This window comes from Drosophila miranda, chromosome 4 (assembly GCF_003369915.1).
Source record: "Drosophila miranda strain MSH22 chromosome 4, D.miranda_PacBio2.1, whole genome shotgun sequence".
NCBI lineage: Eukaryota > Metazoa > Arthropoda > Insecta > Diptera > Drosophilidae > Drosophila > Drosophila miranda.
The window spans coordinates 8,359,453-8,598,209 of record NC_046677.1 but is presented as its reverse complement, the minus strand read 5'-3'; the positions used below and the strand labels follow the sequence as shown (position 1 = coordinate 8,598,209).

Here is a 238,757-nt window from a genome sequence, read left to right as displayed (position 1 = left end):
AGCAGTGCGATTTTTGTCTCTGTTATACTTCCCCTCCTTTTCCAATATTTTTTCTCACGCGTTTGTTTCGGTGTGTGTGTGTGTGTGTGTATTGTGGCTATGCATGTGTGTAACACGCGCCCTGTTGCATGCAAAACTCAAATTAAAAGACAATTGCAATAACAAGCACGCTCGTGTTACTTTATTCTGTTATTGTTGTTTTTGTTGTGGTTCACTTCACTTTTCGCAGAATTTGGTTTTAGAATAAATACAAAAATTACGTCACTGTTTGCGTGGGAAACTGCCTGGAGTTTACGATTTTAAATGGATAGTATTTATCAGCGCAGTAGTCGATTCGATATCTTCGATTTAATATATAATTTTATACTTTCTCACAGCACATTTTTGTTACACTTGCGTTTCTACACTTTGGCATTTAATGGCCAACTCTGGGTTTGGCGCATTTTTATACACATACTCGTCGTATCCCTCCCCACCCTCTCTATGTTTCACGATCTGGACAACTTTCGGGCCGAAAGGATTTGATTTTTATATTGTTTTTTTTTTTTACTGCATACCACGAGATTATCAATTATTAACACAGCACGGCGTGCATTTCAGAGCATTTAACCATTTAACCAACAACTATCCAACAGCAAAACAAACATGAAAAACAGTGTGACGACCCTCAGAAATATACCAAAATATACCTTCTCATTTTCAAAATATACCGTAAATATACTGATGAATTCAAGTGCTATTTTACATATTCCTCGTTTTTGATCTTCCCTCGAATATTCCCAGCTATATAGCACATTTAGCCATGCCCACATAATTTTATACGATTCATGAATCAATTTTCTACTGGACTGGCTTGTTTTAAAAACTTGCTTTTGTTGGATTTTGCGTAAAAAAAAGGTTTTAGCGAAGAAGGTCAAATAAATAAAACGTAATAAAACGTAAGAGAAAAATCGTTCCAATTGCTCAATTTCTTTATTCCGTTGAATAATGCCATAATTTTACGCCATTAATGAATACATTTTCTACCTGATTGACTACTTTTAAGTACTCTCTTTTATTGTATAGTGTATAAAACAAGGTTTAAGCAAAAAAGGTCAACAAAAAACAATGGTAAGTAAGTGAGTATGGAATGTCACGTCAACCGGAGTTTGGGCATAGGTATACCCTATTTGGTTAATATATTATGAAGAAACTGTTTTAAAACGTAATTAGTTAAGAAATTATCTCAGATTGTTATGTTTTAGACATATTAATGCATCTAAATATATCTCGATCCCGATACCCATTCTTGGTTTCTGTAAGTAGACCCCTACCTTCAAAATATCGTTGAAATACCCTTAAAACAGAGACTGAATGGTTTTGGCCTATATTGCTGCATTAGATGACAAACATTTTCTTAGTTCTATAACATCCATTTCCCCAGGGTATGCAAAATGTTGCTCAATGCGCGCCATGTTGGGGAACAGTGCTGCTCGATTTCACGGCACATGAGTCTGGCCCATACAAAGTGAATGTTGCCAGCAGCATAAGACATAAGAAAACGTAAGTGAGTTTGGAATGTAGGGACATTGTTGTGCTGAAAAGGGACATTGTGGCTAAAAAAAAAGGATATCCCATCACAAAATTGAGAGCAAGTCCCAAAAAAAAGAGAGCAAGTCCCAATCAAATATACGGTCTCACCCTAAAAAATACCGAAAATGTATCATATTCCTCAATTTTTATCTTCCGTGGATTATTACTAACTATATAGCACATTTAGCCATGCCCACATAATTTAATACGATTCATGAATAATTTTTCTACTTAACTGGCTTATTCTAAATACTTGCTTTTATTGCATTTTTCGAAAAAAAGTTATTAGCGAAAATGGTCAAACAAAAAAAGGTTTTAGTCAAAACAAATAAGCGAAACAGGATAGTCGTTCATATTGTTCAATTTTTATATTCCGTTGAATAATTCTGGCTAACTAAAACCCTTAGTTCTGCCCACATAATTTTGGCCATTGATGAATAGATGTGCTACAAGATTGCTTTATTTTATTTTAACTAAAACAAGGCATAAACAAAATATTTCAACAAAAAAACAGTCGCAGTGTTGCTGGTATTTGACGACATGATGCATGTATAGGAATTTGTACACCCTATTTCGTTAATTTAATATGAAGATAAAACGTAATTTATAAAGACCTTTTCTCAAATTGATATTCTTTAGACATATTCATGTATATTATTAGTATCTTTTATATATTTATCTCGATCGTGATACCTACGGAGCCTGGGATAACAAACATTTTCTCAATTCTATAATATCCTTTTCCCTAGGGTATGAGAATTAGTGTTGCCGGTAATCATTGTTGTCAACCGGTTATTACGACTAATTCCTGGTTCCCAGCATATAGATCTCTCAGTTTTGCCCAGATAATTTTATATGATTGATGAATCAATTTTGATCAAAATGCGTGTTTTTTGTTTTGACAAAAACACGGTTTCAACAAAAATGTTTAATAGTCGCAGGTTGTGACGTCAATGTTGCTGGTATTTGCAGACTCATTTGTTGTCGACCAGGGTATGGGCATTTGTATACCCTATTTCGTTAATATTATATGATATTTTCCAAGCTGCTTTCAAATGAAATTAATAAAGGCCTTGTTTTAGATTGCATTTCTTTGGTCTCTTCATACATTTGATTAGGTGTTTGTATATAAATCCTGATCCCAGTACCAGTTCTTGGTCTCTGTAGACAGACGATGAGCTGCAAAATATCGCTTAAAACAGAGTCTGACTAGTTTCTGCATTAATTAGAGCCTGGAATGACACACATTTCCGCAATTCTATATCATCCATTCCCCCAGGGTATGTGATCATGGAATTAGCAACATGATTGCGTATGTAATGAGACTTATTTGTTGTGAACCGGGTATTGCCAAAAATATCTCCCGTCGAATAATATCCCATAGATGATTACAATTTCTACAAAACTAACTTCTTTTAATTACTTTTATATGTTGTATTTTGACTAAAACACGGTTTTCAAGTAAATGTTGCCCGCAATATTGTGTATGGAATTAATCTCATTGCTGTCAACCGGTTATTACCGATTCATACCCGGTCTCTTTTTAAAAATATATACCGACGAATTATTCATATTCCTCGATTTTGATATTCCGTTGAATATTACTAGCTATATAGAACATTTAGCCATGCCCACATAATTTTATACGATTAATAAATCTTTTTGCTAATTGACTGGCTTAATTTAAACACTTGTTTCTATTGGATTTCTATATAACGTTGAAAATCAAACTTAATAGATTGATGAAATCGACAAAATATACCATTATATACCGTTATACCGTAAATATACCGTCCGTTCAATTTTGACCTAAAAAAATACCAACAGTAAAAAAAACATGAAAACAGTGTGACGACCTTCAGAAATATACCAAAATATACCGTCTCATTTTCAAAAATATACCGTAAATATACTGACGAATTATCAAGTATGAAGATACCTATTCTTCGTTTTTGATATTCGTTTGGATATTACTAGCTAGATAGATCTCTCAGCTCTGCCCACGCTATTTAATCCGATTAATGAATCAATTTTCTACTTGACTGCCACTGTTATTCTTCCACGCGCGATTGCTTTGATTGTTTTCGATAATAAATCGAACTTAGACCAGAAGATATCGTTTTGACGAACATTTTTGACGATTTTATTAGCCGAAAACTAAAATTCGCGTCGTTTCCGTTTCAAAACCGCTTCAGTTACCAAAACCGGTTCCGTTAATGTGCGATATATTTGAACCTGTGGAACAGGGTACCCAACCACATGAAAAAATAAGTTTATAAGGATATATTATATGTGGCGTATATATTAAAAGCATCTTGTCAATGCCAATTATAATACCGAATGTCTCCAGCTTTCAGCTATTAAAATGGCTCAGCCTGAATGGTTTACTATCCAAGACCAATTTTTGCCGAACAACATTCTGAATCTAGCTCCCTGTATATGAGTAGCGCGTACATTTACCAAGGGGCTCACCTTTTCAATGTTTAGGAATGCAGTTCCAATCACCATAAGTCGATTCAAGTATAGTAACTAAAGTACATAGTTTAAGAATGGTCAACATTGTGCACTATGCATTGTTGCTACCGATTCAGAAAGCGAAATAAAGAAACCGTTTCAAAAAATGTTAACATTCCGCTGTTATGTTATCACAAAACTAGGGACATTACCTTTTTTGGGCTATAAAGTGAGCCCCATCTTATTTCGATGGTTATTGTTATAGGCTATACTACGGTTTTCAGCCATTTATGTGATGGTCACAAAAGGGGTAAAATATATCACATCATACTTGTATGTTTGCATAACAAGAACAGGCGACGTGTAAACCACACTTACGACCCTTTAAAGTCTGGCAACCTTTCCACGTGTGCTCTCCTCTCTCGACACTCTCATTCTCCCTTAAATATAACATCAAAACAATAAGTATATATGGATATGTATATACATAAGAGTGTACATTATAAACACACACACTGAATATTTTTGTTTCTAATGATTATTTGATAAGCAGAATGTTGAGCAAACAGTAAAAACCAACTCTCTTTCTCTCTCTCACTGTATTTAGATATTTATATCTCTGCAGGCTAAACACAACACAAACACCAAATATGATGTCAGAAGAACCTTTATCGTACAGGCAACAAAAACTTAAAATGCACAGTCCAGCAAACTTGCACTGATTTTGAGTTTAAGAACGGAGTTTAAGACTATTTACTGTCTTACTTCGCACTAAATTTCAGGTTTTTAAAAAAAAAAGTACCACGTCCGAGCCGCAAAACTCCCCGTTAACAGAGTTTTACATGGTAACTACCCGGTAACTACATATCGACAATATATTTATGGAGTATGGGCATTCGTATACCCTATTTCCTTTAGGTTAGGTTAGGTTAACCCGGACGGCCCTCGGCGGGGCCACGCATGGGCCAATATGGCCCTTAGTTATCCGGATGGAGGTGTGTATGAACCGTCGCGCGAGTGTTAATGTGGTTTTAAAAAGTCCCCGAGAATCAAGGTGTTTTTAGCATAGGCCAGCAGTTCCTATGGCGTCCTTTTGGAGGCATCTTCCAGTGATGCCAACACTGGGGCGCCCAGGTATCTCCTCCTTGCCCTTGAGAGAGCCGGACAGTTGCAGATGAGATGTTCCAGGGTTTCGATAGCCCCAGGTTCCTCACATTTCCTACAACTGTCTCTGTTGGTGATGCCTAGCTTTGCTGCATGTGCAGCAGCCAGACAGTGACCTGTTAGTATCCTATTTCCTTTAACTATTATTAAAATTTTCTTGTCCAAGCTGCTATAAATTCAAAGTAATTCAATCCCGATACATATTCTCGGTAAGCAAGACCATAAACTGCAAAATTTCGATGAGAAAACTTTAAAATCTGGAGACTATTTCAGCAAAAGTGCTAAATATACAACAAAAATTCATTATATCGTTCACTGCATTCATTAGAGCCTGGATGACACAAATTTCATCAATCCCCTTTTGCCTACATACCGTGCAAGGAAGTTTATAAAATTTCCCCGCTGGGAAATTGCTGTCGAAAATAGGGTATGGCCAACAGAAAAAACCAGTTCAGAAAATGGGACGCCTGCATCATTGCATATTGTCCTCAAAGGACGCCAAGGTGAGGTTCGTACTAGTGTTGGGTAAACATTGCTCATTTTGGTGAACGTGATCACTTGTTCTTTTTTAGTAAGTCAACTCACTCATATTTCTCACTTGCTCACTTGTTCACTTCAGTGAACAACTCTTTTTTGTTCACTCACTCATGAGCAGCACAACACTAGTTCGTACGAGCCTTGAAGTTTACCTTGGTTTATACAACGTTAAACGATAGTTTGCACGATAGGCAGTCTTAGCCTGAAGTGTAGTAGAATCGTCACAACTAGGTGGCAACACCACGTAAGCAGCTGGAAAAGCCAACTCAGCTAAAACCAAAATCACTTTTATACACAAAAAATAACCAGCAGCAGAGGAGTTCCAATCAATTTTCAATACTAAAGTGCGCCCCACACACAATGCAAAATGCGGCTGACAAACGAGAACTTGAAACTCCACCCAATGCTGAGGAATTTGGCCATTTTCCTCAGCCTAACAATCTTCATTTGTCTTCCAACGACGTGGGCCGCAGAGACGGCGACTCTCTCGGACAAAAGACTGTGCGCTGACCCAAAATGTGAACGTAAGTAGACAATAAGTGGCCTTTGAGCTCAGTTTGTAATCTACGACAAGGTGCCCGCTTTTTGATTATTTCCGGCGCCCCAACTGGAAATTGCATAATATAATTTACATGTTTTTCGTTATCCGGCTTTTGTTTTAGAAATCATCTCCTTGGGCACCACCAAGATAATGTACAACTCTGGCGGCAAGGGACTGATCTCCTTCAAGATCAACACCCCAGTGCGCATCTTGTCCAAAAGTGCTGGCACGAATAAGCAGCTCTGGGGCGTGGATATCGGCGGACGTCGTGGCTATGCTAACAAGGATTTCATATTGGAGAACAGGATCATGATAACCGAGAAGGATTTAAAGTATGAAGTGCCAGTGGTTGGACCTGGTAGTCCACCACCCGCCGTGGAACCTGCTGCCACACCACCAGAAGCTCCGCTGAAGGCGACAGAGGTAGAGCCGGCTGTTCTCAATGCCTCTGAGTCAGCCGATGAGTTGGCAACGACTACAACCAGCCCGCTTGATGTAAAAGAGGATTCCATTGTCACGAAAAAGGATGCGGTGGATGACCAACAGGTGCCCGATGTTCCAACGGCGTCATCTCAAGTCCTGCAGATGGTAGACGGCACTCAGCTGCCAATGGAGGCAGTTCCAGCTGTCACAGAGAGGACTCTCGATCAACAGGTCGTCCCACCCAAACAGAAATCTCAAACAGCCTCAGCAGCGGTTGACACGAAAGAGCCACAACCGGTGGCCCCAACGATTCAATCGAATGAGTCACAGGAGCAGCAGCAGCAACTAGAGAAAGCAGTCACTGACCAAAAAGAGCCGAAGCCAGCAGTGACGGAGCCTCAAAAGCTACAACAGGTGGAAATTGAACACAAAGACCCACAGCAGGCGGCAGCAACTGAAGCGGCGTCTGCTCCCAAGATGTCGGAGCCAGAGCCAGTGACAGTGCCACCGGTGGCCATCAACGCTGATATTGACGACGACTCTGATGATTTCGATTACGAGGAGGACGACGACAAAGAAGTCGATCAGTATGATGAACTGAAAATAGATAGCAAAGATAACGAAACAATGAACGAAGTGGCAGACGATAAAAAGCCAATTAATGATAGTGAAACAACCGAATTTAAGACAAATTTGGTTGAGCAAACGATAGATGGACCCAGTAGTGTAGAGAAACCAAACGAAGAAGTACCCAAAACTGAAGAGCAAATAGTGGAGGCACAGGCGGCAGCACCCGCAGCGGAGCAGGAGAATAAGCAGCCGATTCCATCTACCCCTCAAAACATTGTGCCTGCCACGGAAGCGCCAAAGAATGCCACAACTGAAGGTCAGCTGGAGGAGATAGTTGCAACAAAGCAGGTGCCTGAAACAACGACTCCATTAGTGGAGGAGGTAACCGAAAAGGTAGAAGTGCCAACGATTGAAACGATTGAAGAAACCTCCAAAGAAAATGTCGAACAACCAAAAGCAGTAGAGGTCGAACCACCAAAAGCAGCAGAGATCGAGGATACCACAGAATCACAGCCTCTGGTGGCACCCGAGGCCAGCGCCACGACCAGTCCCCCCCTAGAGGAGGTTTCGCAAGTCGCAACAGAGCCTTCAGTTAGCTTGCCGCCACTTTTCGATAAGCAAAACTTTGCTAATCCAAACGAGTATTATAAAAAATTGCAAGAACAGCAGGAGGCAGTGCATCGGCAACCGAGAGAAGCATCCTTTGATAATCCAAATGATTATTACAAACAACAGCAAGAGCAGCAGCAGCAGGAGAAAGTGGAAGAACAACAGCAGCAGCAGGAGAAAGTTGAAGAGCAACTGAAACAGCAGCAGGAGAAAGTGGAGGAGCAGCAGCCACAGGAACAGCCTGAGCAAACTACACCCACACCCTCCTACGCAGCACCCTATGCAGCTGTGGATGATGAGCCCACGGCAGCACCAACTAGCGAGGAGATATCCACGGAGAACGGTGGAGTTGGTTCGGTGGAACCATTGGCCCTGCCCTCGACAGCAATTCCAGCCTCAGAGGCTTCCATAAGTCCCATAAAAGAGGATGGCGTGGGTGGTGGTGGGGGTCTCTTTGCGACCATTGTCGATACTGTCAACACATTCATCTCTAGTCAGGGATCCAATTCGAAGGAGAATGTGCCATCGGAAAAGAGCAGCGATGAACTGCAACGAATTCTGTATCCGGGCATGGGTGAAAAGCCATTTAAAGGTGAGTGGGTGTCCTCTTTTTTCTCCTTTCTAGTGATTGTCATTTACTTCCCTTTGCAGAAGTTCAACCTGCCGATGTCGATGGCCAGTGTGTCCGGTACCAGGCCAACGATAATGATGATGAACATTGCCATCGCACGATTTCGCTGGACAACTTTGCAGAGGTGCTGGCGGGGAAGGTAGTGGATCACAGCCAGCTGCTGTTGTGCGTGGTCATTGCGGCCGCTTCTTCGCTGTTCTTCATCTTCGGGTACTACTGCTTCTGCAACAGCAGCAAAGAGGGAGCTCTGCTCTCGAAACTGAACCAGTTGGAGCGCAGCCTGCTGACATCGCACAAGGAGAATCTCATCATAAAGAACGACCTGATGACCACACGCACCAAACTGGCCAGCATTGAGGACAACTCCTTTGGGTCAAATGACATGGTGGTGGCACTCAAGAAGCAGCTGGAGATTGAGTTGTACGAGAAGGGAAAGCTGCAGGAGCAGGTTGTCTCCCTGGAAAGGGTATGCCGCATCCGAAAAAGAGTTTATTTCTAATTGGAAGGCTTTACCATTTGTTTTTTTTTTTTGGCTTTAAAGGATGTGGACAATGCCGCGGAGGCTGGGCTAGAGCTGAACAAAATGCTATCAGAGGTGTTGGGCAACCAGAGTGGCGATGATGCCTTCATGAGCACCGTTGAGGACCTGCAGCGACAGCTAAACGATCAGGAAAGTGAGTATCTGTACTGCGTGGACCACCTGCTGTTCCGACTAATGTCCATTCGTCTTGCACAGAAATCATTGTTGACATCAACTCGAGCCTCGCGGAGAAGAGCCGAGAGAATAGTGAGCTGCAATACACGTACACCGAGTCCACGGCGCGTCTGACGAGCGAACTGAATTCGCTGCAGGAGGATAACTACGAGCTGGATATCGAAAAGTCCAAGCTGAAGACGCGGCTCGAGGAAATCCAAGCCGAGAACGAGCAAGAACTGGCCAAGGCCCTGGAGGCTCGCAACTTTGAGATGCAGCGTCTGCAGAACCAGATCCTCGATCTAACCACCAAGTGGGAGAAGGAGCACAGCGATCTGCAGACCAGTCTGGCCAAGATCGAAGCTCTCGAGGACTGCCTGAAGTCTGTGAAGAAGGATGGCAACCTGAATGTGAACGAGCTAATAAGCTCGGCCAAGACGCGCGGCGAGCTGAACGCGTCCCAGAAGAAGTTTGCCGATCTGCAGGCGAAGCTGGAGCAGGAGCAGGTCCACAAGGGACGGCTGGAGAGTCTGCTGAGGCAGTCCAATGTCGATGTGGAGCAGCTGAAGCAGGACTTCAATCAGTCGGAGCGCGACAAGCTGGAGGCGCAGACGCGTCTCGAAGTGCTCTCTGGATACTTTCGGGAAAAGGAAAACGAACTTAAAACGTAGATTATTCCCAAAAGGAGGAGATAGGAGAAACCATTCATTTACTTCCGTTTCTGTTTTGCAGGGAACTCAGCTTGCAGGAGACCAAGTGGATGCAGCATCAGGGCGAGAATACCAGCACCGTGGAGACCCAGACGCTGATGAAGAACGAAATTCAGACGCTCAAGTGAGTCTCGGTCTTACGACTTATTTGCACATGTCACACACTCTACTTTAATGTTTGCTTTCTGTAGATCTCAAAACGATGAGCTGCGCGCGGAGATCGAGGCACAGATTGCCTCACACAAGGCCCAGATGGGCACACTGGAGAATCGGGCGCACGAGTCCTGGCTGGCGGCGCGTCAGTCGGAGCGACGCTGTGAGGAGGCGCTGGCTGAGGCCGCCGGCCTGCGACGCAAGCTAACCACCATGGCCGCCAGTGGTGATGCAGCGGCTGTAGACTCCGTCTCCTTCTCGAATGGAGGAGAATCGAAGGCAACAACAGCTCCCTCGCCGCTGCCGCTGCCTTTGCCGGGCTCGCCATTACTAAACATGCCAAATCCACTGCCATTCCTGGCGGCTCCCTTCTCACCATTTATGGGCCTGCCGCCGCCATTCCTGCCGCCAGCAGCCGCTGGTGGAGCACGGCCACCGCCGCTTGGTCGCATGCGTTCCCCGCCACCGGGTACGTCTGCATCCCGCGGCCACCGTGATCGGGACCGTGAACGGTACTTGGACTACAGCGACTACGATGACTACGACGACGATGAGGAGGATGATCGCCGCCGCCGGCATAGTGGCAGCTGGGGTCGGGGACGACGCGACTCCTACACGAACTCGCCTCGCACATATCGCTCGCTCTCCCCCTCGGACAGTCGGTACAACTACCGGCACGACACAGAGACGGACTACAGTCCGCCGCCCAGTCCGCGTCCGATGGCGTCAGGACACCGCAACGGTCCGGGACCGGGAGCGGGGGCTGGATCGCGGACCTACAGGGAAGTATGAGAGATGCGGTTTTTTGTACTTCACGGCGGGGTGTTCCGACCAAATCCTACCATCCTACCAAGTATATTATGTACGAGTAGTTGCTTAAACTCAAAACTAGTTCAAATATATTTATTAATCAACGACTATCGAAAAGTGGGGGCTGCGCTACTGGCTCTGGCTCCCGCAGCGAACCCGAAAGCGAACCCGAATCCACAAAACGATCTTGAGGAGAAACAACAACAGCAATTTCCTGCCTCAGTGGTGAATAATATCCGGAGAAAATTCAAGCAAATTAAACAGAATGACAAAATCCACAAGAGGTTCTATTTTTTTGTAAACTATACCATGATTGCATATCCTGTCTCCCATCGCTCACACACGTACGTGGTATATTCATGCTGCAAATGAGAATCCCCCAGAATGTTCATATTTTGGACGCTGTTTATACAATAAACTCTCATCGATGTTTGGTATCCACAATGAAACACTTCTATGACAAAAATATCACAATGTGATCATTTTCAGTTCATTTTATGCACTTTCTTAGTGGTTAAATTAAAAGTTAAGTGGCTTATGTACATACATGAAAGAGATCGGAATCTACCAAAGACATTACCATAACGTAAATTACAAAAGTAGTTGAACGAAATCCACAAATAATACTTATCCTATTCACGCCTCCAGAGGCAGGAACTCTAGCTCGATGGCTTCGGGAGGTACAGGACTATATTCTAAAGCCTCAAAGGAAATCTTCAATTTCGGATGTTTGAAATGCTGAAGAACCTAACGAGCCGAGGGTATGAATGTGTAATCGTAGACTTCAGAGAAACAGAAACAGTAGTGTTACTCACCAAATCGTCAGCGCTGGTTTCAAAGCATTGCAGCAGCAGGGGCTGCGTTCGCTTGTTCAAGACTGCACCCATTCTAGCGGCGTCGAACTTGAAAAATACATTGTATAGAATGTAGTGGGACATAGCCAGTCGTTTCAGATGAGGACAAATGGACACCAGGTCCCAGAGCTCGTCGGCTGTGTCAAAAATACTCGAATTCTCTAAATGCACTTGCTCCAAAAGTGGGAAGCACAGGATAACTCTTCTGAATTTCACCCAGGTGCAGCCCTCATCATTGATGATAGTCAGACTCCGCAGGTTTCGACACGGCGTCCAGGTTTTGGTGGTCCACAGCCAAATGCTGTCATTGAACGATGCGGAAATAATGTCCTTTCCACGCAACACCGCGATATCCCAGACCAGTTCGCATTCGTGATTGGTAATGATGCGAAGCTTCCGCAGCTTGGGCAGACGCATCAACTGGGGAATCGATTCCTGCTGGACCACCTCCACCTCCAACTCCTCCAGTTCATTCAGTTTACAAATGGCCCCCACATATGCCTTCTCCTCGGAACGGCGCCACTGGACGCACAGCACCCGCAGGCGTAGATGCTCGCAAACGTTCTCAATGCATGCGACGCTCAGGTTCCAGCATTGAGCAATGTCCAAGTGCCGAATGTTTTTCATTTGGTAGATGTCGTTGCCTTTGCTCATGCCAGTCAATTTGAGCGACTCCAGATGGGGAAAACAGTCCACGATTATCTTAATATCCGAGTCGTCGACCCAGTCATCGGTCTCATCTGCCATATAATCCAGAACCCGCATATTTGGGAACACGAGCTTGCTAAATCGCTCCATCTGATCCCCGGGTAGGTAGGTGATCGTCAGATGCTTCATTGTGCCCTTCATGCTCTCCAGAAAGCCATCCAGGGCATGTAGTCTGCCCTCGAAGGTCTCCCTATACAGGCAAGTTTGGGGCATGCGTTGCCAGGAGTAGGCCACTGCCAAACATAAACGGGTTGTGTCGTCAGTTGCCTGCCACAGCTCCAATTGATCATCAAAATCCAGATACTCTATAATTTTTCTTAAAGCAAATGTTATTCCGATGGCCGCAAATTGCGCGGGAGGATTCTACACTTACAGCAGACAGTCATCATTCAATCTTACAATACTCATCTTGGCGATGTTGTGGCGAGTCGCCGGCACCACGTGGAACACGTGGAAAGAGAATATTATTCTGAAGAGTAATCCAATTTACTATATATTATTACTTTAGCTGATGAAAATAAAAATAAAGCTTTTGGTTGTGCTGCCAGATAGTGTGAGCAAGCATGTCGTAAATTAACTGATGTGGCTCCACCGTTGGAAATTATGGATTTTGGAATTTGAAAAAAGCGTTAAGAAATTCACATTAAACTTAAAATGAATATTCAAATATTTTAAATTTATAAATCAAATTGCATTTATAATGTATTGTATGTATGTACATAATCGCCATTGATATTGATTAATCCCTTCCAATCGATTCAGTTTCAATCGATTTCCAGTTTACGGAATGACCCAACAGCCCCAAAGGAGGAGCGATGGCTGTGCCGAACACGATCTCCAAATTCGCGCAATTTTTCATCGGTGCCAAAGTTCTGCGAGGCCTCAAAATACTGGCTATAGCTGGATAGCTTCGCTTCCATGTCCTCACTAATGTCGCCCATGGTGCCACGGGTTCCCCCATACTCCTTGGGTAGGTATTCGCGACTAACTATTTGGAATATGGCTTCCGGGTCAGAGCTAACAGAAATCTGAAAGGAATTCGGAAGTAGTCAATGGTAATTTAATCCCGGTAGTACTCGCAACTTACACGACTCTTGATCTTGGCGGGAAAGAAGGATCTCAATGAGTTGAAGCCAGTTTCAAAGGCCGAGGGTACATTGATAAAGTGTATGCCCTTTTGGCGGGTCGGCATTGCCTCGTCCGCATAGGTCGAGAATTTGCTGAGCAACTGCGGCTGGAGCGCGAACAGATGGGATCCCGTGACGCCAGTCATGTCCATAATCTCTACGTAGCCACTAATCGTAGCGTTCTCGTCCTCGAACATCATGATCTCCCCGAACATGGAGCCCAGCCGTATGATGTCCTGGAACTTGTACTTGCTGGTGTCGTAGGAGCCGGCACGAATGATGGTCACGCATGGCCCTGGGTCGTCCGCATCCAGCGGCAGTCGCAGCAGCACTCTGTAATGAATCTCCTCTCTCAGGCCAGTGCCACAGTCTCTCCACCCAAAGCTGATACTCACCCCATCCTTAAGATATCAAGCACCACAGGATCTGTGGCCAGGCGCCGCTCGTTGAACACCTCGGGTATGGAGGATTGTAGCGTGTAAAAGCGATCGAACTTCTCCTTGGCCCGCTCCATGCTAAATTTCGTTCCACGTAGAAACGCCAAGAGGAACCGCTCGTCTGTGCAGGCCCGCAGGTGAGGTTGCTTCAGTACCCAATCCCTGAGGGCCTCAATGTCGTCGGGCACCCGTTGCGGCACTTCATTCAGCTCTTTGATAGCAATCGCCTGCAATGCTGGCTTCAGGGGTCGCAGCGCACTCATCGATGGCTGGGACACTGCCAAATTGATGATGAATATACGAGTAGACAATGTGGTCTACTTAGAATGCGCCTCGATGGTCCCGTCACCGAATATGTTACGGCTGCTAATAAGAATACTAACACGGTGAAAAATCGTTAATTCCCCTCGCTATCCGCAATATTCAATACATTTCTCTCCCATACTTACACACGTGCGAAAACTGCTGTGGTTTCTGGTGTTCCAACTGTGAGCGGAAAATGCATATGTTTTCCGATTGAAAATAGCTCATCGACTGCCAAACAAAGCTGATATAACATGTGGATGGATGGATTGATGGATGGGGAATCAACGAACTTCATCGAGTTTGCGATTGCTTTTTCTTTTGCATTTCTTTCGGCCCGGCGCTGATCATAAGCCGATTAAACAATGCACGAAGACATTCATCTATCACAAGCGGCGCTAAGGTGGAAATGCGACTGGAAATGGGGATGGGGACGGAAGCCGGGTGGCGCTTGCAGTACGTGTACTCGTATTTCATTATTTTTGTACGTTATGGGTGGCGTTTTGCGATTGTCTTAATTGGCTTTGGATTTATTTTTTGAGTGCATGCGGCTGCGGTTCAGTTGAGGTTTTCCGCTGGCTGGCCCAGATATGAGCTTGTAATCCTATTGATAAAGAAGGTTAATCGAGTGCAATTAATTAAACAAGAATGTCCGCAATAAAATTGATAGCATTTACTGCCTGCGCGCTGGGAAATTTGAGCATTTCGGATATGAAAATTAGGTGCGAGATTGAATATAAATTTATAGGCGGGATAACGATTAATAGATAATTTTCAAATATTTAAATATTCATTTTAAGTTTAAGTGATAATTTCCTAACGCTATTTTCAAATTCCAAAAATCCATTATTTCCAACGGTGATGCCACATCTGTTAATTTAGACATCTGGCAGCACAAACATCTGTTTGTACTAATTTTTTGGGAAGAAAAAAAGTTTGGGGCCCGAAATTTCAAGGCAGTTATTGTCACTGGAGCTGGAGCATAAAATCTCAAATTATCTCTACAACATTTTTGCAGGATGGCGAGCGTTCAGAACCCGTTCGCTGCACTGCTCCAAGAGGGCTCGACTGCCGATGGCGTTTCACATAAGTTGGTTGAGGAGATTCTGCTGTTTTCGCTGAATAAGGAAAGTGGAGGCAATCAGACTCTCTGCCTGGCTGACGTGGTCGTGGATACCAGTGAGGACACGCTGTGCGAGGACCTGGTGGCGGCTGCCCTGTTTGAGCGACTAATGCTGAGCGATACCTCGGAATGCCTGCTGGCTGGTGGAGGAGGAAAAGGCAGTGGCGAGGCCTGGGAGACGAACGCCATCACTTACCTTCACGGAGCGTTTATCAGGTGTGAGCGTATGGAGGGACCAAAGAAAACGGCTAGTTCCACAATCCAGGAACTGATTTTGAACAATGCCAGTACCTGCATGCGGCAGCCGGACCTGTTTGCCCCCCAGTCGTTCGCCACCCAATGGTTGGAGCTGTTTGAGCAGGCGAGCGAGCACGATGCCAGCACCCAGGAGTTTCTGGTGCGGGTGGCCTGCAAGGTGGTCGAGGAAGATGAGCCGCTCGAAGCTCTCGGAGCCCTCAAAGCTATATTTTATCCATTGCTCACGGAACTGCAGAAGCTCATTGCCAAGGACAACTTGATAACGATCAAAAAGAATGTCTTCTGGATTCTGGGCTTCTTTGTAAAGGACAAGCGGGCAGCTGTCCTGGGAGAGCTCTTGATTGACTACACTACACCCAATCCCAAGGCAAAAGGTTTGGTTTGCTTTTGTCCCTTTGTTGTTTTTTTTTCATACTTTAGCGCCTTCTTGCAGGCGGCGAGTACATGGACACACTCCTGGGTCACCTGCTGTGCATATCGATCTTGCCCAAGACCCAGACTGGCAAATACGAGTTCTTCCAGCAGTTTTCTCTCATTCAATCGGACCCTGCCCTCTGGGGTCTGCTGTCGCATCATCAGCAATCGACTTTTCAGCTCTTCAAGCAGCTGCTCGTCCTGTCGCCCGAAACCAAGAGGAAGACGCTGCAGTGGATCGCGAATTGTTTGGACGCGAATGTGTCGCGTGGACATCTCTGGAGCAGCATGAACTTGAACCTCGAGCAGACAATGTACAGCACGGCGAGCGATGCTTTCATGACCAGCCTGTGTGCGGTTCTCGTCCGCCTATGTTCACCCCTCTGTGTGCCCTCGCTGAAGGTAAAGGCCTTTGCTTTCTCATCCAAAGGTTTCCCTTATTAATGATCGATTGCAGGTGCTGCTGGTGGATCCCACCTACTGCGCTGTGGCCGACAAGGACCGACAGGCGAAGGGTGTGAGCCTGCTGAAGGCCCATGATGAGACCTGTCTGCTGCCCACCGTCGAGGGCGAAGAGCGAGTAACGGCGGAGAAATATAACTTTGTCACGGAGATCTTTTACATGACCCACAAATGCTTCGAGCTGGCGAATCGTCCCTGCATTGAGCGCCTCGGTCGCGTGATGCGCGAGCTGCAGAACACCCAGACGGCCTACGAGGATGTCGTTCGCAGTGATCCCAACAATGATCTGACCAAGAATCTTTTCCGCATGCTGATGGAGCAAATGCAGCAGGTGCTCTCCATAAGGAACACCATTTCCGAGCCCACAAACGACAAGGAAATGCTCAAGTTCTTTGAGGCATCGGCCATTTGGCTAACAGAGGTGGCCCTCTTGCCGCGCGAGAGCTATGAGCAGGCGCTGGACAAGCGAGACTTTGCCCCACAGATCCATCGGAATCTGGAACTACTCTCGGACACTCCACCCTTTGTGGCACCCTACATGCAGTCAGTGCCGGAGAGTATCATTGATAATATTTCGGCCTACTTGAATTTCTGCAGGCGATTGAATAGCGATCAGTTTATTCACATCTATTACTCCGCCCACGACGCCTTCTTCAAAATGATTCTGGTCTTCATGGGCAGCTCTGGCCTCGTAAAAAATCCACATTTGCGGGCCAAATTGGCAGAGGCCCTCGAGTTCCTGCTGCCAACGCAGATCATGAACAGCAATCGGCAGACCTTCGTCACGCATGTCTTTGACAACCATCCGGATCGGCTGAAGGTGGTCCGGAGTCTGCTGAATGTCTTTGTCAGCATCGAGATGACCGGCCAGTCGGTGCAGTTCGAACAAAAGTTCAACTATCGCCGACCCATGTATGCCATCATGAACTTTCTCTGGACGAAACAGGAGCATGTGCAGTGCTTCCGCGATCTAGCCATCGAGGCGGAGGAGAATATGGAGGCCATTGAGCCGCCGATATTCTTGCGCTTCATCAATCTGCTCATCAACGATGCCATCTTTCTGTTGGACGAGTCGCTGTCGAACTTGGAGCAGATCAAGCAGCTGCAGCAGGCCCAGGACAATGGTGAGTGGAACAGTCTCTCGCAAAACGAACGCCAGCAACAGGTCACCAATCTGCACCACCTGGGCATGCTTGCACGCTTTGACAACATACTGGGACGGGACACCATCAACCTGCTGAAGCTCCTCACCACGGAGATCAAGAGTATATTCTGCCACAACAGCATGGTAGACCGCATTGCGGCCATGCTGAACTACTTTCTGTTGCATTTGGTTGGACCGCGCAAGGAGCGCTTCAAGGTAAAGGACAAGAAGGAGTTCGACTTTGAGCCGGCCCAAACGGTGCTGGAAATCTCGCACATCTACATCAATCTAAGCACCGACGACAGCTTCTGTCTGGCCGTCTCCCAGGACGGTCGATCCTACAGCGACCAGCTCTTTGGCTTCGCCGAGAACATTCTCATACGGATCGGCGGGGGCCAGTTGATCGGCGACATGTCCGAGTTTGCGGCCAAGGTCAAGAAAATGGGGGATCAGTACAAGGAGGAGCAAGAGTTGCTGGCCGATGCCCCAGAGGAGTACTTGGATCCGATTATATCCAGCCTGATGACCGATCCCGTCATTCTGCCCAGCTCCAAGGTCACCGTCGACCGTTCCACCATCGCCCGCCACTTGCTGAGCGATCAGACAGATCCCTTCAACCGTGAACCCCTCACCATGGACAAGGTCAAGTCCAATGAAGCCCTCAAGCTGGAGATCGACCAATGGATCGAGGGAAAGCGTAGTGCGGCACGCTCCAAGAGCTGAGCGTATACTATCTATATAATTGTGCAGGCACAACCAAAGAGTGCGCTCGCTCCAGGGGGAAAAGGGGACAGGAGAGGTCGGGACAGGACAGGATCGGGCTATAGTCAATTTTACATATATTTTCCATTAGGAATTAATTCCATTTTGCTCATACATTCGTTGTGTATGTAAATCTGTGTATAGTTAGAGTTCTTGAAATTTTATTCTTATTCGCTATATTTTTATTCACTCTTTTTCGGTTGCATAAATGTTTCTATAATCCCAAGAACTGATTGGACTTTCGCTACTTTCTGTTCTGGAAGGCCTGAAAATGCCGACGACCGATAATGTGCCACACTGTCTCCTGGTAGCTGTGTGGCAGGACCTCTTTCACCTTGTGCTCGCTCAAATACGTGAGATGGAAGGCATTGGTCTGCACCTCCGCAAAGCTGTTGGCATCCAGAACATTTGCCACAGCCATCAGTTGCATATGCTTATCGGAGGTGTAGACGACATACGCCGTCAGCTTGAGAATGGAAGTGACGTGAACGGGCTGGAAAAAGGCCACATCCGATAGGTACTGCCACACGGGTCTTCGTCCGGCATAGAAGCTGGCTGTTATATAGCAAATCTCGACAGCATTCCGCATAATGTACCCACCGTAGATGGTGTTGTGGTTGTTGCGATTTTCTGGAAAGGGCAGCAAAACTGTGGACCGCTGGGTGCTCGAAATCCAGCTAAAGTCTGGTTTCTCCACATTCGACCTTTCCCATAGTATATCCGTGCCCCTAGTGCGCATGAACAGCTCGTACATGAGCTTCTGTTCCGATTCGGTGAGCGGCGTTTTATCCAGGCAGGTGGAAGGCGTGGTTTTCTTTTTTTTCCGCTCTTTGGCCGCCTCCCAAAATACCTTTTCCTGCTCCATGGTCGGCTTTAATGGATTGACGGGAGCAGGGCCGGTATTGGTGGCATTACGTGCCACCATCAGGAAGATGCCTTTGGCGATGGTCTGTTCTTGCTGTCGCACATTGATGGAAATCTCCATGGAACTGGTGCCCGTCCAGGAAACGTGACCCGACAGCATCAGATCTATGTCTGCCTTGGCCTGGACCAGCAACTCCACGCTGTCCACCAGCAGAGTGACGAATGTATACGGCAGAGGTGTGTTCCTCGGCAGTGACGGCAACTTAACATGACAATGGCATATCCATACTGCGTAAATCGTGCGTAAATCAGCTGAAGTATGCGTACCAAGAAGGAGTTTACTTACTAGCAAGCATGTCCATCTCTTCGATTAGGCGCCCCCCTCGCACCATTCCCAGATAATTGACATGACGCTCACGCACTTTCACATCGGAGCCCAGCGGCAGGACGGCCGTTCTGTACGAGTCCTTCATGCTGCGCTCTGGCAAATCCTCCAGCTTCGGATGGTACTTGAGCAAGCCTGCTCGACATTTGGGGATCGTGTGATAACCCATCTCCACCCCAACCTGCTCTTTGATCTTCTCGGTGACTGTAAGACTCAGGAATTAAAATAGTGGTGCAAATGAAGACCGACAGATCCGTCGGTGCTTACTTTCAGCCATGGTTCCCGAGGAATGGTCGTCACCGCAGTCATGAAACAGGAACCGCAGTCCCCTCGGTCCCCGAGAGCACATGGCGCCAACGGACTTGGCGCAACGAGAAAGAAAATTCATTTCACAATCTTACAAGATCTCTATGCAAAAGAATTTCTTGAGTTTAGTTTCAATGTTGATATAATGTGAACAAAAAATTGTTTAAATTTAACGTTCAATTTCCGCGGTGCTTATCGATGATTGCGCCATATATCGTGTAAGGAAGCGATCTTGGCTGGGGTACATATCTCAATCTACTCCAGGGTCGAAATTACAGCAATATTTATAATTTGCCGGGACTCCGAATTTCGGACCGACGATGGGGACGGGGAGGCAGTCCCGCGGACGGGAGCGATCGTAGTGGGGGAGATCCGTATGGGACGTGGCAGTCGGTTTCACCGAGAACGCTCAGGCTATCGCCGGATAGCGCCTTCAGGACCCCATCGAACTCAGAATTAATACGAAGGTCTTTGCTATGCGATAATACCGACAGGTATCACCGAGAGTGCCTAGGCTATCGCCGGACAACACTTACGGGACCCTGTCGGACTAAGAATTACTACGAAGCGGGAGGGGCTTTGCTATGCGGAGGTGCCAACAAGTGTCGCCGAGAGCACCTAGGCTATTGCCGGACGGTACTTACGGGACCCTGTCGGCCTAAGAACTACTACGACGCGGAAAGGGGTTCTGCTATGCGGAGACGCCGACAGGTATCGCCGAGAGTACCTAGGCTATCGCCGGACAGTACTTACGGGACCCCGCCGGCCTAAGAATTACTACTAAGCGGAAGGGGGCTTTTCTATGCGGAAATACCGACAAGTATCGCCGAGAGTACCTAGGCTATCGCCGGACAGTACTTACGGGACCCTGTCAGCCTAAGAATTACTACGAAGCGGGAGGGGGTTTTTCTATGCAGAAATACCGACAGGTATCGCTGAGAGCGTCTAGGCTATCGCCGGACAACACTCACGGGATCGCGTCGGCCAAAGAATTACTACGAAGCGGAAGGGGACTTTGCCATGCGGAGATGCCGACAAGTATCGCCGAGAGTACCTAGGCTATCGCCGGACAGTACTCACGGGACCCTGTCGGCCTAAGAATTACTACGAAGCGGAAGGGGGCTTTGCTATGCGGAGATACCGACAAGTATCGCCGAGGGTACCTAGGCTATCGCCGGACAGTACTTACGAAACCCTGTCGGCCTAAGAATTACTACGACGCGGAAAGGGGGCTTTGCTATGCGGAAATACCGACAAGTATCGCCGAGAGTACCTAGGCTATCGCCGGACAGTACTTACGGGACCCTGTCGGCCTAAGAATTATTACGAAGCGGAAGGGGGCTTTTCTATGCAGAAATACCGACAGGTATCACCGAGAGTGCCTAGGCTATCGCCGGAGAGCGCTCTCGGGACCCGGCCGGACTAAGAACTACTACGAAGAGGAGGCGGGCCGACAGGTATCGCCGATAGTGCCTAGTCAATCGCCGGACAGCGCTTCCGGGACCCTGTCGGTCTACTGGGATCATACAGGGCGCCAACAGATGTCGCCGAAAGCGCCTAGGCAATCGCCGGACAGCGGCCTCGGGATCCTGCTGGGCCACAAACTACGGGAGGGGATCATGAGGGAGTGCCGACAGGGGTCACCGAGAGCGCTTAGGCGATCGCCGGACAGCGGCCTCGGGATCCTGCCGGGCTACGAACTACTGGAGGGAGCCACGCGGGGTACCGACGGGCATCTGTAACGAATACGGATCACCACGTGGGCGGGGCAAGAGGAGACTCGGGTCAGAGGCGTAAGGGTGGACAGAGAAGGCGAAGCCCCGGGCCTCCAGCTTCCCGGGTCAGGCTATGTTTTTTTCATAATCGTTATATTTTCACTTTATTCATTATTTTTTTTCACTTTGTTCTTCCCTACCTATCGCACCGCTCAGCAGCCCGTATACACGACTAGAGAATCGCTTACCCCTGAATTCCCACGCTTATCTTCGTCGAAAGTACCCTCTCCTCCGTCAGCGCGGCGTTTTGCAGATGCAGGATCTTTCTTCGTACCCTGATCGCGTCGGCGCGGATCTCGCCACGTGTTGCCTTTTTATACCCGATACTCAAAATGAGTATTGGGGTATATTAGATTTGTGGTAAAAGTGGATGTGTCCAGAAGGAATCGTTTCCGACCCCATAAAGTATATACATATATTCTTGATCAGCATCAATAGCCGAGTCGATTGAGCCATGTCTGTCTGTCCGTCTGTCCGTCCGTCCGTCTGTCCGTCCGTCCGTCTGTCCGTCCCCTTCAGCGCCTAGTGCTCAAAGACTATAAGATCTAGAGCAACAATGTTTTGGATCCAGACTTCTGTGATATGTCACTGCTACAAGTATATTTCAAAACTTCGCCCCGCCCACTTCCGCCCCCACAAAGAACGAAAATCTGTGGCATCTACATTTTTAAAGATACGATAAAACCAAAAACGCAGAATCGTAGAGGATGACTATATGTTCTAGAGTGTAAAATCTCAACCAGATCGTATAATTATTATAGCCAGAATCAAGAAAACAATTTCATTCTTTCTCGCTCTGTCTCTCTCTAACACACAGGTTTCATGGTCGGCTTTGCCAATTGCAAAATATGAGTTCAAGGATCTCAGAACCTATAAGAGCCAGAGCAACCAAATTTGGTATCCACACTCCTGTGATATCGGACCTTGACCGTTTCGTGTCCAAATTTCGCCACACCCCCTTCCACCCCCGCAAAGGACGAAAATCTGGGGCATCCACAAATCTCAGAGACTATTAAGGCTAGAGTAACCAAATTTGGTATCCGCACTTCTGTTAGATCTCACTATAAAACGTATATCTCAGAATTTTATACCCAAAAGGAACAAATCAATTTGCACTGGCTACGCAGCGCCCGACGTCACGCTCAGACTGATTTTCTGTCTCTCTCGCACGCACTCTTTGTCGTGTCGTTTAATATTAGCGGCGTCTGCCGGAGGAGAGCCATACTGACTAAGTATCGGGTATAACTGTAGAGTTGCGGTGTCCGCAGCAACTCACAACGTTCCCCCTCGTTATTTCTTTCTTTATAATCACTCGTGCGGCCTTCTTCCATCGACTCCTCCATCCACGTTTTTTTTTTTCCACCCTCAGAACTCTGCCGATCCAGCTTCAGCGTGGGCGGTCAGCGTCGTCATTCTCGCGGCAGCAGAGGGCTGGCGCCGTCGTTCCCGCTCTGTATCGGCGTCTACGCTGCGCCGGTGACTTTTGTCTCTCTTTTTCGCTGCTGGCGCGTCGTTACTTGGTTTTGGTTTTCCGCGTTTCTCTTCTGCCGTTGCTTCTTGCCTGTTGGCTTACCGTTTCGGCGCTTCGTTGCTGCGTCGACGCTGGCGGCTTATCTTTTCGGCGCTTCTCGTCTTCTGCCGTCGCTGAATTGATGCTGTTGGCTACCGTTTCGGCTCTTGGTGTATTTCTCTCTCTCTTTGGCTTTCGCTGCGTTGTTGTTGTCGGGTTTTGTTTCTTGGTGTATTCCTCCCCGTTTTGGCGTCGGTGCCGTTAGGTTTCGGTTCTTGGTGTATTCCTCGCCGTTGCTGTGTCGGTGCCGTTGGATTTCGATTCTTGGTGTATCCCTCTCCCTCTTTGGCCGCTGCTGCGTCGTTGTCGTTGTGTTTATGCTTTCTCGGTGTATTCACGCCGTTGCTGCGTCGATGCCGTTGGTTTTCGGTCCTCGTTGTATTCCTCTCTCGTTTTGGCTGCTGCTGCGTCGTTGTTGTTGGGTTTTGGTTCTGAAAAGCCAGGGGCGTCCGCCGTGATCGCGACTTCCCCCCCCCCCCCCCTTTAAAGAAGATAATAAGCTACGTGGGGCTTAGAGACCCCTCGGGCCGTATAATACATATATAAAATTAATACCATGTAGCCTTCGTGGCCTTCCCCCTTCCCCCCTTAACCTAAAACTGAAAAGTCAATGCTTAAACCTAGAAAACGAAGAAAAGTCAAAATCGTAATTCAAAATTCCGGGTCCCTCCAGTGGGAAAATGCCGGTGAGCTGATGGGCGGAGAAATGTGGGTGGAGCGTACGCTCCCTCACAGCAGCTTGTAATTATGCTTGCCACAAGTTGTTGCCAAAAGTTGTAATCTAGATTTCATAGTCAAAGGGCAGCAACAACATCAAATTCAATTGAACTGTTGAGTCAGCAAACGTCAAGAGATGGAGATGGAGAATTGCTGGCAGCATGGCTTTAAGCCCAAGCCGTGGCCCAAGCCCAGGCATACATCAAAGGCAGCTGAAGGAGTTCAGGCATTGGTTTAGGCATTCCTTCCCCGATACGAGTAATCGTGCGGCAGACACAGAGTCAGAGGGAGACGGAGAAGCACACAGCTCCTTGGCATATGCAAAAGGGATATGTACATACATATATTAAATATTTAAGCCCCTTGTCGAACCAGCAAATCCAGTAAGGAGAAAATCGACTTATTCAATACACTCGCAAAATCAACTTGCTAAAAAAAAGGGAGAGGAAAACAGTATGGGGGCAAGATGCGAATGGAAATGTGCAAATCCCCAATGCAGCATCAGCAGCTGCAGAGCACATAGCAGTTGCCCCACAGGCTGCCCCAGCACAGATCCCGCCTCTGCCCCCTATAGCTGACCCCCGAACACCACCCACTGCAATCGCTTGGCATTTACATTTAAGCTGATAAGCAAAAGTGCCTTCGCCCTCCCCCCTCACACACACCTGAGCGTTAAGTCGCCGTGAATCCTGCCCCCCATACGCGCCACACACACATTGGGGCGAAAGAATTGTTTGTTCAGAATGTTGCAAGTTTATGAAATCGCGTGAGCTGGCAGCAAGGAATTTACATTTGACGCACGCACTTTACATTATTAATGCCTCCAACCGAAGGCGACAGAGGCCCAAGAAAAAGGCACCAATATCAAGGTCACGGGCAATCGAACGGACTATTGGTTACCTGCCATATCTCTTAAGCAGGAACTTATCCTACATATCTACATATGTGAAGAGTAGCCCTCATGGATGATGATTCTACAAACGCACAACAGATGTACCCGATTCGCATCCTAATCAGAAATAGCTCGAGGCATTTGCATGAATGCAACGTGCCATCATCTTCTAGCATATGAAGGTTGGCAGGTTTGAAAATTAGAAAGAAGGTACTATTGGGATACTATTAGTAGGATTGTATTTTCGGGTGCGTTGGTGCGTGGGTGCGAGTTTTTGGAAAATTCTTCAGCCATTTCGCAAGTATATCGCATTTCCGTTTTTGTGTTTGCCTCTTTACGCTTCGCTGAGAATTTCGACACATGACTACCCGCCTGTGAGCACTCGTATTTGTGCCCGTCGCTGTGTCTGTGTCTGTTTCTACTTGTGTGTGCGTTTGAATTTTGCACGAAAAATTGATTGGAAATTTATAATCTAAACTTTTTCCACTGTTTGCTTTTGTTTGCGGCTCACAAAACAAATTTTTTTGTTGCCTTTTTTTTTTTTTTTTTTCCTTTTTCTGCCATTTGCAGCATTTGAAAAGGTCCCGTCGCAGTGCCGTGTGTGCGTTTGCGTATGGATCAGAAAAGAAAAAAGAATTCGAAAATCGGTATTTACGTTTTTCGACTCCTAGTAACCTTTTCCGGGCTCCCCAGCTGCCTGTCAAAACGCCGCTACGAGGCAGGAAGCAGTTCGAATCATTCCTATGTTCAACCTTGTGTCGAGCACATATCCCAGTCCCAAATAAAAATAAAAGTGAGTTAACCAAACAAAAATTTAAAAATTGATAAAATCTGTGATAGTTTTGAGGAATATTTTGTGAAAAAACTGTCAAAATTTTTGTTTTTTCTTTTAATTGAAGTTGGTTTTTCTTTTCTTTTATTTGCAGAGCTGCCTTCAATCAATAACGACCGACCTGATCTTTGATAATGTCCAAGTTTAATGTCTTGGTGATCTTCTGGTGTAAGTATGGGGGTACCGCGGAAGTTGTTCATGAGCGAAACTAATATTTTGGGGTGGGTGTAGGTGCCGTGATGCTGATGCAGCCTTGGATGGGGCAGGGCCTGCGCATCAAGCGCTCGCATGTCCAGCTGAATGCTACAGCTGTGGCATCCACTTCTGGACCGTTGATGGCAACTCAAGCGGGCAACGGCACAACTTCCGGAACCGCCAAAGCAATGGCAACAGTCGCTAGCACGGCTAATCCTCAAACTGTGGTTAAATCATCCACTCGGCAAGAGCCTGCCGTGGACAACGACAAGGCTGGCGCCATGGAAGACCCTACAATCACCACCACAACACACACATCCGCACCCAAAATCGAGGAGCCACTAGTGGGGCCATCGACTGGACTGGTTTACACTTTACTGCCCGAGCTGAAGCGCCTTAAGCGCCGCATATTGCTGATGAATGACGCCCTAATGCCTCGTTCGGCTAACCCTCGCCCCAAATACCGCCACGCTGCGACTGTGCTTTCTCTACGTACAGGACTGCTGCCGCCCTTTGCGTACTATAAGAAGGTGGTCTCACCGGATGGCAATCTCGAGATTAAGGACTTCGAGCTGGTGTCCCCCAACATGGTTACTGAGGACATGCAGCAGGAACTCGACTCTGAACCGGAAATGATGAACCAGGACTTGGCCGGAGTTCTCCTCTTGAACGCCTCCGAAAGCGAACCACACCGCGGCCACATTATGACCCCGTCCAAGTACTATGCGAAGTACGAGTCCTCGCCTGCTCTGCCGCTAATATTCGACGTGTTGCAACAACTGATGCAGCCCGAAGCAACGTTGCAGACAGCCTTAAAGATGCACAACAGCCACATGAAATCACCTTTGTCTCAATTCCTCAACGGCGCCGTGGAGCTGTCGCTGCAGACCAATCGCGAAGCTATCGACCAAGAGGAGGATCCTTTGGAGCTCGAGAGTGATGACCAACTGGACAAACCCAAGACGGGCAAAGCTAACAAAATGGATAAGAAAAGCAAGAAGGACAACAAGAGCAAGCGTCTGGATGCCTCCAAGAAGGACGACCTCAAGACCAAGGAAGCTGCTGAAGTCGCACCCACCCGCAAGGAGGACGAGCATCACGAGCATCATGCCAATCGCAACGGCGAAATAGTCGACGACGACGTGGTCATTGTCGACCAGTGTCATGTTGCATAGGTCGGTCTCTAGGTCGAGGTATAGCGGTAGGACATTAGGTTTATAGGTAGCAAAGATTTCGATTTACGCCTGGGGTGGAACTAAATTGTTAGGTTTTTCATTTTTTCCTTTAGTGTTTTTTTGGGGGTTGTTTGTTTAGTTTAGGAATTTTGTCAGTGGCAAATTATTGAAATATTTTTGAAGATTATTTTCGGTTTTTTTGTATCAAAACTTTGAATGCCAACAAAGGTTATACGTGCGTAGAAAGGTAATAGAAAGAAAAAAATAAAAGCAACGTACGCATTCATTCAAATTGAAAGAACTGATTATGGGGAAGGATAACTATACAATTCATTCACTGGGATATACTTGGAAATATCCAAATGCAACAACAATCCGTAGATCCATATGAAGTGGCACGTGGTACGTGGAATCTTCGGAATTAGTTCTCCTCCAAGGCGTTTGCAAATGCTTGCAGCATACTTTCAGGCTGCTCCATGGAACTCAGGGTCGAGCGGGTAATAGAGCGAGAACTTGCATAATAAACCTTCAGGAATGCCATTATCATGGAGATTGTCAATTGTTACTTTCGAGCAAGTATCACACTTCACCAGCCCCCTTCCTGCTGGCCCGACTCTTCTATTTTTCCTTGAAGTTTCCCTTCGTTTTCATTAACAAAATCGATTTGCATTTGGCCCCGTCTACCTTGAAATGTCCCACCTCTGGCGTTGGAGCTGGAGTTTGGGGCCACGTTGCCAAAGCGAAATTGATATGCCGAGTGCGACAGTGCAGTCATATGAGGAAACAAATCTAACAAACACGCACACACCCATGGATATTCGGAGTAATTGGATCCAAAAGGCAAAAGTTTTGCCGGCTCCTGCTGCTGCTGATGTCGATGCTAAATGCTGCTAATTTTATATACAATAAAACTAATGTAAATTGCCACTTGACGTTCGCTGTGCGTGTCTCGTGTGTTTTTTTTTTTTTTTTTTTTTTTAATTCATAGTAAAAATAGGATATATATATATAAAATATAAGAATATAAAAGTTAAAAATAAAAATATATAGCATATACATATATATATGAACCAGACTTGCGGGACTGCCGTGAAGCATTGCTTCGCAAGGCTGGCTAGCCTATTACGGCCGCTCGTTTCGTGTGCGTTCAAGCCGCCTCAATTCCGAAGCGATTTCTAATGCAAGACTGCATATCGCCGTCCAATTTGCTTGGTTTTCCAGCATCCTAGGTACCAAACTTTCCACTGTAATGGGCACCCCTAGGGTGCCTTCTGCTCGCCTGCGGGCCTCTGTGAATCTGGCGCATGCGGTCAGGACATGCTCAGCGTTTTCTATTTTTCCGCAGCAGCTGCACAGCCCATCTTTCTCGTGGCCAAAGCGGTGGAGGTACTCTTTAAAGCACCCGTGGCCGCTGAGAACTTGTGTCAGCGAGAACGTAAGTTCTCCATGCCGCCGATTCATCCATGCTGCAATGTTGGGGATTAGTCGGTGGGTCCAACGGCCGGTTTCAGCATTATCCCATCTGAGTTGCCAGCTCTCAAGACATTCAGCCCTCGCCCTGGTCTTAACCGCTCTAGCGTCTGCCTGTGTGTTGGCGGCCTTTCTTCCCTTGTGGATTTCGCTGGCTTCCCTCGCTGCGAGCTCTACTGGTGGTATGCCGCTTATTACCATTATTGCCTCTGTGGAGACAGTACGGAACGCCGAGCTCACCCGCAGGGCTCCGAGTCTGAAGTCCGACTCAATGCCCTTAGTGTAGCTCCTGGTCCTCGTGGCCTGGGCCCATATTGGCGCTGCGTATAGTATGGATGACTTGGCCACGTTAAATAACAGTCTCCTACTCGTTGACTTTGGGCCTCTGTGGTTCAGCATCATGCGTGAAACCGCCATGACTACGCCGCGTGCCTTCTGGTGTGTCTGCTGCAGGTGCTCTCTAAACGACAGCCTGGTGTCCAGCATAACTCCCAGGTATCTAATCGCTCGTTTTGAGGTAATTGAGGCTCCTCCTACGGTTATCCTCGCCGTCTCCACCTGTTTCCTGCTGCTGATGAGAACCGCTTCCGTCTTGTGCTCGGCTAGCTTGAGCCCTGCCAGGTCTAGCCAGTCGCTTATGGTTCCGATTGCCTCGTTCATACAGCTCTCGGTCTCCGCCAGGGTTTTTTTCGTGACCGTCACCGCGACATCGTCAGCGAATCCCACGATTTCGACTCCTTGTTGGAAGTTGAGGCGAAGAATTCCATCATACATGGTATTCCACAGTAGAGGTCCCAGTACAGATCCTTGTGGGACCCCTCCCGTGATGGAGTATGACCGAGGGCCATCTTCCGTGTCGTAAATCAGCCATCTGTTATCCAGGTAGTCACTGACCATCGCCTGTAGATATCCGGGGATTTCGAGTGTGCGCAGGGAGGACATTATCCTGCTCCAGGATGCCGAGTTAAATGCGTTTTTCACGTCCAGTGTTGCCACCAGACAGTATTTTTTGGCCCCGCCGAGCCATCGTGTGCCTTCCAAGGCCTTTCTGGCAGTGCCGCACACCTTGTCTAGCGCATCCAAGGTAGAGCGAGCCTTCCTAAAGCCGTACTGGCTGTCGGAGAGTCCACCAGCGGCCTCGATTGCCTCCGTTAACCTTGCGCTGATTACGCTTTCCAGCATCTTACCTGCGCCGTCCAGGAGGCAGATAGGCCTGTATGCCGATGGGTCCTCCGTGTCTTTCCCAGGTTTTGGTATCAGCACCAGCTTTTGCTTCTTCCATCTTCCAGGAAAGCACCCATCGGTGAGGCATTTGGTATAGGTCTGCGCAAAGATCGTCGGATGCAGGCTAATAGCCAGCTTGAGGGCCCGATTTGGGATGCCGTCTGGTCCTGGTGCCTTGCAGTTTGGCACTCTCTTTACTAGTTCTGCCAACTCATGCGGGGTCACTGGGGGTACTTGGTGTCCCGTACTCGTGATCCTGTCTACCTGCGTGTCCTGCGCTGGGAATAGGTGCTTGACGATTGCCTCCATTTTTTCCGCTCCCGTTGGTGCCGCGTGCTTGAATGCGCCTGCCTTCTTCATGACCACCTTGTAGGCCTTACCCCAGAGATCGTTTTCGGCTTCGTCACAGAGATCTAGGAAACTTCGTTTTTTACTATTTTTGATTTCCTTCTTCAGTGCCTTCCTTCTTCGGGTGTAGATTTCCTTGAGAGCCTGAAAGACTGCTGTTCCGCGGGATCTGTGGTATGCTCTTCTGGCGCCTATGTATGCGTGGCGGGCCTCCTCAATTGCCTGGTTCCACCAGTATACCGGCCTATGGCCTTCAAATGGTTTGCTGCGCTCCATGCTAGCTTTACACGCCCTTTCGAGTTGTTCCATGACTTGTGCCACTAGATCGTCTTCGCCTTCCACCTCGGCTAGTCCTGCTAGGGCTGCCCTGAAGGCTGGTGTGTTCAGCGTGTTTTCTTTGTAGTGCCCCCTCGTAGCGATACTCTGGGTGGCTCTTCTGGTCTGGATACTGCAGAGGATACCGTTGTGGTCGCTCGCGGTCTACTGTTCGCTGATCTGCCATAACGTGCTCGCTGCAAGTCGAGTACTTATGTAGGTGAGGTCTATGATGGATGTGGTACCTGCTCTGCTGAATGTTGGGTTGGAACCAGCGTTTTTTAGGACTATGTCCAGGGAGGCAAAAGCCTCCACTAGGACACGGCCCCTAGCATTCGTTGTTGCTGACTCCCATTCCGTTGCCCAGGCGTTGAAGTCCCCAGCTACTAGCGACGCCGAGTGTGCTCTGATGTCATCTGCCAAGTTGTCGATTGTGTCGCTGAACTCTTCGAGTGACCAGCTGGGTGGTAGGTAACAGCTGTATACCCATAGGTCTTTCAGCCTCCCTCGTACGTATCCTTTGGATCTTTTAACTTCGTCTAGATGCTGTGCTGGTTTGCCGCACATCCAGATTGCCGCTTTCCCCGATTGTCCGTGGGGCTACCCGTTTTTTGAGCGCAGAAAATGCAGTGTGGGTCCTTGCTGCAATTTCTGGCCTCATGGTCTCTGCCTCCACATCTAAAGCACGCTCCTCTGTGGTCCTTTTCTCCGGTGCAGTTTACCAAGATGTGCCCGAACTCCAAACACTTGTAGCATCGTTTTGGCGACACCATTTGTTTGATACGGCAGTTTACCCAGCCGACCCTTATCTTCCCCATTGCAGCGAGTTTGTTGGCGGCGACTGCATGGAGGGATAGGGTGGCTATCTGCATCCCGCTTCTGGTGGCTCTTAAGGACCTTACCGCTTCCTCGGGGATTTCGGTTTCCCCTGTGGCACGCTTCAATGCTTCCAATATCTCTGCCTTCGTTGTTATCTCGTCTAGATCCATTAACTCGAGCCTTGTTTGTTCGGTCAGGGCCCGTACCACTGCCTTGGCCCCCAGTGCATTTCCGACCGCCGATTTGACCTCCTCCGCGCTGTGACTCGGGGTTTTTTTGAGGCGCAGCAGCAGATCTCCCTTAGCTGTCTTCCTGATGCTTTCCACATCACCGCTCACATGGCTCAGCGTTGCATCCCCTTTCACCGATTTTAATAATTCCGCGTAAGTGATGTTTCCTACGCTCGCTATCACTACAGCGTCTGGTCGCGTTTTTTTCGTGGTCTGTTTTTTTCTGGTTCCTACCGAACTGCTGCCAATTGGGGACCGTTGGGTTTCAAGTTCGCGGTCCGTTCGCTCCCGTGGCCTGAACTTCTTCGGCGGTGTCTGCCTCTGTCCTGCTGTTGGTTCCCTTGCACGTTTTGGTGTCGCTTGACTCCTCTCCAGGGTGCCGAGCCCTCTGCCGTTCCTACTTGCCGCTATTGGCGACGTCTGCGTGTCTGCCTCTTTGCGCTAGGGTGTGTCTCGTGTGTGTGTGTGTGTGTGTGTGCATGTGTCACAAACACATAGACATTAAATGGGGCACATAATGTGTTGAAAGTCGAAAGAGCATTGAAAGACCAACCAAACGACAGAGCGGGTGTCATGGGGGCTTGGCCAACAACATAAATACAAATTTGCTTCACAAATCTATGTATACAATCTGTGTATATAAACTGCATTCGATTCTCGTATGTTTTTTTTTTTTTTTTTTTTTTATTGGGAAAACAATATTAACAATAGTGGGTGGTGGGGGGGGGGATGGATTGTTGGAATGGGAATGTTGAGGGTAGGTCCGCTCCCGCGGGACTGCCGCTAGGCATTACTTCGCGGTGCGGAGCTTGGTGTCTTCTATGGCTCTAGTTGGTTCGGCATCGCTCCAGCCTACGCAGCTCCTTTATGACGCTTGCTGGCATATTGGCAGCCGCGTGCCACGTCTGCTCGTCGGCTACCATCCGCTCGGTGAGGGTGTCTGCGCTTACTCCTAGGCTCGCCTCTCCTAGCATCTCTCGTTCCCGACGAAAGCGGGGACAGGAAAAGAAGACGTGCTCCGCGTCTTCATCTACTCCTGGCCCGCAGTAGCTGCAGTACGGGTCATCGGCGTGCTTGAAGCGGTATAGGTATTTCTTGAAGCAGCCATGCCCCGTTAGCAGTTGTCCGAGGTAGTGGTCAATCTGGCCTCTCTTCCGCTGCATCCATGGTCTCAGCTGGGGGATTAGCCGTCTCGTCCATCTTCCATTCTCGGCTTGGTCCCATCGCCGTTGCCAGCGTGCTATAGTGCCCTCGCGGCGTTCGCTACTGACTGCCATGCCGCTCTGCCGCTCGTCCGCCAGGAGGTCCAGCGGGACCATGGCTGCCACCACAAGTGCGGCGTCCTAAAACACCGTCCAGAAGCAGCATGCAACCCTGAGGGCGCAGCGTCTGTATGCGCCTCTGCTGTCCCTGCTGTATGACGGCACCCTCATTGCTGGTGCCCTCCACGGTATAAGTAATATTTGCTTCACTGCAAAAAAAAACTATTGGCGGCCTCGTAAAGATCATAGTCGGCACTGCATTGTGTACTTGCAAATTGGCAAATATGGGTTTGACTTCTGGTTTTGAAGGTCCCCTCTTTGGAGAGAAACAAAAATTCCACAGTCAAATTGCAAACATCAATTAGATGAGCTTCTGATTTGATATTATAGATCGATTCGAGGGGTCACAACAAATCCACCTACATTTTTAAATAGATTCGAGGGGTTTTTGAAGGTTCCTCTTTCAGTTAATCCCCTTAAACTGTATAGATGGACCTAAAAACACCATACTAGAGGGCGTTCAAGATCTATGATCTGTTGCATCGATTGCCATTGAACGATGCAAATACTCGTACTCTCTTAAGTGAGATCTCGATGAGAGCTCTCGTCCCGTAACGATTGCCAATGCTGTGTGATTATGGCCTACACCTAATGTCATCTTTGTGTAATCATCATTGTTGTTGGTCGACTTTTATTTCGGCCAATACTTATGCGAATTTTATGACGATTTTTATGGCGGTAAATTTAAATATCTATAGGCAATGGAGAGGGTATCGCATAACACTCACTCGAGTGGTTCGATTCGCAATTATCAGACTCTTTGGCTTTTACAATTTAATTTTTTTATTTTATTTATTAGCTAAAAAATTTCAACGGGAACTTTGCGTAACAACAAATAATCAACAACAATGAAGAGGGAGAGAAGGTCGCTTGTCAATGTAACAAGCGGGCGAGTCGATCCGCCCCTCCCGTGAATGGCTGTGGAGATCACTGATCACTGATCGCCTAGAAGCGGAAACGCTTGGCGGGCAAATTGTACTGGTAGCCAGACGACTGCTGCTCCACGGGAGCGGAGAAGACTGGTCCTGGCGCGGGGGCTGGGGGTATTCTGTTCAAAGAGGACTATTTAAAACTAGAGAAATATTGAAATAATATGGTTGAATAATAATATGAATCACCTGAACTGTAAGTAAAACGAGGGGGAACGTTGTGAGTTGCTGCGGACACCGCAACTCTACAGTTATACCCGATACTAAGTCAGTATGGCTCCTCTCCGGCAGACGCCGCTAATATTAAACGACACGACAAAGAGTGCGTGCGAGAGAGACAGAAAATCAGCCTGAGCGTGACGTCGGGCGCTGCGCGGCCACTGCAAATTGATTTCTTGCTTTTGGCTACAAAAATGATCCGATCTGATCCAGATTCAGCAATCTGATAGATATGGTCGTTATCTATGATTCTGCGTTTTTAGTTTTCTCGAATGTGCAATATTGTGGATGCAACAGATTTTCGTCCTTTGTGGGGGCGGAAGGGGGTGGGGCGAAATTTTGAGATATACGTTTTATAGTGAGATCTAACAGGAGTGCGGATACTTAATTTGGTTACTCTAGCCTTAATAGTCTGTGAGATTTTTGAATATCCCCAGATTTTCGTCCTTTGCGGGGGCGGAAGGGGGTGTGGCGAAATTTTGAAACAAACTCGTCTCGGTCCGATATATTTGGAGTGTGGATACCAAATTTGGTTGCTCTAGCTTTTGTAGTCTCTGAGATCTAGGCGCTAATGTTTTACTCTAAGCAAAGCCGCCTATGCTACGTGTGTGTTAGAGAGAGACAGGGCGAGAAAAAATGAAATTGTTTTCTTGATGCTGGCTATAATAATAATACGATCCAATTTAGATTCCGCTGTCTTAAAGATATGGTCATTCTCTACAATTCTACGTTTTTGGTTTTCTCATATCTTTAAAATTGTGGATGCCACAGATTTTCGTCCTTTGTGGGGGCGGAAGTGGGCGGGGCGAAGTTTTGTAATATTTTTGTAGCAGTGACATATCACAGAAGTCTGGATCCAAAACATCGTTGCTCTAGCTCTTATAGTCTTTGAGCACTAGGCGCTGAAGGGGACGGACAGACGGACAGACGGACGGACGGACAGACAGACATGGCTCAATCGACTCGGCTATTGATGCTGATCAAGAATATATATACTTTATGGGGTCGGAAACGATTCCTTCTGGACGTTACACACATCCATTTTCACCACAAATCTAATATACCCCAATACTCATTTTGAGTATCGGGTATAAAAACTGTTTCGGAAGAAACCACTCTTCCTCATCAGCGATCTTTCATTTTCCAAATATGGAAGATGTGGTTGATCGTACAGTATGAGTATACTTAAATGTATAAATATATACTTCCCTTCCAGTATAAATATATGTATACTGGTGCAACAATAATATTTAAGTACAAATATATACTGGTGTAACAATAATATTCCAGTACAAATATATACTGGTGTAACAATAATATTCCAGTACAAATATATACTGGTGTAACAATAATATTCCAGTACAAATATATACTGGTGTAACAATAATATTCCAGTACAAATATATACTGGTTTAAAAATAATTTTCACAGGTCCTTAAGAACCTCATCCACAAGCTCGTTAAGGCTACTCGTGGGAAGGCGAGGATTTTGCGCTGCAAGTGGCCTCAAGTCTTCGCTACGGCTACTTATGGGAACGCAATAATGACGCCGTAAAGCGCTCCTTTCGACGCAACAAAAGGAACATTGTACGCAAACATACCCCTTTGGAGTAAGTTTGCATTCTTCTTCATGCTTTAGTCTCTCCTCTGTGGTTATTCTTTGCGCTACGTTGCAGTAGGAGCATTTGCGGGCGGGATGAAGTTGTCCCGGGATAAAGCCGGGAGGGGCTTGAAAGGCCGGTGGTGGCCGGTAAGGACGGGTGCCATTTGGCAAATCGAAAATACATTGTCCCGGCATTGGGTTTGGTATCGGGGGTTTCTCGTTTTGATCCTGAATATATACCGGCTTGCTGCTGTATTTGCAATCCACTTTCTTCACCTTCGCGATTGGTGCTTCATCAGTACTCGTTCGTTTTGGTACTTCGACTTTTGTAAAGGAATAATCTTTCCCGGAATTACCGGAAAAATCCTCTGCCGGTCGAGATTTTTTGGACCTCGGCTTTCTTGCATTTGCAGTGGAGTTCGCCATTGGAGTAGCTTCCCGAATCATCGACGGATTTTCAATGTCCCAGTCTCTATCCGGCTGCGCTTCGTCGCTCTGTAATATCTCTATATCGGAGATATTAGGAGCAGCACTTGAGCTCGTGCTACGAGACACAGTTAGGGGAGCGCTCAAGGTAGCAGCGCTCGTGTTACCTGACTCATTTAAGGGAGCGCTCCAGGTAGCAGCGCTCGTGCTACGAGACACAGTAAGGGGAGCACTCAAGGTAGCAGCGCTCGTGCTACCTGACTCATTTAAGGGAGCGCTCGTGCTCCCCAGGACACTTGAGGTGTTAAGGCTCGTGCCCTTTTCCCTCTCATAAATGCGAGCCAATTCCACATTGGCCTTGCATCTCTGCAGTATGGCCTTTGACTTTTCGACGGGTCCTTTCGCTTCAAGCACAGCTAAATCTGCTTCAGCGCGTTTTAAAAATGCCTCTGCCAACGGCAGAGAGTCCACTTGTTCGTTTCGCAGCTTTCGCAGCTTTTCCATTTTTTCACTGTTTTCACTGTTTTCACTGAGGTTTTCACTGAGCACAATGGAGTAAAACACGAATAAAAAATATAAACACCAGAAAAACACTTTACTCACAAATTTTCACTTGCTTGTTTATGTTTATAAACGCATATGACGCTATTAACCCATTGAACCCCTGTGTGTGCAACATTAACCCATTACAATGTAACATACAAAAGATTATTGTATAGCATATATTTATACACTAATTTCATATACAGGATCAAATATTTTTCATGCGCCCACATATTCACCCTGATCTATATATTCTCAAAGAAATGTGGACAAAGTTATATAGTCTATATTAAGAAGTATATTTGTTGTGTCAGTCTTAGAGGGTTAATTAAAAACACCTTGTCTCGCTATCGAAAGCATATTGTAAAATTGTTGCCAAAACGTGATCAGTTCGTAGTTGCTCAGTGAACAAGTGAAGAAAAGTGAATAAGTGATTATATATCTCGTTTTGCCCAAAATTCGTAGTTGCCCAGTGTGTTCACAAGTGAAGAAAAGTGAATAAGTGATTATATATCTCGTTTTCCTCAAAATTCGTAGTTGCCCAGTGTGTTCACAAGTGAAGAAAAGTGAATAAGTGATTATATATCTCGTTTGAAAATGGATGCAATACGGTATTTTTTTGCACTTCATCCAAACTTTTTGGATAGGCAAGAAGACATTCGCTCTGCGATGAAATTTGTGAATTCGGAGACGTGCAACAAACATGTCGGGAAAGGCTTCATCGAGGATATTGAAGCCATTCGGAACTTCGGGCCGTTTTTTATATTAATGGACGAAATCCAGCTGAATGAGTTCAGGCCGACGGAATGCGCTGTTAAAAAAATTAAAATGTTAGTTTTTGCTGCTCTGCCAGCTGATATGAGCAAATATAAAACTATACATGTAACGGTGGCAGCAAACGAACACAAACCATTGGGGACCGGCGTTATATATAGCGCTGCTAAACGCGTGCTAAGTAAAATCGCAGGAAACATGCCTGAAGAGCATAACAAATTGTTGGCAGTAATTGCAGATGGCAATTTTGCAAATGAAAAAGCAATACAATATGCCAAGCTGTTTTATCCATGCCTGTGGTGCTATACGCACTTCAGGAACAACTTGTCCTCGAAAAACGGCTGCACCGAAAGTATACTTCGGAAAATTTACAAGGTATATGGTACCTTTACAAGAAGTACCTGGAATCATGCAATAGAAGAAGCAAGGTCCAGACTAGGCCACTCCGGAGGATGCAGCGACATAATTGAAATGGAGCTGAAGGAAATTGAAAGCATGTTTAGAAAATTTTTCAAGCTTGTACCAAGTGGTACTCTATCCCTCGTTTCATGCAATAATGATGAGCTGGAACTATTCGGCTCATCATTTAAGTTTCAAGTGAGGATGGCAACCAGTATGCTTCAGAGAATAGGCAGCGACGAGCTTAGAGATGCTAAGCAAGCTGTAGAATTTCTTACAAAATTCGTAGGTGCATACATAGAGGAAGCCTAAAAGTAGACAAATATTAGGCAGCCAGATGAATAGTTGACTGGAACAGATAAATGTTGAACCAGATAACTACCTCACTGGAAGAATTTTTTTTAGCGCCAGTATAGGAGTCATTACCGGAATATTATTGTTGTACCAGTATATATTTGTACTGGAATATTAATGTTAAACCAGTATATATTTGTACTGGAATATTATTGTTAAACCAGTATATATTGATACTGGAAGGGAAGTATATATTTATACATTTAAGTATACTCACACTGTACGATCAACCACATCTACCATATTTGGAAAGTGAAAGATCGCTGATGAGGAAGAGTGGTTTCTTCCGAAACAGTTAATACACATACAAATTGTTTACTATTATTATTATTATAAATTATTATTATTTTTTTTAACATTTAAATATTATTATTATATTATATTATTATGTAGTTCAACTTAACCTAATACTAATAATAATTATTAAACCTAAACTTAACCTAATACAAATAAAAATTAAAATTTTTACATTATTAAACCTAAACTTAACCTAATACAAATAAAAATAAAAATTCAAATTTTTTACATTATTAAACCTAAACTTAACCTTATAAAAATAATAATTCAAATTTTTCAGTCTTATTAAAAAAAAAAATGTATCTAAGGTGAGCCGGCTCACCTCCTCTCGCACCTGCTCCTCCTGGTGCTCCCAGTACTGGGAGTACTGTTGCTGCTGCGGTTGTTGTTGCTCCTGCTGCTGTTGCTGCTGCTGCTGTTGCTGTTGGTACTCCCAGTACTGGGAGTACTCTTGCTGCGGCTGCTGCTGCTCCTCGACGTCTACCTGTTGGTACTCCCAGTACTGGGAGTACTCTTGCTGCGGCTGCGGCTGCTGCTGCTGCTCCTCGACGTCTACCTGTTGGTACTCCCAGTACTGGGAGTGTACTTGCTGCGGCTGCTGCTGCTGCTGCTGTTGCTGTTGCTGCTGCTGCTGCTGCTGCTGTTGCGGCCATCTCTGGGGACGATGCAGGACGGCCTGCGACTCCAGGGCTTTCTGCAAAAGTCTCGTCTGCATGTGGACGATGTCTACCACCTTTGCCGCCGTTGCCACCTGGCCCCTCGGCCGCGACGCTGATGTTGTTGCAGGCGCGCGCCATTCCTTCTCTGCCTTGAATTCATTCCGGTTGATCTGAAACAAAAATAAAAATAATTAAACAAAACCAAATTCAACGCGCCTATAATACAATTTTACATGAATTTGACATGTATACTACATAGATGGCGCTGATATAACACAACGAAGAGTTAAGTGCCCAGAAGAACAATGCCCAACAAGGGCACTTAACGAAGCGCACAGGCGTGAGAATAGAATATTTCGCCATTCGAAATGTTTTTCTCTGCTTAAAACGTATTTTAGCGACATTTTGAAGGGGAGAAAATAAGAATGGCTCAGCTGATCTTAAGAGGTCGATCCTCTTAATGTCTTAATTCGATCTTAATGTCGCCGGCGCCAGAGACCACTATTTTAACTGTTCCTTTCGGCCCCAGATTGGTGTTGGCGGCGCTGATGTTGATGTTCGTGTTGACGCAATTGACGGGCAAAACAAAATTCGGCCTTGGAGTTGAACAAAGCCAATATTTTTGACCATTTTCTTACCTTTCTTAAAGTGAAAACTGAGCTTGAAGTTCTGCGTGCGGCCTGATGTGACGAAAATTTGAACAGTATGACCTTATGCCCGCCTAAACCGTTATGTTAGCGTTAGCGGCACACGTATCGAAAGGTTGTTGTCACAGCTGCGATTTTAGTTGTTTTTACTCCGAAATTTAAATTTGAGATGGACGCGCCCAGTCCTGAAGTCCAAATATTTTTCTGAAAGAAAGAAAGATAAACCCATCTCTGAGAAAAAGAAATGTCAGGTGAAAGACTTGCACAGCAGCACCGATGATAAAAATGTTCTGCGGTATTTTCTAAAAAGATCGATTGGTGATCAAATATCGCACAGAAAATCTCGTATCAAAAATAAAAAGTAGCACCCATAGCGAAATATCGGTATAACATCAACAATCCTATATACATATATCTGACGAATGGGAAATTATTTTCCTTGGGAAGCATTGGGTAATAGACATTTCTCTGTATCTGTTTTCTCCAGATACATTGCTGGAAACATGGGCTACATGGAAGGGAATTACTAATTAATAACTGAATGCTGGATGCTTGGACTTGGACCATTCCAGGATGTACAAATTCATGCTGAAGGATGCTGTAAGCTAGAGATACTTTGCTAAACCTCAAACGAGGTTTCCCCTAAACGAAACCGATTCCAAGCCTCGCCAGGAGCATGAATGCTTTATTGGATGCGCCCGGGAGCTGATTATGAGCGGCAAAAAAATTGCCGAGCTATGCGAGCACAATTCGGAGGTGTCCAAGAAATACGGCAAACACAATGTATGTAAAGCAGTTGGATGGGGGTCTAAGGGATTACTATTATAAAATACTATAATTTTGTTAGGCCACTACTTTATGGAACTTTCTCAAACTGTTCTACGACAGCAATCGCTTTGAGCCACCCTTCGAGCATCGATCTTCCTTCTCGAATCAAAAGAATCCCATCAACTCGAGGCGTGCCACTCAAGTGGCCAGCGATTGGCCCCAGCAACGCAGTGACCTGAGTCAGGATTTGAATGGCAATGCCTAAGAGGCGACACATGAGATTGCCGCTACGAACGAGGATGACGATCCGCTGGGTGGCAGTGGAGTGGAGCATCCGCCGACCAGTTCTGTGATACTCTCCGTGACCCAAATCATCAGCGAGATCACCTTCGATAACTTCGAGCTCCTGCGCAATGGCTTCATTTATGTGGGACCCACGGAGGCGGCTAAGGCACTGGCACTGGCACGATGTGCAGGCAGCGCGACCACAACTGGAGATCAAGGCATCTGACCATGAAAAGTCTCCTGTAAGTAGGAGGAATCATTTTGCTTTGTTTTATACAAATTGTAAATGATTGTTTTCTGACTTTCTTTCAGCCGCCGCATACCGATGTGGGAGCCGCACAAGTTTGTGGCCAATGCTCTCATGCTGCTAAATGACGTGGGCGATGTGCAAACTGCTTTGACTGTGATAATAGCTTTTGGGGAGGCCCGCAAGCTGCTTCCCCTTGAAGATACATTGGTTGTACGTAGCCCGCCCCCATAACAACAGCAACAAATTTTTTATTTGCATGGCTTTCTCATCCACTAGGAGCATTGGTTTCACACCTATGTCGATCAGCTGCAGCGCTACGAGCTGTGGAACGAGGCCTGCGAGGTGATCAACCGATCCTGGCTGCGTTCCGTGCAGCAACTGAATCAGCACTCCACAGCAATGCATACAAATTGCGGCAATTGAGCCTTGAAGTCGAACACCACATCCGTTTCGCCAGGACGAAACACCAGTATGGGATAGCTTTCCAGCTGCTCCGTCACTTCGTTTATCTCGTCTCGTATCCACAGCTTTATCTCGTCTTTTAGGTCGCGCAGACCATCCATTATGAGCTGTTTCTTGGACGGCTCTGGCAGTTTCGTCTTGCAGCCGGACTTCTTTTCGCGCTCCCAAAAGGTACATTGCACGGCTGTGGTGTGTATTTGCTGTTCAAAAAAGTTCAAAGTTCCAAATCGCCAAAAATGAAAGTGGAAGACATAGACAAATGTGCCGGAAGCTTGACATGACTGTTTTCTACTGGGTTCTGGGTACTATTCTGATGCCAGTGGCTCTGCCCCTGGCACTCTTCAATATATGGCAGCGATTCCGTGCCAAGAAATACCGTAATCAGTTGCCGGGCAAGGTAATGACTAATTTTAAAACTTCTCGGGACTCCTTACTTATGTAAAATACAGCTTATCCTTAAATACGTATCCTTATCCTTATCCTTATTTGTGTAGCTTATCCGATGGGATGTTGAACTGCGGTGCGGGCGCCAAGTACACTAGAGCCGGCGCCGATGGGATGTTGAACGACGGCGAGGGCTTCTTGTACGAGTACCCACTGCCACCACCGCCCAGATTCAGATGGGAGACATCGGCCGCAACCACAGCGATGGCGCACACAGCAAACACGAAGAGTTTCTGGAAGAGATCAACCGATTAGCAATCCGTGTGTCCATGGGTTCAAGTTGAAGGTGAAGCCACAATCTTAAGCGATGTACGATGGAGTACTACTTACCATTGTTGTTGATTTGTTGGGCCGCTGGGCTCCGATGTGAAAGTGGTGGCCTAACAAAATTATAGTATTTTATAATAGTAATCCCTTAGACCCCCATTCAACTGCTTTACATACATTGTGTTTGCCGTATTTCTTGGACACCTCCGAATTGTGCTCGCATAGCTCGGCAATTTTTTTGCCGCTCATAATCAGCTCCCGGGCGCATCCAATAAAGGATTCATGCTCCTGGCGAGGCTTGGAATCGGTTTCTTTTAGGGGAGAACCAGAAAACTGCGGTAAAGATTTCGATTAGAAGATGATTTGAGGTTTAGCAAAGTATCTCTAGCTTACAGCATCCCCGCGCCAGGACCAATCTTCTCCGCTCCGTGGAGCAGCAGTCTTGAGCAAGCCTGCTCGGAATTTAGGGATCGTATGATAACCCATCTCCACCCCAACCTGCTCTTTGATCTTCTTGGTGACTGTAAGACTCAGGAATTAAAATAGTGGTGCAAATGAAGACCGACAGATCTGTCGGTGCTTACTTTCAGCCATGATTCCCGAGGAATGGTCGTCACCGCAGTCATGAAACAGGAACCGCAGTCCCCTCGGTCCCCGAGAGCACATGGCGCCAACGGACTTGGCGCAACGAGAAAGAAAATTCATTTCACAATCTTACAAGATCTCTATGCAAAAGAATTTCTTGAGTTTAGTTTCAATGTTGATATAATGTGAATAAAAAAATTGTTTAAATTTAACGTTTAATTCCCGCGGTGCTTATCGATGATTGCGCCATATATCGAAATGACTCAAACAGCTGTGTAAAAACTTTGTCGTTTTCTCACACACTGGTCACGGGCACACTGAAAGTAGCATACGGTTGTTTTTTACGTAGAGAGTGCAAAAAATTTAAATGTATTAGAGTTGATTTAAGAATAAATTGCTAATAAATAGCACAGAATAGAGACAGATATTCAATTGCGGCCTGGCCTAAGCGTGGCCTGTAGCCAACCCCTGCTCCAAGCCCCTTTCCCCTCGCACGATTGGTGTTTGTGTTGTGCGCGAAATCAATTACAGCCGCGGGGCCAACGTCGTAACGTGAAAATCGATTTCGGTTTTCTCGGCGCTGTGCAAGCAGCTGCGTCACAAAATGTCCAAGTGCAATGATGTTACAGAAATAGAAATGGCATCGCAGACCGCTGGGAGAACAACTGACGGCCTTCGTCATCATCCCATTCACCACACATCATCCCGGCCACAGGATTGCGCGAGGAATATGTTCCTGCTCGTTGCCGTGGTAGCAACAATGACCACCGGCTGCAGTGCCACGGACACGGACATTGCGCTGGATGCCAAGGCCACGTTGAACCATCGCATCCAAAGCCTCGATCTGCTGGTCTTTGTGTTCCTCCTGGCGCTAACAGTCCTTACCATTTGGCTGTTCAAACACCATCGCGTCTCCTGGCTGCACGAGACCGGCCTAGCCGTCATCTACGGTGAGTCAGTGGGGGAGGGGTGGACTGGAACGGGCTCCTTCCAGAACTATTTTAGATGTGTGTCCGTCACCTGTTTGTATCTGTCTATCTGTCTGTCTGTATCCCCACTCACACCCATATGCAACGACGGAGCTTTCATTGCCACCTCTTTGTCGTTTGTCGTTCGTAATTACGCTTTTGTGTGCACCGTAGTCGTGCCATTACGTGCATATGGCAGGCAGGCAAGCGGCATTAATTAATGGGGCCCAAAGTAAAGTAAAATCCCCAGCTAGACCCAACTTACAGACAAACAGACAATACGTTTGATGGATAGAGCGAAAACGCAATGAAAACAGAATTTCTTATTTATACACTTATTTATTTATTTATACACGCGCACGTGACCTTGTCGTGTTTAGTCATGCATTATCATTGGATTGGGGTTTTCCGCAGAATATACATATTTTATTTCTCATACGATTTGCCACCAGCACACCATCGCACACCATTGATCGTACCAAAGAGCAGGGCCCCCGAGTACTTTCTCAATCGTAAAAATTTTTGTATTGAAACAAGATTTCGTCGAGCTAATTGAAGCTAATGAAACAATTCAATAAAACGGGTTAGAGCGACAATAACAGAACCCAGACACACACGTACGAGAGTATGTCTTCATAAAAAATGATTGTTAAAGAGCGACGCCTACGCCCTGCTCAGACCCGGGAGCGAAATCTATTATTCGGTCCTCGGTCCTATCTAAATTTTCAACGTTATTTCCCCACCCTTATAAAATATGAGTATAAACTAGAGATTCCGTGTGCAAATTTGTTAAAAACAGTCATCATTATGATGATAAGAGGTTGCCGCGCCTGAGCACTTGTTGAGCGTGGGTTTTCCGCCGATAAGAAACGGCTGCTGTTTGTACTGTGCTGGAGAACCTATGTATAGGGTAGCATTCTTATCAGGCCGACTTTTGATAGTCACTCTCGCTTTTGTGATAGGTCAGGCTGTCCATAAAGAAATATGTACATTTTAAACCCTATTTTATCTTTATTTTAGGCTTGATTGTGGGTGCCATTATACGATATGCGGGCAACTCCACTCCTCTGGTCCACATACAGGTAGAGCCCCAGGGTACACCATCGTACAGCGATAAGCTGCCTCCTGATACGCTTTGGTTTAAGGTAAGCCCTTCATTGTCTCTCTCTACGCTGATAAAATTGTCGTGTTTCTATCCATTTTAGTATCCCGTTAATCAGACGAACGGGACAAAGCTGCCGGAGGGCATTAAGACGTACGCGTATGTGTTCCGTGGCCAGGTCCACGATGTGGATGAGAATGAAATCGATTTGAAGGCCACCTTCGATCCGGAGGTGTTCTTTAACATTATCCTACCGCCAATTATATTCTATGCGGGATACAGCTTGAAGAAGGTTTTACTTTTTGCGACTGGTTCCATATTGCTAAGCGACACTAAATGTTTTATATCTTTGCAGAAATATTTCTTTCGTAATTTGGGTGCCATACTGACATTTGCCATTGTGGGTACCACATTGTCGGCCTTTCTCATTGGCGGCTTCATGTACGGCTGTGTGAAACTGATGCCAAAGTACTTGAGTAGCAGTTTCACATTCCTGGACACACTCTATTTTGGAGCCCTCATTTCGCCCACAGATCCGCTCACCATTCTAGCCATATTCAATGATCTTCGGGTCGATGTTAATCTCTATGCGCTAGTTCTGGGCGAATCTGTGTTGAACGATGCGGTGGCCATTGTCCTCAGCGGGTAAAACAACCAACTAAAAAGTATTTTAGGCATTAAATAATGCTTTTACTCTCTTTGCAGAGCCATTCAAAATTATGGCGAACATTACTCCAATACGGGGGAGTTTGAGACCACAGCTTTTTTGCGTGCAATGAGCGATTTCTTTTCCATATTCTTCCTGTCGCTGCTGATTGGTGCAGCCATGGGCTGTTTTACGGCTTTGATATCCTTTTTAAACAATAATTTAGATAATTTTAATGCTCTTTCCACCATATATTAACTGATTAACCGATTGTTTCCTTAACTCCTGCCACACTTGACCAAGTTTACGCGCGTACGCGACTTCCCCCTGCTGGAGTCTGCGCTCTTTGTGCTGATGAGCTACAGCACCTTTCTGCTCGCCGAGGCCACAGAGCTGACGGGTGTGGTGGCCGTTCTATTCTGCGGCATCTGTCAGGCGCACTACACGTACAACAATCTGTCCGAGGATTCACGGCAACGCACCAAACAGATCTTTGAGTTGCTCAACTTTCTGGCCGAGAACTTTATCTTCTCTTACATTGGCGTGTCGATGTTCACGTTCCCCAAACATCACTTTGATGCTGGTTTCATCATCACCGCTTTCGTGAGTCTATTGAATTTTCCTGTGACATCTCTTTGTAATGGAAAATTCTTTTGATTTATGTAGATCTGCGCCGCCTTGGGACGGGCCGTGAATGTGTATCCCTTGTCCTGGTTGCTCAACATCAGGCGGAAGCCAAAAATCTCATCCAATTTCCAGCATTTGCTCTTCTTTGCGGGCAAGTCTATGGAAAAATACTCAAGATCTAAACCATATTAATGTTATTCCTTGCGTATGTAGGCTTACGTGGTGCCATGTCTTTTGCCTTGGCCATACGGAATACGGTTTCGGATGCACGACAGACCATGTTGACAGCCACATCGTTGATTGTCATCTTTACGGTCATTATACAGGGCGGGGCAGCCAATTTTCTGCTCAATTGGTTGAAAATACCGTGAGTATTTCCCTTGCAACAAATCAATATTTGAGCATTAATTTATGTCTTTCTCTTGATTGCAGTGTTGGCGTTGACGATGAGACTGAACAATTAAATAATTACCAAGTGCACAGTGTGAGTATCAATGGATAGCATTTGTTTGATTTAAAAAATCGTTAAGCTTATTGTAATTTAAACAAATATCCGTTTGGATATTACTTAAAAGGGGGAACTTTCTTCTTTAAAGAAAACAATTCCTAATTCAGATTAAATCTACGCAATCAAACTGTTATTTATCTTCAGAGAAAACTCTTCTAAACTTATAAGCATTCATTGGGAAATAAAATTAGATCAGATCTCAAAAATCTCTAACCAGTATGGCAAATTTTGGTTTAATTCCCCCATTTCTTAACTGGACATAGTGTTTAACTCATAATTTTTGTTGTTTGTACATTTCTGCGCAATTATCACAACATTTAACCATCCGTTGAATAAAAGGTATACAATTCCATGGACAATTCACATCCGCAGACGGTACGTTTGGAATATCTCATTCAATACACTTTCGTTTTCTTCAGTTTCGATTTTTTTTTTTTGTTTGCCGTTGTAGCTGCCATCAACTATTTAAACCCATAAATGTTGGCAGGTCCTCGTGTATTTGTTGCCTTTTGTGTTTTGATTTTGTTTGGTATCCACGTTAGTGTTGATGTTTCTTTGTCCTTTATCGAACGTAGTGCTAATCCCATTTGATGGAATTATTTCGTCAGTCTGATGGTTATTTGCAGGACGTGGAAAGCGGTGGCGGAGGTCGTGGCAAGATGCGTTTGTCTGGGGGCGGCACGGAGTCCAATGTGGACACGCCCGTGGACGGGCCGAATGGAAGTCTGGGCAGCACAGGCGGCAGCGTCAACGGCGGACGTCGTCGCAATAGTCACGAGAAGGCCATACTGGCCAGGATCTGGGGTAGCTTCGACACGAAGTGAGTGATTTTTATGGCTAAAGTAGTGACCTATAATCGAAATCAATCACAATTTAGGTACATGAAGCCCCTGCTGACGCATTCGCGGCCCACGCTGCTGGAGACGCTGCCCGTTTGCTGTAATCCCATTGCCAGGCTGCTCACCACCACGCAGCAGCTAACACAGGTGAGTGGCTATAACAGATATATATTGTATTTATCAGAAAATACCATACTGAAAACATTTCATTTTGCAGGATGGCAGCGAGTTCAGGCGCGTTGACTCCGACTCGGATATCTGCATAGACAACGATACTGGGAATGGTCTCAGCCAGGATGGCCTGGCCGGTGCTGCAGTTGCAGCTGGTGCCCCGTTGGGGCGGCGCAACTCATTAAGTCGCGTAAGTATCCATTACACGGGCGATACTCACAACCTACTGGCTAGCTACCGCAATATTCAATGAGTGAATGAGTATGAGAAGCACCCCACCACCAAAGACTAACAATAGCCATAGCAAGCGAACCACTAACCAGAAGCCAAATACCAAACAAATCAAAATCAACCTCAACCTCAAACCAAACGAATCTGAAAACAGAGTACTTACTACTTAGCAAATGATTAAAATGTGATTTATGTTTTTGTTGAATACTTTTTATGTTGAAATATAATTTGTTGATTTTGTGGTGCAAAAAAAAGGAAGGGAAGAAGCGATAAAGGGATCTGATCTTTCTGCCTACCTGACTTCCTATACTATGTATTGTTGATACTTTTGATCTAGTCTTAAATTGTACGTTGTATATATTGATTTCTGACTGTTAACTACTGTTTAATGCATGCTAACCAAAAATATACTACTTAACTTGAAAAATGTAACAACTCTTCACAGCGATGAATATTAATTTACTTATTTCTCATTTCTGCGGCATCTTTCTTTCTTTCTGTCTTTCCTTCGAACCAAACCAAAACAAACCAAACCATCATCTAACCAACTCATGTGGACTCTCTCTCTCTCGTTTATCAATATATTTCACTTTGGTTTGCTCTAACAATCTACCATCTACGACCAATCAATCATCTACAATAAACGCATCTATCTGCTCCCCAAAAATGAAACGCTATAACTGAAACCAAAAACAAATTAAAAATGTTTAAATTAAAAGACAATCCAATTGAATGAATCCAATCGCATTGCAAATGAACTCACTCTTGTCACGAATAATTTCATGTAAAATTGGAGAGCTCGAAACAACAACTTTCTTCCTATAATTTACTTACTATTTATTCTATGCTATTCTTAGTCTGTTTTGTTTTTTGTTTTGTCTACTTTTCCTAGCCGATAAACCATGTCTGTCTGTCCATGATATAAATCTACTCTATAACCGTTTAACAAAGGCTTCCTATAGCTCACAGCAACTGATCAAATGTTCTTTGGTATCTTAAACTTTTATTTTCTGTATTTTATTTGTCGTAATCTAATTTCTTAGATTCTAACACGCGACTAACCATGTAAGTACAGATTTTTGCAATTTAAATTTGTTTCCTTTCCTCATTTAATTATCGTATGAGAAGATATACTTCATCCATTCACTGCTTTGATGGCCGCTTATTTGTAGGATTTCATTTCCACAAACAAAAACAAACAAAATAATTATGATTTTTATGATCGTACATTTTCGGTTTTGATTATTATTTTCGACAGGCCCCAGGCGATGATCATCGAAATATTTATATATAAGTTTTTCGTTTCTTCGGTTGTTATTTATTGTAATCGGGTCTCATTGCAAACATGTACAAATTAGTTAATTACTCTTCAGTTTATGCTCTTTTACGAAATGTTGTGATTCGGAACCCTAGTTCTAAACAAGAATAAAACACACACAAAGTTTGTTCATTTATCAAGAAATTTTTGTGTTAAGATTTGATATCTGTGAGGGCCTTGCAGCTGAATCTCTATAGCAGACCGTCTCAGATTTTCTATTCTTTTAATATATGACTTAGTTTTGCCATACTATAATCTGTATACGAATAAAAAGTAAGCACTGCACTTGGATAGTGATTCCTTATATGAATACTCATGGACATATTTCTTCTCTTTTTATTTACTTGAAATCGCTGCAACATTTTATTATAAAATGTGCAAACCCTTAATAATACTCAACTTCGAATAAATATATGTCTAGATGGAGATTCTGGAGCACGTTCAAAGTCCGGTGTCAACGAGAGTCCGACTTTTAGGATTTTATGGGAAAAAATTATAAAAAAAAACCGCGATTTAAAACAGTCGTGTTTGATTTTTGAAATGCGAGTCTTTTACACAAAATAAAATTATAGGAAAAGCTTTTTCGATTCCGCAAACAATAACTAGTGTATGTATATATTTTCGACAACTGATATTTGTGCATTCAGTTTTATTTTTAAACTTAAATGCTTTTCGAGTTGCTGATCTATTGTAATTGACGTTTTTGGTTCATAATTAATTTCTACGAAAAAACTTCTTATTATTATATACATATACTGTATTTAAATTAAAGCGAAGCTCTCTGAATATATTAATTGTTGTGCTGTTATTTTTAAGTCGAAAATCAATAAAAAAAAAAAATACATATAAAAAACATGCATTTTCTAATTTTGAATAAATATTTAATATATAGAAACTGATTGTTCAACTTTGTGCTTCTCCCATCCCTGTTGTAAATCTCAAAACAAAACAGCTAGTAATATCAAATCGAGGAATATGGTTTCCAATTCCTGATCTTGATATTTGATCATTGATCTATTAAATTTGCATTGTCACTTGTAACTCATTTACAAATAATTTCACTTAGGCGCGCACCTCTCATCGTATTATCGATAGTATCAATGGCTGAACTTGAATCGGGTATTGAATCGGTATGAATCGGTAGAAACAATGAGACTCATTCCATGCACAAATGTTGACCATTCCATACTTTAAAATTATGTACTTTAATTACAATGCTTGAATCTACTTATGGTGATTTGAACTTCATTCCTAATCATTGAAAAGGTGAGCCCCTCGGGACATGTGCGCGAGATTCATATACAGGGAGCTAGAGCAGATTCAGAATGTTGTTCGGCAAAAATTGGTTTTGGATAGTAAACCATTCAGGCTGAGTCGTTTTAATAGCCGAAAACTGGAGACATTCGGTATTACATTCGAGAAAACAGAAAACGCAGAATCGTAGAGGATGACTATATCTTCTAAAGTGCAAAATCTGAACCAGATCGTATAATTATTATAGCCAGAATCAAGAAAACAATTTCACTCTCTCTCGCTCTGTCTCTCTCTAAGACACTGGTTTCATGGTCGGCTTTGCCTATTGCAAAATGTGAGTTCAAGGATCTCAGAGACTATAAGAGCTAAAGCAACCAAATTTGGTATCCACACTCCTGTGATATCAAACCTTGACAAGTTAGTTTCAAAATTTCGACACACCCCCTTCCGCCCCCGCAAAGGACGAAAATCTGGGGCATCCACAAATCTCAAAGACTATTAAGGCTAGAGTAACCAAATTTGGTATCCACACTCCTGTTAGTTCTCACTATAAAACTTATATTTCAAAATTTTTTGAATAATAATTATTCAATAAAAATCAAGAATAACAATTATAATAATAGTTATACAATAAAAATAAAAAATAATAATTATTCAATAAAAATCAAGAATAACAATTATAATAATAATTATACGAAAAAAATCAAGAATAACAATTATAATAATAGTTATACAATAAAAATCAAAAATAATGATTATTCAATAAAAATCAAGAATAGCAATTATAATAATAATTATACGATAAAAATCAAGAATAACAGTTATAATAATAATTATTCAATAAAAATCAAGAATAATAGTTATTCAATAAAAATCCAGAATAACAATTATAATAATAGTTATACAATAAAAATAAAAAATAATAATTATTCAATAAAAAATCAAGAATAACAATTATAATAATAGTTATACAATAAAAATCAAAACTAATAATTATTCAGTAAAATAATAATAATTGTACGATAAAAATCAAGAATAACAATTATAATAATAATTGTACGATAAAAATCAAGAATAACAATTATAATAATAATTATTCAATAAAAATCAAGAATAACAATTACAATAATAATTATAAAATAAAAATCAAAAATAATAATTATTCAATAAAAATCCAGAATAACAATTATAATAATAGTTATACAATAAAAATCAAAAATAATAATTATTCAATAAAAAACAAGAATAATTATAGTAATAATTATTCAATAAAAATTAAGAATAATAATTATTCAATAAAAAATCCAGAAGAACAATTATAATAATAGTTATACAATAAAAATCAAAAATAATAATTATTCAATAAAAAATCCAGAATAACAATTATAATAACAATTATTCAATAAAAATCAAAAATAACAATTATAATAACAATTATTCAATAAAAATCAAAAATAATAATTATTCAATAAAAAACAAGAATAATTATAGTAATAATTATTCAATAAAAATCAAAAATAATAATTATTCAATAAAAAATCCAGAATAACAATTATAATAATAGTTATACAATAAAAATCAAAAATAATAATTATTCAATAAAAAATCCAGAATAACAATTATAATAATAGTTATACAATAAAAATCAAAAATAATAATTATTCAATAAAAAATCCAGAATAACAATTATAATAATAGTTATACAATAAAAATCAAAAATAATAATTATTCAATAAAAAACAAGAATAATTATAGTAATAATTATTCAATAAAAATTAAGAATAATAATTATTCAATAAAAATCAAAAATAATAATTATTCAATAAAAATCAAAAATAACAATTATTCAATAAAAGTCAAAAATAACAATTATAATAACAATTATTCAATAAAATTCAAGAATAACAATTATTCAATAAAAATCAAAAATAACAATTATTCAATAAAAATCAAAAATAACAATTATAATAACAATTATTCAATAAAAATCAAAATTAACAATTATTCAATAAAAATCAAGAATAATAATTATAATTACAATTATTCAATAAAAATCAAGAATAACAATTATAATAATAGTTATACAATAAAAATCAAAAATAATAATTACTCAATAAAAAACAAGAATAATTATAGTAATAATTATTCAATAAAAATCAAAAATAATAATTATTCAATAAAAAATCCAGAATAACAATTATTATAATAGTTATACAATAAAAATCAAAAATAATAATTATTCAATAAAAAATCCAGAATAACAATTATAATAATAGATATACAATAAAAATCAAAAATAATAATTATTCAATAAAAAATCCAGAATAACAATTATAATAATAGTTATACAATAAAAATCAAAAATAATAATTATTCAATAAAAAACAAGAATAATTATAGTAATAAATATTCAATAAAAATTAAGAATAATAATTATTCAATAAAAATCAAAAATAATAATTATTCAATTAAAATCAAGAATAATAATTATAATAATTATTATACAATAAAAATCAAGAATAATAATTATTCAATAAAAATCAAAAATAATAATTATTAAAAAAAAATCAAGAATAATAATTATGCAATATAAATAAAAAATAATAATTATACTTTATATACGTTATATAATTAGAGAATTATTATTTCTGGTTTTTTATTGAATAATGATTATTTTACTTATTTATTTTGGATTCTTATTGTATAATTATTATTTTTTATTTTTATTTTATCTTTGATTTTTATTGTATAATTATTATTATACCCAATACTCAAAATGAGTATACGGGTATATTAGATTTGTGGTGAAACAGGATGTGTGTAACGTCCAGAAGGAATTGTTTCCGACCCCATAAAGTAGTATGTATATATATTATTGATCAGCATCAATAGCCGAGTCGGTTGAGCCCTGTCTGTCTGTCCGTCCCTATAAGCGCCTAGTGCTCAAAGACTATAAGAGCTAGAGCAACGACATTTTGTATCCAGATTTCTGTAACATGTCATTATTACACGTATATTTGAAAATTTCGCCCCATCCCCTTCCGCCCCACAAAAGATTCGAGAAAACTAAAAACGCACAAACATAGAGAATGACCTTATCTATCAGATTGCTGAATCTGGTTGAGATCGGATTATTTTTATAGCCAAAAGGAACAAATCGATTTGCAGTGGCTACGCAGCGCTCGACGACAACAGAAATGCAATTAGTATTCTTCTTACAGAGACCAAGAATTGCTACAGGGATCAGGATTTAAATAGAAACACCTAATCAAATGCATGAATAGGCCAAAAACTAGCCATTCTTGTAGAAAATATATTCATCAATGGGATAAAATTATGTGGGCAGAACTAAGGGTTTTAGTTAGCCAGAATTCTTCAACGGATTCTCTAAATTGAGCAATATGAAGGACTATCATCTTTCGTTTTTTTTGTTTGCCCACTTTCGCTAAAACCTTTTTTCGTTTGACCTATTTCGCTAAATCCTTTTTTTTAGACAAGATCCAATAAAAGCAAGTATTAAGAATAATCCAGTGAAGTAGAAAATTGATTCACCCGCCGTAGAAACCTATGTGGGCATGGCAAAATGTTCTATCTAGCTAATAATACTTGACGGAACATCAAAATTGAGCAATTTGGTTTCCAATCCTTGACGGAGAACGATTAACCTATTATAAGCCAAGAGGGTATTTCAATTATCTAGCGAAAATAATGAAAATGGACTAATTTTGTAGCAGTTCAGGAGAAAGGTTCGTGGGGGTTTTTTTGCAAGTTAAAAGGAAGGATAGGATGGATCTACAAGAAGAACTTACAGTCGTTAATATTTTCCGTCATTTACCTCAAGTACTTGAACTATTTAAATATAGGGGGCTTAAGTGGGCTAACATCAGCGTACCAAACACTAAACTATAATTCTTTAACTCGACAATTACTAAGTTACTCGACAGTTACTAAACTTAAAACGTCAAAAAAAAAAGCAAATTCTATATGGATTTGGTAAAGCGCGCATTTCTACGTGCCTGCAAGAACCACAGCACCCTCAGCTATGGGTTGATTGATCAGATATTATCACCGCTGTGCGAGCTCCATAAAGTTGACAAACCGGCAAACAAGGAGGCACTGAAAGCTTTTGTCGGCGAAATTGATGGCTACATTCGTGTTTTTGATCAGACGCTGGTTTTCATAAAACATGCATTGCAGGACGAGGAGTACTTGGTGTACGCTAAGACAGATGCCACGCCGGACACCATAGCAAACACTGGTCTCGTTGCAGAGGAATGCCAATACTTTGCAAAGCTGTTGGACAAAATAGCTGAAGAAGAAAACTGTTGCATGGCCTGGAATCAGACGTACAGTGACCTGGGCATTGAAAAGCCGCCCAAGAAGCTCCGGATGCAGGAGCTGCTCAAGAAGTGGTGCCAAATGGGATATTTCCTGGAGGCTGAAGACAACATCTACCTGGGACCCCGAACACTTGTGGAGCTTAGTTTCTACTTGCGCTCCAATCACGCGGAAAACATAGAGAGTTGTAAGCTGTGCTCTAACCTGGTGCTATGGGATATTCGCTGTGATTCATGCCACATCCAGTATCATCGTGACTGCATACGCAAATTTTTGCAGAAGCGGTCGAATTGTCCGTCCTGCAACGAACTGTGGAAAACTCCATTGCGTACGTCCACAGATGGGCGGCGCTCGGTAACACCCCAGCCATAAATAACATGTACAAATAAAATTAACATGAAACGAAATGAGTGTTTAGCAAATCCAACTAGTTATTCTTCCGCGTGCTGCACTGCACTGACTAGAACCGTTAAGATTTGGGTGAGAGTGTGCGTAATCTGTGGGCTAACTGTAGTTACTCTCTTGAGGGGGCGGTGCGGCTATAAGAAGAGCATACATTAAAATGGCGCGAGCATAATGCAATCTGCTAGGCAGAAAGAATTAAATGTTCGTCGAGATGAGTGTATGTGATAGTCCAAATAAATGTGCAAAAATGGACAAAAAGTCCGTAACACCATTCACAAAGGTTCGCCGCAAATTCTGGCAGCAAGAGGCCTATAAGGTGTAGAAAAGTCGAAGCAGAAGCCTGGTTCTCCCACTCATCCGCAAAATGTTTTTTTTTTTTAAACAGAGCGAGAAATTTTTAAGCAGCAAGATTGAAAAGCAGCACGTCTCGTATTGCGGCGAACGATTCATACCGAAGCGATTTGAGCGGGAGAATATTGATTTCAATCTGAAGTACGTAGGACGCAGGGAAGAGAGGGATATTCTGGAAACGGTGAGGATTATGTTTGGATGTTCTTCAAGGGATTCGCTGTAAAATTATTCGATGCACTCGTAGGGCATCACTTTAACCTCTAGCTATTGGCGTCAGAGCAGCTTCATTTCCATCATCAACAGCGCTTTTCACATCCAAGAGCACCGCCTGCTGCAGTTCAGTAATCTGCAGGGATCACGATCACAAGTGAGCGGCATGGTCAGCATTGATGCCGACTGGCCCTGTTTGCCACGCAGCAGACCGACCGCCTTTCAGAATGCAACGCACGATATGCCTGGAATTTGCAGTCCGATCGATTACAATATGATGGACTGGGCCGCAAACGACCTGGTGGCCATTTCGTCCGGCCAGGACGTAATGATATGGCGCAATCTAGACGAAAGTACCATGATTTTCAGTGTGGAGTCACCGACTTCGCTTAAATATTCGCCCGATGGCAAATACCTGGCCATTGGCTGCATGGATGGCACCTATCCAGTCCTGGATCTATGGGCGGTCACACCTACAATGGAGTTTATCGTCTCGTATCGAAAATACTTCCTCAAGTCGATGGGGTTCATACGCTGCATTGAGTGGTCGCACGATGGCAACGAGTTGTTGTGTGGCACCCACTGTGGCATCATTGTGGTCCTCACCCGCCCCAAAATGACGTCGCTTCAGATCCGAGAGCACAGACATAAGATATCTATGATCAGGTTCTCACCCAATATGCGATACTTTGCATCGGGCGACACAGATGGCACCATCTTCATATTCGATGCTAGGCTGAAGAATCGCCTCCTGAAATTGGGCTGCAGGTCGAAGGCCGTGGTCTTCGACTGGCATCCCTGGACGGGCGTGGACTTGGCTGTGGGTAAGATCATAACCCGAAATCGGCCTAGACCCTTAATATCTGTATATTCGATCCAGTGGAAAGATGTCCCGCCTCCATTTTCATCTTCAACATACCGCGTCGGAAATTTGTGGCCACATACAAGCGTAAGGACGACAGGATCAATATCAAGACAGTCACATTCAGCAAGATCACAGGCGAGTTGCTGGTCAACATCATCAGGGGTGGTAGGTAGTAATCCGGCATATATTGCTCATAATTTAAGCATCCCACGATGTCTGCAGATGAAATGGAATGTCTGGTGTGTGAAATTCTGGTTCTTGCCTCACTGAATCGAGTGGTTGATCTGCTAGCCCACCAGGATCGTGGCACTCTGTTCCTGATGTGGAGTCCGGATGGAACAAACATAGCCACAGGTGGTCTTGATGACACCTTCTCTCTGTGGAACTTCTTTCCCACCCACAAGAGAGAGGCTGTACTCAAGAGGCAGGCCCAAGAGGCCAAGGAGAAGTGCAGTTCCCTGTGTCTGTTTAGAGGGATTCGATGATCAGTCCATAAAAGCAAAATGTTAGATCTTCAATTAAATGTTTTATCCGCTATGTGTTGTTATTCGGTGTGAAACAAATTAAACGCAAGCCATTCTTTATGTGGAATTTATTTCAATGTTTAAACATATCTATTGGCTGGTTGGCTAGCTTCTTTGTTTTCATTACTTATTCAATTCATGTTGTTGCTTCCAATACTCTACTGAAATCAATGATTAATTTATGAACCTAAAAACTTCACTGTTCCCTCGGGTTTACGTAAAAGGATGTAATATATGTTTTATATGATGGATGTGGTAAAATTACTGGACACAGCGCTCGCTCTCTATCGGAGATCACTGCGGATCGGATGGGCCTCCTGCTGAAACAGATAGTCCGCACAGGCTTCCGCTTGGAGGCGTCGTTGCTTGGATTGGTAGGGTTTCACAATAAACCGATGGCCGGTATAAATGAAGACGGTGGAGCCGATGCCGATGGCCATCAGACCCACGGTCGTGGTGGCGAACTTCTTGAGTCCGTTAATGAAACTCATCTGTAAGAAAAGAATGCAATTAAATAAAGGCCAACTAAGAGTTACGAGTCATTCGAACTTTGCGGAATTTGTGACTGCCGCTGGTGTTGGAGCCTTAGGTTCACTGTCTGTTTTCTTTTCGTCTTTGAATTTCAATATCAATGGCTGCCAAATGTATATGCCTCCTAGTACCCCGAGAGCGGTTACTACCATTAACTGAGGAATTGTCACACCTCGAGGACGACGAATTTGCATTTCACGAGAGTGGATTTTTGTAATAAATTTTTATGTTTTCAGCCGGTTTGGTTGTTACATCAACGGCACGGAACCATGAGCACAAAACAGCTGAGCTGCCAAGCAAAAAAAGTTTCCCAGCACTGTTTACAGCATTGCCAGATTTGTTCAATCAAAATGGCAATGTTATTTAAAATTCAAATATTAATTAAATGCCATTAATTAACTAGTATTTGGGTATTCTCCAAGAATATGAATCAAATCAATGCTCATGTTTATGGGAAAACACTATGCAAATGGCTGAAATCGAATTCTTGGGGCAAAGGAGGGGAAATAAAGAGAAATGGGGAAAAAAGACCTGACCCATGTTCAGGAGACTGTGACGTGCGCTGCTGGCGTTTGGGACTCCCAACAAAAACAAACACGCGCGCAGCCACCGCGACGTTGACAGAGCTAGCTCTGAAGCTGGTTTTTAAGCTTGCCCGCTCAGACTCTTGAGTCAATCCAATTGGGATCGCGGAGCACAACGGTTATCGTCGTCCGTCATTCCATTCGTCCTCTCTCACTCTCTTCTACTGTGTTCAGTGTCTCTGTGTGGTGTCGTAGTCTCTCCCGCAGCAGCAGCAGCGCGCATCTATTTAACAGTTGCTTTGGTGGTCGAGAAAAGGAGAATAATAGACACAAGAAAATCGTATCGATCGTATCGATTGGGGAGCATAATAATAATGATAAGCAAAAATCTGGCTTTGAGCAGATTGCTGGCAGGTCTTCTGCTGGTATTTGGAGCATCAGCGTCGGCGAATGGCAACTCAATACCGACGATAACGACGCCACAGGGCGTGTTTGAGACGCGGACAGACAAGGTGCCGATCGGCCCAGTGGCGCTGCCAGCGATGCCCGGAGGGTATGATGACATTGACACCTTTGTGCCATTCAGAAGCGACTCCCACGACCAGTTCTCGTGGCAGCTGCTGAAGACAGTGCTGCAGAACGAGACGGAAGCAAAGAATGTGATCATATCGCCGTTCTCCATCAAGCTGGTCCTGGCCCTGCTCTCGGAGGCTGCCGGCGCCGATACCCAGACGCTGCGGGAGCTGGCCAACACCCAAACGGATATCAGGTCGCAGAACAATGTGCGCGAATTCTACCGCAAGACGCTCAACTCGTTCAAGAAGGAGAACCAGCTCCACGATACTCTCAGCGTGCGCACCAAGCTCTTCACCGACAGCTTCATCGAAACGCAACAGAAGTTCACGGCCACCCTAAAGCACTTCTATGACAGCGAGGTCGAGGCCTTGGACTTCAGCAACGCCCAGGCGGCGGCCGACGCCATCAACGAGTGGGCCAGCAACATCACACAGGGCCGGCTCAGCCAGCTGGTGAGTCCGGACAATGTGCGGAGCACCGTGATGCTGCTCACCAATCTGATCTACTTCAATGGACTGTGGCGCCGGCAGTTTGCCAGCACCTACCAGGGCGCCTTCTTCCGTAACCAGAAGGAGCAGTCGCGCGTGGAGTACATGGAGCAGACGGACTTTTTCTACTACCACAACTCTGAGAAGCTGAAGGCCCAAATCCTCCGACTACCCTACAAGGGAAAGAACTCCATGTTTGTGCTGCTGCCCTACGCACTCGATGGCATCCACGAGCTGGTCCATACGCTGGAAAACGATGAGTTGAAGGGCGCCCAGTGGGCCATGGAGGAGGTCAAAGTGAAGGTGACGCTGCCCAAGTTCCACTTTGACTACCAGCAAGACTTCAAAGAGACTCTCAAGAGTCTGGGCGTGCGAGAGATCTTCGAGGATAGCGCCTCACTGCCAGGACTGACGCGTGGAGCCGATGTGGCCGGGAAGGTGAAGGTCTCCAACATCCTGCAAAAGGCCGGCATAAATGTGAACGAAAAAGGTACCGAGGCTTATGCAGCCACCGTTGTGGAGATCGAGAACAAGTTCGGGGGCAGCACAACCATCGAGGAGTTCAATGTGAATCGTCCCTTTGTGTTCTTCATCGAGGAAGAGTCCACTGGGAATATACTGTTTGCCGGAAAGGTTCACAAGCCCCAGGCCTAGGCCTAAGCCACACACTCGCCGCGGTGTTTAATCTTGTAATATGCAATAAACAACTAAGAATCGAAACACATAAATTTGCTCTTGACATGGTTTCACACACAGCCCCAGTAATCGTGCGTGGCGGCGATTCCACCTCTCCATAGTCATTCCATTCCGTTTGGTTCGCTGATAAAGCCAAAGGCACACTCTGGCACTGTCGATAATGTTTTTTTTTCTTATATACGACTCTACTTTGACGGCAAGCAGGCAGGCATGCCTTGAACAATTGAAAGCGAGCGATGTCGATGCAAAATACCTCAAGATCTAGCTTTGGGAATGTCCCAAGTACGTAACGTTTAACGATCTCCTCTATTGGTAAATCAATTTGTAAAGTTAACGCTCATCTTATGCACAAACACGACTCATGACTCACGGGAATGAGGCGTTCTACACAGGGGCTTAGACAAATCGGAAAGTTTGTTCAGCAAATTAAGATCTGTGCACAAATAAAGAAGTGTCCACAGCCCTATCGAAATATTTGTAAAGATTTAAGTGTTAAGAAATGCGAAGATTTCAAATTTTTCTTTGATAGACCATATAGAGCAGAGCTGTCTTCTGCATCTGGCTTCGGGCCTATGGACAAACGGTGTTATTATTCTACCCGGCTGCCGGCAGCCGCAGAGAACATGAATCAGTTAGAGTTTTACACTGACCACAATTTTCTGCCTAATGTGGATGGCGGACGCAATACTTGATTTGAACTACAATATTTTTCATTCCCTTTACAAGGAACTTACTACGAAATTATTGGAATTAATGTTAAATATTTCCTTATATATGTTGCACTCACAATAATATCCTCGTTTGATAAATTAAAAGGATTATAATATTTCCAATTACAAATGGAATCAGAAAATAAAGTGGAATCATTGCTAAATCTCAATGCGCTTTCTTTACCCTTCCTGTATGAAGTTTTCGTGCAAAACTTTCACATTATTCGTTGCTTCACTTCTTTATAGTCCGAGTCAATATGCATAAGAGTGATATAAATTGTTTAAAACGATACTAAACTTCAAGATATATCCCTGAAACGGTGTGCTCAGGTGAGAGACACTCTGAATCAACAGATGCGCGATCCACATGCATTTGCAATATGTGTAAAACACTTTGGGTGGTGTGTAATGTTTGCACCGGAATCGCAAAACCAGTTTGCAAACAATAATACCGTGAAAGTGCACTTTGCTTTGCTTTCGAGGGAGCACAAAGATTGCCCTGACTCAGACACGGAAAAAGGGACATGGGTAAATGGAGAGGAAAAAGAGGCCACAACATAATGTTAGGCCCCGCACTTCTTAGAAAATGTATTTATTTATCACTTACCTACGCCACTGGGCAACGGCATGGCCATAGGCGGCTGTTGGGCCTTCATCTGTGCTTTCTGGTTGTTTTGTTGGCGAATTTGTGGCGGCTGCTGCAGATAATATGGATTGTTATTGTGCTGTGTCGGAAAGTAGGGCTGCTGCTGCTGCTGTGTTAAGTCAGCATTTTGGAAACTTCCATCAGCGGCACGTCGAGGAAGCTGTCCACCTCCCAAGTTGGGTATCCCAGTTGGGGCCTGGGGAGTGTTGCCACTGGCATTGCCATTGCCAGATATTAGAGCATGGAGCAAGGCATTGGCTGAGGTATCCGGACGATTCTGACGTTGCTGCTGGCCACGAGATTGCTGTTGCTGCTGCTGTGCCGGATTCTTGGCTCCAACAACAGCACCACTATTCATCAGCATGGAGGTCTGCTCCTCCATTTTACGCTTCATTACAGCATTTCTCATTATTAGATTGGCATGGGCCTGCAAATCCTCCTGCGACAGCTGCTGAGTCTGCTGTGGGAACTGCTGCTGCTGCTGCTGCTGCTGTTGCTGTTGCTGCTGCTGTCTCGCGGCTAGACTCTGCTGGACAATGGTCAGGTGATGGAGATTTTGCAGCTGGCTGGCAATCACCGTGCTCGAGAGCATGTCCAGCTGCTGCTGGTGCTGCTGTTGCTGCTGCTGAGTGTTGGTGAACTGCAGCACTGCCGTAATGGCCTCCCGATCTGTGTTGCAGAGACGCGGGTTGGCCAACTGAACCAGCAAGCCGTGCTTGGAAATTTCCCCTAAAAAAATCAATGCAAATGGATTTAGAGATGCTCTGAGTCTTGTCCATTTCCTAGTCCTTACCTTTGGTCAGGCGTAGCAACAGCAATTGGGTATCAGCACGTCCGAGGATCGCCTTCAGCTGGAGGCCGGCCAGAAAGGCGGTCTGCTGCTGTTGCTGCTGTATGAGCATGTGTTGTTTCTGTTGCTGCTGCTGGTATGCCTGCTGCTGAATGATGAATGTGGAAATGGCATCAGTGGTGACCGGCTGCGGCGGTGGGGCTGCTTTCGAGGCACTGAGCGAGCCAATTAGCTTTTGGAAATTATCAGATTGATTATTTTGATGGACAGATTCCCCCCCACCAGCAGCAGCTGTGGTGAGAGAATTGCGACGCCACTTGGCCTCCAATTGTTCCACCGATGGCATGTGGCCTGGCAGGGATTTGGGCTGCTGCTCTTTGTGTGGATTCGAGTTATGGGTCATGGCCTGCTTGAAGAATTCATTTAACGAAGACGATGACCCATTTCTCTCACGTTCAAAGAATGACATGAATTTGGAATTGTTGCTGCCGCAAGACGGCGGCTGTGGCTGCTGCATTGGCATTCCCTGCTGTGGCTGGTGCTTCTGTGGAAGTGGCTGCTGCTGCTGGTTTATATAATTTTTGTTCTCGTAACTCTGATTGAACTTATCAAACTGGAATGATCGGCCGCTGCCGCCACCAGAACGCTTCTCCTCCTTGGATATCTGTGGATGCTGATGCGGATGCTGTTCAGCGTTCATCATCTTGTTCATGTTGTCCATGCTGTGATTGTTGTTGGTATCATGTTTGGGCATAAATTTGTTGCGTGAAATGGCGGCATCTGGATGGGACCACTTGTACTTGTTCTGATCCATCTAGCAAGTATAAAGGGAATATATAAGGACCACCACTTGGTGCACATTGAGCACTTACCTTATGCTTTTGCCCTTCCCTGTCCATCTCGGCATGGTGATGGCCCTCCTTGAGCATCCTTTCCTCGTCCTCATCAAAGCCGCACAACTCGATGGTGTCCAGCCTGGATGTTGGGCCACAGCTGAACCATTCCGGCTCCTCGCTTTGGTTCCTGTAGCGGCGATGGTGTCGCTCCTCCGATTCGCGGGTCTTGGGCTTCGACACAACCAGGAAACCGGACATTACGCGCTTCACATAGTTCTCATTGGCACGGCTTAGGTCTTCGCTGGACTCATTGGACATCATGGTCTCGTTATCCGAGCGATTGTTGGACATACCCATTACCGGGGTATTGGGTCGACCGTTCGGCTGGCTCATCTTCGAGCTACTAATTTCGCCGTTGTCAAAGAACTGCCAAACCGTCATGTTGCCGCTGTTCTGATGCTTCAAGTTTCCTTCATCCAGATGGGGTTTGGTTTTATTATACGGATGGTAGTCCGCACTACTGTAGGGCCACTTTGTGGAATGGTTGAAACGGCCGCTGCCAATTCGTCTTTGATTGACAATAGCGGGATCCTTGCAGGAGAAGCAGTGCTCAAGTTTAATACAAAATACATATTTTCAAATTCAAATTTAAAATTTGATTGCTAATTTGATAAGCTTTTGGTCGAGGCAGAAAGAAACAGTAATCGCCTGGGGTTCATCCCTAATTGCGCGCAAATATACTCACACACACACCCACAAAAGTACAACTATTCCTATCAGCATGGCCAGCTGTGGTGTGGAGTGGCGATGTGTGAGAGAGATAAAGCTAAAAAAAACAACAGTTCCACTAAAGTACGGGCTCTGCTGCCCGCTAAGCGTTCAGACAGCGATTGCGAGAGTGCGAGAGAGCAAAGAGGAGAGAGCAATAATAATGAAAAAGGGAAAAGTGAGCTCCGCAAATCAAAAAACTCAACTTTGCCTGGTCCAAGCATGCACAAACCGCAACAGCCAGCGTAATCGTAACTCGGTCAGTTAGTTGACAGACATTGCCTGGTCTCGTGTACCACCCCAAATCCGGAGCAGAGCACAGCAGAGCAGAGCAGAACAGAACGGAACAGAACAGAACAGAACAGCAAAAGTAACTGTAAACAGTTTTCATAATCTGATTTAAGGCCGGTACGAGTGCGAGACGTTCGACACGATGCAGTTTGTTGCCACTGGTACCACGTGAGAAAGGGACACTGGATGTTCTGTCAAAGCTAAGTCCCGTTTCATTTTTTGCAGAACACCAGCATAGGCGCCTGAATCCCCTCACCGGAACATGGGTACTCGTGTGCCCCCATCGCACGCAACGTCCCTGGTCGGGACAGCAGGAGAAGGCGCAGAAGAACGAACTTCTCGACTTCGATCCTACCAATCCCCTTTGTCCTGGCGTTACGCGACCCAACGGAATTGTAAATACCCTGTAATCCTGCTCAATAATGATCTTTCCGACATGAATGTGTACCTTCTTCTAGCAAACGCCCATTTACGAGGGTACCTACGTCTTTGACAACGACTTTCCGGCCTTGGTGGAGCAGGTGCCGGCTCCACCCAACAGCGATGATCCCCTGTTCCAGATAGCTCCAGCGCGGGGCAATTGTCGCGTCATGTGCTTCCATCCCAAGTCAAATCTCACCTTGCCCACGATGACGGTCGCGGAAATTGTCGTTGTTATCAACGAGTGAGTTATATGGTCCCTGGATTTGTTGGAGATAACAGAAATGCTAATTCTATCGGTCTCCTCATCAGATGGATCAATCAATTCAACGAACTGAGCTCCAAGTATGCCTGGGTGCAGATATTCGAGAACAAGGGCGCTGCCATGGGCTGCTCGAATCCCCATCCGCATTGCCAGATCTGGTCGTGCTCGTTTCTGCCCACAGAACCGCAACTGAAGCAGGAGCGACTGCGCGCCTACTATGCCACAAACGACAGGCCACTGTTGAGCGACTATGTGGAGCGGGAACTGCAACGCAGAGAGCGCATTGTGATCGAGAATCCCGACTGGCTGGTTGTGGTGCCCTTCTGGGCCACCTGGCCCTTCGAAACGATGCTCATCTCGCGGAACAACAACAAGCGCATCAATGACCTCACTGTGGATCAACGGTACAATCTGGCTGTGACCATCAAGGAGCTGACCACCAAATATGACAATCTTTTCCAATGCTCGTTCCCTTACTCCATGGGCTGGCATGGTGCACCGACGGGACCGGAACATGCCCATGCCTCCAGCGCCCATTGGACGCTACATGCCATCTACTATCCCCCGCTGCTGCGATCGGCGACGGTACGCAAGTTCATGGTTGGATTTGAACTCTTGGCGATGGCTCAGCGGGATCTCACGCCCGAGCAGGCAGCCCAAAAGCTTCGAGAAGTTGATGGAACGTGTCATTACCTAGAGAAATGAGTGGCCACAACCCTTGCGCACTCGACTTTCATTTAATCGCCAGACGGCTGTCGGTAGTTAGAACCATTATATATACATATGGATTGTGCAACAAACAAGGGAACAAAATCTCATAAAAGTAAATACTAAAAAAAAGTTACGATTGCAAATAAAACGTTCTATAATAAAGTTTCGACTGTATTCAGGGGACCAGAAGAGAGCGATTGAGCATGATTTGCAACGACCCTTGGAGGTCAGAAGCAATAGTAATCATTAGTTGATCAGATAAGCTGGGAATGATAATGAGATTGAGGATTTTGTTTTATTCCTATATAAAATATGTATATATTGAGTAAATGTTTATTCACTCTTGATGAGGGGGCAGAACTCATTCTTCCTAGATCGGTCTACAAAATTTATCAAAATCGAAGAAAAGACTTTCTTATTCGATTGATAGACTCCCCAAGAAACGATCGATCTGCTAGATAGCCTTACGTTTTTCTATTTTTAGAAGGGCTTTAGCACTCACCTGGAATTCCGTTTGGGGTTGCGGGGGCTGGCTCTGGATGATGGACTTGTCACTGATTAGCTGCGGCTTGTTCTTGTTCTTGTAGAAGGCTGGCATGCATTCATTATTGTTGTTGTTGTGGTTGTTGTTGTTATTGGTGTTGTGAAAGGTCGTGGGATTCGAGCGAGACCTGAAGCGAGTTGAATCTGCGGCAGTACGCCACAGGTTCATTCGCCGCAAGCGAGCCTCCAGTTCGATGTCGTCGCAAGTTGCGATCCGGGGCATAGCAAAAATCTCCTTGGAACGATGCACGAGGGCATTCAGCATTTCGCCGCGTATGTCCAGCAGGCTGGAGCGCGTGTAGTGGGCTCGAAGGGGAACTGGCGAGCGACGAACTGTTGTTTTGTGAGCCTTCACGTTTCCTGGTTTGCTGGCCGATGATGCAGGAGCACGTTTCTGGTGCGCTGAATGGCGCTGCTCCAGCGGGGGGGCGACTTCCTTCTGGTGTTTCTTCGGCGAATCATGTTCCAAGTCGCAGCTGACAGCCGTACACGACAGCATGCTCGTGGGCTGGGTATATGGTGTGGATGCTCTTGCCGAGAGCACCTGCAGTGTCAGTCCCTCATCCTCGTGGTGCGACTTGACGGCGGCATACAGCGGTATGGGCTCTCGGGAAATGGCCATTTGGGTCTTGTTTTGCTTGGCCAACAGGCGGTTCACCTTCATAATCCTCTCCAGCTGCACAAAGATGGCCGGCTTCTTGTTCTTCGGGTGCACCATCACAGCCATGCAGGGAGCCACGCATGACGAGGCAGCTGCTCTGGCATCCAGCATGTCCCAAGAGCATCTTGGCAACATTTCAATGGCCTCCCATTTAACTTGATCTATCTGGTGAGATGGCTACACAGCAAAAAGTAAAGGATAAATAAATGTTTTAAGTATAATGACAGAGGAATGGGAGCATCCCAAAGGTGGGAGTGTGTGTGTGACATTCTATAAACAGTTTCATGTTGCATTTGCTGGGAAAATACATATATCGATATGCTTAAATTGTCTTAATATAAAAAAGACCACACTCACTTTGATGGTTACCTTCTGATGGCGCTTGTTGGTCTCTATCTTGGTTATGGCCTCCTCCAGGGCATCCTTCAACTTGACGGCCGTGAGCTTCAGATAGCCCAAGCCGCTGGACAGGAAGGCATTCGAGGGCATTGGAGGCGGCGGCGGCGGGGCACAGGGATCTTCCCATTTTTCCGAATTAGCTTCATCCTCTTCGTGATCTAACGGCATCGGTAAGGAAAGTGCTGCTTTGGACGGCATCGGCACCTGTACTGGTGTTGGTGGAGGCGGTGGTGGCGGATAGACAAACATGACCTTATCATTCTCGCAAGGTGTGGAGACTTCTTCTATGGACGGCGGGTCAGTCTTTTCCAGCTCAGAGATCAGATGGCGAACAGTTTTTGGCTTCTTGGATTCTTCAGTCGAAATTTTCAGGGCGCCAGCGCCATCTTGATTAGTCTCAGCCATTTGCATTGCACTTTAGCTGCTTAGTTGCTTAATTGAGTTTGAGTTATTAATATTACCAAGTATATACTTACAGGAACGAAAATTAATTGTATTTAAAATTATTTAAAATAGGCACTTTTCGGATTATATCAATATTTCCTACTTAATAGTGCGAAAAAGAACAAAATCACGTTTAACACATCGATCCTAAGTTCCGTTATGCGCTCAAACACCTTTACGAACAAGGAGGGGAGGTAGAAAGAACAAGATATCGATGTTGGAGAGGAACCTATCGGCGTTTTATTTTGAAAATAACAATCACAATTATGGTTTTAAATATTCCGGCCTTCATAAAAATGATTTCCAATTTCGTCCTCCTCCAATAGAGGCTCCACATACGCTATCCTTATTCTTATGCCTTAATGTTGTCAAAAGTATTGAGAATGGGTATAATTAGCGCAAATAGGGTATACCAACGCCATTCCCAACAACATGCATGTATAAAGTAGCAAAATTGGATTCATGTTCCGTTTATCGCACAAGAATATCGATACACTGTGAATCGGAGTCGGAGCTATGAAACATAAAATGCAACTAGAATCAAAAGCTACGGGTATATATATCTGTTCGAACGATGTGAAAGTACATAAAAATACCCTCCATTTGTTCCAAATTCATACAAGTAGTTTCATAGATATCAGCCTACAAAAATTGCCAGCGCATATAAATAAATGTAAATTATATCGATATATTGGTATGTCAAGATAAATCATCCCTAAGCTGCTACACAAGCCAGACGAAAAAGTGAAGAAAATTGTAAAATAATTATTGGATATTTGATTAAGAAGTTTGTACTTAACTTAAGTACGTACAACTATACTCTGGCCAGACGGATGGATGCTTAAAGTTGGTTCCTTGCACGATTTTCATGGTAAACAAATCGTAACATAACCTAAATGTTATTTTTCTCCTACAGTCTGAAAACGGCGAGACGCAGGGAAAGGTAATAAAAACTACTTAAAAATGACCCAATATCTACCGCCGAATTTGTTGGCGTTATTCGCCGCACGGGATCCCATCCCGTTTATGCCGCCGGTGGATAAATTGCCACATGAAAAGAAATCGAGAGGCTACTTGGGAGTGGCCCACTTTATGACTGATTTCGAGGATCCCGAGGACACACCGCTGCCCAAGACGGTTGAGACGCGCCAGGAGCGCCTGGAGCGAAGGCGTCGCGAAAAGGCCGAGCAGGTGGCCTACAAGCTAGAGCGAGAAATCGCCCTGTGGGATCCCACTGAGATAAAGAACGCCACAGAGGATCCCTTTCGCACTCTGTTCATCGCACGTATCAACTACGACACATCTGAGTCAAAGCTGCGGCGTGAGTTTGAGTTCTATGGCCCCATCAAGAAAATAGTCCTGATCCACGACCAGGAGTCAGGTAAACCCAAGGGCTATGCCTTCATTGAGTACGAGCACGAGCGCGACATGCACGCCGCCTACAAGCACGCCGATGGTAAGAAGATTGACAGCAAGCGTGTCCTGGTAGATGTAGAACGGGCCCGCACAGTCAAGGGCTGGCTGCCGCGTCGCCTGGGCGGAGGACTGGGCGGCACTCGGCGCGGTGGCAACGACGTGAATATCAAGCACTCTGGTCGCGAGGATAATGAGCGAGAACGCGAACGCTACCGCCTAGAACGTGAGCGCGAGGATCGTGAAGGAGCAGGCGGTCGCAGCAACAATGGCGTCGAGCCCAGAGGCGCCCCCGGAGGACGTCCTGCCTTTGGGGCAGACAGACGGCGGTCTCGCTCCAGAGACCGCAGGGATCGGGAACGTGATCGTGGACGTGTCGCCGTGGCTGGCAACCGTTCCCGCAGCCGGTCCCGTGAGCGCAGAAAACGTCGCGCCGGCAGCCGGGAACGCTATGATGAGTTCGACCGCCGCGACAGGCGGGAGAGGGACCGTGAGAGAGATCGCGATCGCGACCGTGATCGTGAACGTGAGAAGAGGAAGAAGCGTTCCAAGTCGCGCGAGCGCGATTCCTCCAGGGAGCGACGCGAACGCAAGCGTGACCGAAAGGACCGCGAACGCGGAGGAGTGGCCGGCGATGTTAAGGAACGCAAGCCCGATTTCCGTGAAATGGACATCATCAAGATTAAGGAGGAGCCCGTCGACGATGGCTATCCATCGTTCGACTATCAAAACGCAGCCATCAAGCGCGAGGTTGACGATGAGCACGAGGAGAAGTACCGTCCTCCGCCTGCGCATCACAATATGTTCAGTGTGCCGCCGCCGCCCATCATCGGACGCAATAATTCGAATGCAAACCCCAATGCAGCTCCCAATCCCGACAATGGCCAGCAAAATGCCAACGAGCAGAGCTGGTGGCGTCAGTAGAGACGGATTCATCCCATTCATGCCCAGACTCTTAAAAGTATGCCCCCTACGCTGACTATTTTCAGGCACAGTGACCCGAAGCCGGAACAAAATAGAGCAGAGTGGATCGGAGCAGAGCAGGAGGTTAATAATTAAAAAAAAAAGCCAGCCGTCTATTGGTTGTAACTATTTATTCAAATTTATTTGCAAATTCATGGCAGAGACCAATCCTGGTTGGATTAATATTATTATTATTATTATCCATGGTTCCATTTTACACAACAATTTTACAGTACAGAAGAGCAGAGCGACATTAGCAACAAAAACACCCAATAACGATGCAAATCCAATCCACTAATGTGCATAGCTTAAAACATTTTAATTAATAAGTAACTCTTAACAACAAATTGATAATGAAAGAAAAAGTAAGTAAAAATAAAGCTAGCCCTACATGTGTTTGTTTCCCCACCTTTGGTAAGGGGGTTCAAAGGGAAGTTTCAAGACGGAACTGGAATTCGGATTGAGTTCGGCTACAGTCTGCGGTGTTTGGTATATATCCTGGTTTGTCATGGTATCTATCCCATGGTGGTTCCTGGGATACACACACTTTACTCTTATTACTCTTACTTACGCAAAACAAACAAACCCAAAAATCTCTTGTACCTTTTGCACTAACCCGTGCCTTTTATTTTCTCTTATCTTTTTGCAGTTTTCAATATTGAAAATCTGAACAATGTGAAAACAAAAGCATAAGTATAATTATAAACGCAAAGAACACGCGGGAATTAGTTCCATTTTTGGTCCGTTTGCCCCAATAGAAAAAGTCTTATATCAGGTAATTTAGTTAATGCACAAAACCCACTAATCAATGCGTTTACCGTTCTAGGACGACACTAGAAACGATAGCTTCTCCTCCTGTCCTCCTGTCGGGTTGAGTTCTCTGTGGTGTTTGTAAGTTACTAATAACATCGGGCCTATTTTCCTGATATTTTCCGACTGTAAGTTTTTTCCGGGTAAGAATCCGACGTGACGAGTGTGTGAGTGAGTTTTGAGGTATGTGAGTGGAGTTTTCCTTTGTTTGGTACACATTTGGAAATGCTTTTAATGGTGGAATGATGCAATCTACATATAAACTATGTTTGTAATCACTTTACAATTTCGATCGTTTCATGTACGTTTGGCTGGTTTTGAATCGTACTGAAGAGAAGAGGGAGCTAGCAGCGGAAATCACGTATAGAAAAGAAAACAGCTAAAAGCACAAAAGGTTTGATGTTGGTAACTGGTAAAAAAAAATGCTATAAGGGGTCCTCCAGGGGTCCACGTCGGTCCAGGTTGGTTTCGACGATCATAAGTGATGCGTTTTCTTTGGGGAAAAGGTGATTCTCTTTTTGTATTTGCTTCAACAGAGCAGCCTCTGCCAAATTTCGGCAGACTGCTTAGTTCGAAACTACTACACGGGGGTAACTTTGCATTGAAACAATTTAAGCATAAGTAGGCCTTGTCGAATAGCCATAATCAAATGGTATGTGTTAAAAAGCGTTTGGTCAGTTAATAAAATTAATTCAACTGAAGTGGATAAATAAACGTCTTTCTATCGTCAGTAAAAAGGGCAAGCTAAACCAAACAATTTTTTTTGCTGAAATTGTAAAAAAGTTATACAAATTTGAATTTGTGCGGGGTTTGGTCAAAAATCGTTCTAATTCACGGCAATCCGATTAATTGATAAGCAGATAACGCGCGTGGCGTTATAGTCAGAGTACAGGTTTTAAATTAAGCTTCATATTTCAAAAAAGGTTAAACCCAAGAAAATAATTTTAGAAACTGCATTGATGTTTTATTTTGATAAAAGCAACATTTAAAGTAAATGAGTGAAATTTCACGGGTGCATTTTGACTTATCGTTAAGTCTTTGTGTTTTTTTTACTAAATCTAAAATATGAATTATAAATTAAATAATTTACAAATATTTGAATTAATATGGAACAATCAATGCAGTGCAGAGGTTTTATTTAAAACAACAAATTAAACAATTTTTATTCTAACAATCGATAACAAAAATCAACCCTGTCGCTGCAACCCTGCCAGCTAGCGTCTCTGGTCATTTTTAGGCATTTCTAGCGTGCAAATCTGGGGACACACTGAATACAACCATTTTTTGGCGTGTGTGTAGACGAGGGAAGCCGCGGCGAAAAATTGCATTAAAACTTAAAACGAGCAGCAAAACGGTAAGAACGCAAGATAAATATAATTGCAAAACTCACTTTGAGGTGGCAAGCAAGCCGCGCATGAAGTGTGTGATTTCAAATAACTAATTTGTGTGTTATTTGCAATTTTTTCTTGTACAGCACGCCGGCATCATTTCATATTTTTTGACTCTCACGCACTCAGAAAACCCATCGAAAAAAACATGTCTGACGAAAAGAAAGGTGGTGAAACCGAACACATCAACTTGAAGGTGTTGGGACAGGACAATGCCGTGGTCCAATTTAAAATTAAAAAACACACTCCGCTGCGAAAGTTGATGAACGCCTACTGTGACAGGGCCGGGCTGTCCATGCAGGTTGTTCGCTTCCGCTTTGATGGCCAGCCTATAAACGAGAACGATACCCCAACTTCGCTAGAGATGGAGGAAGGCGACACCATCGAGGTGTACCAGCAGCAGACCGGCGGTTTCTATTAAACCCATTAGTTAAGTTAGATTTCATTTCTACTACAAAACAAACAACAACAACAACAAACCACAAGCAGATGCAGTAAGCATAAAATAAAGAAGAAACACGAGCAGATATACTCTGCACACCGAACATAACAACACAGAAGAAAAAGTATGGCATACAAGAAAGGAAAAATAAAAATTTTATAAACTATGTAATCCCCCCATTGACTGATACATGATCTTAATTTATTGGGTAGAACTCTGCATTTGTTTAAACGGCTTGGGTTGCCGTCCCGTTCACATGAGGAATTGCCGGTGGCGCGAATTTCCCGGTTTACGCGCGTATAAAGACGCACGCATACACACACACACACTCATGCACAGTCTGAGATGTGATTCAGGGGGGAAAATGTGTAGTGTGCGTGAGGGCAGGGCTGTAGGTGTGCAGGCGTATGCCTGTATTGCCTATGCGTGTAAATATGTATACATACAAAATCGGGCTGAACCGAACGCTCCATTTGATGGAGAAATATGCACGTTGCATAGGCATTGGTGGTATAACCTTAAAATTGGTTAGATGACGTCATTTTACGGAATTTTCTAGATAGACGGACATATCCCTTAAAAATCCACCATCTTGAAATTGTATTGCGTGTATGTGTGTCTGGAGAAGTGCAACAGTGTTTGTGAAATCTACTGCACATGGAGATGTGTATGTATACCAAGAACGGATATTTTCTCAATCTACAAAATAATGTACAGTTGAGACAAAACATTTTCAAGCGTAGATAGACATACAAATGGATTTATGTATGCATGTACTCCCATTTACTTAGAATCTTCCAGAATACTTACTTATGAACATGTGGATCATAGATCAGATGCAAATTCTACAAATTCTGTATCTAAGGCTATACCGTTAATCAAATCCCTATAATTTCAAACTTCATTATGTAAAACGTAAAAATTTGGCTCATATTTATTTTAAAAATGTCCATACGTAATTATGTATGCATCTGTCTGTTTTTGTATGTATTTCTATTTGAAAGGCACCATTTCCCCACATAAAAATTAACTAATGTCATGGGTTAGACCCAATCTTTTGGATTCTTCAGAACCTTCATTAGCTCACCCTCCTTGGATGTGGATTTGGGCTCGTGCATGTACTCCCAGCGGGCATGGAGGGGCAGTGACATCAAAATGCTCTCATAGCGCGCACCGGGCGTGTATAGGCCGAACTTGGTGCCGCGATCGTAGATGAGGTTGAACTCCACATAGCGGCCGCGGCGAAGTAGTTGCCACTGCCGCTCATTGTTGCCATACTCCCGGTTCTTGTGCTTCTGTACAAGGGGCATGTAAGACGGGATGACGGCCTTAGCACAGCCAGTCACAAAATTAAAGGCAGCCTCTTGGTTGGGTGAATCGATGTCGTCAAAAAATATGCCACCAATGCCACGGCTCTCGCTCCTGTGCTTGATGCGGAAGTAGTCATCGCACCACTTCTTAAACTTGGGATAGTAGGAGGTGTCGTGTTCGTCACAGGCAGACTTCAGAGTCTGGTGGAAGTGGCGAGCGTCCTGTTTGTCCAGGTAGTAAGGTGTGAGGTCTGTGCCGCCCCCGAACCACCATTGCTTTTTGCCATCTGGTGTTTCCACCTCAAAGTAGCGATAGTTAAAGTGGATAGTCGGGATATGTGGGTTGCGTGGATGGATCACAGCGCTCACACCGCTGGCAAAGAAGGGTAGTTTGGCGCCCTCCGTCAGGTTCTTGCCGCGGGAGCGCATCTGTTGAACAGCAGCTGGTGGCAACCAGCCTGTGACCACCGAGATGTTGACTCCCGCCTTCTCGAAAACATCGCCATCCTGGATAACGCAGGTAATGCCGCCGCCACCCTCCTCTCGCTGCCAACGGTCCACCTGAAACTTCTTGCCACACATCTCCTCCGATTCCAAGGCGCGGCAGAATTCCGCCTGAATCTCCATAATCATCAGCTCCATTCTGTGCCGCATGTTGGCCTTGTCCCCCAACAGGACTGCGGCATCTGTTATCGGCTCTGCCATGAACCTGGACGTATCCAGCTTTCTCTTGACCTTTGCGTTTTCGGCCTCCGCCTGTGCGTACGTGACCGATGAAAAGGCCGACAGCCCCAGCCCCGTGCCGAGCAGAAAACCACGGAAATGCTGGCTCCTGGTCCGTCGGCCGAGCTGAAACACGCCCAACGACACCAGGGACATTGTGTGCCGTATTACGTTCATGTTGCTCCAGAGCGTACTTACAAATTTTAGTGAATAATTTTTTCCTCTGAAAGTGCACTTTGTTTGTTATCTTTTTTCACCGGCATTTGAAGACTGCTTGCAATCGATGTATCGACACCTAAAAGTAACACTCCATAAAAAACATTTTGACAAATATTCTCGCATTCTTTGTTTGAAAAATGTTTGTAAATTATAAAAATAGATTTAAATATTTTAGTAGCATAACTACTAGCCTTTGCAATTCAATTCATTTTAATTTCATTCATATTCAACAAAGCAAGGCATCGATTTTAAAAATACCGACCGTCACAGAGCGTCGTTCGATAACTACTTGCGAGTACCTTTCTGAGCGGCAGCGCGTCAACGAAAACATTTAAACAGTAGCGTCTCGCTTCACTATTTGTAAATTAAAGGTATGTTAATTGTTAAGAATATAAACCAAATACGTTAAACAACTAGACGCGCTTTGAGTTTATTTGTAACGTTTGCACTGAATGCTCTCTCGATTTGTGCACTAAGGACCGGCACACGCAAGCAAACACACAAGCTGCAAAACAGGCAAAAAAATGTCTGGTCTTAACAAATTTCAAGACAGCGAGGCTTGGCGTCAGAAACTGCGTGATCACCTTCTGGCCGATCGGTAAATACCAGACTCCCCCTTACCATTGGATAGTAATAGTGTTGTTCTTATTATTTAGAAACTGAAATTATTATATTTTCGTATGTATGCATGTAAAAAGCATATCCCTTGAGAATGACATAGTAACCATAGAATTATTAGAGTAGCAATTGACATCCATCCGGTTTGTGACAAGTTTTAACTTTTCAGAGTACCTCAAAAATCTGCACAAATGGAATCTAAGGAACAGCGCTACAGCCTGGACATTGATGAGGACCTGAAGAAATTGTTGGAGGCGAGAAAGTTAAAGAAGAAGCAGCAGCAGAAGCAGGCGGAAGCTGCAACCACAATCAATATGTGTGACGACACCATGTGCGAATCCATGGCCACTGGAGATGCTTCGGAACATGGTGATGACAGTTTTGATGCCTTTGAACGCATGTGCGATAAGACGGCATCCGATCCTGATAGCACCCTGTTTCAGTACCTGCACAGTGAGAACAAAAAACATGTTCTAGCCATGGCCAAGGAGAATAGCGGCATACGTGATCTCAGCGGTGAAGACAGTGAGTAAAAAGAAAAAGAGCCTATGCCATTAGAGATCCTATAGAAATTAAACATTTTTGTAGCTGCCCAGAAGGAGATTGAGTACTTGCGTCGCATGTTGGAGCAGATCGGCTCTGAGGATTACTTGGACAACGAGAGTCCGGTCAAGGGAGTGGAATGCACACAGCTTGAGGACGTTGAGGCACCCTCACGTTTTTGGGATAGTGACCAGACACTGGCCTGCAGTGAGGACTCCAATCCAGAGCCAAGGGCGAAAAATAATGTCTCGCCCGTAAAGATGGTGGGTCTGCTGCGCCCCTCGACCATAATCGAGGCCTATGAGCAGGAATCTGATGTGTCGTCACACGTGAGTTTCCAGAGTGTTCAAACCCAGAAGACAAATGTGTCCAGCTCCTATGAAACGGCCACAGAGTCTAGTTCCATAGGTGGAACTCTTCTCAACGTCGATGACATGTTCTATGCGGCAATTAAGAAAGCCAAACCGCTCAACATGTCCAAGGAAGAAGAGCGGGAGCTGCTGGGTGATTTGCATGGCAGCTTAATAGAGCTGGCGTCTCCCTCCAAAAATGATGATGAATCGGATGATGTTGAGAATACAATAATTGAATTATTATCGTCCGACGAGGAGGAGGGCATTTCAAACGATAAAGCGCCTATTTTTGATATTAAGGAAGAGGCATTCGCGGATGAAGCAGAAGAAAACAAAGAGAACTCGATGCATTTCAATGATACAATCGAGGAAATGCAGTATATAATGCAAAAAGGATTGGAGTACATTGCTGCCGCTGCTCCAGTTCCAGTTCCAGCAACCGTAGCCAAACCCAAGAGCCCAGTTCTTCAGAAACAGAATACATTTGATATGTCACCCAAGCGTGTGCTCAAGACTGCTGCCGCCGAATTTCTGCAGCCCAATGTGCCTCTACGCGGCAGTAACAAGCCGCAAAATGTGATGCAGTCGCCGAGTAAAAGCAAAATACCACCTCGCTATGACATTAATATGCATTTGAAAAAGACTCCACACACCTTCTTAAGCACACATTCGGGCATTCCCCAGCGTCATCAGCGGCAATTGAAGCAGCCCTATGATGACATTATTAGTCCCATTCGCACATACACACACATGTCTGGTACGACACCGCTGATGAGTACTTTCCGTCAGACCAGCACAGATGTCTTTAGCACTTTGGCCATTACTGAACTGGAACAGGAGTCCCGTTTGTGTCACCGAATGCTACCTGCTGCTTCCACTTCGGCGGGAATCAGCAACGAACTGGACATCGTATCCGCATCTCGCCTACTGCCCAAAAAGGCGTACATATCTTCAGAGCTACAGCACGTAAGTTGAGAAATGGAATTGAAATCGTTGGTAGGTTCTGTAACCCCACAGACATTTGGCAGGTAATCGATGAACGCACGCCCAAACCGATGCCCAATGTGCAGCAAATTCAAAAGTATTTGAACACGGCCGTTGAGCCAAAAGTATTCCGTCATGATGGTAAAATGAAGCTGCCGAGTGATGCAACCGTATCGCATATTCCACGCCCTGCCAAACAAAGTTTGGCCGATCTGTCGCTCGCCTCCGGCGACATCTCCATGTATACCCTTCGAGATGCTCAGAAATTTTCCAGCAAATAAGCAATTTCTGAATGTTGTATCAAAAATAAATGTATTGTGTAACTATTTCTAGTAAATGCCATCGTTTGCCGTTTCTGGAGATCCAGATCTATCTACTGCTTCACTGCAGGACCCTTCCAGGCGCGATTAACCTTTGACTCGGAGGGGCGGCCCAACTCCGTGCAGATGTAGCGACCAACTTGAATGAGTTTGTCGAGATTAACGCCTGTATTAAGTCCCATTCCGTGCAACATGTAGACCACATCCTCGGTGGCTGCATTGCCAGATGCTCCCCGGGCATAGGGACAACCACCAAGGCCAGAAACAGAAGAGTCCACCACGCGTATGCCGTATTCCAGTGACACCAAGATATTGGACAGAGCCTGCCCATAGGTGTCGTGGCAATGAACAGCCAGATTCTCAGCGGGCACAGCTCGGGCTACCTCGTCCAGCATTCGACGCATGCTGCCGGGTGTTCCCACGCCAATGGTGTCGCCCAGAGAAATCTCATAGCAGCCCATCTCATAAAGAGCCTCGACTACTCTCACCACAGCACTCGGCGCAACGGCTCCCTCGTATGGGCAACCTACTATTGTAGATACATAGCCACGAACACGCACTCCATGCTTTTGGGATGCTTTCAGAACTGGCTTGAAGCGCTCGATTGCCTCGGCGGCTGTGCAATTGACATTTTTCAAGGAAAATGCATCGGAAGCTGCTCCAAAGACGGCCACCTCCTCGGCACCGGCTGCCAGCGCACTCTCGAACCCTTTGAGATTCGGTGTGAGCACCGGGTAGCTGATCCCTGGCACTTTGCGAATGCCTCGAAATACCTCTGAATTGTCTCCCATTTGGGGAACCCACTTTGAGCTCACGAAACTTGTTGCTTCAATGGTGGTCAGGCCGGTTTCGGATAGCCGATCGATCAGCTCAATTTTCGTTGCTGCTGGCAGGATCTTTGCTTCATTTTGAAGTCCATCCCGGGGACCCACCTCCACAATCCGCACCTGGTTCGATTGACTTGTAACCGCCGTGCCCTGTGAGTTATTGTAGGGTTAATATTCATATGAGATTGATCTATTTGGCAAAGCTAGTACCTTGGCAGTGAAGGAAGCCAGAGATCGGTATGCTGGGAGGAGAATTCGTGGAATTGGCATATTGCTAAAATAAAATGTTACGTATTTTCGACTTGCCCACCAGCTGTTTCTTATCAGCACGATCGATATATTTCCAACAAAAGCATCGATACTAATAATGATATATTGATATATTTATATCATCACTAATGCACATACATGTGTTGATTTTTCTGAAAATTTGTTTTCAAACTTGGCGGTTTGGTGCTTTAAAACTAATTTAGACTATATTCAAATGGAACACCTGGATGATTCTGCCCCGGATGATGAGGACGTGTTTAATTTTGAGTCTGAGCACCTGGCTCTCCGTGGCAATGAGTGCTATTCCAGCCTATTGCGCACCATTGCGGTGTTGCAAGCCCAACGCGTTCGTGTCCACCAGCAGATTGATGAGTTAGAAGCGACTAGGAAAATTTACCTGAACAATCCGCAGCTATTGTTAGACAAACTACGCAGCAACGAACCGCTGATATCGGACAACTATATAGCCATAGCGCCCTTGCCAGAGCTACCCTCATTGCCGGCCAAGGACGGAGCCGGAGTTTCCACAAATCAGATGGCTTCTTACACTCCAGAATTACCACAGTCCCCGGAAACATTGAACGACAGCAATAGCGGACGGTCGGTTAAACACCAGAACCGCCTCTGGACCAACGAGGAGCAGCGACATTTGGAGCGGCTGCTAATTCAGTATCCGCCGGAGGAGGTGGAAAGCCGACGCTTTGCGAAGATAGCCAAAGCCTTGGGGAATCGGACAACGCAGCAGGTGTTCAGCCGCATACAGAAGTACTTCCAGAAGCTACACGAAGCTGGCATGCCGGTACCAGGTCGTCTGCCCAAATATCGCCGACCAGCCCTGACCAAACCCAAGTTCAATATACGCCGATCTACGTTCTTTCCTGCCCAGAATATATCTCTGCAAATGCCCGAGGACGATATAACACTGGACGAACTGCGAGGGCAGTCTCCTGCGGGCGCTTTGTCGCCCGCATTCCCACAAGCCAAGATGGAACCCAAGGCCGAGACCGACGGCCTGGACGGCGATCTGGATAAAGAGGCCAAGCGTAAGGAGCAGCTGCGTCTGAAACTTCTCACGGCCGTACTCGAGGAGAAACAGCAAATCGAAGATGGCTACAATCCCGATCCGATGGCGCCCAAGTGCGCCGAATGTGAGGCGGCGTCTGTGACCAGGACGCACTGGCGCTGTGATAGCTGCTATTGCCATATAAATTTATGCGGCGACTGTCTGGCCGGTCAGTTGATCGAAGAACGCTTCGAGCATATGGGCCACGAAGTTGTTGTGGATCAGGACTCATAGTTTTCTTCCAATTAATACTTATTTGTAAACATTATAATAAGACAATAAAAAATGAGTAAATTCTATGTAGAAACCAAATTAATTACGCAGCTGGGCGGCTGACTTCGGCAATGCCTGTAGCCGCTGTCGCCGCTTGGCCTCGAACTCGGTCGCCAGCTGCCAAGTTTCCTTGTCCAGTGCATCTTTCCCACGGGCAATGCCCAGAAGGCGTGAAAGCACCAACAAGCCGTGCAGATCATCCGCATTGCTCTTGGCATTCGCCTTGCGCATATCCACGAAATCCTGTTGAATCATCTCGGTGTGTTCCTCGCTGACGTTAAACGGACTGATGCGTGCCATGGTCAAATACTTGCGGAACTGTTGGAGGCGCGCTGGCTGCAAGTAGTGGTGGGCCGCCTTCAGAGATTCATCCAGCAGTTCCACGGCCTTGGCATCGGCGTTAATAGGCAGCACAAAGTCGCTCTGTAAGAGAGGTATTTGATTTGAAATCCAATCGCACATGAAATGCTGTATGCTGTACCGGTAGCATACTGCGTCCTTCGCTCAGGACAAGCACAGGGATGTTCACATGGTAGTCGATCTGATAGTAATGGAAATCGCACTTTAGCTCCTGGCTGTTGATCAGGTGCGCCAAGTGCTGGATGGCATCGACGCCATTCGCCTCCAGTTTGCCCTGCTGCATGTACGTCTCGTCGAGCACCAGATGAGTGTGCGGTGCTAGCTGCAGCATGCCAGAGACCAGCTTGTTGGTCTTGTAATCCTTTCTGTTGGGCCAAGAATTGTTAATCATACATGTTCATATTCACGATCAAGGCTTATGCCTCACTCACTTGGGGGCAAAGGCAGCCGTGTTCATTGTCTCCAGAGTCATGGCCAGGTAATGGCTGGCTGGCAAAAGTAGCTCCAGTACTTGGTACAGCTTTGTTGTATACTGTGCCAGTGATTCCTTGGGCAAGTTGCATATGTTTAAGGCAAACTTTCCAATGCTCTGCATCTCGGAGCGACTGTACACCGAGGAAATCAAATGGGAAAGCAAATACTCGGCAGCCAAGTCATCGTCAAACAGGCAGAGCTTTAGAAGCATCCGTAAATCTTTGTGCACGCTGGTCTGTGATGGATCTTCGCTGGCACTAGCGTCCGCCGGCTGTTGTAGACTCTTGTCCAGCAGCGGATTGGCGTGCGGCAAATGCTGGACTGCAAAGGCATGCACACGTGGTATGAGGAAGGGCGATGGATGTGTCGCCTGCAGCTCGCTTAGGCTATCAAAACCCTCCGTATCTATGGTGGCGGCATCCAGCGAAGGATCGACTGATAGGAAACCAACAAAGTCGACCAGGGAATTCAGTTTATAGCTATCAAAGTCTTCGTACACTTTCACCATGCAGGCCATGCTGGGTCGACTGGGCAAGGGAGAATTTATCAAATACTCAGAGCCGAGCACGGCTGGAGCAGCGGCCGGTGAGTTCCCCGATGAGTCTGACTTGGTCCCCTCAACACATTTCCGTTTGAGCAAATTATCGTTATCATCTTCTACATCCATGGCTTCCTGGTCATCCAGAGTACGCTTTTTGGCATTGTTTGGCGATTGCGTTTGGCTGAGCAACTTGGGCTGGGGACTGCACTTGCCTTCGTGTTCCTTGGTCCAATCATTCAGGCCTGGCACTGAAACCACAAACAGTGTACGCCTCTCGCCATGCACATTGCTCTCGGCATTGTAGTCGATTGTTTCGCCCGTTGCCAGGTTTAAGCAATCATGGTATTGGCCGTGCTGCAGACGCTTGCTTCCGTCAGAGGATTTCACTTCATAGCGCTCCAAATAGATTTCCGGGTCCATCATGTCCTGAATCATGCCGCGGAAACGCACCAAAGTCTGATCCTTCAGTTTATGCAGCGGCGTGTAGTTTAGCAAAGGAATAGCATGCCATGCAGTTGAATCCTTAAGCAGCTCCTTCAACTCGGATGGGTCCCTTTGGCTGTAGTGGTCCAATCCGTTGGAAGTGCTTGGCATATCCATTGAACAAGGCATTATATTTTGAAAAAATTCGCAAATAACAAACAAAAACTCAGCAGCTGCTCTGCCTCTTGTGTCGATAGCGCGCCAAAAGTGGCAAGTATCGATGAATTTATAGCGATGTGGACCTGCAGTCGATGGCTCCGCAAAACAGGGCTGCAGAAGCCACACCAAAACGGATGTAGAGGCGGATGTGAACAACATCCGCAAAAAGTAGGAATTTGATACAAAAACTATGAGCAAGAAAAGCAATGTCTGGCAGTTTTTCTACAAGGCGAACGATACGGTGGCCACATGCTGTCTATGCAACAGAAATTACTCGAGAAAGGGCAGAGGCACCACCTGCCTAAGGAACCATTTGAAAAGCAAGCACCCTGTGGAGTTTCAAACACTCGCCGAAGATATCAGGTGCTTAGTGAAAAGAGAAGTAACTTATAGGTTGCCACAGCATCCTACAACGCAATTGGAACTGAAACTGCATGTGAGTATTTCAATCTGTTCCCTGAGATATTCCCTCATGATATAGTTACATTTTGAAATCAGAAGATCGCTCCAGATCCCTTGGAAATGGACAATGAAGATCAGTTGTTTGCGCGCTGTGACGAACATTTGGCGCAAATGTTTCTCAATCACTCCTTCGACTTGATAGAAGGCCCCGGATTCATAAACTTTGTGAAAGTTTTGAATTCGGGATATGTGATCAAAGCGAGGGGCTACTATGAGAATATATTGTGTCGCGATATCCACAATAGACTTCACGTTCAGGTGAAGCAGCAGGTGGATCTGTTAGGTGCTATATCGCTGAGCACCAGTCTGTGGTGGGCCAATAACGATGGCCTGCTTAGCCTCTCGTGTTTTGGTATCACGAGTGATTTCAAGGCTCAGCGATTCACGCTCAAATGCGATGCCCTTAGCTATGAGGACACCGACAGAGTGGCCTATAGTATTCAGGGTTTGATCTCAGGTTTGGATATGGAGCTTTCCAAAAAGAAGGTTCATTGCATCATCCGAGATGAGGCAACTGCTCTGGCCGGAGCACTTCCCGACTGCTCTGTCTCACGCCTGCAAATGTGTGTGAGATTCGCCTTGCAAGAGAACCAACAACTCCAGAATCTATACTCGAAATGCAAGCAAATTGTTGAGCATTTTGCGTCCTCCACGATGGCCCAGGAGCAGCTGAAATTCATCCAAGAGATTCGCCTTAAACAAGAGCCGTGCTCAATCATCGACGAAAGTCCCTTGAGATGGAACTCCATTTTCGACATGATGGGCCGTGTGCTCAAGATGAAGGACGCTCTCTCGCTGTACGCCGAGGAAAATAGTCTGGTCCAAATCTATCCAGATGAATGGCTGGACATTGATTTGTGCAAGAAAGTAATGCAGCCTTGCGAGGAGATCATCAAAATGTGGAGCGATCCTTCAACGACCGCCTCTTCGGTGATTCCGCTTGTGGCTGCCTTGAGGGATTCTCTTCGAACAGATGTCCACAATTTTGTGTCCTCAGTGGTAATCTTTCATTATAAAACAAAGCTAATAAATTACTACATATCCCAATACATTTTTACAGACCATTTGCAGCTTTGCCCGTAAACTGCTAGAAGAACTGGAAATGAAGTTCTCTCATATTACCACAGATATAAAATATCTGGTGGCCACATATTTGGATCCGCGCTACAAGCAAGCCTTCTTCAACGATCGCGAAGAGCAACTGGTGACCAACGAAGTGCTGCAGCAGCTAACCAGCATCCAAGCAAACGACGAGGGTCAGCCTTCGTTGCAAAAAGTTAAAATATCTTCTTCGCAAATTAAAAATGAATCAAGGATTGACACGATTTTGGATAATATACTGGCCTCTGGCTCTGCCCATAATCAGACAGCCGCCACATCCGTTGGCTCTCAGTCTCAGTTTAAGAACCTCCTATATCTATACAACTCCGAGCCTAAAATTGAGAGGAGCATGGATCCTTTCATTTGGTGGAAAGCAAACATCAAATACAGCCCAATGTATGGGATTGTCCGGCAGTTTCTTTCAGCTCCGGCAGCCAGTGCGTCCAACGAGGCATTGTTAGGCGAATCTGCACATTTGTATAATGATATGCAGGGGCATCTGAGTCCCGAAAGTGTATCCAAAATATTGTTCATCAAGTCCAACTCTAAGGCATCCGACAACAGAGTGTAAAAGCTGAGATTTTTTGTACTTTAATCTTAAAACTACATGAATTGTTAATGATTATTTTTAGCCCCTGTAGTCGGGATCATTATGCTCCTCCTCATCTTCTTCCTCTTCTTCATCTTCATCTAAATAAAAATGGAATTGTTTTAGTTTTTGTTGATATTAAACGAGATAATTGCCTTTCTTACCATGATCACGCCGCTTGCGTACATAAGCCCGTCGTGTGGCAACTGGCGCCGTTTGATCCGTTTCCCCATGCAGCAAAGAGTTTCGATATAAAGCCAAAGGCTGCCATTCCTCTGCACGACTCGATGGCATGCCAGGTGGTATGATCTTGTCCAGGAAACTCATAATCAACTTCTTGTCCTGCTTCAGCAGTTTGTAGTTGAATTCGTTGAGCACCTCCAGGAACAAAAGACGTGTGGGTGCCCGCACTGGATCATCGGGCTGCTTGTTGGCAGCAAAATAGATGCCACCGCGATGGATGGCCGCCACAGGATCGCGATTCTTGAGCGCATCGAAGCCGAAAGTCAGAGCAAATCGCTTGGCCAACTCTTTAAGGTCGAGAAACTCTTGTGAACTCTTTGATACTGTGCCGTCTTCGCTCTGCTCGAGGAGCGTCTTGAATACAGTGATTAAACTGAGAAGCAGGGTCATGGCAAAGTTGACTTTGTTGATCTCACGTGCTTTGCCTAGCGTAGCCTTAATTATGTCACCATAATCATTGTAGCACTGAAAGATAAACGATCTTGTTAGGCCTTCCTCTTACTATTAGAAAGGGGAGGGCGTGGATGCCTCACCTTAACATAATATTTAAATATTGTGGCTGCCCGCATTGTGGGTATGATGTTGTAGACCACCAGTTTGCAATAGCAGGCAAGGAAGTTTCGCTTCTTGTGTAATTCCTCGATGCGCGTCTCGTCCTGGACGGCATCTTGCTTCAGCGAGAAAACATAATGCTGCACAAAGTTGTCCAGTATGAGATGCTCATCCATCCGCGACTTGTACTCCAAGCTACGTATGTGCTCGATCTCGCTGCGTCCCAATTGATCGGAGAAGATGATCAGGAGATCACAGATGGATTGGTATGCCTGCAAGAAAATGGAATTTAAAATATGATTCCCGCTTGATAATTAAGCCTTGTTTTGCACGCACCGCCTCTTGTATTTGCACTGTGGGTCCAGCACGTGTTAGCTCAAAGCAGGCCGACATGAAGCTATCTAAATTGCTGCGCAGCTCAGCCACCACATCGGCCACATTGAGCGCTTCACAGTCGTTCTCCACGTAGTAGAGGCCCCAGCTAATGGAGAAGTAGCAGGCCTCAATGCAATAAGCCAGAGCTTCGTTGGGAAGGCAACGTTCGACATTTTCCTTGGACTGCGCCTCCTCAACGTCCTGAAACAGGGACTTGAACAAATCCCATGGATTGAGATTGTGCGAGGAATACAGAATGGAGAGAACCTTCAAGGCGATGGTTATATTGTAGATATCATCCTCGTTGGGGGTCTCCTCACCTAAAAATTTCACAAATTCAAATTGAAACACATAAATATCCACATAAATCAGGCTGTAGCCTTACCCTGAATCAAATTGCGCCACTCTTCGATGACATCCTTGTACTTATTGACAGCGCTCTCGATAATGTTGGAGCGGGCAATGTTGCAACGAGTGTAGGTGGCACTACCCTCGGCACAAAGGCATTCCAGGGTCTTGGCGCATGTCTCAAGCACATCCCTGCCAGTGTGCATGCTCATTACCTGATTGATTTTATCGAGCAGTGCCTGCAGATTACTCTCCTGACGATTTGTCGTATACAGATTGAGATCAAAGTACTGGGGAACGGCCAAGAGATTGGCCAACTTTTCGCTGTCCGCTTGATATTTCTCTAGCAAGGCAGGTAGCGTGACAATAAAATGCTCCGTCAGCTTGGCCTTCTCGTCCTGAATGGCCTTGAGCTCTTTGGCGGTGAATGTGAATTTACGATTACTTGCACGTCCCACTGGAACCTCGCCAGAGGCCGATTGCTTGACGCTGCTAACCATGATCTCAATGAGCGTCGACTCCTGCTTGTTGTCGAGGAGCTCCTCGTTGGGACCCGGCTCTTCTAGCAGCAGATCTGTCATACATTCCCAGTCCCTGACCATCTCATTACTGTCGATGAAGGAGTCCACCAGGTAAGCGCCATGTTCGTGCAGCTCGGATTCAATGAAAAACTGAACCAAATCTCGCACTAAAGGAGTATTTGGCAGACGTACCTTGCCTCGTTTGGTCTTAGTCTCTTCCATATCGTTGGTCAGATGAAATAATCGAACATTTAGGAACTCGGCGGCGGCCTGGGCTACGCCACGATGGGACGAATAGACCAGCTCGTACACAATCTCACAATCCTTGTCGGCCAAAATCTCTGGATGGATTCTTTACCCAATTCAAATTAATTTGTATAGAATATTGCCAAAAATATATGCATCAATACTTACTTTAATATACTGATCACCAACTTGACGGCATGGACAGACACTTCGAACTCCTTGTCCAGCGTCATGGCCACAATTCGATCCTTAAACTTCGAGGTGAAGAGTTCCAGTTTTCCCTTGAGTTCTTCTTTTTCGTACAGCGGCAGCAGCGACTGCAGACAGCGCAGACGCACCTCACCAATCTTATCGTGTAGCGTCCAGCCAATATATTTCAAGTAAGAGTCGTCCAAAAAGTTTTGCGGATAGTTCTCCATCCAGATGCCAATCTCAGCCATACAAATGGCCCGTATATCTGGCAGACTGTCCCTGTAGCGGTGCACAAACACGGACTTGAACATGTAGGTCAGCATACTCTTGATTTCATCCATGTTCTCCTCCAACTCTGATCGTTTTGTCATCAGGGAATCCAAGCGATCTGAGGCGCGACGGTCGCGTGACTAATAAGAAATGTTTATTGAAGGAATTGCATTTGATAAGTGTGAATGACTCTACCTTTACACGCTCAGCCTCAAACTGTTTGGCAGCATTATCGAAATTATTCGAAACAAGCAGAGCCACATCCACCAAGGCAGTCATTAGCTTCATGGCTGCCAATGTGGCCGTGTGCCTAAAGGCCCGCACTTGCGAATCAGACAATCCCGTGAGCAGAGAAATTACATTGTCCATCAGGAACTGATCGTAGATAATGGAGTACTGGCATTGCTTGACGAGCGTTTGCACAAAATCGCAAAAATGATTTTTGAACTTTTTCCACTGGGTTCCGGTCATGATTAAGGGATATTCACCGCTTTCCTACAAATAAAATGTTTGATTGTTAGATAGATGGGAATGTTGTGTGGCACCATGGCAAATGGATTACCTCGTCAAACTCCTCAGTCATTCGTCGAATGATTGCTGTATGATCCACTGGATATTGTATATCCTCCGATATCTTTCCCTTGCAGCCGCTGGCATTTATAAAGAATTGCATCAAAGCGACCAGCGCTGTTTCTCGATTTGTCTTGTATTGCTCTATCCATTGGTCGACAATATTCTGCAACAGAGAACGATATTATTTAAACATTTAATGAAAAAGGCATTAGCTCCTACCGCTATGGGACTCTTGGAGTGTCGCACGATATAGTACAGGCTGTTTTCGTCTGTGGTTATCTCTCTTTCGTTGTCAATCCGTTCGTGGTGTGCTCTCTCCGCGGGCTCTTTGCGTGGCCTCTCGACACGTTCCTTTCGCTCTGCGGGCGGTTTTTTGACAGCTGGTGCCTTTCGCTTTCGGGCTATTGGCGCGAAAAACTCATCCTCGTCGTCGTCGATAATTGGAGGCTTGTCCCGTACACCGCCACGAGCCCGCAATCTTGTCATACGCTTGGTGGGACTGTCTGCATCGGAAGTGCTTTCATTTAAAGCATCGCTATATTAATTAAACAAATCCGTTTTTAGGTAAACACCTGGCCAGGTGAGTTAGACATTTGTCGGACCTGTGGAGTTCCTCGTACTCTGGGGGCGGATCATCCATCCGAATGCGTTTTCCACCGCGGCGCGCCATCATTATTTGCTTAACTATTTATTTTATCGCCAGCAGGTTTCAATAGTTAATAAAAACACAATATTTTTTATATTTTCAGCCAAGTCGTCTATAACAAGAAGTGGGTGAAATGCGGGGTTGCATTGCAAAATATATCGATTGTTGGAGGCGTCTATATCGATATAAGCGGCGAGGATAAGAGGAAGAATGACAAGAAATTACCTAAATTTGTAACAAAAAATATAAATTTAATTAAAACTATGGCTGATTTCGGTGGAGACTCAGGTGGTCGGCTCAAGGGTGTCACCATTGTCAAGCCCATTGTGTATGGGAACATCGCGCGCTCCTTTGGCAAAAAGCGTGAGGAGGACGGACACACGCACCAGTGGAAGGTCTATCTGAATACCTACTTCAATGAGGACATGTCCATTTACTTGAAGAAAGTGCATTTTAAGCTGCACGAGAGCTATGCGAACCCTAATCGCATTGTGGTCAAGCCCCCATACGAAGTCACGGAAACCGGCTGGGGTGAGTTTGAGGTTGTTATTAAAATCTACTTCAATGATCAGTCGGAGCGGCCGGTGACCTGCTACCACATCCTGAAGCTCTTTCAATCGCCCGTCGTTGATGGCGAGCTGACCTCCACCACCACCATGGACACCAAGAAGGGTCTTGTATCGGAATCGTATGAGGAAATCGTCTTCCAAGAGCCCACCCAGGTCATGCAGCATTATTTAATGCTCTCGGAACAAAGCTCCAATGGACTGCTTAGCCATGACACAGACTGTAAGTTCTTTTCACTTGCCGTTTGGCCATTAGTACTAAATAGATTTGTTTATTTTAGTTGAAGAAAAGAAGACTAAAACGCTGGACAACATTTTCAATGTAAAGAAGAAAGTTAAGGGAGAGATTTTAACACTCAAGGACAAGCTGAAGCTTGCACGGGAAACCATCTCGAAATTTAAGGCGGAATTGGCTAAAGTGCAAAAGGCACCTACGTAATACCTACATCTCTATGCGACCATGTTTTGGGGAGGAATTAATTGAGAATAAATTAATATAATAAATTATATGAATCGACATATGGTGATGTTTGGAACTGCATTTCTCAACTATTGAAAAGGTGAATCTACCGGGAAATGTACGTGATTTTCAAGTTCAGGAAGTGGAGCAGATTCAGATGTTATTCGGATAAAATTGGAAGGTATAAAATTTTGGCTGAGACTCTTTAATGGCCAAAAGCTGGAGACATTCGGGCAGTCGCTAAAGGTGAATATACCGTAATTATGCGGGAATATTAAGACGACATTCAGTCCGTGGAAGGGAAAAGGGTATTATAGAATTGCGGAAATGTTTGTCATCCAAGGCTCCAATGAAGGCTAAAACTATTTAGCAGTTTATTGTCTTCTTATGGAGACCAAGAATGATCGGGATCAGAATATATATTAAACTTGTTTTAGTCAATTTAGTTAAGTGGGTTGAGTTCGTTTTTCATCGGTAGATATCGGAATCGGAATATCCGCGGTCACACTTATTTTCTTGCCACCATGTCTAGCTCACACTCCTTGCAAAATGTTATATTTTTCATAGTATTTTCTAGTCTTTTCCAGTATATGCCATTTAGCCATGTCACAGGACACATCGAACACTGGTGATCAGCATTGAATTGACCGTTTTAGCTTGAACCTTATTTTATAAACAATAAAATAAAGATGATAACTTAAAACTAACTAGTCTTGAAGGAAATTGATTGATCAATTGGATAAAATTATGATTTCAGAGCTGAGGGTCCTAGCTAGCTAGTAACATTCAAACGAATATCAAAAACGAGGAATATGATGGTAATTGAATACAAACAACTAGTCAGTATATTTCGGTATATTTCTGAGGGGCAGAACAATAAAATGCTATTGTTTATTTGACTTGTTGAGTGCATCATGTCGGTGGCTTCGAAAATCGAATGCTGAATTAAAAGACAATGATTTTATGGCTCGAATGTCTGGTCGTTAACGTATAATGTGCATAAACAGCGTACACATGAATATGGATACATACAGACCCATATAAACGAACGGTGATGCGTGATTCTCAAGAGTGAAATTTGTTAACTGCGCAAACGCAAACGCGTTTCTCAAGCCACCAAAAGATACGAAATACAGTGAGTGCCAAAGATTTGGATTAGGCTTTGGTTATATATTTTTGGGTATACCTATGCCTTACCACTTGCAGTCCCTCTCAATGTCGCCGCTGACGTCGTCGCTTCTGCTTTTTTCACTGCTGACGTCGAGCCTGGAAGCAATTCCGGTTTTACAGCCATCATTCCCTCCCTCGTCGCCATCGCCCGCGCCCTCGCCAGGCGTGCGAATTCTTCGCGCACCCGAATCAATTGTGGCGCCCCTTGGAGATGAGGTGGTGTTTGAGTGCGAGACCAGTTTGCAGCCAGAGGGTTTCGAGTGGAGCTATCGCCGCTGGCCGAATGCCGCAAATTCCAATGGATCCGTGGGAGCCAGCCGATTTAAATACCTGAAATCGGGCAATGGCAAGCTGAACGTAACCCAAGAGACGGCCATTTCCCGTCTGCGTGTCCTTGTGCGGCCAGACACGGTCGGCGAGTATCGATGTATTGGCTGGTTTGGCCCGCTCGTGGTTACCTCTACCACGGCCAGGCTGGAGTTGGCGAACACCAGCCTTAAGAGCCGGCAGGAAACTCACTTGCAATGGCGTGTGGCCCCGGGAAACTCTGTCCTTTGGTCATGCGGTCAGCAGGTGCATTCAAATCCCTCGGCCAGCTGGTCCTATTATCGAAATGGAGTGGAAATTAAGCCAGAATTGGCTGCCACCAATGGAAATTTATTTCTGACAAACGCTTCCACCGCCTCCGCGGGAAAGTACACCTGTCTGGCCACCAATCCGGCTTCTGGAGCCCGTATCGAAATTTCTAGCTCCATGGTACTGGAGGTGCTGTCCGGTCGAGGATCTCAGAATAAGGCTCCTCACCTGCTAAGCGGTCAACCAACGTCCCAGGCCGTAACCATACGAGAAGGAAGTACCCTGCTGCTGCTATGTCCCGGTGTGGGCTCACCAACGCCCACTGCCGTGTGGAGCAGTCCGGATGTGGTTGAGGCGATACACAACAAACGAACCAGAGTGCTCAACCATGGACTGGAGATATCCAATGTCCAAGGGCACGACACTGGCACCTACATTTGCTACCTGGACAATGGCGTGCGCCCAACGCTCGAGCATTTTATCAATGTGACAGTGGAGGTACCGCCGCGGATAACGCGTCCCCCGTGGGCCGATCTTACCAACGAGGGGGAACGCATGCAGCTGGAATGCGAGGCAACTGGAGTGCCAGCTCCAGAGCTCTACTGGCTGCTGAATGGCGAGAGCAGCATTAACGACACCGAGGCTGAACAGCTGCCCAATGGATACTTGGTCCTGCACAGCGTCCAGAAGCGTCATGCCGGCTATGTGCAGTGCTTTGCCCGTAACACACTGGGCGAACAGAGTGCCGGAGCGCTGCTTCAGGTGAATCCCAAGCAGATACAGAGTGAGCCCCGAGAGACTGGTAGTGGTGGGGGCTTTGGCTCCCATCGGTCAATGAAGCCCGTCAACCATGGCCAAAAGCCGACCAAGATGATCCCGCCATCGCCGCCGAATGTCACCCGACTGTCCGATGAATCGGTCATGCTCCGCTGGCATGTGCCGCGCAACGATGGCCTTCTCATACTCTTCTTCAAGGTGCAGTACCGCATGATCAGCGAGGGTAAGCGCAAGAACTGGCAGACGACCAACGATAATATACCCTATGGCAAGCCCAAATGGAACTCTGAGCTGGGCAAGAGCTTTACCGCATCGGTGACCGATTTGAAGCCCCAGCGCACCTATCGCTTCCGCATCCTGGCCGTCTACTCAAACAATGACAACAAGGAGAGCAACACTTCGGCCAAGTTCTATCTGCAACCAGGAGCCGCCCTCGAACCGATGCCGGTGCCAGAGCTGCTGGAGATCGAGGAGTACTCGGAGACGGCTGTGGTGTTGCACTGGCGCCTCGACAGCGATGCCGATGAGCATCTAATCACGGGCTACTATGCCTATTATCGTCCGTCCTCCTCGGCCGGGGAATATTACAAAGCCACCATCGAAGGTGCGCATGCGAGGAGCTTCCGAATCGCCACCTTGGAGGCCGCCACCATCTACGAATTTAAGCTGCAGTCCTTCAGTGCTGTCTCCGCCTCCGAGTTCAGCGCCCTCAAGCAAGGACGCACGCAGAGACCTAGGGCCAGCACCACGGAGGAGCCAACAATTCAAGGAACCGGCGATCGAGACACAACCACGCCCAGCCACAACGAAACATTCAGCATGAGTCCCATGCTCACGGGCACAATTGGTGGCGGGGCCTTGCTGCTCATTCTGCTGGTTAGCGCCTTCCTGTGCATGTGTCGACGTCGGAGTCCTCGGGGACGGGGCCAAACCCAGAACAAACCGCGCATGGCCGAGCTGCGTGAGGATTTTGTGCCGCTGGGCAGCTGCTCACCGAACAAACAACGCCAGCGCACGAGGCACATTCACATCACTCTGAATCCGCTTGCACAGCAGCAGCAACAGCAGCTGGACGAGAAGAACCCACCTGGCCTCGAGACTGACAACGACATGGCGTACTTTCAGCGACAACCCACTTACGAATACGACCCGGGACTCCGGCGAATGTCCTCCTCCTCGCTACGTCGCTCTCAACGCACGCTGGAACGTGCTGGCGGTGGAAATTCCGGCGGAAACAACGGCGGCAACAACAATAATCTCAACCAGTCGTCCGAGGCTGGAACGGCGGATGGTCCTTGCATGCAGAGCTCCAGCAAGCCTGGACGAGTCATCATGAAGCGGCCGCGTCTTTCCAGTCGCTCGGAGAACCTCTCCTCCGGCAGCCTGAACAGCGTGGGCGTATAATCTCGTGATCTTTTTAGTCTGTACATCCCTATAACCGATGTATCTAGCTATTCCTCTACCTCTGTTTTATCTCTGACTTCAAATGACAAAACCTTTACAGTTTGTACTTATGCGAATACGACATAGCCTTAAGGTACTTAATTAGATTAGATTTATGCATGCATGATCGTTTAAGAACTTAGCATATTGTATGTCCACCTCTCCTTAAGTCTTCCAAATTTCGATATACATAAGATCCAATTCTGTACTGATAGCTTCCTAATGATAATAAACGAATTCTTCTTTAAAATGAAACCTCTTATACAAAAAGCCCTATAATATATGTACATATTTTGTGCTAACCTCATAAATCCTATATGGCCGAAAAACGGCGGAGACTTATTTGAAAAACTCATCGGTTTCGCTTGAAACTCGTTACTCCGGTGTTATTAGGGTCAATAATTATGATAATTGGGGCTGTGTATTTGTCCGGAATAAATTAATCAATTTTCTTTAAGATTGGCTTTAAAATTCTTTAAAAGGTTTTAAAATTTTTAAAATTTGAAATCAAAGTAAGTGCACAGGAGTGACCATACTCGGAATAGCTATCGATACGGAAGAAACTCTCAACTATCGATAGGAATACTTATTTAAATGAAGCCAATCAAGTAGAAAAATATATTCATCAATGGTCTTAAATTATGTGGGCATGGCTAAATATTCTATATAGCTGGGAATATTCGAGGGAAGATCAAAATCGAGGAATATGTAAACAAGAACTTGAATTCGTCAGTATATTTACGGTATATTTGTTAAATGAGGTATATTTCTGACGTTCGGACGGTATACTTTATTAATAAGTCCGCGGTCACACTGATTCTCAGCTGTCAGCTAATAATTAGGTCGTTCTCGTCAAAATTTCTATTAGTAGAATTTATTGTACATATTTTGGCTAAAAAAAAGAAACAAACAATTAGTTTAAGCCAAGACGAAGGTGTGCTAGATTAAAAGCCAATGTAGGGAACAGTGCCCAAGCTGCCAAATGCCCAAAGGCTAATGTTCTTATTGTTCTCTTGCAGAGGCAGCAGTAAGGCCTGGCCCAAAACAAAAGAAATAATAAAATTGCAGTTGGATTTGAAGCGGGCCGCAACATGTCAAATCTATCAGTAGGACAGATGATAATGGACGCACAGCGTATGGCCAGCCATGTCAAAGACTTGGATGCCCTGGGGACGGCTCTGCTGGAGGAGGCGGAGACGAATCATCGCCTGGTAGTGAGCCTAAGGGAATACCAGGACGACATTGAGACCCTCAATCGCATCTCAAACAACAAGACCAACGCGGACATGGTGAATCGCATACAGCAGCAAAACATCAACAGCTCGGAGATACTCAAAGAGAATCGCGAGCTGAAAATCTGCATCGAAGACTACGAGCGGGCCATGGAGCTGATGATGCAAAAGTACCGCGAACACACAGTGACTAAGGTGCTGGACAGTAAAATCAACTTCAAGGAGCTATACAACGAGCGCCTGTGGCAGGTAATTCGAGATCAACGCGAAAAAATCAACGAAATGGCCGCCGTCATGCAGCGGGCGGCCACCGTCGACGATGAGATCGTGCAGCGAGAACTGCAGACCATATCGCAGCTGCGTATGGAGAACGAATCATTGCGGGAATTGCTGCAGATCTCCAAGCAATATGGTTCGGCCCAGCGACCCATTCGTGAAAACGACCACCTGCTCGAGGAGAAGTCGGTGCAAACGGACTGCCTGGCAGACGATTTGGCCGATGATCTGTCCTTATCGGGTGCTTCGGTGGAGAATGTGAATAACAATTCGGTCATACAACTGTACAGCAGTCCGGAGCCGGCGAAGAATACATCCAACAATAGCAACAGCTCATTCAACACTGCCCCAGCTCAGAGTCAGCCACAGCCTCAGGCACAGGCACAGCCTTCGCCTACAGTAGTGCTGGAAGCACCAGAGCAACCGGAAACCAATGAGAATAACAACGGACCTGCAGCTAATCCAACCAGTGTGCCAGCCGTAACGACGCCAAATGATGCTGGCGAGGAGCAGGCAACTGCATCGGCTGCTGTCGTTGCCACCAGTGCAACATGATAGGTGCTGTATTGTACGGTCCACCACCAGCCTGGTCGTCATCATGTTCGCTCGTCAATCTCCATTGTTACTTCATACGCTATTCATTTCGGTCGCTGCGCTGCTGTTGCATCTTATGTACCCCACACTCACGCCCCTACACACCCCCGCCCATTCACACCAGCTCACACATGCAGTATATATACAAATATGTATGGGATAACACCTGCATTAGCTCTTAGCGATTGATAATCTCTAAGTATTTATACAAACATATTACAAAATAATGTCTATACACGAATGTAAACAAAGCAAACATGAAGTTCATCATTAAAATAACAACAAGAACACACCATACTCGTACTCACACAAACGAATGTACTCTGTCGATTTTATGATTTCGAAAATAAATTCCATTACAACTGAAGGATATGCCCAAGAAGTGGCATGGATCAATAACATATTGAATGAAAGAAGTTGTCCTTAACTTTTACTGAAAAATCAATCTATTGAATATACAATTAAAACCCATTACTCATTAAAACTGAAGAATATATTACCAAGATCAAGGAGTGTTCTCCTTCAGTCGAAAGAAGTTGATTCCTATGGGTTGATGATAGATGATGATCTAAAGAATAATATAAAAATTTAATAAATATGATATTAGGTTAGGCGGTAGCCGGGAGGGAAATATGATATTATCTATAAGAACAATTTTCAACTGGGTTCTCCATCCCTTTGAATCCAAAAATCTCTCATTTTCCATTATACCCCTACAAATTTCTCTCATAAGCTCGCTGCGTCTGTCTATGCCACCGCCCCTCTCTTGAGGAGAAGAGTGTGTTTTGTGTGCCGGTGGCAGATACTTTTGGGTTCTCCGATGGGTAGTTGAAGCGTTCAGAAATGATTTAAATTTAGTTTCTCGTCGATTTTCAAAACGTTCGCATCGAAAAAAGTGCGAAGGAGCCTCTCCGCGTCGGTTCGACTGGGCCACCGCGATTTGAAGCAGTGTGAAAGGGATGGGATGCTATCTGTATAAGTATTTCGAGTGCTCGGGCGATCGGCGGTTATATTAAAGATATCCCACAGCATATATGTGGATAAATATGTGTATACGTGTGGTGTGGTGTGCGCGCGTGTCTAAGTGAGTCAAGTGAACAAAATCCGTTTGGAGAATCCATTGCGTGAATTCAATTGAAATTATTGTAAACAAATATTCTGTAATCTGTGGAAAGCGAAAAAAGCTGGACTGCGCTGAGCATTTGAGATCCACGGAGGAGATTTATGGGAAGTGCGCTGCTATTTAAGAAAAAGAACGTGTTCTATTTTTAAAACACAGCTAATTTTTGTAGTCGTAAATTTTTGTATTAAGTGAATATTCCAAAATTAAATCAAACAAAACGTGAGCGAAAACCCAGGGCCAAGTGTCCGCGCAAAGAAAGTCTACTCCAGGATCGCCCTGGATCTGCACGATGAGAGATCTCTCCTAAATATATAAATATATGTTCCATATCCATCGTGTAATAATTATCAGCTGGTAAATGCTCGGTAAATAATCGGATGCAAAACGCACATCGTCTGGGGCGATTACGCAACGTATCTAGAATCTAGAATCGTTTTTGGTGAATGAAAAATTCCGCACACCTTTCGGACGGACACCGTCATCTATTGGTGGAGAAGGAGGAGTAGGAGCAGCTGCAGCAGATGCTGCCTCCTTCCCTAACGTCCAGCCTCAAACCATTTTAAATGCGGAAATATTTTGTGTAAGTGGAAAAACGTTTTGAATTGTGTTCACAAATTTTGCACGTCCCGTGTCGTCGAACGCAGAATGTCGCACAGAACGGCAGATGAAAATAGGTTAAAACGGTGATAATTATTTATAAAAGCGCTAGGGATTTGCAACAGGGCCGATTCTCCTAACGGCACTCAGCACGGTACGTACAAGGAATAGAGAGACTCCGCACTCTCTCTCTCTCTCTTTTGGGAGTGACTAAAAGCTCTTAACTTTTGAGGTTGTTCTCTTGCGACTAGCGTTCATATTTTGTTTGGATCGTTTTTTTTTTTGTCAGAAAACATGCGCAGCCGGTAGAATTTTTCCTGCGCCATTTCCACCTGTGGTCGTTTATTTCCTCAGCTCTCTCCCTGCCGCTCTGAGAGAATATTTTGATGGCTCTAAAAATATATAAATATATACATGGTTGGATACTTATATGTTATTGTTTATATTTACAATTTCATTTCTTAATATGACTACTCGCAAAAGGAAATTTGGGAGGAAACGAAAGAGACGTGGAAATACTCTTCTATGCTTTGGAAATAACTGGAGTTCTTGATTAATCATTACTGTTAGATCGGAATCCTTTCAATGGCGCCATCTCGTAGAAGGCTTAGATACCGATAGATTCGATATAGATTCTTATTTTCCGCTACATCCGCGGTGAAAAAAACATTTCAATTAAAAAGCATACATTTCGTTAATTTTTTAAATGATTATTAGAGAACCTCCCAACAAGAAGAATTTCTTCGTAATAGGAAATTATTCGAAACCCATTAAAAAATCATCAAATCATGTCACTACATGCCTTCAAATGGCTTTAATTATTTTGAACTATTAAATTTAAAAAAGCAAGAGACCCATTAGTTTTTAATCTAATAGATCTCTTGTTTTATAGATTTCATTTTTGCTCTGAAACCAATAGTTAAGTTGGCCCCTGAATATGTTCTACTTTTTGATGTACTACAACATTCTTTTGTTGACTTGGATAGATGCCAGACATTCCACCATTGTGTTCAGAATCGGTCAATAGACAAAATACTGATGGTGCGATTAATAGATACATATGTATATGTGAATATACATTAGGTACATATACCTAAATACTTGGGGCTGTGCAGTAACAAGATATAATCTCTTCAGTTTCGTTGAAATTTGCAGGAAAAGAAAAGCTGACAAGTTGTACAAGAACAGATGCATCATCTGTATCCATCGCTGAAAGGCGATCAGCTATGCCCACTCGGCTTCCATCCTCAGACTCGTTATCCCACACGATGTAAGCGTTGCTTTCGGGATTACAAGGAGCATGGAGCCCGTAGACCCGGCGAAGAAGTGGCCGCCTCATCGCCAAATCTCTCTGATGGCCAGAGTTCGCGGTGAGTCTTTTTTAATATTATCATTTTGTGGAAACTATTAATGGTTTCTGAGGTTTTTTTAGGCCTACTTCCCGAACATGGACTTCGACGCAGAATCTGAGCCTCAATTCAAACAATAGCAATGATATAGGTACGATTGGAGCCGGTCTATAGATCTTTATTATCTTGTTTTAAAGTAGAATTGTGTTCATAACTAGTGCATCACTTAGAACTGTTTTCTTGGGATTAATGGAATTCCTTAGGCTGATTAATGCTCCACTCTTAGACTTGAATGTGTTCTTTCGGCTAACTACCGACCGAAGTTTTCGAGAACATTAGCAGAGTATTGTGTACTATTGATTATGTGAATGTTAAATGTATGAGCATTTTGTGTACTCAAATTAACTTTCTGTAACCCTCTTGGTAAAACATATCTGAATAGATCAATCCAGATTTTTTTAATAGTATCCCATAAAAGATTTATATAGTTTTATTTTAAGCTGATTTCTCACACGTCTAAGTAATGTATTGCATAGTTTACATGCTCTTTTTCTTTCGATATAATGAAAAATATCTTCGACAACCGGCTATGGTAGTCTCATATAATGTCAATATCACCTTTGCACTATGTTTGTAAAGATACAAGATAAAGATATTCAGACTTTGAGAAATCGGTTTGTTTTAACTAACCCAAGAAGGTATTCTTTTATCGAATCGCTGTTACATTGAAATAAGTATGAACTACTAAGTGTTTTAAGGCTTTTAAAATCAAATGTTACCACACCGTTAATAAATGTGTTTGTCTACGTATCTCTTTCACACTCTCACGTTCTACGCTTGCACCAAACAAAAATCACAAAAACAACTGCACCTGCAACTGTGCCGTCTCTATCGCTCTCTTTCTGTCTCTCTCTCAACACTAATCTCTGCATAAACCGTTAATATGTTAACTACTACCATCATCAAAACGTGATCTCTCCCGCTGATTCTCCGATGCACGTTTGTCACGATCGATCACACACTGTGTGGACTATGTTCGTCCTGCTCACACTATGTGGACTACATATGTATGTTTGTCCTGCTCATATGCTGAACGTGCTGAAAACTGCAACTTGCTCTTGCATGCACTTTGCCCACGATGCTTTTACTGAACCTAGTTGTTCACTTCAATGTAGAGCTAAAGAAGCGTCCACAGTCCTGGGCCTCCACGCCGGACATTGATGATACGGCGCAGGAATCCGCTCGCCGACCATCGACAACGGTGAGCAGCCTTCGAGCAACCGATGATCACAATGTGGCTGTCACGGTCAAGCTGCCGGTGGCGCCGCGACGTCACACAACCGCCTTGGACATCAAGGAGGTGAGTGAAGAATAAGTAATGCAACTAAGATGATTTGTAATCTATTCCAAAGCATTCTTTACAGATGGAACAAGCGCTCACACCATCATCAACCCGTGTAACATCCTCACCCAGTAAAACTTCAAGTATTCCAGATGAGTTAGTCATCCTATCGACAGACAGTCTAGCCGAGCGTGTCCGCAAAATGAATCTTCTCAAGAAGCAGCGCAGCCTGAGCTCGCGGGAAAACAGTCGCGAACGATCCGTACCCAGGAGAGAAGAGTGAGTGGATCTTAACCGCTAGATACGATACCCATTGATCATCTCTGATTGATGAAAAATCTCTTTCAGGGACAGTGATTCAGCGGCGGCAGCAGCTCCGGCAGTTCCGGATCGACCAGAGCGTAGCAAGTCTGGAAATTCCTTGAACCAGAATCCCCCCCAGGCGGAACTGAAACGTGCCTCGCTCCCGCCCAAAAAAGTGGCGGCCACACCAACAATCACAGCCACAAATAGCAGCAGTGGTGGTGTTACAAGCACAACAAAAGCCACATCTGCAGTCTCCAGCGAGATTAAGGCCTCTTCTTCCAGCTCCTCCACGAGCTCCAGTTCTACTCGTCGCAAGGAGGCGGATGCAGTGCAGAGCAGCAAAGAAATCAAAAGACAAACCGTACCCAGTGCATCCACATCTCACTCCACGAGCAGCAGCAACAGCACTACCACCAAGGATTCGGTGGCACTGCAGGAGCAAATGAAAACACTCCGAACCGAGCTGGATACCATGAAGACCCGCGCCGAACGAGCAGAGAGGGATAAGAGCGACATACTACTGAGACGTCTTGCCTCCATGGACACGTCATCGAACCGAACTGCAGCCTCGGAAGCCCTCAATCTGCAGCAGAAGTTGAATGACATGAAGGAGCAGCTGGACCGTGTCACCGAGGACAAGCGAAAGCTGAATCTTCGCATGAAGGAGCTGGAGAACCGCGGAAGCGAGTCGGAGCTGAAACGGAAGCTGCAGGCGGCCGAGCAAATCTGCGAGGAGTTGATGGAGGAAAACCAGACGGCTAAAAAGGAGATTCTCAATCTCCAGGCAGAGATGGACGAGGTGCAGGACACGTTTCGTGATGATGAGGTCAAGGCCAAGACAAACTTGCAAAAGGAGCTCGAAAAGGCCACCAAGAACTGTCGCATCCTAAGCTTCAAGTTGAAAAAGAGCGATCGAAAGATCGAAACCCTGGAACAGGAGCGTCAAAGCTCCTTCAACGCCGAGCTATCCACCAAGGTGAAGAAGCTGGAAGAGGAGCTGCGATTCTCAAACGAACTTACAAGAAAGTTGCAGGTAATTTCAAGCAGTCCCACGCCACGACAAGGATCTTCTAATGAATGATATTCCCGATACAGACGGAAGCCGAGGAGCTGCGCAATCCGGGCAAGAAGAAGGCGCCCATGCTAGGAGTCCTGGGCAAATCCACATCGGCGGATGCCAAGATCACCCGTGAGTCGCTAACACGCGGCGGTTCTCAAGAGGATCCGCAGCATCTGCAGCGGGAACTGCAGGACTCCATTGAGCGGGAGACCGATCTGAAGGACCAGCTAAAGTTCGCCGAAGAAGAGGTAATCCAATCCCCAAATGCCCCACCAGAGCTACTCGATTAATCATTCGACCGTTTTACGCGAAGCTTCAGCGACTCAGGGCCAAACGGGTTCAATTCAGCTGCGGCACACAGACCTCACCCGAGCTGCCCCTCGAGATGGTTGCCTTTCCGCGTGCCACCCAGACGGTGGCCATAGAGCAGTGTGATGCCGTCACCAGTATGGAGATGTCCGGTGGCGGACTCGGACTCTCGGTTGAGGCTCACAGTCAAACCGATTTCGAATCGATCGCGAGAAATGCTTCGTGCGAACGGGAGACGACTCCGTCGCCGTTTGTGTCGCTCTTTGCACCCTCAACATCCTCCAGAGTGGGGCACTCGCGTTCTCTCCTCTTCCCCAGTGCTATTTCGCATGTTCTTCGGAATGGAACAGGTAGAAGATCTCCAGAAGATCCGTCCAGACAATCCATTGCTGATTATTTATTTATGTACTCGTTTTCCTAGCAGTAGTGCAGTCTATGTTCCATCCGAGCTTTCGTTTATGTAGCAAAACTATTTTGATCCTCGAAAACGATCTCTTTATTCGTATTATAACCTTATTCCTTATCATTCAGATGCAATAAATGATCCGAGATTTTTGTGTTTCAGGCTGAACATCTGAGGAAAAAGGTGACTCGTTTCGAGGATGAAAATGAGTCGTTGATGATGCAGTTGAAAAAAATGGCAACGCGCTCAAGAAGTACGAACCGAAAACACACACTAGTAACTCTCTCTTAAGTACTAAACCTTAGTTTATAGAAAAGTTAATCCAAAAAATCAATTATTCATTTAAACGATAAATATCTTCTTCGTTCATTTCATTTCAAGCTGCAGTCACGCCAAAAGCTCTTAAATTAGAGTGACCAAAGCTGCATTGTATTGGGACTCCCCCCCTTATAGAGTACAATAATTTCTAACTCGAAAGAACGAAAAAACGTTTCCCTAACAAAACTAATGTGATTTCTCATGCGCTTTTTTAATGAATCATTGGCGCTGATGCAGTAATATTTTGCCATTTTTTGCGGCTGCTCATTAAATAGTGTTGTTACTAAATAAAGCATCCAACTAACTAAAGTAACTAAATAAACGGAATATCTTTTAATCTATGTATATTATGTGTTCCCCTGCAGCTCGCAAGCTGAGTCCCACACCACATCCCCATCGACTGGCGCCCGAAGTGCATGCGGATCGGGATGAAGGCATCTCAGACGAGGATGATCCAGCCGAACTGCGTATCCTGCTGGAGCTCAACGAGCAGGAGGCCTCAATACTGCGCCTTAAAGTGGAGGATCTGGAGAAGGAGAATGCCGAGTCCAAGAAGTATGTGCGCGAACTTCAGGCCAAACTGCGACCGGAGGCTGCTGCTGCCAATGGCAGCAAATCCTCGCTTCTCAGCTTTGGCACCTCCTCCTCTAGTGCGGCCGAAAAGAAACTGAAAACCCTGAACGAAGAGTTGACGCAGCTGCGGAAGAGCCTCCAGGAAAAGGAGCAGGCCGTGGAAACTCTGAAGGAGCAGCTCAGCAAACTGAACATTCTGGAAACGGAGAACGAGAAACTGTCAAAGGAGAACAAGCGTTTACAGACCCTACGCAAGGCCAACGAGAAGACGGGCGATGCAGATCTGTCCAAGATCAAGGAGACTCTAACGGTGGCCCAGCGGGAAAGGGATGAGCTGACGGCCAGGGTGAAGCGGATGCAGCTTGAGGCTGATGCCAAGCTGCCGGCTCGCACAGCCAAGCGGGTCAACGACCTTACCCCGAAGAGTCACCTTAAAAAGTGGGTGGAAGAGCTGGAGGATGAGATCAGCGAGATGCGGGTGATGCTCAGTTCGAGTGGATCCGATCAGGTCAAGGCCCTGGAATCAGTCAAAGCATCGCTCGAAGAGGAGCTGCAAAAGTGCAAAAAAAAGCTGACCCTTGCCGAGGGCGATGTCCAGCGTCTGAAGCTACTGAATGGCTCAAGCAGCAAGGTCACCGACCTGGAGCAGAAGCTGAAGCGCAGCGATGAGGATGGCAAGAAACTTAGCACCAAGCTCAAGGAGCTGGAAGAGAAGCTCAAGAAGCAGGACACTCAGCTGAAGCAGAGCGAGACGAACAAATCCACCCTGGAGACCCAGAGCAAACGAGAGAAGGAGAAGCTGTCCAGCCTGGAGAAGGACCTCGAAAAGCAGGGCAAGGAAAAGGAGAAGCTAGAGTCCAAGATCCTCCAGCTGGATACGGATCTTCTCACAGCCAAAAAGGCCGCCGACAAGACTAAATCCAGTCTGGAGAAGGAGATCAAGGATCTGAAAACCAAGGCCAGTAAATCGGACAGCAAACAGGTGCAAGAACTCAAAAAGCAAGTGGAGGACATCCAAACTTCGCTCAGCGCCGAGCAGAAGCGCAACGAGGACCTCAACAGCCATTGGGAGAAGCTCTCCGAGGAGACCATCCTGATGCGGGCACAGCTGACCACCGAGAAGCAGAACCTCCAGGCCGAACTCAATGCCAGCAAGCAGAAAATGTCCGAAATGGATACCATACGCATCGAGCGCACCGACATGGCCCGCAAGTTGAACGAGGCCCAGAAGAAGATCGCCGAACTCCAGGCTAAGACGCTTAAGACCGGCAACAACAGCGACCACGAGCGCACCATGCTAAAGAACAAGTTGGCCGAAAAGGAGCACGAGTACGACCGTCTGCGCAGGGAGAATGAGATGAACATCGATCTGGTGTTCCAACTCCGCAAGGACAACGAGGATCTCAATGGCAAACTGAGCGACTACAATCGGATCGAGCAGGCCCAGGTCTCGCTCAATGGACACGGTGCCAGAAGAGATGCAGAGATCAGGGAGCTAAAGGAAAAGTAAGTTGTCAATCATAAACTATAAGAACTATACATATGCAGTCGCAAGATCCTGTCTGTCCCCTTCTACTGTCTTCTCTCTTTTTTTTTTGCTTGTCCATTATTCTTGATGCTTGCCTATTCTATTGAGTATTGGGAGACTCGCTCAGAGAGGATCTTAGTAGCGAGAACTCTAAGCCAAATATATCTAATAATTTCCATCGAACAGATTACAGAGCACCGAACTGCAGATGAAATCTGAGGTGGCCACCACTCGTCTTAGATACGAGCAACAAGTGAAGAACCTCAGCGGAGAACTCAATTCGATGCAGGTAAAATATTTGAAATATATCCTAAAGAATGTTAATCGAACTGACCAAAAACTCCTTTCCAAAATAGCGCCAATGTGAACGCTTCAAGAAGGATCGCGATGCCTTTAAGCAGATGCTAGAGGTTGCACAGAAGAAGATCGGTGATCTAAAGGCCAACAATACGGGTAGACAGAGCCGTGGATCCATGCACAGCAGCGATGATGATGACAAGAGCAAGATTGCTTACCTAGAGCAGCAGGTGAATCGAGTAGCCATTCCCTGTTCCATTCCAAATAGATTCTAAGAGTTTACCATTGTGTAGATTGGCCATCTGGAGGATCAGTTGGTGGAGTCCCGCCTGGAGGGTAGCAAGGTCAAGACGGAGCTGGTGTCCGAGCGCAGCGCCAACGAGATCAAGATATCCGAGATGCAGTCGAAGCTGAACGAGTTCGAAGAGGAACGTGTCATTGGCTCTGGGAGCACAAAGCTGCCTGGCATGAAGACCAAGCTGGAGTTGTCATGGCAGAAGGAGCGAGAGGATCAGCAACGTCTGTTGCAAGAGACCTCCACTTTGGCCCGGGATCTGCGACAGACTCTATTTGAGGTTGAACGCGAGCGGGACAAGGAGCGGCTGGAGTCCAAGCGTAAGTTAGATCAGATCAAGCGAGCCACCGAAGAGGAAATGGAGGAGGGACGCAAGAAGATCGCCGAGCTGCAGTGCGATCTTCTCGAGCTACGTGATGTCCATGCCAAGTTGCGCACCTCCAATGAAAAGCTAAGACGAGAAGTGAGTATTCCTCGGGAAGTTTTAATGTTTTCCACTTCAAATTCCAATCGAATTTCAGCGCGAACGGTACGAGAAGGAACTGATCAAGCGCCGCATGGAGGCGGATGGAGGTGATCGCAAAGTGGGGGCCCTTCTGCAGACCGTCGACGAGCTGGTGAAGATCGCTCCAGATCTGAAAATGGCACGAGGCAACTACGACAACACTCTGCGTCCAGAGCAGCCCAATGTGCGCCGCAGTCGCAGTCCCTCGCCCACACTGAGCAGCACACAGATCAGCACCGTCCTGGCCCGGTTGGCCGAGGCCTCCGAGGAGCTGCGTAAGTTCCAACGCCTGAACGAGGATGAGCAGGAGCGCAGTCGCATACGGCGCGGCAATCTGCGACGTGCCGCCTCGCAAGAGAACGATCACCATGGCAGCAGCAGTTCCGTGGCCAGTGCGGCGGGCTCCCAGCGGGGTGGTGGTCGCTTGTCCCGTAATTCAGGCAATAATGGCAGCCTCATACGCAAAAGCCTGTCGCTGGACCACTCCATACAAAGGGATCAGGTAAGCAGAGGATCTAAATTGTTTTAAGGAAGAATCCTCATCCGTTTTGATACACTCAATAGAACATTTGGCGCCAGGACGATGGCAGTGTGTCCTCGATGCAGTCCATTGACTCTGAGCTGGGCGGTCTGGTGCGTGATTCCAGCCTGGACTCACGCCTCGACTCGCGTCTGTCTGGGGGCTCCACACAGAGCGACATACCACGAGGTCCACGAAAAAAGAAGAAGGGAATCATGGGCAAGCTACGCAGCCTGACCAAAAGCAGTCGCAATTCCGAGAGTGAAATATCGGTAGGACCTTAACCAGAAGAAGAGATTCCAGATTTGTCATATACTTCCTTCTTTGGCAGATTCAAGGATCCGACTCTGACATCAGCGTTGCCAGCGACATGAGATCCAGCAAGAAGGACCTACGCGGCCGTCTCTCTGGAATGTTCAAGCGCTCGGGATCGAACTCTCGCAGCGAGAGCATGGAACGGCCCAGCACCGAGCAGAGGCCTGTGGCCGTCACCGTCGTGGGACATCCGGATGGGCCCCAGCCCCGCGAGCCACCGCCAGCCAATTCCCTTACACCCAGGCCCATACGTTCGGTGAGAGTCCTGAACTTTTAAGTCGAATTCTAATGGAATTGAAATTCTTTTCTGTTTAGATCCCGAAACCGCCCAGTGGCACCAGTCCAGCCACACCCAGACGACGCGTAGCAAAGTAGTCATCATCGATTCATCATAGAATTCATTCTAATCATAGCAATAAATGTTCGTTCAAGCCACTCCCCAATTGCAGTTTACCGCCGCTATCATGCCATTTCATTATATTTATTCGTTGTTTTTTAATGATTTTAGTTCATTTTTTTTGATGAAGTCCGCCGCAGCAAATAAATAAAGTCATCTTTTTCAAAAAGTCTTGTCGTCTTACCGCTGCAATTGGGGGGATTATGAATCAGTAGATAAATATAGTAGGTAACGTTTCAAAGAAACACCAACATTTTTGTACACCAATCCAGCGGCGAGTATACCCATTACAATAGGACATGTGGCATCTTTGTAGCCGGAAAAGGACTTTGGTTTTTCCAGATGGGCCACGAAAAAGGAAACAGAACTAAGGAGAAATAATACCACGAGTTCCAACATTGGGGAGGGCAACCTTTCCTTATTCAATTTTGAATATATTGCAAATAAAAGTAGAACCGCTTCTAATATAATCAAAGGCTCCTATGTCCGAAAAAGAAAAGATCATTAGCTTTCATTTCATACAAATTTTGTCAAGTCCTTTAGAACCCAGTCAATCAATGAAATTGTTAAATAAAAAGAGTGAGTGACATTTATTCTATTTACTTGCAGTTTATGTATATATTCAAAGTATTTTGTTTTGTTAAAAACTTGTTTTTTTCTTCCTTTTTTCTCCCATTTTTTTGTTTTTTTTACACACTACATTAATTTTCTTTTGTTAAACATAATTTTTTGTTGTTGAATTTATAGTTAATTTCTTGTAATTTACTTATTGTTTTTATTTGTTTCCATTAAATTAATCAAAAAACGTTTACGTTACGTTGAACTTTCTTAGGGGGCAAAAACAATGTTCATTTACTCGTATATCGTATATGTACGAGAGTGTATATCTCATTCGTTTTGATCTTTTGATCAAAACGAAAACCAATCCAATATGCAAACCAAAATTATGTTTGAAGTTGCAAATTGATGTCATTTTGAGTACGTGGCATGCTCATCAGATAAACTAAATCGATTGATTGGATAGGTCGGTCTTGAGGGACGACTGGGACTGGATGAATTCTGCTTAGATGTTGCTTGGGTTGGGCTGGGATGGGTTCTTTGCGAATTTCGAGGCTCAAATCTAGTACGAGAGACGTATGTAGGGGGTACGTTGTATTAATTTTGTTGTGGTATTTCTTTGTCATTTTCCTAGCATTAATAGCATTCGTCGTTCTATGTTTCATTGAGTTACATTTATACATTTATGCAATTTTGGTTTGGGGATTACTTTTCTATCTTTCTTTTCTGGCGGTTTGACTTCCTCATTTTTTCCTCATTCATTACTCATTCTACATCTTTTGTGTGACGTGTGTTTCTTTGTATAAATCTTTATATTATGGTAGGTTTTTATATGTAGTTCCAAATGGCGTCTTTTGTTCTGCATTTAAAAGTTGTTCAATTATTATATTGTTCAAGTGTTTCTTTCGTTTCGTCTTTAGTAACAATGTGTTTTTACATCGCTTATATTCGTTTTGTATGGTTTTCTCTTATGCTTCCTTATTTCCTTTTTGTTTTTGTTGGTTTTTCTTCCCATTTTGTTTTGATATTACTTAGGCACTGTGTTCGTATTACATTAAAGAATTAATTTAAAATTTAAATTTAGGTATGTATAAATACATTGTAAAAAATTTCTTTAAGTTTACCGTAAACTAAAATCTTGCAACACTATATGTAGTATGTACTTCGTATTTACTCTCTTTTTTAGTTATTTATTCCCTTATTATTTCTTTAGCTGCTTCTGCTGCATGTATGTCCTTGTATCTATGTTTTGTAAGTTAAGTTAAGTTAAATCCTGTCCTCAATGTTAATCCTTAATCCATGTTCACGGCTGTGTTAATCGAATGTTAATGTTAAACTCCTACTATATAAGTATCTCCCTGTCGGTCACCCACCCGGCTTTCTCTCTATCTCTCTCTCTCTGTTTCTCTGTCTCTATCCTGATTTAAAAGTACACGTAGAAAAGTCTAAGAAAAACCCAAAGCCCCCGCGTTTTATCTTGTTTCAAATGGAAAGCCTGGAACCGTAGTTTTACGAGAATCTGTATATTCCTTTCAGCTCTCAAGTCGCAACAACAGTTATATGCCTAAAAATCGTTACAATCTGGGTTTACAAGTAGCTCCTATATATGTATATGTATGTATGTATATGCAGGTGTAGGAGGCGTAGGAGGCTGGGGGGTGGCTAGGGCTAGTCATACATTCAACATATAGTATGTGTGTATGATAAGTACAACTTACTGTTCAGTTTCATTTTCAATATCAGTATCAGTTTAAGATTCCAGTTTTCTAAGCTATTTTCGTTTGGTAAAAAAATTCAAATTTATCGAAAGTTCTCTTCCTTTGGCTTTTTAGGTTCGGATTCCTATTCCGCCATTCCATTCTTATAGCCTGCTTAGCCGTTTGATTTTTGTGGTGTATTGATATCTTATAACTTTCAGTTTTATGCTAAATGATTTGTTTCTTATCTGCTCATCAAAAACAATTGAAACAAAACGAAAAATATGTGTATATGATTAACCGAAAATCCCTCTTCTATTTTACAGAATAGTATATCCGAAACAAAGACTATCATTTGAGAAGAATCCTTTTTGTGTGCGTGTGAAACATAATCCTTACACGAACTTATGCTGGTAGCCTATTTATTCATCTGAGTCTCAATCGAGTTACGAGTTTTATAGTTTTTGTTTTCTGGCTTTTGTTTTTAAACTGTTGTATGATTTTACTTTCAACTCCCGTTCCGGTCTCTCGGCCTTAAACTGCTTGCTTCATTTTGTTGCATTTTGTTAACAGTCTCAATTTTGGTTTTTATTTTATGTTTTTTTTGCGTTTTGTTTCGTTTCGGTTATTTTGCATAGTTTTTCTCTTTTTTTCTGCGTTTTTTCCGTATTTTTGTCTATTTTGTAGTTATCATTATTATTATCATCTACATACAAATTAGTTTTGGTTCACTATTCTCTGCATTTGCTACATTTAAAATTACCATATACCATATACATACATACCTCGTTTAGAATTTATGCTTAAGAACGAAAAAACCAAAGTGTGGGGCTTAGAAATGGATGTGTAGGTGTGTGTTGTTTGGTTTAACTAATCAATATAAACAATTTAATGCACTATAACAATCTTCATTCAGCTTCGATCGATCTGACCTTCCCTTATCCAAGTAGATTTTTCCCCTATCATCATTATCCATCAACACGAAAGTGCTGTCAGTACGATACGAGTATTTATGCCAAAGGAATCTTAAAAATCAATCATACGACTCAAAATACAGATACAAAACATGCCACCCACATACTCGTCTATATATAGATGGTATATATGCTAGTTGATCTTTTATCTTATTGAGTTTCTTTATCATTTATTTAATCTCATTTTTTGTTGTTGGTTGTTCTTGTGTTCTTTTTTTTTGTTCTTTTTTCGTGTTCGCGCATCTTGCCCTATATAAATTTAGTCATTACAAAAAGGTGTCTTAGGTGGAATCGTTTTGTCTTAGGAATTTAGCTTAGATATCTGTTAAATCTGATCTTATTTCAAATCATTCTAGTTTTAATGGCTAAGAGTACTTCATCGTTACATAAAAATAACTTGCAGGAAGGCCTGGGGCTGTGTAGGGCAGGGCAGGACATATTGGGAGCGTGGTATTTGTATCAGACAAAACACATTTAAAATTCTAGCATATTTAGAAAAAGATCTATTTGTTGCTAGCTCCGTCGCTCGATCGATCGATCTTTCAGTTTGTTCATCGCTTAGCTTAACTATGGGGTACCAGTCGAAATATCCGATTCGGAAACAAATTCGAGAGAACTTAATCGTTAGAACTATAGACCGAAAGCACTGATAAGTATCTTGTTCGTCTCGTCTCGTCTCTCCTCTCCTCACCCTAGAGCCTATGTAGTATATAGTAGTAGGTATGTATGTTCGTACGTAGAGCTATACAATGTACACAACGCATTTGCCTCATTGGTTTTGGGTTTGCATTTTGGCGCATCATTTCATTCGTATATTAGCTTATCAGTAAGTACTCGTATGTAAATTATATAACCCTTACATTATTGTTTCATTCATGGTTCTTATGATCTGACTCTGATCTGATTTGCATTGGAAACGTCGAAAAGCGCAAAACTAAAAAAACTCCCATCGTAAAGTAAAGGCAACGAAAAATCCATCGATCCATAACGATCAAATCAAATCAATAGTAGAGCCGCCCCTTTGCACATCATGTTCCGATAAAGAAACCAACAATAATAAAAGAACCAAAACCATATACACCAAATGACATCAAAACGAAACTAAAAACAAAAAAAACGAATCCTATCATTTTGGTTCCTTTGCTTCTGCTGTTCTGTGGTGGTGCTCCCAATTTGATTGTTCTCCGGATGGTATGTCTGGACATAACTATTCGATTCGATCTGTTGCACTTGGACTTTTTTCTACAACAGTGTGTGTGTGTGTGTGTTTGTGTGTATATGAGTGCTGATAAACATTTACACTTAATAATAGCTTTTTCTTAATTTTGTTCATCTGATTTTAGCTTGAAAGTGCAACACTTCATTTAATACAATATTTAGATTTATTTTACCTTTAATTTGTTATATGTTTATATATAATTATATGTATATAGTATATATATAGTTGTATATAGTAGGTATTCATATATATATATATAATTTTATTTTCTTTTTTGCCTTTACGATGCACATATATTGAATGTAGTTTTCATTTTTCAATAGGTCGTTACTTTTAGATTAATGAAAAACAGAAAAAAAAGATTTATATTGTATTCAAATGGAAAATAAAAGGTTAAATAAATGAAATTGTTTTACAATTAACAGTCAGTGTGTGTTTTGTCATCTAAATAATCGTTTCCCTTTAAATACCATCGTGTTTCTGGGGTCTAAGATTTAATTTTACTCTAATGTTCTTATTCTTCTTGATAATGAGTATGGAAATCATGTGTAAGTGTGTTATCCTCAGTATATAATGAATAATAATCATAATGTTTCAGCTTATAAAATTACATCAGGTTTCTTTGCTTGCAAGTTCGTCAACAAAATCTTCGACTCTGCGCTGCCTCATCTCATTATTCTCCTTTTTACTGCTTCCTCTAATGAGTCTTTGTTGTTTGTTGCTGCGAAAAAGAAATTAAAAAACGCCAAACATAGTTTTCCTCTCATTCTCCACCACATTCTTCCTTCCTTCCGCACATAAGACTCTTCTTTTACGACGCCTCAACCTCGCCCGATGACAGGCAGCCGCCTCCGCCAAGCCAGGATCGACCACACGATAACCCTTCTTTTCTTCTTGATCATTATCGATTAAACGATACACAATCCTTTACAGACAATCACACACGCACGCACACAAAGCTGCTGCGGCCAAGTAAAAGAAAAAGATTCAAATTTGATAAATGTTGGTTTTTTTTTTCAAATATTTTGGTTTTTTTTTTTTCAAAAATCGAAACGTATTTCACACTTTCTACTTTACTTGTTTACTTGCTTATTGTTTTTGCATTGTTTGCTTTTGTTTTGTTTTAAAAAAAAAATTTAAAATTATTTATAAAATGTAAGCATATGTATTTGTAGTTTAAACGAAATTAAATTAGGAATTTATATCTGTAGGATTTGTTTGTGGGTTTTTTGTTTGTTTGTAAGATGTAAAAATTATACGAAGAGCACTAAGCAATAAATCACCGAAAAATAAAGTAAAGTATTTGTTATTGTATATTGTAATTAAATGTATGTATTGTAAGTTGTTTTTCTTGTAAATAAACAAATTAAAAATTAGTGTATGATATTTTAATAGAAAAAATTACTTCATATTTATATAAGAATATATATAATATATGTGTATGGTAAATGTATTAGATATAATATGTGTTTCTCCTTTTGCTTTTTGTTGGTTTTTCTTTCCATCTATCTTTCTTTTGTTTGTATGTAATAATAAATTGTAAAATCGCAATCATATAATCATTAAAATAGTTTTTGCTTTCATCTTGTTTTACACACACATCGCACGCTCCCTACTAAGGGAGCGTGCAAAGTAGTTAAGAGTAAATATGTATAAGTAATTAAAGATATATATATATGTTATGTATATAATCAATCAAAGTTTTTCTGCTTGCTGTTGTATGCAATTATTTCTTCCTTTTTACTTTCTTTCTTTTTTTCTTCATCTTTCACTTTCCCTTCTTTCTTTCCATTCTCTCTGCCTCGCTCGCTAGTGTGGTTTTCAGTTGTTGTTTAAGTGAATGGTGGGTGGTGGGGTGTGCGCGCACGTTGTTCTTTTTCAGTGGTGTTGTTTGTAGAGTGACGCACACCTTCGCACCTTCTGGTTGTCGTTAGATGATGTTCTTCTCTTCCGGCGGCTGTTGTTGTTGTTCTTGTCTGCTTGGCAAACGATGAAAATTTGAAAAAAATGTGCAACGCAACTCTTAAGCATCGTTTTTCCCTCTCTCTTGTAACTTTTGTCCTCAATCCTTATTCCTTTCTGCCTCCCTGCTTCCCTTTTTATTATCATTAACTGTATGTTTAAATTTACGTTTCCTTTTGCTCTTTTTTTTACTCTTTTTCTCGTTTCTTTTGTATATATACTCGTTATATATATATGGTATATAAGTATGTATGTATATAGTTTTTATGTATATTTGTTAAGAGTGTGTTTCGTATTTTTTGTGGTTTACGCTTCTCATATCTCATATCCATTAAGCATTTTACTTCTGCTAACTTTCCGCCTGCCTTCTCAGTATCGGTAGCATTTCACTTTCTCTTTAACTAAATAATAAATCCAACGCACTATATAATTCTAGTTTCAAGTTCAACTTTCGCTTAGATGTAAACGACGACATACGCTTATCAATTAGGTTTCTTTATATATGTAGTTTAACTTTTAGCTAGTTTTTGTTTTGTTTACTTTAAATGGTAAATTTTTAATTTTGTAACGTATCTTTCTCGTATCGTACCAACCTCCGACCCAATCCGCCTATCCATCTTTCCACCCACCAAGCAATAAAACAATTTTAGATAGAATGGCCCAAGGCTAAGGCAAGCACCAAACAGGGAGTTCTCGAAATATCAATGGTGTTTTTGTGGATTGGATTCCTTCTCAAACTCCCACACTGGTACTACACCTTGTCGCCCTGTCAATTGGTGGTAGAGATTTTGTGTATGGTCTGTCTCTTGCAGAGGATGGGCTGTGGGGCACACGACGAAGTCGGTGGCTGGCCGACTGGCTTTTGCATTAAAATGTACAATTTCGAATTTGTATTTACTAATTTTAGTAATAAAGGGATCTTTACTTGTTTACGTTTTAAATAAAATTATAAGTTCTTTTTTCCTTTTGTTGGTATTTCGCACACTTCTCATCCATGATCTTGTATCTAATTAGCTAAACTTTATACGTGTAAATCATTACGTTTAAATCTTCACAATTCTATATTCTGTTAATGCCATGTGTATCGGTACCTACGGGCTCTGGTTGTTAGTTCTTCTAGGTTTCTGTATTGGATTGGATGGTGGTTGGTATAGGTAAATGTTGGCTTAGGATACAGTAGGATATACAGTACGCGCGGTGTGTGTGAGTTCTGGCGGAGGCGCATGAGAAATGTTGTGTGTTGCTGTGCTGTTTCATGTTGTGGTATGGTATGGTTTGGTGTGTTTCGTTGAGTGTTGATGTTGTTTTTGTTGTTGTTGTTGCCTATGAATTATTACATACTCATTGCTATAGAACATACATGTATATATATATATATAAATATACATATATCTATGAATCTGACTTGTCGCTAGTTATTCTCTGGTGTTAAATTTGTGTTTGCTTTAAATTAGGGTTGTACACGAGTTAAATATTAATTTCAACAACTGATCTGATCTGAAATAAAAACGAACAGACGACGCTTTAGCTTACAATTACCACCATCTTTTTTGTCTTCTTCATCATTCACCGACGACGAGTACGACGACGACGACGACGGCGACACGACAACATGTTCCTATATCGCCTTAAACAGCCTGAGAGGCTGCGTACGGCGGCTGTGTGGAGCTGTCGTTGCCATACGCTGACCTAGGGCCGGCACCATAGTTGGATGCCCCCTCCTGCTTAACGTAATTGCTATAGTCGTAGTCATAGCCGGAGCCATAGCCACCATAGTCATACTCGGAGCCCGACTTTGAGGCCGAGTTGCCGGGTCCAGTGCGCGGCATACCGCCCACAGGTCCAGTGGTTGAAGGACCGCCCGCAGCCCAGGTCTGGGCTCGCGAGTACATGTCCGTGGCGGTGCCCGCCCCAGCTCCTGGTGCTCCAGTTGGTCCAGCCGAATTGGGCGGCATGTTCCACGAGTTCCAGCTGCCACCGCCAGACGGTCCAGAAGGAGCACCCGTCGATGTCGAGTTGTACATATCGTAGCCGCCGTATCCCTGGGTCTGCTGGGGTCCAGCATAGTTCGACCACTGAGGTGGTGGGCCCTGAGGGCCAGGTGGTGCGCCCCAGCCCTGGTACGATCCTGGGCCGCTGTTGCCATAGCCATAGCCCTGCTGCTGCGGCGAGGTGCCCCAGCCTTGATAGCCGGGCATCATGTTTGGCGCACCGATCGGCATATTCAGTGGCGGACCACCCATCTGACCGTTCTGGCCCTGGATCATGTTCATCGGAGCATGATGGGGTCCCCAGTGGCTGCACTCGCTGTTCATCTTGCCATAGGCACCACCAACCGTGCTGTTGTTCGAGTTCTGTCCGCCAGATCCGTCACGAGGCTCGGCCTTCTTGATCTCCACCTGTGGAACGAGGCAACAAGAATAGGGCAACAATGAGGACAAAGGACAAAGTAGGTGCGAATTGAGGACCAGTAAGGCAACATACCTGCTTGCCGTTCAGGTTGATGTACCGCTCATTGGTCACATGCTCAACCGACGACTCTTCTTCGAAGGACAGGAATCCGAAACCACGGGATTTCTTCTTCTCCTGATCGTACATGATAACCACTTCGGTCACTTTGCCGTACCGACCAAAAAAGGTACGCAGATCGGTTTCCGTTACGTTCGATGGGAGACCGCCGAGGAACACCTTGTAGCCGCCGCCTTTCTTCGGCTTTTGAAGCGTGCGTGGGTTGCATGGCTTCGGATCGATGGTACGGCCATCGAGCGTGTGCGGACCGTTCTGCAGCACATGGTTTACATTGGTGGGATCGGCAAAGGTGACGAAACCGAAGCCACGCGACCTGCCGCTCTCGTTGTTCTTCATAACGACACAATCGATGATGTCGCCGAAGCGGCAGAAGTAACGCGACAGATTCTCCTGCGTTGTCTCCCACGATAGTCCGCCTACAAACAGTTTGCCCCTCTCGTCCTCTTCCATGATGTTGTTTTGGTGATTGTGAGCTATTGCGCCGGGTAGGTTTTCAATAATTGACGTAATTTTGCTGCTGTTTTATTCACACGGGTGTATAAGAAATAAAATGTCTTCTCGCTTGGGTCTCGCACTGTTTTTCTTTACTTTTTACACTGTTATAGTTGCTGGTTGCGTTGCTGTTATGGTTTCTGTTATGTTATATTTTGGATTGATTTCAAAGTTGCCAAATTTCTTCTCTCCTTCAAAATAACTAAACAAAAGCCACGACGTTCACACGTAACTTTCTACAAGATGGAATCGTTGTCGTGATTGTGGTGGCGTACACATGGAAAGATACAGAACGATTAAAAGAAATTGTTAATCAAAATCACTTCTTCTTTTTCTTGGCTAAAAACTAAAGTTCGGTACGAAAAGGAGCAAGGCAAGAGCGAAGATGACAAAATACGCAGACACACCAACACGTAGGCATAGGGAGCAACCGAAATAGGCATAGATAATTATGAAAGGCGCAGGTAGGCAGCGGCAACCGGCCGGTACACATACATTCTCATGCAAAGGCATTTGTGAGCGAGTGAGTCTACATATGTGTTTTTGCCGTCTAACTGCTTTTTTTGTACACGTTCACAAGTTGTTCGGTTGTTTGCAACGCTCCGCTTGCTCTGCTCTTCGTGCGGTTCACAAACTGTTTTCTGCTGCTTCTGCTTCCTCTTTTTTACACTGCTGCGTGAAAGTATTGTTTTCTTTTCGCTGTGTCACGAGCGTTGTTGTTAGTGTAGCAATATCCCCAGCCTCAGTCTCTGTCCCACACGAACACACTCACTCTCGCACACACACCCACACAGATACCGCCTATCAATGAGAACAACGAACTTATTCCCAAGGTGAAAACAGAACACTGCCGGTCCGGTCCCACCACATTTGCGCGCCATTTGCCAGGTATTGCCAGATGGGTCATGTAAACACCCAACCCTACCAATATCTCGAAATGTGAAAGTTCATGTAATCCTTGTATCTGAAGCACTGAAATATATTCTTTATTGAGCTGTCTCGTGTCTCGCGGAAATTTTCCCACTCACAAGTCCAAACGTGTGGCAACGCTCTGTGGCGACGTGAAAGCGAATGTACAGCGCAAAGAAACGTACCAAGAAGCAATGCCCTCAAAACGCAAGCCACATAAAATGTTAATTCTAAAATAAAAAAGAATCACTTCTCTGTGGGCTTTAATTAATCGGAACCTATCTCCAGCCACGCACTTCTCGCAGAACTGACTGAATCTCACGAAAAATGTGGGAAATTCACCACAGACAACAGCAGCGACAGCGACGGCAACGAAAAAAAAAACAAAATGGAAGACGTGCCTGAGGAAAAAATGCTTCAACAAAGAAATGTATTAAGAAATGTCTTCTGGGTCTAAATGCTCTTGATACAGGCGAATTTCACATGGCCTTTAATACTTTTTTTTTTAAAGCAAATATGGGTATTTGAATTTACTGATGCCGGCAATTTTCATTATTCACCAAAACACAACACTTGTACTGCTTGTAGATTTACGTTTTTTGGCAGGAGAAATTATTGTTGAATTAACTAAGATTTCTACTACGCAATTTTAAAAATTTCGCATGATTTTTGTATTTTGCACCGCAATCTTTATGCACATGCATGTGTGTGGGTTCATGAGTTGGCCGGACGGATGTATGCGTGTACGTGTGTGTCGCGAATGGCCGCCGACAGACCGAACCGACCGATTTGTACTCGTGTGTGTATGTGTTGGTGTGGTGTTATACATAGCATTTTTTGTATGTATGTATAAAAATATGAAATTTTCCACTTTATTGGGCGAAAAAAGAATGTTGTAAGTGGCACGGAAAAACTGCAGCCATTGGGGCCAGCATAAGCACAATTAAAAATCACGAACATTGGTTTAAAAACAAAAAGCTGCTGGTCTCATTGCTTGCGGTGCACAGTCGAATCAAATAAAATTTACACACACCACACCAAGCAACGGCAGCTGCGTCGAGTATTCAACCTTTTTGGAAAGGCAAGGCAGAGGCAGGCATTTTGTTAAAGCACCGTAATTGTTATGTAAAATGTAGATTTGAGTTGTTTTCCATGCTTACCGTTTGTGCCAAGTGTTCGTCTGTGGTTTTTTAAAGATTTCGCACTGCAAATTCACTAAATTTAAGTGTTTTTTCCTTAAAAAACTAGCTTATAAATAATTGTATGATTTTGATGCATACGATATAACCTAACTTATGATAGAATCGCCACCGCCACGTTTAATGTACTCGATAGCAGTTTTCGTGCACGCCCTATGGTCACACTGTACAGTCGCAATAGTTTATCGGATTATAGCGTCTCTGGGATTTCGCTCTCCATCCCATCTCTAAGCTGTCATTTGTTTGCAATTTAATATATCGATAACCATTATTTTCTGCTGTGCTACGCTACCCGGTAAATGCTGAAATGGTGCAGAAATAAATATAATTCTCTCACTAAAAAATTGGGAAAAACAGTCGCGTAAAGTAATGAAAAGCAACCGCCAGTTTTTCTAGCCGACAGTGTTTCCGTGAGTGCAGTGTAAAGTACATTTTCGTACCGCATCGATTTTTTCTGCTGCCGCTGCTGCTGCCGCTGCTGCCGCTGCCACATTAACAGCCCCAAGCTAAATCAAAAACTACATTCACAATGTCGCGGCATCCGAGTGACCGCAAGGTTTATGTCGGAGATTTGGGTAATAACGCCCGTAAAAATGATTTGGAGTATGTGTTTGGAGCTTACGGCAGTCTGCGCAGCGTCTGGATTGCCCGCAACCCCCCAGGATTCGCCTTCGTGGAGTTCGAGAGCGCTAGAGATGCAGCGGATGCGGTACGAGGTCTAGATGGCCGCACTGTTTGTGGACGCCGAGCTCGGGTGGAGCTGTCGACTGGTAAATACGCAAGATCTGGTGGGGGAGCAGGAGGAGGCGGCGGCGGAGGAGGAGGTGGCGGAGGTGCTGGAGGACGCGACCGCGGTGGTGCTGGTGGCCGTGGGGACGATAAGTGCTATGAATGTGGCGGCCGTGGACATTTTGCCCGCCATTGCCGTGAGCGTAAAGCAAGACAGCGACGCAGGTTAGTAAAAAATTTCATTCATTATTGTTGCATTTTTTTTTTCATGAAACATGGCGATATTTTCGCATACATACAGGGATATTTATGTGTGTATGTATGCGTGAGGATGTTCTATAGAACATTTTTAAATTGTTTTGAGTGTGGGGAGAAAATTAGCACTGCTTGTGCTGTTAGGCGCGTTATGTTAAATAACACTACAATGTATGTCAATATGTGCTGTTAGACGCGAAATGAAGTTGAACAAAATGTGGCTTTTATGCGCAAGCCGCTGCTTGGTAACAGCGTACACGTGCTCGTTACAAGGTATTGGGTATTCGCATATTCAAGGGTATATCTTATTTGTGTTTGTTTAATTAAAAGTCGTACATACAAGTATTCATAAGTGTTGTTCGGCGAAATACGGCCGAAGATGTGAAATTTAGCATGTTAATATTTATAGTCATACCTAATTAATAACACTTGTGAACAAATACCGGGTATCATATGATCGGGACGCTTGACTACATCGATCTCTTACTTCAAGTGCGTTTCTTCGTGGTGAATTAGTCTGCAGCGTGATGAAGTGGCCAGAAAGGTGCTGTTAGGCGCAAACTGTACGGCAACCCTGGCCGCCGCTCGCATACACGTGCTTACGCTTCATTTTGGATTTTTCTTTTACACGCGGCATACAGAAAAGAAGGTTAAGTTTCGTGCCGACGTCTGGGTGTTTTATTAATTTTTCATAAATAAAAATTAAAACTAAATGAGCACAAAGTGACACAATGTTTGTGCTCTACGAAACGCCGGCGGGCTACGCTATTTTCAAGCTGATGGATGAAAAGAAGCTCGAACAGGTCGATAATCTGTACTTGGAATTTGAGACTCCGGAGAAGGCGAACAAATTGCTGAAATTGAAGCATTTTGAGAAATTCAACGACACCACAGAGGCGCTGGCCGCCGCCACGGCAGCGGTCGAAGGCAAGGTAGCCAAGCCCCTCAAGAAAACGCTGAAAAAGTTGCTAATCGACGAAGTGCAGTCGCCCTTGCTCGTGGCCGATGCCAAACTGGGCACAGCCATCAAGGACAAGCTATCGATGCAGTGTGTGTACAACACTGGTGTCCAGGAGCTGATGCGTTGCATCCGCCAGCAGGCGGACAGTCTGCTGGGCGGTCTGCCCAAGAAGGAGATGACGGCCATGGCCCTGGGTCTGGCGCACTCTCTGTCACGCTACAAGCTGAAGTTTTCGCCCGACAAAATCGATACCATGATTGTGCAGGCCCAGTGTCTGCTCGATGATCTGGACAAGGAGCTGAACAACTATATGATGAGGGCCAGGGAATGGTACGGCTGGCACTTTCCCGAGCTGGGCAAGATCATAACCGACAATGTTGCCTTTGTGAAGACCATTAAGCTGGTGGGCACCAGGGACAATATGGCGGCCGCCGACTTGTCCGATATCCTACCCGAAGACGTTGAGGAGAAGGTGAAGGAGGCAGCCGAAATCTCGATGGGCACTGAGATCTCCGAGGAGGATGTCCTGAACATTCAGTGCTTGTGCGATGAGATTATCTCCATCAATGACTATCGCACGCATTTGTATGACTACCTCAAGGCACGCATGATGGCCATGGCACCCAATCTTACGGTGCTGGTCGGCGACACAGTCGGTGCCCGTCTCATTGCCCATGCCGGTTCGTTAATCAACCTGGCCAAGCATCCCTCATCAACAGTACAAATTCTGGGCGCCGAAAAGGCCCTCTTCCGTGCCCTCAAAACCAAAAAGGACACCCCCAAATATGGTCTTATCTATCACGCCCAGCTGGTGGGACAGGCGAGCCAAAAGAACAAGGGCAAAATGTCACGTTCGCTGGCGGCCAAAGCATCGCTGGCCACCCGCGTGGATGCCTTCGGTGAGGAGGCGACCTTTGAGCTCGGTGCGGCGCACAAGGTGAAGCTGGAGGCTCGTCTTCGCCTGCTGGAGGAGGGCAATCTGCGAAAGTTGTCTGGCACGGGCAAGGCCAAGGCCAAGTTTGAGAAATATCAAGCCAAGAGGTATGTATTGCTAGAGACAGAGAGAGCGGCTGCAACTCATTTCCTATGATGATATCAAAAAGGTTTCGCATATATCTGATTACTATGACGATAAACCTTGGCTGTCTGAGTGAAATTTGGGTTCCAGTCTCTTTCCAGACATCTCTCCGAGATGCTGATTTGTCTCTATATATTAATGTATTTTTATTTCATGAAACTTTGCAGTGAGGTGTTCACGTATCAACCCGAGGCGGATAACACATTAAATGTGAAGAAACGCAAACACTCGGAGGCCGAAGAAGAGGAGAGCACACCAGTCAAGAAGGAGGTCAAGGAGGAGCCAGCCGAAGAGGATGCGGAACTAAAGTCCGAGAAGAAGAAAAAGAAGAAGAAGAAGCAAAAGGATGAAGAGGCACCCGAGGAGGAGCCCAAGCCAGAGCCGGAGCCCGAAGAGGCACCAACTCCAGCCAAGAAAAAGAAAAAGTCCAAGAAGGAGCAGCAGGAATAAAGACTCTTGGTTCTTTGAGGGGGAATAGTTTTTAGGCTCTTAACTTGTAGCATTTCATTATACATTAGGAGAACAGTAATATATAATTATCAGCCAGAGTAAAGTTTATTTGTTGTACATTAGAAATAAAATGTAATATTCACAAAACATATATTCTGTTTGTATTTCAGGACTATATCTTATATGTTTTGTATCTTTCTGAACCAGCTCTTTTATGTTATGGTGCTTTGAGAGTCAATTTTCTAACAAGTGAATTGAACGCAAAGAAGGCTAGGCGTTCGTAGGAGATGCTTGCAGCTCCGTTCTGATCGTTGCATACGTTGATGGCTTTGTCTTGGTCATGGCACGCGATGTCAGATCCGTCTTGATCCTTGAAGATCGTTGATCGTTTGATCTTCGTTGGACATGCTTCCTGTTACGTCTTTTCTCTGTGTAGATTTGTAGAACAACTAGTAAATAAAACCTGAAGCTACGGGAAACAGCTAAGGGAATAGTTTGATTTGTCTCAAATCCCCTTCCTTATGATTCTTTTGGTGTGGCAACATTTGCAGCAAATTAAATTCTTCAATCGAATCTTTCTCCCTCCGAGAGTTGCAAGAAGTCTGCTGCTGCTGCGATTTGTTGCGGTGTAGCGCTGGCAACCAATGAAGCAGAAAGGTTTTACGTCAGCAGATAGGTAGCAGGGGGCTTGCATCATGCACACCATTCATCAGCAGGCATTCTGCGGTCCCCAATTGCCAGAGTATAAAAGCGAATGCTTCAATTGGGAAGTGGGTTCAGTGTAGAGGCAACATACCATGCGATATGCGGGGCCATTTGAAGCTTCTGTTGGTCCTGGGCCTGCTGCTGACGTACGCGGCGGCAAAGAAGAAGGAGGCCTCCTCCGAGGAGGAGGAAGAGGATGGTGAAAAGTACGAGAAGAAGAAATACGGCGACGAGGAGCACAAGGGTGGCCACGGCCACAAGGAGCACAAGGAGTGGGAGGAGGACGAGAAGAAGCATCACGAGGAGGAGGACCACGAACACCATTATGGCGACAAGGGCGAAAAGAAGAAAAAGCACTACGATGAGAAGGACGAACACGGGGAGAAGCACGAGCATGGGGCCCACAAGAAGGGGGGCAAGCACCATCACAAAAAGAAGCACAAGAAGGGCCACAAGGAGATGGAATACCACAAGAAGTTCAACAAGGACGAGTATTACAAGGAGAAGAAGTTCTACGACGACGAGCACAAGGGCGGCCATCACAAGAAGTTCGGCAAAGAGCACAAACACCATGCCGAGGAGCATGGGGAGCACAAGAAGGGCGAGAAGCACGAGGCTGGCAAGAAGAAGGGCCACAAAAAGCACAACAGTCACTACAAGAAGGGCCACCACGACGAGGATCACAAGAAGTATAAGAAGGAGCACAAGTACGGTGACAGCCACGAGGAGAAGGAGGAGCATGGCAAAAAGGGCTCGAAAAAGCACGGCCACAAGCACTACAAGAAGAAGGGAGGCAAGCACTGAGTGGTTTGCGATTATCCATGGGATCTGTCTCTCTAAATACCTTTAAAAATTGTGATCTGTTGTAGTTTATTCGAATAAATCTCTGAGCAATGTAGGATTGATATTTTCTTTGCGCGTAGTATCTAAGAGAGAGTATTGTGGGACTTGTTGGGATTGTACTGTTTTTATTATTTGAAAAATCATGAATAATTGAGATCCTGGTCTTGGTTTCATTCTAGAAGCAACTCGTTCAGCAGATCTCGTAGCACATCCCGTCGCCGTCGCACTCGCTCCAAGTCTGGTGGCACTCGTTCACGCAGTCGCTCCGCTGGCTCTGTAGGCGCTGGTGCTCGCCGCTCTGGCCGCTCAAATGGACGCGATGAGAATGGTTCGGTGTCACGCTACAGCGACCATGAGCGCAATGGCAGTGGGGCAGTGGACGCATCGCCGCCGCCACCTAAGCGCCGCTACGAGGATGATGATGATGAGCGGGATAGAGGATCACGCTCAGCATCGCCCCCAGTGCGTCGTGGAGGATCACCACCACGCCGTCGCGGCGATTCGTCGGCCTCGCGATCCGTGTCCCGGGACTAGCGACGACAGACGGATGCAGACGATGGCCGCAAATTCAAGAAGAAGAAGAAATAGTACGTGGGGCCTGAGAGCTGCAGCCAAGAAACAAGAATCAGCGCGAAAGGGGCAACTGGGCAACAAACTCCCCCTTCATTCCCTCACACACCACACCCCCAATACATATATAACAAAAACACAACAAAACTAAACGAAACAAGAGACAAACAAAACATTTTACAACAACAAAACAACACTTTCTTCACGCAATATACACAACATACAAACATTTTAGTTGTCCCCCAAAACCATCTTAGCTTAGGGTTTTAATTTATTGTCTAAGGGAAGTACGCATTTGTAAGTACTTTTTGCTATCGCGACAAGACCTGGATGAGAAAACACACACAAAGATCCCAGAACAAAGAGCGCTTGAAATATCAAAAATAAAACATCAAAATTATAAATTCTTAAAATGGAGATCGGCGGCAGCCGGCGTAAAGAGGGACATCCGAACCGAACATCGATCTAGTCACACCGTTTGCTATGTAAATTGATTTGTGCTTCTGATTTGACAACCAGACGATATAGACGATGCCTGGAACGATACTCGAATATGTAGGAGGCGGAACGACGCATTCGTGTGTTTCTCACTGGGGAATAAAGCGCCAGCATATAAATACAACACCCCTCATACCATAATATATCATAACATAACATCATTATGTCAATTCTCTTCAATTCATGTGTTACCGATCGATCCCCAAAAAATACATACACTCTTGATATTTCAACTTTCAAAATTTGTATGGTGTTGTTTTTTCTTTTAAATATTCATATGATTGCAAGACCTGCTACAATGCGAAATTAAAAAACCATGTTCATACATTGAGGTCATAGTTAAGAATTTAAGAAATAAAAATATGTATGAATTCTTGATGTGTGTTTGAACTATATATAGCAAATGCGCTGAAAACTAAAATACAAAATTATTCAAATCAATAAATTAAATGCCAAAAAACACATGTTGTCACATTTTTACCCATAGAAAATGGTTTAATATTAATACAATTAGCCTTAGGTTAGCTGAAAACATATTTAAAAACTCGGACAAAAAACCAAAACGGCACGCTGCTGACTTAGCTGTAAACTGAAAAAGCTCACCGAAATCAGCAATCGATCTACAAACATATAACTACAAAAATAGGAACTTTTGGGGTATTATTTGAAAACGAAGAAGTTTTTCGTAGAAGCCCGATTCCGACAAATGATTGGCAGCCATAAAATATAACTATATGCAATATTTCGTTGAGATAGTTTCCTAGCTTAGAGAATAGTTTAACAGAAATAGATGGACACGGATAGCTATCAGAAAATCTTTCAGCTCAGACGAGCCGAGCCAAGTTTATGCTGGCTTAAAACAGCTCAGCTCTTAATTTGGAAAGCTTTTTGAGTTCAGCTACGCTTACAGCTATAAAAATGCTTGAGCGATTCGTATAGAGAAGCGATCATAGCAAAGATCGTATATACTGGGCAAAAATAATTGCTTATTCATTTATTACAGTTCAATCATTCAAGCATTAATATGACAATCACCCTGTATGATTTCAACCAAAGGATTAGAGTGCAAAATATTGTATTTTCATCAATATCAGTTTGTACCGGTGGCTTGCTGGTCTTCAACGCTGAGATAATCCATTACGATTTCCCAGCAATCCTCGTTTAAATTGGGATCAGCTGCAGAAGACGGTATTATTTTGTCATTCTGTGCATCATCGGCCAAAGAACATGCTCTCTGAGTGGAGCTACAGTCCCACCTTCAGCCAATCGGCATCGTCTAAGTTCTTCAAAGGCGAGGACTCGTTCAGCTGCGTTTCTGATGTCATTGCAATGTTATCCTGATACTCAATGATCCACAGACCTCGCTCGTTGTCGAAATATTTAGCCTATTCGTCTTCATCAGTCGCAACTACAGAAAAGTTTTCAGGCCTCTTTGTTTGCACATCAAAACATGCCGGCGGCGAGTCCGGCTGGACCATTTCCATTTCCAATCAATTACGTCCATTTTGTCCATGAAGTCGAGCTGATGCCTTTCTTTAAAAGTTAATTAAAAAATTAAAGATGTTATCGATACTATCGCGTACTATACTAATGTTACTTGGAACTACATGCATCTAAGGTGATCATGGTGAACATTTTTAATTCGATCACTTCAATAGTAGTTCCTTTTTGTTTTGCACTATCAAGTATAAAATGGTATATTTAATCCATTTTTTGGTATATAATTAGCTCGGACAATGCTAAGACTATCCATTGGCAGTTTCTAAAGGCATCATGTAAAAAAATTTTCTCGAACGTAAATTTTATCATAACCAATATAATAAATAGATATATCGACAACAGAACTATAGCGTTCCGATAACTTTTTGCCGGAGCAACCCTGTAGCCGCATTAATCGCATCGCATTCCCAGTTTAATTCTGTATTGTGTTTGTTTTCATTCTTTTATGAAAAGTCGTCCCCCTTTTCATCTATAAGATATTGTTGTTAAATTTGTAAAGCCACATTGTTAAATTGCGCGCAGAGGCCAAAAGACGGAAGCTACAATGGCATTTCGCCAGACGGAACACGAAATGAGCGTCACTTCGCTGGAGCATCTCGACTCGAGTGTCGAATTGCGATCGCGTACGCCGTCGCCGCAAGTGTTTAATCCGCGCAAGCTGCGCTTCGCCGACGATGACTTTGACAAGGACCAGCCGGAGAGCCTGAGTCCGCAGCACAAGAAGAAGGCGGCTGCAGACGTTTCTATGTCACCACCATGCCAAAAGGTTCGTGCCCTACGATTGTTCAGCACTCCTGCCACACCAAAGACCATCCTGCAGAAATCGCAGTGCAGCAATCATCTGTCCGCTGCGGCAGAGGTAGTAAATGCCTCTCGCAGGGAGGAGCTCTTCCGCTTTTCGGAGCGCCCGCGCTGCTTGCCACTGCACAACCGCAGTATGCAGCCCCAGGACACCGCCAATGTGAATCCCTTCACACCAGACAGTGAGTTCTCATTGAGAGTCGTCGGCCTGTGAATAAATTTATGAATGATGTGTTTGTTTCAGGTCTCCTGGCCCACAACAAGAAACGGTGTCGCACCCAAGTGGGTTGCGAGAATCTCAACGTGAATGCTATTCAAAAATATTTACTCAGCGATACCTGTGATGATGAGGGCCCCGAGGACGTTGGCGATCCGATGCGCGAGATACACCAGGCCCCCAAGCGCCTGGCCCTGCACGACACGAACATCAGCCGCTTCAAGCGGGAGTTCATGCAGGTCCGCGTGATTGGTGTGGGGGAGTTCGGTGTTGTCTTCCAGTGCGTGAATCGGCTCGATGGCTGCATCTATGCCATTAAAAAGAGTAAGAAGCCAGTGGCAGGCAGTTCCTTTGAGTAAGTAAGCGCGTTTTATGCCCACTGATCATCGCCTAATCCGTGGATTCTCTTCTAGAAAACGTGCCCTGAATGAGGTCTGGGCCCATGCAGTTTTGGGCAAGCACGATAATGTAGTGCGTTATTATTCCGCCTGGGCGGAGGATGATCATATGTTGATACAGAACGAGTTCTGCGACGGCGGCAGTCTGCATGCCCGCATACAGGATCATTTCTTGGGCGAGGCCGAACTGAAGATTGTCCTGATGCACGTGATCGAGGGCCTGCGCTATATACACTCAAATGATTTGGTCCACATGGACCTCAAGCCCGAGAATATCTTCTCTACGATGAATCCCACTGCCCACAAGCTGGCGGAGGCGCAGCCGCAGCAAACCAAAGATGATGATGGCATGGACAGTGTCTATGAGGAGCTACGCCATACGGACATCGGTGATCGCACATACAAAATCGGTGATCTGGGCAATGTGACGTCCGTCAAGGAGCCGAATGTGGAGGAGGGCGACTGCCGCTATTTGCCCAAGGAGCTGCTCAAAGATGACTATTCGGATCTGTTCAGGGCGGACATATTTTCGCTTGGCATCACACTGTTTGAGGTGGCAGGCGGTGGACCACTACCCAAGAATGGCCCCGACTGGCACAAGCTACGAAACGGTGAGGTGCCCTACCTGTCGACACTGAGCAAGGATTTCAATGAGTTGATAGCCCTAATGATGCATCCCGATCCGGATCAGAGGCCCACATCACAGTCCATTTTCAGTCATCCGTAAGTTTGTTAAACAAAGCCCTATCAAAGTATTCTTCAACTAGATTTAATTGTAGAATTCTGAGCGCCGTTGACTCCAAGAGCAAGCTGCAACTCGGCCTGGAGCTGACCATGGAGAGGCGCAAGAACGAGATACTTATGAACAAGCTAAGGGATGCAAAGAAAACGATAAAACAGCTCGAGGCGAAAGGTGAGTGAAACGATGCAGGTCCTTTCTATACGATTTCTGGTTATTTATTCGTTCTGTTCAACCCAGTTAACCTCTTCACTGTGACAAATAATCCGGAGAGTGTGGAGGGTCAGCGATGCCTCCGCTCGTTCACGCGACGTACGCGCACACCCTTCAACACCCATGGCCGATATAGCCTGGGCGATCGCAACAAGAATGTTATCACCAATGTTTGATTAGCGAGAGACAGAACTCCCTCGAAACCAAACCAAAAACTCTTCCGAATCGAACGTGAACAAAGCTCACATTGGGTTTAGTTTTTAAGCTCTACTCCTACTCTCGAATATGTAGTACTAAAAACTCGTATATCTTTTATATTTTACAGTTTAATCTCCTCCACATCCTCATCTACATATATATCGAGGCATTCGTAATATGTCTATGTATTTATCATTTTTTTTGCAGCTGAGTGTAAACTTTCTTAATCGGAGAAAATCTTTATACATAAAAGAAAATTCAAAAAAATACCCCCACCCCGTCCCCAATCGTAGCAACTAAGCGAGTTGTAGCATCTAAGAAGTATCTTCTGTAAAAAAAAAAAATGAGAACTGTTTTCGTAATTAAACTATTTATTGTTAAATGGAATCGCGGGAATCGAAATTATAACATTTATCACATTCCATACGATCGAAATACATAGCCTAATGGCTATTCAATAAATGTCTTATTTTATTGCGAAATTTGAGTAAAAGTATGCCGGATGAAGAGAAGGAAGTCTTGAATTAAGCTAAACAAATGATTGGTTGTGTCTTGATAAGATTAAGAAGAACAGAAATTACAAAATACAAATGTTTATTCAGTGATTATTCTAGAGAAATGATTGCAAACAAAAAAAATATTACATCCGGAAATCAATTGATTTTTGTATTCCTAATTTAAAGACAATTTTTTTTCAAGGTGAAGTTTTGGAAAAATTGTATATAGCAGATCTGATAGATAGATATCAATCTATCAATTATAAATCGTGAAATGTTTTCGATGTTTTATATCTGAAATGAATTGATTTATTTTTTCCTAATTATACAATTTTAAGGTGATGTTTTGGTAAAATTGTGTTTGATAGATAGTGCCTCTATCTACCAATCTATCATATCTTGTGAAATGTTTTGAAATACAAAAAAAATAAAAAATTAAAAAGTAGAAAGGTTGACATCCTCGTTTACATGTTTATTCTTAATTTTAAGACTTTTTGTATTGAAGTATTTGTTAAAATTGTATATAGTATATGGTAAGATGATACAAAGTACCCCTAGGAGGACTGTCTATTAATGGTGTGGTATTGTACTGCATAATATAGGCGGGGTTCTACAATTTGAGTTGAATTTGATGAGTGTACTAATATTGATACCCTAGAGGCACTGGCATTAATAAAGGCAGGCGGCTCGTGTGTGCAAAATCTGTTGATATCTTCTGCTGTACAGATCAAAAGATATCAACCATGATATACAATATATATTGAGGCACTAAGGTAACAATGAATGTTCCTGGGAGTTAACTGTGGTAGATTATTGCTTTATTAAAATGTTTGATAGTACTTCTATTTGTGAGAGCAGTGCATTAATTGTTCTGTGTGTGTGTGCGTTTAAAATCTTCTATAGTTTTGAATCTGCTGCTGCTGCTGCTGCCTATTGCCACCCCCACCTTGCTGGTAGTTCCTTTGCTGACCATTGTAGTTGTTGTAACTCCTTTGGCCCTGCTGCTGCTGCTGTCCACCGTCCTGTGTGTACCTCTGGTTCTGGTACTGTTGCTGCTGGCCACCACCGTACTGCTGGCGGTTCTGATAGCTACCCTGACCCTGACTCTGATAGCCACCACCTCGTCCCTGGTGCTGCTGGTTGTAATTATTGTTGTAGTTGTAATTGTAGTTGCGGCTATTGTTCTGATAGCCTTGTCCTTGTCCCTGCCCATAGCCGCCCCCACCGCCACCCTGATTGTAGCCCTGCTGTCCCCTGTCTCCCTGACCATTCCGGATGCCAGCATTCAGCATACGATGTCCTCCAGGTGCTACATAGGCCCTCGTCTGATGGCTATTAAAACCGATGACGGGTCCAGTCTTCCGGCCTTCGGAAGGCAGCACCTGCGGCGGATCAACGGCATCGGGCAGACGCTTGGCCTCGAAAATATAATCATCATCGTACTCGGGATCTATGAAGAACGTCGTCACAATAGTATTCCCGGTGATGTCCGGTAGGCCGGCAATCGGCGACGGCAGGCAGCCATTGATGGCAGTGTCTATGTCTGAACGGAGAATGGTGCCACGCATGCCATTGAACGAGATGGCATTGCACTGATCCTCGCTGTCGGTGCTCTCGGTAATCTTCTTCACCTTCTTGTAGTGCGGACTGGAGTTGCTGATGTAGAGAAAATTGTGGCCCTGCTTGTTGCGCTTCACCTCTGCGCCGGTCAACTGGGTGTAGTACGGGACGAGGGCCTTGAAGAGACGCTTCTCATCGACAAAGGGCAATAGGGCGACGCCCTGCCAGGCGAACTTCTTGCCATTCAGGTCGATCTTAAAGTCCTCGGGGTAAAAGTCAATGATGGGAGAGTCGGGACTGGACATTAGTTCGGCCCAGGGTTCGGGCACATGCGAGCTACTGGCCGCCGGGAAGACGCCCATCAACTGCTCGAGGGGATTGAAGGGTTTTGTTCCCTTCTCAAAGGCCGTCGACAGGCCCTGTATGTTAACAAAATCCGATGCAAAGGGAGCATAGTGATAGGGGAAGTACCAGTTCCAGGAGGCACACCCCTGGTAGTAGTACTTCAAGACCCAGCACAGACCTCGCACGTATTGCAGGGCCACTGCATAGCGGAACGAATGGTTCTCGGGGGCCACATCGAACTTGGACTCGTAGTAGCGGCTCTTGAAGCCATCCTCCCACAAGCGCACCTCATCGTTGTCCTCTTCCTCGTCCTTTGTGTCCTCGTTGGGGCGTTTTTGTCCTGTTCTCAGGGCAGCAGCTTCCTGCTTGTAATTGGCAATACTCGATGGCTGCCCGTTGCGCCCACCGCCAACGGCCGTTGGCCCAAACACCGACTGATCCAAAGCGCTGTGGTCCTGCCTCTGCCTCTGTTTCTCGCGGGCCTTAAACTGCTGCTCGCGCCGCTGGCGACTCTTGAATATCTGATCCTCGGCATTGCCCAGATCCGTCATTATTAGTTGCACTCGATCGAGATTCACGTCCCCAGAGTCGGTCAGATAGCCCTTTGTCTTGTAGACGCATTTCTTGTAGAGCTCCACCAGACGATCGACGGCTCCCTCGCGTATCTCCAGACTGGGCAGATGGGGCAGGAAATCGTTGCCCACAAAGAAGCACATGAACACCCAGTCATCGAGGGTCCGCTCAAAGTCATATTCGAATGGTAGATTTGGCATCTCGAGCGTCTGCTTCAGGTACTCCCTGAGCACGCTCAAACGCACGAATATGAACTTCACCTCGGCTCCAATTGCCACATCGGGCTTGAAGTTGGCCCCTGACGATCCAACGGCACTGAGTCCTAAGCACTTGTCCATTTCGTGGCCAAATTGATTGCAAATATCGCAAGGCCTGGGCTTGTTCGGCAGGAACTCCTCCCGGATGATGGTGAAGTTCGGCTCGTGGGTCGCCAGGCCCAGCATGATCAGATCCGCATCGGCGCCGCAGAGTACATGCTGGGTGTTGGGATCGTGGTCGGGTTGGGCGCGCTGCTTCCGTATGTAGTCCATGATCTTGTGCTCGCCCTCGCCGGGCACATTGGCATCCGAAAGGATGACTTTGATGCCCTTCCATGCCGGGTTATTGTTCTGCCGATCGTGGACGTAGTAGTGAAGGCACTTGCTCAGTCTGTCCATGAACGGAGTGCCGGGCGTAATGCAATTGGAATCGAAGTGCTCACCCTTCTCCTTCTCGGGCGGCAGCTTGCAGCCGCGGGTCAGCAACTCCTCGCGGATTCGTGCTATCTCCATCCGCTTCTCGGTGGTTTCCTTGGCCGCACGAAAGCGTCGCGACCGCTGCTGGTTCATCTTGGCCCTGGGCGCCACACCATCAATGGCCATGTAGAGCACCTTTCGCGGCCGAACAATGCCAAAAAGTCGATCGATGCAATCGAATATGGCCACCATCATCTCGTCCTCGTTCTTGGGCGCGGGCTTGTCCTCCGGATGCGTGCACGGGTGTATGATACCGTTCATGTCCAAGTACAGGTTATCAAACTCTACTCCATTCGGATTAGGGAGGGTGGCGTCCTCGTAGATATTTTTACCGGTATCCGGATCCACCTGCTTGTTCTCATTGCAATCAATTATCACACTCGCGTATTTTCGGCTTAGCCACCGAAAGAATGCTGGTACTCCCATCTTGAGAGCTGTATAAAATCGTTATCTTAATCTTTCTTATTTTCTTTGTCGTGATTTTTCCGTTTTTTCCACCTTTAATACAGCATGTTTCCACTAGGGATGGAAGAACATCGCTGCATCCTATCGGCACGAAAAACCATCGATAGTCGATTCATCGATCATCCGCTGGCAGAGAACATGTGGTTCGTCTCGGAGAAATAATTACATTTTATAAAATGTCGCGAATATTACAGAAATATATAAAATTTTCAACCCAGGAGTTGGAGACGTACGCCAACAATCCCGGGTCATGCGTGAATTGCGTCAACACGGACATGCACCTGTCGATGGGACCGTACGGCATGGCCAGTTTCAAGCATGCGCTCCACGAGCTGCTCATCCGCACAAAAGTGGGAATATACGATGCCAACCTATCTGCCATTGTGTTGGGCATTAAGAAAATCAAGGTCCTGGGCCAGACGGCAGCCTTGCGAGCGGATGATCCCAGCTTGCACTTGCTTATCAACGCGGACTTCTATGTCTTCCAGCCCGTGGAGGGGGCCGTCCTGAGTGGAGTTGTGCGGCACATATCCAAGCACCAGGTCAGCGCCATCATCTACAAGGTATTCAACACAATAATTCGCTTCACCAACAATAAGAACACCCGGGAGGGCATTACCATGGATCAGGACATTAATTTTCGCATCAAAAGCTTCAACATGAGCAATGTGATGCCCTACATCGAGGGAGAACTATTGCTGGAGGAGGGCCAAGAGCCGGTGGTATGTTACTCTTTGCGAGAAATTGGAAAATGTAATGTAATTCGTACTGTTTTATAACCGCAGAACCAATCCATCAAGTTTGGCAGCCCAGAGCCGGAGCAGGTTAGCCCAGAGCCGGAGGAGGTTAAACCCGAATTGGAGCTCGACGCACTAATAGAATTAATTAAAATGGAGCCCGGTATGGAGGCGCCCTCACCTAAGAAAAAACAAACGACAAAACGTAAAGCAGCTGAAAGGGACGACAAGCTGACAAAGAAAGTGAAAAAAGTAATAAAAGCAGAGCCAATATAGCTTTAAAATCCCGCATCCCCCCGTGTTTTTCACAATCTCTGATTAGTACAAATTAAGAAGTAGTACTCGTACTACACATTATGTAACTAGTGCCTCATCTATCCTCCTCTATGCTGTATTAACCGTTCAGTCCAAAAAACAATGTGAAATCAAGTTAATTTGATTAACACCCAAAGTCCAGACGATTTTTTTTGACAAAATAAACGCAGTTGCCTGCAAAAGACAAAGCGTTAAACAGACAGTTTAAAGACTAACGTCATATGTCACATATTGAATGAATGGATCCTTGGAATGATCGGTTAACTATAGAGACACTTCTGTTGGTTTTTTGCAAACATATTGCTGGTTATCTGTACCCCATTAGTTGTAAGACGTCTATCGAAGGCCAGTTACTGATTTTAAAAAGCCCCCGCTGCTACCTGTATCTGAAGGCACTGGTTTTTAATACTTTGGTCTTCTACACACTCCGGCACAGCGAACATACAACCTTCTTGGCTCGAGTGGATGAGTTCTGATCAGCACAACATGGCTATGATTGCCTGTCTTACGTTTGAATGCTGCTTTACTCCGATCTTATGCAGTATATCAGCGGTGCGCAGGGTTCGGTATGTTGTTTTTTGTGCTATTCTTGATCATTCTCTTCCGCAGCCTTCTCGGCTGCGTCTCGAGTCGAACATTAGTATGGAAATAGTTGGTGATTTTTGTATTACATATGTATTTCATACAAATAGAGTCAATATTTTACAATACATTTAAATACAGTATGCGTATCATAGTTGTAGTTTATGGTATTATAAATAATTAAAAGCCAGTTACATATATATATTTTCCGATTTTGATTTCGCTAATTATTAAATAACAAGCAAATACAATATAATACGTGAATCCTAATCGTACGTACGATCGAAAGGAACATAAAAACTATACACACAATGATACAATATAACATTTTCGACAAAATGATTCCTACACTTGAATTTTTCCACTTATATTTCTCACATTCCCACGGACTACCAGGAACATTTACATAATGTACAAACATACATACATACACATAATACATACAGTTACATCGATTTTTTGCATCATCTTCTCACAAAACAGAGCACATACAGAAAAAGGCTCTAATGCAGACAGAGAGAGAGAGGAGGGGCAGTTTGTGTTGTGTGTGTGTTTGAAATTAGAGAGAGAATAAATCAAGAACTGATCCTCAAATGAGTAGAAGGATACGAGATGAAATGAGGGGCTTACATTGTGATTAGTCGTAGTAAGAGTTGGAGGGTAATGCATGCTAGACAGAGATTTCCTGAATATGTACACGTTTCTTGCTCCCGCTGCTCCCTGGACCCGTCGTCGCACTGCCCGCAGTCCCCGTCTGCCGCAGTATACCCTGTTGTTGTTGCTGCTGCTGTTGTTGTTGTTGTTGCTGTTGGGCAGCCAGAAAAGATCGCGGCGGGGGCGGCGGTTCGGGTATGCCATCATCTCGCATGATCTCAGAGTCTTGGATGGCCGCCGCCTTGACGGCCTCTTCGATAGCCTTGAAAGACATCTGATCTGATGACTGGACTGCATAGTCGAACTGCTGCGGACTGTTGAACTGCAGGCTGTTGTCCACAAAGGATCCGCGCTTGCTGCTCAGCGCCGACGTGGTCTCCATTAACGTGGGAAGGGCATTGTAGGAGACCATCTCTAGGTGGCTATCCGCCATTCCGATGCCTGGTTTGGTGTTCAGCAGATCGAGTGTGCTGGTGGAGCAGGCGCCCCAGCTGTCCATCATGAGAGACGTTTGCCCGGGAACCGACACCGACGACGATGGTGGCAGCTCCACAATGAGCTTCTCCTCCTTCAGCTGCTTGGTCTTCTCATCGTAGCAGCTGTATTCCCCAAAGACAACACCCACACCGCCCTTGCTGTCCACCACAGTGCCGCTGAGAGAGTACGCATCCGCGGGATCACCAGATCCGCAACCACCAGGTCCTCCTCCACCACCACCAATTAAAGCATTCAGCTTGAGCATGCTGGAACTTTTGCTGGTATCGCTTTCCTGCAGCTCCTCCTTGGTTTTCGCATCCCGCGCACGCTTCTCGCGCTGATGATAGATCCCCGCAAAGATGAGGACATTGAGGATGAGCAAGAAGCACCCCACGGCCACTGTGGCAATCAATGCTGTGGTGTAGCTCTGGAACTGTTTGCCGCTCAGCCGCCGCAGTAGCTCCAGATTGCCAATGATGCCCGTCGAAGCGGTGGCCAGGTCCTTTTGGGTCTCCACCCGAGTATGTCCTCCAGTTCGATTGTCTTTCGGCGCTTGAGTTGTGGTCAATTCGGAGACGGACATGGCACCATCGATGCCACATTCTGTAAGAGATTCAATGTCAGCAGATTGCCATTTTTTAATTATAAAAATAAAGATCAACCTGTGGTGGTAGCTGTTCCGCTGATCATGGGATTCAAGGCTTGCGTTACATTTGCACTAGATGTCTTTGGCGGTGGCGGTGGCGGCGTTGTCGTGGTCGTTCTACTCTTCTGTATAATGATGATGTTATCATCTTCTGCTGGTTTCGTCTGCAACTGTGGACGCACAACGCCTAAAAAGATAGATCAAGTGAAAATCTATAGCCTGGAACGAAGCTTTCTTATGGAGTGGATTGCTAACCTTCATACAGATCCCTATTGTTCATATCATCCTGGAATTGATGATGTCTCATGGACTGGTCATTGATATTGAAATGGCGATGCAGTTGAGGGATGAGGTTCAACCACATGGACAGCTTATGGCCGCGATAATGGCTCTGAATGTTTGCTTTGTTGCCTGCAAAGGGAATAGTTATCATAAAACCAAAAGATCTTCTGTTGAATGTTCGTGATAGCTTACCCAACTCCACATACAGCTGGTTGACCACATCGTAGGCGTCCCAAAAGGGGAGATCATCACCCTCGTAGCTGCCCACATCCCGCTCACTGGCCAGCCCCAGCTGAGTGAAGGCACCATCATTATTACTCCGCAAGCGGCGTCGAATATAGGAGCGTTTCTCATGCATGGCATTGCTGCGTCGCTGATTGTAAAGCACCGCCAAAGTCATCGCATCGCTGAGATGTGGATTAGGGGCCACAGCTGCCGAGCGTTTCTTCTGCTGATGCAAGGTAGCATCTTCTGCATTACCCAAGGCTGTTTTCGCAGTGGATTGGTTCGGATTGCTGTCGAATACGAGAGTTAGTGGAAGACTTCATTTAAGAGATGTTTTCGTTTACCCTGTCTTGGCAAAGTTGGACAGATATCGCAGCATTAGGCGACCGATTTGACGCTCCTGAGTTGTGTAGTTGTGTGGAAAGAGCGGGGATATGGGCAGACCTAACCAAAAAGGCACATCTTCGCCACGAACAGAGCCGGTTCTCTAAGGATTCGGTAAGTAAACGGTAAATATAGACTTAATTGATTGTTTCCCCAGTTGAATACACACCTGTGGGTATTCCTCTTCGACAGTTTTGTGCTTAAAGTGCAGGAAATAAGTGCGACCCCCGCGGAGGCTGTGCATGTAGCCGAGCTTAATCAGAGGCGAAGCCGTATGGCCATCGCTGAGGAACTGAAGGGTGGCATCGCGTGAGCTCAAAGGATTTCGTATGGCTTTCTCCCAGTCGGTGTACTCATTCTATGGTATAAAAAACGATTTAAAATCAGGTATTTTAATTTTAAATTAATTGAACCCACCTTTAAGACGGCAAATATTTCATTCAAATGATAATGAAAATTATTGCGCACAAAAGTGCGTAGAATGCGATCACGGCGCGTCTCATTAAAGCCAAACTCTAGGTCTTGGGCACTCAAATCCAGGTAGGATTCCACAGAACTAAGGCAGAATATGAGGTCTCGTTTCGGAAAGTTTGCATATTCAATTCCTGAAGTACTGTTTACCAGAAAAATAATTAAAATATGATCTTAGATGCGTTTCGAATCGCTTTACCTAACAATAGCTGACCCCAGGGGCAACGTGGTGCTACCCAAGGGATTGGCAACGGGCGATATAACAGTTCCATCCACAAATGGAGCGAAGCCGACCAGGAATCTGAAATGAAAGAGATTACATTTGGGTTGGATACGCTTAAAATAACCCTCTCTCACATACCGTGGATGATCCACCTTGACGGCCAGCAGTTCGGCCACGCTTTTGGTTCGCAAACAGGGCGCCAGATCATCGTACAGCATATCGCCATGGCAACCCGTCTGCTCTGCCACGCGCCGCTTTACGAAGAGTGGATTCTTTTGTATGGCCCAGGGCGACAAGGCGGAACCACTGACCAGAACTGTGCGCTGTATTAGATCTAAAAGATGAAAGGTTAAAGGTTGAGGAAAGACTCTCTCTGATCTCTGATCAGATCTTACCACTCGACACTGGAGAGACAACCAATATGTTGGCCAACACGGCACCCGTGCCATAGCCGAGCAGCGTAATGCTTTGCGGATCACCCCCAAAGGCCGGCAGATTCTCCTTGAGCCAGTGCAGGCCGGCCACCAGATCCATCAGACCAAAGTTACCTTGGGCGCTCTCCTTGCCGCCGGTCTTCAGGAAACCAAGGATCCCCAGGCGAAAATTGATTGTCACAACGATGACATTGCCGTGGGCCGCCAGCTCGGAGCCATCGTACGGATTGCCAGAGTTCCAGTCGAACGATTCGCCATGTATGAACACCACAGTAGAGAGTTTTGTTGCCGTTGTTTCTGCACTCTCAACATCAGCGTCCACATTGCCTTTAGGGATGGGGGGGAAACAGGATGATTAATGCGATAATTGACTAATTGGGTTCATCGCTATCACTATCGCTGCTGCAGCTGTGTTTGCGGCTATCGGAGCTGCCAAGTCCACAGCGCTTGCAGTTGTTGATAATTATATTAAACTGCAATGCACTACGGAATTGAGAGCCACGACACCAATGCAGTAACGACCAGAAACACCGGATTAAATATTTGCAACAAGTAAAGTAACCCCAAATGTTAATCGCCGCCATGTTCATGCACAAGTAACAGCGTTTCCCCCTTTTTGTTTTTGCTTTTTTTCTTAGTAAAATGTTAACACACGCGTCCGCCAGAGAAAAAGAAACAGGAGAGCGGTAAGTACATTTTATCACTTTGTTTCACTTAAATTTGCCGGAAAAAACGTATAAACTTTGCCTGGCACTTACGTTTCGAGCGGCGCGTCTCATAGGGCACATAGATATTAAGGTATAAGCAGTCTTCCGATTGGTTCTTGAGCAGCGGCAACAGACGCCGCAATTGGGCCAGACGGGCGCGCGGCACCTCCAGCAGCGCCTCCGGCCCGTTGGGTGGAATGGGCACGTTCTGTGGACAGACGGGCGAGAATCGATCCGCATTGCGAACCGTTTTCCAAGTGGATGGCGTTATGGGAGGCATAAATCTGTGGCAAAAAGAGGGCGCGCATAAGTAAATATTCAATTTTCGGCCACTTGTGAGGCATCACGTTTTCATGTGGTCTTCGGGGTCGTGTGTGCTAAATATGTGGGCGTACGGGGGTGTGTGTTTGGTGTGGGTGTATGGTGGCGATTAAAGGAAAAGGATTCGTTTGGCTCGTAAAACACAGAAACTAAGTACCCGCCCATCAATCAAAAGTGCAAACTGCCTTTGATTAATTGTGCAATTTTATTGTTTTGCGCTGAAATCCATCGATCAACCATCATCAGCGTGAGGGTCCGTGTGGAGCGGATGAGCCAGGAGGCGGACAGATGATTGCACCAGGGCTGGCGGAGCGATAAGCGGTAAATGCTGCTTTGTTGTTGATTTTATGACACGCGATAATTGACGCGAAACGTTTTGATTGTTTCTTTTTTGGTTTTGTGGCTTTCCCGCCTCCTTTGTCTCTCCCTCTCGGTTTATCTCTCTCTTCCCGCCCCTTGGCAAATGACAGACAATGGACCGCAGAAACAAAAAGCTCGCCTCCCAATTTTGTGGCAAGCAGAATTCTTCAGCCATACGTGTACGTGATGGCTGTTGGTGTGTGTGTGTTTGTGTTTCACGTTCCTAGTTTTGGGCCCCGCACATCTGTAAACCGTTCGACATGCACCACAGTAAAAATTAATACTTTTTTTGTCGGGTAAAAGCCCTCGCAAAAGTTTCACTTTAAACTATTTTTAAACGAATATAACAATTTTTTGTTTTCGCTACTTTTTCGAGCGTTAAAAGCAATCGTTTTATTGTGTGTGTTCGTGTATCGTAGTTTTTTAACTTCCACATATACATGTGTACAAATTCGACTTGGCACGTTTTTCACTCTGTATTGTAGTCAAACAAAAAAAAAAAACTGTACGTGTATGCGCTGCTAAAAACATAAATATTCATGCTTGCTTGACTACATACACAATTTTATCTAAAACATTAAAAGCTTTCAATTGAATTCCATTTTTGTGTAAATATTTTTGCTTCCAGGCTGCACGGAAAGACTCTAAAGGAGAATATGTGTTCTAGATATGATAATAATTTTCTTTCGGAGAGATGGAAGGACCACCGTATAAAGCACATATTTTGGAATCATCGGGAAGATCAATGAGGTAAGAGTTTGTACTTTAATATATCTACATTTATATACATATAATGTGTTGATCTAGGAAACTACATGCATTACGTCCCATGTATTATATCTATTTAATCCAATGGACATCTCTAATAGAATACACACACCCCCCCATTATAATCATATACATACATTTAGTACATACAAACTATATAAAACAATGCGTAATGGTCTAAGGGTCTCCTAAGCTTGCCTTCTCTCCATTTATTTGTATTAACATTTTTTGAATTTTTGATTAGAAACTTTGGCGACAGATGCGTTTGTCCCCCTTGCCTTGATTAATATTGTAAGCTCTCGCCTGCTATCCAGCCAGCCATGTATTGACGGTTCGTGAAATATCACGTTTTATCGGAGAAAAGAAAGTACCACTCCATACTCTCCGTCGTGCAACACATGCCGCGTGGGCAAGCTGGGCTTCCCACAAGGTGCCCTGGCATTTGATTAAGTTCTGTTTGCCGATTTCTGGCATCTGTTGCTGCATGATAATGAACCGCATTCATAAACGACTTCATTTCACTCTCCATCTACCCCGGTGGGGCTGGCGTCACATTCCTACCACACGGAAGTAATTAAAGAACAATTTTCAGGAATTGTGGCTAAGCAAACATCAATGGAGCGAGCGAGCGAAAGGAGGCGATGAAGGGCCCTTTAAGTACTTCATCCAATCGCTTCATCAAACACACTTGTTGTTCATGCATGTCACACAAAAGGTTTTTGCTTTTGCTTTCGGTTGGGCTCCTTCGAAACCAGGCTCCTGACTTCAGGATCCTGCTTCATGTACATGTCTGTGTCCTGTACTGTACATGTCTGAGCGTGTGAGTGCCGTGTGCAAGTGTGAAAGTGCCCAAGTAACGGGGAGGTATGGGGATGGGGCGGGTAACTTTTGTAATATCCCCCACAAAACTTCAGTTTGGTCTGAGTTCTCTCGTTCGAGAGTTCTTGTTCGAGAGTTCTCGTTCTCGTTCTCGTTTGCGCCGTTCAATGGCATCAACTGCTCGAAATGGCTTATCGAACTTTTTGTGTGTCGTGTCTCATGGAGAGGTCCTTGGTGGAAGAACTGCTGCTGCATCCAGGACCTGTCAACTGCTTCATTATTAATTGGGTAAACCATTCGCTTATTCGTACTGGGGAATAACAAAGCAAATCGTGCAGTTCTTCTTCCGGTTTTCAAATCTTTCCACAGAAAACTAACCGAATAATGAAAAGTTTTTTTCTAATTGTTACGTATACGTAAAAGTTGTAGATTAATTCCAAGTAGCACTTGGGCTTCATTACGAGCCAGAGCGGTCGCCGTGTGCTCCTTCGTATCCTGTGTCCCCATGGAACTTTAAATCCTCAAACAAAGCTTTGGGATTTGCGCGACCGAGGTGGCGCCCGGGCCAGAGCCAGAGCCAGTGCCAGTGCTAGACCTAGGGCCAGGCCAGAGGCCGAGATCCGTAAAGTCCTTACTTGCAGGCAAGCGTTAGGTGGGTGTAAAAAGTACTAGGACCCCCGGCAACAGCAACCATCCACACACATATTTCATGAGAATAATTATTAAAATTGCTTTGGCTAAACTTTTGCTGCTCTGTGTGAAAAAAGTTTCGTCTGAACGAGGCAAAAGAGCCTGGAGACGACCCCCATGTGGCGTTCAGATTGCGTGCCCTTCTACCATAGAGATGGGAGCGTGAGAGCGCCATAAACTGCCTTAACTTCGCCGGTACACGACCACGACCGATCAGGAATTATTGTTATTACAAAGAACACTTACAGAAGAGATTAAATCTAAACTATAGGTCAAAGAATTGATGTAGCTAAGGCACAGTTTATTTCTCAATTTGTAATCATTCTACCAACAAAAGAAAAATCAATGATTAAGGCACCTTAAATTTTACCAGACTGTAGTCTCTTTATATGCAAAAAATTAAAAAAAAATATTTGTACACCTTTCCTGGAAATGTTCTACCACTTAAAAGCAACTCGTACCGTGCTTCACGATGTTGTCTCTATTTGAAACAAGATTTCACTTCAACCACGCCACAATCCACGACCCGGAAAACGTAATCTTGTGCAACATGCCTGAGCCGGAGCTGGAGCCGGAGCACACACTAACACACACACACACACACACAACTCGATTTTGACTCACCTGAGACTGCCCACAGGCGCCGAGGCATAGGGTATGCCGAGGAATGCCTCCACCAGCGGCGTGGAGCGCACCACAATCCCACGCAGCAGGCCGTATTTGGTCTTCACCGTATTGCCGCCGCCGTGCAGGCAGTCGCAGCAGTCCGGCCAGAGGCTGCTGAGCAAAAGGAGCATAAGCAGTATGCCTGGTGTCAGCTGGTGCCGCCAACACGCCTGTGGATGTCGTATATGGGAATGCGAGGGTGTATGTGGATGTGAGTGTCTTCTATTTTGGACTGGATCTGCTTCTCCTCCTCCTCCTCCACCAACAGCTGACGCTTCTACTGACGTTGGTGACATTGCTGACGCTGCTGATTGCCATGGCTGGTGCTGATGCTGCTGCTGCTGCTGCTGATGCTTTTGATTGTGTTTGTCGGTTGTGGAAATCTCTAGAAATCTTTTTAATGTTATCAGTCTTATAATGCAAATTCCCGTTGCCACGATGCGGGCATCCGTTCCCGTTCCCATTCCCACACCCATTCCCGTTGCTGTTTCCGTTTCCGTTACTGGCTTCCTTTTTGCTTTGGCTGCTGGCAATGCCACTGCCACTTCCACTTCCGTTTCTTTATCCGCTTCCGCTGCCATTTGCTGCACCATTGATGCGCAAATAGTTTTAATGTAACTCATCAAGGAACCGAAGAAAAAGTAACCATAAATATGTAAAAAACGCGATTGAATTATCTTAGTTTGTCTTAGTTTGCTCCTAGTCCTAGTCCTCGTAGTCCTCCTAGTCTTCGTCCTCGTTGCCGTCAAAATCAATTGGCCATGCCCGCTTCCTGTTGGGGACTTGGATGGGGACTGGGACTGGGACTGAGACTGTGGCTGTGGCTGGTGGAGGGAAGTCGCTTGTGCGACATCCACGACATCCAGGACATGCAGGACATCCATGGCTGCGTTCGCTTCATTTTGACAGCAGTTGTGCGCATGTTGAGCTTGTGATTCACGTACACCGCTGACATGGTTAGACCCTAATGCTTTGATTTCAAATATTATACACTGAACGTGTTGGCCTCTGCTCCTCTATTAGAAATGCAATTTCAGTGCCTGCTGCTGCCCGTCTCCGTCTTCGTCGCCGTCGACTTGCTGCTGCTGCTGCTGCTGCTGTGTCCGGAAGTATCTGGAAATGTGAGAAAGCAAATTTTCAACATTAACTTTAGCTGCTAAAATGACCTGCAATTGAGAGAGAGAGAGAGAGATAGAGTCTGGATATAGATATGTGTGCTCTGGGTCCTCTGTGTGCTGTCTGTATTCTTTTTATGAGATTGCTGATTGCTGTGCAGACCTTTACGCCGTCAGCTTCGGGTCTTAACTGTGCAACGCATCAGAGCGTGGCATCCTTAAATAGCCTTGGTCAATGGAGCCTTGCTTGGCGCCCACTTTATGTCTGCCGCCACCTGAAGACAGGACACGTTTTGTGGTAGTAGTGAATGTGGAGGGGGGGGCTGTGTTCTGGGGGACTGTGACTGGGGATGATGCTGCTGATGCAGGTGCAGGTGCAAAGCGTTTTCCTTTGCCATCGTTTGACCTCCTCACCTCCTGCTGCTGGTGCAGCACCAGTGCTGCCACTGACGTTCCCAGGGCTTTTGTGCGCGGGGTGCACAAGATGATGATGGACGTGTTGGATCGCTGTGAACTAGTTCAGGTGTCTTCTTATGAAAGGTGCAAATACAGGACTGAGGCGTAGGATCGATTTAAACTATTTTTAAAGAGTGCGGCAATTAGGGAAAGATGGTGTGAGATTTTCGGCATTATTATGATCAAGTTTGCACCAGAAGACTAAGAGCCTAGTATTGGGGTAACTGTGAACTAGTTTTAGTATTTTAATTCGGTTGGGGATATTTTTTAAATATACTCCTTAGCACTTCCCAAATAATGGTATAGGAGATAGAGAAGGACTTTGGGAACTGCTGTATATTGTTTTAGCATTCTCGGGAGCGATAAGAGATCTCTGCATTGACACATTACGTTTATTTTGTAATTGGATGTGCGGGACCGAGCCTCGGTCGCGACACCTGTGGCCGTAAGTAATGGAGTAATGAAAGCTGTTCTAGAATTAATATTCACATATTTGCATTTTCATATCCATACAAAAAGCCTTTCCATAACCTTTTTCCACACATTACAATGTTAATCCCTAATGGGAGATCCCACGCCCTGCCACTGCCATGGACAAAATGAGGTGAAGAGGTTTTATTTGGGTTAAGATAAAAATGTGTAAATCTGTCAACCTTTTAGGTGTTAATTTAATGTACTCAGCCGCTGCGTTCTTCCTCGCAAAAGAGAGAGAGAGAGAGAGAGAGAGACACACAGAAAAATGTTGAGTGATCCGAGGGGGAAGCGGAAGGGGAAGGGGAAGCCTCCTCTATCCCTAACACAAATGTTATGGACTCTCGTAAGCTCTTGTGGGTCTCATTAACAAATGTTTCCTTCGTTGTTATGCTGGTAGGTTCCAGACTTCAGCCTGGTTTCAGGACTTGTCCACGATGAGAGTGCTCTCTAAAGCTGCAATATATCTTGTGGGTTCCGGACGGAACAGAGAGAGAGAGAGAGAGACGGAGAGCTCTTTAAATCCGTATATTTTATAAGGCTAAACAATTGGCAAGAATAAACGAATGAATGCTGCAGACCAAACCAAAGCCCAGCAGACAGACTCATCTGGAGATGAGACGAGTTGAGCTAAACAAACATACATTTCACTAAATTGCAGCCATAAAACTAAAGTTTAACTATGGAACAGCACAGCAGACGGATGCCCATGGGCAGCTTAACATTTTTCCAGCCCCCCTTCCCCGCCATATCATGGCATCTCCTCTTTACTTCTGAAAGGAAAAGAGTGTGTGCCTCTCGCTGTGTGTGTTCCTGTGTGTGTGTGTTTGTTGACAACCGAAAATGTCGGCACGTTTTTAACGTAGAAAAAATTGTTCGTGTCTTTACTCGTGACTGTAGTCTCTCTCTCACTCTCTGTCTCTGTCTCGGTCCCTGTCGCTGTCTTTCTCTGTGTGAGTCATGGCCTCAAACAGAATGTTGGGATTTTCAAATAAATTTCCACTTTTCAATTAACTAAAAGCTGAAAAATGCCATTTCTTCGCAGAAAGTACCAGCAGAAGAGAAGGATTTATATCTGTACAAGTTGTTGAAAGATTTTTGCTGCTAACTTAAGGTTTCCTGTATGCAAAAAATATTTACGTTTTTCGTTTTATTTTATTTTTGTTCATTGGTAAAGATGTCTTTCATGCGTTTTCTTCGGGCCTTTTATGCCTGTTTTCTCCTTTCCTTCTCTCGAGCGCTACATAAATGGGAAATCTGTAAAGACCGATAAAATTGCATATTTTTGCATGAAAGGCGTTGGCCTGAAGGGGTGTAAAAAAACTGTGGGATAACGATGGCGAGGGGCGACACGCAGGCATTTATCCAGGCACCCGTGAGGAGAGAGGGTGTTGCACATGCACACATATGGGATGTGGGTGGGGCAAGGGTTGTATGGTTGGAAAATGGCAGTGCAAATAGGAAATGTTACGGTCTCGACTTACTCAAGACTCTGTGCCTTGCAGCCACAGCCTCAGACCCGCTCCCACTTTGAATGCCAAGAAAAATGATGGAAAAAATAAGCAGACGAAGAAGGTGGAAAGCCCCTGCCAGAAAGCCAGCTGTTTGTTGCCCAGCTCTGCTCTCGAAATTGCTGAAATACCAGAAATGGTTTTTTCTCTGGGCTCCCAAGAATTCTAGGGAGCATTCTTCTCGGGCAGCTTCTGTCGGTTTAAAAAAGGTGCAAAAATCTTTAAAGCTAATGCCGGATCAGGGTTTACCTGGAGTTTCCATTTGAAACTGATGGAACTGATGGTAAAAATAAGCAGACAAAGCCCTACCAGAGTCTAACTCAAAATTGCTAAAAGAGAGAGAGAGAGACAGAGAGAGAGATAGAGGGAGTTTTTCTGGGACGCCAAAGGTATGCCAGGGATTCCTTCGGACATTCTCTGGCACTCTTGAACGTCATTTTATTGCACAGAAATCTTTAAACTCGATGCAGATCAGAGTACTGTATGCAATAACAATTTTTCACAATGTAACGAGCATTAAGAAGTGGCAAAATCTACCCACAGGATACGATGGTTGTCCTGCCCCGGACGGACGGGACGGGTACGTCTTGTCATTGCCATTCGCTCGGCAAAAGTTTCTGCATTAAACTCAAACTCGAAATAAAAGTTGCAGGAAGACGCATTAAAAATTGTTGCATTTTACAATTGTGGAGGAATTGCAATTGTGTAATGGCAATGTCAATGGAAATTGTGATTGTGCTGTTGCCATTGGAATTGGAATGGTAGAAATGTACTGGATTCCAGGGACAACGATGTTGCTGCTTCTGCTGATGATGATGAAGATGCGGGATAATGTTGGGTTCTTACTGCTGAAGCGACTTTTAATAAGTTTCACAAATGAATCTCAGTTAAATTCATTTCTTTTCATTTTTGTGCTCTGGATCAAGCGACAGACAGCTCTAAAGAATAACAAGGACAGCTGAAAAATTCAAAGGAAATTGAAGAAAATAAATGCCAGAGCAAAGCAATATCTTTGGTTTAGTCAAGCATTCAATTGATTTTCTTTAACATGAGGAGACTCCAGGAAATACGCTCAAAACGAGGAGCGGGAGGCTATTGCTTCTATTGTTTCTTTGGAACGAAAAACGGAAGATACATATTTATGAAAATAAATACAAATTTGTGGTCTACCATCTCCGACTCACATCTACGACGGATAAGTTTTTATTGCTCAGAGTTTATTCTCTATGTTTTTTTTTTGTTTAACCCAAACATTTTTCCATTTTTCATTTCCATTTTTGGGCTACTAGAAGGCGCACAAGCAGAATTTTGATAACAATCTGCAGACTGCTAGTGGAATAAATGCGTCGCTTTCAACAACTTTTGAATGTCTGATGTGTTCTCTCTCCCCCAGCCGCAGAGGTCAAAAGAGTTGTGCTTTTTGAGATGTGTATCGTATTGGAGTACTAAGCGACGGACTTTCTTAAGTTATCTAAATTTGTGGGTTACCAGAAGGAGAAGAGGGGATCCCCCCCACACTTACACTTAAATATTCTATGAGGAATATAATTGAATCATTAAAAAAATAAGAGCTTTTACACAGTTCCATTAGCAACAGGAATGGTTTCTGTTCGGATCAGTTGTTAGGAATGTTTCTGTACTGGTTATTAGTTCTTGATTAGCCACCAAATGATGTGCTTCCAACTGTTTCTGCAAAGGGAAACTATTAAATTCCCGAAAAAATCAAATTATCGATATTAATCGATACAGTTAACGAAAATTTATTCAATGGCTGCAATTAATCGTTCTTGAGATTAAAAACCTACTCAATTTTACAAATTAAAAAATAGTTTCAGCTTTCGAAAATCTACTTAATTATCGAAATTAATCGTAAAAGTTATCGAAAACCCACATAATCAACTATATTAAACAGTCCAGCTATCGAAAATATACTGAGCACAATGGAAATGATCGATTAATAAAGAGTTTTAAAAGTAATTAAAAAATTTTAACGAATTATGCTTCACTATTGATTCTCAAATGAAATAAATGTCCTCGTTAAATCAAACAAATTAAAGGCAATTATGGAACTGAATCAAGAACCCCCCACAGCCAAGCATTAATCAGGCAACAAATAAATTCAGATATCAAATTGACTTAATCGATTTAATGCTGTTTGTTAAGTCAGTTATTAAATTGAACACTGGTAAATTATATCAAAAAAATATGCAAACGAAAATGCAACGAAGATTATAATACATTCGAGCAGTCGAGCAGAATAAAGGCATCTTTATTACAATTTGAGGGAATTTCCAACCATTTGCTTTGTGGCATTTAATTCCATTTTGTATATAAATAGATACGTATCTTGTATCTCATGTAGTTGCTTGTGTAGCATGATAAAGTTTATAATTCCATAGTTACTCTCGAGCACCTTCTGATAAATCAATAAATAATCTTTCACGTTAAGCTCTGAAGTACATCCGGCAAGAGTTTTCCCCACTTTTCCCACTTCCACTTCACGCTCTTCTGAGCAGCTTCAAGTCAATCTGGGCAACGATGCCCCAGCTGCCAGCTGCCAGCTCTTCAGCGCCTCGGGGCGTTTGCTTTTGGTGGCGCAGCAAATTTCCCGTCTCGAATTTCATCATCAAGTGGAATGTACTTGACCCTCGTTGGGAGAATCGTTTGATGAACCCATTTGCTACAATCATGAAAATGCGATATAATTAGCAGCAAAGTTACAAGGACTCTCTCTCTCGCTCAAAAAGGACCGTAGACAGACATGGCTTTTGTGGAGGAACCAGAGAGCCAGAGCCAGTAACAGAGCCAGGACGAGGACCAAGACCAGGACGACCCATAGCAATTCCAATTTCGCACCAAAAGGAATTACGTTCCCCCTTCCCCCCGCTTCATTCTGTTCTGTTCTGCTTTTTGTTTTTCTGTTTTATTTGCTATTTAAATTATAATTCTCATTTGACCTTTTTGTGCCTGAGTGTGTGTGTGTGTGTGTGTGTGCATGAGTGTTCTCCATTTGCCTGACAGTCAGGAAAAGGACAGGTTCTCCTGATGATGCTGCTGCCAGGACGAAGCGTCTGTTGGCAAATGGCAAAGGCGAAAGCTGCGCCCAGGACAGGCGCAGGCACAGGCACAGGCACAGGCCGGACCGAAAGACCGTCTGGGCCAGCATCAGAATGTGGAACTACAAAACATTTCAAATGCCATTTAGTGCCAGCCGTCGTTGTTGCACCTCACTCACACACACACAGTGGCACACACAGATACTCAGGCACAAAAAGGTCAAATGAGAATTATAATTTAAATAGCAAATAAAACAGAAAAACAAAAAGCAGAACAGAACAGAATGAAGCGGGGGGAAGGGGGAACGTAATTCCTTTTGGTGCGAAATTGGAATTGCTATGGGTCGTCCTGGTCTTGGTCCTCGTCCTGGCTCTGTTACTGGCTCTGGCTCTCTGGTTCCTCCACAAAAGCCATGTCTGTCTACGGTGCCCGCAGTACCAAAAGGCGATGCAGCAAATGAAGGATAGATGAAAATCATCCAACTAAACCTCAACCACTGCGAGATGGCACAGCAGCTGCTGGACCAGACCATAAGGGAGCACCGTATTGATGTAGCAGTCATAAGCGAGCAATACCGGAATCGCAACTCGGGAGAGTGGATTGCTGACTCGAGCAAGAAGGCAGCGATATGGAGCTGTGCGAGTCCCACACAGCAACTACTGCAAACATACGTCGGAGACGGATTCGCCAGAGCCCGGATAAATGGAGTGCACATATATAGCTGCTACCTGCCCCCGAGCCTCAGCCTACAGCAGGCGACGCAGGCACTGGAAAGGATTGCTGAAGATGCGCGGGAGAAACACCCTACGCTCATAGCCGGCGATTTCAACGCTTGGGCGACGGAGTGGGGATGCCCGAGAACGAACCCAAGGGGACAGGCGCTCTTAGAATGCTTTGCGACGTTGGATGCCGTACTGCTGAACACAGGCACACAGCAGACGTTCGGCAGAGCTGGAACGGGGTCTATAATAGACCTTACGTTCGTGAGCAGCAGCCTCAGCCGCAGGACAACGTGGGAAGTTAGTGGCTTATACACCGGGAGTGACCCCCAAGCCCTCATATGTGAAATCCAGGAAACGGGCGCACCTAACCCGTTCATTGGTAAGCAGATCGGTTATAAGACCGAAACGTTAGAGCCGGATATAGTCCGGGCCATGTTTGAGGACTACGAGACCAACGGTACGGCTGACGAGAGAGCACGCCAACTGGCTATACATACGCTGGAAGCATGTGATGCCTCCATGCTAAGGAAAAGAAGAAGCCTGAACAACCGCAGGCCAACGTATTGGTGGAACGCTGCAATAGGTAGCGCCAGGCAGGAGTGCCAGCGGAAAAGACGACTATACCAGCGTTCGAGAGGTTCCCCGGAATTCGAGAGGCTCCAAGGAGAATATAAGGAAAGCAGACGCTGCTTGAAAAGGCAGATCAAGGATGCCAAGCGCAAATGCTTCGAAAAGCTCTGCGATGACGCAGATGCGAACCCTTGGGGCTACGCATACAGGCTGGTAATGAAGAGACTGCGAGTGTTCAGTCCCCCGCCGCCAATGTGTGCAGATCTGCTGGTTAACATAGTAGAAACCCTATTTCCAGAGAAAGTGGCAGCCCAGAGGGTGATGGATAGAATACCGCCACCTGAAATAGAAGCCACCACGGGAGCAGAAGTCCTCGAAGCTCTACAACGGATCAAGAACGGCAAAGCACCAGGACCTGATGGGGTCCCAAATGCCGTTCTCCGCACGGCTATTGAGACCAATCCACAAATGTACGTGGATTTATTCAATGCGTGCATGTCCGAAGGGACCTTCCCCAGACCATGGAAGCGACAGCGGCTAGTCCTCTTACCCAAGGGGAACAAGCCGACCGAGGAGCCATCATCCTATAGACCACTCTGCATGCTCGACACAGTGGGTAAGATCCTCGAGCGCATAATCCACACCAGGCTGGAGAAGGCAGTAACGCGTCAGCTCTCACCGAGACAGCACGGGTTTCGCAAAGGCAGGTCCACGGTGGACGCAATCGGCGAGGTATGTGAGATAGCAAAGCGAGCTATCGAGGGCACCCGATGGATGTACGGGACCAAAGAGTATTGCATAGTGGCAACACTCGATGTCCAAAATGCATTCAACTCTGCCAATTGGGATCACATACTAGAAGAATTGAGAAACTTTCAAATACCGCCGTATCTGCAGAATATCATCGCGGACTACCTAAGAGACCGAGTGCTCATATATGAGACGGATAAAGGGACACGTGAGCACCAAATCACTGGAGGAGTTCCCCAAGGATCGGTCCTCGGCCCGCTGCTGTGGAACATCATGTATGATGGAATCCTCAAGATGGATATGCCAATGGGCGCTACGGTGATAGGCTTTGCCGACGACATAGCAATAGTCGTAGTGGCAAAACAGAAAGAAGCGGCGGAAGAAATCTGCAACGACGCGGTAGAGAGAGCCAGAACATGGCTATCAGGGAGGGATCTCTCATTAGCCACCCACAAAACGGAGGCGGTGCTCATAAGCAGCAGGAAAGTAGTGGAGACGGTCACGATCCGAGTAGGAGACTGCACTATTAGCTCCAGTCCAAGCCTGAAGTACCTGGGGGTCATGATTGACCACAGACTCAGCTTCAAGCATCACATGGCGTATGCAAGCAGCAAGGCAGGAAAGACGGCAGTGGCCCTATCCCGCATCATGGCCAACACCGGAGGCCCGAAACAGCCAAGGCGAAAGCTACTAGCGAGCGTAGTTGGCTCAACGCTAATGTACGCTGCACCAATATGGGTTGATGCAATGAAGCATAAAACATATGCCCGAGAATGCAACGCAGTCCAGAGGCTGTGTGCCCTGAGGGTGTGTTGCGCATTCAGAACGGTATCCCAAGACGCCGCACTTGTGGTCGCAGGAATGATTCCCATCCATCTGCTGGCAAGAGAAGCCGCAGGAATCAGGGCACAGCGAACCCTGGGGACTACGGACCAGGACACCAGAGGTGCCTTAAGGCAGCGCACAATCCTGCAATGGCAAGATTCGTGGGATAACAGCAGCAAAGGGCGATGGACCCATAGGCTAATCCCAGACCTGAAGAGTTGGCTGAACCGTAGCCATGGACAAGTGGAGTATCACCTGACACAACTGCTGACAGGACACGGTTGCTTTAAAGCCTACCTGCATAGGTTTAAGCACGAGGACGACCCCTTCTGCGTGGTCTGCGCAGGGGTCATCGAAGACGCAGAGCACTGCTTCTTCGAATGTCCAAGATTTCGGCAAGAACGAGAGGATCTAAGCAACAAGCTTGGAAGAATGCCAGCGGTGTCAAACCTGGCAGAATGCCTGCTGGAGTCGGAAGGAAACTGGGCCTCGATTAGATTCATGGCCGTAACTATGGCTACCAAACTGCGTCGCGAAGAAAGAGCACGCAATGCAAGGAGATAAAGGATAAAGGAGATTATTAAGAGAAGAGCCCTACGGGCATCTCCCCCCGGCGAAGTAATATCTCGCGACAGTACCGCCGGGATCCGGGATAGGTGTGGTTGGTTTTAGAGCGGTTAGAGTCCCTCACTTCGGCTTCGGCTGAGTCGGCATGAAGCTTTCCTGTAGTCACACAACAAAAAAAAAAAAAAAAAAAAAAAAAAAAAAAAAAAAAAAAAAAACAGATACTCGCACACATACACATACATGCATCCATCCTATGGATGTACTACTGGTTGGCATTTGCCGGAACCATGGGCGGTGAAATCACAAAACTTTCCCCTTTCATTATGCTGCAGAATAAACGAGGTTACATGGCTGCTTGAATCCACAACCGAATAAGACAGGAAAGGGGTGCCACTATACAGAGGAGCGGAGCGGAGTGGAGTGGAGAGGAAGAGGGAGAGGCTGGAGGTCTGAAGGTCTGGATGGGGGGATACGTATCGTATCGTACCGTACCGGGTACTTGGCAAGCTCTTTGGTTCTCGTTTTTGCTCTCATTTCTCCCAAAACTTTGTTATGTATTTTCCCATACTCATTTTTAACTTTTTTTTTTACCCTCTTTTTTTTTGTTTTGGCCTGGCTCTTGTTCACATTGAAGATTTGTCGAGTTGGCGAATTTCATTCGGAAATGCATTTTTGCTGGCCCACAAATATACAAAAACAAGCAGGGAAGAGTGGATTTGGTGACCGAATACCCTTGATACCCTTGAAGATTGATTGTTTCTCTGGTGGATATAGGGACAAGCACATTTTCAATAGACGAGATGCTTGCTAAGATTATAAGATGAAGATTATCTGTCCAGAAATGCCTCCTGCCTTGACAATGCCCCCCCCACGAAAAGGGTATACAAAAAATGTGTCAATAAACCGTATAAAATCGAGTTGGCGTCCTTTCGATTTGGATTTGTATTCGTATTCGTATTCGCACAGGATGACACAGTCTCCCTGCCTGTCTGGGTCGCCCCCTCGCCCTCTCCCTCTTACTGTATCTCTGAGGACTGGTATTAAGGTCATTCCTTTTTGGTAATTAGAAAAAATATATTATTTGTGTGCCACAATTGTCATGCAGAAAGTTCTGAACAAGCTGACAAATAAATTTATTGCCCTCTCTAGTGTGTGTGTGTGCACCAGATACTCCTAGTTCTCCTGCCCGCAGCATATGGCAGATGGGGAAAGTGAATGTATGTCTGACGTTTACAGTCACTCATATTAGTGTGCCAGTCATTGGGGGAATGGGGATGGATTCCTGGGAACGGAAATCGAAAATAAAGTTTCAACAACAAGCTGAAGGTTAAATAAGTTAGTTACATTCTCTACTACTTCTGCTGCTGCTGCAGATTTTTTGCTGGTTTTTGTTTGTGTTCCGAGAGCTCTGGTGGGAAATTGCTTTTTAATGGACTTTATTTCGATTTCAGGTTCAGGCAGATACTTGTGGCCATGCAAAATGAATGTCTGCCCACTCTTGAGTGGATAAATGTACTTGGTACTTGGTAATCGAGGATTACAGACAGTTGTTGAGTGCTGTAAACCTCATACTTGAAATGGTCATTGGTAAATTGTCTGTTGTTTCATTTAAACAGAACTCACAAATCTCACAGACTCAAAGCGTTGGACTCTAGAGACTGAAGAGCGAGGAGATTAGAGTGTAATCAAGATTTAATTTCGTTGAAACAGCTAAGTGTGCCCTTGAAAATCTGAAAACCAAAACCAAAGAAAACCAAAAGAAAATCACTTTTATTTAAAGTTCTATGGGAAGTATCACCGTTCGTTCTTCTACATTCGTTAATACAAAGAATCTGAAAGATACTTTTAGGCACTCGAGTCGTGGATCAATGTGTATCGTTTTGCAAACGACATGCATTTTGTTTTTGGACTCTCAAGCATTCCCTTTTCCAAATTTTGCTTAAAGTATGGTTTATTGGCTATTTTTCTACTCGAGGGAGATCTCTTCCATTTTATACAATCGTTTCGTTAATTTTCCTGATTTCTAGAGATACCTTTTCGGGATACTTATATCAAAAATTATTTAATAAGCACAACAACACAACAATAAGCACCTAAATTCCTGAAGCAACAATATTATATCATAAACATAATTAACATACGATCTCTCCTCACCACAAAATATATTTGGCGCATATCAAAATTGAATCGAAACACTCGAAATCCTTAGCACTTAGAATCGTTTTAATTAGCATTCCCTTCAAGTGAGGAGACTTGCATTGCCATTTCCATTTCCATATGCATAGAAAATTCAAATTAAAGCCCAAGGCAGTTTGCACCTCCTTTAACACACAATGAAATTTCTCCCCACAGAGAAATGAAATAATTATCAATTATGGGCCTTATGCAGCATACATGTGGCATGCGTGAGGCATGCACTGGCGTCTGTTGTGTTGTGCTGTATTGTATTGTTGTTCTTGTCGTATTTCCAAAATTCTAATTTCTAATTACTCCCCAAGGAATAGCCGACGCCTAATGAATGACCTGAGGACGCTGGAGCCGGTCCGAGCGGTGGCCTGGGCGCACACAAAATGCAAATGAGACAACTGTGTGGTCAATTGAAACATATTCCAAGTTGATTTATGCAAGTGTATACCCTATATAGTCGTACTACAACATAGATGCCATGTAGGAGGCGATTAACATGGGAATGAAGATTCTACTACAGATACCATAGGCAATGGCGTAGGGCATTTCAGTGCAGCGTAGAGCACGGATGAGGAGGATGAGGATGAGGCCTCTGGCGCAGAGCAAAGTAAAGTTGACCAAATTACGGAGGCATAAATTATTTATGACTGCGGCAAAAGGCAAACAGGCGTGCAAACACATTCGGCACCGAACTCCCACTCGACTCGCTTCGAGAACTGTTAATAGTTACGTTACCCGTGTAGTACAGTGTACTATATAGTGTGGAGTGTGTAGTCTGTGTGTGAATAAGGCATTTGTTTGAGGTGGAGTTTCGGGTTGGAGCCACAGCAGCCATCACTTGGGCAAATGTAAACATGAAACTACTCCTGCTCCTCTCATCCTGACTCTACCTTCCTGCCTACCTCTTTGCTGGCACTCTACTTGTCGTATTTACTATGTACTTAGTATAATTAAATGGGTTTAATGCAAATTTTAAGCCTCCTCCCAGTCCTCACTCTCATCTCTCATTCCCCCACCCCCCTTGGACAAGTTTATTCATCATTCAGTTCGAACAGATTTCTCTCCCTGTGTTGTTTTTGTGCGACAGTCTTTTGTGTGCTCAAAATTGCTTTGGTTGTGAATATAATGAGTTCTAGTAGTGGTAGTACTTTCTTTCAGTTGTGTGGGAAACCTAAGCAACATCAAATTGGGAAGTGGAACTCTCTAGATTTATGCTCCTTTGGAGGGACTGTTATTTTGTTGGTTGGTGTGCCATTTAATAAGAAAGATGTTTTTAAATTGGTATTAATTTGGAATTTGACGCAACTTATTTCAACAATTTATGCTCCTTTTTGATCATCCTTTAATTAAAGTCAAATTCTACAAAATATTTCTTGTTAAAGGCAAAATTATGGAAACTGGAATGGTTGGAAATATAATACATATATGACTATTAGATTTCGACTCAGCATGAAACACACCACAGTGTGTTACTTCATTAAGAGATCAAACATCCTTGTGGGCGATATAAAATAATAAAATTGTGAAATAAGGCCTTGTCAGAATAACAAATTTACAAATTTAAGCTAAATAATTCGAATTTTAAGCTGCCTTACAGAAGATTAAATATTGTAGCATTTGTAGTGCTTTCCATAGATTTTTTTTTCATATAGACCTCCATTGAAAGTATTCTTCATGCTGCTATTCTAGGCTTCTTCATAGAAGATACATTATTTTAGTATTTTCCAATTAAGACATGGATGGTTCTGAGCTGCTTTCCTTATAAGTTTTTACATATAGACCTCCGTTAACAGTATTGTTCAATTAATTCCATTACTTCCCGTGTTCCATTTCCCGATATATATCGATGGTAAATACAATCTCTATGCCACACATACATATAAATAAGTACTCGTAAAATCGTAATTTATTGCTGCCATGAAGCGAACGAAAACTTTCAATCGGTGCCAATGGAATTAATTTGAGTCTGCGCACACACACACACACATACACAACACACACTCCATGGCAACCGATGCCCGAAAGCCCAACGAAGGAGCGACTCCTTTGTATGTGTATTGTTAATGTATTTATGTATGTATCTAGGTGTTAGTGCGGTTCAAGCATCCGCACACTTGTTTCTCCACACATGCTCATCTCGGAGAGGCATACATATTTATAAGCTTATCCGTGTGTTGTTACATATCCTGCGGGAGGGGGTGGAGGTAAGGGAGTGTTTCCGCGGAGCTTAGGCTTCCGTCTAAGCTCCTCAGGCTTAACTCCTATTTGGGCTCAACCGATTTGCACGCGGATTACAATTTATTTATGGCTCCAGATTGGTGGATTGATTTTTGGACACAATCTTAGAAGAAATTTTTTGTTGAATTTTTGTGAGGGTTTATTTTTTTAATAATTTTTTATGTGGAAAAAAATATAAAAAAATATGGGTATATTCGTCTTAAAAGTCTCAGAGATATGATTCAAATATAAAACTATGTCTGTATTGAAAACAAATTTCTTATATTTTTATTCTCCACTGTTTTTATGGCTCTTAAAAATCACCCAAATTGTAACATTACTTTTAAGAATTTGCATTTATTACATTGTTAACTTTTACGTTGTTTTTATATTATATAATATTTTTAGTAGTGATTTCTTTTATTCGTTTCCCATAATTTGTATTTATGCTGAATTGGTTGAAAATATTAAAATATTTGAGTAAGTATCTGTTCCCACAAATCGAATGCAATAATTTTAAAAGTTGATGGAGAAATTTATTTCACGTTTTAAAGTGGATAACCGCTTGGCCCCAACGCCAGCGACCACAATGGCTGTCAACCCGTTCTCCCACACCCGTACACACCCACCGGACACCCGTATACGTATGTATTATCTATCGCAATATTCCTGCAGCATTTGTCGGTGGCTCTGTGGCATTTATTGCTCTCGGTTGTAAATTTGAAATGGGAGGGGGGGCCAACACCAACACATGTCAGTACAAAGGGCCAATTCATTACGGAATGATAATTAACATGTAATCAGAGTCGCTAACGACTTCGGTCAGGACTGCCTGCTGCTCGTAAATATACGTATGGGCTGGGGCAGCTGCGGCTGCTTGGGCTGGGAGAAAAAAAACGCCCCAGATGGTAATGGAAATGGCTGCAAGTGGCATAATTTTAATTTGCACTCAACTCGGAGTGTGGATGGAGCCGGCTGGATGGATAGGGAGTGCACTTTCTCGGGGACTGCCAGGAATGATTGCGTAATAAAAAGCAATAAAATAAAAAATAAAACAACAAATAAAATTGAAACTGCAAAATCGAGTGCATAAATCCTTTTGCCAGAGCTGAGTGACGTGACTACTGCTTGGCTTGTCCTTGCTGCTTTCTGGTCCTTTGGCTGCCTGTTCCTGTCGGCCAAGTAAATGGCATATCAATGCGTGATTACGTATACGCCGCATGGGCCCAACAAATTGCTGTTCTGGGCCTCTGCCATCGTCTTGAGTCCACTAAGGGGGGAGGGCAGGCCCGACTCGGCTCGCTTCATTATGCCGAATGCCTACGTGCACTACTTATTTATCAAGTGATGGCGCAACGCTCCTCTGGCGTGGCCTTCTTTATTTATGGAAGTGACTCCTCGCTGAGTGCGAAGTCCTCCCCGCGCACCTCTTAACAGTGGGGGCGACAGGCGACTGCCCACAACACAACCCGCTGGGTCATGCTTCCGATTGCTTCCGCATCATCGCACACTGGTACGAACAATTTGTTCGGCAACTTTGAAATAATAATTTACGAAATATAAAGTATTTCAAACAGTATAACTTTAATGGAATCATTGTGTTGTTGATAATACAATTTCCTTTAGCTTTAAAATAGCAGAATTTATATGGCATTTGAGCAAAACGAAAGCTCTGCAGGCTGTTTAAAGCAGTGGCGCTCAAACAGTGTTTTGTGGGAAATAAGTACAGTCGCACCGAGACTTGATATGGTTCATTTCAAGCAGTGGAGGAAAGATTGTGTGGGCACATAAATATTACAGCTTAACACAAAGCAATGCAATTTCAGATAATTCTATGTAAAGAGCCCTACCATAGAGGTAAAATAGTTGACATGAGATTTCCGAGTTGGAATAGAGAACACCGAACACATTCTACAGGATTTCGTGGGAGTAATAACAATGCCAGAGGCCTTGAGCAGATTATCGCATGTGAATATTCATTGGGGTGAGGTTTCTGTGTGTTTCTCTTGAGGAGCAAGCAGTGCTAGAAAATAAATTCCTCTATAAAAGCATAGTTTTTATAGCATTAAATTATAAAACAAGTTATTCAAAAGCTAAGGAAGTTATGAAATATTTGATTACTCTTAAAATATTGGAATACAATCGATAAATAAAATATAAATCATAGATGAATAACAGATATAAATAAATAATCGCTAAATAATTAAATTGAAAAGAACGCGTTCGTGAAAAGCACTTGAATCAAAGCAGGGAACAAGAAGCTCAAATGAAAGTACAGTCCCAAAAAGAGAAAAGAGTGGAATTGCAGTTTCAATTGCAAATAATCCAATGACCAGTGTATCTTCACTGCGGGGGACAGGCAGGGTATAAGATACAAAAATATGCACATGCAGAGCGAGAAAGAGCGAGTATGGATGTGTATCTATGTGGGATTGGTAGTGGGAGTGTGCGTGTGAGTGTGCGTTAAACGTCTGCCGCTGATAATGAGAAGAGTGAAGAGAGACTCGAGAGAGAGAGGGTGAGCGTGAGAGCCGGCGGAGAGGCTGAGCCGCATCTTTATCCTGATCCGCCGCCTGCCGCCTGCTGCTGATGTTTGCGTTTGAATAATTTATGACACAATAAAAAAGCAGGAAAAGCCAGAACCAAACACAAACACACACACACACACACACACACACACAAGCACATACACTCACTGCAATAGCCGCAAGGTGAAAAGCCTGCCGCCGCAATGGAGTGGCCGCGAGTCAGAAACAGAAACAGAAACAGAGCCAAAAGACGGATAAGGACCTGGCAACTGTGGCTATGGAAATGCCATTTAGATACAACCGTATATACAGAGTCGCCGCGGAGGAGAGAGTACGTGGCACACGCACCGAAAGCGGGGCCTGGGCTGGCAGGCAACGTTTTTATTCATTTCAAAAAATGATAATTGGCTACTGACAGCCGCAGCAGCCGCGGGGTGGCCGTGGACGTGGACTGCGGTAGGGGAAGCATCAGCAATGCTAAGCCGGCTTCAGCTTGTTGTATAGTTCCTCCCCCCGGACAGGATAGCATCCGGATAGGATGAGTGGGCAGCAGCAGCACTAGCAGCAACATCAGCTTTTTATACCCACTAATCGTTGCTGCTAATGGGGTATGCTGATGCATTAGAGGACCTATAATCTGGATCAGCTTTCAAGTCGGTGAAAGTCCATAATTTAAGAGAAATAAACCTCTCTTTGGTTACAATTATTTAGCCATCATATAGAGCATTCAGTATTTTAAAGATCTGGAGCTCCTATTCCCGGAATATAGCATTTTTCATGGGCTTACAGTTCGGAAAATATTGGGTAGACCTATAAATATAATAAATAAATATATTAGATAGTATATTAGTGTAAGGCATAGGGTATCCTTTAGTCGCAAAATTCCCTAAAAATGCGAATAGTACCTTTCCCACTTGTTTTTCTGTGGCGTTGCGTGCTTGTGTTGGCGACTAAATCAGAAACAGAATCCGAAACAGAAACAGTCGGGCCAGAGAAGAGCGGAAACTGTAGCTGAAGTTGAATGGCAGACAGATAGACTGCCAGACGGAGATAGACCCTAACGGAAAAGAGATAGCAACAGAGCGGCCAGAGAGAGAAAGAAAGGGGAGGAGTAGCGGTAGGAGTAGGAAGGAGAGGAGAGGAGCAGGAGGCTGCTTGCAGATAGAGAGTGCAAAAAAAGGGAATATAAATTGCCTCTTAAATATGGAATAAGTGCGGAAAAGTGTACACCAGACGAACGACCGGGCGACCACCAGCAAACAACAAACATGCACATAGATAAACTATATAGCTTCTGGCCAAGATAAACAGACACACAGACGCACACACACTCATAAGCAGTCATAGATAGATAAGCATACACACGGAGGACAAACACACGCCTACAAAAAAACCAACGAGAAAAGAAAAGAAAAACGAACGGAACAGAACGAAACGAAAGAATGAAAGAAAATGATGATGAAGAAGAAGCCAAGTTTTGTAACAGTTACAAAGATAAAGCAAAGTGGGCGTGTAATTGCGTTGTGTGTGTGTGTGTGCGTATGTGTGGGCGGGGCACCTCACCCTACACCCTAAACCCTACACCTCACCCTTCTTTCCTCCTTCTCTTCTTCTATTTCTACATCATGTTTCTCCTTGTGATGTGTCGCCTTTGTGTCCCTCTTTGCATAGAATCCTTTGGCAATAGACACATAAATTTTTAGCCAACACAACATTTTCGATTCAGATCCATTTTCTCCCCGCCCATTCAAAAGAAAATGACTTCCAAGGCGGGCACATCTGAGGGGTGATGAGGGGGCGTGACTATGGCTATGGCTAGAAGTGTTGGATCTTGTGTTTATGGCCATGTATATTTCTCCACGGCTTTTTCCCTTCCATTATCTCTGGGTCATTTGTTAATTCTTCGCTTTCGGTGCAAAAAAAAAAAAACAAAAAAATAAAGGTTTGGGATCAGCTGAATGAATGGAAATAGAAATTATTACCATCATGGATGATTATGAAACGGAGTTCAAAATAGTTTATTAAAGGCATCATAATCTATTCAAAAAGAATTTACTTTCATATAGAAACATCTTCCCAATCCCAATAAAAGTGTCTGCAGAAAATAGATTGTTATTAAATTATTATTAAATATGAGATAGAATTAATTAAAAGAAAATATTATTGAATAGTGAAATATGATGCCAATCAATTTAAATAAATTCTTTGAAATATAATTATCGAACCTGGTTAAAATCAACTGAATGTTGAATGGAATTTATTAGACACATTATTCAATTAGTATTTATCTTATCATTTGTGAGGATTATTCATAATTTTTTAATTAATAATTAATTAATATAATCCTTTGTTGATTTTTAGTTTCTTGAATATTCTACCTCCGAGGGCATCTAAAAGGCATTTCAATTTCATTAGAATAAATTCAGAAATATTTTTAATACCAGTTTTATCTACCTCTTACCTTTAACTTTCTCTATTTTACCTTAAGCCATTTCATACGCGAATGCCTGTTTTAATGAATTTCCATATTCATTCAGTAACAACAAAGCCACGTGTGTATTTTAGGAAATTATGAATAGTTGATGTACCTACTTTTCCAGAGATTTTTTCCCTTTCTTGAATATTAATTTTACGTAAATTATTCGTTTATTTAATATTATTGTGCAAATAATGATTTACATACATAAATATGTATGCCATGTAAATAATACAAAATCGACATTATTTTTAAATACATTTCAGATCCAATCAGTCAATTATATGTATCATTTTTTTACCCACAGAATGTGTGTTTATTTGTGCAACACATGACGTATGAGTAATGCAGATAATCATTTGGCCTTTTTAAGAAGTAAACTTTATTTATTATCTGTATTTAAACTGTTTTTAGTTGGGTATTTTTCGCTTCATGATAATACAAGCTGTTTAAACATAATTTCAAAAGCAAACATATAAATATGATGATGATGGATAATTTATGCCACATTTTAATGAAAATTTCATTAGGGGGTGGAAAAATTAGAGATGGAATTTCATTTGAGAGTTTTCTGCACCAATTAAAAGTCTTTTGTTTGAAAATATTTCGTCTAATAACTTATACCACACGGAAGCCATCATCCCCTTGCCCGTCAATATGTATTAAGTAAATCCTTCTGGCATTCTGGCTCTTGCCCCCTTAGGTATGCTATGAAATCTGAAACTACATTTCAAATTCCAAATGAAGAGAAAACTCTCAAAGGTGTAAAATGCAATTTTGTAATCAAACATTTAACTCGTTCAACGTTTTCTTTCGTTCACGCTGATTGCCCTTTGGCTTTGGCCAGACTAATAGGAATACAAAGTTAAATACAAGAAACAAAAAAAAATAAAGAGTGAATATGATACAAAAGGTAAAGTCAAGAATATAACAAAGTTGCTACCTTTATCCTCCCCACAGCGTCATGCATTCATGGTGCTGCCCAGAGCTCCATGGCAAACTTCCTACTCTATAGACCCCACAGATCCGTTCACACCACACAGGCCACGACTTTTGCTTTTTTCCCTTGGCTGCCACACAAAGTTGCTTCCACACACACAACGAGCTCACATGAAGAAATAAATATATGTACATATACATATGTATGTGCAAAGGAGGTCCTACCATGGACACACCGCCTTTCATTTTAGGTGCCGCAGAACAGTAAAAAAGAATCCCCTCTGTACACATTTCAAGCAAAAATTTCAATTAAGACTTTTACTATGAATTCATTTCTGTTTGTTTTCGTCTATACACCCATATCCCCGTATGCCTGTATCCCATGTATATGTCCCTGTTTCCTTTGCCATTCCTTTGGCTTTGCCATTGCCTTTTGCTGTATCCCTGTTTTGTCGTCATTTGTGTGCGTGAACCTCCTGGTAATTTGTCCTTGTTTTATGTTTAAGCGAAATTGGTCAACACTCTTTTGTTTGGCTCGCCGGATGCAATTTTAATCTGCCGGAATGCCGGAGTCTGGGTGCCGTGCCACACACACAACTGAACAAACTAGGGGGAAGATAGATAGCCCTCGGTGGGCGGTGGGTTTTTGAAGGTTGACTGAAATAATGACTACAGAACCACACCACACCACAATTACAACAAACATAGACACCAGCTCTTAGAGAGAGAGATAGATAGAGAAAGACATACGCACACGAACACGCACAGGCTCTTCAGTGGAATGGCAAAGCAACCACATAATATTTTAGTTTTTTGACCCAAAAATGTCAGCGGGACATGAGTTATCACTGCCGCCATCGCCAGCCGACGACACAACGAGGGGTGCTTCAAGGCTACACAAAGAATAGAAGCTAGATTGTACTGAAGGACCAATTTAAGCAGCGAAATTAGATTTGAATAGATTTTTTTCGAAATGAAAAAGTTGAGCAGAGCACGGGACAGAGCACAACCTGGCAAAGGAAATTAAACTTTTGCAAAACTTTTGAAAACATTTTGATTTGACCTAAAAAATCTGTAGTTTTATATTAGTTGTAGTTGTAGTTTGTATTAAAATTGCAAAATGTCAACGAATTAAGTTTGTTTTTAGAGCAGGAATGACATTTTGTTTGGTTATATATTTGCAGTGAATGTGTCTAAGCTTTTTAAATTTAGTATTTAGTCAAGATTTGTGTGATTATTTTAAAAGAGGTGGAAGAATCATGCTTATTGTATTTTTGGGTATGCAAAAAATATGAATACTGATTAAAAATTGATTTTTAAGAGTATTTTTATAACATTTCATATGTTGTATTTTATCATTTCTTAAATTTCAAAAGTTGTGTACAATTTTGCCAGCAATTTGATGACAAATAAGTAAATCTGAGTTAGGGATTTTTCTTGAACTTTATTTAATTTTCTAAGAATTTATCTATTTTTTATTGCTTACATATTGATGGAGGCTGAATCTGAATTTCTGGTACATATATTGGAAACGAGAAGCGGATATAAATAATTTAGTCAGGAGGTATCTAATGTAATATGAGATCAAATCAATCTTAAATCATTTAATTAGGTCTCCATTTGCATCTTACGAACTTTTTCCCTCAGCATACTTTTTGGAGCCTACCCCATTGGCATGGGGAATTTGCACATATGAAAAATTCTTTTTGGTGGCATTAACCCACAATCGTTCGTCCGCCGACAAAATCCCTTGTCGTGCGTTCCTATAGCATACTTTTGGCAGCCAACACCATGACTAATTCCATCAGTCGGATAGTTGGGACATTTGGCAGCGGGCTAATTTGATTCTGAGAACCGCCCTCGTTGCGGTTGTTTGGCCTAGCCACGCAGGTTGCTCTTTGCTTTGCTTCTGCTTGTTTGCCTATGTTTGCCTATGAATAACAAGAACAGCAAGAGCAACAGCAACAGCAACACCAACAGCAATAACACAACCAACAACACCCATCACAGGGGCACCATAGAGAGCGAGAGCATGGCTCGTGCCTCCCTTCGCGAACTCTCACGACGCCCACAACGAACTCAAGGCGAATTCAAAAGCGTCAGCAACAGCAGCATCAGCAGCAGCAGCGGCAGCGGCAGTATCCATCCGCCAGCCTCTTAAGGCACTGCAAGGCGACGAAGACGACGACGCCAACGAGGACGACAACGTCGACGACTGTCACTCTTCAAGAGAAAAAAATCTGTTGGGGGCGTTCTGCTGTCACCCTAGCAAAGGGTATGCTTATTTGTAGGGTAGTCGTGCAATAGTGGGCCCTTCTATGGTAAAACAGCAAAAACGGATCATAATCGGATCCGCCTATATCACATGTTTTCAATAGCCGAATTCGCTCGCAATATTTAAGATATTCCAAATGTTCCTGTATTTTATATATCTCTACTAAGTAGATGTGATTGAAATGATTAATGCCTCTGCCAGGGTATCAAATTCTTCGAGGTTTCTATCTTGTTTTGCTGTCGCGGCCGCTTCTGGTGCTCGGCCGCTGCTTCTTCAGCCGCTTTGGTGTCGCTAGGAGCAACTTTGCTCTGGCTCCTGTCGTCTCTACCTTGCTTTGCTATCTATATTTCTTTTTTTTATTTGTGCTTTCTTCGCTTTTCTGCGTTTGCATGACTTATTTGCGCTCACCTTTCGTGCTGGGCCGTCGTCCTTGGTGAGCTGCTTAATCGCCTTTGTCCCTTTTAACTTTTGCGCCGCCAATTTTCTCCCCTTTTTTCTTTCTTGTTTTTGGTCCTTTTAGGGCTTTCTGGAAATTTTCCTCTCTATCGGGAAACTGGGCTTAGTTTTTGTTGGCACTTTTTATTTTTTTTTTATTTTGATTATAAACTTTCTTTCTTTTTTATTTTTTTTTTGTATAATTTTTAAGAGTCCTGTATGTGTGTTAAGAGATTACTTTGCATAGAAAAGTTGTGGACACTTCTTTTGAATTCACTTTCGCTTTTTTCCCTTTGTGGCGGTCCCGGAGACGACGTATTCAACAAATTGTTCGCGCTTCTCCTTCAGCTTCACCTTCACCTCGCACTTGCTGGCTCGCTCGCTCTTTCTTTCTTGCTCTCACTTTGACTCTATCTCACTCGCACTCTCACTCTCACTCTATGTGTGTGGCTGGCAAGCAGCAGGTTTTTACAGTTAATTGAGTCGGCTAATCTTTTTGCTGTTGCTGGTCACACTTTTTTCACTTCTCCACAATTTGTTTTTTGCTGAGAACGTACAAGATTTTTTGCGTGCCTTGCAACTGTTTCTTTCGGTTCTTTCTACGCTTTCATTTACTTTCAATTCTATTCTTTGTATTTGTTCTTTTGCGTTCTATCCGTGCTCCGTGCTCCGTGTCCGTCTGCGTGCGCGTACGCTCTGGCTCTGGGGGGCTCTGGGGCCCGTTTTGATGCTGCTTCTGGCTGCCTGCTGCTGCCGATGCCACGACGATGCTCCCGACTCTAATTGCGTTAAAATATTTTCTGCTCCCACGACAACAACAACAACAACAACAACGGGAGCGAGCGACAATCAGAGAAAGCGAGAGAGAGAGGGACAGAGAGAGAGAGAGAGGAGAGAAGAGAAGATGCATGATGATACTACCTTCTCGACTGACGGCGCGCTCTCCAATTTGTCTGGATGCTGCCTGCCTGATGCTTCTTCTTCGCACACAGTTCAATTTCAAGTTCTTTTCTTCTTTTCGGGTGAACATCTCTCACACAACAACAAAACTTTGACTTTGAGGAGCTTTCGGCGAGAGCACAGCTTCGTGCTCTGTGTCTCTGTGTGAGTGCGTGTGCGAGTGTGTGTGTGTGTGTATCACTGGCATTGTCGTCCTTCGCCTCGTGTGAGAGATTCGTTCGGTTTTCCCTTCCACATCTACTACCAACAAATTTTCGTATTTGGCGCAAGCTCAGTTTATTGTTGCCATTCGTTATTAATATTGTTGTAGTTGTTGGTGTTGTTGCTGGCATTCGTTATATATTTTTATTTTTGTTGTAGTGGAATTTCTTTTTTTTTTGCTTTGGTCCTTGTTGCGCTCAGGAGAGTGGCAGCAGCAGAGTATGGGGTGCAGCACGAGTCACTCATCGACGCTGTTGTTCGGGGTTTTCCTTTCTTTTTTTCCGCCTCGCTCTCGTTTCAACCAACAGGAGGGGATTCTCGCAATGTGGTTGGGTGCTTATGGTTAAGGGGCTCAAGTAATGCCACTGAATTGCTGAATGAATTGATTGTGCAAAAGAAAGTTAAATATTAAACTATATTTATTCAATACTTAATTTTTCTAAGGTTTCTGATGCTTCCAAAAAAGTTGTATTTTCTTTACTCCTACCATAAACTCTTCTACTCCTGGACCGCTCCTGTGTCTCTCTGCCATTTCTTATTCGTTTGTTAAGGTGAGATATTTTATGTTATTCAATATACTCTTTGAATTGCTTGGGAACCAAACAAATATTACAAGTAAAAAAGTACAATCAATAAATATGATTTTCGATCATATTTGCTCTCATTTCCTTTAGAATTAATATTATAATGCTGGACTGCTTCTGTCTTAATACTCTGTATGACGTATCACATCTCAAACCGTATCGGAAATCCCTCTCAAAGCTATTCAGTATACGTAATTTGTGAATTAATTAAAACTAATATAATTTAATTTATTTTTTAATTATTTACTCTTCTACAACTACAACGACCTCTTCTACTAGCAAACCGCTCCTGTTTCGCCTCTCTATGCCACTCACTGGCATTGTTTCTCGTGTTGTTGGCTCTGTTCCATATTATACTCTCCCACACATATACATATATATTTACACAGAAATATATACATACATATATCTGTAGATTTTTTCGCATACTTTTCCCGACTGACTGGCGTGCTCTGTAGTGCCCCGTTGTTGTTGAGAGTTCCGCCTCCTCCCTGCCAGCCATCTATCCATCCAGCACCCCTTTTTGTTGACGTTGGCTCTGGCAGTCGAGCAAAAAGGAGGAGCGGCTCCTGCTCCAGCTCCAGGCGTTTTTGTCACCATTGGAGGAGCAGCATCGGCATCCTCGACGGTACCTGGTCTGGTCGGATGGATGTGGCATGGCTGTGGTATGGCGTGGCATGTGGCAGCATGGCAGAATGGCATGGATGTGTATGGCTCTCTTGTTGTGGGTTGCCAGCGTTGCGGGCTGAGCTGTTTGCGTTGTTTTTCCTCGGGTGACTGTCTGAAGTGCAAATTTGCTTTAATTATTCCATGGCAACAACATGAGGAGGAGCAGCGGCAGCAAGAACCACGACATCTGCAACGGACTCTGACTCAAATTCAGGCGTTGCCTCAAGAAGCACACTCCCACCACCCACCACCCACCACCCAGCACCCAGCACCTACTACAAACACCCACACATCCCTCAGCAGACAGCAGACAGCAGAGACCTGGTGACAGCAACATTTACTTATGCACCAGTTTTCACACCTCCCGCAGCAGCAGGACAGGACGCCTTTCGCCTTTCGGCGACATTGAGTGACACTCTGCGAGTGGAACAGAACCGCAGTTTCCTTTCTCTCAGTGCACGACCCAGACAGGACATTATCACAGTTTCCTCCAACCAATAATACATCCAAACCAACCCACGAAACCATCCGAAGGAAGCCACTATCCAACCAACAGACGAGCGAGCGAACGAACGAACAGAACCGCTTGCCCCCTTTTTGGGTGGCTTCTCCCGTAGCTTTTGATGCTTGACATTGTTGGCAGTCGATATTGGTTGTAATTAGCTTTAATTGAAATTGCTCCATTCCCATCCATCCAATCCTCTATCGTATGTACGTACATTCAAACAAATATATATGTATATATTTGTACATGTATCTGTGTGTATGTGTATGTGGTGGCCCCGTGATTTGGGTTTTAATGCGGAAAATGTTTGTAATTTTGCCAAAGTTAATTTATGGTGACCCCGACCCAGACCCAGACCCACACCCAATGGCAAATTCCCTTTTACAGTTTCAGTCTCTCTACCTCAGTCCTCAGCCCTGCCCAGCAGAGCAGGTCTGTCGCATTTCACGGTTTTCATTTGCCACTCAAATAATTAGAGAAGTTCCATTCAAAAAGTTTCCACATTTCCTACAAATTGTGCGGATTGTTTGAATTCAATTGATAAATATAAATGTTTCCGTGTTGGGAATGTGAGGAGAAATATGTAATATGCAGATACTAGTCATGAAAATAGGTAAATATATTACCGGAAATTAGATAAACACATTGACAATAAATATTAAATGGCAATATTAAAGAAAAAAAAGCGATGTAATGGCATTCTAGATTAGATATCCTTATGCAATTTACGAAAATGTAAATTGCTTTTTTAAATTCCATTATCAAATATTATTTCTGGTTTTTTTCGTAATTACTCCATATCATGTAGAACTTATAAGGGCGATAATCACGATTGCAGTGGAAATCTTTGAAGAGTTTTGACACATAAACTCTTTATGGCCACAGATATGGAATGATATTCCTCCCCCAATGCCAGAGACTTTTATCATTTTTTGGATGTATCATGATTGATAAAATGAACAAATAAACAAAAATCACCAACAACATTGTCATATAAGAAAGAGAACTGGAAAATATTTCCATTCAGTCAACAAAATTTTTTTTTCCGTTTGCATTTCAGAGTAATAAATTAAACAGAAAAGTTTATGGAAAAGTTAAATCAATAAGCAAGCAATTACAAAGTTTTATTTGGTTATTCCAAATGATTTACCTCGATAAATATTTATGGGAGTAATTTAGTAAGAGACTAAAACCAGTGCGACTTAAATATAGTAGATATAGAAGCCAAACCAACAGGATTTAAAAATATAAAAAGGTTTCGTTTCCATGTGGGAATTCCTAGATCTCTTTATGCCTGATCAAATGATAATCAACTTGAGACCGAAACCATATCAAATTGAAATTGATAAGCGTGTGACCATAAAACCATCAACTGCTTTCGATTTTCGATTGATTGAATGCTTTAAGTCGCACTAATTAAAAAAAAACAAATGAATGCCATTATTAATCTAAGGCTATCAATCATTTTTATTGCATACTTTTCCGTGTCATATATTGTACTGTATAAATAATGTGTTTACTATTTTCATATAATGCCAGAATCGGCCACAAGGTACAGTCATGACATTGCATTTGAAATTGTAAATTCTTAAAGCAGCGGGCCAACGTGATGGATTGAATTTATAGCCAGGGGCACTTCTCGAGTGGCTTGGGAATCGTCTAAGAAATATATTTTATGATGACTAAGGTACTTGTATATGGATGTTGTTTATAGTACGACAGAGACGCTAGATATAGATATAGAACTGCAGTGGGGCATCGACCATAAATGTGGACTTGGCTACCGAACTAATTGATTTATATTTATTACTAGTACTTTATTCGCTCTGAAATTATATAGTTAATACTACCATTTTTAATGTAGATTTTTGAATAAGAACCAACCAAGAACGGAAAAGTAAGTTGCGTTTTCTGACTTTTTTATTTTATTTTTTTAATCACCAGCAGATATTTGAAAATACTTTTTCTTATATATAAAATTTTTTTTTTATCAGTTCTTTTAAAATTTAATTTTTTGTATGAATTTTTTATTTATTTGTAATGCTTTAATTTTAGTTTTTACACAAGTTCCAAAGAGAATATCACAATGAAAATATGCACAAGGGAGTGCCCTTGCACTCCCGCCCCATAACTATGCTCAGGTGTAAGAAGAAAGACGAGTATATAGAAGAAGATACAGCACAGCAGACACTTATATGCGTTCCAACTTCGTGCGGCTCTTCGTGATCACCACCCGAGTGGAGTACTTAAAAGAGAGAGAGAGTAAGCGAGTAATCGGGAGTAAGTGTACAACTTTGATTCAATCAATGAATGCGATTCAATTCTTGTGCGAGATTGTACGAGTATTTCTCACACACAAAGACACTTACACCCATTGCCTGCATGTGTGTGTGTGCCTATAAAACGCATGCAAGAATTTGCAGCGACTTAGTCGTGTTTAAGCAGGTCGCGCGGATCGTCTTAGTCTTCGCCTTCGCCGTCGTTTTGCCCCACTCTATACGGATCGCATTCCCGTTAACGTGAATATGAAAGTTAAAGTACCCATTGCCTCCACGACGAGTACCACCATCACATTCGACTCTTAATTGATTTGCAAACTTTGGGCAATTCCGAGAAATAAGAGGGAGAATAGAGATAGAAGAACAGTGAGAAAAGTGACACGAGATTTGACACATCAACGGAAAAGTTGTCTAATTTCCTGCCTGCTGTGTGAATACCAAAGTAGGTTTTACCCCTTTGCCCACGCTGCTAAACCATTTTTCCGCCAAGTTCAACGCAAAAAGTAATTGGCTATAATAAAATAAATACTTTAGATACTTCAAATTTCTGTACGTACGTGTTTTTTGGCACAATTAAAAAACGCAAAACAAAACCAAAACACCGAATGCGAAATGCAAATGCAAATTTTATACGCTTATGATTAAAACGCTCGCTTTCGAGCTTTGAGCTTTGTTAATAATATATGGTTAAAATACTTGACTTTATTCACATACGTTACTCGTTTCGTATTTGGTTTGTCTTTTTTGTTGTTGTTGTGGGATTTCAATATGCATATTCCATCCAAAATGAATGGCAAGTGAATGATTTCTTAATGAATGCATAAGTATATTTTATTGCACGAGGAAAACTCATTTGCAGTGCTACCTAATTTAACCATATTTTTAAATTTTATTAAACAAAACGGGTTGAATAAATTAATGTAAGACATGAACGAGTGCTGAAATGTATATCAGATGGGAAATTGTGGAACATTTATTTATTTTAAAGAACTCAAGAGAGGGAAGTATGAAGCCATCGAACAAAGAATAATAAGACATTCTTTTTAACTAGATAAGAAATATTGAAGAAGATTTCCTAAGAATAATAGAAAGAAACGAAGAAAGAATACTACTGACTCGCAATTTATTCCCTAGAAAAGGGAATAAAGACATAGATCGTGATAAACAACCATTGTTTCAAGACCAATGAAAATATATATTGTTTCTACATGAATATTGACCTTTCCATTGAAGAGTTTCTTAATTTTACAATCAACAAACATTATCATTGGCTCTAAGAATACTACACAACTTCTCCTTGGATCTCAGTGGACATACATACATAAGTAACCCCGAAAAAATAATGATATACCACTCATAAACATCACTCATGACATCACATCGCGCAACAGTTTGTCTAGACGAAGCGGTCTCTCTCATCCAAGTTCATCATCATTTCTGCGGTTAAGATAACCAGAGGAAGAAGAGTCATTGAATGTAAAACCTAACGATAGGAAATACATGGATAATTAAAAAAGAAACAGACGAAAAAGAATCTTATCGCATACCTCGAAAATTGGGCCAATAAACACTTACCACAATTAGCAGTTGTCAACGCGACTAATGACAAAGCCAAAAAACCAGACGATTCGGGACGGTATGGGATGGTCGGTCGAGTGGATCAGGGTTGGATTACACATATCATATTGATAATGTTTTAATAAACAATCCTCGGAACAGAGAGATAAAACACCTCGATTCAGGCGAAACCCGAACCGTAGCTAAAACAAACTAAGGGAAACCGATGATGATCGGTGATCAATATGTTCGTAGACGGTGTGCGGTGTGTTTGTATTCATGGCTGATTGATATTCAAGTGGATTGGGGCGGCCTGTTAATGAAACACTCGTAAGTGGAGTAATCACACACATATTTCGCGATCCGATCGCAATCGTGAAACCAATTCAGAGCGGGCTCTACGATCCCCAGTACCAGTGCCAGTGCCAGTGCCGGGTGCTCATTTAGCATTCGAAATCAATCACAATTCACACTTTGCCATACGGTAGTCGTAGTATTAGGGCAATACAAGCCAATTAACTCATCCGGCAAACCGATAAGAGGCCATCAATCGCCATACCTGAAAACCCCCATTCCCCCACCTAATCATAGACCACTAACCGATCGACGATTCGTGGCACCTTCGATTTTTATGGTGAACTCTTTCGAGTGCTTAGTGGATTTTTATTTGGTCGATTTCTGGGTAAATCTCTTTCGGTTATCGTCGGCTGCTTGTGAGATAAGCCAAGAACATATTATAAAGATTTTCTATATGCTGCGATCGATCATGGAAAAGCCTTTTATATTTGTTATAAATTAATGCAAATATACGACTTGAGATAAACTTTGTGAAAGCCATGGCCCCGACCGGCTGCACTGAAATCCGTCGTCTATTCTAAACGATTGTGTGTTAACGAATTCTCTATTTAAATAACTTTACTTAACGATGGAGTGTCGTGGAACTGAACTGAATATGTGTCTTGAACTGCTTCATTCCGGATAATTGATCAATTGAAGTGTCTGCAACTGGAGATTCCTTTGACGTCATTCCGGGAGTTTTAAACCTCGAGACAACAATTAATAGGCCAATAAACAGAGTTATATGAAAAGCCAATTTCGTGCTAAGAATTTCAGTCTCTGATTTTAGAAATGATTCGAATTTAAATGGATATTTATTGGCGCTCACAATGTACATTCTGAAGAGCATATAAGGTGGCATTTTTGTATGGAAAAATTACCCAAAAAACTCCTATTTTGCTACAAAATGCTATAGGGACACTCCTTAATGGTTAAAGATTTTACTAAAGCTTTCTTTTCTCTACGTTCAAAGTAGATATGAATAAACGATGTGTTGTATGCCTTGGACTTGTTTAAAGTTCTCAAAAGCCCATAGGCTTACATCCACTTGAAACAGCTTAGATCAACACTACCTTTTTTCTATAATCAACTGGCATTCTTAAAAATGAATTTTCCCTTTCTGCCGGACATTGTCTAATGGAATTGCCCAAAAATATTCGAATTGCTGTACGTTCGTAGTATCTGCAACACATTTCACACACTCAGAGATAATACTTTCAGCCAATAGAATAACCAAACTCGCGTTTTAATTCATATATAGCCCTGCGTTTCCATTCTCCTTCGATTAAACTGAATTGTGCTCCAAGTTGTCCGTGTCTTTGCACACTCCCGACACTCAAGCACATTGGGGATTAATTGTGTAATGCGAAACTTATTATCTACATTGATTATCTATTGTTGAGCAGTTTTCCAGACAACGGAATACTTTTTTGCTCTAAGAAATCGATTAGATTAACACTACAACAATCAAGCGCACAACTGCTGCAAAATAATTACAAAAACACAATCAAATAATAGAGAATGTCTGTCCGGAATTGGCCGGGCCGGGTCAAAATGGATCCACGTGACCAGTAGCTGATACGCTGATAAACCCCTACCATCAGGCATTACCTTCTCCAAGACACCTTACCAATTTCAAAATCCGTGTAAAATGTAAATGCTTCAGCCAGCGAATTTCGGCGTTGGCCATTGTGCAATGAGGCTTGAAGCGTGCAAAGAAAACCTTTTTGGGCCGCTTTTGGTAACGGCTGTGATAAGTAAGTCGGGACAGGGGCCTAGACCCCGTCCCAGATCCACTCCCCGCACCGTTGACTTGACCCAAAGCTAACTAAGTACGACAAATTTGCTTATGGCTTATGGCCAGGCCAATTCGATCAGGGAAACATGTCACGTAGAATCATTCGTAGTAGCAGCTTTCGTTCGTTGATTCGTTCGCAATGCAAAATGCCTTTTGGTGTGTGTATATTCGTGTATTTGTGGGTGGCACAGCGTGAAACGGTGGGCCAACCTCCAGCAAGGTCAAGTGGCTGCCAAGCTGAATGCAAAAATAAAACAGTGAAAATCGCTTCTATACATAATCAAGCAGAAAAATCAAGAATGAACTCTGGAATAACAATTAACTAAAAGGAAATCTGGAAAGCCGTTAATGGGTTACGTTCACATACACATATTCTTAGAGTCGTTGAGTTCTGTATAGAGAAAGTGTGTAAAGGAAAAATAAGAGTGTAACGAATGTATAGTATCTGGTATCTTGGATCCGATTGGGATCGAACAACGTAGCCTTCCATTATGAAATATTTCACTTGAGTTGTAAGAAGAACTATTAAGTTGAATGAAATCTAATAAAGAGTATTGGAAAATTATTTAAATTATTTATTTATGATTTATTTAACGCAGGATATATGCGGGATCATAAATTGCTGCTCAGAGTAGAAGGCATTTCGTTATCCTATACATGACCTGGATACCGATATAAATGTAATTTGAGCCACATATCAACCATTATATAGGCAGATATATTTGCCTAAAAGGCTTAAAACATTAACTGGTGACACACGAATGCTAATTAAGCGGCTTTTGTTCGCCGTTTGCTCGCATGACAGCACGTGACGATGATACGGCAATGATGATGATGTGTAGAAAAGTTTTGTCAACGCGTCTCTGTCTGAGACCAGACACGCGTCAATTAGAGCCCCGAGCCCCCCACAAAAACAAAAAAGACCACAAATATTTCAGGGTGTTTAAAAACTGGAGCTTGAGTTGAGGCGCATGCATGGAAACCTGTGTGGCAGCCACCAGCCGGCACCTGACTCCTGGCTGAGTGACTGACCGACCCGACCGACCGTTCGAGCATAAATATTGTCTAAAGTAATTTTTTCATGGCAAATTGCTCATATCAATAGCAGACCTTTGTTGAATCGACGTTAATTAGAGGTGAAAATTGACAACATTGTGCGTGTCTGGCCAATTATGCAGTTGTGATTGCAAATAGACTTTTGTTCCTCCCTCAGCGGAGGGGCTCTCTGCACATAAGTCTGGCTATATTTTGTGTTCCAATCAGAGCGTGAAAAGTGTCAACATGTTGCACATTGTTTAATGACAAAGTAGTTGAAATACGAATGAATAAGCTTTAAGAAAATGTTTTCCTGCAAGTCTTATACTCGAAAATGTTTTTGTTTGATTGTTGCATTGCAAGGCAGAAAATGCCAGTCCAGGGAATACATACATGTATATTTCCCAATGGCATTTACAGTGGAGCAGGTCAAGTCCTTCAGTTGGAAAAAGAGCTGTTAAATTCTGAGAAAATATTTACCGAAGGGCAAAAGAAAGGCATCAAAGGGGTCTCCTAGCTTTCGTTTCTGCTTTTTTATCCCCCACAATTCAGATCTATTTCAAATTTATTTAGTACAATTATAGATAGACTTGTCACCTGCCATGCGGTACTCATACTACTACTGAAAGGCTTGTGTGAGCCATAAATTAACAAATTGTATAACCAAAAATGTTGAATATCACTGGCCGAGAAAAAAAAAAGTAAACTCTGCCTGCCTGTGGCTTTGTTTGATTTCAGCTAACGAACCGCATGACTGGATGTCACATTTTGTTCTCTCCACAAAAAAATAAAAAAAATAACGAAAAAGCTGCCAAAAACAAATAATCACAAATTGTATATGAAATAATCAATTCAGCCTCATTATTTCGAGACGGCGGCGGCAGAAAATAAAAGACGGGAAACACTAAAACTGAGCTCACGTGAATTTATTTAGATAATCTGCGTCATAATAGAGTGTTGAACAAATAATGGTGTCTCTAGGGGCATCAAAGCGAGAACCGATCAGGTTTTTTAGGAAGAGGTAACCACAGAACCACAGATGTCTCCTCTGGGGATGTGATCTCCAGCCGTCTGATATAATTGAAGCTAATTGCTGTTAATTTTTATCAAAGCTGTACTATATTTATTTATTAGGTACGTTAATCCTTAACGTTTTTTCACATGTTCACAAATTCTTCACCGAGTGCACAGAAAGAAATGAATTGTATTATATTATTTGAATACTTTTATACAGTTACAATTATTCCTTCTTGAGCTGTGTTTTGTATTATTCGATTCAATTTATTATATTACAATGATGTAAAATCGTAGAGTTTTTTTTTAGTTCCCAAATGATCTAACAACTTCGAATAATTATTTTCTTTGAAATGAATTAGGAATTTTTGTTTAACTGAATTTACATATGTATTATAGATCTGTTAACATTCTAGTAAATCTTCTAGCATTGCTTTTAACAGTAGCCATATCAGATGATATTAGAGCTTCTTTAAAATGATTTCATACTTGATTAAGCAATTAGAGCCCCTGTTTTTCGTTCAGTGTACACCATCGGAGGGCTCCTACAGCTGCTGTGGTGAGGTGCGAGAGAGTAGCTGCAGCTCGAGTCGAGTCCCAGTCGCCACCTCGTGGTAATGAATTTATTTCATTGCTAAACGTTGAACGAGATAGTTGTAAAAAGTCGCGTATTGCTGATTAATATTTTCATACCTTCGATTCGAATCGGAACGTTGTGTGATGTTTACTGTCAGCTAAAGACCCACTGTAAACGAATAAAACGACCATAAATAAATCTATCAATTTGCCTGGCAGATCCACAAGACGATGACGGCCACCGGTGAGCCAGGAGCCAGGGATGACTCCTCCGTTGCTCCAGCCAGCCTAATCACCACGCCCACGACCATCATCGCCCCCTCACCGATACCCGTGCTCAGTGATGTGCCCATGCCGAATGGCAATGGCAACGGGAATGGAAGTGGAGCTGGAACTGGAGCTGGAGCTGGGAACAACTTCAAGAGCAGCATTGTCATCGATAGCCAGCCCAAGCGGCGTGTGAGCATTATCTCGGATCCGCCAATGATCGCTGGCGGTGGTGGAGGCGGTATTGGCGGTGCCGCAGGCCCCGGCGCCGGATACGATAACCCCGCCTTTGAGCAAAATCCTAGGCGTAAAATTTCACAGGTAACGAATTACGATTACGATCAATAGGTGAGATCGTAAATTTGGATTTTGTGTGTGCTTAGATTTACGCGGTAGCCATAAATACTCGTAAAATGTTGCTCATATTTCTGCTTTTATTGATTATCGGATGACGTCGTGCGATCGTGAAAAGATAACGACAGAAAGTGATTGAAAATAACCTCGAATTATATTTATATTGGAATTACAGACCTCCACACACTCGCACACGGACATTGGACCGGCGCGAAGGAAGAGCATACTGAAGGACACTGCCACCACCACCCATGACAATGAGAGCGATCGGGTTTCAACGCACAGCTATGGTGAGTCCAGGAAGGATTATCCTCCTAACATTCGCATTTCCGTTACGGAATAACATTTAAGGGGATAACTTTAAAAACTCTGTTACATTTTTACATGTACAGTTGTGTAGTACAGAAAGAGAACGTTTTCATTGGCGCCACTGTAACATCGTACAAAAAAGTGAAATGCTATAAAAAATACGTGTGTAAAGTGGGGTTCTGGGGAGCTTTTGCACGTATAAACATTCTTAGGATAGCTTCTCGAATTGGGTTTTATATATATGTAGCTCCGAAAAACGTGTTAAATTTCCGCATTTCTATTAAAATATTACTCTACTTAATTGGCGCCATCGCTACTAAACGGCGCCACTGAGCAGAGCAGCGTAGGAAAGTTTCACGGAAAATTTCAAAAATGTTGAAGAAATCTTTCTCCTTTTGATGGATTTCTTACTACCTAAGAGTTCCCTTGAACAAATTATTTGAAAAATGCAAATATCTGCCAGGTCGTCGACAATATCTATGTCTATTTCGAATTCAATTTGCCGGCGCACGGTTAACATTATCAATTAGCAGTAACCGGGGAAGTGGACTCTACCAATTTCCAATCTTATTGCGCAGGTCTTGCCTTTGACGTGTGCACACATACACCACACTCCACTCCCAACCCCCGCTCTCTGTTGATATTCTCCCCATAGTTATCACCTAATTAGAGTTCGATGATGACTGACGAGATAATTTGACGGGGGTTTTGGGTAAATAATACATCCATCCATCCCCCTATCGCCCCACGGAGGAGTGTGGAGTGCTCGCGTACCCAGAACTCATGGATTGATAGACGTTTGCAATTTTGTTGCAGAAAACTATCGACAGAATGCGCTGGACGTGCTCAATGCCAAATATAACGGCCATCAGATGACCCATAGCTCAGCGGGGGGCAGCAATGGTGGGGCCAACTTTGTGGAAGAATCCTGGATGTACACATTCTGTTTGAAGTGTCGCGGCGAGGAGCCATCGTCATCGTGGGAGCCACCCTTCTGGCAGAAAATCTTCCCCTATCCTCTGTGTCCCACCTTCAGGACATTCTCGCGACTGGTGTCCATCATTCTTATAGGTATGCAACGCCTCTAGCTATTCGCCTCTATCAAAAACTTAACTCTCTTGTGTCGCTCAGGTGTCCTCATTTGGATCACGGCCTTTGTAATCATTGGAGACTCGGCTGCCCCTGGTGGACAGCTGTTTAGCCTGGTCGTCCTCACTGTGGCAGCCAACTTTGGCGGCTACCTGATATCTCTGACCACCCTGCCGCGTCTGATTGGAATGCTCCTGGTGGGCATACTCTTTCAGAACGTCGGCTGGGTCAATCTCGATGGTGACTTCTCGGTGGTGACGGCCCACCTGCGCAAGTTTGCGCTGACCATAATCCTGACTCGAGCTGGACTCGAAATGGAGCCGGAAGCCTTCAAGAAGGTCTACAAAACGATTCTTAAGCTGGGCATTATTCCCTGGTGCGTGGAGGCCGTCATTGTGGCCGTGATGTCGCACTTCCTGCTCGATCTGCCCTGGATCTGGTCGTTCCTCTTGGGCTCCATCATCGCCGCTGTCTCGCCGGCTGTGGTGGTTCCCTGCCTGTTCCGCCTGCGAACGAAAGGCTACGGTGTGGCCAAGGGCATTCCCACGCTGGTGGTGGCTGTGGCCGGTGTGGACGACGCCCTGTCGGTGGCTATCTTCGGCATCATCAGCACCGTGATGTTCTCGGACAAGGGACTGGCGTATCAGATTGCCCAGGCTCCGGTTTGCATTCTGGGCGGCCTGGGCTTTGGCGTCCTTTGGGGAAGTTTGGCTCGCATTTTCCCCGAGAAGGGGGATGCCTATGTGGTGCCGCTGCGAACACTGCTCCTCTTCACCGGCGGCCTGATGGCCATCTATGGCAGCGAGGAGCTGGGCTTCGAGGGAGCCGGCCCCCTGGCCGTTGTGTTTTCTGCCTTTGTGTCGAATCTATTCTGGTGCAAGGACGGCTGGGATGTGGAGGATAATCCGGTGTCTACCGCCTTCGAGATCTTCTGGATGATCTTCGAGCCCATTCTGTTCGGCATCACTGGCTCCACCATCAAGATACGCGAGCTGGACTCGCACACCGTCTCCATTGGGGCCGCCTGCATCTTCACTGGCGCCATTCTGCGCATCTTTACCACGGCTGGCATTGCATTCGGCGATCGCCTCAACCTCAAGGAGAAGTTCTTCGTTGGCCTCTCCTGGATGGCCAAGGCCACAGTCCAAGCGGCTTTGGGGCCGGTGGCCCTAAAGCATCTCGACGAGAACTCCACGGAAGAAGAACGCAATTACGCCAGCATTGTGCAGACGATCTGCGTCTTCAGTATTGTGCTGACAGCGCCGCTGGGTGCCATTCTGATATCGGTGACGGGGACAAAGCTGCTGACAAAGACGAAGCAGCCGCAGGATCTCACCGGCTGGCGACGCAGCCATCGGCCGTCCATACGCGACATCAGCATCATCGATGAGGAGGAGGAGCGCGAAGATCCCGAGATACCCGAGGACAAGGAAACGCACGACAACACGCTTAACAATGCACACATACCCAGCATCTCCTATACGTACAACACATAAAAGTTGTCAAAATGGGGAATGGGATCTCCTCTCCTTGTTGTTGGATCGCAAGCGCAATGTGTTGATTGTTTTCTTATTGTACATTAGCCTTAAGTGGACTTTGCATTCCGAAATAAATGAATAAGTAAATCAATTGAAAATAATACTCAATCCCAGACACAATTTGATACGATTCTATTAGATCACGTTCCATCCAATTTTTGCTTATTTTCAAACTGTTGCTTCTCAAATTCTCAAGGATGCATATATTATAGCTGGATCTGTAAGTGCTGTAATGTTACCCTTAAGGAAAATTATTGAATATTTACATACATCCCCACAGCATTCGCTGGTCTCCTCTGGGAGAGGCCAAGTGGATTTTGTGGGTAATCCTGAGGCTGTTCTTTATGCCTTTCTTCGGGCTTCAAGTGGCACTTTAAACAGGAACAGCAAATAAGTGTTATGAATGGTTGGGAATACCCAAGAACGTTAAGTGGTGGCTGCCCCCAAGCCATCAAATTAGCTGTGATGATATGGGGGCTGGACTTGGAATTGTTAAAAGTGGAAGAAATCATTAAGAAGTCTATTCCCCAGTTGCGTCACTATTTGCATTATCCCAATCTATGGGCTTCATTTCATGCTGTCGAATATTTACCCAGTGCCCCAAATCTTTATCGAGCTGCATTTTTTGCCTCTGGAACAGTCTGAACAGATCGTGCAACGCCATTATATTATAAAATTTTTAAGATTCAGAAAAAATATCTATTAATTAAATGAACTAGCTTTCAAATCGAATAAAAGCTGTGGGTCTACACTTTGTATCTTTATCTTTATATGGTAACATCTTTTACACTAGGCAATTTACAAATATTTTTGTATTGGCTCGCCCAGAATGGCTTCCAATTCCTGGACCCCATTGCGTGTGTTCTTCTCCACTCGCTGATGTTCATCCTCTAGGAGTTCGGCCACAAATGGCACTGTCTCCGGCAGCAGGGGAGCAAAGCTTTCTCCGAGCTTACGGGCAATGGACACACAAGTGTTGAATGCCAGGATCCGCACCTCGGGCGTCGTGGTACGAGTCTTCAGGAGCACCTGACTGTTGAGCTGCTTCCACATGACATCGTTGGTGGCCACGGCCAGCTGGGCAATGCACTGGCTGAGCGCCAACTGCAGTGGCTCGCTCCCCAGGATCAGATCGTTTTCCAGCTGGTCCACCAGTGGCTGCATCAGAGTGTTGAAACGATGGTCGTTGATGAAGTCATCGGTGCAGTGCAAAAAGACATGATAGAGGGTGTTCAGAATGGCCATCAGCAGCTCTACATCATCTGCCGGCACTCCTGCAGTGAATTCCCGATTGAGAGTGTTATGCTGCCGCAGCAACTGCGAGGAATCTGCTATGAAGTCGCTGGCAAACAGAACGAAGAGCGACTTGAGAGCCTCGGCTATTCGGTTGGTCAGCAGGAAATACGTGAGTTGCGTCTCCCTGGCACTGCTCTCCAGCGCCCATTTGTGAACTTTGGAATACATGGGACGGAAGCTGCTCTCCGACAGCTTTAGAATCCAAGTGACAAATGCTTCGCTGATGCCTCCCTCAATCTCCGATACCTGCAACCTCTCCAGTCCGCGGCCACGCACCTGCAGACGGAACTCCAGCGCTTGCAGGAAGAGCTCGCTCAGCGCCTCCTGCACAGGCTGCAGTTGGGCATTGGTGTTGTGTTTGACGCACTGCAGCAAAAGCTGACGCATCAGCTGGCCCACCTCATCGTAGGCCTGCAGTTCTAGCAAACTAGTGTAGGTCTTGGTGCAGCTGGGCACGAGGATCCTCACTTCCACACCCTGGGAAACCACAGACCAAACCTCCTGCAGACGCAACCTCAGTGCCTGGGCGCGCTTATCCGCTATTAGGAGTGGGCTATCCAGCTGCACAGAGAGACGGACCAAAGCAGAGATGATGTCCACGAGGTAGGGGCCCAAAAAGAGGGGCAGAGCCTTGAAGAGTTTGTGGAAAGCTGTGAAGGAATAAGTGTTTAAAATCAATAAATAATGAAAATAAACGATGAAAGTTACCCGTCACAAGAGTGGAGCAGACATAGTCTGGTCCCTGTTTTAGTGTGGCCATTTGGTGGACCTGCTCCTTGAGGAATTCTGTGAGTTGTGGGGCAAACTTGGGCAGCTGGGCGAGGGCGTGGGCCTTCAGGCTAGAGCAAATCTCCCCGAGGGTGAGCACCACATTGCCCACAACAGCCTTGGGTACATTGGAGCGTCGCTTAGTGATCTTTGTAAGTGTGGCCAGCAGGGAGCGGCATTCCTCGAGGAAGTCCCTGCCATGTCGATGGGCCAAGAGCTGCAGAGCCTGCAAGGCCGTCTGCTGGAGCTGGGCCTGCTGGGGATTACTCGAACCGCTGTCGAGGATGCCATTGATGATGGCCTCCAGGGGTGCGAAAAGCACGCCAAAGTGCTCCGTCGTCGAGTGGGCAAAGTAATCGCAGGTGGGCGTCAGCTTTGTGACGAGCAGTTCGAGCACCTTGATGCGGACTTGGATGAGTGGATGATTCAGCAGATCGGTGATCACATTCAGGAAGTACTCCGGCGACAGCATACCAATGGCATTGTCCAGGACATCCTGCGCGTGATTGGACAGCACCCGCCAGTACTTCTCCAGCGAGGAATTGGCCGACGATGCTTCCAAGGCCCGATTGACCACATCCACATAGGCCAGGGTCTGCAAGATCAGAGCCTGATAGTGATCGAGTAGATCGCTGGGATTGGCACTCTTCATCTTCGCCTGCCACTCGCTGGAGCTGCTGATGCCCGACAGATAGTCCATGATGACGTATTTGTAGTGCCGGAGCTGCTTGAACGATCGCGTGCGGACATCAAAGAGCTGCTGCTCAGTGGACAAAAGAGAGGAGCTGCTGCCTCCATTGGCACCCGACTGCTTGCTTTTGTCGACCGGCAGCTGCTGGAGGTAGTCCAGCAGGCGTATGCAGGTCTCTAGAGCCACACTTGGCTCCTCGAACATCAGCGTCAATTCGCGGACAAAGTCCAGACGCGACTTGTCCAACGGCACCTTGTGCGGGATCGATTCCAGCAGCACTTGAGACTCGAAGACAATGCACAGGAACTGCCAAAGATGCTCCTTGGGATCGAGGACACGGAATAGCGTGGCATAGAGGGACAGCCTCCTATGCACGGGCACATCCGTGCAGATGTCCGCGAATACCTTAAGCACGGGTATAACCAGGCGATCCCTTTCTCCGGTATTCAGCAGCAAGATGGGTATAATGGACTCCACCACGTTGTGGATGATGTGCAGACTGAAGGCATCGTCGTGCCTGGCCACTGTGGAGCCGACAAACGTGAAGATTTCCACAATCTTGTGCAGCACCTGCTGCGGATACAGACCGGCACAGTGGGTCAGGAAGAGCAGAGCATGCTGCTGGGTCTGGGGGTTCTTCGTGTTTCTCAAACACTGGACTACCTGCTCGATGCGGAAGCAGGACTCTGGCAGTGCCTTGGCCAGCTGCACCCCAGCCGATTGGGCCGTTTGGCAGCAGTGCAGCAGGCTGGAGAGGATCAGCTGCTTGGGATACTCGGCAGCGGTGTGCTCCTCTAGCGTGAGGCAGGACTGCAGCAGCTCGAAGAGGGTGGGTATGAGCAGCTCTGAGCCCACGAGTTGTTTCTTGCTCTCCAGCAGCTCAAGCAGCGTCATGCCCTGCTTCCAGGATGCGCTGGTGAGGTCCACCTGCTTGGTGGCCGTGCTTCCTCGCTTCGTGGGTGTCTTGGAGCGCACTCCCTTGCCGCACATTTCTGTTAGCATTTCTACCAGCGGCTGGCATTCCATGCGGCAGCGTTTGAGCAGCCTGTGGCTGGCCAAAAAGATGCTATCGTTGTCCGCCTTGGTGGCCGCCTCCACAATCAGCCTGATCAGCGATACCTTGTGCTTCGACTGCAGGCGCTCGTACGTTTCGGGGGTGAGGATGCCCAACAGGACACACGGTATGGGCTGCAGCTTCTGGTCCAGCTGAATGTAGGCATCATGATGCGCAAAACTTTTCTCGAACAGATCCCAGGCGAGCGGTTGGGTCTGTAGCACACTCAGAGCTACATTTCCTTCGTAGCGCTCCATCACCGACTTGTAGATCTCACTGTGGGGCCAAGGCAGCTGCTTCAGCTGACAGTTGGGCCCTTGCGCGAGGGTAATCTCCTCCAGAGCCGCAATACCCAACGGCAGGAGGGAGGTCAAGAAGTGCTCATCGTTCACATGTTTGAGGGCTCGCAGTAGGAAGTCCTTGCAAATTGGTGGTTGCTCTGGATCAGAGGCCAGGGCCAGCACGGCTCGTCGAAGCTTCGATAGCATTAGCTTTTCTTTGGGCGTGGCCTGCTCTGGCTGCAGTATGGTGTAGAGTATAAGGGCATACTGCTCGTGATCCATGCCCAGTTCACTTCTCCGCTGGAGCAACGCCTTCACCAGCTGGTGGACATGCGGCTCGAGCTCTCGTTGGCTCATCAACTGAAGCGTGTCCATGGCCTGCAGGCGGAGTGTCTGTAGTGGTGAACCACAGGCGTTGGCCACACGCAGGACATGCAACAGGCTGCAGTCCAGTTTGGAGTCCTGGTTGGCTACCACCGCCTCCAGCAGCAGGAAGCCTTGCACTCGGAACACGGTATAATCCGAGTCGTTTGCCCACAGCTGTGGCAGCCTCTCAAATACGCAAAAGTTTGACAGGAACTCCAGTTTGTGTTGAGGTACGGGCAGCATCAAGCTGAAGCATCGCTTGAGGGCTTGTGTCCATTCCAGACGCTCTGCATGTTCGCAGCGTTCGGTGAACACTTGGGCGCCAAGTTTCTCCATCAGGCGCAGACACAGGCGCAGTGCATCCGTTGGCTGAGTCCAGGGCGTGGCCACAAGACCCGTCCATTTGGTATTCCGCGCCAGAGTAAGCAGAAAGTCCAGGTACAACTGAAGGGGCACAAAGTTCTGGTCGGCTCGATTGCTTTTAATGGCTCTGATTTGAAGGCGCCGGCTGTACAGGCTGATCCTGTCCAGCATATGCAGGCTCTCATGGGGCTGCAGCTGTCGCTTTGCGTAGGCGGTGAGGAGGAGCAGCAGGTGCGTCAATTGGGAGGCCTCCAGCAGATGGGCCTCGCCCCCATGCTCTTCCACGCTCTTCAGCAAGGCCTGCTCCTGGCCAAACAGCTCATGGCTGCTCCCGGCTATCACATCCAGAAAGTGCTGGCGATGTTTGGTTACCGCAAACTCGGAGAACTTCTTGCTCACCTTCAGTTGTCCCAGGAAGGGGACTTTGGCGCAGAACTCGCTCTTCAGTATCATCAGCAGGGCACAGTGTTCGTTCTCGGCTAGAGGATCGGACGGAAAGAGCAGTGGCATGAGGGCCAGCAGCACTAGATTTGTGTCATAATGATTGCTAACGGCGGCAGTGGTCAAATGCTGGACAGTGAGTGGAACCACAGCACGCCATTCCTTCTGCTGCTGTGATTGCGCTCGACGCAGTAGGCGACACAGGGTCTGGGCAAAGACCACAGGCTCCAGCATTTGCACGAGATCCTCAGTGGGTAGCGACAGTATGGCTGTGACCACAGCACCACTATCATCGTTGATTCGGTCGGGCAGACATTCCTGCAATAGCTTGACGCTACGTTCTCGTTTCTTGTCCATTTTCAGATTCTGCACGAGCTGTTGGACAGCGCTGAGACGCCAATCGGCGCTGTAGTGATAGAGTTTTTCATAGACACGCTTTGCCTTTTCATCCGAGGTATTTAAACGGAAACCTAAAAGAGGATATATATTATAAGGAATATGTATATATAAAGTCAATTTTCACTCACCCAAAGCCATTTTCAGGGCTTTCTTGCGGTTGCTGCTTGTAGATCTGGCTCTTAGAGCTTCCTTAACACTGAGATCGAAGGCCTCCGGATAGCGTTTCTCTAGTTTTTCCAGGTAAGCTGCATACCACGTCTGAAAGCTGGTCTTCTCAGGCTCGGTTTCATCATCCGAATCTATGACAATTGTATCCTCATCCATGGGAGTTGGTGGGGGTGACGCCGCCTCTATTTCGGTATTCACGAAAGTATCCAAAAAGCAACTGGAAAAAGAGACACCATTCAAAAGTTTACCTACAAGAATGAGGTTCTTCAAAATACTCACTTGATCAACTGCTGGGCAGAGGGCTTGGGAAAGGGCACATCGGAGAGCAGATTATCGAGGAATTGCTTATAAGAATTCGAGGAGGGATCATCCTCTCGAATAGCTGTCACAGCGCCCGTCATCAGAGGCATGCATAGAGACTGGATGGCAAAATTGCCATTCGCCAGCGATGCCAAGGCAGCAATGAGCCACTTTTGGCCTATAAAATTCAGAACTGTTTCCGGCTTAAGCTGTGGCCCGGCAGCCTGTTGCTTGCCATAGATGCAAACCAGTAGCAGCAGGGATTCGGTTTGCAGCCGCTCGAATGGACAGTTGGCCACACGCTCCAGCAGGGCATCGCAGACCTTGCTCTTCAGCTTGGTGCGAGACACCAGTTGGGCCACAATCACATAGGAGGCGGCCATGAAATCAATTGTGTCGGAGACCAGGCCTTGCAGCAGTGCCTCTAATATGGTACTTATATGCCAATCCTCCAGTGGTTTGGCTGTTTGCAGGGCACCCACAACGATGGTGGCATAGAAATTAATCTGCGCCTGCAGCTGATGGGCTCGCGGACCCAATTCCTTGACGGCCTTACGAGTGGTGCGGCAAACGAAACTGAGGAAGGCTGGATTGCTGGCTGCTCGGTTGATCAGAGCCGTCTTGGCCAGTGGCACGCCTGGTCGCTGCAGGGGACGCAGCCAGAACCACTCGGCGTCTGCCTCGCGCAGCCTCATTGTCTGTAGGATCTGGACAAATATGTTTGTCTCGTGGTAGGGCAGAATCAAGGCCATCACCTCGCCCCTGTTGTATTCATGGATCTGGAAGCGACGCAGCAGCCACTCGAACGCCATGTGAGCCGGCCTAAGCAATATGTACGGCGACAGCAGACGCAGGAACTTGGCTATGGCCGCATCCAGCATTTTGTTGACCTCCGGCAGCTCCACAGAGCGCTCCAGCGTGAGCGTGGCCTCATCGAACAGCGTCAACTGGAACTCCTTGAACGCTGGATTAAAGTCTGTCAGCTCCTGCAATCCACTGAGTCCAATCTCATAGATGGCCCTCCTGTCCTTGGTGGCCGCCGCCTTTGGGTCGAACAATATAGAAGCGCGACTCCGGGCATCAACGAGGGTGACCGTTGTCTGCGGTGCTGCCAATTTCTGCAGTTGCTGGGCCAATGAAGTTGTCATTTTTAATCAGTTTTCCTTGCACAACATAAAACGAAATAAATATAAATTATCGCGGAAGAACCTGCATGCCACACGTGTTTTGATCAGTATGACCGACCTCAGGAATATACCAGAATATACCGTCTCATTTTAAAAATATACCGTAAATATACTAACGAATTAAAGGTCTATTTTACATATTCCTCGCTTTTGATCTTCCGTCGAGTATTACTAGCTAGATAAAACATTTTGCCATGCCCACATAATTTTATTCGATTTATGAATCAATTTTCTACTTGACTGGCTTGTTTTAAATACTTGCTTTTGTTGGATTTAGTCTAAAAAAGGTTTTAGCGAAGAAGGTCAAATAATTAAAACGTAAGAGAAAAATCGTTCCAATTGCTCAAATTCTTTATTCCGTTGAATTCCGCCTAACTAAAACCTTTAGCTCTACCCACATAATTTTACGCCATTAATGAATAAATTTTCTACCTGATTGACTACTTTAAAGTACTCTCTTTTATTGTATAGTGTATAAAACAAGGTTTAAGCAAAAAAGGTCAATAAAAAACAATGGTAACGTAAGTGAGTATGGAATGTCACGTCAACCGGAGTTTGGGGATAGGTATACCCTATTTGGTTAATATAATATGAAGAAACTGTTTTAAAACGTAATTAGTTAAGAAATTATCTCAGATTGTTATGTTTTAGACATATTAATGCATATGATATGCATTCTTGTAAATATATACCCCTTCAAAAAATCGTTGAAATACCTTTAAAACAGAGACTGAATAGTTTTGGCCCATATTGGTGCATTAGATGACAAACATTTTCTCAGCTCTATAACATCCATTTCCCTAGGGTATGACGAATGTTGCGCATCCATGATAAAATATTGTAGTGTATTTATGGTTTTCTGCTCGTATTTTTGATTTTTTGAATTCGACGAGGGCTGGCTTCAATGTTTTTAATCGCATTTTTACCTGGATTGATTACCACAAGGTGAGTTCATTCTTACAGATATATTTGTCTCGTAACAACAGATATATTCGATCAGCAGGTGCCATCTCCAAGAAGTTGCAAGGTGTCTGACCTAGATAGGGTAAATTTAACGATTATAGTGTTTTTCCAATAGGCGCGAAACCTGTGGCCACTGCTGCCGTCCATTTGATATAGAAAAACAAATGAAATATACTTAGTATAGCCTTCCCAGAAGACACAACACAACCTGAATCAGTTTTGTATAGTTCTTATATTTTGAAAATGTAAAAAATACTTTTGTATGTGTGCTTAATCTCACAGAGGTACAGATTGTTCAAGAGTCTTGAAGCGAGAACAGTTTAAAAATGTAAGTCTTAATAGGAATTTCGTTATGCATGGGTGATGGATGACAAACAGGTAAAAACTGAACTAAACGCAAAGTAAAGTAAACATAATACAAACTCACTCGAATACTAAACGTAAAAACGTAAAAAGAACTTAAGCAAACGTTTTCAAGATATTACAAACTACAATTAATTAAAACTATGGAATTAAAAGCACAAGCGCTTCAGTGAGTTTTTCTTCTTGAGTTTGTAGTCTTGCCTCTGGTTGCGTTGCGGTGGCGTCAGCCTTTCGCTGGGCATCATTAACTTCGAGGGTGTGCCCAGCTCGGTGACCAGGCATCGCTCGCCCGGATGAGACTTGCACAGGCAGTTGATGCAGAAGCGGAACTTGCAGATGACACTGGTACATTCGGCAAAATTGTAGGTCGGCTGCGAGCCCTTGATCTCGTCGAGATCCAGCGACAGGAAGCGTGACATGGGTGGCCTCGCGCTGATGGCAAATGAATTTCTAATCGGTGGCAGTGTTTGCGACAGCAGCAGGCTTCCATCGCTTCGGTCCCGCGAAGCCTCGCTGACGAAGACACGGCTGCTCTTGCCGCAGCGGGGACACTTGATTCGTTGGGTTTGCTCCTTCAATACCCGGCCGGCGTCTGCCTCCATCAGTTGAAGACTGTTGTGGGCTGTATCGAAGAGAGATGAGGTGTTGTTGGCGTTGTTGATACTATTTGAAGTTTGTAATGGCACTGTTGAGTTGGTTTTGAACACATTGTGTCTCCTCTTGGGCAGATAGGGATTCTCTTTGGTGAGGCTCATCTTGAGGCGATGATTGTGCAGACGCTCCACGGACCGCTGGCTTTTGTAGACAGTCTGCTCCCAGCTTTTCGATACTTTGGTCATTACGTCCAGCGTTTGGGCATTCACATGCTTCAGTATGCACTCCAGGGCCGGCTGGGTTTGGCTCAGCATACTGAAGATGTCGCAATGTTCCAAACCATCGAAGAAGCGTCTCCTGTTCAGTGGCTCGTCCGGTTGTGGAAACAGTAGCTTCTTTGACTTCTTTGGGCTGCTGTGCGGGGCCAGAAAGTGCTTCTTACGGCGCTTTGGAATGCTCTGAACTTCCTGCAGTTTCGGCGTCCCATAGGGCTCGTCGAAGCTATTGAAGCTGTTGCTGGCGGGGACCGTCAGCGGGTAGTTCTTGGTCCAGAGTTGATCTCTCGGATGGCTGCTCGGCGTTTGGTACAGCGACGAGGCAAAGCCTCTGTGGAGAGTTGAATTTGTTGCATTGTTGTTGCGACTGTTCTCGCTTTCGCAGCCGCGTTCAAACAAAAATGGCGCCTCCGCGGTTGAGTTGTGCTGCACTCGAAAGGACATGTAGCCGGACTCGTCCATCTCGGCATCGGACGATGCCCCCAAGTTGGGTTCCTTCTTTTTCAACATCTTCCGATTGTAGGCACTCATATTTGCTCAAATATGGTGTACTAATTCTTACGTTTTAGGCATTTGTTACTTTTTTTTTTGTTTTTTGTGTTGAATGCTATAGTGTGACCGCGGGATTATTGCTAAAATATACCGTCCGACCCTCAGAAATATACCTAAACATACTGCCTCATTTTCAAAATATACCGTTAATATACTGACGAATTCAAGTTCTTGTTTACATATTCCTCGATTTTGATATTCCGTCGAATATTACTAGCTATATAGAACATTTAGACATGCCATCATAATTTTATACACGCCTGCATTGGCGTATCGACAGGAAAGAACGGGATGCAGTGTGTCCGCGGATTTATCGATCAAATGTACCGTCCGACCCTCAGAAATATACCTAAACATACTGCCTCATTTTCAAAATATACCGTTAATATACTGACGAATTCAAGTTCTTGTTTACATATTCCTCGATTTTGATATTCCGTCGAATATTACTAGCTATATAGAACATTTAGACATGCCATCATAATTTTATACACGCCTGCATTGGCGTATCGACAGGAAAGAACGGGATGCAGTGTGTCCGCGGATTTATCGATAAAATATACCGTCCGACCCTCAGAAATATACCTAAACATACCTTTGTATACCCTATTTTGTTAATTTTATATGAAAGTATAAATATTGATATGAAGATAAAACGTAACTAATAAAGACCTTATCTCAAATTGACATTTCTTAGACATATTCATGTATATGATGAGTGTTTTGTACATATATCTCGATCCTGATACCTATTCATGGTCCCTACAAGAAGACAATAAGCTTTAAAATATCGTTGAAATAATGAAAATAATATTAAATAATATTGAATTATATTAAAATATATTGAAAATAATTTTTTTGCCTGTGATGACAAACATATTCACAATTCTATAGCATCCATTTCCCCCAGGGTATGTGTGCATGGAATGGGACTCATTGTTCTGAACCGGTTATGACGACTAATTCTTGGTTAATCTTTCTTCCGTCGAATATTCCCATTTATATAGATCTCTTATTTTTGCCCACATAATTTTATATGATTGCTGAAACAATTTTGATCAAGATTGACTATTTTTAAGTACTTGCATGTTTTTTGTTTTGACAAAAACACGATTTCAACAAAAATTTTCAATAGTCGCAGGTTGTGACGTCAATGTTGCTGGTATTTGCAGACTCATTTGTTGTCAACCAGGGTATGTGCGTTTCTATACCCTATTTTGTGAATATTATATAAAATATTATATTCATTATATTATATATAATTAATAAAGGCCTAGTTGTAGATTGCATTTTTTTGCTCTGTTCATGCATTTGATTAGTTATTTGTAAATAAAACCTGATCCCTGTAGCGATTCTTTGTCTCTGTAAGAAGACCACTAATTGCAAAATATCGTTTAAAATAGATACTGACTAGTTTCTGCATTAATTAGAGCATGGGATGAAACACATTTACGCAATTCTATATCATCCATTTCCCCCAGGGTATGTGTGCATGGAATTAGCAACATGTTTGTGAATGGAATGGGACTCATCTGTTGCGAACCGGGTATTGCCAAATCCGGATATTTCAAGCTATATAGAGTTTTCAGCTTTGCCCACTTAGTTTTATCCCATAGATGAATACATTCTCTATTTTCTAACATCTTTAAATTGCTTGTAAGTATTTTATTTTGACTACAATACGGGTTTCAAGTAAATGTTGCTGCAACTTTTGAGTATGGAATGCGCAACATTTGTGCATGAAATTGGGACTCATTGTTGTGAACCGGCTATGACAGATTCTACCCGATTCAAATACATACTAAAATATACGGTCACATTTGAAAAATATACCGAGTGGTGCGCGCCAAATCGAACTTTTTTGAATGTGAGCGACAAGTATTTAAATGTTGTCAACCGGGCCGTTATCTATGCCCACATAATTTTATACGATTAATGAATCAATTTTCTACTTAACTGGCCAGTTTTTAGTCCTTGCTTTTATTGTTTTTTGACTAAACAAGGTTTAAGCAAAATAGTTCAACAAAAAAACAGTTGCAATGTTGCTGGTAAATTAGCAACATTTGTGTATGGAATGGGACTCATTGTTGCTAAAGCGAACTGCGGCGAACTCAAATTCGATTCAAAAAACGACGAATTCTTTGTTCCGTTGAATAATACTATCTATATAGAACATTTTGCCATGCCCAAATAATTTTATTCGATTAGTGAATCAATTTTCTACTTGGTTGGCCTATTCGAAATACTTGCTTTTATTGGATTTCTATATAACATTAAAAATTAAATTAATAGATTGATGAAATTGACAAAAATACCATGGGAGCGCGGAGAAAACCAGTATTTCTACAGTATGACCCTCAGAACAGCACCGAAACATACCATCTCATTTTCAAAATATACCGTAAGTATACTGACGAATTCAAGTTATATTTTACATATTCCTCGTTTTTGATATTCCTTCGAATATTACTAGCTATATAGAACATTTAGCCATGCTCAAATAATTTTAATCGATTAGTGAATCAATTTTCTACTTGGTTGGCTAATTGTAACGTGCCCTTTTATTGGACTAAGTCTAAAACAAGGTTTCAAAAAAGGTAATAAAACGTAAATGTGTATAGAGCTACCAAAATATCGGATAGTCGCTAGAGCTGCGCGCCAAAGTCGAATTTTTTAAAATGAATGAGTGACAAGCCTGTGGAATAAGACATGCAGACATGATTGAAAAACCTTAAAAACTCTACGTATGGAAGAGAGTCCTTGCATAAGCTAGGAGCTGTGATACTTAAAATGTAATCTGTGGATAGCTGCATTTTATATCACCTTGGCGCTCGATTTAAAAATTGTTATTTAATTATTAGTAGTTTAAAATATGTGTATTTTCTGACACCTAAATAAAGTCAATTTTTTGTTGCTGTGATATGTTGTCCCAGGGAACTTCCTTATTTTGTCAAAATAATTCCCTTGTACTTCTTCCTTATCTTCCTTGGGATATCCACTTTCCACTATATTTTTGAACGGAATAAACCAGCAACAATATTTCGAATACAATTTCTTAACCTCAGCGCTGAGCACTTGGGATAATCTGGTCTTGGCCCATTATGAATGTCATCAAATTAACAGAAATCTCTTCATAATTTATCATTTGTTCTTTTTGTGGTTTCCACTGTCCAACAAAATCCAGCCTACTCCCTATGCTCTGTCTGGGCGCAGTTCACTTTTTGTGCAAATCATGCCGGGGCATAGATTTCGAATTCATGTGAACATCTTCCCCATAAAGCGTGGCCAGCGCCTGGGCGTGATAGTAGTTTCGTCAGCTGTCCATATTGTTTCTGTGCTGACAGCCTCCCCCTGGCGGCACATCCACACCCCCCCACCAAGCGCTTGGCACCCCATTTTATCCTTGGCAAAGGAATAGGACTTCATCCACTTGCTGCTTCTGCTGCCAGAGGACGACCCAACAAAGCCGAAAGAGGGAGAGAGTGTGAGAGCGAGTGAGAGGTCGAGAGTCTGTTGAGGTCGGAAGAGGAAAATCAATGAATGATATTTCCTTTATGAGGCTCAATTATTTGTTGCGGGGATTTGCTATTCTTCCACCATTCTTGTCATATGGCCTTCGGTTCCGGGGCTGTGCGGGGCTCGTTCGTGCCTCATTGTCCTTCTAAATGCTTTGGCAAAATATTTTTGGTATTTGTGCAGTCTTTTGTCAGGAGTCGCAGTCGCCCCTTCAGTAGTCTCGACTCGACTCGACTCGTCTCGAGCAGGGGCGTTAATAATTTATGAATATTTGCTCATTTATTGTTTTGCATTATTTATGGTTTTATTATTTGTCTATTTGGGTTGGACAAAGGGGCGGGGCAGCGGCAAAGATTTGGTTTTGATTTTAATTAAATCGACAGACGCACATCGGCTTAATTTAAAGTCATTTCACTGTCCTAATCTCTTTGCCTCTCTCTCTATTCCGTTCTCTCCGGATATGATATGGGCGTGGGGCGGTGGTTTCGCATATTAATTGTGGTTGCGGCTCGAAACAGAGGGAATTGGGATTAATTTGCGGTCCATTGGTTCATCTCTGTTCTCTGTCAACATGGCTTTTATTGCTGTCTAACAGAAACAGAAGGAAGAACGGAGTTTCAACTAATGACTTTGTCATTGTCAAACCGAAGGAAACTTCTCTGGGCCTTGGGCCCTAAAGAGCTCTAAAATAGTGATTTTTGGTTTGGCGTAAAATATACTCTCTATATACTTTCTATAAATGTATCTGTAGGGGCCATGACTAATTAAAATTTGTATGACTTCTTATATGCGAAGCCATCTGACGAAAATGGAATAACTCTTCTTTATATACATATTTATAAGCGTGTGCTATTTATAAGATGTGTACTTTTCTGTCTAAGAGATCTGTCGGTTGAATAACTGTTTAAGAAGCAGGAAGACAGTTTTCCGTCTAAGAAAATCGACTTTTTTTATCCCTCAACAGAAGTTTTGTCAGAATATCTCCTCATATGGGGTTACAAAGCCCTCGTTTGCTTGCCCTCGATCGATGCTTAGATCTTCACAATTTAGGAGTGCTTCACCAGTATCTAGGACTCTATAAAGCAGTAGGAGTAAGAAGAAACCAAAGTAGGCTAAAGAAGTAGTTGGTCAATGCTAACCACCAGACGAAACTAAGCTGTTGTTAAATATTGGTTGAATAGAATGTCGGGGTCACTCACTGATATTTAGTTTCCAATGTTCCATAGCCTCTGAGCACAATAGTTCAACCCCTCTCAAATCCTTTTAGTGTATCCATTTCCGACATATTGTATGCTCTATATGCATACATATGTTTTATGTGAAGCAATGTTTGCACGGATATTGATACCAAACTGATTAATTTGGGTTTACGCACCAGAACGACACGGAATGATGACAAATGGAGGCCACCGAAGGAGAGCTCTAGTCAATATTTGCACTCAATCCGTACATATGCTCTAATTATTATCCTTTTAGCTGTGGGCAGTGGCAGTGGCCCTGTTTTGGCATTATGTTGACTGGCTGACTGACTTACTGGAGAAGGGACATGGGAGACACACCACACACCATACAGACACACACACACCCCAGCAGATCAAACATGGGGTCGGTCTCGAATCAACTAATTATGGTAATTTACCCGCGGAATGTCAACAAATATTTTGTAACCGGCTATTTTATCGCACGGCCGCTATACACGCGGGTCCCTGGTCAAAGGATCCACACCCCCACCTGGAGGCGAAGTGCAACTGGAGTGTCCAGTCCTTGACAAACGATGTTTACCCCCAGGAACCAGTTGTCGGTGGTGTGGGTGGCTGGTGTCCTTGGGGGGCACACGAAACGGTCTGATTATTTTTAACCAACAATACAGGCCATCCCCGAAGGAATGACTGTAACCTGAACTGGAACTAGAACTGAACCCAATTCGCTTGATTGTGTTTGATTTGGCCCCTTTTTTGTGCTTGTTAATTCATTTTTAGCCAATAAATCGCTTGGTCGTCGTCTCAGTAGGGTGCGGCACAGGTAACAGAGCCACCAAGCGCCGCCGCCAAGTGGCTCTAAACAGAGGAGCTGTATTAATTTGATGGTAATAGGGAAATAATCGCACTCATTTATCATTTTAATGCATTCTCTGTTCCCGACTAGGGCGAGCCGGGAGTCGGGCAAAAGTCAAGTCCGCTTGCTAGATTATGGTCCGTCCTTCTTCCCCTCCAAACTCTTTGAATTTCCGGGCGGAAAGTAATTTCCCATATTCTATTTTTAGATCGAGGGTATAAAGATTTGGGTGTGTCCTGGTTTTAATTTTATTGGTCTTGATTCACAAGCTCAATCGAATCGCGAAGAAACACTTATGATTTCATTGTGAAAATAGGAATGATTCAGGTTTTTAAAAATTATTTGGCACATAAGCATCAATCAATGAAGATTGATCTGAATTGATCCGATTCCAGTTGTCTCATATTCACCATAAAAAATGTATGTTTGCAAGCACTTGATATTGAATTGTAATTTGATACATTTTTGTTTTATAAATATTCTTCAGACAATTCGCGAAATTTGATTGATTTGCAATTTGAGAAATTTAAAAAAAATAAAAAAATGTTAGCCATCAATCGTGCGAATATATTCTTTTTGACTGCGACACGTGCGATGCACATGACAAATGGCAAAGAACTCAGATGTGCAAAATGATTTTTTTATTTTTGGATTTTTCAATTAACAGATTAACCAGTAAGGAAGATATGTTCTGGGCGCTAAGGTTTTCATACGCTTGAAAAATCAATAAAACTACATGTTTCCTATGGCATATCATATAGTGGTTCGAGCCGTCTCATTCCGTAGAAAGATATTATCTTAATTCTCATTTTTCTATTATATGAGCCCTTCTACTGTTCTTTTGAGGCGAGAATCCGAATTAAGAATTTACGATAGGAACTGATTGTGGACCACGCATAAAATACAATGAAAACCCTGCAATTCTTATGTATTCCAATCGATTCTTTACATAAAGAGGTATTTTCCTTCCCTTCTTCAATTAATTTTTTATTTTTTTAATTTCAATTTCTTTTTTGCAAAATTTTTCGCTTGGCACCGAGCGATCATATTGTGAGCGTGGTGAAGAAAATGCTCATTTTACAGTAGGAGAGGGAGAGAGTGGGGAAGAAGCAGCAACGTACGCCACTGCGTGATCAAGTGCCAGCGGCGGACCAGAAGGCAAAATGTTAAACAAAACCAAAGGCAGATCGTGCGATTGAAAAGTGCGGCAATCTGTCCAAGCGAACTGTGAAAAGTGTTTCATATTTTAAATATTCATACTGTACGTGTGTATGTTCATGTATATAAACATATTACTTTGTGGATTAATTAATGTTTACTTAGCGGAGCACCCTCGCTTGCTCTGTGCCGTAAGGTGTCTCATGTTTTTTTTCCCTTTCGTTGACGAAGTCTTTCGATGTGTACTTGTGTGTGTACGTGAAAGCTAAGCACGAGAGTTGCCCTCGAAGACTCAAGACACTCAATTCTCCATCCACTCCCACTCTCCATTGCAAGAGAGCACTGCATCACATGTGCAAAGAAAGAAGAGCAAACAAAATCAGTGAGCGCCTATTGTCGGCGCGCTCTCGATCTACATACATACACACATTGCTCGAACACATATGTATGTAAGTGTCAGCAATAGGTGACAACAGGTTAAAAATGTAACAGATCGAAGAAGATAAGAGGCTTAAATACAGCATGGAAACAGCAAGTAAAGAACAGAAAGAATGCAGCGAGGAGAACTACCAGCGCATTATTATAGGCAAAAGGAAAGAGAACAAAGCTTTTGTTTCTGCTTTTCTTTTCGCTATATATATCGTTTTTTGTCAGTGTAAGTCTTGTGTTCTCCCCTCTTGCTACCATTCTTATAGTTGTTCACGTACCGGCTCGTTTTTTACTATTTTTAATTTCTAGAAGCATTTCTTTGCCCCCCCTCACACACGACTACAATTTGTCAAAGAAGCAATTGCCAAAGTCAAGTGCCCAAAAACGAGAAGGGTTTTAAACATAGGGTCAACCAAACCTAGAATTCAGAGCCCCGAACCCAATCGCAATTGCGTAAATTAATCATGGGGCGGCAGCTCCAGTTTCGAGTGAAAAAAATGTGAAAAGTACACGGAAAAACGGTTTCAATTTGAATAATATGACGAAAGGGAAGGGTAGGGCCCCGAAAGGGTTGACAGCAGCAGTTAGTGTGGTGGCAAGGTATGTGTGTGTGGATGCCACATTCAGTGCTGTGTCCGTTTCCGTGTCCCGTCAGGGTGTCACTGTCACATAGTTCATTTCGCATTCAGACCATGCTTCAAGGCTTCGCGCGACTCCTTTGCCAATTTCATTTAGCGGCATCATTTCTGCTCGTGCCTTTGTCATTTTTTCTAACTTTTTCCAGCGGCAGCAAATGGAAAAAAACAAGATAAATGATTTAAAACTTGACTTTTCATTTCGTATATTAGCTGGAACGTGCCTCACATAGTTCATGTCAATCTCTGCCCCTTCTCCCACAGCCACCTGGTTCAACTCTTGCCCCACAAAAAAAGAATGTGGAAAACTTAATTGTTTTCTATTAACGAGCCTCGATTTGTTCCATGACTTTAACACATTTGGTTGATCAAAATATCACACACCCCATACGGACGGATTCCTTCCCCTCCTATTCCTATGGGTTTCTGCTTCTCCTTCCACCCACCACTATTTGGACATATGTTGCTCTGTGCCCGCTGATGATATATGTCTGTGTGTATAGCCCTCGGTTGTTGCTGCTGATTATGGTGGCCACAAATGCTCCGAACCATGAAGTGGTTGCTGGTACGACTCGGACTTGGAAATGGACTCGGTTTCGCTGTCGCTATAAATACTGTTTGCATTTAAGCTCAAATTCATAATTAATTGGATGAACAACAGATGAGAATTGAAGGTTAAATGGGTATATTTATATAGGGATTTATTAAGAGGGTTTCTATATACTTTTAAATTGACCAAATGTTGCCAATTTGTGTGGTTTTTAATGTGGATCTGAGAATTTACTTTACTATAATATACTAAATTATAGATCTGTAAGAAATATCCACAATAATTCATACATACTATTCTGAACGTTAGATCTTGGGTACGTACATACATATGTATATCTTTATATAATATCGTTATTATAGAATGCTTTTAACCAGCATAAGCTGTAACCAGATATCATAATCGCAAAATCGACGATGATTACCTCATTCGCTCTGTCCCCGCGATGGGTTTCGTTTCCCATCGAATGATTGTTTGCCTGTCTGATTGATAAAACGCCCCCCGAAGGGTCGTCGGGGTCTTACCTTAACACCTCCTTAGGGTCGCACGCGGGATTCACACTCCCTGTTCAGACAGATATTCTCATGGTGGTGGCACTTACACGTCGCGCCTTTCTCCTTCTCTATATTTTTTATGCATTTAATCAATTAAGTCATCAGTACAATATTTGTATTCCTATTGTTTTTCCTTCCCATAATAATGATGATGGTGGTGGTGCAGCATGAGAGTTCTGTTCCCTTATTGACTTTACCAATGACAGTCGAGCGATTGTCACACTATCTTACCAATCCTCAATTGCCAATCCTCTGTTTTTTGTCACGTGTCTGTCTCCTACTCCTAAGATCCGGTTCTTGGGTTACCCTGGAGTTCCGGAAAGTTTTTGTCAGCTAAACACTTAATTAAGACGAAATGCCGCTGTTTTATTACGAGTATTGCTAGAGTAAATACTCCATAAATTTCCTAATGAAAACACTTAACGACACACGTCACAAAAAACAATGCGGGAATTCAATTTTTATTTACCCAAAACTATGGATTCACAATGATGTCTGTCCTTTGAGGGAGGGTATATTGTATACATATACATATATGATAATTTACCAAGGTACTTAATCGTACTTAAGGTTATGGATTTCTAGAATTAACTTATGATTGAGGGACGCCTGCAGGGTGCAAAGCTACTGGAACAGTCTCATGATGGTAGCTGTTCCATTCTTATAATCCAATCTAATGCCATGCCAAAATGAGCCTAGCAACTAAAAGCTTAGAGAAGACCTGACTAAAACTCTAGGAATCCCAATGTGGGACAATCTTCAAATTGCTGTGAATGAAATACAAATAAAAATAAAGAGAAGTAGAGCCAAGCTAAAGGGCGTTTTGCTTCAGGGCAAAAATCCTTTCATTTAATTGTGTGTCTGTCATAAATTAAAATACCACCACAGCCAGGCGTCCCGTCTGGCAGGCAAAAGGCCTGCTGATTAAGCGGAATTCTAAAGTTGGAAAGTCGGAGTTCCTTGGTTTTCAATTAAAAGTTTTTCAGGTTTCGAGAATTTCGTAAACTCATCTAATTCCTACCCGCAGAAGTGGGCTCCCCCACTTTAAAGAGTCTCGTCTCTTAATTTATGTGTGGAAATTTCTATCCCAAGTGGAACTCAAATATCATACTTTTTGTGATGTTGTATCTCGTTTTTGCACTCTCCCCCAAAGTGCAATTTATGTTTGTGCTTACAATTGAAAATCTGTGTCCGAACAACAATCGCATTGCATCGCAATCCGAATCGAATGCAAGGCAATTTGCAGCTTGTGCAACGCCATGTAAGAAGTGTCATGCACATGGCCCCTGTGATGCACTCTGTCTGGAATTGCATTTGGGCATAATTCTTAATGTTTTGCTTTCAATTTACTGAAACTACTTAGGCAGTCAGCTCTAGCTCTTCGAAAGGCAAACAAATTTGCATATTTCTGACTTCACTTTTGTGTGTGTGTCCCCTCCCGACAAGACCCAAGATACTTGGATACATGGATACAGAAGCACTTGAACAAGATATAAAACAAATGCATTCATTTTACCATTTACAATGTAAAATTCTCGATGGATGCTCCAAGGATGAAAGGCCTGGCCATCTTCTATGAATTACCATCGACCTCAACTGGACCACAACTTCTGTGAATTGAATTAGGTCTGGTCTGGAGGAGAATCTTAAGTCATCTCTGTTTGTTTCTGAGAGTTTTCTTATTAAATTAGGAGTTTTACTTGGCTTTATGTTTAATTGGATAAATACAAAAGTGTTTTGACAATCTAAAGAGGGAAAACCAAGGTAATCTTACACGTCTTAAGGCGTTTTAAATGGTTCTGAAACGATATATAACAAAGACTTACCATAAATTGTACGGAGAATAAGTGCCTTTTGGGTCTTTTGATTGTTTTTGCAGTCTGGTTTTTTGTTTGCATTTTGTTATTAGTTTATGTATTTATTTTTTTTTATTCATATAATATTTTATACAAAATATTTCTTTATTTCTCTGCTTTATTTTCAGCAAAATGCACGAAAAATTAACCCAGAAAGTATTGGAGTTCTCCGAGCCTTTTTAAGCGGTTCAGTTTTGTATATAACTTTGAGAAGATATCTGCATAGGCAGACAGACTTTCAGTTCATCTCTAAGATACTTTTGCTTGTAGATGACAGGCCAATTACTTGTCCTCCTATTCCCACCACCCCTTTCTGTAAAACCTTCCGCTAAACTCTAAAACTAATCTCCTTTGAAATCAATGTTAAATAAATTATCTGCAACTATTTAGCAATAAATTAATCTTCATAAATCACAAATCAACATCAGAGACGACAACCTGCAAAGGTAGGGGCTGGGCGGGGGCCTAGGGAAAAACACTCTCCAAGGTGTTCCATGAACTACATTAAATTAGAAACGAGGCGTCGTCAGGATTCCGTATAATGACAAAAGCAATTAATTTTGTGTGTGCCCGGGCGAATCGTACGGAATGGAACGGAACGGAGCGGAGCGGAAAGGTGAGACCCCTGGCAAAAGGGGTGATGTGATCTCTCCCACCCTAGCAGACAGCGGCAACCCCTTCTGATTACGTTCACAAATCGTTACAGCAAACACCCATGCCTCTCTCCCCCCTGCCCTTTTTTGGACACACAACACACAATCAAAATTCCACAGGAGAGGAGGTCGTAAGCTCCTCCCGGGGAGGGGAGCTCGAGCTCCCGTTCGAAAGCTTTGCAATTAATTATGCGAATCTGACGAATCTTCCTAAGCGTCGAGAGCAACTCTTCGACTTGACACACACACACACACACTTGCACTCATAGACAGGCACACACAAACCCTCAGAGATGCAGAAAAACACACACAGCCACAGAGACACCTAGAGAACAAATGCTGTTTGCTGTCAACCGCCTGGCATCATGATTTACATGGCCTTACAAAATGTTTCGGAAAGCAGGAGAGCGAGTGAAACGAGACGTCTACGCCTGTGGTTCGTCCTGGATCGAGGACGAGGGGTAAATGCAAATTTAAAGGCGTGAATAAGCCAAAGGCAAACTCCTGAACTCTAATTGTAGACAACCCCCGTAATTATCCGCAATGGAAAAGCCATTAATGGTATTAGGTACGTATTAGGGGGATTCCACACCGCACCACACTTGCCTTTGCTTCGCTTCGAGTTGGAGGTGAAAGGTGTCGGGTGTTTTTGGAAATCCATCGCTATTAATGGGCGAATAGAATAGGTATTAGATGTGGGAGGTTGTAGATGAATAGTGGGGGATTATATCCTTGCAGTTCTCTTAGATTAGTAGAGCAGGAGAGGAGAAGGAACAGGATTATATTAGCAGAAGGAGTTTTGTGGCATTCGTTGGAAACAGTAAACATCGTAATAGATCTAATGTATTTATACATATTTTTTTTATAACAGAACGAGTATATCCAGTGGAAAGGGTTGTAAAAGCTAGTCTGGTACTAAGAAACTCTGAGATTTCTATAACCAATCATATTTCTTCATTCATTAAACATCTAAAAGAATACCCTTTCAAATAAACAATGTTGTTTATGCAAGATATATATTAGAAGGCTAAATTCACTCTGCTATAAGACTAACAAGAACTTTCTCTAATTAAAGGACATGCAGCAATATTTTACTTATTCCTAACTAGCATCCCAGAATATTTTATTCAATATTAAAATATGAAAAAAATCTAACTAATAATCGTACTTGATTTAATTCTCTGGCAAAGCAAAGTATAACTGGGATTCCTGGACTGCTCTGCCCTCCAATTACATATATATCCCAACAGATTCAGAATATCCACTTAACAGTCACTTTAGTTCATGTTCTAACTCTCTATCCTCAAGTTCGTGGCACAGATGGTTGCAAGGGCTGCTGTAGTCATTCGATTCCATGCCCCCTGCCATACCACTCATCTTTATGGCCGATTCCACAGGCTGAGGAACATAAACACTTGACAATATGACAGTGGAACCCGGAAAGGATATGAAATGCCCACAGAAGGGGAGATCCCTTTGCTAATTTAAGGAGAAACCAAAAAGTGTTTTGGACCCACTTAATGGTTTGTTTTCGGTTGACAACTTTTCGTCTGGTTGTTGGTTGCCTTTCGAGCACTTTACACTTTTGTTGTTTGGCTTGCGGTTCCCCCATCATGATGATGGTAGGGAGGAGGAGTGGCATTGGGGAGGGGTGTGTAGGAAACGGACACTAACAACTAATTTAAAGCAATTATGTAAAAAGTTTCTGCTCGAAACGCCGCAGGCACATTTAAAGTTTCGTTTGCCACAAAATGTCCGTTCGTTAAATTTAAGTGCAAATAGTTTTAATTAAATTTGTCAAATTATGACGGAAAATTCAGTTAGTTCCGCCCCGAAAAAGTCTGTAGCCAATTTGACTTTATATTTAATTTGTTGGAGAAAGTAGAGGAGAGAAAGGAGAAGCGTTAGTTGGGGTCAAAGGCGCATTCTATAGAGAAAAAAAAACAACTAAATGATTTTTGAAATAGCTGCATTGAGAATTACAATATCTAGGATGCATTTAGTGAGAGTTATTTTCTTTTAGTAAAACAACAATTCTGAAAATCAATTTTTATTCAGTTATTCGGTAAGAAGATTTTCCCTTTCAACCAGCTGATTGCCGAACAGCATCCTTCCACTGATTATAACAACTTGATTTTTCGTTTGTGAGAGTCACTCCCTCCCTTTTCTGGGTGGGTGCTCGGTGCTCATCAAGTCAACTCCCAGTGCGTATGCTTCGCAAATCTCATCGGCATTTAGCTTGAGAGTGGCTCTATTCTCATCTTTATCCACTTGCAGGCACTTGTTCAAAAATAATAACTAATCATAATAGCAGTTGGGAAAAAGAATCTTTGCAATCATTTCATGGGAATTTCTCGACTGTAACTCCATTTTTACGACACGTGACTGGGCACGCACTTTGATTAGACCCCGGAACCACCACACCTCCCACCGTAACCCTCATAACTGCACCACCAGCCCACCAGCAGCAGCGCCAGTAATCCACCCACCACCAGCCCGCCAGCAGCAGAAGCACCCACCAATATCGGATTGCAGATTATACAAACTGAAACCCGACTTTTCGGCAGAGAGAGCGAGAGAGACTAGGTCCTGTCCACTTGACGCGTGCGGATTGTGGGAAACGGCTTGGCGAGTGTCACATTTTTATGACTCTGTTTGATTTCTGGCCGGCACAAGGCCGCTAATGGAAGGCACTTGTTCAACCCGTCGAAAGTAACGAGATTTCCTTTAACGGGATACAGATATATGACAAATATTTGCTGGAGAAATACATGGGTACAAGGACAAGTGCACTGTCATCCCGTAGCATACTGTGGGAAGATTAATTTTTGGGCTCATACTCATAGAAGAGTTGGGATATTGGAGAGGTTTTCAAAATTATAATAATTTCAGGCAAAATAAAAAATTATATCAAGAATAAAAGGATTTTATTAATAAAACTGATACCGATTGATCTTCGCAGAGTCAGCCTCAGACTCTCGAAAGCATTGAGCTTCTAGCTTCTGGTACAGAGAAGTTAATGGATGGGAAAAGGAGAGTTTAAGTTAAAGTTCATCTGTGAGATGATCGTATGGCTTGCGACCAGTTCGAGATACAAATACTCATCCAATTTACTTATCGAAGTTTTCTTTTCTATGAAGCTAAAATAAACCATTATATTGTAGGGTAAAGACGTCATGGATTACATAGATATAAACCAAATAATATTCTTCAGTTCATCTCTTGCATTATGATAAATTCTGAAAAATAGCATATATGCTCTTAGAGACATATTGACACTTTTCAAAAGCTGTGCTAATGTTAGCCATTTTGCATAAATGTATGTATGTGTATAATTTTACAATATTTGTTGTCCGAATACTGGAAATCATATTTCCATTGCTTTTGCCACATTCTGTGGCCAACTGGCAGCCCACAAATGTAATTTGTAATTCTACGCCGCTTTGGACATATTCGTACTTAGATTTCCGATTTCTATGGCAAATTGTGGACATTTGTGCTAATAGGAGCAATCCTATGTAAGAGCTCATCGCATAATCGTATTCCCGCTCGTAGCTTCATATTTCAGAGCGTTTGCAACACTTTCCATTCCAATCGCTGACAAATCAAGTGCGGATATAAGAAAGGAATTGATTCAGATTCAGATTCGTCTGCTCTGCTCAGGTCTCTCCACTCGGCAATGGATAAATGTGATTTATGCCCTTCACTTTATGTAGAAATGTCAGCAACAATTCCAGGAGCAGAGCACAAATTAACTTCAATGTGGGCGGAGGGAGGAGTGATGGAGGCCAGAGTTCCTGGGCCTATCCCTGCCGAAAGTCGAGACGTGTTCCGTAATTCAATATCCACACAGCAAAGATGCACTGTCGAGGGGAGTGGAGAGCCAGTGGCTCAGAGGTCACATTTGGCAGCCAACTCGGTAAGTATTCCCAGAGGATCCGAATAATTTCCTACCCTTGGCACTAAGTATTATTGTGCATTAGAGGACTAATAAACAGGTTCGCAGTTGTCCTTTGCACCACCCTGCCATCCTACAGCCTCGTATTCCCATTGTCTCTGTGTCTCTGCTGCTGCTGCTGCTGCTGCTCTGGTCTCGGACCTTTCGCCTCTTTGCTTATTCATAGTTTGTCTGGGAGTTTATACCTTCTACGTGATTTACGGCAATAACTCATCGTGCTCATCACCCGAACCCAGACCCAAACCCAGACGCAGACACAGACACAGATATAGAAGGAGAAGAAGAGAGCACGGGGACAAATCATGAGACAAATAAATCAGGAATACTAAATTAATTTACTTTTATTCTTGCCCATCGCTTTTCTTAATTAAAGCCAACGGAATTTATATAATGCCAGGTTTTTAGTGTGATGAATATTTGGAAGCTAAGGATCAGAGGTGTAATTTAAAGTTGAAATGAAAATCTCTAGCGATTTTTAAAGGATCGGAATTATTAATTTGGTAAAAGTTAAGGAGGAAATTTAAATTATAATAAAATATTAATCAAATCTTTATTAAAGACTATATAATTACCGAGATGTTATATGAGGCTCCATAACGCTGTTCTATGGCAGGGTATTTCGTAATGCCTCGTAGACAGAGGGCGCACTTCTCACTTATGATTCGTCTCTGACAGCGGTCTCGTTTGTTCATAAATGCTAAGGGAAGCTGAGTCGGTCCCTAGAATCCAACAACAAATTGCACAGACTTTCATAGTCTTTGGTTCTATTTACTTTTTGAACAAAAACCTTTATTTTTTCGAATTAAATCTGAACACTTATTCCATGGACAATCCTTAATTAATTCTTCAATCATCAACCTTTAATTCCTTCACTTTTCTTGGTTTTTATCAATGGTACTTCTGTGTCAATCTCTGATTTACACGAAATCCCTTCAATTTGTCTCCTAAAATCATACAATTCTTGTGGAGAAACAGAAACCACTTGTCTGGCAATACAATGTGTGGACTATTGTGGATTTTAAAACAAATATAGCCCAGCCTTGGCTCTGCCTCTGTCTCTATTTCTATTGTTGCTGTTTATTCCAGCGTGGCCGAACCGCCCTAATGTCGACTTATGACACCAAAATATTTAACTGCTCAATTTTCAGGCGTTGCGCTTTCCCCAGTCCCCGGACCATAGTTCCAGAGAGGAGGGTGCGTGCGGGATAACAAGGGGTTACACTTGAATTAGTCCAAAGGGATTTCCGATTCCGAGTCCCCGGGATTCAGAGGGGTTGAGAGCGAAGCGAGAAGGACAAGGCGTTTTGTTTGCTTTTGTCAAAGGCGCAGCCTCTTGCCACTGTCTGGCCTTGCAACAATTGAGATATATTCAATTGGCAACATGCGGCAACAACCACCAGGGCAATCAGGCTACAGCCACCACCACCCCACTTACACTTGCCCCGTAGTCTGTTCCGGTTCGGTCCCGCTGTGCGAGCGATTAGTTTGGGAAGCTGCCACCCGATGTGGCGCATCCGTGAATTACAATTGCGGTTTCCTCCTGCAGTCACAGTCAGATTCAGGGGAGGATTCCCTGCACAAATCACTCCAGTTGTTCCTGTTGTTGGTCTGCACTTGAAATTGTCAGCAGGTGCCTTCCCCAACCTCTGGCAATGCAACAACATAGATATAGTAGTTATACCGTTACTTAGTTACAGTTGCAGCTGGAAATCGAAATCAATTTAACTGCATTTTGTCGGCCGATTGCCATGGATTGAGGACGAGGATGAGTATGAGATGATGATGACCATGAAGGCCTTCTGTATGTTTGGGCCATTAATAAACATTTCGTCGTCTGTTTGTGTAATAAAAATGCAATTCCCATTAAGTGTCCGAGGGGGTTGTTGATGGTTGATCTGATGCGGAGGCGAAAGCGGCGGCGGAGGCGGGATTATATGCCACATCCCCGTGCTCGGTGCTGACCAGCTGAGACAGACACTAAAAGCCCGAATGTATTATCGACTATGAAGGCGTTCAAGATGGGGTTCAAGTCAATCCAATTGAGATTCTTTGGAGGGAGAACTTCCGTTTATATTTTTGGAAATCTTTCAATACTTTTTAATATTCTCGTATATTTTTGTTTCATTTTATTCATTATTGATATTGTTTGTTATTATTTGATTGTTTTTTGATATTAAAAGCTGATATTAAAAATGTGCATTAATATTCGGATAACATCCTGTGATTCATTTGATTATCCGACAGCGTACTTTTCGTTTTCGAGTTTCCTTTTACTTCTCACAAATGGTTGCCTCTCCATTGATCTATTGAAAATAGTTTATGCATTGGAACGTTTATATGCTCCCCATATTGGGGAAAAAGAAAACGAAAAACCTTGCAAGTCGTTTGATAGCTGATAACCCCTGCCGCACATACATTCCAGTAGATCACATGACAATTATAACTTTCTCAAAGCACAGAGGCCCAAGAAACCCCCATAACGGACTCTGTTTAATTCCCACCTTGAGTGATCTTTTTTTTTTGGGTTATTTAATTAAACATTTACCGCAAATAAAGTACAATTAAGATCCATTGTCTTATCCCATGCTCTCATGTTCATCCTATTCTCAGTCGAACAAAGGCCAGCAGAATTTGGATGTACGTTAAAGGGGTGCGAGCTGTTGAAAAGTCTTTAGTCATCGCCCAGAAATGATTTTCATGTCTCAGAGCCATAATGATGGCGGCAATAAATTCGCATTAAGAACGCCTTGAGTCAATTTGATGGCACGCAGATGTTGTACGATGTACGATGATCTTATGGTAGAATGACTTTAAAAATTATAGGCACTTTTGGAAGCGAGAACCGATGATCCTGGCGGGATCCGGGAGCCTTCACAATCATCTAGGTTCGGGTGTACCTTCAGCTAATTGCGTTTAATTCGTTCAAAGAACCCGCATTCTGACTCCCATAACTTTGGCTTTTTTTTTTTATTTTATGCAATCATAAAAACATTCGTTCAATCAATAATGTATAATGTATCTCCCTCTCTCTCACTCTATTCCAATCCACTCGCTCAACTCGTGCCCCGTTGCTGTTCCCGACGGAAGTTGCTGATTTTGTGACCGTTTTTCTGATCGTTTAAGATTGATTGATCAATGGTTTACAATCACCTAAGCCTCCGGTCAACGACTCGCCCTGTGGGGGTCTCGTGATCTTGGTCTTGCACTTGGACTCGACTCTGCTTTTGTTGGGGGCGGCACAAGCGTTTGTTGATTAAATCGCAGGATGTTATCGATCATTGCATAAATTAACATACGACTTTTCCTCCCATTCCATTTCAAATGTTCTCCGCGCTCTCGCTCTCTGTCAAGTTTCTATTAATTTTTATTGCCACTGTGTGTAATTGCTGCCGCTGGAAAAGTCCGAGTGGAAAATTTGCTAAGTGATACAATCACCATGTGATTAGGGAACCAACTAATCGTGGGAAGAAAACCGGGAAGCATGGACTGAATAAGGGTGCTGAAATATTGGGATTACTTAGGGATTAGAAATAGCAGGGGGTTTTTAAAAAGTGGCAAAGACTTTGGTGTTAAAATTGGGTAACATTTTAAAAATCCAAAAACTTATTTCGTTCACAAGTGCTGATAAAAGTAATACAAAACATAGTTGTATTCTCTGAAAGTCTCTCTGAAAGTTCTCTAAAGGAAATTCTGAAGAGGAAAGGTCACTGACTGTCCACGAAAATACTTCTTTAATCAAGAGTAACAGGGTCTGTCTACTACACTTTGAAAGAAAAATCCAAGAAACAGCTCAAGATAAAACTATTGACGTACAAGGAACTCTGACCTATCCTAAGGGATATACATATGTATGTAGGTTTTAAATAATACGATACAATATTAGTGTTCATTAGAGCTACATATATAGTATGGCCTTTGTTTCCAACATCCGTTCTTATCCTTCATACATATATCTTAGTAAAGAGAAATTCAAATGTATAGAATCCACAGACAGATAAAGATAGGCCAGAATGATGTTTTTGAAGTGTTTCTATCCAATCTATTCAGACATTTACTTAACCATTTCATTTAATATTCCATCTCTTCCGCTACAAACTAGACTTTTCCTCACGTGCGAATATTCTAGCTTTTCATTTATCTATAAACGAGAAAAGCCAGCAACCGAAATTGTCATATGCAAAAACGGAGGAGAAAGGATTGAGGATTGAGAAAGGTGAGTGTTAGCTTTTTATACTCGTGCTCGTATGCATATGTTTTTTGCGGGGCAGACAGTCATATTTTTTATTGATGAAATTGGTTTGGCTACAGCTACAGACTTCATTTGCAAAGTAGACAAGTGCCGCTGTGCAAATTGGAGACTGGGGAATACTCGTAGACCAAAGGACCAGGACCAGGAGGGGTTTGCGAGCGTATGCTCCCTGGGAACTGCGTTTGCAGTTTATATATATTTTTTATTGTCAAATTTTTGTTCAGAACGCGACCCCAAGATGAAGATGGAAAATGGCAGCGGAGGATTGGATTGGATAGAGTGGAATAATGGAGAAGGTAACCCTTGTCTGGTTCTGGTACGTGATATTTGATATCTGCGGCCGGACACTTTGGGGAATAGGAAACCAAATTCACTCATGAGTTAATCATTGGAATTGGAATATTCATATGTGTCTGTAATTCTGGTACTGGTATATGCATGTATTATTTTTTAATATCTTTATATTTGTGTTGACGTTCAGGGTTATTGGCATATGTCCTTCGGACATATTTCCCTTTATTGTTTGACTTTTGAATGTTGAAAACGGGTTCGAATCCTTGAAGAACTTTCGCAGCCATCGAATTACATATTTATGATGCCTGAATGTCAGGATACTGATGTCGAATTTGATGATTGAAAGGTGTATCATGAAATTAACAAATGAGAATCGTACAAAAGGCATTGAATGAGTGGAACCCCCCCTTTTACAATCAAAAGTGTTTTTTTCAGTATTTGCTTAATAAATTCAATTTATTTTGAAAACATAAAAATACTTAGAATTTAGATTAGTTTTGTTCCATTTATATTTTGTTATAATAATATTACATACATATATTATTTTTTGTTGAACATTAAAATTAATATATATATATATATATATATATATATATGTATATATATTTGTTTAGCATTTTTTACATACATACACGTACTACATATATGTATAAATAAGTTAAAAAATGTATTAATTAGACTAAATTCATTGGAATGATATAATATCAAAATAGTTTTACAGCGATTTTTGTTTAAAATTTCACAACTATCTAGAAGCGAAAACTTGGAACATTTGTTTTGGTTTTAAATTAATTATTTTTCTGTTTTATTTGTTACATTTTACAAAGTACGACACGTACGACATATTTATGGAATTTTTAGTTTATTTTATTTTTGATTTTCATTCGATTGGAAATCCATCCATCCATCCATCCACCGAAATACAATCTCACATACATAGAGAAAAACATTGGAAACTCTTTAACTTTGTGTGTGTTTGGAATAGTTTTTGGTTTTTGCTTTGGAGATGAGAGAGTTAAGAGAGAAAGCTATGTATATGGCAATATCTATGTATGTTTGTTAGATTTTATGAGAATTGGAGTCTTTAATTATATTAATGTTTTTCCTGTTTAATTCTTCGATTTTCTTTGGTATTATTTCGTGTTAGTTTTTTGCTATTCTTTTTTGGCAACATGGGAAATATTGGTTAACTGTCTTTGGGCCTAAAACTATTTAAATTAGTTTATCTTTTTCTTTTTTGGTTTTTTAGTTTTTGGTTTTGGTGTATTTCAAACGGCAAAGGAAAATGCCTGACGATGACGATTTTCACTTCCATCTATTGCACAATGATTGCGGTTGATTTGGATTTGACCTGCCCCAAGCTGCTGCTGTTGCTGTTATACCAGCAGCGATACCTTCTGGCAGTTGAGGGACCCCATCTGTGGTGGTCCTCCCTGTACTGTCGGACCGGATGTGACCGCATTGGGCCCCTGATTCACTGGCGATGGACCCGCTTGCTGGCCACCACCCACACCGGCCGCCAGCTCGGCCGAGGCTGCTGCCGCCGCCGCTGCCGCCGACATGAAGTCCACTTTGCCGAGATGGACACGCAGATCGGTGTGCTGGGTCTCCTTGTGGCGTCGCAGGTCCACCTTGCGCTGGAAGGACTTGTGGCAGAGCTTGCAGGAGAAGGGCTTGTAGCCGGTGTGCTTGCGGGAGTGCGTTATCAGGTTCGAGCTCTGGCTAAAGGCCTTGCCACACACCTGACATTTATGCGGTTTCTCACCTGCAATCGAAAGGAAGGGAAAGAGAGAGGGGGTTTTAGAGTAAAGTAAAGGTTTTTGGTTACCCTTTTTATATTTCTAAATTCTAATCAGAGTATGTTTCTGTCGATAGGGTATCCCACAAGTCCAGTTTGAGTCGACAAATGTGTACTGTCTGAATATTCAACCAGTGTGCGCCATTTTAAGTATCTTTTCTGCTTTCATGGCCGCATCCCCCGAATCTCTCCAACCACCCACACACACAGACACACATACAAAAACACATGAGTAAGCTTCGACTCTCCTTGTGGCAGAGTCATCCCCCAAAAAAAGCGTATCGTCGCCAGACAGAAAGCATTTGGGGTCCCTTCTCCCAGACCAGACATGGGAACACGACCGGGACTCCATGTAAGTCCTCTCCATAGACCACAGGACGGTACATCCGACACCCCATCCTGCCTCCTGCCTTTTGCATCCTTCACTCTAAACAGACTCATCTGGGGTAAGGAAATGTGGCAGAAGAGTCCTGGAGTTTTTTAAATTTCAGCTTTTTTTTTGCTGGTGATGTTTTGTGTGATGTTCTGTGGTTACGCTCCGGCACTTAAAGTACTGAATATTTTTCCGTTTCCTTTTGACAACAATTTTAAAGTAATTTTCTTCGCATTTTTCCTTTTCTGTTTTGTATCGCCCCTCGTTTCTGCTTTATTTTCCATTTATTGTGCAATTTTCATTCTGTTGAATTTTTCATTAGCGATTTGGGGAGAAAAAACCACAGTTCGAAATGAATTTTTTTTGGTCGCCAGAAAGGCCATCAAAATTGTGGTTTTTGTAATCAAATCTCAGGAATTGAAGATGAAAATTACGCAGCTTAAAGGGCACATTTTTAGGGCTTAATACAGACAGGTCATATTGTTTAATATGTACTTTGGAAACGGTTTAATAAAGAAGAGAAATTATGATTTACGTGGTGGTTTTCTTTGATTGTCTGTAAAATTTCGAACAAAATTTTATTTGTTAGAGTAAATTAAAAGGAAAATCTTGAGCTTCGGCTAAGGAAAATTATTGTGCCTGTAGTTCTTTCAAAACCTACCACTAACGGAATTCGAGAATTTCGAGGTTTATTCTTTAGAGTTTATGAGATGTACAGATATCCATTTCAGAATCATTTGTGAAAGTGCTTCTTTATTAACTAAACCCTTTCCTTCCCATTCGCTGCTTTCGGTAGTACCTATTATCAGAGACTCTCTCTAATTAATCCGAACAGCTCTTGTTCTTCGCAGAACTCCAAGTATTAGTCATCTACTACCTCCATTGGCACACCCCTAGCTATAGAGAAACTTTGATTATATTTATTTGTGGCAGCCACAAACTTTTGCTTTGCTGGTAGTTTGAATGGTAATGGTAGCTGAATTTATATATATTTTTTGTGCTTATCTGGTGGCAGATAGTGGCATAGACTTGTTGGGTTAGATTTTATATACCAAACAGATACATATATGTATACTACCACACAGACAGTGAAACAGATTGAGGGGGCGATAGCAACAAAATAACGACGACAACATGCTAACTTGAGGAGAGGACCTGACTCTGGTTCTGGTTTGCTTCTGAGCTCCCTACAGTGGTTTCAGAATGTATATGTACATATATATAAAATAAACAGAACACACACATACTCTCAGAGGGATATGTACAGCAAAAGAGAAAAGAGTGAGACAGAGATGGGAAAGAGAGCGAGAGAGAGAGAGGTGTACACCCACCGAAACGGAAGGCAGCTTCGGTTCGTTGTATATAATGGAATTGCAGCGACGTGATTGTGAAACATTCGACCGTAGGGATGTGCTCTGATTCAACTTTTAGCTCCCGCGGCATGAGAATTTCTTCCCTCTCCTGCTTAAGAATCTGTGCGGAGGGAGGGTATGAGGGTGGGAGGATGGGCAATGGGGATGGGGGGAGCAACAGTAAAATTGAGTAGTCAGGCGAAAGTTGGCTCTCAGTTGGCCTCACCGAGAGCATGCCTCTGGCACAGACACAGACACGGAGCTGATGCTGAATGCTGAAGGGTTCCTTCTCGTTTGGGTTCGAGGCCAGGCTCTCTGGTGCTGGTGGTACTGCTGCTGCTCGGGGCACGTTCGTGCACTATCGGCACAAATAACGTCACGTAGTCGCAGAGATTATAGAGCAGCTTTTATTATTTATCACGGCTCGAGCAACGAGCAACGGAACACTAACGAGACCCCAAACCCAATGGAGGAAAATCCCGACGGCCGTCGGCAGTTCCAATGCAAAAAAAACTTTTGGGGGCAGATGTACTGGAGAAGTCTTGTACATAGAGCCCCATTGCGGGTGCTTATGTATATGGGTATAAGTTTTTTTGCTCTTTTGCTTTTTCAAGGATTTTTATCGCATCACATTGTGGAAAGTAGGAAATACTTTTAAATCTTGGCTGCCCTTCTGAATGGCTTTCCTTCCTCTTAACCTTCTAGTATTTTATGCTTTAGTTTTGCTGCCCTTCTAATCTCCTCCCACTTGACTATCCTATTTTCTAATTCAACACGTTCCAGCGTATTTTCGGTGCGAATCAAATCACACATACGCCATGTGGACCGTCGGCGAAACAGACGGAAAACGGATTTGAGTTTTTGGATTTGATTTGTGTAAATCACAGAGGGGTGGGGAGGACACTGAATTTTGTTCAAACTTCAGATATAATTTTGAAGAGGGTTGAAGAAATTTATAGAAAAAGGATTGAAATATTTAATTGTTGTCTTCATCATTTGTAGAAGGATTATTTATTTATGTAGATTTATAATGACAGCGATAAACAATTAAGGTTTTGTTAAATATTTTTGGAAAATATAGATTTCTTAAGAATTAAAAGGTTTCTAACTTCAATGCTAATATAACAGAAATTTTCACTTAAAATTTCATTTTAAAATAGAAAAAAACTCTTTGGATTTCAGTGAATATTTCCATCTTTAATAAATGTTTATTCAAGCTATCTCACCTTTTTAAATTATCGATTTATTGCAACCAAAGAAAGAAACAAAACCACTGCACCTTGGACCACAATAAGATTGAATTTTTGATTGGAAAAAAAGTCATGAATAAATAAAGTATCCCAGAAAAAGAAACGTATTTTGTTCCTCTTTCTTCCCTCCCTTTATGGCGCATAAATTTGGGGAAACGGAAAAATCTGAGGCAGGGAAATAAAAGCGAAACAAGAACAAGTGAAAAACGGTAGCAAAACACAGGAGAAGGATATAAAAACATTTGGCCAAAAAGTAAATACGAAAATGAAGAATGGAACATGAACGGAACGGAAAAAAAGCAAAGAAAATTGTTCAGGAAAATCACATCCTATGAAAAGAGGAAAAATCTGCTGTCTGTTGGATGGAAACACGTCTCAAACGAACAGAAGAGAGCGAGAGAGAGAGAAAGCGAAAAGAAGGAAAATTAAGGATAAGTCGTAAAGAAAGAAAAAGAAAGAATTCAGCAGAGGAGAAAACCAAAACAGTTGAATGGCAAATGGCAAATGGGAAATCTTGAAATGTTGAAGCCAACGTCGCCACATGTGCGGACTGCTGTCAGAGGGAGAGCGGGGAATGGGGTCGGGGTCTAAAGGGAGGCACACGTCCTAAATCGAAGACGGCAAAACGATAAAAATGTCTGGAATATTTCTCTCTTTCTCTGCTTTTCTCGCTCTGTATGTACGAGTATGTGTATGGTGTGTGTGTGCGTGTGTATGTGCAGATTTCTCTTCCACTGATTTTACCAGACATCTGCTGTGTGGGAGGAGCAGCAGGCAGGGAGTGAACTCCTGCTTATTAGAGGTTATTATCCTTGCCATTTGTAAACTGATTTGAAGGCAACAGGAATTTGCGCTTTTTATGCCTAATGATCCAGTGTGCGTATATAGCAGGGAAATCTGATGAAAATCAGATGAATCAATAAAGTTGTTATGGTTAAAAATAAAGGATGGAATGGGAATACGAAAAAAAAGATTCGTTGTGGGATATAAAACCATTTGGAAAGCGACAAAAATTACATTTTTTGAAATAGAAAATTTAATAGGGCATATAATTATATTTTTTCATATGCCATTACAAAAAAAACCTACCAGATATGGATATCTCGTAAAAGTGAATCTACATATAGGAAAAATATAACAAAATCTTGCAAGTGAATTAAAAAAAGTCACTAGAATAATTTTCTGCAAAAATACAAAATAATGAATATTTTCAGTTATGAGAAATTTTAATCTAAAAGGCATCCCATTGAATTGAAACAGAGTTTTCATATTTTGTGGATTCACCGGTTTTTATAGTACATTTGAAACATGCTTAATCATGGCTAATCTTTCTGATATAGAACATTGAAAGATGGGATCCAGAAGAAGGAATTTGTTATTTCTTTATTTTTCATTAGCTTTTTGTTACACTTCCCAACATTCAAAAAAAGAACTTATAATCAGATTGAATTGCACATTCAAAAATGCCACAAGCGAACATTTTAGCGAACATTTTAACTTCGAGCGTAAGCCAGAATAAATCGCATTTGAGATTAGAAATTTTCACGTAGACATCAAGAACTTGAGATCGATGCTAATGCCCTACCCCGCCTCTCCCATCAGCGGCACCCACCACCCAGTGACCTTCTCCCCTTTCCCTGCTCTCCTTGTCCCATGTTCCCCTTTAGCCGTGCTTCAGTTTCGGTCCGTAATGGCGGAGACCAACCTGCGTTAAGGGTGTGTATATGCGCCACCTATACAGCCGCAAAATTTTGTATATATGCATGTGAGTGGGGGTATGTGTGTGTGTGTATGAGTCTCGTATTTGTTATTCGTGTGTGTGCGCGCGTATAAAACAGAAAATCAAAATCTCTTGACTAAATTTTTCATTGGTCGGCTGTGATTTCTCTGTCCGCTTCTGCTGTTGCTGCCTCTCACTCTCGCTCACTCACTCACTCACTGAGGCGCTCGTTCGTTTCGCTATTGTGTCTGTGTATCTGTCTCTGCAAGTGTGTGTGTGTGTGTATGTGTATCGTATCTGTGTGCAGACCTTCCAGTCTCTCCCTCCCAAAGTATTGTACATAGCAGTCCCGTCCGTCCGTTCGCTTGCTTTCCTCACTTTCAGCCTCTTATCAGCTCTCTTTCGCTCACTGATTTTATAGTTTTGGTTCTCTCTCTGTTCTCTTTCTATCTCTACCTCTCTCTGGCTTATCTCTGCGCTCTCTCTCTCTCCGTTGCGATTTTCGAGAGAGTAACCCGTGGGGCTCTTTCGTCAGCTCCATTTTTTTTTGCAAGCCTCCTCCTTTCCACCTCCCCCCCACCGAATCTGGTATATCTGGTACTGGGTGCTGGCGATGGTTTTTGGTTCTACGATGGCGATGGCAACTGTAATTGGAACTGGCGACTGAATGCGGCTTTTGGTGGTGGTTTGTCCAACGCTTTAATGGCTACGCTTCCTGTCCTCGATAGTGCCCCCATTTCATGCCATTCTCGCCCCCTTTACTTGGTTTGTCTTTATGGCAGATACTTTAAACTTCGGTCCCATATAAGGAGATGGCGACTGAGCTATAAAAATATCTCTTATGAACTGAAATTTCATGTATGGTAAATCTTTAAGGTGTATAAATTTCCTACTAGAAAAGAAACAGATATATTTTTGGGATGTTCTTGTTGTATCTTTTCCAGACAGCATTATAATTTAGATCAAAACTTTTCAATCCACAAATGAATTGTTTTATCATCCCTTAACAAGTATAGATATATTCACGATCATTATCCCAGGAACTGAACTTTTAAAAGAGGCATGGCGGAATCATAATCCCATAAATTTAACCCAAAACTTAACCCAAAACTTAACCCATTGAATTGATATATATGTATTCTTAAAGTGAATCGAATGCTTACCTGTGTGTATATAGGTGTGCTTCTTCATATCACTCTTCTGGTGGAACCGCTTGCCGCAGTAGCTGCAGGGATAAGGCCGCGTATCGCTGTGGATGAGCAGGTGGGTGGACAGTGTGCTGGAACGCTTGAAGCGCTTGCCACACTGTTTGCACTCGAACACCTTTTCAACATTGTGCACCGCCCTGAAGGAAGAAAAAGAGATAGAGAGAGAGCCACGTTAACAAGCGTTTGTTGTAATTAAAGCCAAACTCCATTCCAATTCCCCAAGGGGCGGGAGAGAGAGGTCCTGTTTTAACTACTGCCACAAAGGCAAACATTTGGTCAGGCTAAAATCCAGCCATTTCAGCTAAATTAAGTAATGCAAAGTGTCCCGTGTCCTGCACAGGAGTCTATTCCATTTCGGACCTAGACAGGAGTCCACTCATTAGGTATGCAGGACCCCCCCCCACCCCCTCACAGATGGTGGCTTTTTGTGGCCGAAATGCCTCTCCACATACCTGTGCTGACTGAGGCTGACCTCATGGCCGAAGGTCTTGTTGCACAGCTCGCAGGCGTAGGGCTTCTTGCCGTGATGAGTCCGGCGGGAGTGCACCTCGAGGCCGTGCGGAGTGGAAAACATCTTCTCGCACTTCATGCACGAGTACAGGTCGCTGAATTGGTGCAGGCCCGGCCACTTGGCCGCCATGTGATGGAAATGCAGATGCGGCGCGTGCGGCAGACCCAAGTGCCCGCCATTTGGTGGAACGCCCACACCCACCGCGGCCGCTGCTGCCGCCGCTGCCGCAGCCGCTGCTGTGGAGTTGTTCTGTCCGGCGGACTGCAGCGGTGCCATGAGACTCCGCAAACGGAAGAGATTTTCCTGCGAGTCCGGATGGTAGCTGCAAATGGGAATGGAAAAACATACATTTAATTGAGGCGAGTTAATTAAGAATGGGACTAGCCACTCATCCCTTTCCCTTTCCCTCTCTCTGCCTATGTCTGTGTCTTTGACTAACTAATTTAATGGCAGGAACAATGAGGACCAAATATACCCAATCCTTAAAGGATTTAATATTTTAGGGTACAACACTTTATTCTCTAGACTTGAACATATATCTTCTATATCTATTTCATTCTCATAAAGACAACTACATATTTTCATGAGCATAGTGATAAAAAGGGTATCCAAAAATTAATAATATGGTATTAGATAGTACTACTAAATCACACATACGATTACTATATATGTATATGAAAAGATCGCTGAGAATTGCTCCGAGAATGGATATTGTCAGGGAGAATTTCCCTCCAAATTTTAATTTAATATGAAAATATTTGCTACATACATATATTAGCTATTTAATGAAATATATTTAAAAGTTGTTTTATATTTGCATTAATCGACTTTTAAATACATTTATATTTAATCAAGGTAATTTTCTTATTTTTTCATTTAAAAACCGAATATTTTATATAAATATAGTTTTTTCATTTTACTATGCTATTTTTCTCTGAGTGTACCTACTTTTTGTATGCACCTGAGGTTCAATCTTGCTTCAAAGTATCTATGCCCCTTCCTATTCCATATAAGAGCCCTCCCTCTTTATCAAATATATAATAGGATAGTCTTCCCACGATTCGCAACTTACCCTGCTCCCAGTCCGGACTGTTGCTGCTGTTGCTGTTGCTGCTGCTGTTGGCCCTGGTGGAAGGCTACGGCGGCAAAGAAGGGCAGAGCGGGCGAGAACAGAGGACGCTGGAACATGGCCGCCTCGTAGGTGGGAGGATAGCCCTGCCGCATGGCCTCCAAAGGATTGAAGGGCATGGCCAGAGCCGAGGCAGAGCTGGCCAGATGGCCGAGTGGGGGACTGCGGGCGCGCCTCTGCTGTGGCTCGTCCCGCCGTAGCAGGGCGGAGACCGAGAAGAGATCCGACTTTTTGGAGATGGAGATGCTGCTGGTGTTGCTGTTGGCCGTGATCAGCAGCTCAGAGGCGGAGGCGGCACTTGGGGAGCTGATGCTGGGACTGCCCGGCGGGGAGTCCACCTCCAGTTCCACGGAGGAGCTGCTCGAGTGGGAGCGTGACCGCGAGTGGGAGCGCGTGCGGGACCTGGGAGAGCGAGAGCGGGAGTGCAGCGAGCGGTGCGAGTGGTGCGAGTCCGCATCCTCCATGTCGATCTGCGAGGAGCTGTGCGACGGCGTCCTGGATCTCGAGCGGGAACGCGAGCGGGACTGGCGCAACTGTTCGCTGGCACTGAGGAATGTGGTCTTGGATCGCTGCTGGATCTGATGTTGCTGTTGCTGGGAATGATGCTGATCCTGCTGGGGATGATGCTGATGCTGGGGATGATGATGGTTTTTGCTCAGCATCGAGATGGAGTTGTTGTTGTCCTCCAGTGGCGTTGGGGGCTTCAGTCCCGCGGCGGCGGCTGCCATCGCCGTCAGGTGTTCAGTCTTGACCAATCTGCTAATGCTAAAGGCGAGAGAGGCATCTGGAGAAAGAAGCAGAGAGGGAAAACGTTTAGTGAAATCAGAGCGAGGCGTGTGGCACATCAATCATCAATCATGCACCCAAGAGGAAGAGAGGGAGAGGGCAGGAAATCCACCTGTATCTCCTCTAGCACAAACACAAACGCACACATCGTACAATACAAAGCATATCGAATTTCAAATGTAATTATTTTCGTATTCAATCGCTAATCCACCTTACATGACCATTAATTCCACCCTAATCAACGTATCCTGCCTGCCCCTTTTGCCCATTCCCCTTACCGTCCCGCATTTGACATCAACGCATCATTATTCGGCATCGTCACCCCGAGATATTGGGCATCGGGAGACGGCCTCCGGACGGACATGGCGCCGGCGCTCAGGGTTGACGATGGCACGCCCCTGGACCAGAGCCAGCCACCCGACAAGAATGTCGCAAACGAACAAATAAGGTGGGGAAAAATGGAAGTGAGTGAGAAGAGATTTTGTATACGATTTGGAATCTGTGGAAACTGAACCCATAAATCAGATCAAAAGGGGAGACTCTTCTTGTAGAAATACGCGTCAAATAAAACTTACTATCAATATATGTACATATATCGTATAAAGCCTGGCCCCCACAACCACAATCATCTCAAAGCCGACACTTTTGTGTGGTGCACACAACACTCGCAAAGCGCTAAAGAAGACGTACACTCCGCATCCTCGGAGTCGAGTCGAGTCTATCGTATCGCCTGTCGAAATGAAATAATAATAATGTGCGTTTAAATAGAACATCTGTTCGGTCCACACTCGGCTAAATGGAGCATGACAAAACAGAAAACACACAGAGAAAAGCAGGGCGGCACACAAACGCACACACATCGTAGAGAAAAGAACGGCGACATTTCGCTGAGGATTGGATTGACGCAGGCGCAGGCGTAGGATGTGTTGGGAAAGGGGTACGGAACGGAACGGTACAAACCGCGACACGGGGCCCGGAGGCGAGTCGAATGAATGAATGAATGAATCCGCATCGCTACAAAAGAATAACAATTTGACAACATTCTAATTCGCCACGGAGATAAAAGTAACGGAGCAAAGATGACGGGGATGAGGCCTCAGGTTTTGGATGGAAGAATATGCTCGGAGGTAAAGACAGGGGCGGGACTTTGATTCCGGAAAATGTCGGTGAGGCGGCAAAACGCAAAGCCAAATAAATATAAACAAAAAGCCCCACGCACAAACGGAAAGAAAGAATTTAGTTGAATGGGAATGGGAATCTCTTTGTATCCATCAGATACATTAGGGGAGTGAGGGGAGTGTGCTTCTGTCTGTGCTTCTAGCTACATTCTTCCGTGCCACAGTGTCAAGTGTTTTTATTGTCAGTCTGTTGGTGTTGTTGCTCTTTGGATTTTTGGTTTTGGTTTTAAGTGCCTTTCAATATGGAAAGGCCCCAGACCCACACTTTCAGCAACTGTTTGATACAACAAAGAAGATCAAAATTATCGTCAGAATGGGAGAGAGGAAAGGAGCTTCAGTAAGCACAATGGATTTTAAAGTGAAACAAGAGTTAGTCAGTTAGTACTATACCTTGCTATCCGCATTATAGATGACATAAATACCAGAAATCACTTCTTAGAGATCCTCTACAGTTACAAATTAGGTAGGAAGCGATTTCCAAGAGTTTTAAATCTCTGAATATGGACTGTATTTTGTAGAACTTCTCAACTATAATTATTAAATTTAAGTTCGTAATTTTAATTTGATTAAAAAGCAAAATGTTACGTCTTTTCTATTTTGTTTAAGTACAGACCAAATCTTTTGCCCCACCGCCCAAAAATATATAAATTTTAATCATTCGCATTACGGCAAATGTCGATTTGCTGTGCCCCAGTCCCAGTCCGATTCCCCGTTGCAGTCCAACCCTTTTTCGTTCTAATTATGCACACAATCGTCCCGAGAGCATTGCCCCATGAAAACGAATACGAATCGAAGAGAGGAATCGCATACCCGTACCCGTAAACGTGCCCACACGCACACAACCCAACACCAAGGACCTGTTCTTGTGTGGGGAGGAAAGATGATGGCATGGGGAACATTCGGAACAGTCGACAAATAAAACTGGAAACGTTTAACGTTTAGAAAATTGTCGGCTGACAACTGGCGAAAAACTAGCAGGACGAAAGCCAACCCCAAGACAAGAGGAGAGAATAAGAGTGGCTCTTGGCTCCTGGGTGGCTCACGTAGAGCCGACTTGTTTAAATGATAATAATGAGCTTAAGCATGTGCCCGATGCCGCTCCAGGGATGAAGCTGGGAGGCTGACAAAGTGGCAGTGGCACAGTACTGGGTCCTCATCCTGCCACAGCTCCTGCTTCAACGACCCCTCAACGGCCGGCAGTAAAGTCATAAATTTGTGCACATTAGACATAGCCGTCGTCCACCCTCATCCTCATCCTCAAACCAAATCCTCTTCCCGTCTCTGGGCTGTGGGTGCGTCGATGTTCATCTGTTTTTATCCGCCCGGGAGCAATATTCCCGCACAGTCCACGCACTTGTTCACAAACAACAAACACAACAAAAAAAGAAGAAGGTAAAATAATTATTCGACACTGCATGGTAATTGAAATCATTGTTATCCTGTGGGCGGAGGATGGGAAGGTCTCCTCTCACCCTCTTGTCTGTCTGTTTTGTGTCCTTTTGGCCCCGTCCCCCGCACACTCAGTCTGTGGGCGGATGGGATGGCTGCTGTGGGCCATTTTCAGGCTTATGCCAGGATTATTATTGTTTTAAGGCGATTTGCAGCCATTACTGTTTTGGTTGGGGCCAACGATTGCCGAAAGGGCTTGGGGTTCGTCCTGCTGCTATTGGAGGAGGTGTTAATTATTGTAATATGTTTTATAATTTTATGAGAGTTTTTCGGAAATTATGAAAGGTTTTTTCGGAACTTTGAATCGATATATTATGGTATGTTGTGTGGAAGATTGGAATATCTAATTGGAAGAAATTTCTTTGAAGAATCTAACGATTGAGTTGCCTATGGGAAGGCAGTATGCTAAATACACCTTAAAACTCTTAAGTCATTGGATGACCTGGCATCCATTCTCTTTTAAGGAGAACTTAAGCACAACAATAAAGATGTTGTTCCAAAGAAATGTTATAATTAGATTGGAAAATATGAAAAATGTTTAAGTAAGTTAAATAATAAATCTAGGCGGATTTGGCGCACATGCCATTGAAAACGTAGCTCATTTTGGGTGTATTTTCATATTCAATCTTTCCAGAATTTACAACACCCTCTTCGTTTGAGTGCGAAATCAGTTAAGTGAAACCGTCACAAGGCGCCACACGAGCGGGAGCAATTTTTGCAGGTAGTTTTGCCAAAGAAGTTATCGATGAAATGAGTTCTAGAAGTACTTGTACTAGGAGAGAGTACCGGGAGGAAGGCAACAGTAGTCGGAGACCGGCCTGGGGCCATAATAACATAAAAACAAATTTAGCTTTCGGCAAATATGAAAGTGGTAATACGACAAATAAAAATATGAAAGAAAACAGTGCAATATAAATAATATAGAGACCGGAGGCCGGAGCCCGTAGCCCGTAGGGCTATGGACGCAGCGATATGACCAGAAGAGGGGGCCATAAACTGTGAACGGTTAGATAGATTAGGCCATGATTTGGTCTGTGCAGGCCTGTCGGTCTGTGGTGTGCCGTGTTGCTAGTGCCAGTGCCAGAATGTGGAATGTGTGTGTGCTCATGATTATCGGATACGTTGAGATTTCGTTCGATTTCGGTTTCAATTTCGATTTGGATTTCAGTTGGGATTTCGATTTGGATTTAATTTCAATCCATTTCCATTCACATTCCCCTATCCCTATCGATGCCGATGGTATACTCGTAGCAGTGGTACGACGACAGAGCTCTTTAGCCTGGCGTAAGCTCCACTCGTTGAGTGGCATTAGATGGGGATTGCGTATCCAAACACCACTCACAACTCAGTTGGCAGTTCCCAGAGAATCCCCTAGTGCGGTTGAACAATTGAAAGATTGAACGATTGAATGGTAGAACGGCAGAACAGTTGTCAACTGTCCCGCTTCTATCAGTCGATCCGCGGCGTCTCTCCTTTGATGCAACCTCGCAAATATCGCAATTGCAATTACATTATTTATTTTTACACTGCAAATCAATCGACTGGCCATATGTAGTCTAGACCCTTCAGCACCCTACCCCTCAATCCCCCAGGCCCCCTTTCCTGTTCCCCCGTCTGCTTATCGCTGGGGGGGCCATAAATCAGAAGGCTATCTAAACTTTTAACTACAATTTGTACCTTCTTTTTGCCCCTCTAGCTGATAAATGACATTTAATTGGTGGTTTGCTCATTTTGTGGACTTTTGTTGATTCGTTCAATTTCCGAATTTATATATATTAATTTCCTGTCTTCGAACTTTGCTCAGGAAAAGAATTGGTGAAAGAATTTCGTGATTTCGAGCAGTAGATTATACAGTGCGTTTCGGCAGGGTATGGCATTAACTATTCAAGATAGTAGAGCTCCCATAAATATGTTGAATAGTGTGAATAATTATGGTCTGTCATATAATGCCATCAGATGTTGATAAAAATCATTTATTAAAGATTTAATATGATGGATCTTTTTAATTAAATTATTTATCGTATAATTATGCAGCTATCATATTTATTACAAGCTATCGCCTATACGAATCTACTGTTTCCAAACGTTTTCCCATTGCATTTTCCACCGTGTTACAGCTATGGTACGCACCGTCGACAAATTTGATTTATAAATAACTTTTACCTCAATGCGAATTAATCAATTCCTTTGATTTTTTGGCTTGGATTTGGGGTTCAAAGTCGTTTCATTGTGTCATACGAGTACGAGTACGAATACGAATACGAGTACCTTGAGTACCGCCTCGCATTGCCGGATATCTGCGATTGGGGTTTATGATTGCCATAAGCCTGATATCTACTGGTAGCTTTTATGACAGTACAAAAAAAATTTGATATCGAAAATCGCAGTTTCTCATACCATCAGCGAGGGAAAAAGAGAAAGAATCGATCGAATCGGGTCGAATCCTGATTTCAATATTCAAACAGCGAACGTGACAAATGCAAGGGTTCGCTCGGTTCGGTTTGGAAATTGATTTTTCTTTGTCAAACATTCCAAGCGATGATAAACCAAAACGAAATCGAGGCCATAAATATTGAACAAAAAAAAATTGTGGCTGGACTCGACTTGTAGTATTTATATTTTCTTAATGTTGCATGAACTAGTATGCGGAAGGGAAGGTTTTCCTTGTGGTTTGGCTTTGCCTTTGTGTACCTATCGGTCGCGTCGCTTACTTTATGATACTTTTACTCTTTCGATTTTACAACTGGCCTCAGAGAGGATATTGACATGTTTAGCTGTCGTTATGTATTTAACATTTACCTCAGGATCGTAAATCATAACGCGTGTGCGGTGCGGTGTATCCGTTCGTTAACTTTCTACACAAGCCATTGCGCCCCCACCCACCTCTCCGCCACTCCTATCTGTGTGTGTGTGTGTAGGTTTGTATCTGGCAGATAGACGAGTTTAAGGCAGAGACACTGGGTTCTCTATGGCATGAGTGGCTTTCTTTTTATTTGGCGTACTGTCTGGCTGGTGGGTTTTCGGATATCTTTATTATAGATTTACAATGCCCAATTTTCGTCTACTTGTGAGAAGGAGAAGTTGAAAAATATATGACAGTCGATGAGTTGCCAATGATTACGACGTGTGTCGTAAACATTTCATAAATATTGCTCTGATTTTCCTTGCTACAATTTGTTATTGATCAATAAGGAGGTGTAGATACTCGAACTATATTGCAATCGCACAAAATGCGTGGAATGGAATGCACTCGACCAGAGAATGCCCTGCTATGTGGTTTTAGAAATTGTAGTATATTTTTATTTTTATTAAATTTATCTCTCTATTAAATAAAACTCATATCGGAGCCGAACGAGCGAAGAGAGTGAGCCGGGTATTGGCACACGAGCGAAGCTAGTCTTGCCCCTAGCATTATAAATTCAAAAATAAATTATTAATATTTAAAAAAAATAGAAATATAAATTTAAGCACTCTTACAAATTATTTATTTTACATTTAATCGGAATTTTTCCTCGTTTTCTTGGAGTTTCCCCAAGCCAATTATCTGCCGCTTCTAGAATCGTAAGAGACTCGAAATTTATCTTCCAGCGATTTCACTCCACGCTGGTAAAAGCAAAGTTCCCTTATAATTCTTTCTGATTAGCAAACCTCTTGAGAGCGACACATCACATATGTATGTGTCGTATGTATGCTTATAGGTGGCACTGTATGGGTGAGTGAGCGATTGGCAAGCGGTTTGGTTTATTTATTCGATAGGATATTTCGATTGCCTTTTTAATTGATTCGAATCGCTGTTCAATTGTTTGGTGTGATTGAAAATGGCTTAACAAATTTATTATTGAATTTATATCGATGAATTCGGTGCACCATATATAAGGTATATACCACATCTATCTGCCGATAGTCGAGTCACAGTAAATCATGAATATAATTTATGGGGGCGCATGTTTACTTCTGATTTCCAAGGCACCCCACCCCGGTTCTGTTCTGATTTTTCTGGACTTATATCATTCGAAAAGTATGCTTGGCTTGTACTTTGTATCTATGAATCAATGCATTGCTGTGGTCTCCGTTCAACTAATTTGTGTTCTTTCAGTCATTTAACCTTTGACCTGTGCAGACTATTAGTTGGCAGTTAGTTTGGGGTCTGAGCAATATTCATACTTGTAATTTAACTTAATTCGTGAGTCACCCACGTCGCGACGACGGTGTCAAAGTTCTATATTTTTTGTGTGTCCAAAGCATTAGAGGAAGAGTCACATTAATTGAGTCACACACCGTACGGAGGCGTTTTGGAACGAGTATGACAAACACACAAGATGATCCCACACACATGGGAGATGAAATATTCGATTGACCTTTCGGGGGCAAGGTTGTGTAATTATGTATGAGATATCATTATTAGTTTTACACTCTGGGAAACGATATAATTTGCACAATTAAGGCCCACATTTGTAGAACACAAGAACACCATACTCGTATGATAGATCTTTAAAAGTAATCAAGCTACTGGGATTTGGAGTTGAAGCCAAAGAGATTTCCACATGGATTCCAGTCTCGCACACGCAGGACTGGGGCCAATCAGTCACCAGATCCCATATCCCATCGCAGAGAGAAGGTAAGGCCGCATCAACAAATATTTTCCACAACAAAAAAGCAAAAACGGAAAAACGAAAAAGATATTTCCACAAACAAAGCGAAATTCATTTTCGCTAGAGAATGAAAGCAACACACACACACAAAAAAAGCCAAAAAAAAGGAAAGAGGAAAAGCGTCAGAGGAAAGCATGTCGCGGCAAACGGAATTGAAAATTCAGTGCAACTGTATAAGTGTGTGAGTATTTTTGTGTGGTTGAGAGTGTGCTTTTCCGCATATCCATGTCGGGTGTGTGTGTGGGGGGGCAAAACAGTACGGAGAGAGAGATAGAGCTAAAAACATATCCGTGGGATACATGTAATGCCGGTAAATGAAATCCGCTTGTCGCTGCCTCTGATGCCACACTCCGCTGTATCTGTATCTGCATCTGTGTGAGTGTGTGTTTTTGTGAGAGTGTATGTAACTGAGGCAGAGAAGGAGAGAGATAGAGAGAGAGAGAGAGAGAGAGAGAGAGAGCCAAGCATTCTCATTCATTCATTCAATGCTCATATTTGAAATTCAACTGCGATGGCGATGACAACGGCGTGTCTGCCTCACACGCACACAGATACTGACACACTCATACTTATAAAGCCGTGTTTTGTCCGTTTATTTTCTGGCCCCGTATCCGGGTATCTGTGTATCTGTGGTTCAGCTATGGATTTTTCAATCCCCGATATCCATTTGTCCGCCCCAATGTCCGCACAGAAGATATGCACATTAAGCGCCCCACACGGAAACCCAGACACACAGACAAACAGGCACATTCATACAGCACAGAGAACTCTCACCCATACACAAACAGAATAATGAATATTTGCCATATCCTTCTCCTCCAGCTTTGCCCTGCTCTTGTTTTTCACGCTTTTCCCACCAACCAGCTGAACTTGGGGTTTTTTTCCAATTAAACGAACACCACGTGAAGCTCTCGCTGGATGGCTGCTGGATGACCATTGAAATGGACACTGCCACTGCCACTACCACACGGACATTGCAATATTTTAAAATCACACATTATTCAAATAAATTTTTAACATTTTCTGGCATTCGGCATGTTGGGCGATTTTTGTCGCTGCTCTTTTTGGACCCATGTACATGGTTTGGTTTTGTCTGTTTTTGTTGTTGTAATTAACTTTGGGAATATGGATCTGGTTGCAACCTGTTTGGGGGCTGAACAAATTAAAATTGGAAAATTTTTAAAAGGCGAATACTAAGGAAATATATCTTTGAGGCTTATTTTTGAGTTGAGCACTTGGGATAAAAATTGTTTGCGAAACTTTGTGCAATTTTTAAATCATTTTATCATAATAATATTATTGCATTTTATCCCGAAATTACTTTCTATTTTTATTTTTCTAAGAACCATTTGAAAAACTTAATCTTTTTGACAATTATCATTGCAAAACTATTTAGATTTATGAATGAAATCTGTATAATCATGCTGGAATCATCATGTATTTTAATCTTATCAAAATCGTATACCAAAACGAATTTCAATGAAATTTCTCTCAACTTATCTCAAAACAACAAAAACTTATCAAAGTCCTAGGAAATTTAAGCAAATTGTTTTGATTATTTTATGGAGCGGTAATCTCTATTTTTAATAATTTTTCATAGAAACAACATGTGTTGTTTCATTAATCAACCAGAGATAAATATGAACGCGTTCTACAGATAGATCAAATCATGAATAAAATATCAAAGTATATAGAAGTAAAACACGTACTACATAAATAGTTTGAAAATAATAATAATCCCTGCTAGAAAAGTACTCCAGCTTAATTATTCTAAATCTTCCTGCCCTTCTTTAGATATACATATATGTTCATTTTATGAAATAAAACTGATTTTTCCATGTTCCTAACTATGATTCAGTTCGAAAGGAACAAAATATTCATGTGTACATAGGTACCTAGCTTCTGTAATCCACTATAATTCAACTAGATTTCCCATATTTTCAATATTTACACATATTTGCACACATACACACTTTTAACCAAAAGTTAAATAAATCCCTTCATCCGTGTACTTACCGTCGGGAGTACGTTTCTTGGGTAGCACCGCCTTGAAGGCAGACATGGGCGCGTAGTCCCGAGGCGATGTGGATGCCGGCGGCATCTGTGGCTGTTGCTGTGGGTGGGTGTGGGTGTGGGTGGGCTGCTGGTGGTGCCCCAGTGCGGCGTCCACCGAGATTTGGGCCTGCTGCATCCGCTGGTGGAGCAGCTGGGTGGGCGAGGGTATCGTGGCCATGGCGGTCAGCGCACTGAGATCCCGGACCTGCAGCGATGCGATGGACGATGTGGAGGAGGAAGATGTTGACGATGACGCTTGCTGCTGCTGCTGTTGCTGTTGCTGCTGCGGACTGGTTAGGAAGGGATTTCCAGGAAAGTCGGCGGCAATGGCAGGCTTGAAATTCCCCAAACTGTAGTCGAGGGGCAGGTGGTGCTGATGGGCGGGCGGTGCCGCTGTGGCAGCCGAATGCAGAAGATGCTGGCCCGGATTCGCTTGCAGCTTGGCCACGTCCATCTTTGGGCACTGATTGAGTTTTTAAAATATATTTTTGGAACTATTCTTAGATCCTAACTTTGGTTGTTCTTCTTTGGCTTGTGCACTTGAACTGTTTGGAGTTTACGCGACGGCATGGGACACTGATGCGGCAACGGATACGAATGCGAATACGGAAGCGGGCTGTGTTCACGCGCACGACTGAGGAGGAAGTGTCACAGATTTCAGATTTTAGCTTCAGCTTCAGCTGCTGCTGGCCATTGGATTGGAGGAGCTACTGTTGGGTTCGGAGGCATCGAGCGGACTAAACCGTAAAACCTAATCACGGCCCCGATTCCGAGTCCAAGTCGAAGTCGAAGAGTGGAATCCAATGGAACACTGGGAGCGTACTGTTGCTGCTGCTGCTGCTGCTGCTGACGCCGGCGCCTGGGCTGAGAGTGAATCTGTTTTTCGACGTCGGATTTGTGCACTTGACTTTCTGTCCGGAACGTTTATCGGAACACCACACGACGCTCGCTCGCTCTCTGAATTCTCGATTGCGATTTCGCCAAGATTGGAAGAAATCTGGATTTGGTCAGCGTCGCGTCGCGTCGTGCCGCAGTGCTGCTAGAGAGAGATGAGAAGAGAGCTGACGCGATTTTAACGGTAAGGTCCGTGGTTTCGGTTTCCGCCCGAGTGTAACGTCTGTTTAGAACTGAACAAGAGAGCAAGAGAGCGCTCCATTCCAACCAGACCAACTTATTCCAACTCAAGCAAGCAACCAACCCCACAAGCGCTATCTGGATGGGTGCGAGTGAAACGGCACCACCTACTACACTTCCAATAATAGTGCTGTTCAGAAACGAAATGGAATTGGAACACACACCACCATATTGCTGGTGCTTTATACTGTCCATCCTGCTCTTGCACTTGCATTTGCCTCTTATCTCGCTCTCTTTCTATCACCCCTGTTTTGTTTGAGGCCACGCCCCCTTTCCAGCATATTTGGAACTTAATCTGGATTTGGTATGCCTGTTGCTGGTGTTGTTGTTGGTATTTTTAGTGCGCGTACCGCTTTGATTCGTTCAAAAATCAATGCGCCGGCCAGAACGAACAATGGTTTCACTCTGGATCGTACTGGTGGTTGGGGTCTGTCTTCAGAGAGTGGGTAGGGGTTCCGGGGCATGTGTGCTTGTGCGTGGCGCGTGTTTGTTGGCCTTTGGTTTTACCTTCATCTAAGAATGTTGGGGGGGACAGGGGGCGTTCTCACCGTGTCTCGATCTTTCGTGGCCATCCATCGCTTTGTTGTAATCGCTGTTGTCTTCCAGTACCATTTGAAGTGCCCCACGCCATTTAATTTCAAGTGGTTCCACACTGCCACACACCCCCCGTGACGGCACTCAAGTGTTGCGCCACCACACGGCAAAAACTTTCACACTTGTACAGAGCATAGCATTTGTATCCCCCAATTACCTTTCGCTTTGTGTGTGTGACTTTGAGTTGGCATTCGCGATTCGCGATTGGTTTCTGGCCATAACTTCAAATGGAAACCATTTCCCCCATAAAACGAGGTGGTTTCAATGGGTTTCCTTCTTCGATAAAAACTGGAGGGGGTGCTAAGTGATTTTAGTTGGAGAATATCAGGAATGGTGATAGGAGATGGATCATAATTGTACTAGGGAGAGTCATTCCAGTCATTCCACTCAGAAAATATCTGCACATCTTTTATCCATTACTTTATTCTGAGTAAATATTCTTACCGACAGACTGAAGTTTCGTTTAAAATAAGTCGGACATGGCAGATCTTTCCAATGTCGTACCCTTTAAATTTAAGTAATCTTTTTGTTTGATATGCTTATTGGCTCCTATACCCTATGCGGTTCTTCTCTTGAGAGAACTACCCTGGTGGATGATCTTGGTGATTTATTAGACGCCAACCTAAAGTTTTCTGAGCACATTTCTACCGTGGTAAATAAAGCCATGGGCTGTGCTTAGGTTTATAAAGAGGTGGTCAAAGGAATTTGACGACCCCTATATAACAAAGGCTCTCTATACATACGTCGCTTCTTCGTCTGATCTTAGAATACGGAATACTTAGATCTCCTATGTGCACTCAGTACAAAGTACACCATCCTTAGTTAATCGTAGAAAAATCCACTAGAAACAATTTGCCGTTGACCCTTCCGTTTTGTTGTTCGAATTATTACCTGCATGAACCGTTTAGGGTCTTATGCTCGGATTACAATTCCTTCTACCGTATAATATCTACAACAAATTTCATTCCTCATCTTAAATCACTAATATTAGCATATCTTTCTCATAGTTAGAATTAGTAGTTATATTTCAAATGCATGCTTAGTTCTTTAAGCAAGTGTAGATCTAATTTCCCTCGAATAATTGTCTAACAGCTATCTTTCCTGCATCTTCACTTTGGATGAGAAATATCTATTTAATCTCTATGTTTATATTATATTAAAAGCTTTATTAAGAATTTAGATACTCAAACATGTTAGGAGAACTTTTAGCACATTGAAATCATTTAGATTGACCTAGAAAGCCCCCTCTAAATATCAATATTTTCCTGTCTGCTAGATCTCCATATTAATGATGAGAATTACCGTACAACAAGTCACAGATTTCTCATGGATCTTTTCAGACCCGACTATAATGCAACCCCAATCGTTTTTTTTAGCTTCTAAGCTTCAGGGGGACTCTTTTTTTCTTTTGAACAAAGCTTTTTGTGTCCCATAAATAAGACATTTTTGACAGGCATCTAATTTTTAAAAACTCATGCATTTAATTGCGACATTAAAAGCACAACTTGGAGTACAAATATTCAGAGGCAGTGGCAGTGGCAGATCTCTCCCCAAATGCTCCCTAAGACAGGGCAGGGCGTCTGGTTTTTTGTCTGGTGGATCGTCGCACATGTCGCTTCGATGTTGTCGTTGTCGCCGTCCCCCATCTCGGAATTATGACAAATATTTACAAAACACACAGAGCTAATGTTCCCATTTCATCGGGCACATAAATAAGTGTTACGAGCCCCCGAGCTCCCACATTCCTCCCGATGTTTTCGTCACAGATTTGAATACGAGTATTTCCCGGCTCGTTCCAGATCCCAGCTTCGAGTGTAAAGTATTTGTGTCACTTAGTTTTGGCCAACACATGGCAACGATTTAAAGAATTACACACTAAATTTAGTACAGCGAAGCTTGGAGGGTGGAGTGTGAACAAAATGAGGTCTGCTCTGGTTCCGATTCCCCTCGATTTGGTTCCCATTCTTCCAACTCTGTCACTCCGCCAAAGATCCAATTAGAGAACTACAAATCTGGCTGACATCCAGAATCGGTACAGAGTGACGTGCATCCATTAAGATCTAAAGGAATGTATGTGGAACTAGAAACGAGCTTAAGATGTCTGGGGGAATGGTGTGGAGGAAGTTGGTATAGGTTATGTGACAGTTCTTTTGTCTTTTGTCTAGTAAGAGATAAAAACTATGTTGTAGGCCTGGATGAGTAGATCACTTTCTCATACTTGGAAGTCGATATAAACAGACAAAATCTTTTTTTTAAATTTTGGTGACTTTGCGCATTTTTACATAGAATTTTTAATCGGCATCTGCAGCACGGCTATCCACAAAAGTAATAGAATTGTACGAATTTTGATATGATTTTTCATTCGTGTTGATGAAGTGGATGTACCTGAAGAAATAGATCTATTTTTAATACGTTTAAAAGGGGAAGATGATTACATTGCAGATCAGATTTGATAATATTTTACTGAAGACTTCAGAAGCCAAAAATTGTAAGTTAAAAATCTTCTATATAGTATGGAAGAGCTCTCATTACTGTTGAACACATTTGTGTAATATTATTCCTAATTTTTAGTACTGAATGGTGGATGATATTCCAAAAGTGCTTAAACGTGCTCCCAGGCCAAATCTGAATATTATTCGACCGAATTAAACAGTATACTAAAAAAATTTCCAATATCTTCGATGATTCTCTGGTTTTATATGATAAAGTCATAGCCCATAACGGACCTTACAATGTGTGTTTAAGTTAGACATCATATCATATGTATGAATGTATGGTAGGTAGTCTGATAACTGTATAACTCAGGTTTTTATTTGAAAACGCTATCTACATACTCGCCTGTGAGCAAAAACGTTTCTGTACGATTCGATGCGATTGGATTCTATACGTATATTGCCCGGTTGTAATCATGAACTGAACTAAAATGAAATGAACTTTTACAATGGATAATAAAATATATTTTTGACATGAATTTTCAATCAGAATTTTAATGGCCCTTAATAATAACATGGCTATCAGTTATCAACACACACTCAACAATCGGTTATCAAAGTAATTTTCGTTTGTTCGCTTTTGGTCTGCAGTGCATTCCGCCTCCGCCTCTGCCTCAGCGTCTGGTCTATGCAACCATGTAGCCGGTACCCGATACCCATTCCCGATACGAAACCCGTACCCGTGCCGGAGCCGATACCAGTCAGCGATCCATCTACTCGTATTATGTTCCTCTGTGTGGTGGCAATATTCATTCCATTCCACCACCGAAGCTATAAATAATTTATTTATAGCTCTTACTCCACTCCATTCCGCTGCGGCGGTGTTCGGTGTTCGACTGTTGATTTAGTGCTTCTTTATAGATCGATAGTTGGTTGCTGCTCAGGGCTGTGCTCGTGTGGGCTCAACGCAGCCATGGGATGGGCTCTAGATGCATAAACAGGATGAGTAGCCTCTGCCTCTGCCTCTGCCTCTGGATCTACTCTTTGACTGACTCGTGACTGACTTTGAACCGTGGAAAGCGTGAACGCCTGGTCGTTGGGGACGAGCCTCTCTGCCCCTGCCTATGCCTCTGCCTTTGACTCTGGGTGGGGGGTCTTATCTAATCATCAGAGCCTCGGTACGCGATGGTGGGTGACAGATCGATTGCGCTGTAGCCGTCGATAGGCCCATATATTTAACCTAGAGGCGGCAGATTGAAATAAAACTCCGGTTTTATAGCACCCACAGCCCCCTACTCCCACTCTTTGTAAACCATGGCTGTAACTACATAGTAATACTGGTATTGCTGCCTTGCACTGCACCGTAGATCGAAAGAGAAAACGCGTAAATGGGAAATGTGTATAAATATTTATGACCCGATTTATACAAACAGCAATTTGTATTGTAATTATTGACATTGTACGGGTTCCTGTTTCTATGTGCCCAAATATAGGGTATCTGCTGCAGGCGCTCCTTTAACAATAAGATAATCCTCAAATGAGAAATAAAGCTGCTTAAACTTTACAAAGGCTGTATCGTACTGTGTTAAATGTTAAGCTTAAACCAAATCGGGAATTGCAAGACCAAGAATGTACGATCTATTGATATTTCCAAACATTGCTTTCTTTATTTAAGATCCCCATCAAGCCGCGTCAAAGGATCTTTAAAGTTTTCGAATAAAGCCCCTGTACGGTGCCACCATCGGATCCCATAGATCTCCTCTGGAACTTCCCACTTGATAGGTGAATTTGTTTGCACCTTTGTTGATCGATATTTGTATAATTTACAACATGTAAACGCGACCGACAACCCAATGTAAATAGAGAATGGGTAGAGCGCAGGGCTGGGCAGAGAGAAGTACATACTCCGTAAAGTACTCTGCAAAAGGGAAGGAGAACTCTGCGGATGGCGACACGGAGTCTACCGGTCTAGAGGTTAGTGCTCGAATTTATTGATAAGTTGTAATTATTTTTACGACTTCTTTACGTTCTGTTCTGTTTGCTGGGACTACCTTTGGCCATACGGATAGAGAGATAAACTTTCAGATATACTCGTAACTGTAACAGTGGTATTTATTTAATGGTCACACGTTTGTGGTGGAAGGAACTACTCTCTGGCTTTGCGATGGGGTGTCAGTGGTAAAGCTTACAGATTGATCCATTCTTTCGGGAGCAAAATATTTAATGGAATAAGGTTTCAGAGACATTTATGGATACCATTAAGTTCCTGACCGGAATGATATCTACCTCTGTCGTCATCTTACTTAATATCTTCCCCAGCGTCTCCCAATCACAATATTTAGACCTGATCTATAGATGTTTTTTCAAGATGATCTATAATTTTGGGTATATAAAGACTCGTCAAGGTATTAAGTGGAACATTTCCCTATGTCGGAAAGGATCCCAGTCTGGTTATGAAGATTACTTTCTTTATCAAATTTGAAGGCGCCTTTCATCTGCTGTTCGCAAATCGATTATATAAACACTTAAATTAAACCTATTGACCCGATTTCAATCACCGTGTATTTATAACAGTTTTTATGTTTTCCTAACCCTCCCCCCACAATATCTAGAGACCGAAAAATAAATGGAAAATGAAAAGAAAACGAAACGAAACGGGGAAGAGGGAGAGGAAGAGGCAGAGAGAGAAAGAACAACAGTGTCCAAAAGCTAATTACCAAACAAACGAAACTCGATTGAATCGATTGATTTTCGATTCGTGGCCAGATAAGCAACCATTGCGCCGATAAAGATTTGTTATCACTGAAAACAGAGGCGCAATCGCAGTCACCGTTCCCACCCCCAACAGGCCCTCCTCCTCAGACGGCAGCCCCACCATGCGCAGTGGCGAGTGAGCGGTGATTGGATTGCTCCAATACCGAGTGGGAGGAGCCGGTCCCACAGTGGAACCCCCAATTGGTGGCCGCCGACCAGCTGCCGTGGGTGGGAATGGGAGGTGCGAGGTGCCCCACATTCGTTTCTGTGTGCGGAAGGAGCACAGCCCTATGCCAAAAAATATATACAAAAAAATATAAAATAAAAGCCGAAAACCGAAAGATAACAAATACTACAAATGGTAGAGCCATGTTCTGGGCGGAGCCATCATCGGCTTGGGGGCCTTCTGCTCCACCAAATCAAGGTAAAACAAATACAAATCGAACAAATATATTTGCGCACATTCTGCTTTATTTAGTTAGCAGAACCCAACAAAAATACAGAGCTCTATATGTCCAATACAGCTATTCAGACATATGTATCTCTCTTTATACCTGTCCTGTCTCTCCATTTCGCTGCGCTTTTAAATAATTAAATAGTGATTTCAATGTAAACAATGAATGGGGTTTTGTGCACGGTTTTCAGGTCCCAAAAGCAATCAAAGGAGAGTTAAATGCACTAAATATTCACTGTATATTGAAAAGAGTTTTTGTTTGATATTTATGATTTACGGACAGGACTTTAGTTTGATGTTACTTCATGAAATTAAATATTTTGAAAGATTGAACATTTATTTGAGGCAGCACTCTTTTTTAAGAGTTTTTATTTTGCATTTTTTAAGAGTTTAAGTCTTTAAAATTTTGGTTTCGAAAATATGAATGCTAACTACTATCAAATAATGCATTAAATAACTGTTGATTCTTCATTATTGAAAAATTAAATGGAACTTGCTTTATATTGTTAAGAATTAATTTTAAATGACAGAATCCGGACTAGAAATTACTGAGTCAATCAAAACTCCTGTAGTGAGAGGGATCCTTTAAACCTTCAATCGTCGTTTATTATTTCCTTAAAATATATTGCAAAAATGTAAAGAAATACAAATTCTCTCTATGATTTAGCCAGAAACAGATAAGAATAATCGTGGAAATTATTTAATTAAATTATCATGCTCTGTGATCCATAAGATTAACTTAAGATTATGTGTCTTTTTTGATGGAAGCTAAAATTTTTTTATTTTTAGAGTACACAACATATTATCATATTCTTAACTAATGTTGGATTGTCAAAGTATGGAAATACTGAGAAGACTCTGCTGTCTATTAGACAAAAGGTGCTGCTATCTTTCCCCAATTAAATTGAAAAAAGTCATCGTTCACCGCCCTTAAAATAGTTGGGGAAAATATTTAAAAAGTTGATGCTCTGGTTAAAAATGAAGATGTCCATAATTTGATAAAGATCTGACACAAAACGATAATTAGAACAAACTCCCATTTGATTATTTGAGTCTAAATTTAGATCCAAGACGTTGAAGGGCTTTCCTGGCATTAATTGTCCCATGGAGTGAGCTGCTGAATCCAGATAATTAACATTTGTCCATTGTCAAAAGTGTCAAGGCGGTTACTTGAAAAGGCAACGACTCCAGTTGCGGCTCCATCTGGGCTGATCTCACGCCTCAGCAGGGTGCGAGTATCCCAGTAACTATATATATATATGTATATATATATGGGGAGAGTGCTCGTAAAGTATCTGAAGCTCACACAGTGGACGGCTCGTTGTGCAATTAACAGAAACCACAGAAAAACAACAGAACTGAATGTCTGATGGGAGAACGAGAGACACCCGCACAAAAGCCAAACTGTTTTGATGATGTCATATGTGCATAGGCCACATCTGTATATCTAGATATATTTGTGTGTATGTGAGTATGTACTATTTGCAACCACTGTTAGATGATCAACAGCAGCACCCAAAGTCGGAATCCAAATTCATGTGCTCATTAATTTATCCAACCAACCAGCCACCAACCGACGGACAGCAACACAGAGATGGAAGCTCCAATGGGGCTCGCATTGCATGCGATGGATGTCTCCTTCGTCCCACTGTGTAATGTATCGTGTACTCGTACTCGTACGAGAGTATCTCATGGATAATTGTCTGGGC

At 43.7% G+C, this 238,757-nt stretch overlaps 41 protein-coding genes, 1 long non-coding RNA gene and 1 other non-coding gene across 74 annotated transcripts; 25 read left to right on the top strand and 18 right to left on the bottom strand.

The window, feature by feature from the left end:
* The first annotated feature begins 5,952 nt into the window (after positions 1-5,952).
* LOC108163274 (transport and Golgi organization protein 1) lies at positions 5,953-11,146 on the top strand. The gene is made up of 7 exons (XM_017298474.1): positions 5,953-6,251; positions 6,390-8,462; positions 8,522-8,967; positions 9,043-9,175; positions 9,238-9,862; positions 9,928-10,029; positions 10,097-11,146. The coding sequence occupies exons 1-7, from the start codon at positions 6,095-6,097 to the stop codon at positions 10,848-10,850; spliced, it is 4,290 nt and encodes a 1,429-aa protein (XP_017153963.1). The 5' UTR covers positions 5,953-6,094; the 3' UTR covers positions 10,851-11,146.
* Positions 11,147-11,344: 198 nt separating this feature from the next.
* LOC108163275 lies at positions 11,345-12,993 on the bottom strand. 2 transcript variants are annotated; one of them, XM_017298476.2, is made up of 3 exons: positions 12,804-12,992; positions 11,684-12,735; positions 11,345-11,615 (listed from the first exon to the last, which is right to left on the bottom strand). In XM_017298476.2, the coding sequence occupies exons 2-3, from the start codon at positions 12,641-12,643 to the stop codon at positions 11,505-11,507; spliced, it is 1,071 nt and encodes a 356-aa protein (XP_017153965.1). In that variant the 5' UTR covers positions 12,644-12,735; positions 12,804-12,992; the 3' UTR covers positions 11,345-11,504. The 2 variants fall into 2 exon arrangements, with proteins under 2 accessions (XP_017153965.1, XP_017153964.1); XM_017298475.2 differs by having other exon boundaries at positions 11,348-11,615; positions 11,684-12,746; positions 12,804-12,993.
* A 113-nt stretch (positions 12,994-13,106) lies between these two features.
* LOC108164274 (retinol-binding protein pinta) lies at positions 13,107-15,067 on the bottom strand. 3 transcript variants are annotated; one of them, XM_017299918.2, is made up of 5 exons: positions 14,975-15,067; positions 14,444-14,901; positions 13,953-14,372; positions 13,518-13,890; positions 13,107-13,458 (listed from the first exon to the last, which is right to left on the bottom strand). In XM_017299918.2, the coding sequence occupies exons 3-5, from the start codon at positions 14,255-14,257 to the stop codon at positions 13,195-13,197; spliced, it is 942 nt and encodes a 313-aa protein (XP_017155407.1). In that variant the 5' UTR covers positions 14,258-14,372; positions 14,444-14,901; positions 14,975-15,067; the 3' UTR covers positions 13,107-13,194. The 3 variants fall into 3 exon arrangements, with proteins under 3 accessions (XP_017155407.1, XP_017155408.1, XP_017155409.1); XM_017299919.2 differs by having other exon boundaries at positions 13,953-14,360; XM_017299920.2 differs by having other exon boundaries at positions 13,953-14,357.
* Positions 15,068-15,174: 107 nt separating this feature from the next.
* On the top strand, positions 15,175-18,686 carry LOC108163586 (ubiquitin conjugation factor E4 A). 2 transcript variants are annotated; one of them, XM_017298961.2, is made up of 4 exons: positions 15,175-15,253; positions 15,316-16,052; positions 16,112-16,494; positions 16,550-18,686. In XM_017298961.2, exons 2-4 carry the CDS (start codon positions 15,317-15,319, stop codon positions 18,419-18,421), a joined length of 2,991 nt encoding a protein of 996 aa, XP_017154450.1. In that variant the 5' UTR covers positions 15,175-15,253; position 15,316; the 3' UTR covers positions 18,422-18,686. The 2 variants fall into 2 exon arrangements, with proteins under 2 accessions (XP_017154450.1, XP_017154449.1); XM_017298960.2 differs by having other exon boundaries at positions 15,204-16,052.
* On the bottom strand, positions 18,625-20,251 carry LOC108163587 (acyl-coenzyme A thioesterase 9, mitochondrial-like). Its single transcript, XM_017298964.2, has 3 exons — positions 19,977-20,251; positions 19,671-19,913; positions 18,625-19,612 (listed from the first exon to the last, which is right to left on the bottom strand). Exons 1-3 carry the CDS (start codon positions 20,095-20,097, stop codon positions 18,705-18,707), a joined length of 1,272 nt encoding a protein of 423 aa, XP_017154453.1. The 5' UTR covers positions 20,098-20,251; the 3' UTR covers positions 18,625-18,704.
* A 5,426-nt stretch (positions 20,252-25,677) lies between these two features.
* Positions 25,678-27,463, top strand: LOC108161221. Its single transcript, XM_033393936.1, has 3 exons — positions 25,678-25,762; positions 25,896-25,969; positions 26,033-27,463. Exons 2-3 carry the CDS (start codon positions 25,936-25,938, stop codon positions 27,169-27,171), a joined length of 1,173 nt encoding a protein of 390 aa, XP_033249827.1. The 5' UTR covers positions 25,678-25,762; positions 25,896-25,935; the 3' UTR covers positions 27,172-27,463.
* Positions 27,464-37,827: 10,364 nt separating this feature from the next.
* Positions 37,828-40,089, bottom strand: LOC117188694 (putative cyclin-dependent serine/threonine-protein kinase DDB_G0272797/DDB_G0274007). The gene is made up of 3 exons (XM_033392926.1): positions 39,740-40,089; positions 38,693-39,271; positions 37,828-37,869 (listed from the first exon to the last, which is right to left on the bottom strand). Exons 2-3 carry the CDS (start codon positions 39,155-39,157, stop codon positions 37,828-37,830), a joined length of 507 nt encoding a protein of 168 aa, XP_033248817.1. The 5' UTR covers positions 39,158-39,271; positions 39,740-40,089.
* Positions 40,090-40,966: 877 nt separating this feature from the next.
* LOC108163312 (GATOR complex protein WDR24-like) lies at positions 40,967-41,496 on the top strand. The gene is made up of 3 exons (XM_033393093.1): positions 40,967-41,043; positions 41,114-41,261; positions 41,328-41,496. Exons 1-3 carry the CDS (start codon positions 40,985-40,987, stop codon positions 41,472-41,474), a joined length of 354 nt encoding a protein of 117 aa, XP_033248984.1. The 5' UTR covers positions 40,967-40,984; the 3' UTR covers positions 41,475-41,496.
* Positions 41,497-42,097: 601 nt separating this feature from the next.
* On the bottom strand, positions 42,098-42,993 carry LOC108163311. Its single transcript, XM_017298534.2, has 5 exons — positions 42,809-42,993; positions 42,618-42,745; positions 42,402-42,557; positions 42,288-42,337; positions 42,098-42,190 (listed from the first exon to the last, which is right to left on the bottom strand). Coding segments are annotated over exons 1-5 (456 nt in total). The 5' UTR covers positions 42,930-42,993; the 3' UTR covers positions 42,098-42,189.
* Positions 42,994-43,058: 65 nt separating this feature from the next.
* LOC108163309 (sodium/hydrogen exchanger 9) lies at positions 43,059-50,072 on the top strand. 9 transcript variants are annotated; one of them, XM_033393092.1, is made up of 15 exons: positions 43,083-43,759; positions 44,798-44,922; positions 44,983-45,171; positions 45,235-45,524; positions 45,585-45,726; positions 45,820-46,128; positions 46,192-46,303; positions 46,366-46,519; positions 46,585-46,636; positions 47,000-47,035; positions 47,269-47,480; positions 47,538-47,646; positions 47,717-47,860; positions 48,945-48,966; positions 49,160-49,543. In XM_033393092.1, exons 1-14 carry the CDS (start codon positions 43,414-43,416, stop codon positions 48,960-48,962), a joined length of 2,238 nt encoding a protein of 745 aa, XP_033248983.1. In that variant the 5' UTR covers positions 43,083-43,413; the 3' UTR covers positions 48,963-48,966; positions 49,160-49,543. The 9 variants fall into 9 exon arrangements, with proteins under 9 accessions (XP_017154016.1, XP_017154017.1, XP_017154014.1 ...); XM_017298527.2 differs by lacking the exons at positions 48,945-48,966; positions 49,160-49,543 and adding an exon at positions 49,641-50,072 and having other exon boundaries at positions 43,059-43,759; positions 44,998-45,171; XM_017298528.2 differs by lacking the exons at positions 48,945-48,966; positions 49,160-49,543 and adding an exon at positions 49,641-50,072 and having other exon boundaries at positions 43,063-43,759; positions 47,287-47,480.
* Positions 50,073-54,349: 4,277 nt separating this feature from the next.
* Positions 54,350-55,233, top strand: LOC108162157 (non-structural maintenance of chromosomes element 1 homolog). Its single transcript, XM_017296735.1, has one exon. The coding sequence runs from the start codon at positions 54,458-54,460 to the stop codon at positions 55,181-55,183; it is 726 nt and encodes a 241-aa protein (XP_017152224.1). The 5' UTR covers positions 54,350-54,457; the 3' UTR covers positions 55,184-55,233.
* A 136-nt stretch (positions 55,234-55,369) lies between these two features.
* Positions 55,370-57,226, top strand: LOC108162153 (protein cortex). Its single transcript, XM_017296731.2, has 5 exons — positions 55,370-55,532; positions 55,602-55,748; positions 55,812-56,601; positions 56,658-56,807; positions 56,865-57,226. Exons 1-5 carry the CDS (start codon positions 55,416-55,418, stop codon positions 57,125-57,127), a joined length of 1,467 nt encoding a protein of 488 aa, XP_017152220.1. The 5' UTR covers positions 55,370-55,415; the 3' UTR covers positions 57,128-57,226.
* Positions 57,220-57,992, bottom strand: LOC108162159. The gene is made up of 2 exons (XM_017296737.2): positions 57,716-57,992; positions 57,220-57,657 (listed from the first exon to the last, which is right to left on the bottom strand). Exon 2 carries the CDS (start codon positions 57,655-57,657, stop codon positions 57,451-57,453), a length of 207 nt encoding a protein of 68 aa, XP_017152226.1. The 5' UTR covers positions 57,716-57,992; the 3' UTR covers positions 57,220-57,450.
* Positions 57,570-67,652, bottom strand: LOC108162152 (protein cup). The gene is made up of 7 exons (XM_017296729.2): positions 67,498-67,652; positions 66,980-67,442; positions 65,921-66,799; positions 63,000-63,554; positions 62,131-62,941; positions 61,299-62,066; positions 57,570-57,657 (listed from the first exon to the last, which is right to left on the bottom strand). Exons 2-7 carry the CDS (start codon positions 67,430-67,432, stop codon positions 57,644-57,646), a joined length of 3,480 nt encoding a protein of 1,159 aa, XP_017152218.1. The 5' UTR covers positions 67,433-67,442; positions 67,498-67,652; the 3' UTR covers positions 57,570-57,643.
* Positions 58,365-60,453, top strand: LOC108162155 (serine protease inhibitor 27A). The gene has a single exon (XM_017296733.2). It carries the CDS (start codon positions 58,596-58,598, stop codon positions 59,937-59,939), a length of 1,344 nt encoding a protein of 447 aa, XP_017152222.1. The 5' UTR covers positions 58,365-58,595; the 3' UTR covers positions 59,940-60,453.
* On the top strand, positions 63,910-65,581 carry LOC108162156 (probable galactose-1-phosphate uridylyltransferase). Its single transcript, XM_017296734.2, has 4 exons — positions 63,910-64,183; positions 64,248-64,417; positions 64,481-64,686; positions 64,755-65,581. Exons 1-4 carry the CDS (start codon positions 64,165-64,167, stop codon positions 65,410-65,412), a joined length of 1,053 nt encoding a protein of 350 aa, XP_017152223.1. The 5' UTR covers positions 63,910-64,164; the 3' UTR covers positions 65,413-65,581.
* A 488-nt stretch (positions 67,653-68,140) lies between the features above and the next one.
* On the top strand, positions 68,141-70,235 carry LOC108162154 (U1 small nuclear ribonucleoprotein 70 kDa). The gene is made up of 2 exons (XM_017296732.2): positions 68,141-68,311; positions 68,382-70,235. Exon 2 carries the CDS (start codon positions 68,429-68,431, stop codon positions 69,800-69,802), a length of 1,374 nt encoding a protein of 457 aa, XP_017152221.1. The 5' UTR covers positions 68,141-68,311; positions 68,382-68,428; the 3' UTR covers positions 69,803-70,235.
* Positions 70,236-71,895: 1,660 nt separating this feature from the next.
* LOC108162158 (small ubiquitin-related modifier 2) lies at positions 71,896-72,647 on the top strand. The gene is made up of 2 exons (XM_017296736.2): positions 71,896-72,005; positions 72,126-72,647. The coding sequence occupies exon 2, from the start codon at positions 72,188-72,190 to the stop codon at positions 72,458-72,460; it is 273 nt and encodes a 90-aa protein (XP_017152225.1). The 5' UTR covers positions 71,896-72,005; positions 72,126-72,187; the 3' UTR covers positions 72,461-72,647.
* A 743-nt stretch (positions 72,648-73,390) lies between these two features.
* Positions 73,391-74,829, bottom strand: LOC108163838 (oxygen-dependent coproporphyrinogen-III oxidase). The gene has a single exon (XM_017299350.2). The coding sequence runs from the start codon at positions 74,689-74,691 to the stop codon at positions 73,525-73,527; it is 1,167 nt and encodes a 388-aa protein (XP_017154839.1). The 5' UTR covers positions 74,692-74,829; the 3' UTR covers positions 73,391-73,524.
* Positions 74,830-74,970: 141 nt separating this feature from the next.
* LOC108162115 lies at positions 74,971-77,568 on the top strand. 2 transcript variants are annotated; one of them, XM_033394242.1, is made up of 5 exons: positions 74,971-75,104; positions 75,211-75,331; positions 75,521-75,876; positions 75,940-77,213; positions 77,276-77,568. In XM_033394242.1, the coding sequence occupies exons 2-5, from the start codon at positions 75,258-75,260 to the stop codon at positions 77,510-77,512; spliced, it is 1,941 nt and encodes a 646-aa protein (XP_033250133.1). In that variant the 5' UTR covers positions 74,971-75,104; positions 75,211-75,257; the 3' UTR covers positions 77,513-77,568. The 2 variants fall into 2 exon arrangements, with proteins under 2 accessions (XP_033250133.1, XP_017152177.1); XM_017296688.2 differs by lacking the exon at positions 75,211-75,331 and having other exon boundaries at positions 74,973-75,104.
* Positions 77,525-78,718, bottom strand: LOC108162118 (hydroxymethylglutaryl-CoA lyase, mitochondrial). The gene is made up of 2 exons (XM_017296692.2): positions 78,589-78,718; positions 77,525-78,528 (listed from the first exon to the last, which is right to left on the bottom strand). The coding sequence occupies exons 1-2, from the start codon at positions 78,646-78,648 to the stop codon at positions 77,605-77,607; spliced, it is 984 nt and encodes a 327-aa protein (XP_017152181.1). The 5' UTR covers positions 78,649-78,718; the 3' UTR covers positions 77,525-77,604.
* A 48-nt stretch (positions 78,719-78,766) lies between these two features.
* On the top strand, positions 78,767-80,010 carry LOC108162117 (ZZ-type zinc finger-containing protein 3). The gene has a single exon (XM_017296691.2). It carries the CDS (start codon positions 78,863-78,865, stop codon positions 79,943-79,945), a length of 1,083 nt encoding a protein of 360 aa, XP_017152180.1. The 5' UTR covers positions 78,767-78,862; the 3' UTR covers positions 79,946-80,010.
* Positions 79,926-82,062, bottom strand: LOC108162114 (mini-chromosome maintenance complex-binding protein). The gene is made up of 3 exons (XM_017296686.2): positions 80,776-82,062; positions 80,466-80,709; positions 79,926-80,407 (listed from the first exon to the last, which is right to left on the bottom strand). Exons 1-3 carry the CDS (start codon positions 81,969-81,971, stop codon positions 80,024-80,026), a joined length of 1,824 nt encoding a protein of 607 aa, XP_017152175.1. The 5' UTR covers positions 81,972-82,062; the 3' UTR covers positions 79,926-80,023.
* A 33-nt stretch (positions 82,063-82,095) lies between these two features.
* On the top strand, positions 82,096-84,301 carry LOC108162116 (zinc finger BED domain-containing protein 1). Of its 3 annotated transcripts, none has more exons than XM_017296690.2 (3): positions 82,096-82,437; positions 82,503-83,462; positions 83,524-84,301. In XM_017296690.2, exons 1-3 carry the CDS (start codon positions 82,192-82,194, stop codon positions 84,133-84,135), a joined length of 1,818 nt encoding a protein of 605 aa, XP_017152179.1. In that variant the 5' UTR covers positions 82,096-82,191; the 3' UTR covers positions 84,136-84,301. The 3 variants fall into 3 exon arrangements, with proteins under 3 accessions (XP_017152179.1, XP_017152178.1, XP_033250134.1); XM_017296689.2 differs by having other exon boundaries at positions 82,500-83,462; XM_033394243.1 differs by having other exon boundaries at positions 82,351-82,437; positions 82,483-83,462.
* Positions 84,140-88,249, bottom strand: LOC108162113 (cohesin subunit SA-1). Its single transcript, XM_017296684.2, has 10 exons — positions 88,076-88,249; positions 87,693-88,008; positions 87,463-87,636; positions 87,096-87,395; positions 86,607-87,040; positions 85,709-86,544; positions 85,285-85,643; positions 84,930-85,220; positions 84,318-84,861; positions 84,140-84,254 (listed from the first exon to the last, which is right to left on the bottom strand). Exons 1-10 carry the CDS (start codon positions 88,144-88,146, stop codon positions 84,193-84,195), a joined length of 3,387 nt encoding a protein of 1,128 aa, XP_017152173.1. The 5' UTR covers positions 88,147-88,249; the 3' UTR covers positions 84,140-84,192.
* Positions 88,250-88,297: 48 nt separating this feature from the next.
* Positions 88,298-89,198, top strand: LOC108162119 (YEATS domain-containing protein 4). Its single transcript, XM_017296693.2, has 2 exons — positions 88,298-88,908; positions 88,967-89,198. The coding sequence occupies exons 1-2, from the start codon at positions 88,383-88,385 to the stop codon at positions 89,122-89,124; spliced, it is 684 nt and encodes a 227-aa protein (XP_017152182.2). The 5' UTR covers positions 88,298-88,382; the 3' UTR covers positions 89,125-89,198.
* Positions 89,199-90,023: 825 nt separating this feature from the next.
* On the top strand, positions 90,024-93,366 carry LOC108163461 (interference hedgehog). Its single transcript, XM_017298757.2, has 2 exons — positions 90,024-90,280; positions 90,352-93,366. Exon 2 carries the CDS (start codon positions 90,361-90,363, stop codon positions 93,070-93,072), a length of 2,712 nt encoding a protein of 903 aa, XP_017154246.2. The 5' UTR covers positions 90,024-90,280; positions 90,352-90,360; the 3' UTR covers positions 93,073-93,366.
* A 559-nt stretch (positions 93,367-93,925) lies between these two features.
* On the top strand, positions 93,926-95,580 carry LOC108162991 (FGFR1 oncogene partner 2 homolog). Of its 2 annotated transcripts, none has more exons than XM_017298004.2 (2): positions 93,926-94,045; positions 94,131-95,580. In XM_017298004.2, the coding sequence occupies exon 2, from the start codon at positions 94,203-94,205 to the stop codon at positions 95,172-95,174; it is 972 nt and encodes a 323-aa protein (XP_017153493.1). In that variant the 5' UTR covers positions 93,926-94,045; positions 94,131-94,202; the 3' UTR covers positions 95,175-95,580. The 2 variants fall into 2 exon arrangements, with proteins under 2 accessions (XP_017153493.1, XP_017153492.1); XM_017298003.2 differs by having other exon boundaries at positions 93,926-94,067.
* A 509-nt stretch (positions 95,581-96,089) lies between these two features.
* Positions 96,090-106,793, top strand: LOC108162990 (interaptin). Of its 9 annotated transcripts, none has more exons than XM_033393765.1 (16): positions 96,090-96,916; positions 98,089-98,303; positions 98,366-98,433; positions 99,458-99,642; positions 99,695-99,903; positions 99,973-100,963; positions 101,026-101,238; positions 101,304-101,649; positions 102,386-104,099; positions 104,308-104,410; positions 104,478-104,648; positions 104,712-105,176; positions 105,235-105,720; positions 105,783-106,010; positions 106,070-106,309; positions 106,369-106,793. In XM_033393765.1, exons 2-16 carry the CDS (start codon positions 98,122-98,124, stop codon positions 106,426-106,428), a joined length of 5,661 nt encoding a protein of 1,886 aa, XP_033249656.1. In that variant the 5' UTR covers positions 96,090-96,916; positions 98,089-98,121; the 3' UTR covers positions 106,429-106,793. The 9 variants fall into 9 exon arrangements, with proteins under 9 accessions (XP_033249656.1, XP_033249655.1, XP_033249652.1 ...); XM_033393764.1 differs by having other exon boundaries at positions 99,440-99,642; positions 99,707-99,903; XM_033393761.1 differs by having other exon boundaries at positions 99,440-99,642.
* LOC108162992 lies at positions 106,575-106,872 on the bottom strand. The gene is made up of 2 exons (XM_017298005.2): positions 106,703-106,872; positions 106,575-106,636 (listed from the first exon to the last, which is right to left on the bottom strand). Exons 1-2 carry the CDS (start codon positions 106,847-106,849, stop codon positions 106,631-106,633), a joined length of 153 nt encoding a protein of 50 aa, XP_017153494.1. The 5' UTR covers positions 106,850-106,872; the 3' UTR covers positions 106,575-106,630.
* Positions 106,873-112,270: 5,398 nt separating this feature from the next.
* Positions 112,271-118,108, bottom strand: LOC108162021 (heterogeneous nuclear ribonucleoprotein 27C). The gene is made up of 3 exons (XM_017296514.2): positions 117,951-118,108; positions 115,345-116,117; positions 112,271-115,259 (listed from the first exon to the last, which is right to left on the bottom strand). Exons 2-3 carry the CDS (start codon positions 115,837-115,839, stop codon positions 114,489-114,491), a joined length of 1,266 nt encoding a protein of 421 aa, XP_017152003.1. The 5' UTR covers positions 115,840-116,117; positions 117,951-118,108; the 3' UTR covers positions 112,271-114,488.
* A 108-nt stretch (positions 118,109-118,216) lies between these two features.
* Positions 118,217-124,454, top strand: LOC108162023 (probable splicing factor, arginine/serine-rich 6). Of its 2 annotated transcripts, none has more exons than XM_017296516.2 (2): positions 118,217-118,943; positions 123,193-124,454. In XM_017296516.2, the coding sequence occupies exons 1-2, from the start codon at positions 118,519-118,521 to the stop codon at positions 123,542-123,544; spliced, it is 777 nt and encodes a 258-aa protein (XP_017152005.1). In that variant the 5' UTR covers positions 118,217-118,518; the 3' UTR covers positions 123,545-124,454. The 2 variants fall into 2 exon arrangements, with proteins under 2 accessions (XP_017152005.1, XP_017152004.1); XM_017296515.2 differs by having other exon boundaries at positions 118,220-118,943; positions 123,190-124,454.
* Positions 119,574-121,611, top strand: LOC108162020 (nucleolar protein 58). The gene is made up of 2 exons (XM_017296513.2): positions 119,574-120,975; positions 121,180-121,611. Exons 1-2 carry the CDS (start codon positions 119,705-119,707, stop codon positions 121,460-121,462), a joined length of 1,554 nt encoding a protein of 517 aa, XP_017152002.1. The 5' UTR covers positions 119,574-119,704; the 3' UTR covers positions 121,463-121,611.
* Positions 121,016-121,088, top strand: LOC117189200. The gene has a single exon (XR_004473256.1). It is a non-coding gene; the product is annotated as a small nucleolar RNA SNORD53/SNORD92 (small nucleolar RNA).
* A 1,490-nt stretch (positions 124,455-125,944) lies between the features above and the next one.
* LOC108162019 (wee1-like protein kinase) lies at positions 125,945-128,621 on the top strand. Its single transcript, XM_017296512.2, has 5 exons — positions 125,945-126,561; positions 126,624-126,951; positions 127,010-127,717; positions 127,774-127,907; positions 127,974-128,621. The coding sequence occupies exons 1-5, from the start codon at positions 126,123-126,125 to the stop codon at positions 128,120-128,122; spliced, it is 1,758 nt and encodes a 585-aa protein (XP_017152001.1). The 5' UTR covers positions 125,945-126,122; the 3' UTR covers positions 128,123-128,621.
* A 455-nt stretch (positions 128,622-129,076) lies between these two features.
* LOC108161907 (5'-3' exoribonuclease 2 homolog) lies at positions 129,077-132,388 on the bottom strand. Its single transcript, XM_017296307.2, has one exon. The coding sequence runs from the start codon at positions 132,277-132,279 to the stop codon at positions 129,529-129,531; it is 2,751 nt and encodes a 916-aa protein (XP_017151796.1). The 5' UTR covers positions 132,280-132,388; the 3' UTR covers positions 129,077-129,528.
* Positions 132,389-132,425: 37 nt separating this feature from the next.
* On the top strand, positions 132,426-133,560 carry LOC108161909 (DNA-directed RNA polymerase I subunit RPA43). The gene is made up of 2 exons (XM_017296312.2): positions 132,426-133,040; positions 133,104-133,560. Exons 1-2 carry the CDS (start codon positions 132,495-132,497, stop codon positions 133,329-133,331), a joined length of 774 nt encoding a protein of 257 aa, XP_017151801.1. The 5' UTR covers positions 132,426-132,494; the 3' UTR covers positions 133,332-133,560.
* A 391-nt stretch (positions 133,561-133,951) lies between these two features.
* LOC108161906 lies at positions 133,952-165,897 on the bottom strand. Of its 2 annotated transcripts, XM_017296306.2 has the most exons (14): positions 165,154-165,897; positions 142,038-143,192; positions 138,507-138,739; positions 137,710-138,075; positions 137,453-137,648; positions 137,291-137,392; positions 137,038-137,233; positions 136,790-136,978; positions 136,581-136,723; positions 136,204-136,526; positions 135,985-136,140; positions 135,746-135,916; positions 134,583-135,686; positions 133,952-134,455 (listed from the first exon to the last, which is right to left on the bottom strand). In XM_017296306.2, exons 2-13 carry the CDS (start codon positions 142,961-142,963, stop codon positions 134,623-134,625), a joined length of 4,065 nt encoding a protein of 1,354 aa, XP_017151795.1. In that variant the 5' UTR covers positions 142,964-143,192; positions 165,154-165,897; the 3' UTR covers positions 133,952-134,455; positions 134,583-134,622. The 2 variants fall into 2 exon arrangements, with proteins under 2 accessions (XP_017151795.1, XP_017151794.1); XM_017296305.2 differs by having other exon boundaries at positions 133,952-135,686.
* Positions 138,213-180,352, top strand: LOC108161908 (sodium/hydrogen exchanger 9B2). 3 transcript variants are annotated; one of them, XM_017296311.2, is made up of 7 exons: positions 138,213-138,300; positions 138,387-138,434; positions 139,765-139,886; positions 176,914-177,282; positions 177,491-177,605; positions 178,441-178,695; positions 178,756-180,352. In XM_017296311.2, the coding sequence occupies exons 4-7, from the start codon at positions 176,926-176,928 to the stop codon at positions 180,207-180,209; spliced, it is 2,181 nt and encodes a 726-aa protein (XP_017151800.1). In that variant the 5' UTR covers positions 138,213-138,300; positions 138,387-138,434; positions 139,765-139,886; positions 176,914-176,925; the 3' UTR covers positions 180,210-180,352. The 3 variants fall into 3 exon arrangements, with proteins under 3 accessions (XP_017151800.1, XP_017151799.1, XP_017151797.1); XM_017296310.2 differs by lacking the exons at positions 138,213-138,300; positions 138,387-138,434; positions 139,765-139,886 and adding an exon at positions 170,520-170,820; XM_017296308.2 differs by lacking the exons at positions 138,213-138,300; positions 138,387-138,434; positions 139,765-139,886 and adding an exon at positions 176,746-176,847.
* Positions 180,353-180,899: 547 nt separating this feature from the next.
* Positions 180,900-187,624, bottom strand: LOC108161905 (HEAT repeat-containing protein 1 homolog). The gene is made up of 4 exons (XM_017296304.2): positions 186,358-187,624; positions 186,039-186,295; positions 182,256-185,981; positions 180,900-182,197 (listed from the first exon to the last, which is right to left on the bottom strand). The coding sequence occupies exons 1-4, from the start codon at positions 187,524-187,526 to the stop codon at positions 181,050-181,052; spliced, it is 6,300 nt and encodes a 2,099-aa protein (XP_017151793.1). The 5' UTR covers positions 187,527-187,624; the 3' UTR covers positions 180,900-181,049.
* Positions 187,625-188,741: 1,117 nt separating this feature from the next.
* LOC108163813 lies at positions 188,742-190,403 on the bottom strand. Its single transcript, XM_017299303.2, has one exon. The coding sequence runs from the start codon at positions 190,289-190,291 to the stop codon at positions 189,041-189,043; it is 1,251 nt and encodes a 416-aa protein (XP_017154792.1). The 5' UTR covers positions 190,292-190,403; the 3' UTR covers positions 188,742-189,040.
* A 6,577-nt stretch (positions 190,404-196,980) lies between these two features.
* On the top strand, positions 196,981-201,958 carry LOC108164158. 3 transcript variants are annotated; one of them, XR_001775796.2, is made up of 3 exons: positions 196,981-197,144; positions 201,194-201,681; positions 201,772-201,958. It is a non-coding gene; the product is annotated as an uncharacterized LOC108164158 (long non-coding RNA). The 3 variants fall into 3 exon arrangements; XR_004473069.1 differs by lacking the exon at positions 196,981-197,144 and adding an exon at positions 197,156-197,696; XR_001775795.2 differs by lacking the exon at positions 196,981-197,144 and adding an exon at positions 197,751-198,070.
* Positions 201,959-211,017: 9,059 nt separating this feature from the next.
* LOC108164122 (zinc finger protein sens) lies at positions 211,018-230,821 on the bottom strand. Of its 2 annotated transcripts, none has more exons than XM_017299719.2 (5): positions 229,642-230,821; positions 219,504-220,344; positions 218,373-218,753; positions 217,876-218,057; positions 211,018-211,984 (listed from the first exon to the last, which is right to left on the bottom strand). In XM_017299719.2, the coding sequence occupies exons 1-5, from the start codon at positions 230,132-230,134 to the stop codon at positions 211,596-211,598; spliced, it is 2,286 nt and encodes a 761-aa protein (XP_017155208.1). In that variant the 5' UTR covers positions 230,135-230,821; the 3' UTR covers positions 211,018-211,595. The 2 variants fall into 2 exon arrangements, with proteins under 2 accessions (XP_017155208.1, XP_017155209.1); XM_017299720.2 differs by lacking the exon at positions 229,642-230,821 and adding an exon at positions 221,915-222,004.
* Between the last annotated feature and the right edge of the window lie 7,936 nt (positions 230,822-238,757).

Coding starts and splice junctions, on each gene's coding strand:
- LOC108162990 (XM_033393761.1), top strand. CDS start 98,122: ATGCATCATCTGTATCCATCGCTGAAAGGCGATCAGCTATGCCCACTC. Junction 104,649..104,711: donor TTGCTTACCTAGAGCAGCAG/GTGAATCGAGTA, acceptor ACCATTGTGTAG/ATTGGCCATCTGGAGGATCA. Junction 105,721..105,782: donor ACTCCATACAAAGGGATCAG/GTAAGCAGAGGA, acceptor TACACTCAATAG/AACATTTGGCGCCAGGACGA.
- LOC108162118 (XM_017296692.2), bottom strand. CDS start 78,648: ATGCCAATTCCACGAATTCTCCTCCCAGCATACCGATCTCTGGCTTCC. Junction 78,529..78,588: donor TGGCTTCCTTCACTGCCAAG/GTACTAGCTTTG, acceptor AATAACTCACAG/GGCACGGCGGTTACAAGTCA.
- LOC108161905 (XM_017296304.2), bottom strand. CDS start 187,526: ATGACAACTTCATTGGCCCAGCAACTGCAGAAATTGGCAGCACCGCAG. Junction 186,296..186,357: donor TCTGCCCAGCAGTTGATCAA/GTGAGTATTTTG, acceptor CTCTTTTTCCAG/TTGCTTTTTGGATACTTTCG. Junction 182,198..182,255: donor CTGCTCCACTCTTGTGACGG/GTAACTTTCATC, acceptor ATTCCTTCACAG/CTTTCCACAAACTCTTCAAG.
- LOC108162114 (XM_017296686.2), bottom strand. CDS start 81,971: ATGCCTTGTTCAATGGATATGCCAAGCACTTCCAACGGATTGGACCAC. Junction 80,710..80,775: donor ACGGCTGCCTTTGCCCCCAA/GTGAGTGAGGCA, acceptor TTGGCCCAACAG/AAAGGATTACAAGACCAACA. Junction 80,408..80,465: donor AAGGACGCAGTATGCTACCG/GTACAGCATACA, acceptor CCTCTCTTACAG/AGCGACTTTGTGCTGCCTAT.
- LOC108162155 (XM_017296733.2), top strand. CDS start 58,596: ATGATAAGCAAAAATCTGGCTTTGAGCAGATTGCTGGCAGGTCTTCTG.
- LOC108162158 (XM_017296736.2), top strand. CDS start 72,188: ATGTCTGACGAAAAGAAAGGTGGTGAAACCGAACACATCAACTTGAAG.
- LOC108163838 (XM_017299350.2), bottom strand. CDS start 74,691: ATGAACGTAATACGGCACACAATGTCCCTGGTGTCGTTGGGCGTGTTT.
- LOC108161908 (XM_017296308.2), top strand. Junction 177,283..177,490: donor CTAGGCGTAAAATTTCACAG/GTAACGAATTAC, acceptor TTGGAATTACAG/ACCTCCACACACTCGCACAC. Junction 177,606..178,440: donor GGTTTCAACGCACAGCTATG/GTGAGTCCAGGA, acceptor ATTTTGTTGCAG/AAAACTATCGACAGAATGCG.
- LOC108162991 (XM_017298004.2), top strand. CDS start 94,203: ATGTCAAATCTATCAGTAGGACAGATGATAATGGACGCACAGCGTATG.
- LOC108162116 (XM_017296689.2), top strand. CDS start 82,192: ATGAGCAAGAAAAGCAATGTCTGGCAGTTTTTCTACAAGGCGAACGAT. Junction 82,438..82,499: donor AATTGGAACTGAAACTGCAT/GTGAGTATTTCA, acceptor TTTTGAAATCAG/AAGATCGCTCCAGATCCCTT. Junction 83,463..83,523: donor ACAATTTTGTGTCCTCAGTG/GTAATCTTTCAT, acceptor ACATTTTTACAG/ACCATTTGCAGCTTTGCCCG.
- LOC117188694 (XM_033392926.1), bottom strand. CDS start 39,157: ATGCAGACGAGACTTTTGCAGAAAGCCCTGGAGTCGCAGGCCGTCCTG. Junction 37,870..38,692: donor TGAATTATTATTTTTATAAG/GTTAAGTTTAGG, acceptor AATTTCCTTCAG/CTCCATTTCAATTATGTCGC.
- LOC108162117 (XM_017296691.2), top strand. CDS start 78,863: ATGGAACACCTGGATGATTCTGCCCCGGATGATGAGGACGTGTTTAAT.
- LOC108161909 (XM_017296312.2), top strand. CDS start 132,495: ATGTCGCGAATATTACAGAAATATATAAAATTTTCAACCCAGGAGTTG. Junction 133,041..133,103: donor AGGAGGGCCAAGAGCCGGTG/GTATGTTACTCT, acceptor TTATAACCGCAG/AACCAATCCATCAAGTTTGG.
- LOC108162152 (XM_017296729.2), bottom strand. CDS start 67,432: ATGCAAATGGCTGAGACTAATCAAGATGGCGCTGGCGCCCTGAAAATT. Junction 66,800..66,979: donor ATCAGAAGGTAACCATCAAA/GTGAGTGTGGTC, acceptor TTTGCTGTGTAG/CCATCTCACCAGATAGATCA. Junction 63,555..65,920: donor AACCCCAAACGGAATTCCAG/GTGAGTGCTAAA, acceptor TTCTCCTGCAAG/GATCCCGCTATTGTCAATCA.
- LOC108162115 (XM_033394242.1), top strand. CDS start 75,258: ATGTCTGGTCTTAACAAATTTCAAGACAGCGAGGCTTGGCGTCAGAAA. Junction 75,332..75,520: donor GATCACCTTCTGGCCGATCG/GTAAATACCAGA, acceptor TTAACTTTTCAG/AGTACCTCAAAAATCTGCAC. Junction 77,214..77,275: donor TATCTTCAGAGCTACAGCAC/GTAAGTTGAGAA, acceptor GACATTTGGCAG/GTAATCGATGAACGCACGCC.
- LOC108161221 (XM_033393936.1), top strand. CDS start 25,936: ATGTCCAAGTTTAATGTCTTGGTGATCTTCTGGT. Junction 25,970..26,032: donor TGTCTTGGTGATCTTCTGGT/GTAAGTATGGGG, acceptor GGGTGGGTGTAG/GTGCCGTGATGCTGATGCAG.
- LOC108162119 (XM_017296693.2), top strand. CDS start 88,383: ATGGCTGATTTCGGTGGAGACTCAGGTGGTCGGCTCAAGGGTGTCACC. Junction 88,909..88,966: donor GCTTAGCCATGACACAGACT/GTAAGTTCTTTT, acceptor TGTTTATTTTAG/TTGAAGAAAAGAAGACTAAA.
- LOC108162113 (XM_017296684.2), bottom strand. CDS start 88,146: ATGATGGCGCGCCGCGGTGGAAAACGCATTCGGATGGATGATCCGCCC. Junction 87,637..87,692: donor ACTCCAAGAGTCCCATAGCG/GTAGGAGCTAAT, acceptor TCTCTGTTGCAG/AATATTGTCGACCAATGGAT. Junction 86,545..86,606: donor TTGGTGATCAGTATATTAAA/GTAAGTATTGAT, acceptor AATTGGGTAAAG/AATCCATCCAGAGATTTTGG.
- LOC108163309 (XM_017298525.2), top strand. CDS start 43,414: ATGTCCAAGTGCAATGATGTTACAGAAATAGAAATGGCATCGCAGACC. Junction 45,727..45,819: donor TGGGCTGTTTTACGGCTTTG/ATATCCTTTTTA, acceptor CTCCTGCCACAC/TTGACCAAGTTTACGCGCGT. Junction 46,520..46,584: donor CTCAATTGGTTGAAAATACC/GTGAGTATTTCC, acceptor TCTTGATTGCAG/TGTTGGCGTTGACGATGAGA.
- LOC108162156 (XM_017296734.2), top strand. Junction 64,418..64,480: donor TTACGCGACCCAACGGAATT/GTAAATACCCTG, acceptor ACCTTCTTCTAG/CAAACGCCCATTTACGAGGG. Junction 64,687..64,754: donor ATTGTCGTTGTTATCAACGA/GTGAGTTATATG, acceptor TCTCCTCATCAG/ATGGATCAATCAATTCAACG.
- LOC108163586 (XM_017298961.2), top strand. CDS start 15,317: ATGGCGAGCGTTCAGAACCCGTTCGCTGCACTGCTCCAAGAGGGCTCG. Junction 16,053..16,111: donor ACCCAATCCCAAGGCAAAAG/GTTTGGTTTGCT, acceptor GCCTTCTTGCAG/GCGGCGAGTACATGGACACA. Junction 16,495..16,549: donor TCTGTGTGCCCTCGCTGAAG/GTAAAGGCCTTT, acceptor GATCGATTGCAG/GTGCTGCTGGTGGATCCCAC.
- LOC108161906 (XM_017296305.2), bottom strand. CDS start 142,963: ATGGATGTCCTGCATGTCCTGGATGTCGTGGATGTCGCACAAGCGACT. Junction 138,076..138,506: donor TGAGACGCGCCGCTCGAAAC/GTAAGTGCCAGG, acceptor CCATCCCTAAAG/GCAATGTGGACGCTGATGTT. Junction 136,979..137,037: donor AAATATTTGCCGTCTTAAAG/GTGGGTTCAATT, acceptor TTTATACCATAG/AATGAGTACACCGACTGGGA.
- LOC108162019 (XM_017296512.2), top strand. CDS start 126,123: ATGGCATTTCGCCAGACGGAACACGAAATGAGCGTCACTTCGCTGGAG. Junction 126,952..127,009: donor GTGGCAGGCAGTTCCTTTGA/GTAAGTAAGCGC, acceptor ATTCTCTTCTAG/AAAACGTGCCCTGAATGAGG. Junction 127,718..127,773: donor CAGTCCATTTTCAGTCATCC/GTAAGTTTGTTA, acceptor ATTTAATTGTAG/AATTCTGAGCGCCGTTGACT.
- LOC108164274 (XM_017299918.2), bottom strand. CDS start 14,257: ATGAGTGCGCTGCGACCCCTGAAGCCAGCATTGCAGGCGATTGCTATC. Junction 13,891..13,952: donor CTTGATATCTTAAGGATGGG/GTGAGTATCAGC, acceptor GATTCATTACAG/AGTGCTGCTGCGACTGCCGC. Junction 13,459..13,517: donor CCGCCAAGATCAAGAGTCGT/GTAAGTTGCGAG, acceptor AATTCCTTTCAG/ATTTCTGTTAGCTCTGACCC.
- LOC108164122 (XM_017299719.2), bottom strand. CDS start 230,134: ATGGACGTGGCCAAGCTGCAAGCGAATCCGGGCCAGCATCTTCTGCAT. Junction 220,345..229,641: donor CAAGAAACGTACTCCCGACG/GTAAGTACACGG, acceptor TTCTTTCTCCAG/ATGCCTCTCTCGCCTTTAGC. Junction 211,985..217,875: donor GCACACCTATATACACACAG/GTAAGCATTCGA, acceptor TTTCGATTGCAG/GTGAGAAACCGCATAAATGT.
- LOC108162154 (XM_017296732.2), top strand. CDS start 68,429: ATGACCCAATATCTACCGCCGAATTTGTTGGCGTTATTCGCCGCACGG.
- LOC108162023 (XM_017296515.2), top strand. CDS start 118,519: ATGTCGCGGCATCCGAGTGACCGCAAGGTTTATGTCGGAGATTTGGGT. Junction 118,944..123,189: donor AAAGCAAGACAGCGACGCAG/GTTAGTAAAAAA, acceptor GTTTCATTCTAG/AAGCAACTCGTTCAGCAGAT.
- LOC108162153 (XM_017296731.2), top strand. CDS start 55,416: ATGTTCGTCGAGATGAGTGTATGTGATAGTCCAAATAAATGTGCAAAA. Junction 55,533..55,601: donor GGCAGCAAGAGGCCTATAAG/GTGTAGAAAAGT, acceptor TTTTTTAAACAG/AGCGAGAAATTTTTAAGCAG. Junction 55,749..55,811: donor AGAGGGATATTCTGGAAACG/GTGAGGATTATG, acceptor ATGCACTCGTAG/GGCATCACTTTAACCTCTAG.
- LOC108163311 (XM_017298534.2), bottom strand. CDS start 42,929: ATGAATTTTCTTTCTCGTTGCGCCAAGTCCGTTGGCGCCATGTGCTCT. Junction 42,746..42,808: donor CTCGGGAATCATGGCTGAAA/GTAAGCACCGAC, acceptor TGAGTCTTACAG/TCACCAAGAAGATCAAAGAG. Junction 42,338..42,401: donor AGAAATACGGCAAACACAAT/GTATGTAAAGCA, acceptor TAATTTTGTTAG/GCCACCACTTTCACATCGGA.
- LOC108163275 (XM_017298475.2), bottom strand. CDS start 12,838: ATGAGTATTGTAAGATTGAATGATGACTGTCTGCT. Junction 12,747..12,803: donor TTGAATGATGACTGTCTGCT/GTAAGTGTAGAA, acceptor ATTTGCTTTAAG/AAAAATTATAGAGTATCTGG. Junction 11,616..11,683: donor AAACCAGCGCTGACGATTTG/GTGAGTAACACT, acceptor TCGGCTCGTTAG/GTTCTTCAGCATTTCAAACA.
- LOC108162020 (XM_017296513.2), top strand. CDS start 119,705: ATGTTTGTGCTCTACGAAACGCCGGCGGGCTACGCTATTTTCAAGCTG. Junction 120,976..121,179: donor GAGAAATATCAAGCCAAGAG/GTATGTATTGCT, acceptor GAAACTTTGCAG/TGAGGTGTTCACGTATCAAC.
- LOC108162157 (XM_017296735.1), top strand. CDS start 54,458: ATGGATTTGGTAAAGCGCGCATTTCTACGTGCCTGCAAGAACCACAGC.
- LOC108163813 (XM_017299303.2), bottom strand. CDS start 190,291: ATGAGTGCCTACAATCGGAAGATGTTGAAAAAGAAGGAACCCAACTTG.
- LOC108163587 (XM_017298964.2), bottom strand. CDS start 20,097: ATGAATTTTCTTTCTCGTTGCGCCAAGTCCGTTGGCGCCATGTGCTCT. Junction 19,914..19,976: donor CTCGGGAACCATGGCTGAAA/GTAAGCACCGAC, acceptor TGAGTCTTACAG/TCACCGAGAAGATCAAAGAG. Junction 19,613..19,670: donor AGAGATGGACATGCTTGCTA/GTAAGTAAACTC, acceptor CGATTTACGCAG/TATGGATATGCCATTGTCAT.
- LOC108162021 (XM_017296514.2), bottom strand. CDS start 115,839: ATGGAAGAGGACGAGAGGGGCAAACTGTTTGTAGGCGGACTATCGTGG. Junction 115,260..115,344: donor TCAACCTGAACGGCAAGCAG/GTATGTTGCCTT, acceptor CTCGTTCCACAG/GTGGAGATCAAGAAGGCCGA.
- LOC108161907 (XM_017296307.2), bottom strand. CDS start 132,279: ATGGGAGTACCAGCATTCTTTCGGTGGCTAAGCCGAAAATACGCGAGT.
- LOC108162992 (XM_017298005.2), bottom strand. CDS start 106,849: ATGTTGGAACTCGTGGTATTATTTCTCCTTAGTTCTGTTTCCTTTTTC.
- LOC108163461 (XM_017298757.2), top strand. CDS start 90,361: ATGTCGCCGCTGACGTCGTCGCTTCTGCTTTTTTCACTGCTGACGTCG.
- LOC108163274 (XM_017298474.1), top strand. CDS start 6,095: ATGCGGCTGACAAACGAGAACTTGAAACTCCACCCAATGCTGAGGAAT. Junction 8,463..8,521: donor GGGTGAAAAGCCATTTAAAG/GTGAGTGGGTGT, acceptor TTCCCTTTGCAG/AAGTTCAACCTGCCGATGTC. Junction 8,968..9,042: donor AGGTTGTCTCCCTGGAAAGG/GTATGCCGCATC, acceptor TTGGCTTTAAAG/GATGTGGACAATGCCGCGGA.
- LOC108162159 (XM_017296737.2), bottom strand. CDS start 57,657: ATGAGTTTCATTAACGGACTCAAGAAGTTCGCCACCACGACCGTGGGT.
- LOC108163312 (XM_033393093.1), top strand. CDS start 40,985: ATGTGCAGGCAGCGCGACCACAACTGGAGATCAAGGCATCTGACCATG. Junction 41,044..41,113: donor CTGACCATGAAAAGTCTCCT/GTAAGTAGGAGG, acceptor ACTTTCTTTCAG/CCGCCGCATACCGATGTGGG. Junction 41,262..41,327: donor CCCTTGAAGATACATTGGTT/GTACGTAGCCCG, acceptor CTCATCCACTAG/GAGCATTGGTTTCACACCTA.